Here is a 253,664-nt window from a genome sequence, read left to right as displayed (position 1 = left end):
GAGGCATTAAGGCCTACTGTGCTTATATGTCTCCCCTTGCACCGGTAACAGTGAGAAACTGCACCAAACATTCACCTCTGCATTTACCACAAGCACACACACACATCAATAGTCTCACCATCATCTTATTTTTTCATTATGTAACTCCCACTACAGGTAAGTAATTAGCAAATGAGAACAGTCCAGGGAATAAAGTTAAACAGTTTTATTACAGGGTTCTGCTTGACAGGTTATAGGCCCACTTGTATCTCTTCAGTTTACGTCATCAATATCACTAGCAAGGCCAGGATTACGTTTTACAAACCACTCTTAACACTGCAAAAGGTTTTACACACTGGGTGAATTAACACACTTAAGGTTTGCACACAACTTCACTGCAAACATTACCACATCACACCTTATGCCTGCCTTGATGGCTTGACTGAGACTTCACCTGAGACTGAAAACAAGTGGGAGGTTTGCCGCAGAAAATAAACAAACAAATAAACAAACAAACAAAAAGAAAAGAAAAAAAGAAACTAGTCCGCCCAAGGGCAATACCCAGCTCTTTTTGCCCGTTACCGGCTCACTTGCCAGGCGGACTAGACAAAATAATAAACCCAAACTAATAAACAAAACAACGGCAAGAAACAGCTAATAGGCTGCCGATTCTCTGCAGAGACACAAATACAAACCTTCAATACTTTATTACATTCATAAAAATATTTAAGAGTTTACGGCATATATCGCAACTTTAAAATACCTGGTCTGCCGAACTTTGCCCATTCACCGGCTACCAGCTACTCGCAACCCCAGCAGGGCAACAAGTCTGAAAAATATAAAAAACACAGTTCATATCAAACAATAACATAATGATATAAACCCTCAAAACAGGGCCTCAGCCTACCAGTTCTCCCTGGGTTTCCCTGCATGCCCGCATGGAGTGAGGTGTGCACCTGCCTCACTCCTCCGGCCGGAAACAACAACAGACTCTCGTTCCCTCTACAGGTAGGCTTATTTGTATACCGCGGCTTAACTTCCTGCACCTCCCCTTCCCTACTCGGTGCCACCTGCCACAATTATATGAAGCGAACAACAGTTTAGAAAAATATTCTGAAGTAAACAACAAGAAAACGATAATTTGCATATGACACCAAATGAGCTAAACGTGGCTATACACAAGTCAATGGGCCATTAGCATCACAACACACAGTCTATGGTGGCTATAGCACCGTTAGCACCTTTTTTTCATGGCTATCTGCGCAGATTAACGCGATTTTTAGCTGCTTTACACACAACCAAACAGGTTACACATGAACATAAGATGCATTTCAGGATAAACGAACAGGTTAAGGGGTATTTTTCACTCACCTAGTGATCAAGCTAGGAGCAAGTCTGTTTCAGCATTTACCCTCGCCAGGTCGGCGGAAATCATCCGGTCTCACGGAGCTCTACAAAGTTTAAATGTTAACAGTATACCGGTCAACCAGTGCTTAACATCATCAAGAATTACTACAACTGGATGGCAACAGGTTTACTCTCGGTTTGGATCAGATAGCACATGAGGCAGCAAAGGTAAACATGACCGCAAAACCGGAAGAGAAGACCGGAAGTGACCCTACGGGGTTGATCACCTGAGCTCGCAGGGGTTCACTGATAGGCTCGTTCTACGTAACCCTCTGCAGCAACTCTGTTTTCTCCTTTTCTCCATTTTAACCATTTTTAACCCAATTTTTAATAGTTGTTGGTGCATATAAATCAATTTCAATGGATTATCAACTTATTTAAAAATAAAATGAACTATTTATGAATCATCTATTTATTTCAAAGTAACATGAATTATTTTTAGAATTTTTTAATGACTTTTTTTCAATAAATTGTTTCTTTCACAAATAAAAGGAATTATTTTAAAGGAATAGTTTCAACAAAATAATGTCACTTTATAGCCTGGGCTACACCAGGTTGTGTTAGCTACAACCTACCATGGTAGTGGGGTAAGTTGTAAAGAGAGAGGAGTCCCGCACACTGAACAACTTGCTTAATCGATAGTTTATTGCAACGTTTCAGTCCAACAGACCTTCGTCAGGCAAACATTAGATAGAGGCTGAGAGCCATCTTTAAATAGGGAGTGGCTGAGTGACGCACTCACTCCCATTCAGAGAAATATTATCAAAAGTCACATATCCAATATCGAAAATACAGAAATAACATGTCGATATATCACAAAAATAGATAAACATTGACGGTCTATTATTTATAATATTCCCTGATAAAGAAAAAAGTTTCATTAGGAGTGGGGAGTGGCTCTGACGCACATCCTTCCCTCACATGCATCATATAAGAGACAAGAAATACACAAGGATTCAAGAAATATCAAAATGTGTCAAAAGTTAAACGACTCGACACAATAGACAATATCATAATTGAACAATGTAACGAAAAATAAGGAAAAAATAACAAATGTTGCCATTAGCTTCTGATTCACGATCTCTGGGGTAAGTTGTAACAGTGGCACTCCTTGCATTTGACATCAAATAGTGAATTATGTGATATAGTTTGAGAATTAAGGCACTGCTATCTGTAGAGAACAAATGAGGGAACTCTGTGTCAAAATTTGGAAGCCCTACCATGAACACGCTTCAAGTTATGGGAGCTGAGACAAAAAGTGTAACAACCATCCCCGGTCTCCCCTACTGTGGTGAAATCACATTTAGTTTGATTAAAAGTCTGCAAGGATGAGCAGTAAAATTCACCAACAAGTCCCCGTAGAGTCAGAAACCACAGCAAGGATGAGAACGAACTAAAGTTTTGTTGCTGCTTTTCCTTATCTATTGATTTTTATTTTTAAAAATCCTGATTGTTTTTACTGATTTTTTCATCAGCAGCGTCTCTGTAGGATTATGAACGCTGCTACATTATTCATGGCTTTTTGCACAGTTGAACAACACTGCAGATCGAGCACCACACACACCAAACTCCCATCACAGCCGGCGTCAAAATGATAGCGGCTAAACAGCCTGAACCACAACAGCACATGAGAAGTGACAGCGTAAAAAAAGAAAAAAAAAAGAAAAAGTTTTATAAATGATGAGAGAGTCCGAGTGCCAGACACCTGGATAATCAGTGTAAAGTGGGATGTGGATGTTGGACCCGAAAGTTGTGAAATATTGATGGATGCAGCTTCGCCAGTGTCGATGTTGGAAAGGTGTGAAGGAGGGAAATAGCTTAAATACTCAAACAGCAGCAGCAGCAGCAGCAGTAATGAATCTGGATTTGGGGACAGGACGGAGCTGGATCGTCACCAGAGGTCAAAACAACAACGGTGCGACGTTGGCAGCAGGGAGCTGAAACTTTGTAGGTTTTGCGTGGACGTTTGATGCCAATGTGCCGTCGTCTGGGTTCACAAGGTCACGGCTGTTAAGGGAAATACTGAGAAAATGGATTTAATTACTTCCCAGTCCAGTTTTGGCTCCAACTAAGAACCGATGGTGTTCAAGTAAATGGAAAAGAAAAAAGGGGAATATCTGCACACTGGATTAAAGCTCCCATTTATTGGACAATTGCAGCGTTTCGACCAAATATGGTCTTCCTCAGTCAACTAGAGAAGTTGCCTGAGGAAGACCACATTTGGTTGTCCAATTGTCCAATAAATGGGAGCTTTAATTCAGTGTGCGGATATTCCCCTTTTTTCTTTTTCAATGATCCTATGACTATCCGGCACCTGGCCTAAAATAGGCACTGGATGTGTGCACAACTACTCTGTTTTTCTGTTCAAGTAAATGGAAACATAGAAGATCAATTTCCAGAATATTTTTGAAGCGCTGACTGACCTTCGTCTCAGACGCGGAGGAGCTTGGAGATTTTCTCGGCTTCAGTTCAATCGCTAACCTGCGGAAAAAAGAAGATTTTAAAAGTAAAATTAAAACACCACCACACTATGGTTGTGTGTTTGTGTGGAACTCAAATGTGTTTGTTTTTTTGTCCGATAACTCCGGCGTTCGTCCTTAAATCTTAATAAAGGCCATGCAAATTTAATCCATGTAAACAGGGCCAGGTGAGTGGACTGTGGAGGATGACTTATTCATGGAGGCCTATCTGACCGAGACCTGCTCACTGCAGAGTGAGGGGGTGGGTGTATGAGTGTGTGTGTGCGTATGAGTGTGTGTGTGTGTGTGTGTGTGTGTGTGTGTGTGTGTGTGTGTGAACATGTGTGTGTAGTGTGTGTTGAGGGGTAGGCTAATGTGTGTCCAACCGCTCATCAGGCTGATTGCGTGTGAATGTCACCATGCTCAGATGCTGATCAACACCGCCGAGGATTACAGGTGGTGGAGTCAACATGAACATGTGCAGCAGGAGGCAGTGATGTGTGTGTGTGATGTGTGTAATGTGTGTGTGTGTGCTGATGACCGTCTGCATTGCAACATGCACAAGAAAGTCAAGCGAAAAAAAACAAGGACGACTCATGCAGGTAAAATCCTCTGATCACCGCCAGTGAAACGACCTGCTGCAGTCGCCCACTCTGCTCTGTGAATGAGAAATAAACAAAAAGGACCAAACAACATTGGACTGGATCTTGACCAGAAGAAGCGAGGTAAGACACAAAAAGCTCTGTGGACACATTCAAGGTTAAACTGTGTATTATAGATTAAAGGAATAGTTCACCAAAAAATGAAATTCAGTCATTAGTGACTCACCCTCATGCTGATGAATACTCCGGAGTAGTTTTTTATTCCTCAAAGTGCATCTGGAGACCCGGGAGGGCGGTTCGCAGTCCAATGAAAACTTTACATGAGATTAATAGGGTCTGACACAAAAACGTCCATAAAACTACACAAAAACCATTTAATATTCCTCCACACTGTAACCTTCATCCTCATCCACTGCAATCCAAGTGTCCTGAAGGGATATAGTCCAGAGTTTACTCGAAACAACGTCATTTAGTACATTTTTACAGCCTAAACAGTCCTGTATTGAATTTGCCTGGTGAGCAGGAATATTAAATGGTTTTTGTGTAGTTTTATGGACATTTTTGTGTCTGGCACAATAAGGAAAGAAAGAAAGGACATCTTGAAGTTTAAGGCCCTAAGGGGCTAAAACATGATGCAGACATTTAAAATAGCTGTTGGTTTCATTTCCAGCATGCAATGCATCTTGGGATTGGGCCAGGTCAAGAAAAGAAAGCTACATTCGAAGGAGTCGTTGTTCAAACGCAGCCCCTGAACTGTGACACAGTTTATCTTGCAGTAGCAGAAATGAATACTGGAGGAGCCGGGAATCGAACCACCGACCTCCTGACCTTAGTGGATGCCCTGCTCTCCTGGAGAAAGAGAAATATGGAGAACAAACATGTTTCTCTATGTAGAGTAGCCTAACTTTTAACAAACTACTGTTAAATACACTAATAGGAACTAAAAGGGAAACTGCATCAGTCTGGAGCGAATGAAGAAAACAGAAACACACTGATATGAACAATAACACTTATAACAACAGCAACAGCAACAACCACAACAACAACAGCAGCAGCAGCAGCAGCAGCAGTGAAGGTGGAGGAGAACTGATATATCAGTTAGAGAAACAACCGCGAAAAACAGGGAGCAGAAGAAGAAGAAGAGCTGGCCCCAAACTGCCAACATCTCTCACCACTAAAAACACCTGGAAATGAAACGGCAACATGTCAGACAAGTAGCTCCTCTCTTTCACCCGCTCCCTTTAGTTCCTCTCTGCTCCATCTCCACCTCCTTTTTTTTTTCTTTTTTTCTTCTTGCTTCGTCTTCTCTGTGACGGCTCACACCGCTCTGTCGTGGAGCCATGTGGGGGGGGGGGTTGGGGTGGGAGGGGTGGGGGGCTGCCATGACAGCTTCAGCACTCCGCACGGCGCCGGCGCTGAGTCTGCACTCCTTCAACCACAAAACACTTCTTCATTCTGTTTATTTCTCCTCGTCTTTCTCTTCCCTCTGCTCGCTATTAAACGGGCTAAATGAGGACATGCTTTTATAAGGCGGGGGGCTTTGAGTGTACCCCAGTTTAAGTTACATCGCAGAAGAAAGAAAGAAAGACAGAGAGAAAGAGAAAGAGAAAAAGACTCGGCACCGGAGCTTCCTGTTGCTTTGACAGCCTCTGTCACACGGTGTAATTGAATTTAGACACTTTCTGTCACTCTGTTATTCTTATTCTACATTTAATTGAGAAAAACTTTTACCAGGTATGTGCAGCAAACTTCTACCAACACGTACACACAACTCTACTCACCGGGAAAAACAACAGCATTAGACTGTTGTATATATAGTAAATGGTTAAACTGAACTATATACCAACATTTACCACACTAGAGGTCTGGACTGTTTGTCCACAGACGATGACCTTTGGCTGGAGAAGCAGCTGATCAATAACATCGATGACAAAGCTTAAAGGTCTGATGTAGTATAAAGGTAGATGTTCGTGTTAAAGCTCCATACAGTATAAAGGTAGACGTTTGTATTAAAGCTCCATAAAGGTAGATGTTTATGTTAAAGCTCCATAAAGGTAGATGTTTATGTTAAAGCTCCATACGGTATAAAGGTAGATGTTTGTATTAAAGCTCCATAAAGGTAGATGTTTATGTTAAAGCTCCATAAAGGTAGATGTTTATGTTAAAGCTCCATACGGTATAAAGGTAGATGTCCATGTGTAGTGTGATTATAAAGCAGCTCTAGGTTCTATATTAATACTGTGAAAGTATCAAAGCTTCAGTCCACAGAGAAATGCACGCAGCCTGAATTCAGAAACTGAGCCTTAAAACCAGCCGTCAGGACTTCCTGTCACTTTGTGATGTCACAACTAAGCAGTCACCCAAAGCCCCGCCCCCTCACCACCACCTGGACCCACCATCATCCAACACTTGTAGGATTTGGTTTCTCTGAGTGTTTTTATCTAAAATCTGCTCTATTTTTCATTCAAATACCAGTCAACCAATCAGAAGAGAGGATCTGCTGCCACAACAAATTGCTGCTCAGTGAAAAGAGTTTCCATTTCCTTCCTTGTGCGTCCACACTCTTGACTCTTGGTCTTTCTGCTTGACAGACGTGACAAGAGCCCGTTAGGAAACTCTACACACTCACACACACACACTCACACACACTCGGTCCTGTGAGATGTGCATCAGTCCGGACAGTGTGTGTCTGCCTTTGGGTCCAGGTCCTCGGTGTGTGTGTCAGGCTCAGTGACACCTCAGTCACTTCAGCTCTGCAGCCGTCGCCGCCGACAACACCACGAGTGCCTGAGCCGGCATTTTGCGTCTCCTCCACCATCATCTGTCTGACACCGAACACACACACAGACACACACACACACAGATCTTCTCCCCTCAGGACGAAGAAGACGACGACTCACTGAGGGAGACAAACAGCTCGTGATGGGACGGCGTTTAAGGTGTCACGCCGGTTGACAGCGAGCGACACACATAACGACGACGAAGGCGACGACGGTGTTTGATCCACGAGTCCAGCAAGTGTTTGAAGTTCAGTGGGAGTCAGTGGAGCTGCAGAGGGAGAGGAGGAGGAGAGGGGTGTTATGGGTAACCGTTTCAGAGGCTTGCTGACGCACACATTTCTGAAACATCAACAACGACAGTCCATCACTTTTTCTTTTTTTTTTTTGCGTCTCCACAGACACTTTTGTTGTATCGTTGTTTGTTGTTTTGCAGCTCACGTGTTGTCAAACTGATGAAACCGTTTCATTTTTCAATTTGCAGCACGTTTGTTTCTTTGCATGTGTGTGTTGTTTTTGCAGCGCATTGAGCCCTCAGGGCCACCGTACAGTACATCAGGCCTGAATCCAGGTTTCTCAATAAGGAAGTCAGAGTTAAAGGACAATTCCGGGCAAATTCAACTCGGGCTGTATTTTCCTAACATTTTAGGTCTAAAAGAAGAAGAAGATTTAATTAATTGCTCCTGTTTTGCGGTAGTCACCGCATCACCATGGCAGCGATGAATGGAGCGGATGGAAGTTCCACTGATTAGGCTGTTTACATCCCTCAAAGCCACAGACAGCGTCAGATGGCTACTCAAACATGCACCGAGAAGTTTGTTTACTTCAAGCAAGCCGACATGTTTGTAAAACTAGATCTAATTCAAAATCTCGCGGAGTCTCGCGCGAGACCCAAGTTGACGCTCGGTGTGTTCACGTGCAGTCGGAAGCTCCCGTTTGTGTCATAAACACAGGAATATCAACTCTTGACTTGCTTTAAGTAAATAAACTTCTTGGTGCATGTTTGAGTAGCCATCTGACGCTGTCTGCGGAAAAAGAATTGCGGCTTTGAGGGATGTAAACAGCCTAAGCAGCGGAACTTCAATCCGCTCCCATTCATCGCTGCCGTGGCGATGCGGGGACAGACACAACTACCGCAAAACAGGAGCAATAAAACTGAAAATCTTCAGATTCCTTCTTTTAGACCTAAAATGATAGTTGAATTTGGCCGAAATTGTACTTTAAGAAGCTTCAGACTCTGTTTTTCATGTTTCAATCAATCATCAATCACAGAGTTTAAAATTCTGATTCATTTTTACAAAAATAAACACAATCCTGTAAATACTAATATCATTTCTCCTGGTTTAAAATCCTGAGACATTAAGTTTGTCGTGCTGCAAAATAGAAATGTGTGTGTTTTTTATAGGTTATGTTCAAACTGAAGACTGAAGGGATGTTAGTGCACTGTGTCTTTGATGGTGTGTGTGTGTGTGTGTGTGTGTTTGGCGCAGGAAGTGAGTCTGTGGTGTGGCTGCAGGCCAGGCTGAGTGGAATAATTGATTGCCGATTGACCCTCCACTGCCACTGAGGACAGTCCTCTCCACTGCATTACAGCACAGACTCCTCTGGTCAACAGCATGTGTGCACCGCCATACTGTATGTGTGTGTGTGTGTGTGTGTGTGTGTATTTGTGTAAAAATGTGTGTGTGTGTGTGTGTGTGTGTGTGTGTGTAATCGCTCTGACCACAAACCGCAGCCACAAACCAACAACTATTATTATGAAAACGAAAAGGCCTGAACGACCCATGACACATAAAAACAACGACAAAAAAAATGAATGAAGGTTGAGAAATAATGACTGGACAATTCAGACAGAAACGCTGATTCACACACACACTCACACACACACACACACACACACTGAGAGAGGGAGAGATGGGGAAGTGAGACATGAGGGGAAGTGATAGTGGTGGTTTGGGGATTCAGCAGGAACTCGACCCCTCGTTAAAAGGTCGACTCAGTAAATCTCCTCGTGACCGTCAACAGAAAATAAAATAACATGAAGGAAAATCCTCTTTAACTGGATTTAACTAACGATGAGCTGAAACTGCAACTGATGCACAAATAAAAAACACATATCTGCAGCACAGTAAATACACAACTGTTATTGTGATGCTGCTGCAAATGACGTTGATAACAGTTATTGTTCTGCTTTAAGGAGAAATAATAAAATGTGTGGAGTTGATTGTCTCTTTATGATTGCATTTTTTAAAAAAGGCTTCATTTTACACTTTCTATAGTGAAACGCAGCCTATTTTCTCTGATCAGCTCGCCGGCCGGCCGTCCTCGCTTCTTGTTTAGAGATCAGCACATCATCCCTCCTGTGCTCTCATTTATTTATTTGTTAGTTTGTTTGCCGGTTAGCTTTGTTTATTATTACTGTATTTTCAAAGCACGGGACAAGGTTAGATTTGCTGTTTGGGCATATTTTCTCCTGTGATAGCATGTTTGAATTTGTCTACTCAGCATGCAGTGTGTCAGTGTGTGTGTGTGTGTGTGTGTGTGTGTGTGTGTGTGTGTGAGTGTGAGTGTGTGTGTGTGTGTGTGTGTGTGTGTGTGTGTCTGTGTGTGTGTGTGGAGCTGGTGGAGGCAGGGCACATGCTCAGGGGTCGCAGCAGCTCTACGCCGTTACCAGTTGCCAAATTGCTTTTTCCTGGGTGAGTCGGGCTGTGGGACCGGTTCAGGACCAGCTATGTGGTGTGATCTCTCTCCCTCTCTCCCACTCTGCAGGGGGGCTGGGGGGGAGGAGGGGGAGGAGGGGGAGGAGAGGGAGGGGAGGGCTACTGGCCCCCAGGTCACTAACTCAATCACCAGATCAGAAGTAATAATTATTAATACCCTGTGAGTGTGAACAGCACGCAGGTGATTTATCAAAAATGTCGATTACATTTTGCGCGGAGTGACAACTTTTTGAAGCCCGGGACCGGTTCCCCGGGGAACCAGGTCTAACCGGAGCCGAGCCGAGCCGAGCCGAGCCGGTCTGTGCTAAATGAAAAGGCCTGTGATGTGAACTGGCTCCAGGGGAGGATGTTGTTATTATTATTATTATTATTTTGAATAATACACCCCACCAGAACTTCAAAATAAAAATCTATCTATTCTGTTTCCTGCTACTTAAAGGGATAGTTCAACATTTTGGCAAATTGGCCCATTGCCATAATCACTGTAGTCATAGCAGTAGGTTCGTTACCTTTAATTGTCGGTGCAAGCTGTTTTTAGAACGGCGAAGCAGAGCGGCGAGCTGCTCAGAGCTACGCTACGGAGGATAATGGGATTTCTTGGGTTCCCTCATCAAACTCATCAAATACACAATCCAACGACTCCAAAACGCTGTTGTGGAGAAGTTGTGACCTGCACATTCACCACGCTATGAGATAATAACAGAACGTTACCAGACAGAGATGTTTTAGAGGTAAATTCATGCAAAACCGCTGATGCGCGTTGCCTTCAGTGACAGTTTTTCAGGAAGCAGTCTCTGTATTTACCTCGAAAACAACTCTGTCTGGTAACGTATGATATAACATTATGTAACACTCTATTGATTGATTTCTTGTCGGCTTCGTTGTAAACAAATGCACATGGCCGAGAGGAGGGTTAGCAAAACAGCGGGAAAGCGACCAGACTTGTATAGTTCCCCTTTAAGGCTCAGTTTCTGAATACAGGCTGTGTGCCTTTCTCTGTGGACTGAGGTTTTGATACTTTCACTGTATTAATATAGAACCTAGAGCTGCTTTATAATCACACTACACATGGACATCTACCTTTATACTGTATGGAGCTTTAACACAAACATCTACCTTTATACTGTATGGAGTTTTAACACAAACATCTACCTTTATACTGTATGGAGTTTTAATACAAACATCTACCTTTATACTGTATGGAGCTTTAATACAAACATCTGAATAGACGTTTGAATGAAGCCACAATTGTTTTCTCTTTCTGTGATGTGGACTCATTTAGGAAAGTGTTAACTCTTCTTTACACCCTTTACTGATCAGAAGATAACTGCACGACGAGCACCGATTCTCTACTGTCTCTGCAGATTTATTTATTCAAACACAACTTTATTCAGGTGGGAGCATCGTGACAGCGCATTATCAACTAAAGTCTTCAAACTAGGCCATGAAGTCTAAATGATACCGAGCTGTAGAGGTGCAGAGTCTCTAATTCCTACATATGTAGTGAATCTGAGGGTTTTGGGAGGTGTGGGGCAGTTTCTCCTACAACAACAACAACAACAGGTGAAGGAGGTGGAGGTCGTTATCAGTCTTAATAAAAGGATGCCGATCCATCGGCAGCACACGGCTTCCATCCTCACTGTGTCTGGACTCCGTTTATAATGTGTGTGTGTGTGTGTGTGTGTGTGTGTGTGTAGGTGGGTATACTGTAGGTAAGCTGAGCCGAAGAGACGCTGACTGTGTTGAATCTCAGCAGCAGCAGTTCCAGACGCCAGAGACACACTGCGCCTCTCTCTGCCTCCCTCCCTCCCTCCCTCCCTCCCTCGCTGTATGTTATCCTCTCTCTACCTCTCTACGTCTCTCTCTCTCTCTCTCTCTCTCTCTCTCGCTGCTTCACTTGTTTTGTTTCTCAGATGGACACTGCCCTGATTTATGGAAAGAAAAGCCCACAGTGTAGTCACGGTGATCTCACTCTTTCTCTCTCTCTCTGTCTCTACGGCTACATGCCTGCTCTCTCATTCCACTGCATACCACCATAATCTGTGTGTGTGTATGTGTGTTATTAGCACATACACACACACACACACACACTGACTCTCAGTGAGGTGACGGCTGTCACACTGCTCAACGTTTCCTCTGAGTCAGCAAAAACAGGAAGAGGAGGAGAGTGATGGAGAGGCTGAAAGGAGGGAGAGGAGGAGGAGGAAGAAGAAGAAGAAGAAGAGAGATATTGAGAAAAAATTTAAATTTGAACTGAGCTGAAAAGCTGTAATAATAAAAACAGATCAATCAGCAGTTTGCATCATGAACACAAACGTGTGGAGCGAGTTGAACTGCATGTTTGTGTCTAACACAGAGTGGAGCTGCTGTTTCAGTCTCTGTATCACACACAGGTTCAACGTCTCAGGACGGAGACGTTCAACTCTCAGACTTTGTGCAAAGAGGAAATTGGAGGTGAAACCTGAGATGAACCAGTGTCTTTCTCTCTCTCCCTGTCTCTGTCTCTGTCTCCGTCACAGACACAAACACAAGAAACCATCACGCTTACCCTGCAGGATCAGTTTTATAAATCCAGACGATCAGAGAGAAACTACAAAACCATTGTTTCTCTCCCATTTCCTAGCTGGTGTTAATCCTTATCTTCATGTTTATGCACTATAGCCAATTGGATGTTATGTTAACACATCTCCCCTTCGCTGTCTCGGTCCACCTTTCTAGTATAACAATCTGAGCTTGTTTGACCCTTAGAATTGAGGTGGTGTTCTCCTTGATCAAGTACAAATAAACTCCTACAGCATAAGACATCCAGGACTCTGGTACTTCTTCTTCTTCACCGGCATCACCACACAAATTCCTCCCTATAACACCGTCCAACACACCTCACTGATACACTCCTGCACACACACACACACAGGCTGCACCTGCTCCAGTATGAACATGCAAAACCTGCAGCAGCGTTGTGCACAAGACTGACCTTCTGGTTCTGACCCCGAACACCTTCAGGCCTCAACACACACACACTCAGCTATACAGTCATGGTGAGGTTGAAGTGAGCCTCCACCCACTGGCTCTGACGGCCGTGTCACATCAGCACCAACGTGGGGTGGCATCTTGTCTCAACCCGCTGCTGCTTCCACCCTGAGAGGAGGAGGAGGAGGAGGAGAGAGACAGAGACCACTTAATGCAGCTTAGACCGTGCATAAACACACACGCACGCACCGCGGGTATCATGCACAGCTGCCCTATGGACACACTCAAAACACAAAGTGAGAAAGAGTTGTTGCTCCTCTACCTCGGCGCTCGGCGGTGGCAGCGGGAGCAGAGAGCAGGCGGCGTTCATCCATCACCGGCTGATGAGGCGGCGGAGGAGCGACGGTTCCTCCGCTGCTGCTCTCTCTTTCTCCATCTCTCTCCATCTCTCTCTTTCTCTCTCTTTTTCTCACACTCACTCGCTGATACAAATCTGGAAATGTGGACTCTAATGTTCCCGCGGAGATCAGAGCAGATTCTCCAGACACCGTGCACTCATCACACACACAACATCCGGTGTATTATAATAAAACAACAAACAACAAAACAGCCTTAAATAAAGCGGAGTGACGTCTCTGGCAGCTGAAAGATAATTAATCACTGAATTAAACCGGAAACAGAAAATTGAAATTAAATTAGTGAAGAGAATTGATTTCACGTTTTTTGCGCCTTTACGCATAAAACTAATAATCAAGACTTCAGGCCTATTGATCAATATGATAATAATAGCAGTAATAATAACATTAATGACAATATTCTCAACAGCTTTTTACATCATGATTTTTGACACACATCTACAGTTTATTCAATCATTTGACAGATTTGATTTATTTCGATTTTAAATTTCAGTATTTACGTTTTTATTTTTATGAATTTTATGAAGATTTTTGTTGAGTCGCAGGTTCAACTGTGAAATTCCTCTTTGATTTTTTCCCCCCTCTCTTAAACACGAATCATTTCATTTATAACACAGAGTGATAAATAAACTCTCGGGTTTATTAAGAGCTGATTTATTTCACAATAATTTTACCCCGTTTTATCATTTTATTCTTTTTTGTTTTTTGCTGCAGCGTGTGAGCTTTGACCTGAAATAACAAAACAAAACAAAAATGTATGATTCTTACATAAATGTTCTGTCTTGAATTATTTAGCGGCAGGAAGAAGCCTGCAGTGTTTTGTTTTTTCTATTTCAAAATAAAACCCTCTCTCTCTGGGACAATGACGCAGTCCGACAGATTATTTTCGGGACAGAACTTTTTATTAAACATTATGAAAACAAGATTCTCAACAACGGTTCCACTTTGTAGGTTTTTTCCACTTGTTGACACGTCATCATCAGGACACGTTCATTGAATAAATATAGAAATCATATGTACAGATATACATTAACAGCACTGTGCAGAAGGTTGCTTTCCTTTTTCATCTGCCTTCATTTCTCCCTCTCGCTCTCTCTCTCTCTTTAATCAAATTATGACTTTATTTTAGGAGTAAAATTACTTTTAAAAAATCGTTTGTTTTAAATCAAACCAGGAAAATGAAATTGAAATCAAAGAAAGTTATAAAGTTAAATCTGCTGTTTATAGGCTATTATTTTAAAAAAGGTTAATTTTTAGATTGGTCGCAAGAATGTGATAATAAAAAAAAAGATTAATCAGAAATTTAAATGATTATTATTAATAATAACAATCTCAGATATATTTAGCATCGTTTCCTGGTTGTGCGTTTTGAGTGTGAATTGAGTAATTTCCATCCAACAGGTCTCCTCCTTCACATCGGAGACACTTCTGCACAATATTGCACATATATCTAGGCAGCAGAAAACACACGAACCAGGGATTTCTTGTTGACAGATTATTAATGCATCGACTTACTCCAAGAACACGTGAGCTCCCCATCCCCCCACCCAAAAAAACAAAAAACAAAAAACAAAACAATCAAGCATCCTCCCATCTCGTTAAGTTAAGACACCGGGCTGCAGAGTGAAACCCACAGGCCGCAGAGATTTCTACAAAAAATATTTAAAGTAAAATAAGAAAAACAGAAATTAAATCATAAGTTGTTGTTTTTTTTAATCATCGGGTTGGTGCATAGAGTTTTAGCAGCGAATGCAGTCCTTGTCCTTGTCCATCTAATTTTACATCCAGATCAAAGGTCCTATATGAGTCAGAAAACAAAAGGTTTGATCTCTTCTTAGTGCAGTATAGGCTTGCCTTTGACATTACACATGTTCAGTAGGAGGAGGGGGAAGAGGAGGAGGAGGAGGAGGAGGAGGAGGATACCATAGACAATTTGCATGCTGTAACATACAAACATTTTTTTTGTTTTGTTTTGTATTAAGACATTTTCATCGAATTAATCCAAGCAACAAAAGCAGATTTTTCTTTTTAAAAAGAGAAGAAGAAGAAGGTAAAATAACAACAGGTTCTCTGTGTTTTTGTCTTTTTTTTTTTTTTTTTACTCTACACGTTATTATGTACAAGGTGGAAATAAATACAAGTCTAAAATCTGGCTCAGTTAATCTCTTTTTGTTCGTTTTTTTTTTCTCTTTTTCTTTTTTTAAAACAATAGAAAAAATTGATTGAAAATAGCAGTTAAAGACGCATCCAGGTTTTTTTTGTTTTGTTTTTGTTATAGCAGATTGTTTTGCATTTTAGTCCGCAGTCCTTGCTTGCACCTCTCAGATGGGGGTGGAGGTGGAGGAGGGGGCGATGGATGGAGGGGAGGGGGACATTTTTGTTGTTTTTTGCATTACCCAGGCCTTACTGAGAGGAAGAGGAAGAGGAGGAAGAGGAGGAGGAAGAGAGAACCGTGGGCCATGCGTTTCCATACAAGTGGAAGGAAGGATTCTGGGAGATGGACTGAACTAAGGGATTGTGGGGGGTGGACAGGGAGATAAAGGGGAGGTTTTGGGTACCATACATGTCCTGCATGCAGGGTTGTTGCAAATAGAGATGGGGGCGTGGGGGGCTGAGGGGGGGGGGGGGGGTCAACTAATAGACTTGCAATATTGAAAGGTGTCGTCACGTCGTCTCCAGCCGCTCTGTCTCTGACACAGTCTGAGGAGGAAGAGGAGGAGGAGGAGGAAGAGGAGAGGCGGTGTATTGCTTTTCTGCTTCTGTTCCAGTCCACTCTTTAAAAATAAAAACAAAAAAATAATCATCATCACCCCCTCCCTCCCTTCCTCCGTCCATCCGTCCATCCTCCACCTCCCCGCCAAAAAGAAAAAAAAAGAAAAAGAAAAAAGTTTTAAGACAAAAATCATCTTGTGTGAATTAAGACAGTCATCAGTCAGTCAGCTTGGTTCACTGTAAGAAGACTTCCTGACCGGAGAGAGAGCAGTCTATCTAAACAACAGGCTACTACGTGATCCCATGTGTCCACATCATCATCATCATCATCATCATCATCATCATGACAGCTCGGCGCTCGCACTAATTCAGCCAAGAAACATCTTCTTTTTTTTTAAGACTTCGGATTGCTCGTTCGTTCTGGTTAAGATGAAGAAGAGTCTTTTAAATTTCTGTCGAGGGAATAATCATAAACTGTAAACAAAATACAAACGAATAGAAAGAAGAATAAGGAGGAAGAGGAGGGAGAGGAGGAAGAGGAGGAGGGTGTAGTTCAGTTCAGTTCAGTTCAGTTCAGTTCAGAGTCTCAATGCTACAAACCATCAGTCTCTCTCTCTCTCTCTCTCTCTCACATGAAGAACTCGGTGTTGGCCTGTTTCGCGGAGGGATCTCTCGTGTTCGTGCTGTAGCTCCGGCTCGCGAGCTTCTCGTACTTCTCTTTGTAAAGATCCCGCTCCTTGACGAGGCGCGCGACGTCCTGCTTGAGCTGCTCCACCTGGCTCTGCAGCGTGCACTTCTCCGTCTCCAGCATGTGCCGCTGCTGCACGCGCTTGAAGCGGCAGGACTGCGCGTAGCCGCGGTTCTTCAGCGTGCGCCGCTTCTGCTTCAGGCGGATCACCTCCTCCTTGCTGAAGCCGCGCAGCTGCCGGTTCAGCTCGCGCACCGTCATGCTCACCAGCTGCTCGTCCGAGAAGCGGTCCTCCAGGCGCGCGTGGTGGTGGTGGTGGTGGCCATGGTGATGGTGGTGGTGGTGGTGGGCCTGGTGGTGGGAGCCGGCCGTGGACAGGTCCTCCCCGACGTACTGCTGCGCGCGGAAGCCCCCCTCGTAGGCCTGGTGACGTAGGGATGGAGGTCACGATTAATAATAATCACGGTATTACGATTATCACGATTATTATGCACTTTAATTAATTTCGCAACACTATAAATGTGTAAAATAAATCAAATACAGTCCAAATATAATTACATTACTCATTGTTTACACTAAATATTTCAAGTATCTATTAATATATTGACTGATTGATTCAATTTATTGTCATTGCACATGTTAAAAAAACAAGGCAAGGAAATGCAATTTGCATCTGACCCCAGTGCATAGCCTAATATGCAGTGTAATAAATAAGAAAACAAAAACATACATATAAAGTGCACGGAGTTAGGGTACAGTAGTGCAATGATACAGATTAAAGTGCTGTTAATAGTGCAGAGTGTCTATAGGGTCCTGTGGTTGGTTCAGTGTATATGACCAATTATCAATCCCCAGGGGAAGTGTGTGAAATATTCAGATCATAAATTGTCATCTATACCAAATGTTTGCTTTTATTTTAATCGTTTTTTGTTTTGTTTTGCTTTTTTCTTCTTTTTTAAATTAAAAATGACACCCTAACATTTAAACTCCTACCAATTCAATGTTACGTTACAGGTAAATGGACCAGTATCTGTGCATGTACCTTTATTTTTTGGCGCACATCTACATCTATGGTTCCAACATCATGGCGTTTAAAATACCACGATTAATTGTGGGAAAACAATTAGTAATCGTGACTGACATGCCCTACCTGGTGGTGGTGCGCGTGGTGGTGCGCGTTCCCGATGAGGGCCTCCACGGCGTCCTCGGGGGTCAGGTTGAGCGCCTCCGGGTTGATGTGGTGCTGGTAGCTGGGGATCCAGTACAGATCCTCCAGCTGCGGCTTGTTGTTGCTGCCCCCCTGATTGTTGCTGCCGCTGCTGCCGCTGCTGCTGTTGCTGCTGTTGACCCCCCCGCCGCTGCTGGCGAGGCTCTGGTTGTGGTTGTGGTTGTTGTTGCCCTGCGCGCCGCCGCCGCCGCCGCCGCCGCCGGGGCTCGGTGCGCAGAAGCTGGGCGAGGAAGGCACGGAGGAGCAGGGGGTGCTGATGGGCGTGGAGGACAGCGAGCCGGACGGGAGGCGGTGGCAGTTGTAGCGGTCGGCCTCCGGCGGCTCCTTCTTCACCTCGAACTTCATCAGGTCAAAGTCGTTGACGTACTCGATGGCCAGAGGGCTGTTGGGCAGCTCTGCGCTCATGGCGAGGTCGGTGGCCATGTCAGTCCATGCGACAACTCCTGCCCCCCTCACAGCCAAACCGACAGCGGCAGCCCTCCTCTCGGATACAGATTGCGGAATAAAAGCCTGTATGGTTGGTGTGTGTGTGTGTGTGTGTGTGTGTGTGTGTGTGTGTGTATATATATATAGACACACGTACGCACACGCCCGGCTGCAGCAGCAAGGGCCGGAGTGGAGAGGAGTGGAGTGAGTGTGGTGGGTTAGGGGTGGAGGAGGAACTTATTAAGGCTGCTCGTCCCTAAGACAACTTCTATATATAGTGGCGTGAATATACGTATGCATGTAAATGAACTTGTACACCTGCCAGTTCGCCTTCTCCGTGCGCGCTTGCTGCTCTTGTTGACAACTTATCCCGGGTCAAATGCAGCTTTAATACCAGGAGCCCCCGGGGCGGCTGAAACCCGAGCCCGGTTGAATTTGGAGACACCAACCTGTCTTGTCCTCGCTTCACCTCTGGAGTCCACTTGCCTCCCTGTGATTTACTGTCCTTTTTTTTTTTTTTTGCTCGATCAAGTGACACGAACAAGATTTCTGCGTCTCCTCCTCCCAGCAGCGTTACAAATATTTTCCAAGCATCCTTCTTCTTCTTATTCTTCTGCGCCTCTTATTGCTGCTGCTGCTGCTGCTGTTTACAACTTGACCATGAAGTCACTGCAGCATGGCCCGGATTTAAAGTTTTCTAACACACTCTGTGTGTGACAGTCACAGTTGCGGTGCGCAGGCGTGCGTAAAAAGCGTGCCAAAAAAAAAAAAAAAGAAAAGTCCCAGGAATCCAAACACGGAATGACACGTGAAGAAGTTTTCAAAGTTCACATGGATGTTGTTGAGCTGCAGGGAGCTGGTCCACAGTCTGGTCCCCTCTTCTTCTTGTTGCTGTTGCCTTCACTCCAGAGATTTAACTCAAGCAGCGTCTACTACTCACAGGTTCGATCCCCTCGGTCCTGGTCCTGTCCCCCTCCTCTCTCTCTCTCCGGTGTGTGTGTGTGTGTGTCTGTTATTATTATTATGCAAGAGGAGGTGATAATAAAATCCGCTCGGTTTGTTTCTCTGCAGCGGCCTTCCTTCCCTCCTTCCTTCCTTCGGACTGTTTCTGTTTCTTAGAGCTTCTCGGTGCAACCACGTAGTGTCACTGAGGCGCCGGCTGCCAGTGTGCACTTATAAAGACAGCGAGTCCCCCCCCCCCCACATCCCCAACCCCCCTCCCTCCGACCCTCCCCTCCCACACAGAGAGGTGCGACGGGCCAATGGGAGGAGGAGATCACGGCGGAGAGAGTGGGGAAAGAGAGAGAGAGAGCGAGACTCTTGCTCCGGCGGCGGTCGTCGCTCCGAGAGAAGCCGAAGCCGAAGCCGAGAGAAGCCGAAGCCGAGTGGGAGAGAACAGGTGCAGCAGACCCCCCCCTCTAGTGACCGAGCAGATGCTACTGCAGAGCGGTCGGAGCGGAGCGGAGGAGTAAGTAAGACGAGAGCTCCGCTGGTTTCTCAGAGAAAAAATGTTTACTCGGAAAAGAGAAACACTTTAGAAAAGCGAACACCGGTCATGTAATTGTAGAGTTGAGTTCACATGCGTTGTGTTTTCAGATTTCACAGAAAGAGAAAATCACATCCAGCTCGTTAATTCATGGTAAATGAAAATGTATTTTGCAACTTATATTTAAAGACCATATAATAACTCACTGTGGTTTATTCTCACTGAGGCTTTTCATCATCCTACAGCAAACCTGTTTAATATTTCTTTAAAATCACTTTGAGACCAGTGGTTTTCTCATTTTGGCTTAGTAGAAGTGGCTTAGTTTGTCATTTCAAAATGTACAAAGTATGCGAGGAACCATGTAAACGGACAAATCCAGGATGAATTTCACTGTAACTTTGTTTAAAAGATGACTTTCTGTCTTTCTGTAATCAAATAAGATCCAGACTCAATCAAGTGTTAATGTGATCGGATTCAACACACACGAAGTTGCTGCAAATAGGAATAAAATATAAACTGGAAATTAATATGTAGATCAGACAGTATAAGAAGCTATTTTTTTTAATGTTGGTGGTTTCTCTGCAACACAAGACACAGTATGAAGTAAACATTAGGCTATTTGAAATAAAAAGTTTATAATACAACACATACAAGTCTTTTTTTGACATTATAGGTGTGTGTGTGTGTGTGTGCCTTTGTTATTATTAGTTACAGTGGTGATATGAAAACTATAAATCTATATCAGACGTGTTATAATAACCCAGAATCTTGTAGCTAGTGTCTTAAATAACAGCAAGAAGAGTTTAAATAATAAGAAAAATACTTTATCAACTCAAAATGTGTGTGTGTTTAAAAAAAAAATCCTTATTAAATAATCAATACCTGACTGCTGCTTCCTCTGTGTGGACTGAACTTCCTGACTGGAGAAATTAAACGTTCATCTCGTGTCATCTTTGATGTGAACTTATAAAAAAAACTTCTAATTATCTCCATCACAATCTTTTCTTTGATTAGATGTGTTAACAGCAGCTCGTCAGGTCTCATGAGGACCCCCCCCCCCCCCCGGACCATCAGAATCTATCAATCACTGATCGATTTAAGGCCACGCGCCCCTCTGCCAAAAATCAATCCGCATTTCCGCGAGGCTGTGTGAGGAGGCCTCGTCGTGGTGCGCGCGGGGTTAAGTATGATTGGATAGTCCCCGGTGGTGGTAGTGGGGGGGGGGGTCTACAGGGTTTTCATTCGCAATTAACCACAAATTGCATCTCGACTCATCCTCGCGGATCGACGGATAATTAAGCTCCGACTGGCGCGCGCGCGTCTCCATTCTGGACACATATGTCTTTTTTTCTCTTTCTGGGGGGGGGGGGGGGGGGTTTCATGGTGGGTGTGTGTGTGTGTGTGAGGGAAATCACAGCGGAAGGTTGAGCAGGATGTCGATACCGGTGATAAGCATCATGGGAGGAGGGCTCCTGTTGTCCTCCTGGGTCAAGGAAGGAAGGAAGGAAGGAAGGAAGGAAGGAAAGAAAGAAAGAAGGAAGGAAGGATAAAGGAGGGGGAGGGGGAGGAAAGAGGAAGGGGAAAAGGAAGGAAAGACAGAAGGAGGGAGGATTGGGTCAATTGGGTCGAAAAGGAAGGAAGAAGAAATGAGGACAAAGGGAAGGAAGGAAAAAAGGAAAAAGGATTGTGGAAAGAAGGAAGGGAGAAAGGAAGAAAAGAAGGAAGGATACAAAGTGCAGATCCTCAGGAAAAAAAACGCAGAAAAAAACAGGTGGCAGTAAGTTTGAGTTGGTCAGATGTGAAGAGGAAAACCTTGCACAGCTGCTGAGCTTCACTTCCAGTCCGAACTGGCCATGAAATACACCCCCAACCTACCCCACCCCTCTCATCCATCCACCCCATCCCACCTGCCCCTGCTTCAAATCTGCTGGCGAGGATGAAAAGAAAAGAGTGTGAGATGAAGGGACAGGAAATCATATCAAGGTATTTGAAGTTTAGGTGCGCTAAGTCATTAGGAGAGGTTTTTTTTTTTTCTTTTTTTTTTTTATCAAATAAGCAGGAACTGGCCGGCGAACGCCAAGCTAAGCAGTCTGCATTGAAAATGGCACAGTTAAGTAGATCTGCTGTGGTCCATTCATTGTCAGGGGAAGGGGGAGTGTCTGCGGCCGAGGGCTTGAGACATAAATTTTTGAAGTCAGGGTTTTCATTGTGCCTTTGCAAATTGGAACTTCGCTGCAAGTGCAGTTCTACCGATTTAAGCACAAAATGGACATCAGCAAGGTGGAGGATCGACGGTGGGGCTTTTAGAGCCGGGGGGCTCGCTAGCCGGCGCCAGACCAAAAGGACACCGGCTCCACGAGGTGGCTCAGGGTTATCTGAGGCCTGGGAGGGGCTTTTTTTTTTTTTTTTTTTTTTTGTAACTGCCGTTAAGACGCTGTGGAGGAATCAGCTTTAATTGTGCAGGGATGTATCACACATACACACACACACATACACACACACTCTCCTACTTTAGAAACCAGGAGTTTCACCACACGCTTCTTGTAGAGAAATCATGTTTGTGGGATGAAAGGTGTTCGGTCTCAAAGAGGCGGGAGACGTGACAAACACGACGGACAAGGCCGAGCGAGAGAAACCACAAACTGAAACTTCCAAAAGGCCGAGCGCGGACGTCTGCGCTTTTTAGCCGCCCAAGAACTTTTTGGTGCATTCACCAAAGTAAAAACTAAAATCTGAGAGACAGAGACAGAGACTTTTAAAGATGAAGCTGGAGACAAAGTTAAAGCCCCAGTATGTAACTTATTTGGCTTTATATTAGCAAAAAAATCTAATATGTCTTTCATAAATACGTATTTTACTGAAGTGGAATCACACCTGCATACAAATGAAAGCTTTCTCGTACCTTAGAATGAGTTGTTACAAGTCGTTACAAATACATAAGTGGGCGACGCACCGAACCGAGGCGGCCATGTTGCATCGCCATTTTTTTACGTTCAGTGGCAGCGTGACCGTAGGTAACCACGGAAACTCAGCGGAGCTGTCGGCTCGGCCTGTTAAAACTGTCACCACTGTGTAGTGTGAGGAAGGACGGAGGCACTGATGTTGCATTCAGGTGCAGTCAGGCAGACGGCCGTCGGCAAACCAACCGGATGTCATTTTACTCCGCGAGAGAAAGACGGTAAAAAAATAAAAAAAAAAAATGTGGTCAGGTAAAAACAATACGACATCACCATGACAACATATTGTCACGCCTGTATTGTTTTGCCTCGTGCTGGCGGACCACTTGTTTACATAGACGCTTGTTTATCCTGTTACATGCAGCGTCTGTTGTCTGTCTGACGTCTGCCCGATTTCACATGAATGCAACATCAAGAATACGTTCAGATATGCAACCGCAACGCTAGATGGGGGGAATTCCTACACATTATACCTTTAAAGACCGAAGCACACGACACCTGAGCAGATAGTGGAACGACGAGCGAACACAGATGTGGGTGAAACATCGGCTCTGACCACTAGCTGGATCAGGGAAACTATAAACACAAACTTTGCAGGAACGTGAATCCTCATGTGTTCATACATCGAAGCAGAAGAAGAAGAGATTGTCCCGTTTGATGAATTCAGCATTCGATGAGAACGACATCGAGGAAACATCAGAATCAGACGAGGTGATGGACGAAGAAAGAGATGAATGTGTTGGAAGAGAGGAAGTCGGCAGGAGGAGACTGACAGACCATCGCCTTCAGCTCACCTGCTTCGGTCGTTCTGTGGCGTTAAAGGTCACGATGCGTTCGGTTCAGTTCTGGTTCAATATCGGTTTAACTCGTCTCTGGATTGAGATGAAACAAAAGGAAGCAAAATGGAGGAAAAGACGACAAACTCATTCTTCTACTTCTGTCAGTTCGTCCATCATCGTGTGTCACCTTAAAAAGAAAAAGGTTTTAAACAAAACTCTACAATGGCATATACAGATCTGCCATCTGTATATATGCATAAAGGTGTATCTTTATCTGGAGGCAAATAAAAGCAAACCTGAGATGTTGGGGATGGAGGGAAGGGGAGCAGAAACCAGGACAGGGAGAGCAGTCGGTCAAAGTTGAAGCTTTAACTGGGTCAATAAACGGTGATGGATGTTTGCAGACGACACGTCAGGTCATAATTCTTACCTGGAGGTTTGTTTACAACCCGTCTCATCGTGTCTCTGCAGCCATCAGACGTCGTGTTGCTCTTTTCAGATCTCAGATGTAAGATGTTACGATTTAAACCAACTGCGGATGTGAAAATTAAAAGTTTGTTAGAATCATCGGTGCAGGAGTGAAGGGGTCGACTCCCAGGTCGTTAGAAGAGGTTTTTGGAGGAAAGTTGATTCAGGATGAGCGACTGGTTTCAGATACAGACGTGGTATTTCACACAGACCATGTCTATAACTACATTTTTTTGTTTTCAAACATCTCTTCTGCTTCGTTTCCTCCTCCCGTCCATCGACTCTGCCGATTTTGAGTAGCGAAAACAGAGACTTTTGGAAACTGCCAACTGCGATTTCGTTTGAAAACTCTGGCGTTGTCGTCTGGGCGACCGAAAACTGAGACGATCCCAAGAAGATATTTTTCCTGTTTTATTTTTAATCTGTTATATAGATGTATATGTATATAACACAGATAACAGCATGATATACCTTCATAAATAATGGAGGTTGTTCATTTTGACCTCGTCATATTAAAAGTAGCTCACTATGCCCTGTACTAGACTCTCTGGAGGCCCCAGGCAGGAGGCACGTTGAATCCAAAACCAAAACCCCAAAACCAGTGATGATTCAAACTATGCACAATGTTCACACACAACCATTGGCAACACCATGTTGTTCTTGATACGGACCGATGTCAGCCGTCACAGCCAGATCTGTTGCAACACCTCTGCTCATCTGCATCGACTTCAAGAGGTGGAAACAAGGTGGTAAGTACATTTTTGGTTTTGTAGCTGTTGATCAGTTCAATTCTGCATTCTAACTCTGGAGTTCTTTGCTGTTTTGCAACATCTGCTGCAGAAAAGACACAATCTACTTCCTGTTTACTCCCACATCCCCAATGTACAGGACTGCTCAGGTATCAGGTGTGTTAGTCTGGACCAAGTTCAGCTAAAACACTGTTTTAAAATGACACTAAATGTATTTATAAGTGGACCTTTTAAACTTCATGTGTTCCTTGATGTGCAACGTGTCTTTCATGTGTCATCTGTCCCCGGTCAGAGTCAGTGAAGTCCATGTATCACACTCTCTGTTTAGATGAGCACAGTGTTTGAGGAGATAAATCTTCCACCGAGGAAGAAAAACTCAACAGGAGGAAAAAAAACAAACGAGGATTTTGAACCTGATCCTCACACACAAACCGGCTCTCATCAAATCCCTCTAACTCACACACACTGGGAGCCAAACACACACACACACACGATGAAGAATCACAGTTGACCTTTCCTTTTGTCTACGCGAGCCTCGGCGGACAGATGATTCCTCCTCCTCCTCCTCCTCCTCCGTCTTCTTCTTCTCTCCGTCTCATGCGCTTTTACTAAAAATTGAAATATTGATCTTAATTAGAGTTTGCCGAGCTCAGCAGCTCGCGTTGAGGGTTTTAGACAAGAGGCAGCAGACATCTGTCTAAGGCACTTATGTCTTCAGCGCAGGCAGGAGAGGAGCTACGTGGGTGAGGAGGAGGAGGAGGAAGGAGAGGGAGAGAGGGATGGAGGGAGGGAGGGAAAAAAACGTGCGGTGAGAAGAGAAGAGTGATGGCTCCCTGTCTCCTGCCTTCTCTGAGAAACATGTCGAGCTCTCCATCTCCGCTCGCTGCTGTCAATACATCTGAGAGAGAATGGAGTTGAACGCACACACAGACACACACACACACCCTGACAAGATGTTTTCAGCAGAGTTTAAGTGGCAGCCTCAGCGACAGTCTCTTGGTGAAGGTTTCTAACTTGCTGGTTGACCATCATCGGCCGACTGGTCTGTGTTGTGTTCGAGGTCTGGTTAAAAAAAAAAAAAAAGATGCTGAGAAAGATGAAAACACTGAAGCATTGGTGCAACCTGCAGGATCAGCAGCTGTTAGCCTAAAGTAGCTTAGCACAGAGAAGCCACACCTCTGAAGCTCATCAATCAACTCATCAACTAAAATATAGGATTTATTTTCTGTGTTGGAACTAGTTGGTGACAAAACTGTGTGTGTGCAGATATACACTGGTGTGTGTACTTGTACAGCTATACATGTGAGGACCAGTTTGAGTTTTAAACCATCAGAGTGAGGACATTTTGGTTGGTTCTCACTTTCTCAAACCCCTTCCAAGGGCTGTTTGAGGGTTAAGACTTTATAATAACTAGGTTATTATAATTAGGTTTAAGTTAGGTTAAAAGTAATGGTTAAGGTTAGGCATTTGTTTTGCATGGTTAAGGTTAGGGTAAGTGGCTAGGGAAAACATTATGTCAATGAGTGTCCTCACAAAGATACACGTGTGTGTGTGTGTGTGTGTGTTGTGACATCTCGGCTGATGTTGTGTTGCTCCTCAGAGTTTCATACGGGTTGTTTGTCACCATGGCGACACCTCTGTTAACCTGTATGTATGTTAGTATTTGCTCAGTGCTCACAAACAAACAGTGTAAAATAATAATTAATAAAAGTTTAATTGGTGGAGGCCTGAACTCTGCATTTCCCAGAATCATCTCTGTCACCATTTTGATCACAGACAGAGAGAAATAAAGGACAGGAAACGATGTATCAAAATAAAACTAGATTAAATAATTATCTAAGTATTAATCTACTAAACAGTCATACCTACTGTCTCAAGTCCTGTCTGTATTTTCCAGTTTTTTCTCATCTTCCATTTTTACTTTTTTGTTTAAATCAGCTCAGAGTGAAATTTGTGTTGAGTGTGAAAATAGTGGAGGTCAAATCTGTTCTAATGTTTTCTAATCTAACTTTAACACCAGCAAACATGACGATGGGGGAAAAAAACCTGAAACCATCATGAGAGTAGGAGCCCACAGGGTCTCACCAGATGATCTGTTGGTTCAGTGTCAGCGTCCAGCAGAGGTTCAGCTCCGTCACAGAACAGATCCCGGTTCCCGTCCAAGTGTTGAAATCACCAAGAGGCTCAGAAATTATTCAATTTCCCAAATCCATGTGAAACATTACAGTGAAGGTGAAGTTTTTAGCTTGTTAACACGTACATTTGGTGTTAAAGGGATAGTTCAACATTTTGGCAAATTGGCCCATTGCCATAATTCCTATAGTCATAGCAGTAGGTTCGTTACCTTTAATTGTCGGTGCAAGCTATTTTTAGAACGGCGGAGCAGAGCCGCGAGCTGCTCAGAGCTACGCTACGGAGGCTCATGGGATTTCTTGGTTTCCCTCATCAAACTCATTAAATACACAATCCAACAACTCCAAAATGCTTTGGTGGCCTCCGTAGCGTAGCTCTGAGCAACTCACGGCTCTGCTCCCCCGTTCCAAAAATAGCTTGCACCGACAATTAAAGGTAATGAAACCTACTGCTATGACTATAGCGATTATGGCAATGGGCCAATTTGCTAAAATGTTGAACTATCCCTTTAATTATGGTGTTTATAATGTGACATTGTGTCATTTACTTGTTTATCTTTGCAGTCGGTTTCTTGTTTTGACAATATATTAGGCTAATGTAAAAATGTGTTTAATTTTGGAGTGTTGTGTGTTTAAGGTGGAGATGAGATTTTAGGGATGTAATCAGTGTCAAAAGAAGAATTTTAATCTAATCTCTCACAGATGAAAAGTGTGTGTGTGTGAGATTTAAGACTAGGGTTATTTTAATGATTTACTTCTGCATGCGCGCATGCGCACACACACACACACACACACACACACACACACACACACACACACACACACACACACACACACACACACACACACACACACACACACACACACACACACACACACACACACACACACACACACACACACACACACACACACACACACACACACACACACACACACACACACAGCGTGATGAGGATGAAGTCACCGTGTGCTCATGTGTCTTTAAAGTGAGGGGCACTGCTGCTTCTGTCACCACCTTCCTGATGAAAACTCTCGCAAACACGCTCGGGTCATATGACGACATCGCCGTTCCAAGACTGACACACACACACACAGACACATAGGCACGCACGCACACACACACACACACACACACACACACACACACACACACAGAGACACACACACAGACAGGCGAGAAAATCTCCCACAGCACTGACTCCACTTGTCGAACAGAGTGTGAAACGACACACAGTAAGAGTTCATCTTTTTATTTGTACTTCTTAAAACTTTTTACAAAACCTGAAGAGAGAAACGTGTAAACATCCAAACTGATGTGTAAACCTGACTTTGTGTGTGTGTGTGTGTGTGTGTGTGTGTGTGTGTGTGTGTGTGCCTGTTCAGGCCCTGAGTTGATAGATTACAGAGGTGTAGTAGGACACAGAGAGAAAAGACCAGCCAGGACAAACCTGAGGCTCAGAAATCATTTCATAAGTGTCGTTCACCTCGGCGGCTGCAGGTCCGTCAGGTCGTCTCACAGCCGCGGTTTGATCTGTAGCTTCTTCTCTAGAGGGGGGTAGAGGGGGGGCAGAAACAACAAGAAAAGAGGATGAAAAGAGGGTGTGTGCGTGTGCGTGTGTTTGTGTTTCCTGGTGCGCGACCGACTCTGATCTGCTGCGTGTTGTTGGATCCTGCTGAAACGCTGACTGATGACATCGCAGCTGATGAGTAAATGAGGAAGAGAGCAGGACAACAGGGATGGATGAAGGTGTGTGTGTGTGTGTGTGTGTGTGTGTGTGTGTGTGTGTGTGTGAGTTTGCAGTGTGGCAGTGATACATTGCATCAGAGCTAATTTATGCAAAGTGAAGAGGAGCTCGTTTGGCTGAGTTCCACCTTTAATGAGGCTCCGGGCGGCGCGGTGTGTTAGCGAGAGAGACCACAGCGTCATTAGTAATACTTAAGAGCACAAAGCAACTGGACAGAGGCGGAGCACAGACCAGGATCCTGTGTGTGTCTGTGTGTGTCTGTGTGTGTGTATGTGTGTACATGCGTGTGTGTTTAGACACACATGGAGGAGCTGGACTGTCCCACTGAGTGACATACTCATCAGAGTGGACACAAGAGTGTAGATCCTCCACCGGCTGCTCAGATGAGTCGTCATCTAAAGTAACACAACTCTTTCTGGACGTGTGTGTGTGTGTCATACAAACACACAAAGGGATTGTTGTTGGGGTTGTGTGGAACAGTCAAATATCTATTTAAATATTTGCTTCATGTTGTTGAATATTTTAACATTCAAACAGCTCTTTCCGTCGGTGCTACATTTTTTCTCAGACGATGAACGACTGTACGCCGACGCACACGTGTGAGACACCGACTACGTTCGACAACCTCACACAAATGACCTGAGCTGACCTTTAAATGTAGAGACAAAAACACACAAGTAGAGCTGCTGCACAAATTGATCGCAATCTTATCAAAAGCACAACATGGGGATACAATGTTTTCTCTTTTTCTTTCTCTTTCTTTTTGGAAGTCAAATCTTTTTTGTACATTTTGCCTCTTGTTTTGTTTTGTTTTGCTTGTTTGTTTGTTAGACTTTCTCTGTTTTATATACTGTCAGGTGTTCGTCTGTTATATCTCTGATTTGTTCTTGTGTCCTTTTTTTGTCTCTCTAAAATGAAATGAAAAATTCAATTAAAAAAAATTGATCAAAAAAAAAAACCCCAACATGGCCCAAATGCAACATCCAAATCGTAGGAGCTGCGATAAGGCTGCAAATGTGTCACAACATTGTTGCGCATTGTGTTGCTACGGAGACGCCCTGGTCAACAAATCATATTCAATGGGAGATGTTTGACTGAACAGACATCACATCATCAAATTTATATTTTTAAATACTGTTTTATTGCTGTTTTTAATTGAATTTCACTCTGACTTTGCTCTATTTTATGATTTTTAAAGTGTAAAGTGTCTTTGAGCATCTGTAAAAGCGCTTACAAATAAAATGTATTATTATTATTAAAGTTTAAAAGAGAACAGCAAAAATGAGCATTCACACTGAAATCGCAATATGTTGTTTTTTGGGCTTATTGTGCAAAGACTTCTTTAGATTAAAAATCGACTGTAAATCTCCTGCAAACAACTATTCATCAGGTAAAAACACAAATAAATAAAGGTATTTTATAAACTTTAAATCATTTATATTGAATTTCCCAATGAAACGAAGGAAGCAGTGAAAGTAAAATGTAAAATGAGATGAAAACGAGACAGAAATTCTTGGGTAATGTGTTACAGGATGAGACGAGCTGAACACAGGTGTTAGAGCCGGTCAAATGTTGAGCGGCAGTGGAAGCCAGCATGCTTGTGTAGAAGTGTAAAAGTGTGTAAGTGTAAGTGTGTATGTGTGTGTGTGTGTGTGTGTCCAGCAGGCAGGGGCAGGTGGATGGTGGAGCCTGGTGGCAGTGGGAGGAGGAGGGGGGAGGAATGAGAGGGATCGGGGGAGGCAGCCTCACTCCTAATCCTCTATCTGTCAAGTCTGTCAACAGAGAGCTCAGCTGTGCGTCTGTCCGGCCCAAAACCTAAATATTATTACCTCTGTGCTCTGAGCATTATTACTCCTCCCCTGAGCATCATCACACCCCCCCTCTCCCCCTCCACTCCAACTCCCCCGGCTCTGATCATCATTATCTGTCCGCAGCTCTTACACCCCCACCCCACCCCACCCACCCACTGAATTCCCATGAACGGAGCAAAGATCGTGTGCAGCTCCAGCTCCGGGCGGTGGAAGCCGACACTCTGGACTCAGTCTGGTCGGAGTTCTGTGGATCTGTGACGCTGTAAATCAGCGGCTTCTAATCGCTCAATGAAACAGTCGTAAAACACTCCGGTGAGATCAGTCATGTGGAGCTTAAAACATGTGTGAACAGGCCGTATGTATCCCTCCGCCATTCAAATAGCTTGTAGTTTAATCCATGTTTATCCAGAGTTATACTGTATATATATAAAAAAAAAAAAGTGTAAAATTTTGTCATAATTGAGGATAACCTTTGCTGACAAAGTTTAACCTGATCATCCTCATCATCCAAATGCAAAATTTTGAAGGGATTCCCCCGAGGACTTGTAGTAATATTGCAACCACGAGGCCTAAATCACATTTTGTGAGGTCAGCAGCACTGTCCTTGACCTTTGACCTTTGTCCACTAAAGTCTAAACAGTTAATCTGAGGATGTTTCATGAAAGGGATGGTTTAACATTGTGGCAAATTGGCCTATTGCCATAATCCCTATAGTGTTAGAAGTATGTTTGTTACATTTAATTGTCGGTGCAAGCTATTTTTAGATCAGTGGAGCAGAGCCGCGAGCTGCTCATGAAACGGTACTTTCACCTTTCCCTCAAAACTCATCAAATGCAGAATCCAACAACTCCAAAATGCTCTTGTGAAGAAGTTGTGACCTGCACATTCAGCACACTATGAAATAATAACGTATATATGAAGCAAATACTCTGAACTACTTAGCTGTTTATGAAATCACTCCGCCCAGCAGCTGTGTCTGTCATGTGGTTCAGGCTACGCATTTGCATCGAAAACAACTCCGTCTTGTAATGTTACATTATTATCTCATAGCGTGGTGAATGTGCAGGTCACAACTTGTCCACGAGAGCGTTTTGGAGTTGTTGGATTGTGTATTTGATGAGTTTGATGTGGGAAAGGCGAAAGTACCATGCACCTCCATTGCGTTAGCTGAGCAGCTCACGTCTCTGCCCCGCCAATCTAAAAACATCTTGCATCGACAAGGTAATGAATCTACTCCTAAGACTATAGGGATTATGGCAATAGGCGAATTTGCCAAAATGTTGAACTATTCCTTTGAGGGGTTACTGACATATAGTGTCCATGAGATTGGGACCTACAGAAGGACACACTGAAGACAACATGTCTGCAGCTCTGAGACGTTGATGTTGTTTCAACCTGAACATTTGTTACAATCTGCAAACCACCAAACCAAACACACGCCTCCTGGACGCCGTGGCTCAGCTTGGTTTTCACACCGTCTTGTCACACAGAGGTGTTTTGTGTAACACTGCCTGGCTCGTGTTGCGTTGTTGCTGTTACCTTTAACCTGCGAGGCCTCGGCCAGCTGTGTGTCCGGAGCGTCCGCCTCCTCTGGGGAGCTGGAGAGGGAGATGTAGGACGGCAGCGCCAGAGGACCGGCGCCGGGCGTCCCCTCCGCTGCCTGAGTGCCGTCCGGCATCACCACAGACAGCCGGGGTCTGTGGGAGAGCGTGGACACGATCAGACGGGATCAAACGCAACGTGGTTTTTGAATCAGCGATGATGCGTCGCTCACCTCCTGCTGGGCTCCTTGGTTCTACTTCTCTTGGCCGGTGCGGACGAGGACGCGTTGTTGCTTCGTTTGGCTGGTTGTCGGTGCTGCAGTTTACAGCGAGCTCCTCGGGGACAGGCGCCGGTCTTAGAGAAGTCTGGACACACCAGAGTGTGTTTCTTCTTGCACTGGTGAGTAGATACACAGATCATACATGAAGAAAGTCACAGCTGTTCATACACATACAGACAACCTGATATGAGTGGATTTGATACAGACAAAAATATAAGACTAAACTCTAAACTAAAACTCTCATTCATGATGAATTGGGCAGTTTTATTTTGTGGGAAGGCCATAGTGTGATCGGTTGTTTCTGTACAAAATAAAAACAGTACTAAAAAGTGGAAACTGTTGGACAAAAACTTATTATGCATGTATAGCACCTCTGACATTATGTGACATGACAGACAAAGCTGCTAAATGCAAACCAGAGCTGTGCTTGTTGCTTCTTTTTTGTTGCTTGTGTTCTTGTTCTCCTTGTCAGACTGTACATATGTACATACGTTAAGTTTTGGATTTTATCCCCTATGTTTTGCCACTGACTGTTTTAATTATTTAAAGTTTAAAGTTTATTATATATGTAAAAGCCCAATGAGGGATAAGAGTGATGAGTTAGCATCAGCTATTAACTCTCTGTGCAAAACAATAGTTTCACACCTTGTTTTGAAACTATGTTAAATTGCATTGTCCCTCTCAGATACATTAACATGCTTGTATCTAATTTGGTTTCAATAATGCAAATTGCACCTTGACATCATTTCTATTTGATGTGAATAAAAACATCAAACGTTAAATCTACTTATAAGCTGCCTTTTAATTTCCCCACTCCTCTGATTCACAGAAACAGTTTAATGTCGTTCTGCTCCTTCACATTTACAGACCCCGTCCCCCGACCCGTCCCGATCTCCTGTTCACGGACGGACAGTCGGACACACACGGTCAGCAACATTTTACAGGACCGGGAACAAGCAATGAAGAAAAACAGTGTCGCTCATATCCAGAGATGATGAGGCCTCTTTAAATTTAACACTGGTTCACGAACACCTGGAGGGAATCCAGGAAATCTGACCGGGTCACCCAACATGACTGGACTTGAAGCTGAAGAAAAGCACATGTTGGTTTTACTTTTCTTTTGTTGTTCTCAGTTTATTCAAAGTTTTCCTGATCATTAACTCTGTCCACTCACTCCGGCTCCTTATAAAGGGACGTCCAGCTTCTCCTTTAATGTGCAAGTTGAGCATGTGCGTCATTCTGAGCAGCATTGTGCATGAGCGCGCGAGCTTTCACATGCATGTTTGCAAGCGAGTGTGTATGACAGTGTAATACGGGTGTAAATTGGTAGCTTCATTCTCCACGCGATTCGATCCCTCCCACCTGTCAGAAAAGCTAATTATATTCACTCTGGGGTGCAGGCTGCAAGGAGCGTGTGTCTGTGTGTGTCAGTCTGTGTGTGTTTCAGTGTGTGTGTGCAGGGGTGAGGAGTGCAGGACTGGGAAGCAGCATTGGTCCTGAAATAGAGCGTGCAGTGGGGGGACGGGTGTGTGTGTGTGTGTGTGTGTGTGTGTGTGAAGGATCTTGAGATCAATTTTCCAGGAACGCTGTGGACTCTTGGTCAACTCTCCCCGGAGCCCAGCAGCCCTGACTTGCTGCCATCAGAGCCCCCCCACTCCCCCCTCCCACCTCCGACCCCCCCACTCACACCCATGTCCGTGCGCCCGCGGGTGCCAGGGCAGCCCCTGGATCAGCTCGGCTGTCAAATGTTTCTCCGGATCATCTTATAGGGGCTGCGGTTTTGACACACATTTCGATCAACAAATCAGACCTGCCACCGGTGTCACTGATGTCTGTGGAGGGGTTTTAAATTCGGTGTCTGACATCACCGCTGACCCCCCCCTGTCCCCCCTCCCAGCATCGTCAGGCCTGATAACGTGATTTTCATGGCCGCGACTTTAGGGTGAAGATCGGTCAAAGATTCACGGAGTAGCATTAGTTGCACAAACTGGTAGATGAAAAATGATCAAATATTTCTTCTCTGAGCTGTGACGCCTTAAAGCTGCAACATCCCAGTCTGAGTTGGAGATCTATCGTTATGATGTATCGTTATCGACCATCACTTCCTGTTCACACATTGAGAACAAAGCATTAAAAAACTAGAACTAAACTAAAACTACAGTCTGAGGCCAAAAGGAGAAAGAGTTTCTTCCTAAAAGGAAGTTTTTCTCTTTGCTACTGTTGCCAGGTCCTGACCATGTTGACAAATGTTGGGTCTCTGTAATTAATGTGTAACTTTGTGCATCAACCACATGGAACTTTCTGCACAAGTCTCTTGAGTCAAAGATCTATATGGGTTCAATAAACAAATACAATGAAAAGCTACAGGAGTACAGTCTGGACCTGCTCTTTAAAAGGTGTTATATTATGTTTTTGAACGATTTGTTAATAGATTCATTAGATTTGGTCTGTTATGATTCCTGAAGCTGCATAGTGAAGTCGGTGATGATCACCACAGTCCTCTCCTTATTTTTCCATTTAATTTAACAATTCTCTGGAGCATCAAATTGACTGTTAACTATTTACAGGTAAACTGAACACTTACACATTCATTTTTTTCCAGGTATTTGAAATTAACTATTGGCCCTTTGTTTCCTAACCACCACACAGTCCATTGTGTTAAATAAATACACTTTTACAGGAAATGGCATGTGCAGCACACAGTTACTGCCCTTTATCTTATATATATTTCTATATTTGCTAAATGCATACAGTATAACCCACTGCTGCATATCAATATTGACAGGTGACTCTGCACATCTGAATACAAGATTATATTATTAAATATATCTGTGGATGTTGACTTGATGTACAGTCAGCTCTGACATAAGTCTGGAGTTCTCATCTCCAGACGAGTGTGACGGGACGACGAGCGCTAAAAGCCGAAGCACTTTCCCGGCGTGAGAAACAAGAGTGTCCGAGAAATTGACTGTAAAAGCTGCATCCACTCACCACAGCCCCATACATCCTCATTTTCATAAAAAGAGAGAGACGCAGAGAGAGAGAGAGAGAGAGAGAGAGAGAGAGAGAGAGAGAGAGAGAGAGAGAGAGAGAGAGAGAGAGAGAGAGAGAGAGGAAATGGGAGGAAAAAAAAAAGCTAAAGTGGACAGAACATCTTTATCCCACACCAAGTTAACAATTTTCCACTTGATTTAAGGAACGCTGGGACGTCTCTGGGGCCTATTAGAGAGCTCCTCTGCACGGCCAAAACCAGGAGGAGTCAGCACATTTACCAAGAGACTGAGAGAGGGAGCAGAAAAAAAAAATGCAGGGAGGGTGGGAGTTGGAAAAGACAGTAAAAAAAAAAAAAGGGACATCACATGCATTAAGTCGACACTGGTGTGGAGCAACTGAGCAGAAACAGGTTTTAGACTTTATTATAGGTAGATAGAGATCAGATCAAATATCAACTCTACATTAAAAAAAAAAAGCTTCCTAATTGATTTCAACACAGCGGCTGCAGAGAGCTGTGGTGGAAGAGAAAAGCGAGCGGCCGTTCTCAACGCAACACGATGCACCGCCGTCCGGAGAATTGAAATTCAATCAGTTATGTGCAAGTTAACACTCCTGGTAGTTTACTGGTACGTTACATAACCACAGCGCAGTGTTTATATGATAAACGCTCAGACTTGAAGATGCATGACTCACACTGGACTTGACGGACCATATAACGTAGCAGCACCAACACAGGCCTGCTGTATTTATGGATTAAGGACTCTTCTGGTCAGAGACAGAAAACTGCAGGACGTCAGTGTTCAGACAGAGAGTCCAGTATATTTCAGATACACAGTCGAAGCTTTAACCGGAGCCCGACTTCATCACCAATGTTTGCCTGCGTGAGTGTGCACTACTCTGATCTTTTTCCCTCAGGCTGTGTGGCAAAAAACTCAGCTTCATCGATCTTTGACCTCAGATCTGCTGAACCTCCATGCGGTGCACTCAGTGAGGTCGTGTCACAGACGGAGGAATAACATGAGGAGATTTTACACTAGACAAGAAATACTATAGACTGTAGCTGTTCAGTAAGCTGCTGTTCTGCGTAGCTCTTCACTCTGTGCACCTGTGTCACCTACGGTGGCCCAGAGAGCTCACTCTACTCTACTGCAGATTAAAGGAACGGACTTCTCGTATGCACAACACTGTCGCCACACAAGCGTTTATGTAAACGATGATTAACCAGGGTGCAGGAGGAGTTGAGTTGTAGTTTAGTTCAGTACTTTATTTGTCAGAATCTCTTCTGAAATTTTTCTTGCGTCCAAAGACACTTGTTTCTCATAACAACAAACATATAACACCAAACAAACATCAGACAAAATGTCACATCAGTACTTTCAAATTAGCCACCTCCACTTTCTCTTTCTTTTTCTCTTTATTTAATTATCCATATCTGTTGAATAATATTTACCTTTCAATATCATAACTTTTATTTATTTATTTATTTATGTACTTATTTTATTTCCTCAGATTGGGATGCACTGGATGTTGTAGGGTGGGGGGATGGAGTGGGTTGGTGGGTGGGGGTTGTATTTGTATGTGTGCTGTAAAAAATCAAAAAGTATTATCTTTTTGTATGACTGTCTTTCTGTACTTTGTTCTCAATAAAAAGATTGTTGAAAATGTCACATCAGACAAAAACATTAGAAAAATATAACAAAATAAGCAACGTGCTAAATAGCATAGAAGTGGCTGCAGTGCCGACACTAACAGCTATTCAGAGCCCTAACAAACCCAACTGATTCAACATTTTAACAGACTGAGGAATAAAAGAGTTCCTCAGTCTATTTAATCTAGCTATAGGGACTTGATCTCTCCTGTTGGACGGCAGCAACTGGTATTCTTCAAATAAAACATGTGTGGGGTTGGACAGAAACTTCTATCACCAAAGTTAGTCATCCTCACCCTCTCACACCGTATTTCTCCAGTAGATTCAAATCTACGCCCCCATGGTGTATTTCTTATCTTCCACTGTAGTAGCCTTCTCTTCCTCCACTTCCTGCGCTACCATTGAACTAAGAATAGTTTAAATAACAAAAAGGAATTTAGCAAGACTTCCCGGGAGAAACGATAGGAAATACCTATAGCATTAGCATTCGTTCTTATTCAAGTGACCCGGCAGCAGTATTCATGATAGTGTTTGTGCTAATTTGTCTAGTATGTGCAGCTCTAAAAAGTGTTGAGCAGCTACAATCTTTGAGCAGATGATTAGCAGTCTCCCCAGTCGAGCTTTAAGTTGCACTGAGACAACTATACCATGCTATCCAGATCGTCACACTTTCCACTGTTCATCCTGAAGCATTGAAAGTGTTTTTCTCCATCGATACTTTGCATGTCCCTCACCAGCATGATGAATTCCCCCCTTCCTCATCGCTTTTATCACCTTCTCTGTTTCTTTTTCCTGCGTAGCCATGAGGAAGAAAGTGTAAACAGCGCGAAAGGATTGTGGGAAACATTGGAAAATCGCTCCACTCTCAGTACGCACGACTCTGTGGGGGGTCTTTAAACACATGCAAATCCTCAAAACACAAGGGTACTGAGCTCTCAGGGCCACCGTAGTCTCTCCTCACATGTTCTGTTTAAAGCTGCACCTGAACACAGTTAAGTTTAGCACAGGCAGCGGCAAACTGTCCAGCCAACATGAGCCGTGTGTGTTTTACACCTGTGTGGCAGGAAGTAACTCAGTGCCGTGTTTGCATCATTTTAATGGTCTCCGGCTCAGAACGTCATGGAAACAAGAAGAAGAAAATCGCATACACGTATATCTCTTTAAAAATGTAATGAGTTCAGTGATGCTTCTTCTCTGCGTTTCTTGTTCTTTTTCATGTGGAAATAAAACAAAAGAGAGAGCAGGGCCGAGGTGAAGATGAGAAGAAGCTGCATTAAAAAGGATCAATTCACTGATTCATTAGACTAAACAGTTGATCAGACAGCTCTCCGCTATACCGACTGGCACAGACGCAGCGCGGCAAACATGCTGAATCGGCCAAAGGGCCATTAACGGAAGTCAGCTACGGAGAAACCCTCCGAAAGCTTCGCTCGGGCCGCAGGCGCTCAGCGATGTCTTGTCACTGATGGAGCGAGTAAACCAGGGAGGAGGAGGAGGAGGAGGAGGAGGAGGAGGAGAGGAACCTGATGCAGGAGCCACATGTGAAGGATTAACAACGACTTTAAACTGATGCTGCGCGCTAAAGAAACAAGAGGAGCAATTAGACCAGAACAGACTCGGGGTGAGACAAAGCCGGGATGAGGCAGGATGGCAGTGAGTCTGAGAGAAGGAGGAGGAAGAGGAGGAGGAGGAGGATGGAGGAGGATGGAGGCGAGGAGCAGACTTAACCCCTGAGCTGCTGGAGTGTCTGCCTGCCTGGCCCATAGTGCCATCCTCAGCAGTTTTCCCATCTATAATTACTGCCTGCTATCCATCATAGAGCCGCCAGAGCCTCACACAGTGCAGCAGCGCTCCATAAACACACACACACACACACACACACATGCACTCAGGCGCAAATACACACACACACGCATGCATACAAACACACACAGGCAAAAAAAAAAATCACAGACCTAAGCACTTCAGCTAATAGAATAAATATTAATATCCCTTTTGTTTTCTATATCCTCATTTCCCCGTGCGCTATTTAAATGAGGTCTGACAGTGTGAAAAAGCATCTGTTTCACACTCGACACTTGAAAACAAGCGGGGAGAGAGGAGGAGAGGAGGAGGAGGGGGGGGGACAAAACAAGGGAGGTAAAGACAGTGGAAGAAGAGGAGGAAGAGGAGGAGGAGAGGGAGTGGTGGGTGTGTCTGAGGTGGAGACATAGGGACAGTGTCTGTGTGGAGGGGGGAGGGGGGATGGTTGGGGAGGTTTGGGGGTGAGGGGGGGTTGAGTGTCATGTGTAGGTGGCTCTCTGTTACCCATCAGGCCCTCAATGTGTCACTCAGCCACTACAGTTATGCCATTATGGACCACCACCCGCTGCAGCTGCTCCTGCCTGTGTGTCACTGTGTACGTGTGTGTGTGCGTGTGTGTGTGTGTGTGTGTGTGTGTGTGTGTGTGTGTGTGTGTGTGTGGTGGGCATTGGTTACCAAACTACTTGTTTACCTAGGCCTCAGTTTAACTTTAGTGGAACTGTACACACAAACACAGACACACACACACGTTGTACAACATAATTCTTCGTTGAGATGAAGACAAACAGGTAGTGATGTGTCGTCGCCACGGAGATAAATTCAAAGAGTATTGAGATCAAAGCAACATGAGCTTCATCTGTCGTGTTAATGACTCCACTCTGTTACAGTGATGCAGGTTAATCCTGATCTGTGGACAAACATCAGCTGATCAGGGTTCACAAATCGCATCTGAATACACTGATGCTTAAATGTCTTTTAACTGAAGACAGAGAGAGTTTGGACATTTTTTGATCCTTTTACGACCTGAACACAGTAATTTTTCTTTCTTTTTATATTTCTTTTCTTCTTTTTACTGGACTTTATAATAAGTACACACTATTAAAGCAGATATCAGCGGCACGGCCGTTTCGGCTAATGCTGTGTTCAAGGCAGGCTTTTGAAACCGTAAGTTACAGCTTCAAGTCACAACTACGACTTGGTAGCGTTCCAGGTAACCCGTAGCTCGTGTTTTTACCGTCCTGTTGTCTGTGAAAGTTCCCTATAACGGCCACTCGTAACTTCCGACCCGTGAACTCGTACCAGATCGAACTGGTATGACTTCACAGGAAGGAAAAACACAAAGTACGAGTTTCCTTGAACGCACCATGAGTTAGCAGCCCCCGCCCTTGTCAGGCATCAATTGGTCCTCGTGCTACGTCACCACATTCACGCGCATCCCTTGGCTGCACACACAGCCCTTCATGCCGTTCTCTCCCCTCATTGGATAACACTTGTATCCCACAAGGAAAATTTTCTCCTCGGGTTACAGCAGAGCAGAGTGACGGAGAGACTCGTGTTTAGGCTGAAATACTTCATGTAAGTGATTGCTGACGGAAAATAGGACTATTTAGGACTTATATTAACAAAAACATTCCACTGATATCTGCTTTAAGCATGACTAAATACCGAATCTTTAATTTATAATGCATGAATACTTATCAGTATGTAGTTTATTTTCTATTTAACCTTTATTTTTTATAAATACAGTCAGTGCTTATCAATGATGAATAAAGCATTTTTAACTGTGTTTATAAACTACATACTCATGATGAATTCAGTACTTAAAGCTTGACTAATGCTTAATAGTCTGTACTTATTATAAAAAATATGTTACCTTTTACCTACTCACTGTTGTTTCCTCAATTCAAATTGTTGAATGTAAGATAGCATTTCCTCATTACTTTTAATTTCTCAATGTTTTTAACGTATGTTTGTGTGAATGTGCATGAGGCATGAGTGTGTGGATTAATGTAAAGCATTTTGGGCTGCTTCTCTGTGCATGAAAAGTTGTCTATAAATAAAGTTTGATTGATAGTAAAGTAAAACTCTTCTTTATTTGATGTTTTGGCGTATTTTAGTTGCACAACCTCTAAATCTGTGAATACTGACTATCTGCAGCCGGACAGCGGTTTGAGGAACCTCAACTGTCACAGTGTCGCTCAATACAAACCACAGCGTCGCTCAATACAAACCACAGCTCTGATTTACCTTTTAGACTCCTTCCTGTTAAATCTTGGACACTGATTTTGTTTTCCTCTCTTTAGTTGTGCAGATGGATGAAGGAGAAACTTAGATTTTAGGTGTAAAGTCTTTAGGAGCTGAATGAGCTTTCTCTGGTTTTGCTGTACTTTATTGTACGTTGTGCATTTTGTTGGCTTGGTTGTGTATTTGTTCCTGCTCTGCTCATGTGAAGATGATGTATGGACGGAGGATTTGGATGTCAGACAGCTCATGATGATGTCACATACACTTTCTAAAACGTCCTCTCTGGGTTTGTGTGTGTGTGTGTGTGTTTTTACCTTCTCTCCCTCGGGACAGTAGCCTCTGACAAAGTCCTGGCACACCTCAGCTTTCCGGGACACGTAGACGTGACTGTAGGGGCAGTCGCTGTTGTTACAGATTCCCTTCAGGAAGTAGGAACACACCGGCATCTGGAGAGAGTCCAGAGAAAATGTTTTAACGGTTTAAGGTAAATAACAAAAGAAATCTGCAACATCAGAACACAACAGACCTACAGTACGTGTGTTTTGTTATGTCAAAATAAAACGTCTCATGCGGCTGCAGAGCGTCCAGAACTCTCTGATTATTGGCAAAGTGTCCAAAAAAAAGAGATTGAATTGACTTTGGGAATCAATCTGACTCTGACTGAATTGATTCTTGGCATTTTTCCTGCAAACATATTAGACAATAAGTTGAGGTGTTTGTTTGAATATGTGCTGATGGCAAAAGAAAAGCCTCCTGGTTGACACTCCAGCATATGAAAATAAAAAGAGTTAATATGATTTATGTGTTGGAGAAGAAGATAAAAAATGTTGCTTTTTTTATTTCCCTTTAATCTATTTTTTCCGTTCTGTGTCAAGAGATCATCTCTGAGTTCCTCCCTTCTCCTCCTCCACAAAAAAAGACAAATGTAAATAGTAGTAGTTTATTTGATCTTTTACACAAATTGTTTTCAGTTGAGCATTAGTTCAACTAGTTCATAAATAGATCGAAAAGGTGTAGGCCAAAGATATCTAGCTTATAAATGCCTACCCTTTAATTCATTATTTCAGTAAATCCATTGGAGCTCTTCATGGTTTCAGAGTCATAGAAATAAACAAGTATCCAATAATTAACAAATGAAGCCAAAAAAATTAAATAAATAAATAATTGAACAGCATTACAGTTGCAATCAACACCCAATTAATCAATCCTGTTTATAGTTTTCTGTCATACTATGTTTTAATCTATTTCTAAGTTGTGTTATGTTTTTGCTTTGTTTGAGATCCTCTGTCAAGCTATTCCACAGTTTTACTCCTGTCACAGAGACACACATGCTTTTTAATGTAGTATTTATTCTTGGTTGTTTTAAGTTAAATTTCCCTCTTAGCTCATATCTCATCAAACACCCCCCTACACACACACACACACACACACACACACAGAGGGAGGAGCGGGGGCGCGATGAGAGCACCAGATTACATGAGATTATTTGAGTTGGTAAACAGACATTGTACGGCTTTAAAAAACAAAACCAAACCACCGTCATGTTGGGATCAGACGTGTCCCGTGTGCCAAGTGATCCGTCACACTGAGCAGCTAAATGACCTTAATTGCAGTTGACAGCGGCGAAGTGAGAGTGAATGTGTGTCCTGACAGCATGTGTGTGTGAGCAGAGAGATCTACTGTTTGGCGTGTTAGGGTTGGGGGGGCGAGCCTGGTCTAAATATACCTCTGAGAAAAGAAGGGAGGGGGGGGTGGGCACAGCTCAGAGCGGGGTGGGGGGGAGACTCCACCTCGTTGGGATGAGATCAGTTCTACCTAATTAACTGCTACAGAAATATTTATCCAGGCTGCAGCTCGTCCAGCTCTCATGATGTGTTTATGTGCTTTGGATGTGTTGGCCAGTGCTGGAGGAGGAGGGGGGGGGGGGCACGAGGACTAGGATGGGGTTCCCGGGTGTAAGGGATGGGGGGGAGTAGGGTGTCTGGTTTCGAAGGTATTTGTGGTAGTGGGGGGGGACAGGAGGGGGGGTGTAGGGTTCAGGATTCGGGCTCGCCTGTACGCACCAGAGCCCGGATCAGGTTCGGAGCTGCTGGGTGTATAACCCCCCCACCACCACCACACATCACCCCATCATACACTCCTGTTTTGACTCCAGTCACTCCATGTAATATATTCAGCATTAGTATCACCACATTTGCAATACTGTGCAGAAGTGTGGGGAAACACATACAGTACAAAAGTGTCATGCACCCCCCGTTCACACTTCAAAAAAGAGCCGTAAGGATTCTACACTATGAGCACTAACAGAGCAAACACACAAGCCAGTTGTTCATCAATGCAAAAATCCTCAAATTACACGACTTAAAGGGATAGTTCAACATTTGGGCAAATTGGCCCATTGCTATAATCCCTATAGTCATAGCAGTAGGTTCGTTACCTTTAATTGTCGGTGCAAGCTATTTTTAGAACGGCGGAGCGGAGCGGCAGGCTGCTCAGGGCTATGCTATGGAGGCTAAGGGAATTTCTTGGTTTCCCTCATCAAACTCATCAAATACACAATCAAACAACTCAAAAATGCTGTTGTGGACAAGTTGTGAGTTGCACAATCACCACGCTATGAGATAATAACGGAACGTTACGAGACAGAGTTGTTATAGAGGTAAATTCATGGCAATGAGCCAATTTGCCAAAATGTTGAACTATCCCTTTGATCAACTACAAAACTCTGCAGATTATGTACAGGGCAGCAAACAGAGACCTTTTTTCATAGACAGAGAAGTGACACACAATTTGAGAGGAAATGTGTTATTTAGGCAGAGGAGAGTGAGAACTACGCTAAAATCCTTTTCTATCTCAGTCACTGGTGTCAAACAAATTAGATGATGAGGTTAAAAAACAAAATCAAGAAGCTTGTGGGCTTTTAAAAAAGAAATACGAAACTCTATTCTAGACAATTATAAATTGATTTAAACCCAGAGAAAGGGGTTTAACGTTATTCTGGATTGGCTGTCTGGAGTCCAGACCGCAGCTCTGCTGTTGTATCACGTTTATAAGAAAGAAAAATTGTGATGAAATTAATGTATTCTGAATGGTAATCGGGGCGGGACCTGATAAGCTTTATGCTTCTCCCGTTTTCCCTTTCGGTCATGTTGCTTGTATTGTGTAACTGAAATTGTGTGTGATGAAGCCTGATTCAATTAACATGTCCGAAAAAAAGAAAAAAAAAAAGAAATACTGGTCCATTTACCTAACCTAACGTACAATTGGTAGGAATTTAAATCTTAGTGTGTCATTTGTGATAAAAAACACACAAACGATTAAAATAAACATTTGGTATGGATGACAATCAATGATTTGAATATTTAAAACACTTCCCCTTGGGGATTAATAATTGGTTATATATTGATAGTAGATACTAATAATAATAATATTTAGTATAAATAATTAGTAATGTAATTATATTTTGACTGTATTTGATTTTACACATCATGTCAGCATTCATGTTGTGAAATTAATTAATGCATAATAATCGTAATACCGTGATTATTTCTCTGACAATAATCGTACACAGAAAATCTATAATGGTGACATCCCTAGTCCACATGAAACAGGAGCGGGTGTATCCGGTGGTGGGAGGGGCCAAAGGTTGGGGGGTGAGCTGGAGCGAGGTGGCGTTACAAACAGACAGCTGGGCTCTCAGCACGTACAGGCAGCGGGGTGACAGCCAACACAGGTGCGGGGCATTGTGTGTGTGTGTGTGTGTGTGTGTGTGTGTGTGTGTGGAGGGTGAGGCAAGACACCTGTTGGAGAGTTGTTTGTCTCAACTTTAAAAAAAAAAGGAGGAGGAAAAAACAGCTTTCCCTTTTTAAACGGCTTCACTTTCCCATAGACGGGCAACACACTGAAAGAGTCTATAAGAGGAGGTGGAGCCACTATGACAATGACCTTAAATTTTTTTATGCAGCGACCGTCTGGTGTACTGTAGGTTCATGTTTGATATCTTCGTCCTGTTTAAGTCACACGCAGTTAAATATACTGAGCCGCTGGCTGAGCGTCGTCATGTCTGTAACTCTATGAAGTGGATTTAGTGTCGATGTCCACACAGTTTGGTTTGCTGGAGTTGACTTTGGCCACTGTGATGACTCAATATTACATCTCTGGTAGACTGACACTGTGATAAAACAGTCGTTGGATTCAACGGAGGATTAGAAGAAAACTGATATAAAAAAGTTCTCTTCCTTAGATCTAATATATTGCAATGTATATTGATATCATATAAATTAATATATGCATCTAATTATTATGTACATCTGTTGTTTGATATTTTGATAGTGACTGAACACGTCAATTGTGAACAACTGGAAACTGTGAGGTAATAATCAGTTATTACTAATATAAGTAAAGTAAGTAAAGTATGCCTTTATTCATCCCACGACGGGGAAATTTGCAAAGTTACAGCAGCAGTACATACAAACAAACACATTCACACAGGCCGTGCATACTGTGGTGGTGTACTATAATACTTTATTGCAAAGCTTATGTGGGAGATTATTTTTCAGAGTATTCTGATATACAGTATGTATTTAAGTGATATTATGTATGGGGTTACTGAAGTTTTTAATGGTATATTTGTGTTTATTTTCTGTATGTTGTCATTATTTTGAGTCTGATATAGAGGATCTATATCCTTTATCAGATGTATTTTCATTAAATTTCATTCAATTCATTAAATTTATTACCTTCACAAACATAATCAGTCATTTCATTCTCTTTGCGATATTGTACCTTGAATCCCCCCCCCACCCAGGTATGTATTCACAAAGTAAATAACAAACCATAAAGAAAACTGGTATTTGCCAAATGAGGATCTCAAAGAAAGAAAATTAACTAAAAAAATAAAATAAAATAAAAAAATAAAATAAAATAATTGGATAATTATCAGTTAGTACTGTTGTTGACACATTTTCTGTGTATTGAATATATTAGAATATTGATTTCAGCCATAAAAGGTAAAGCAGGATAAGAGGTGATCTGAGGTGACGACCGTGTTCCACTTTTCTGTACGTACACCTCACACACAACTCACCTGAAACAGAAATAATAGCAGATGCCATCACACTGGTGATCCCCCTCCCCCTCCTCTCCAGTCACAAGCTCTAACCTTTAGTTGCTGCTGCTGCTGCTTCTTGTTTACCCATAAGCCCCCTCTGTCCTGAACGCCCCATCAGGTTAAGTCTTTCTCGCTCCCTCTTGTGTCATGGAAACAGGAGCCATGCCAAGAAGGCAAACACGATACACGGTGACTGTACACACTGTACTCAATGCTGGCCTTTGCAATGAAAACCCATAAAACACTATGTTGCCCAACATCTAGTGTGTATGTGTGTGTGTGTGTGTGTGTGTGTGCGTGTGTATGTGTGCGTGTGTGTGTGTGTAAGTTACCTTCTCCTTAGCCACCTTATGGGAGAACGGGCAGGTCCCGTCCGCCTGTTTGCACGTCCCTCGCAGGAACCTGCACAAAAACAACATGAAGCTGAAACAACAGAAACCAACAGAGCTGTTCCCCCCCCCCCACCTTCGCAATAAACTTTAAAGATATCCCCGATGCTCGTTTCCATGGAGAAGAAACCAACCCAGAGGTGGTGCACATTCACACGATGATGCCAGCGTTGGTTCATGTATCCAGTGTTGACCCAGAAACTAAAAGTGCACTGGTTTTAACTTCATCGGTTTAATCTGTGCAACAGGAAGTGACGGCTCCGGACTAAATGATGGGTTTGTTACAGATGAAGTTTTTTTGTGCACAGACTTTTTTTTAAATCCAAGAACATGTTTTTGAACTAACTACTGGTGTTTTTGCAGCGACTCCAACCGTGGAGTCTCATGTCCCTCTGAGCTTTTATGGCGCTCGTGTTATGACTTTTATATCTGGGACCTCAGATGCCTTAATCACCACTCTACTACTATCAGATGTTCAGCGGGTACGTTGGCAGGAGAGGAAGATTTTCTCTCTTAAACTGAGGATTGAGTGTCAAAATTTAGCATTTAATGAGTATTAACTGACCCACCCATCCACCACCACCATCACCACCACCACTCTCTTAACATGACACCTCGTGTTGGCGTTACCTTGTGCAAACGGCCACCTTGTCTGGATCGTGTATGTAGGGACAGTTGTTTCCGCGGTTGCACTTGCCAAAGCGGTTGTAGTACATGCAGTACTGCTTCTGCTGCTTCTTCTGACGGGCATTCGACAGCCTGATGATGGCGAGGCTGCGCTGAACGGCGCGGCTGGATTCACAAAAACACAGATAAAAAAAACAGACCACAGGTTTTCCACAGATCAATAATCAGCGGCCTGTTGTGGCCGGAGAGGACAAACCACGCCGGGACTAGAGTTTCACCTCTCCCTCGGGTATATAGGTGTCCTCCATATGCTAATTTTAATTTTAAGATTACTTCTGGCTTAGCAGCTCTTAGCCGAGAGCGATGAAAGGCTGTTAATATCAGGGGGGGGGAAGAGAGAGAGAGGGAGGGAGGATCAAATGCAACGGTCTTGGCTGGGTTTGATTTCAAGATGAGATGCTGTGGTACGAGGGGAGCCAGCAGGATGGCCCACATATAAATGCTGTTAATTAAAAAAGCTTAAAAGTTGGATGTGTGTGCAGAAATCTTCACATTGGAGGAGGGAGGAGGAGTAGGAGGAGGAGGAGGGAGGGGGGGTCGGCTGTGAAAAGAAGCTCACCTGGCTAAGTGACGAGTGTTGGAGGGGCGGTTCCAAGCAGGAATCATGGGAGAGGAGAAGTGGGTGTTGGAGAACCGTCCTGGATGTGGGGAAAACCAGACAAACAGGAGGGGGGTTTAAAGGTTTAAAGGTCTCATACAGTAAAAAAGTTCATGTTCATATGTTGTTTTTATTATAAAGCAGCTCCAGGTTCTACATTTGTAGTGTGAAGTTAACAAGTCCACAGAGAAATGCACTGAGCCTTAAAAATGGGTCATCAGGACTTGTGCAACTTTGTGAGGTCACAACAAAGCAGTCAACCACGCTCTAAGCCCCGCCTACCTCTGTGTTTACCTGAAATCTGCTATATTTTGATTGGATTATTCAGACATAAGTCAGCCAATCAGAAGAGAGGCTCAGAGTTTTAGTTGATAAAACACTGAACCGTCTTTCAAAGAGGAGTGGATGTCTCTCTTCTGATGTGTTCATCATCATTATCTCAAGTGTTTTCATCTAACATTTCCTAACGGTGTGACATTACATACATCTGTCCAAGGTGAAAAAAAGAAAAAAGAAAAAAAAAAGGATAGTGTTATAGCCGTCTGCTGAGCGTCTGAGTGTGTGTTTGTGCAGCCAGATGCAATAACAACCTGATATGTGACTGGTTATTTATACTGTGGTGGTTTGGCGCGGAGGTGCCAAAGCCAAACGTGACGTCCAGCTCTGTCTGACAACATCATAAACACCGTGTACCCGATGCACTCCGCTAAACAGTGGAGGGAAAGGTGTGTGTGTGTGTATTGGGGGCTATGGATCGGAGCAGAGAGGAGGACAAGGAGGTGAGGAGGTTGGTGTTACAGATGACAGTTGACCTCTAATTTTGGAAGTGTTTTGACTGGTCGAGCTGTGGTGTGATTTAAGCGCAGCAGAATTTCAGGCCGCTGGCTCTGGACCAGGAACAAATGTGACGCCGTCGCTGCTGCTGCTGCTGCTTCTCCTCCTTCTCCTCCGTGGCGGTGGAAGATAAGACGCCGCGGCTCCTGCTGAGAAGACACCTGAGGCTCGGCCGGGCTGTGGAGGATGCAGGAATGCGCGTGTGGTGGTGTTGTGTTGGGATGCCGGTCACGAGCTGAACACAGTGGAGCTCTTCAATTTCTCCTGCAGGTGTAGTTGCTACAGAGCGCGCGTATATGTGTGTGTGTGTGTGTGTGAGAGAGAGAAAGAAAGAGGCAGATCCAGGCTTTAATCTGCACCGTCCAGTTCTCCAGACCCTCCCCCCTCACTGCCCTGACAGATGACAACTTTATTATTTCAGATGGCAAATCCAGCCAGCTCTACTAAGTCCATTAGAGAGCATGTGGACAGAGCTGCAGCCACAAACATGAATTAACACCCTTGTATCACCTCCGCGGGTGCACACAGATTTACTGCCCTATGTGCTCGCATGGCACGTCCCGAACAGGGGGCAGGGTATTGAACCTCGGAGCCTTTTTAGCGCCGACTGAAATGCGTCCCGAGCACATCAAAAACCATTAAGTATTAAATGCTGATATCAAATATCTGGTCAGATTCAGACGATATTCGGCTTCCGTCTCCGATGTACGAACCCGATACGTGCTGCACTCATCCCTTTGACTGCTTTGAATTACTGCACTTGTGTTGGCCGATTCACATCCACATCCACATCCACAATAGCTTGATTTCAACATGGATCTGGGAGTTAAATATGTAAATAACAAACTCTTCTGAACAGGTGATAAAAGACCGAGAGGAGCTGAAGCCTCTGTTTATGAATGAAGCCTTTTGACAGTGACTCAGCACTTTTCTAATGCTCAGAAGCAACAGATTCAGTGAAATAGTGAAATTTTGTTTCGTGAATTTTTACCAAAGGACAAAAAGAAAGAAAGAAAGAAAGAGAATCAAATATGATGATTTTCGAAATGTGTAAAGTGAGAACTAATATAAAATACAAATGTGTTTCAGTCTTGGGAGTAAAAATGTGGAATAAGCTCAGTGATGAGTTGAAGACATGTACTGTAGTTCTTTGTTGAGTTTTAAGAAAGCCTTGAAACCTAAAATAATGAAAAATTACAAAATACAGTAATGATTACTTTCATCTTATTATTTTGTACTGTTGATATTCTAGGTAATCTAATTTCATAGAGTGTAAAGGAAAGTGTTGTATGACCGAAATAAACAAATTTCATTCATTCATTCAAATAGTGTCAGATTTAAAACAAGCTTTTTAAAGTATTTATGTTTTTTGTTATCAGTAAGTAAAGTTTAATAAGTTGTAATCATATTCATCACCACCTTATCTATGTTGCCCAGTGTTATCAATGATGATGATCATGATCATGGCGAGGGTCAGTGTACCTGTTCGGCTGATGGACATGTTGGACGCCACAGTGCGAGACAGCTTATTGGCCGTCACCCGGTACAAGGAGCCGCCGATCCAGCACATGCTGCCTCCTCCTCTTCCTCTCCCTCTTCCTCTTCCTCCTCCTCTTCCTCCTCCTCTCCAGTGCTGGGTGGAGGGCGGGTGGTGGTGGTGGTGGTGGTGGTGGTGTCTGTCGTGTGGAGCTCGGAGGCGGCTCTGGAGGAAACTCCTGCGAGGGACGAGACGGAGGCGAAGGAGGAGGAGGAGGAGATGAAACAAGAGATTAATGTTTGATGGAGTCATATTCATACGGGGGGAGTTTATTATGACCTGGACTTGACTGTAATTGTCCCTTAAGCTGCGTTTACAAACTGTGAGGAATTTTCAGTCACGCTGAAATGAAATCACTGTCCCTGCCTCAGTTCCACCCCTCTTTAGCCCGTCTTCCCTCCAGCTCTTCCACTATATCTCCCCTCCTCACTTTATGTTTCCCATCCTCTACTCCCCCCCCCTGCTTCTCCCTCTCTCTCTCTCTCTCTCTCTCCCTCCCATGTCACAGCACTCTGTTAAATTGCTCCTCTAATGGAAAGGACGGCAGTGTGGAAATGGAGAGAATTGAAAAGAGGAGAGGAGGAAATCAATGAGATAATAGGCAGGGCAGGGGGCCAGAGCAGCGAGGTTGGCCCCTACACTGGAGCGTAGAGACCACACACACACGCACACACACTATCTGTATCACAACACACTCTTGCTACAGTCGGTACAGTTGCACACAATCACAGGCCTCTACACACACATGCTCACCATTCAGGAGCCACTCAGTCGACCTGTGTGTGTGTGAGGCTGCTGCGATGTGGTGGTGGTGGTGGTGGTGGTGGTGGGGGGGTGCAGGGGTTATGGCGATAAATTGCGCTGTCCTGTCACTTCTATTTGGGGCGGATTGGGGCTGGTGTGCAGGGCGCCACTGGAGGTAATTTGCTGCCGTATTTCAGATGGGCTGGAAATGGGTTTAGAGCGAGAGTTCATGCCTCCCATTACAGAGAGAAGAGAGGGTTACCCCGGACGCACGCCGCGCGCAAAACAACTGACACGGACGCTTAACGCACCGCCGCCGCGGCCCGCTGCCGAGCTGCTGCTGCACTGCTGCAAATAAGAAAAAGAAGGAGAGCAAATATCAGCCATCATCAGCGCACAGCGTTCACGTGCACGGTCGCCCCCCCCCCCCGACTGCGCCGCCATAACTCAGAGGCACAGACACTCAGTTTCACTGATCAGCGGCTGCCCTACACAGGGCAACTGCAGCCAGGGGAGCCGTAATGGAGGCTAATGTTGGAGCGCTGACTGCCACCCAGGGAGGCTTAAACAAGGACCGGGCGGCCTGGGGAGCCACAATGGAGGTTAATGGGGATACGACATGAACAGTTAACACAGACGGCCGTTAACCCTGACACAGGGCTGCAGCCAGGGGGGGAGTGGGGTGCATGAAAGGGGGGTGTAAGGCCCAGTCTGTTTTCACACTGGGTTTTGTGTTTTGAAACCGGAATCAAAAGAGTGATTGTCCTGCTCACACACACACAGGCAGGCACATTTCCATGTTTACCTCATAAAAGTGCAAATTCATCGCTGTTGCCAAGGAATTATGGTGGCACAGATTTTATGTTACTGTTTGGCCTTTTAATCAAGAGAGACAGAAAACATCGAGGGGAGAGAGAGAGAGAGAGAGAGAGAGAGGGAGAGAGGTGGCAAAGGCCAAGGGTCAGTGTCTAGTAACGTGGTAGGAAGGAATTCTCCTCCAGCCAAGACACATGTAAACCTGAGAGGAGCTGGTGGAAAAGGTTTCCTCAGAGGAGTCAATGTGTCGACGTCACATCATATATTTCAGTTCTCTGTTCGACGCTGGAAACTGAAGCTGCACTGACATGTTGGCGCCACAGAAACTGCATAAGAATCAAACTAAACAAACAACAACCGTGTTCACTGAGCTGCAGAAGGAGCATCATGTCTGAATGCTTGATATGTTTAAGGTCCAGTGTGTAATTATTGGCAGAGTTTATTGGCAAAATCTGAATATACTACCCAGAATATATTTGTAATCACTATAAAATAAAATTTGTCTGGTTTTTGGCCTTATAATTCTTATTTTATATACATATAGCATTCCTTTAGAGAGTGTCACCATCTTGCGTTGCCATGTTTTTACGCCAGCCCGAACGAAAAACCCAGCAGGCCTGAGAGCACGTTTCATGAGTTTCACGTTCATACAGTAAATAAACCAATGAATAAAGAAGGCAGAAGGAAAGAAGAAGGAGGAGGAAACAGCAGACATATCGTAAAATGGTTTAGACCTTCACTTCACCGCTCCATGCTCCTGAAATACTCCCAGTCGTCCCAGTGAGCAAGTGAGCGCAGCAAACTAGAATCTGAACGCTACGGTTTTACCCCCATTTTATACACTAGACCTTTAGAGATCTCATATATATCCAATTTTGACAAATGCAGGTAAGTCTGAGAACAGAAAAACACCACAACACAACATCAGACACCAATAAAACCACACGTCTTTAGCTAAACTCAGACCAAAGTGCTATTTACACTGAGTTGAGTTCTTACACTTGAAGTTTTTGCTTGCATACACACATTTTAATCACCAGACCGATGTGAGATGTACAGCACATGTGAATGAGTTTTAGCCGCGGGTCTAACACCATTAGTGAAAACAGCCTCTGTGGGAGCAGTTACCTTCACAATAAGGTAATCTGCCTGTAATGAGAGAGGAGGAGAAGAGGACGGAGCAACGGACAACAAACTAGTGGAGAGGCAAAAAAAAAAAACTACAGCATCAGAGAGAGGCAGAGAGAGTTTTTTCTCCCTCTCAGCCTCCAGACAGTCCTTGGCCTGTTTCCCGTGGTGTCCTTGACCTCCGGAGGAATATGTGTTATCAGAAAGCCTCCAGGACCGGCTGAGGCACAAATCTTCACCGGCTGGACAGCCAACCTGTTTCAGAGCATTTCAGGGCAAGGGGGGGGCATATCTATTGTTCTCCACTGTGCATTTACAAGGACCATGGGACACTATAACACAACTATTATCCATAATGAAAACTGGGAAAAACTCCACTCATCAATATTTCTGTATTAATGGTTGGTGACGGATCTATATGATATTATAAACAGTTTTTTAAGCCTTTTTAGCCCCAGGTTTTGGTTTTAAAGGTGTACAGAAAAGAAAATTGAATTTGAGCCCACTCTGGGTCATAAAATTAGTGTAATAACTCATCTATCAGACGATGTAGGCCAAACTTTGTGCAAAATTCTATTTTTGAGTAAATCCGTGATGAAAGTGTGTATTTTAGTGTAGTTTTTTTTTTTCGTATTGGATAATGCAGGCGCACGGATTATACGTCAGCCTGTACACGATTCACCAGCCACTGATATTGGATCCGTAATCCGTCATTCAAACGTCTGAGACACGCACACACACACGGAGCTCGGGCTCGCCCCAAACTTTGAATATCCCGCCCGCTCGATAACGACCAATCAAATTCATTTTCCTTACTCGGGTAAACTCGTGTTGCAGCTCGTGACAACTCGGCGCGACAAACAGGACAAACGGCCATTTCTGTACACCTTTAAAGGGGAACAATGTAAGTCTGTTGCTTTTTTGCTGATTTTTCTAACCCTTCTCCCTCCCCACTTCCATTTGTTTTAAGTGAAGCCAGCAAGAAATCAATCCATTGAGCTGTGAATAACGTTATATATTATATACGTGTTATAATGTCTGTATTTGTGTGGTCTTATCTGTCATAAACAAGAGATCATCGTGGGTTACAGGGCGCGTTTGTGTTGTGGTGCCGCCGAGTTGAGATCTGGGACACCGGGTCGGAGGCTCTGATCTTGCAAGGTTGGTTTTTCGACCAAGAGACACTAGGTTGAAGGTAGAGAGCCTCCATTCTTACTGTAACTGTAAGTCATTTAACCATCACAATTATTCTGAAGCTGTTTAATTAAGGTAAAAATCTTGCATAGTTCCCCTTTAAGGTACATTTACTTCACAGCTATGTCTCAAAATCACAGCAAAAGTAGTGCTGCACTGCTGGTATAATGACAGGACATACTCTCTCTGTTAACTTTGAGTTTTAACCTCACTGAAACAACCTTTAGATTCAAATGAAAGTGATTTAAATCAAACAAAAATATTAGATCATTTTTGCTTGATGAATAATGCCTGAAGAATGAATCATTTCAGCCCTGAAATACAGTTTGTGCACTTGTGTGTGTTGTAGAAGACAAAAGACAATGACTGGAGGTCAGAGTAAAAGAACTGAGAGTCCACAAAAAAAGAAAGAAAACATATGGAGAGAAAAGAGAAGAAACAGAGGAGGAGGGGCGGAAGGGGGCAAGGGCGCAGAGGAAGCCCCTTGAGACTAGTCTGCATGCGTATGTGCTATAGCGTTTGTGTGTGCACGCATGCAGGTGTGTGCACGTGGACTGCTCTGACCATGCGATGCACAGATAAAAAGGAGAGCACGATTCAGCATTACCCGCGCTGTTGATGAATGATCCGACTTTTGTTTTAGTGACAGGGAAGAATTTGGAGGGTCGCGCGACTGCTCAGAATAATGCTGCCCTCGTCTATTTGTCTGCAACCCAAGCATTAGTGGGCTCATATTGGGAAACAGTTACCCTTGAAACAGAGCGCAGCAAAAAAAGGAAGGGAAAAAAACAAAACAAAACAACAACAAAAAAACAGTCATCTGGCTAATTCCAACAGCGAGGAGGACTGCTGTTCTTTTTCAGGCACTTAGAGGGAATCCAAAGCAGCATCATTACACATCATGATCCTACAACTTAAAGGGGGGAGACGACTAATGAACACAATCCTGTTTGAAAAGCGCAGAAACGTGTGCAGAGTGCAGTGTGAACAGGACCACGAGAGAGCGATAACACGCGACTGTGGGAGATGGGTAGATGACTAATGTGATGGGTAATGAGTAAATGAATGAATTGGGGGGTATAAAAGGGGATGAATGGTGGTGCGGGGGGGCCGGGTGAGGGGGGTGAATGCGGGAAAAGGAGGAGAGAAGTGAAGAAGAGGGAGCGCTGCTTCACTTTATTGCCCCAGTCTCTTACATCCTGAACTGATCGATACTGAAGCACTAAAGGAGATGAGCGCCTGGTCCCAGCGTTAAGAGTGTGTGTGTGTGTGTGTGTGTGTGTGGATGTATACACTCAAAAATAGTATACTTATTTGGGGTTGGGGGGGGGCGGCCTAGTGTGTTGGGCGCTTAAATAAAAGGCAGAAATAAATCAGACGAGACGATAAACAGAAGAAGATGTGACGCAGAATTCTCCTTTTTCATTAAATAAAGAGAAAGAGAAAGAGAAAAAAAAACAGCAGGAGAACAAACACAGCTACAGAAAATTAAAGAGGGGACAAGGGAGAGAAAAATGGTGAGTGTGTGAGAGAGATGAAGGGATGAGGGAGGGGTGGGCTGTAATTTATCCTGCAGTGTTCATGCTTTACGGCTTTCTTAATTCAACTCCTGCTACTATTAATGGAGTTAATGTTGAGATTATATCTATTTTCTGGTGGCGGGGGCTGAAATACTGCAGCCGCTTCCTCCGCCCATTCAAACTGCTGCCCAGCACTTAATCACCGCGCTCGCTCTGGCTAATGCCAGGTGGAGGGAGCAGAGCATGCTGGGTACAGGGAGAACCTCGCCTCACCCCTCACAGCCCTGGGAACAGGAAGTGTTAACAAAAAAGCAAGTTGGTAAATTTGATGGAAAACTGCACAAGTGATGAATCGCACACAGTATCTGAGATAAATTAACAATTCTCACTATTGTCTCTTTTTCTTTTTTATTAACTGTACTTGATGAGCAGTGAAGGGGCTCAGTATATCACCTGGTGATAAAACTCTGTACCCTCAGTCAAAACCAAAATTAAATGTACAAAATGACAATTAGTTGCTGCTGCTGCAAAAGTTTTCTATTAAAACACCCTCTGATGTGTCTGATACATTTCAGACTTTGGCTGAAAGGAGTTTGTAAAAACATGTTAAACAAATATGTATATATGTATATGTATTTTTGTAGCAGGATTATCCAGCCCCCATGTGAAAATCAGAACAGTGACGTCACGTCATTCAGGCCTTACATTACGAGCACTGACAGGAGAAGTGGAGAAGTGTGTAACACCTCATCATGGCACAGGTGTTAGTGGGTGGGACATATTAGGAAACAAGTGTCAATTTTGTCCTCAGAGTTAATGAGTTAGAAGCAGGAAAAATGGTTCAAATGTGAGGATTTGAGTAAGTTTGACCAGGACGACTGGGTCAGAGCATCTGAAAGCCTGCAGCCGGGTGTTCCCGGTCTGCAGTGGTCAGGATCTGTCAAAAGCTGGTCTAAGGAAGGAACAGCGGTCCAACAGACCAACTACTGTTGCTCAAACTGCTGGTTCTGATAGAAAGGTGTCACAATACACAGTGCATCACAGCAAAAGGAGGACCAACACAATGTTAGGCAGGTGGTCATAATCTCATGTCTGATTGGTGTATACTGTATATTTGTAGTAGGATTATCCAGCCACATGCAAAAATGAAGACAGTGCCTTTAAGTGATAGTTCAACCTTTTAGCAAATTCGCCTATTGCCGGTGCAAGCTGTTTTTAGATTGGCGGGTCAGAGACGCAAGCTACTCAGCTAACACAACAGAGGCGCTGGGTACTTTCGCCTTTCCCTCATCAAACGCATACACAATCCAACAACTCCAAAACGCTCTCATGAAGAAGTTGTGACCTGCACATTCACCACACTATGAGATAATAACATAACATTATGAGGCAGAGTTGTTTTCTAGGCAAATGTGTAGCCGGAACTACATTCGGGGCGAGTTATTTCAAAACGCAAGTAGTTCCGAGTCTTTGCTTCATATATACATTATTATTTCATAGCATGGCGAATGTGCAGGTCATAACTTCTCCATGGGAGCGTTTTGGAGTTGTTGGATCGTGTATTTTTAAATTTTTGCGGGAAAGGCGAAAGTACCAATTCGTGAGCAGCTCGCGTCTCTGCCCCGCCGATCTAAAAACACCTTGCACCGACAATTAAAGGTAATGAACCTACTCCTAAGACTCCTCTGGACCAGAGTGTGAGGGAGGATGGAGGTCGGCTTAGAGTGAGAGATTAAGCTCTGGGCAGATACAGAGATAAGAGCTGGGGACGCGTGAGGAGGATGTATGAGGACAGGGTCCGGTGGGTCCGATAGGCCAGAGATGAAGAGCAGCTCTCAGTAGTTAAGAGCAGAGAACACGAGCTCATGCTCCACTCAATAGCTGCGGACTGATAAAAGCGGAGGGGGCCTTTGGAGTTAAACAGATAGATAAGCATGAGAAAAGAGTGGATGAGTGGGTGAGACGAGGGTGGGAGGGGTGATACACTATCCCTGGGGACCCGACCTGTCCCCCTCCCTCCCTATCTCTTTCCTCTCTTCTACACACTTGGTGATATTTCACAAGGTGTCACAGGGCTCAAATTGAAAATCCCTTGATGAATCAATATTTACTGCAGCAGCTAAATGAATAGTAATAAGTCACCAGAGGCTGAGTCCAGCCGAGCCGCCGCTGTCCGAGGCCCTGTGTCTCACCAAATCTGGATTACGCAAATGAACCCACCCCCCAACATCACCAACACACACACACACAGAATACTTTAATTACTAATGGTTACCCAAACTAGTTCCACCTTAAAAAGGATCAGCTCATCCAAACTGAGAAGATGAGACGGTATGCAGCTAAAGAAGCAGCTGAAACTACTTTCCACCAAAGAAATAGTCCCAAACCTGGATATTATCTGCAAAGGTAGGGACTCTACAATAAAATCATGTGCAGATACGACAAAGAGGTGAGAGAGGAAATATGCAGCACACAGAGTTTTGTGAGATTTACTGTAATTCTAATATGAATATTCACAAAACGTCAAACGTTTTCTGGTTCCAGCTTCTGAAACATCAGGTTGTGTTTGTTTTAAATTGTTTTTACTTTAATATAATTACGAAAAATTTAAAAAAAGGAAAACTGAATACATCACCTCAGGGTTTAGGAGCTTGTTCAGGACACTTTTCACAATTTTCTGCAATAACTCATTGAAACAAATGAGAGCAGCGCTTCACTTCTGCCATTTACAGCTCCCTGCAGTTTATTTAATGTGTGTGTGTGCTTGTGTGTGTGTGGTCTGCAGTCAGTTTCCGGGAAGAGCCCTGCTGCTAATTCTCTGCACATTAACAGATCATCAAAACCAACCACAACAACTCGCGCACAGCTTTCATAACTAAAGTTCAAACAGGACGGAGCCACTGCAGAGAAACGAGCTCAGCGCCACCTGGATCCTGAAGCTCTGCTGCAGCCAGACGTCGTCATCGGGAACAAAAAAAAAGAAAAACCACACGACTGAGGCTTCAACTTAACGTCCATTGCACAGTAAGGGCCGCTGCATAGTCATGAATTAACTCTCTACTCTGTGTGTGTGGTGAGGTCGTCTCTCACAGATCTACTCAGTCAGCCGTTTATGGTTTTATGTTAAAGACGTGTGTTTTTATGCACCAGTGAGTCAGACATGAGTTCACCTACAGGCTGGTGCTGAAGTTATTTAATAGCCGACAGAGAATATTTGCCATTTATCAACCAAAAAGGGTGAATATTCTAATTAAATGAGGATTTACTGCTTGTCTCCATTTGATATCAATGTAAACTGAATATATTTTCACTTTTGGATCATGTGTGTCGGATAAAATGAAGAATATAAGGGATGTTTCACTGTTTCACGAAATGTTATTGTCAGAGTTTAGTGGAAAAAAAAAACACAAGTGAGAGATCGGCCAATAATGAAAATACTTATTAGCGATGAAGCTAAGGTGGTTTATATGAGTGAATGCTGAATATTGAGACAGAGGGGATTAAAGTTAGATAAATGAAGGTAAAAAGAAGAAGAAGCAGAAGCAGAAGCCCACCCACCCTTCCCTCCGTCTGTGTCCCTGCTGGTGTAAATTAATGTGAGCAGCACACTGGTGTAAATGGTTTATTCTCTGAGTTATCTACTGTGTAAAAATGAGCGCCATAAATTCCCGACCTCTTCCACTCGCGCTCTGCATGACGGTGACTCCAGAGACAGGGCCCTGCTCTGCGCTGACGGATATCAGCCATTGAGACGCATTAAACCCCCCCGGACCTGTGAGAGATCTGTCTCTGTGGATTTTTTTGTATTTTATTTGTTTGTTACCTGGCAGTCTGGATCCTCTTGGCTCTCCAGGAGAGGGCGGGGTTGTAGTGGAGGTGGGTGTGCGCGGCGCGGGTCACCATCTTGTAGCGCGTCCTGAACACCCGCTGGGAGGCGGGGCCACAGTGGTGGTGGTGGGGAGAAGAGGCGGGACCTAAGGACAGATCGGTAGGAAAATCTGATCAGACACACACACATACACACACAAAAAAAGAAAAATACAGAAGCAATAGTTCAACATCTAGTCTGTGTGTGAGCAAAGCACGCACATGCACGCACACATTCATATACACACAGACACAAGTTTGTCTGAGGACTCTGGCAGGTGTGCTCTTTAATAAGCTTCACATATAAAAATGAGAGGGAATAACAAAGGCAGAATTTTTATGAGCCTAATAAATCATATCCTCTGTCTCTTTGCTCGCTGCCTTCATCCCTCCTGCCCGGCTCTCATTCGTTATATCATTTTACAGATCCATCAGAGAAGAGGCGTGAGAGAGAGAGAGAGAGAGAGAAAGAGAGAAAGAAAGAGAGAGAGAGGAGGGATCGGGATAGGCGGTTAAAAAAAGAGGACTAAGTATTTTTATTTATTTATTTATTTGGCTGTGTATCCATCATGTTGTTTTATGACGGCCGGGGCTGGCTGACGCACTCGTACGAACAATAGAATTTGCATTGTGGATCATCCCAGTCCCCGTTCACCAAGATTAAAGACTACATGAGCCGGGGGGGCCTCTCTTATCGAAGCCTGAAACTGAAACGTGGGGGGGGGGGGTCACTGTGGGCAGAGGAGCGATGCAGTAGGACTCTGGTGTTTTTTAGAAGAAAATAGAGTTTTTATTGTCATAGTCTCTGGAGTTCAGATAAAACTGTACTGGAGTCAGATCCTGCAACAGCGTTAAAAACAAGTCCAGTGGGTCAAGTCAAGTGGGGGGGGGGGGGGGGGGGTGCAGGTCAGTCAGGGCTGCCAAGTATCTGCTCTTTGCTCAGGCGAGTGCAGGATTTAAAGGCAGCTTCAAGTCGGGTCAGGGCGTCGTCTGTCAGAGCGCCGAGGAGATTTATGACGGAAGACTGATACCCATTAGAGATAGGTCAAAACATCATTTAACATGAACTCAGGGCTTCCAGAGAAACGTGGTGTATCTTTAACCACGAGAGAGAAGGGGGGGCGAGGGGGTAATTATGTTAGTTCAGATGTGTTTTCTCTTCAAAATGAAGTTGAGATACAGTTCAATATAAATACAGTGGCATCAGGCAAAAGTTTGGGCACCTCTGGTAAATTAATGTTCATGTGAACAGTGAGCTGTTGATGATTGAACTGAACTGAACTGAACTGAACTGAATTAAATTGAATGAAATTGAATTGAACTGAACTGAACTGAAATGAACTGAATTGAATTGAATGAACTTTATTGATCCCGAGGCGGGAAATTTGTTTGTCCCACAACAATAAAAGGCAAAAACACAATATATATATATATATAAATAGACAGATAAATACTCCATGCCACACACACATCATTCATTAAAAATATGGTCAGCTAGAATCCACAGGTCTGGAGGATCTCCAAAAGGCAGAAAGTTCCAGACGACACATTCCCTTTATGTTTTAAACAATATATATGTTTTTTTTTACTTTCATCTTTCATCATCTTTTACATTTTCAAAATGACAAAAGAGGAAAAGGGTCTGCAGCAAAGGTTTGGGCCCCCTGCATAGCTAGTAAAGCCCCTCCTTTGGAAAAACTATCACAGTGTGTAAATAGTAAATGTCTGACACCTTGGTCAAAGTTATCTGAGAGCTCAAGTCTCCTTGGTTTCCTGTTTGTTTGCAGGCTGTTGCTTTGTTTCCCTTTTTCACTCTAAAATCGTAGAAAACAAAAATAATCACTGATATTGCTTAAAATATTGCAGTGTTTCATGTTTAACTTCATGCCTTTTGGAGATCATTTCATCTTCCACCTGCTGGACTGTTGTTCACATTAACAGAAATGTTGACCAGGGGTGCCCAAACTTTTGCATCATGCCACTGTAACTGCAGGTGTTCACACTTTTTTCTTACAAACTGTTCCCGTCTCCTCCGCTGACAGCCGTCGGTCAGTTCAGCGTCAGATCGACGTCAACTACCTCCACTCACAACCCACTTCTTCATCTCCACTCTGACTGACATGACTCCCAGTGTGAAATGGTCCACATCTCTCTCCTATCAAACATAGATTCATCTTTGATAACTCTTAAAGCAGCTCTGTCACTGACGTCTCCGGTCACATGGTCACATCATGTCTGTCTGACTTGGTCTTCATAAATACTATAAGATCTGAGTTGTAGTAAACTAGAAATATCTTTATAGATGAGCGTTTTCAGACCTGGATGAGAAGCTTAGCGGGAAACTGCACTGTTTGTGTTGCACTGCCTTTTATGAATTAATTTGCCACAAGCTGTGTGGTGTTTCAACCTAACGCAACATGAATCAGTTTCTCTACATGTTCATTTAAATTATTCCACATGCACAAGAAAAAAAAAAAAAAAACGCCATCATCTGCCCCCCACCTCCACCAATCATTCACTGAGGTGGTCAGTGACAGCACTCTGTCTCCATAATGAGTGAAGAGGAGACAGGGGGAGAGGAGTGAGGGAGGGATAACGAATGAGTTTATATCCACTCGTTTCCAATCGCCTCTTTCACATGTCTTTAATTGCCAATTATCAGGATTGTTGCCATTTTAATTAGCGTCCAATAACAAACCGTGACCACAAGGGCTGCGGAGACAAATAATAAAATGATTCGATTTCCACTTCTACACAGTCCTCCACCCCTCTCTCCCCACCTCTCTCTTTCTTCCCCCCCCTCTCTCTCTCCCTCAGGCGCTGGTTTCATTTGTCGGCCGGGATGCAGCTCTGGATCGGCTGGAGAATTCATCTCAGACAAACATTTACTGTTGAACAAATCACTGTGCGCTGGTGGGTGTGTGTGTGTGTGTGTGTGTGGCGGGGGGCTGCAGAGATACTGACTCACACACACACACACACAATGCATACATAATGTTCTGGGTTTATAAATCTGTGTGAAGTCTCTCGCCTCCTAATTAGCAGGACAAATGGTTCAAACTGTGTCGAGACAGTTGAGATATATATAAAAAATAAAACAATGTTGAAATTGTCCTAGTTGTTGAAGACATGTTGAACTGCAGGTAACCATGGTTACACACGTGCATCAAACAGGAAGATGCCCTCTGACTTCCTTCAGGCCTTCACCTTGTTCATTATTACAGTAAATCTCATCCTGTGTTAAACCAACATATTTTGATATTATATATTATAGTTTTCCCTTGGTTGCAATATCTAAATTAATTATAATTTCTTGTGTTTATTAAAACTTGAATCTATTTGACTGACATCACATTTGGTGACATTTTACTCATGAAATTAAATACTGTGATCTCATAAACAAGCAAACAACAACAAATAGAAAGTACATGTTGACTGAACTCAACTGAGGAAACATGAGCAAAGACAACTTACTGCTCAAATTACCTGCAGTAAATATCCAGTACACATTATAGACTCAGTCCTCCAGGTTTTTATGTACATTTAAATCTTTTTTTCCAGCATTTCACGTTAACATTAACTTTCACTATTAGCTCCAGATGCATTATCTTAGTGATAAATAGTTGGTTCACCTTGTTCCCACACTATATTATACAAGATTTTATCACCCTTATAATTTTAAACTAACAAATCAACTCTATTCATTGTTAAAAGTTTTATAGTGTATTTTTTTTTACAGGTCAGGTTGAAACAGTGTGACGTGGGTCTGAGCTGAGGATCAGTGTGTCAGAGTGTGAGTCACAGATTTACATGCAACACTGTTGTTAATCAATATCAGGAAAGATATTCTCATTAAGGTGATTCAACCATATCAGCCCGCCGTGGAAAGAGAGACCGAGGAATAAAAGACAGCAAAAGAGAGAGAGAGAGAGGGAGAGAGGGAGTGGATGGGTGCAGGTGGGGGAGGAGGGGAGGAGGGGAGGGGAGGAGGGGGGGTTTGTACAGGATTAGTTGCCTGGCTTGAAGTCACTTTTTCTTCCTCAGTCCATCTGTATTGCAGTCAGAGCTATTTGGGCGTCTTGGCAGATGACAAATAGGGCTTGTCAAAGGTGCTGCCACAATCCCCACCCAGGAACCTCTTACACCCCCCCTCACACACACACACACACACACACACACACACACACACACACACACACCCCTCCCTCCCTGTACCCCCCCTAAACCTGCACCTCAATCTGCCTCTTAAACCCTCGTTCCAAACATCACGACGCCCGCCGTGTCCGCGCCGCTGTCACCCAGCTGTTCCACCCTGGCTACTGTTTAATGACATCTATAGTGAGCTGCACCACCAGTGTGTGTGTGTGTGTGTGTGTGTGTGTGTGTGTGTGTGTGTGTGTCAGCAGGGATGGATGGACGGTGTTGCTCTGATTGTAAACCACTGCAGCTTGTGTTGGTTGAGTGGCTCTGGGAGCAGTGGGGTCTCAATCTTCCGCTATAGGACCATGACCAATGAGCATGTGAAACACACGCGCTCGCACACAAACACACACACACCTGGGGTCTCAATCTTCCCTTAATAGACCTTTGACAGTGGCCTGCCTCGCGAAGTGGGGAGGGAGGGGTGGAGGGGTGGAGAGGGGGGGGGGGGGCAGTGAGCGTAGTAGTGGCGCCCGGTGCAGTGAAGACACCGTTTGCAGACGCATGCAGCTCACACATCGTCCATCCATCTCCCTCTGACTGGCTGCTAAGAACCTGCAGATAATCTACTCCGGTGGCTCGGCCGGCGCTGCTCTCTGCTCTCTGCAGCCGCCCCCCGCCACCAGAGCCACGTTACAGGGCCGCTGCTTCAACACACGCTCTCACGCTACCAGAGTCTAACAGAGCAGATGGTCTGGGCTTCATTTATCCTGTTTGAGGCGTCTGAGACTTGAGCATCACGTAGGGATCCACCGATATGGTTTGTTTCCTGGCCGATACAAATACTGATCATTGGTAATCAAGAAAACAGATATTTAGAACCAATATTCATTTGCAGTAAAAATTAAAATTTTGGTGTCAAAATTTCGAATAACTCTCTGGGATTAGACTGAATACTGAATACAGTATGCTGTTTGTACACTGAAAATCTGGTATAAAAAGACGTTGTTTTACGTCTTTATAGAATAACAAGATCAAGTTTAAAACTAGACTTAATCATTTCTGGTCAAATAAGGATTTTTTTTAATATATAACTATAAAGAGAGGTTATGATTTTGTAGACTTGGATTTTTAGTTGATTTTATTTTGTTGTTTCTTTGAGGTATTGTGGGAGATTGTTTTTGGATTATTCTGTTATATGTATTTAAGTGCTATTATGTATGGGTTATTGAAGTTTTTTTGTGTTTATTTTTTGTATGGTGTCATTATTTTGAGTCTGATGCAGAGGATTTATATACTGTTTCAGATGTATTTTCATTAAATTTCATATTTAAATAACAAATTCCAACACAAATCAGAGCCAAAGCAGCACGCCAAATATCGGCCCCTAGTATCCAGTGCAATACAATAAATCTCCCAGCGGTTTTCTTAATTAATCCTCTGATCTGAGCGACTGATTCACTGTTTCTTGCTTGTTCTGTTTGTCCAGAGTTACAAACAGAGAGGGGAACTGATTATATCTTATTGGTACCGATGCCATTATTGATTCAGTTGATTCCTAGAGTTTCAGTCCATGTTGGGAAGAAACTGTTTTGAGGTGATGTTGGTGTTTTACATCCTTTAGTGCGATATCCATTTTACAGACATTATAAACCAGCACTGTTGTAAACTAGCCAAACTTTAGACCATTTCTTCCACTGCACAACAACTCTTTGTTGCAAGTTGAGTTTGACGTCCATGTTTTACCATGAAAAACTGTCGCAAAAACAAAAACAAAAAACACCCCAGCGTCAATTAAATTTGGAATCAATGAGCTTGGAGGCAAACGACTATGAGTGGGTAATTTGGAGGCAATTCTCAATTCCCATCCTTTGTTTTAAATCCTTAATATCTTACTACAAATACTTTTGTGGAGGACTGAAAACGACCTAATACATATAAAGCGTCTCTTAAGCAATACAGCCATAATCAGACATTTTGAAAACTATGGCTATTGCGATGAAAATGAGATCAAAGCTGTGATGAATTGTAATTATCCCTTGAATGTCATTTTCCAAAAAACAACCCTCCACTCGTCTCCACTGTAAAGAAAAGGAGGCAGATATTTGACATGCATCTCAAAATCTGAGCAAATAAAACCACAAGATGCTTGAAGATCTCTGAACTAAACCTTTCGAAACAAAAAATCTAACTTTTAGTTTTATCCTCTCAGCAATATTATTAACAGGTCTGATCCTCTTCCGTTAGTCCAGAGAGGAGGAATCCACTCAAAACTTGTGACACATCGTAACGTGGATGCAGCTTTATCGACTCTAAGCAGCAGATGTTGCATCTCATAAGTGGATCTGCGAGTGTTGAACTCTAAGACGACTGAGCCCAGACTTGGGAGTGAAGTCGTCTTCCCCTTCAGAGCTTTGATTCCTCCACGCTCTCTATCTCTGTATCCTCCTCAGCCCTCTGACTGGGGCCACTGACAGGCCACTGCTCCCCTCCTCCCCCCACCCTCCGTACCTGACGGCTAATTCCAGTGAACAGCGGTCTCCGTCTGCCCCCCTCCCTGGGACGACCCAATGGATAATAAATCTTATTATTGACAGCGCCTGTTCCTCCTGCCACGGCGTGTTCCCGTCCCCTGGGGCTCATCTTCTGACTCCCACTGCTCTGCCGCTCTGGCAGAAGACAGCGGTGCCATGCTAACATCAGACTTAACAAGGGAGTTACCACGATTTAATAACCCGCTGTAAGCCAGAGCAAGTTATGATAATATGATCTCTGCGTGTTTGACACCCAGTGATACTTTCTGACAGACTATACCCAGACATGTCAACAGGGTTCGATGCCCCACCCTGCCAAACACAGAACCGCATTCCACCGTCTTAAAAATACTGCATCCTGTAACTCATCGGAGTGGATCATGTCCTCCCCGAGTGCGAGCTTCGCATGAGACGCCGTCGCATGTGAACAAATTTAACACGGTGTTTTTTAACGAAAACGAGGGATCGCTTCCATGTGTCACCGATTAATGCTGGAGCCGCGTCTCCGTCTGTCAAGTCCGACGTGATGGACGAGGTCACCGCGTTGACTGCCATTTATAATTACTGAGCTGCTCTGAGGCTCCACATGTGCATCTATGTGCTTAATGGGTCGTGTGTTGGCTTGATAGATATCAACAGAATAGAGTCCAAGTCTAGTTTTTGAAAGCTGCTGACATTTAACACTACTACTACTGGAAATACATGCATTTATATCCAAGAGAGCTGAGACAAGTTATATTTCGAGTCAAAAAGTCCAAATTTGTTCTTTAAAATCATAAAATAACAAAATAAAGTCACTGGATATGTAAAACTTTACCAAATACCAATGTGAGGTAAAGGGGCCGTATTCGAAATACTATTGTATTTTGCCTTAAAGGTTCAGTGTGTAATAATTGTCAAGCTTTATTGGCAAAATCTGAATATACTACCCATGGATACCGGTATATTTGTATTTGTGTATAATCACTATAAAATAAAATTAGTTTGGTTTTCGTAGCCTTATAATTATTCTTTTATATATACATATAGCTGAAAGTGAAACACGCAGTAATAAAAACCAAAACCGTGAGGTTAAAGACTATGCAGCATTTGTAGCTTAACTATGCTACATTTTTACCTTAATTAAACAACTTTGTTGTAATTGTGATGATTTAATGAATGTCCTAACTTGTTACAGGGAGAATGGAGGCTCTCTGCCTTCCACATGTGTGTCAATTATTGTGTCTCTTGGCTGAAAACCAACCTTAAGATCAGAGCCTCTGACCCGGTGTCCCAGCTCTCGTCTCTGCGGTACCACGACACAAATGCATCCCATAACCCGTAATCTCTTGTTTATGAGAGATTTAACTACACATATATACACGTGGTAACATGGTATATAACGTTATGTACCACTCTATTGATTGATTTCCCTTGATTGCTTTGTTGTAAACAAATGCACATGGCCAAGAGGAGGGTTAGCAAAACAGCAGGAAAGCAACCGGTTCCTTTTTAAAGAGGCTAAGTTATCATCATCACCACACGTTGATCATGACACAATTATCTGATTGAACTTTAGGCAGCTTTAAGGACGCATGAGCAGCGTGTGTGTTTGTGCACTTTGAATCCTTTAAGTAATACGGCGTATGACCTTTATTCGTTCCTGCAGACTAAAAACAGCACTGCCTTCAGAGGACTGATGTTACTGTAAGTGTGATAACAGATGGCCTCACATGAATCAATCGCTCTTCATGTCTGTACTGTGTCATTACTGAATTAACACTTTCCTGCCAGTTACTGGAGCTGCCAGGGAATAAATGGTTTTATATTTAAGAAAGTTATTTGTGTAACAACGCAACGGAGCTGCTGCAGTTTTAGAGGAATACTCGGGGGCTGCATGTGTGTGTGAGTGTGTGTGAGTGTGTGTGTGCGTATGAAGAGCTGGGCTGACACCAGCTGACAGGCTGATGGCTGCATGGGGCCACATACTGACACAGGGGGCCCCTGGTGCGTGCCATCAGCAGCAGACGCTGTCGGCCACTGTGGTGGTGATGTCACCACGGAGAGGCGTGTTCAAGGCGGGGGGGGGAGTGTGTTGGAGGGCTGTGGTGGTTGTGGTGGTGGTGGTGATGATGGTGGGGGAGAAACAGGGGGGTGGGGGGGGGGCTCTACTGACTTGTGGCCTCGTCCATCATCGCAGTGGAGCCATCAGCTGTAACGTATACCAGCTGACCGAGGAGGGAGGGGGAATTCTTCCACTCCAAGGCAAATGCAAACACAAATGTGTGCCGGTCGCTTGTTGCTATAGGCCATGCTATATAAAGTAAATGATTTATGTGGATTTTATAAAAAACAGACACAAAAAAGAGTCAAACATTACAAAAAGAAGAAATTTAAATCCATAGAAACTGCAAGAAAAAAAACCCAGGATATACAAGATAACCTAGGATTCTAGGTGGAGAAGGGGTAGGAATTAATAAGCTAATGCTTCTTCCTATTCCTTTTCAAACATACAAGGTTTTTATCGACTAGTGCTTCAAGTGTAATATGTTATTCACATGTTTGAAATAAAGTATTCATTCATTCATTTAAGATAAAGATAAAACAATGTCTGCAATTAAAAACGATAAAACTCTGACTCTGTCTATATGAGAGCTGAGTTTTTGATAATAGTTGCTCCCACCAACCCAGCAGAAAACTACCAACTCTCATTTCCACTTTTCCACATTTGTTTACTAAGTAAATGAAACTGAATCAGTGACTTGCTGCTGAAGTTATTTTGTTCTTCGGACGCTGCCAGGCTAAATGTTTCCCGCTGCTCCCGGTATTTAAGCTTAATCTGATCACCTTGTTTCAGCTTCACACTCAACACAGACACACGAGATGTGAGGGGGGTGTAGGGTTGGTGGGGTCGGGGGGCTGCCTGACCTTCTCCTCCAGCTCCCGGGGAAGGAAAGTGAAAATGTATATTTCCAGAAATGTTCGATACTTAAGATGCTTCGGATGTTAAACGTTGTCTAAACATAAGCGGCAGGTCGCCATTAAAGAACAGGACGTGAATAGAAAACACATTTACCGGCAGCTCTCTTCTAATAGACGCTGTGCATTGCAACCTTTAGGTAAGTGTGGGAGGGTCTGTAATTTAGCTCATGGCCACAAACCCGTGATGGACCGTGATGTGTAATCAGCAATAAACTTATAACTCTGTATCATGGAGCTGCTTGTACAGTTTCAACACTGTAATTAAAAGATAAAACACAGAGGCAGACGTTTCCTCCACACTTTAAGACCACACGTCTAAGTATTTTTCCAAATGTTGAACAATATGCAAGTAGACCTGACAGCATCCTTGATGAATAATTAAATGATAATAGCCCCTATGTGTGCTCTTCCAGAGTAGCCATATGCTCCTACAGCCATAAAGAACATCAATAACTTAAATAAGACATGATGAAAACACGCATTACCTGTGAACTCAACCTTGACCCCGACCCCGACCCCCGAGAGCTGACACCGTCTTTACCGGTGATCGGGACGGACGCTCCGCTCCGTGTGGCTGTGATTCACCACCGCAAACACTTCACGTGTGTCCCATGACATGTGTGTCACACACTCAGTGTCATGTTTGGTCAAAGGGATGACTGCGGCTGTCAATCAGCAGATCCCATTAGACGCATCTTGAGGAAGAGCCCGGGGCTTCGCGGCCCACTTAAGGACGGCGATTATTATAGACGCCCTGCGTGCCTGCGTCTGTGTGTGTGTGTGAGTGTGGAGAGGAGAGGAGAGGGAAGGAGGGAAGGAAGGAGGGAAGGAAGGAAGGATGGAGGCCCGGGGTGCGTGGGCTTGTGGGATAGAGTGAAAAGCTTGGGGGATAAGTGTGAGTCATAAAAACCTTTTCCAGGCGTGACTGGGGCACTTGAAGGTTAAGTGAGTGCATCCCTAAAGGGCAACGCCAGATTCCACAAGGGATGTGAACCGCTGCCCCGAACAATACACATCAAGGCCGCCAGCGAGAGAAAAAACACGAGGAAGAAGTGTGGACAGACGAGCGCCGTTAATGCACCTGACACAGGGTTTTGTTTTCATGCTGCATCGACTTTGACAAGGAGCTTTTTATAAAATCCACGATTTCAAAAATATTTGTTTCCTTCTCTGGTTTATTTTCACAGTTTTTTATATATTTTTTACATTATATATAAAACTCTGGTCACATTTGATACCTTGAATATTCTTTCATCTCAGTATTTTAACTAATCCAGTCCTTCATGTATGCTGTCTTACCACAGATAAATCAACTCGACACATGACAGACGCCAAACAACGAAAAATGGCAGATATCTCTGAGTTAATTTTAAAACAGCGGAGCCGAGCACTGACCACTTCATTTTTCAACTGTGAAACGTCTTGCTCAGTATTATTCTGTATCTTAATTACAGCTGTGATCATTGCTTTTCAAATGAAAATGTGAATGTTTTCCCTCAGCTCTGTGGAGCCACAGTGAGCGTCAGCTGTCCACTCTGCTTCACTCTCACTCTGTTGTTTACAGCTGCAGCTGTTTCCAGAGATGAAGCTCTTAGAGTCCAACCAGATAACCTCAACCACAACCACTTTATCTCATGTACGTTCTTTTTTTTTTAGCAACATAATTTTATGAAATACTTTTAGTGTAGATTCTTATTTTCTTTTCTTATTTATAATAATTTAGGACATTTTATTCTCAGAAGCAGTTGTTATATTCAGAACAGCATTACTTTTATTGATATCATGTGCCAGTGTGTTGTGTTTTTCCATATATTGTGATATTTGGGAGTACCTTCTAATCGTTGTGAAAGTTCATTATGTCTACTGATTTAACTTAGTTAACAAGGTAACGACAACTTCCTATTGTCTAAAAAACAACCTTTTAATCTTGTTGTAATGCACTAACTTACAATGAAGTTTGTTCAATGTTCAGACGCCACTGTCCACTATACAGCAAAGTGCAGACACAGTGAGAGAGCCGATGCTATAGGCTACTTATCATTATATCAATATTTCATTACGCCTTAAATAATAATATTGCATCAGTCTTAAAACTGGTTGGAGCTGCAGAGTGTGTGTCCTGGTCCCACCTGCCCTCGGTTGTGAGCCGTGTTACTGTTGTTGAAGTGTTGGTTTTAATACACAGAAACAGTTTGTGCTGGGACGTCCGGGCTGCCAACACTCGCACTGAAATAAAGTGATGTTTAGAAAGAAGAGCTGGTGTGTGGACACACAGTATGTCCGTTTGACTATGTTTCATCATACTGACTGATGGGTTGAGGACACATGCAAGGCCCAGTGGTACTGTATGTCAGTCAACCCCCTCCACACACACACACTTTGGCTTAGCAGCGTATAGACTTAGAGCAGGACTGAGGTTCTGGTTGCAGATGCCTGTGTGCTGTGCATCCATCATGCCGCTGATTCTTCTGGGCCAGTGAGTGATGGACCCCGGTCAGCCGGTCCCACACCGGCCCTCAACTTCTGTTTCAGCCACTGAGTGAGAGACACGCAGGTGACGTACAAGCCCGCCGGGAGAGACACGAGCATCACGGACGTGTCAAAGTGTTAAGAGACGGGGGAGGGAGGCGGGGCGACGGCGAGAGGACCAGGCTGCTCATCGGGGGTATTTAGGTTGGGGGTAAAGTTTGGGATCCGCTGCTTCAAGGTGAGGGGACGAAAACACTGGCATCAGTTTTCCACTCAGCTCAGGACACCAACGTCTCCTCCTCTTCCTCGTTTCTCTCCTTCAAAGAGACCCCGAGGAGTTTGCTTTTGGTTATAAAAGAGTCTCATATTAATGTGGATGAATCTACGTTACCCACTTGTTAATGGATCAATTTTCGATAAATATATAATTTTGTCTTTATAGTTATTTCGATATTATTATCATTTAGTCGTCGACTCGCCCAGCATTTCCTAGTTACGGTTTCCCGGCCGCTGCCAGGTGGGTCATGGGAATAACGCTGCCGGATCGCTAACTGGCATCGTTTATGGTCGGAACTACGACGGTATCTGATCGTCTTCGAACCTCCGACTTTCGTTCTTGATTAATGAAAACATTCATGGCAAATGTTTTCACTTTCGTCTGTCTTGCACCGGTCCAAGAATTTCACCGTGCGCACGGAGGCTCATGGGAAATGTAGTGCGAAAGCCGAAACAATAAACTGATTGATTGACTGATCTATCAACACAAAATTAAGCACAACTTCATCATTTAAGTGAAGCATATTGATGATTCCAGCTTCGCCAGTGTGAGATATGAATATATTATGTAACATCCTGAAGTGTTGGGTGAACTATAAAGATATCTAATATTTTTCACAGTGTTTTTATCTGTCAGATTAAATATTTATTTAAAATAATCATTGGCACCGGACACATTTTAATCCATGTTAAAGAGGAAGATGTTAATCAGATGTTACTGAGAGAAGTTTACTACATGTGGTTGTACAAAATATGAATATTAAAAGTACCAGTATAAGATGATATTTCAAACAATGGGCCATTTCCACCTTCTCTCTCTCTCTCTCTCTCTCTCTCTCTCTCTCTCTCTCTCTCATGCTGTGTTAGTTTTCACAGTTTTCACACTGATGAGCTTTTTTTTTTTATTGTCCCTTTTTATGTCCGGAGCTTCTTTGATTAGAATAATTTACCAGTACAGACTTGTTTGTTGTGCTTGTTTGGTTTATTTAAGGATACTTAGTTTTCTTATCTAAAACCAACATTGATCGCTGCCCCCTCTGTGCCTGCGGTTGTAACTGTTTCATCTCATTTGTGTCTTTAAAGCAGTTTGGTTGGTTTTGTGTTGACTGCTGGTGACTGCTGTAACCAGACAGTGTTGTACAGTACTACTGTTTATAGTATGGTTTTCTTTTTAAACATCTTCTGAATGGATCTATTCTGATTTCATTTCACTCGTCTTATTAACCATTGATATAAAAATAAATAAATAAATAAACCTTTCTGTTTTGGTTCCCTCTCCTCTCTTTAGAATAAAGACAGCCTGTACGTTATATGACAGGATTTGACGACAGCATCAGGATGAGAAAGTGGCCTCCCTGTGTAACTAAAGGTCTGTGTGTCCAGTAATATATAGACACTGATATTTGACCTTTGAGTCTGGATGTAATGAAGAGGGCCTGCTGGAATAACTACAGAACCTGTGGCTAATGGTCGGCTCTGGCCCCCCGCCACACCGAGCTCAGTGACAGGGGGCACACACGGCTCTGGATGTGGCAACTGCATTTACAGGGGTGAAGCCAGGGTTCAGGGGCTAAAGGTCAGGGAGGGAGAAAGGGGGACGAGGGTGTGATGAGGGACAGTTGCTTCCCCTGTGGGCTCGGGTGCTAATTTGGTGAGGGGAGGGGGCCAAGGGGCTTCCACCCTAATCTTTTTGATCCTTTAGGAGGACCAGCAGGTGCTCTGGGGAGGACAAGATCTAAATAAACACTGAGCACCTCCGACTACTTTCCACCTTCCTTCTCTTCTCCAGGAATCACCCCGCTCGCTGCTCGCACAAAACCACCAACTCCTCTTTGGTTCCAAAAGTTGTGCATCCCTCCATCTCTCCACATGTGTGTCCTTAGCTCTATCTGCCCTTCTCTTTGTGCAGCACCCTCACCCAACCCACCCACCCTGGTGGTGGCATTCGCGGTGCAGCTGCCAGCGTCTAATTGGTCCCTTTGGGCCGAGGAAGAGCTGGCAGCAGCGCGCTAAAGTGCTGATCGCGAACCAGGAGCGGGCATCTGCTAGGAGCCAGGAGCGGACGCTGCTGCTGGACCACTGGCACAGTCGGCTCGCAGAGGCATATGCACCGAGAAAGGTCCTTCAAAGTCACAGCAGACCTGGACACGAGAGCTCGATAAGGTCACGACTAGACTCACAACAGCCCAGGCTTTCACTAGATCACAAGATCACTACTAATGTAATCATTTGTTCCAACCTCGATCAGATTCTTACGACAATGATGCTTGAGGACGAAGATTGTGCAATAATTTTCTTTAAGTGGTTTTATTATGGTGGTTTTTCCATTGGTGTGTGAATGTGAACGATACTGTTATGTACTTGTTGTGATGGCAATGGCTGGTGATGTATTGTCTGTGGTCTGTCTGGCATTTATGGTGCAGTTGCTTAGTCCATGACAAATTTTGCCCCCAAGTGGGACAATAAATTAGGGATGTCCCGATCCGATCACGTGATCGGAAATCGGGGTCGATCACGTGGTTTCAGACTCGATCGGAATCGGACGTTACATCCCGATCAGGAATCGGATATATTACATATCTACATGTCAGGGCTATCTGTCTAAAGCGAAGACGGGCCGCATGGGGGGCGTTCAGATGTATTACTTTTACTGTAGACGTTCGTCATGTGCGCTCATTACCCAAAGCGACGCGCATTCGGTGCAGCGTGCTTGTGTTTTGTGCATGGTCTGTGGCGCACAGCTCCATGGTGTGTGTGTGTGTGGCTGCGTCGTCGTGGACAAGTAACGATATGAAATGACGGCGCTTGCGAGAGTGTGAGAGACGATCGTGTCACCGTGTCAGCTCACTGTTTGTTTGTGTGTGTGTGGCTGCGTTGTTTCACTGCTGACTTCCAAGCAGCTTGTTGTTGATGTTTGAGCGCTACACACACCTGCAGCAACAACAGTCACTGCAGCTTCTACTGAGAGTGAGTCCGACGTAACGCACGTGAGACCGACACACGGACCGACCGCGCAGATATCGCGGACATTGTTAAACTTCTCATACTGTTGAATAAAAAACTACCGTTGTGTTGCGTGATGGCAGATACAGAACCAGGTATTTATTTAAAGTTAGAAAGGGAGAAGGAGCAAGGTGAGCTGGGTGAGGGAGGGAGGGAGAAGGAGCGGAGTGAGTGAGTGAGGGAGGGGGGGGGGGGCAGACAGGCAGGAGAGGGTGGGATCAGGGGAGAGAGGCTGGTGATTGAGAAAGACATGATAAGCTATTTTATTTTTGACCAAATGTTCTTGTTGTTTACTTATGGATAACGGCATTAATATTATACTGTGGAGCTACTGTGCTAATATACATTGAGAGTTTGATATCATGGCATGTCTTACAATACTGCAATAAATGTCATGGGCTTGTTATTGAGGTAGAGTATTATTGTGAGATTGTGATATTGTTACATCCCTAGTAGAGCACAAAGAACAGAAAAATAGTGGGATGATACAGTTGATCTACATTAAAAACTTTACTGCATTGCCAAAGTATCGGATCGGGACTCGGTATCGGCAGATACTCAAAATCAAATGACTCGGACTCGGACTCGGGGGCAAAAAAATGTGATCGGGACATCCCTACAATAAATTATGTATAGTAACGTATCGTATCACATCGTCTGACTGCAGCATCAAAGATTTCTTGCGTAGAAAAAATATATACAAACGTAACTTCATGAAGAAGCTTGATCAATGCCTTGGCTACTTAAAGGGATATTCAGGCATAAGTTTAACCCATGGTCTAACACACTGTGACACCGCGTAAGACTCACCTTTGAGTGATCAAGTCTGCCGACCGCAAACATCTCTAGCAACTTCAGCAAAGACCGCACGATAGCAAAACAGTGCAGTCTATTTCTCCACAAGCAAACCGCGATCAAAAAAAACACTCATAGCCACAAATAATGCTCAGAACAGCACCAAACTTCATCAACAATGGACCGCGGTGTTTGTTATTGTGTGGTCTTTGCTGAAGTTGCTACAACTAGAGAAGTTTGCAGTCGGCAGACTTATTCTCTTGAAGGGGGTCTTACTGTATGCGGTGTCACGGTGTGTTAGACCAAACTTATGCCAGAATATCCCTTTAAAAAGTCATCACAATCACAAAAATGGCTGCTCCTCTTCTGCGACTCTACATCTTAGTAGTTCAGTAGGTTCTGATGTTGTGCTTTCAAAAATCATTCTCCATACTGTTCCTATTCAACGGTGGCAGGTCACCTGCATTTATATATCAGTCCTCCTTTAAATAGCTCATGGAGCTGCTGACAACAGACATCCTGAGGATCTGTCTGAGCTGAAGCAGGTCGGCAGGACGAATGCTCCAAAATAAAATCACACTCAATCACTTACAATATATTTGACGGCCTGGACATGATGTAATTTTGGTATCACATTTGCTAACCTATTGCTCTTAGGCACAAGACGCTTTTGCCAAGTTGGTCTCGTTGGCTTCCTTCATTTGAGTACATTAAAATATGTTTTATATACTTGTATGTAAACAGATGCACACATATGCAGCTCAGGAAGTATGTCTCTTACTCTTAAAGTAAATGGGGTTTTAAAAACAGCAGGGTGTTGTGTCTATATACTGTACATACAGATATATTTCCACTGACATCACTCAAAACCGGCCGCATTAGTTACACAATCCCCATCAGCGCGGTAATTCAACACACATTGCTTCAAAGTGGCTGTTATTATATGTACAAACTCATTAAAGCAAGAACGCTCTGAAAGACAAGCCTGGATGTGAAACAGATAAGTGAGGAAATAGAAGCATGTTAATCCTCTCCGAAATAGACCAGAGGTCGTGAACCTGCAGCGCACAAGCTAAACTGTAAGAGAGCAGATATGTTATAAAGTATCACATGCAGGCATGAGGGCGAAGGACGGCTGCTGTAAACAGGAGGTGTTAGCAGGGAAAGTGCTCTAAGGTTTCAGAACAAGAACAAGAGACAGAAACAGGACAGAGGTATGCGGTTTACGTTTTCACTTGACGACCTGGACTTCGAGTTCAGTCAAAGCATCATTTTGGAAGTACAAGCCCGATGGAAAGAAGATGAGACATGAGACCTTGTGCATCACTCAGACCACGTCTCTTATAACTCCACCTTCATCTCTCAAACACTTTAAGTCATTAGGTTTTGAAAAAAGGGCCGACAAATATTACTAACTAAATAATTCACAATTTTTTCTTTTATTTTAACGTCATCCTTTAAAGGTCCAGTGTGTAAAATGGAATTAAACCGTGACATCTAGCGTTCAGATTCTAGTTTACAGCACTCACTTGTGACGGTGGCCTCCGAGGACAAAAAAACCTGTCTTCCACAACTGGGACGACTGGGAGTATTTCAAGAGCATGGAGCGATGAGGTGAAGATCTAAACCTTTCTTCAATATGTTTCCTACTCCTTCTTCTTTCCATCTTCTTCGTTGGGTTATGCATGAACGTGAAACGTGCTCTCTGGTTGGCTGGATTTTCCGTTCAAGCTGCTGTACGAACATGGCGGTGCAAGATGGCGACAGTCTTTAGAGCAATATTTGCTATATGTAGATATAAAAGAAGAATTTATTTTTTAGTGATTATACACTTATACAAATATATTAATGGGTAGTATATTATTACACACTGGACCTTTAATTATTTGACTTTGCCTGTGTTAGTTCCTATAAACATGCTCTCTCTCTCGTTCTCTCTGTATGTTTTCATGTGGGATGAGGGATTTTGCAATAATTGCAATTGCAATGATCTAAAATATATTTGTGTATCTATTTCTATACACATATATATTTGTCCATGTTTACAATTGCTATTACTTTGTTATTATGGATGTATAGTGTCCCATGGTTAACAAGGGAAGAAAAAAGAAAAAATCACCGACCACGATTGATCTAACGACGTATAAAGATAAAAACAAACATGAAGGCGTGGTTTCTTAACTTGCACCACTTTTCATTTCCTGCGTTAACATTAGAGTTCAGATTGTTAACGGCTGCTGTTTGCCGATCAGTCCTGCATTACTGTCATCGAACGAGACGATCAATGATATCAGTGTGTGTCGCCACAGAGACAGAGTGAGGTATTTAACGGCTAAGCCCCCCACAGACAGGACACAAATTAACCACATACTACAGGCATACACACACACACACACGTGGCGTGCACACACACACACTCACTCTTACACACAGAAGCCCCCTGGACAGGAGACAAATTAACCACTTCCCACAGAGCAATTCACGAGGGAGCAGGGGACAGTAAACGGCAAGTGATCAATATTGCCTTCTTCAGGAAACCCCACACAATATTAGCTCCACATGTAGATACACAACGCCAGCGCATGTGCAAACACACACGCGTGTGTCCGGGGGACCATTCATCACAAACGTGTGACATTCAGGCCGCGGTTTGATCCAGATGTTTCTCTGTGACCGAGGAAGTCTTTGTGCTCATGAAGCTCTTGTTAGACAAGTGGCTTTCTCCCCTCACCCCCACCAACCCCAACCCCCTCCTTTTTTTCTTCCTTTTACTCCTCTTTAACTCTGAAGCTACAATGACAGGAGACAAACTAGCCATTTCCCCCAGAGCAACTCACCAGGGACAGCAGAAAATGAACTGCCCCAGATCAATACTGTACTCTCTCTCACAGTCACTCTCTGCTCTCCTCCACAGTGTAGAGGCCCACCCAGGAGGAGGAAGACACTTTCACTTTTTATACCTCAGAAATGGAAATAAAACTCTTAAGAATCTGGTGTTGCATATGTCATAACAGGGAAAATATATATGTTTAAGACGACAAGTGAGAATCCTGGTCACTGATACAGACGCAGGTATCTTTACATTTGTTGTTTAATGCCGCTCAATATCCCAGGTTCAGTGAACGCACCAGTTCAGCAACAGACTGACTGAGGTACAGAAATATAAAAACACTGAGTCGTCTTTTCATCTATGACTTCTCAGTTATATACAGTATGTAATTATTATTCTATCAAGCTTCCATGATACATATAAATCTGCGCATGTTTCGTTGAGTATGTTTTAAGTCTTTAATGTGATAGCGGAAGGAAGTTACATGCTCTGTATGTGTCAATATGTTCTTCATTGTCATAGTTGCCTTTTTGTGTTGTCTACATTGTTATGTGTATAATGTGTACTGCTATTGAACTGTTTTTATGTTTATGGGACTGCGAATGGAAATTAGCATCTTGCTATAATCCGGGACATTTACATGTTATGTCCATTAATGTGCACTGTCCCATTCAAATAAACAAAAAAATTAAAGTAAAGTAAAACCATCTTTTAGTGATGCTCTGTTATTCCAAACCTCGTTCTGATAACCTGTTACATGCAGGAAAAACAGAAAATTTAGGGGTGTAAATCGAGTTGCAAAGTAAATATTCACATTTCATTTTATTCATGATCCTCACACAAATTGGCCTGACACCTGTAATGACAGAGTGGAGATTCTTTGAGTCGCCCCTTCCATGTTTCAACAGTGTTGGAGAAAAAAAAGGCTAATTTACTGGTTGCACATGCGCAAGTAGATGAAAAATTTACAATTTAAGGGGCAAAATGCCTCCCTTTAGGTGCAGTCTGGAGCCCTGACGTGCTTTAATGCTGTTTGATTTGTTGTTTTTTTGTCTTCAGTAGTGTACAGCACATTATCTCCTAGTTTATTTACCAGTTCACCAGTTGCTCAGGTTGCTGATGCAGCAGTAAAACATGTGCACAGCCCCCTCTGCAGCCCACTGGCAGCAGTGCAGCAGTTGGATCCGACCTGCTGGTTCAGTGTGTGTGTGCGCGTGTGTGTTATTAAGTGAGTGTGCATGAGTGTGTGTCTGTGCACGTGTCCCAAATCTGGCTGTACACCCTGACCCACTCACAGGTGAGTATAAATAGTACTGACCCCCGATTCTAGAAACTCGTTGCCAAGTCACAGCGGGCCAAGACAACGTGGTGGAAAGGAGACTGGCGGTCTTCCTTCTCGGGGCCAATCGGGGCCGTCTTCTCCTCGCCGCCGGCCAACGTGGGACCACAGTCAAACCTGTGTGGCTGCCAGCAGACTCCGACCACGACTGATAACCAACCACCTGCCAGGCTTTAAATTAGGAACACAGCAACTAATCATCGGGACATCATCAAATTATTAAAGTTACTCATGTTCATTTTTACTTTTAGCGCTGCTGAGAGCCGGGGAATTTCTTCTTTTTCTTTTTTTTTAAAGAAGTGAACATCAAAAAATGAATTATTTTACAAAATAATTCAAAACGCCATATTTCCAGTTTAGGAGCTGTGGAGGCTTATGTCACAATGAAGCGCCGTTTATCCAACCAGAAGGCCGGGTTTAAAAGCTGAGCCTCAGTTACAACAGCAAAGATCATCAACAAATCCCTCCTCATTGTTCGGGCCTGTAGTGCTGGTTATTAATATCACACAACAACCACACTCACAGTCTGAGCTCTCCACCCCCCCGCCGCTGCCGACCCCCGGTGCCCCGCTGGCATCGCCACCGGCTCAAAACAACCACAGCTTCCCGGGCCGGAGTTGCTTTGCCATACCGAGGTGGTTACGTAATGCCAGACGGTGCCACCGATGCCAGCTCACTGACTGTCACGTCCAGGGATCGGCTACTGTAAATCATACAGGCTGTTTTTACGTCGGGAGCGCAGGAGGAAGTGCGACGGACACACACAAACACACACAGCACCAACTACACTCCCCCCTTGCCCCCCCCCAACCACACACAGAGTTGAGGACTCAATTACTCTACTTCTGTTCAGAGCAAATCTCACTAATTAAATAGGTTAAGCATTAATTATTCAACCAGAGGGAAAGAGAGAGAGAGACCCTTGACGAAGGGAGAGGGTACTGAGGGAGCATGGGAAGGGGATGATGGAGGGGGGGGGGGGGCAGCATTCTTCTGGGGCTATAAAACAATCCGCACCCAGCGCGGCTAATCAATACGGCCCTGCTGGAATTAGCAGTTATCTTAAAACCCTTTAACAACGGCGTGCCGACTGACAAACACAGACAATCATCCATTATTAAATACCAAAACACTTCTGAGGGCCAGGCGCAACCGGGAGAGACGGAGGAGGAGGAGGAGGAGGAGGAGGGACGCACGAAAACACCGAGGGCAAGGGTGGCGTGGTGATGGGAGGAGGAGTGGAGGGGAAGGTAAGTGTGATTGAGGAAGAGGTAGAAAAGATGAATGAAATGTGAGATAGAAAAGATACATTCACTTTATTTTTCATTATTAAAGGTTTTGCAAAGATTATTAAAGGGATAGTTCAACATTTTGGCAAATTGGCCCATTGCCATAATTGCTATAGTCATAGCAGTAGGTTCGTTACCTTTAATTGTAGGTGTAAGCTATTTTTAGTACAGCGGAGCGCAGCAGCTGGCTGCTCAGAGCTACGCTATAGAGGCTAACGGAATTTCTTGGTTTCCCTCATTAAACTCATCAAATACAAAATCCCAAAACTCCACAGCGCTTTTGTAGACAAGTTGTGACCTGCACAACCACCACGCTATGAGATAATGACAGAACGATACGAAACAGAGCCGTTTTCGAGGTAAATTCATACAAAACCGCTGATGTGCGTTGCGTTCAGGGACAGTTTTTCAGCAAGCAGTCTCCGTATTTACCCTGTGTTTACCTCGAAAACGGCTCTGTTTCGTATCGTTCCGTCATTATCTCATAGCGTGGTGGTTGTGCAGGTCACAACTTGTCTACAAAAGCGCTGTGGAGTTTTGGGATGTTGAATTTGATGAGTTTAATGAGGGAAACCAAGAAATTCCGTTAGCCTCCATAGCGTAGCTCTGAGCAGCCAGCTGCTGCGCTCCGCCGTACTGAAAATAGCTTACACCTACAATTAAAGGTAATGAACCTACTGCTATGACTATAGCGATTATGGCAATGGGCCAATTTGCCAAAATGTTGAACTATCCCTTTAACAACTCAACAGTTTACCTATTATCTAAACTACTTTATTTGGGCCTGAAACACCCAAAACATGGGTAATTATCCTTTATTGCACAGAACAATTGTGCACACACATCATATTGTAGGTTAATACAGTAGGACAAAACAGTCGCGTCGAGTTTTTCGGCCTTAAAATAATGTTTCCAGACTCATTGCAATGGTAGAAAAATGGTTAATAGGATGAATGGTGCTGGCGCTGCTGCCTGAGCGGGGTCGTGTCAGCTGAAACTGCACTATGAAACTTCCCTGCACGGGTACGAATCACCGCCCCCCCTCCTCCCCCCTCCCCCCTGCGTCGAGAGAGAGACGTGGTGGGTAAAAGCGAAACTTACGCCTGGGATCCACTGGCGTTCGTTTCGTCCGCCGCAACGCGGCTGCCTGTTCATTTCTATGGGACGCGTCGAACCGTTAATGACGCGCCCGCAAAGCATTCTGGGTACGCGGCGCGTCCGTTCGAGCAGTTGCGGCGCGTCAAAAAGTTGACCGGAGCTCAACTTTATGCAAATGAATGCGTCCGACGCAGGGTCACTGTCCAATGGGGAGCGAGATAGAGAACAGCTCGGGGGGGCGGGGGTCTGTTTGTCCACTGTCCGTTAACTCGCCGGTCTGTGTTCCCGCCTACCGAAGCGTCCGTTTTTTCAGAGGCGTCGCGTCCGGCAAGAAATCGTATTGACGCCAGTGGATCCCTACGGTTACGGTTCCCCTCCGGTCGTCGTCGTCGCCGCCGCCGCCGCCACCACCGCTGCCCCCAACACCCCACACACCCTCTCCCCCCCTCCCCCGACCACCCGCCACACAGTCTCCTTGCAAACATGTGGGAAATACTGTCATTTATTAATGGGAATAAACGCTGGATGCGCTCGCTGATAAGTTTCGTTTTCGTTTTTCCCCCCAGACGATAGCGCTTCTCAACCAGATGGTGGAAGCACTGAGCTGAAACTCCGCAATGTTGCTTTAAAGTATGTGAACTTTCTGGCGAACGTATTGATGTTTAACGGCTCTGGTTCTGTTGTTTTTCTTCACAACTCTTCTGTAAAAATAAATTCAGTTTTACATCAACACTTCGCAACGGTTCTCCTCTGCATATTAGACCACAGATAGAAATAACTCTGACAGGACAAGAGATGCACAGATCCGTTATACGGTATTGGCCCAGATACTGACTTAATAGCCAGATTGAGAATCGGATAATGGGGCCGATCCATGAAGCCAATCTATTCGATTCTATGTTTGTGAGGCAGCGTGACGGTAGACAACAAACACAGAGCAACTACGGTATGTTTTACAAAGTTAGGAAAGTAATATTAAAGTCAAGCTTGATGCCTTCCACATGGCAAGATACACAGTTTATTAATTAAACAGTGGTATCGGATCGGTATTGGCCGATACGCTGAGCCCCGGTCTCTGCATCGGCATTGGGAATGGAAAAGTTAGACCGGTGCATCTCTAGAGACGTCTGAGACTCAAACAAGGATTGTGGTAAGAAGGCGAAGAGGAGAAAGTGGTGCAAGTGTTTTACACCTGTCCATGATGTCTCTGCTCAGGAATCTGCTCCACATTTGTTCCCAGCCCAGACAACATTATTCCTAATGACTGCATTTGAGGGGGGAGACACCTGTAGGGAGGTTACGGTGGGCTTAGGAAGTTAACCCTGTGACAGCGGCCAGCGAGGTCAAGGATGTGAGGGAAAGTCAGGGCACTGAGCTTAAGAGGTTTACATGCCAATCGTAGCTGGAGGCACACAGTCAAATACCCGAGGGCCCCCAGAGACCGGACAGAACTTAACTTTCCCCATGGGAGGGGGGGAGAGAGATTGAGAGGGAGAGAGGGAGGCGGAGAGGGGACCGAGAGAGGAAAAGAGGTACTTAGATGGATGGGAAAGGAGTAGTAGGGAGTAGGGAGCGCTGGGGGAGATAGTAGGGGGTCACTGAATAACTCAACAAGACCAGAATAGACTTGGGGGGGTTCGGATGACCAGGCCGGTATGACTGAAATGGAAAGTTGGAAAGGCTGAGAAAAAAAAAAGAAGGAAAAAAAAATGAATACGTCAAGATGATAAGAGGTCGGGTTTCACTTCAGTTTAGGTCGTCAACCCTGAGGCTTGGCTCCACGGGTTTGGATGGAGAGCCAGGACGAGTACAGGCAGGCAGGATGGGAGGGGTGGTGGGGGGGTGGGGGGGCAGAAGATGGAAAGTGGAACAGAAAGACGAAGACGGACAGAAAGACAGAGATTAAAAACGATAAGAGCTTTTGGATCGTAAAACGTAAAAGTAGCGAGGGATAAAGGATGATCAGGTCACATGACCACACAAAACTTCACTAACATTACAGGAATATGGGTCTTGCCCCCCCCTCGCCTGCCCCCCTCCTCCCTTCTCCCTTGACTGACTTGGCTCCAACAACCTACAGAGACTCGCAGCCAAGCCATCAATTAGGGGAATACGGCTAATTTTCTCTGGACAGGGAGGAAGCAGAGGAACAGAGTGGAGGAGAAGGGGAGGGGGGGGCAATTACAGAATGATACCAGAGGAGAGTGCAGAGAGAAGATGAAGGAAAGTGTTGAACATGCTCGTTGTACATGTGAGGAGTCACTGCAGGGACAGACGAACTGTTTATCAGCGTCACACCTGAGATGTTATTTCAGTCGTGACGGTGGAGCTCAGTGATGAGCAGGGCTCAGGATCAATCTGAACACAAGAGTTTAGGTCAAAAAAATGATTTTAAAATGACTTCCTTCAATAACAGACAGCAGGAAATGACCTTTACCAACACCTCAATGACAACAGAACATGAAACCGAAACCGTTCTCCCCAAGATTTCAACACTTCATAAGAAGTGGGAACCTGAGAACTGGAAGTCTTTCAGATGGATCCACAGCTCACAAGTAAGTGTGTAAGAAAACATTGATACACTCAAATATCATGATATTTTGTTTTCGCAATACTGCATCGATATGCAAAAGCACGTTATCGATTTTTTTCATTAACAATTTACACGCAAACATTCATGGCGGCGGTTAATTTTTGTGTTGCATTCAAAACTCTGACTGCTGACTGTTGGCTCCAACAGAACAATGAGATCTCGCAAGAGTTCAAGTCTGTGGTTCATGACATGCTCAAGCGTTGGCTAACTTAGCACAGCCAAAAAAGGTAAAAAAAAAAAAAATCGCAATACATCGTATCGTTGCCCCCTGTGACGTGCTATGTATCGGATCGCCAGATTCTTGCGATACATACCCCTACTCCCAGAAGAAGGCGACTGCGTTATGTGATTAACTTGTGCACTACAAAGTTCCCTGAACACGACAACACGACCCTTTAGTCATAAAACATTTCCCCTGGCAGCAGCCGTGCCCAGTGCCCAGATAACCCCGTCTGACCAGAATGACCAACCCCCCCCCCCCCCACACGTACCCCCCCTCCACTATCAGTCACACAATCCCTGCTCCACCATGTGTCCATGCCCGTGAGTGTGTGTGTGTGTGGGACATAATTAACATGCCGCGCGCTCCTTGGACTCTTTGCTCGTCTTCCCACGTAAACGGCAAACCCCCAGTGATTATTATGGTAACACGTCAGTGTGTGCAGACATATGGAGGAGAGCTGGGGGGGATAGGGTTACTGTCATGGGGTCGGGGGTACAGCAGGGTGAGGGGCTGGGCAGCTATAGCAGCATGCTCTCCAGCTGACAAAAGGTGAAGATTTATGGAGCCCCCCCTCCTCCCCCAACGGCCCCTGACTTTCTCCTCCCTGTTACCAGAACAGATATACGCTTTATGTAACACAACAAGACCAACAGCCCAGTGGAGCCACACACACACACACACACACACACACACACACACACACACACTCGTCAATAACATTAAAGAAACAACTCAAATACAAACTTAAGAGTCTTTAGTACAGAGACATGTTGTAGTCATGTCTGTCCATTTGTAGGATTTTGCTTATTCAAAAAGATCCTGAACACATACAGTACATGACCACCGACTGTCGTCGTGCACATCGAGCTGCAGAGTTTCAGCTTTTGATTTTTTTCTAACTTTCATTAGTTTACATTCATTTTACTGTTGTAGGAAATGCTGCACAGACTCTCCTCAAACTACACTGCACTTACACTGTTTTCTCTTCTGACAATAATGGAACTTAAAGACTTAAATCTCTGTTGTAATTTAAAATGGATGCAGATGTAAACATCTGGGTGGGACGTGGACAGTTACGTGTAGGTAAACTTTTTCTACAGTTGAACTAACTGAGGCGTCCACACAGCCTCAGACAGAAAAATAAAACATTTTAAACAGTTTGAACAATCAAGACAATTCCCACAATTAAGACAATAAGTAAAGGCAAAGTGAAATTGAAATGAATGATTAATTAAGCTTATTAAACTTCCAACCTCCACAAGTCAGACGGTGTGTATATGGATGGATATGCACTACATTTAACTGCAGGCACTGACACAGAAATGATCCTGCTGTCACCAACAGTTTGGTGTTTGTACCTCAGCTCGATTGTTGGAAACAAACAAAAATTATGCACAATTTTCCATTCATACACCACAACAGAACTTGCAAAACATTGGTTAAGTCCTATAAAAGAGTTAATTAAAAACAATAGTGAAATAAATCATGCGCCTCAGTTTGAGGGCAAAAGACAACGTCATGCGTGATCGTGCCAGTTCAATTTTAAATACAGGAATATTAGACTCTGGTGGGAATTCCTGCTCCAGCAGCTAAAGTTGGAAACATCTTGTGCCGCTGCCAAACCATTTACCAATAAATGACACCTGCATCGTCTGCCATGTGTTCTCAAATAATTAGTCAGGGCTCCGCCTGCGTCCCGTTAGGTTTCTGATTTATTCAGACAGCCTGGCACATGGGCCACTCCTCTGGATACCAAGAAAACATTTACCTCCTTAACTGGGAAGGAGTCACAGTCATCTCAGGCTAAAGTTTCAGGACTCAATAGTATTGATTACACATTTCAACACATGCCGCTCACCACCACCACCACAACCCCCCTCGGAGACACACGGCGTAAAAACACTCCTTAGTGACAGCGCACAGCACAGAGTCCAGTCAGAGACACACAGATCAAAATTATATGGATAAAAAAAATAGCAGGAACCTCTTCAGGCTGAGATTTCTTAAAGGGATAGTTCAATATTTTGTCAAATTTGCTGCTCACTGTACTGTACTGTACTGTACTTTCACCTTTCCCTCAAAACCCATTAAATGAACAATCCGACAACTCCAAAATGCTGTCGTGAAGAAGTTATGACCTGCACATTTGCAACGCTGTAAAATAATAATGTAAGCAAATACTGGGAACTACTTGCGTTTCTGAAATCACTTCGCCCAGCAGCCGTGTCTGAAATGTAGTTCCGGCTACCTATTTGCCTCGAAAACAATTCTGCCTCATAATGTTACATGATTATTTCATAGTGTGGCGAATGTGCAGGTCACAACTTGTCCACAAGAGTGTTTTGGAGTTGTTGGATTGTGTATTTGATGAGTTTGATGAGGGAAAGGCGAAAGTACCGTGCGCCTCTGTTGCGTTAGCTGAGCAGCTCGCGTCTCTGCCCCGCCGATCTAAAAACAACATGTACCAACAATAAAAGTAATGAACCTACTCCTACGACGATAGGGATTATAGCAATAGACGAATTTGCCAACATGTTGAACTATCCCTTTAACTAAGATAATCCAAACCTGTTGAGCAACATGAAACTCATTCACCGTCACCCATTCGGTCATTTGACCGGGTTTAGCAAAGCATTACAAGTGCTGGCTGCTGTGCGTGAGCTCCATCTGCATGTTGCTCTCAAATGAGTCAGAACTTTAATTATGGCCAGTTGACAGTTTGATGAGAGTCTGAGAAAAGAGGAGGAGGAGGAGGGGGTGTGTGTATGTGGGTAGGGTGAAGCGCTACACACAGCTGGGGTGGAGTTACTCATGTGGACATACTGTAGGTAGTACGGGGGCCTGGTCTCTGACATGCTCGGCTCCCCGGGTTCCCGAGGTTAATCAAAATGCCAAATGTTACCGTGCACCGTGGTGGGAGAGCTATACTGAGCATGTCCTGCACAAGACCCCATCTCACATGAGAAACTGAATCATTCATGCAACCGAATAGCCGCCATACTGTTTATATATAGGCACAAAGATAAATGCATTCAGAGGGTCGGCTTAAATGCTAAAACATACACGGAAAAAACCAAAACAAAAATACACTTGTACCTCTCCGTTTCTGTGTGTGTACGTGGTAACAGTGATCTCTACCTGAACCAGTGCAGAGACGCAGCTATGTGTGTGCGTGCGTGTGTGTGTGTGTGTGTGTGTGTGTGTGTGTGTGAAGGAGACACATGGTGACAGATATCAAGAGAAAGGAAGAGACGTGGTCAGAGACATAGAGACAGAAAGAGAAGACAGAGGTCCACCTGTTTGACACAGAGAGCCTGAGAAAGTGGAGAGGAATGAGCAGAATGCCCCCCCCCCCCAGTGTGTGTGTGCGTGTGTGTGTGTCTATGCGTGTGTGTGTGTATGTATGTGTGTTTGCATTAGGTTAAGGTCCACACGGTGCAAATGTGTGTGTGTGTCTTCCAACTGATAATACTATGGGAGCACTGGGGGAATGGCATTTAGAGAACGGTATGTAGAAAAGCAGCTGATGGGAGAATCATCCCAACAAACACACACATATACACACACATATACGCACATACACACAACAAACTATTAAAATCATTCGACCAATAAAAAGTTCAGAGAAAGATCAGCATGCAAACACATACAATATAGAGTGACACCTCCAGTATGCACATAGCAACACTAACTGTGCGCTCCGAGGTCCAAACAAACAGACAGTGAGTCAGTCAGTGTCCTCCAGTGTGTGTGTGTGTGTGTGTTCGTGTGTGCGTGTGTGTAAATGTGGGAGCATGAGTCAGTGAGAGGAGAGTGCAGGACAAGTGGCCGCAGTGTGAAGGAAAAGTGGGAGAAACTGGAGCAAGTGTGAACCAGAGAGTGATGCAAATAAACAAACAAAAATAAACAAACGTGTGTCGGTGCCAGACTGAAGTCAGAAAAGGACAGAAGGCGGAGGAGGAGGCCGCCGGAGTCGAGTTGCATATGTTGCAACGCACCAAAAACCCACATGGCTGTATATCAACTAAAAAAGGACACGATTGGAGATAAAGTAACTCACCAACATCAAATACATCTGAGTTTAAGCCAAAAACAACACGGCCGACAAGGAGATACGTGGTTTTCACCCGGCAGCACTAACAAACTGACGAGTGGGGTTTCAAAGGCCGAAGCGTAGAAATGATAACCTACTAAGAGACTGGTAAGACTCAAGGAGTCCGATTACCAGAGGTGCAATCGAGACCGAGAGACGTTAATATACTGTACGCTCAGTGGACAGTTTATTAGGAACAGGGTGAATCGGGACATTTTAGTTGATCATTGATCGCCTTACAAATAATTGTGATTAATGATTTAATTGTCTTTTTCTGATCATTTTATGCCACTATTATAGTATAGTTTTAAAAGTTTAACACATACACCATATGAAGAAGAAGAGCCATTCATTGGCTTTGCAACTAAATCCATGATGCTACTGCTACAACAAGGCTAAAAACAGAGAACAAATTAATTTTTTCCCAACAACTTTTTCATGTGGCGGCTTCAGGACACTTGGGTCAGTACAGACGAGCAGTATGGAGGTATCTGGATGTTTCATAGTGTGTGTTTTGAACGATTCAAAAGTGAACTCTATCCACCGCCATTATATGAAAATCTGTTGCCAGCCGGACCCCCCCTGGAACTCCAAAAGCGTTTTGATGACTCCTAAAGTTCTCCAAACCCTTCACTGGCATGACGGCGAGTAGAAAATTGGTGAATTAACTATTTCGGGTGAAGTATTATAGTTTAATAATACACATGCACCATGTGAAGAAGAAGAGCCATTTATTGGCTTTGCAACTAAATCCATGATGCTAATGTCAATAGAGGCTCATCAAAATGTGATGCGATGTGATGATGTCATTAAAAGAGGACCAGTCAAAACGCAAACAGTGGAAAACGATGAGGAAACAGTGATGGAAATCTGACGTTTCTGTTTGATTCATCCAGCTGTTAAAGATTATGCAAAATGATTGCAGTTACTTATTGTTGATTTAACTGGATGATAAGACATGTGTAATGTTGTTGATTGTTCTTATTATTCCGTCCACTACAACAGGACTGTTGTTTGCGATGCATTCATTTTACATTTTAGCTGTTATGAAGTAAGAAGTAACTGTTTAGTTTTTGAAAGGTGCTTTCAAAATAAAAGATGACTTGGTTTGAACTGGTGCTGAATAAATCTAAATAAACAGATGAGAGTAGTTTGTATTTTGCAACAGTGCTGAAATAAACAAGATTAGTCTGGAGATGTAGAAACCGGTGCACGGTGCTGATCCACTTCACCAGGAACCCGATACTTGAAAATGGTTGTGAGCCTCTCTAAATATTACACTGCATAGTAACATAGTCTGTTTGTTAATAGTAGCCCCCCCCATCTATGTTTGCACATGTCTGTCTGTACAGTAGTGTGTACATTCAGTACATATCCACAGAGAGAAAGTGGAAAATGTCTGTGAGGGCACACAGGGCCTGGATGCAGAGCAGCACGTATGATTTATGAGTGAAATAAATGGGATCGCTGTAGGAGCCGTAACAGGAGCCCTGAAGGAGGCGGTAAGGAGGGGGGGGGGGGTCTTTGGTGGTAGTATAGTAAGTAATGGGCTCCTTGGTGTCGGAGGGTGAAGGGTGTGTGTGTGGGGGCTGAATGTTGGTAAGCTGATGCTGAGGGAGCAAAGGTGGCAGCGCTGCCACCGTCAGAGAGTCGGTCCTACGACAACACACAGGCAGGTCAACAACATGACCCCCGGTGTGTGTGAGTGGATTTTTATGATTTATATAAACTGAGCTAGAGAGTTAACTGAGGTGAGCAATGTTTTCCACACCCCTGCACTTGGGGAGGGAGGGGGGTAGGGATGGGAATTGATAAGATTTTTACGATTCCAATTCCATTTTCGATTCTGCTTAACGATTCGGTTCTTTATCGATTCACATTTGGAAAAAAAAGGACAACAAACTTTGTTCACATTTGTACTAGGGCTGCCCCAAATAGGCGACCAAGTATCATCGACCAAAAAGTCATTAGTCGACCTAAATTTCAACATTTGGAGGCGTGGCTTGTCAAAATTAAGTCAAAACCAATATGACTGAACCATGTGAAAGGTTGAAGGGCTTTTAATTTGAAGGGCCACATACAAGAAGTCGTGACACTCACTCGCTGTCAGTTTTTTTTTTTCTCTACACGGCAGGTCCCTGCGGCTGCGATATCGCTGTTTTGAGCAACTTTTCCTTTCGGGCGGGATCAGCCTCAAAGTAACAACAACCAGATATGAGGATTTTCCTGATGATTGATAGTAAACTGACCCTGCTTTGTATTTCCAGGTACACACACTCACACTCACTCTCTAATGGGAAACTCTGGTCACCTGTGGTACGCCAACAGACAGGAGAGCTCCTCAAAGAGAGACTCTGGAAACTGGCACAACAAATCACTGACACACAGTCACAGTCACAGGAGCTGGTGTCTCCATCGGGGAGATACCGACATCAGAGCCCGGTCTCACTCAGGTCAGCACCTCTTCACCCTGCCGCCCTCTGGGACGAGAGGCACTGGCAGGTTATTAAACAACTCACACCTCAAAACATCCCGGCAAGTTTTTATCCAAGAGCCACTAGAACACATAACTGCTGCATATCAGTCTGATCAGTACAACCCCATCATGTGCACTAATAACTGAGTTTTTATACTATTTCTTGCTTGTTTTTATTCATCTTAACAGATCATAATGCTTTCCCTTCTCTGTTTTTGTTACTGGTTATAGTTCTGTTCACTGACTTTCACTTAATTTCATTGTATTCTGTTCAAAGACAAGAAAAAGGCACTGAACTAAATGTTTGGGTTTCAAATTCACCACCAAAAGACAAGTGAAGACATCATTTTGAAAAAAATGGAGTACCCTTATCTTTACTTTTACCTTTATCAGAGAATCAACCAATAGTGGAAATAATTACATCAGGCCCAAGATATTTATTAAATTAATTATTAAATAATAATGTATTACTAAATATGTAGTAACATGTTCTAATCAAAGATTTCTTATTTATTAATATGAAGCAAGAAAAATCAGATTCATTCATTTTCATGACTTTATACCAGAGTTGGGTCTGAAGTGAGACGCTACAGAAAAAAAACCCTCTGCAGTCTGCACAGTGATATACAACACTGGGCTTAAATAAAGTCACAGGGAATATTAGCGGAGCGGTGAAGACAGCTCCGGAGAGGGAAAGGAAAAAAAAAAAAGAAGAAGAGTGGATGGGAGATGGTGAGGGAGGAAAAAGAAAGCGGAGTGAGATAGAGACCTAAAAGGCTCCAGGAGCCTGTCACATGGGGCCCGAAGCCGCTCGGCTCAGCACTCTTCCTCCCTGTGTTCTGTCCGCTCCTGACATTTATCTGCTTTATTAGATTATCTGGGCTACATGGCTGTCTCCGGTGCATGCAAGCACACACACACACACATATAGATGGATATATACATACATACACACACACACACACACACACACACACAGCTCCTGATTCATTACTGCTTTAACTGCTTACTTAGGTTTATGCCCTCTTTAAATTAAACCGCAGATAAACCGAGCACCTCGGAAAACGCCCGGCCCCATAACGTGAAGAGCCGAGGCTAAAGCCGGTCATTGAGGAGGGAAATTAAGAAACATTGTTTGCGAGTGTATTATCATGCGTGTGTGAGTGGTCATAAGGTTGCTTTTTAACGGGCTCATCTATAGGGACTGTGCTTCCCATCATTAGTAATTCAATTTGCTGTTTATTAGCAGCTCTTATCAGAGGCACAGACGGCTGCGAGCAGCTTTCCTCACTCCATCTTCCTCTGCACTCACCCCAGCTCCACCTCTCCTCCCGTGTCTCCGATTCTGTATCCACATCTTTAATTAGAGACGCGTATGTTCCTACAGTAGAATAGACTGGTCAGGTTCCCCAGACAAGATTAAAACAGAAAAGGACAGGGAGGAGATGATGAAGAGGAGGAAGAGGCTGCAGAAGGTGCAAGAAAGGACACAAGAAAAGTTAGAGAACCAGAAAAAGAGAAGCAAACTGATAGACGCTAAACCATGGGGACGAATAAAGCCTAATGTTAATAGTGATGGCTTCTCTAATGTCTTCTGACTCCATTGAGTATGGGAGATTACACCAAGATGGGCATGAGGCGTGTAGGGTACACGCACAATGACCGGAGGGGTTGGAGGGGCAAGTGGAGGGAGGGAGGTGGAGGAGGGGGGAGAGAGGGGGGGGAGAGTGAGGAGGTGGGGCTGTAAAAACAATGATTGCTTTCCATCAGGTTAGGCCTATATTCTACAGTTCGTTAAAACAATCCAATTTGCAAAAGGATAATTATGCATTAGCTCCTTTTTATCTACTGGAGGGAGAGCGGTGCCAGGGCTTGATAGCGGTGTCGCTGCCTGCCTCCACCTCTGCAAATTACCCGCTATCGGCACTTGTTCGCCATCACGGCTGAATTGGGCAATCAATTAACCCCCCCCCTCCTCTTATAGCCCGTGTGTTTGCCTCTCCAGTGACAGCCGGCAACACAAAGCCCCTACAAGGAGGACACGCGTGTGAGCTGCTGCCCTCTACTGGAGGCCGCTGGAACAGCTGCTGTCAGACTGACGGGCCAATGACATGCAGACTTTGTCAAAGTTAAAATATGTAAAATAGTGAGTTTACTGTGAGTGTGCTGTTGTTTTACTCTGTTGACTTGACATGCAACAGCATACATACAGACTCTGTACTGTATGCAGTTCACATGTGATTGAGGATGAACTTCATTTCTTGTTTCATCGTCCGTTATATGACGAAGGCAGGAAAATGCAGAGTGTGAAGCCTGAGTTGTTCCAGACTGATGATTGATGAGATTAGGTTGGAGTGTTTTTTTCAGAGAAGTATAGCTACTTTCATTTAAAAAATGGATTGGAAATTAAGTAAGAATTAATTATTTGTGTGAATTCTATTTGAAATGTACAGTAGATGGTTTGGTTTTGTTTGGACTCTGCTGATTATGTCTGCTGGCTACTAGTGTGAAATCTATGTCTTGTAAGCCCTTATAGGCTGGGCACCTTAACTGGTGTAAGACGCATGAATAAAATTCAATTCAATGCAGAAGCCAAAGGTTCATGTGGGAGGAACTAAGAGACGCAACTGAGACTTGAAATGAGTGCAGGTGAAAACACAGTCAAGAGGACATTGAAAACAAAACAAAAAAATTAAGAATGAAGTCACTAAGAAATTCTGCTCATCAATCCTTTGCTCATAGTGAAACGCAATTATCCGTTTCAGCTCACTCCAGAACCTCAGCTTTTCTGACGTCTCTCAGCTCACCTGCTGCATTAATACACAACAGAAATACAGATTTCCTCTAACTGCAGAAAACTGGAGACCACAGCAGTCAGGACACACCTGAGCACAGCTGGTGTACAACTGCCACAAGCACTGGAGAGAGGAGGTGTGGAGTCAGAATAAAAAGCAACACGAATCAACTAAAAAAAACACCGTATGAACAGAAAAAAACTGAGTAAATGGAGGATCAGGTGTACATTTCCAAGAAGATGCAGTGATAAAATGAAAAGCGCAAGAGTTTCTCCTTTAGAAGTTTGATGTGTTTCATAATGTGTGAGGTCCTCTGTGATCACAGGAAGACAAATAGATACAAGAAAAGAGAAGCTGCACAGAAATATTTCTAGCAAGGAAATTTAAGGTCACAGTAATCTGATCCGTGAGATAAAATGGAAAATAGAGGCCAGTTTACTGGATGGAGCTCTTAGGTATTAGCACTACAGTACGACGCTATTAATCAATAAGTCTGTGTCTCCTTTTTGTCTTTAAGGAAGAGACGAACAAAGTGGGAATGTGAGAAACAGGTTCACTGAGCTTTGGAAGAACTTGAGTGACCCCCAGAGATCAAACTAAAGTTAAATTCTACAACTTTTTGTACTAAATGCAGCCGAGGAAATTCAAAAGAATCGTATGAGGCCACTATGGTGAAACATGAGTAGATGCAACAGAGCATGAAGGGGATGTCAGGTTCCCGAGTGTTGTTAGTTACCCAAACTGTGAAACAAGTTGTCACAGCTCCACCATCAGGCTGTGGACTGAAGTTCTTACTAATGACAGTGGGTGAGATTTAGATTAGAGCCTGTCTGGAAACTTTAGCTGCTATGCTATCTTACTGTGTGGGTGCTGATATTCACAAGCTTCTAAATGGGGGAGGGGAGAAGGAAAATCAAAAAAAGATGAAGCAAATAAACCAAAAAGTTTTAGCATTTCATATTAAGACCACAAAAAAGTGAAGATAGACCATAATGAACCAGAGGAGATGTGCTCCCTCTGAACCACGTGATGTTATTCTCCACAAATGAGTCGGCATTGCGAGTGCATGTGCAGAAAAAAAAAACGCTCCTAATGCAACTGAATGGGACAAAACCAAACAACAACAACGGTCTTGTGCTGTGGTGAACATGTTACTCACTTGTCCTTGATGAAGTTGGAGAGAGTCGCCTCAACTTGTGTCTCCCAAAAGACACGAGCTCCCTGGAGGGTGTCCTCCTAACTCCTGCGGGACTCCTGGTGGAGGTGAGCATCCGGCCCCGTGGGGAGGACCTCAGCGCTGACGGGCTGCCCCCCCTCTCTGACCCTCCTCCACTGTGGACACAACACAGAGACGCTGGAGGTTACTATTAATCAAAGTGTTGCCGAGAGAAATAAACGTCAGTGCATGAACAAGGACACATAAATATATATCTGCTGCCCCCTTCTGGCATGTTGGAATAGTCTCCCAACCCCGATTGGAGACAGTCCTACTTTGAATGCATTCAAAAAACACTAACAGCTTAAAGAAAGAAAGTTACTGTCTCACCAAATCTGAATGAAATATTGACTAGCAGTTTAATACTGTACTACTGTAGCCCTTATTTCTTACCGTATCTTATTCTGTATTGTAATTTTATTGTGAATCTGCTGCTAATATTCTGTTTTTTCTTATATTTATGCAGATAACAATGCCATTTAGCGCTGCATGGCATTGTTATCTGTTTTCTTATTTCTTATTTTTTACTGATATAAATGCTGCTAGTACTCTGTCCTCTCTTATATTTATGCAGGTTGCTATCTGTTTTCTTATTGTTGTAACTGCTGCTAATGCTATGTTTTTTTCATACTTACGCAGGTAGCTTCCTACTGTTATCTTTTTGTATGGTATGTCTGTCCGTCTTTAAATGTGAGGACTATGGATGGAAATTAGCTCTGAGCTAAATCCAGCATATTTACATGACGTGATGTGCGCGTCACAAATTGTTCATTAATGTGCACTGTCCTTGTCAAATAAATAATTAATGAAATGAAAAGATGGTTACACTAAAAAACAAAATGAATGAAACAAACATATTTGGAGAAGCAGAAATAAACCGGATCATGTTTCCGTTATTCACCTGTTGGCAGACTTCCTGATGATCTTCATCCTGCTGCGGAGTTTGAACCCCCCGGGGGAGCAGGGTGGCAGGGAGCCGCGCTGAGGTAGAGACGGGGAAACAACTCCTCCTCCTCCTCTCGCCCCTTTGTTGCTTTTCTCCGCGGTCCAGTGGAAAGCAGATCTACGGCGTGTCACTGCTGCCCCGGCTGTGGCGGCTCCAGATGTGCTCGGCCCCCCCGCCTTCCAGCGGTAGCGGCTGCTGGGTGAGGGGCTGGTTGCTTTTCTTATCTTAGCAGAAGGAGAAAAGGATGCTTTCAGTTTTTTGGTGGCCTCTCTCTGAGCCACAGTCAGGGCTCTGGGTGACGGCGGTTTACGAGACGCCTTCGCGGGGGCTCCAGTGGAGGAGGACACCCACTTGTACTTGGAGGTCTTTGGGGCAGCCGTCCCCGGGCTGAGCTTTCGGGGTAACTTCTTTGCAGGGGTTCGTTTACTGACTGTGAGTGAGGGGGAGCTTCCACTGGAAACTCCAGCCTTTGAGACCGACGCTGGGGAAACAGCTGAAGGTTTCTCTGTGGGCAAAGACGTTGAGCTGCTTTGTGTGGACCCGACTTCTCCCACATTCTGGCTCTTTATCCAAGTGAACTTGGATTTTTTCAAATACGATGTGCTGTGTTGGGCTGAGGCGGGGCCGAGGGAGGGTGGTTTCGCTACCTTGAACTGAGCAGAGAGTGGTAATGTGGCTGCATCAGTCACAGTACGGGTTGCGGTATTGGTCTTGGGTGAAGAAGGCACTTGTGAAACATTACTGACCGTCGTCTTTCCTGGAGTCAGTGTGTGTTGTGTTTCATGTTGTGAGCTGGTGGCTGCTGAGCTTGAGCTTCCTTTTCCATGTTGATGCTGAGACACGGCTGCGCCTTTATCTGATTTGCTCAGAGCATCTGTGGATGTTTCCTTTGTTGCATCTTCCCTTGACCCACTGACGCTGCTGCCGACATGTCCCTCTTTCTTCTGTTGAACAATCCCTGATGATAAAGCCACAGATCCGGCAGCATGGCTCGCCTCTCCTCTGCTGTGGCCGGGCAGTGAGATGCTCTGAGAGACAGGATGGGAACTTGAGTGATCCACAGAGGAGGAGGAGGTCGAAGCCGGGTGATGTCCAGAGGAGGTTTGGGGGTTCTTGTTGCTCAGAGAGTACGTTTTCCTCCAACTTCCACAGGTTTGAGGATCATAAGGCCTCCCTCTGGAGCTGTGATGATGGATGGCAGACGTGCTGCGGCCTCGGCCTTGGCCTCGTCCTCCGGCCACTGCGGGAGCTTCGAGATGCCTTTGCTCAGTTCTTTCAATCGGTGTATCTCCATGGACTCTCTTGTGTTTGTTGATGAGATCTGTGAATTTAAAAATTGGGAGTGTCAATCACTTGGAAACTGATAAATAGCATGAACATGTAAATCATTTTTAATATGTTGGTTGATCATAGTAATCACCACATGAGATTTGTGTGAGATATAACAACATCAAATTCAAGCAGATATGATATAATAATAATAACTTATAGCACCTTTAAAAACACAAGTTTACAAAGTGCTTGACAAAAGCAACATATAAAGACCACAGAAGACAAGTCACATATAGGAGATGGACTGCCCAAGCATTACAGCAACACAGGCAATACAAGAAAAACCCTATTTGAGAGCAGAGGGACTCAAATCAAAATGAAGGATGCAGTTAATTAGATCAAATAAATAAAAAGGGGGTGGGTATATGATAAACGGAGATGAGATGAGATACGATAAGCAGGGCTCCAGACTAACATTTTTTACTAGGAACACAAAAGAATTAAGGTCACACACTGTAAATGGACTTGAAAAGCAAATATTCACATTTCCTTTTCATTTATGATCCCCACACACATTGGCCTGCCACCTGTAATGACAGATTGTAGATTCTTTGAGTCGCCCCAGTGTTAAAAACAAACACCAAATGTACTGGTTGCACATGCACAAGTAGATGAACAATTTACTTGCACTGTTTTAAATTTAAGGGGCAAATTGCCCGCATTTAGGGGCAGTCTGGAGCCCTGATAAGATGAGAAAAGATGGGATAAAAGAGTTAAAATAGAAGAAGACGTAAAAGTAAAACTATGAGTGTCTTTAAAATAAAACTGTGAGATAAAATGAGGCAATAGTGGAGGGGCAGTGACAGTGACTTAACTCAGGGGGTAAGAGTAACGTTACGGGAATGATTTCCTATGATATGAAACGAAAGGAAAACAATAAGAAGATGATGATTAAAAAAGAGCATGACATCACATAAAAGCAAGTCTGTAAAATAAAAGTGGGTTTTAAGAAGTGATTTAAAAGACGTCACGCCTCATCTCCTCGGGCAAATATATTAAAACACGATGCACTATATATATATATATGTCTCTGTAATTTGTTATTCTCACATGCTGAACCAGCAGCTGGTTGGTTATACAACTATGAGCCTGTCACTGGTAGCTTAGCTTAGCTTAGCTTAGCATAATTAACCAACGCCCTGCTCCTCAACACATACGAGTACTGGTTTAATAACCTGTATTATAAAGAGCAGACAGGTGTTTATTTTTAGACAAATGAGTAACGTTTGAGTGCTCTGACACGGGGAGAAAAAAAACTGACGGCTACCCGGGTCGTTTTTTTCTCTTTTTTTCAAATATTAACAAAGCTCAGGCCGTAGCAGCCACCGGAAACACCAGCGGCGTTTTCTTGTCTTTAACCCGCTCACTGTTCACATAACTGTCGACATTTACAAAAAGCAGACTCACTCTGAAGAAGTTCAATTTGCCTCTTCAACGCCTCTTTCTCCTCCATGTTTACAGTCGAGCTTCTGCGTCATCAACGAGCGACGAGACAAAACTCGGCGCTTCCTGATGACGCTTCTCAAGATTGCTGTCCAATCATGTGATTTCGTCCTCAGTCTTGTCTCGCAGGGTGGAAATTCATTACAAACTTGTTTATCGATAATAATTCTTCTCCTTTTTTAATTGTCATAGACTGACAGATTATTTCAGTACAAGTAGGTATTCAGTGAGGTGCAGGCAATGTAAGATGATGTATATCTTCCTGCCCTTTTCCGACCATAGAATAAGAAAATATTGTGTTTTGGTATGTTTATTTGGGAAAAGTCATGAAATTACAAATTACTTTGGTTGGAACCATAGATTGGAACAAGTAAAGATAAAAAAAAGAAAAAGAAAACAAAGAATTGTCTTTCCCGTGATACTTATGTACTATAATTATTAATAATGATAGTGATAATGTACGATATTATAATACATTTTTTCCTCAAAGAATAACCATTTGATTTGTTTATTTTATTTATTTATTTCATTTATTTATTTTCGACTAAATAATCAATCGATCGAGTGATGGCAGGAGCTGATGGTTTGTTGCATGCCTGAATGACTTAGAAATTATGAATTCCTGAGCCACAAACAGTGTAAGCTGCCTACATACTGTACAACTTGGCATGGCATGAGTGGGTCGGGACTAGTTAATTCCAAGCAGAGCAGACGGTAATAAATCGCTGGGAACACAACAGAGCCCTTCAGGGAACCCCATGTAAATCTGTGTGTGCTGATAAATAGCAACAGCATTCCTCTCTGGGCCACCACCACTACTGCTGCTGCTGCTGCTGCTGCTCATGTTAAAAGGCCAACACCCCCTAAAACAGAGTATAAACAGAGGCTTCTTTGGCTCCTCGGTTGGGACAGACAACACAAAGCGGCTGATTCAGACGAGCTGGTAATCACTTGAACTTCATCCAGACAAAACAAAAAAACAAAAGAAAACCTTTAGTCCAAAGCTCTGCAGCAGCTGCAACCACACACAGCACCTTCCCACCACATACCTGGACTTACCTGTAGTTCCTTTTCCGCCTCCCCTTCCTTCCTTCAGCAGGTACTGTAGGGCGGGGCCGTCGGTTTCTACCTGAGCAACACAGGAGGGTTGATTTTAGGATTAAATAATGGAGATCTAGTTCGACTGTAGAGCGCGTTCATCCACTTCACTTCACAGTAAGTTTGATTTTCATAGTTTACGGTTAAATTGATCATTCTGGGTTTTTTTTATCCGATTAAACCAATAAATGTATCGATTATGCCATAAAGGGACGCTGTTGCTGTTGTTGTTATTGCTGCTTCTCAACCGTAAAGTTTAATGAAACTTCGTTTTTACAGCAAAGCGCGTGAACTTTCCGTTTTTGGGGGCCGTCTTGACGTAATTTACGTCAACGGTCGCTATAAATAAAACTTACACGTTGATGTTACTGAAAAACATGAGTGGCGGCGGGTTTCCTGCTCGGTAACGGAGAGTTTCGGTGCAGTTCAAAGGTTGTTTGTGTGTTTGTGTGTCCTTCCTAACGTGAGTGTCGCTCTCGGTCCCGCAGTAATGAGCCATCCGCCCCGTTCAAACCGGGGACACCGGGACCGGCGGGAAAGAAACGGAGACCACGACCACTACCGGGACCGGGACCGGGACTCCCGTGATGACAGACGGTCTTCACCAGACAGGTGAGCAGCAGTGTAGGCTACAGTCTATTATCTCAGATACAGTTTGATGTTGTTTTGCCTTTCTTTAGTGTGTTTATCCTACTGTTTACTTCATCTTCATCATCGTTTTGCTGACTTTCTATCATCTTTTATTCCCTGTTTTATTGATCCTTACTTTCTTGTTTTGCTGCCATCAGTCTTTAATGTTTCATTTCCTTTTTTATTTTACTCTTTACTGTCTTATATATTGTGTAAATGGTTATCAATTAATTAATTAATTCATAACCTTTATTTAAACTCGGAGATATCTTGAGGAGCAACATTTACAATATAGCCGAGATGAAACACAGAACATATAAAGACAGAAGACAAAACAATTGAGACCTACATAAATATTCAGACACAACAAACATGAATAAGCAATGTATTATTATCTTTTTAAATGTATTTTTCTTCTTCAATGATTAAAGAAATATTTTATCTCACTCATTCATATCTCCTTTTATCATTTATCAGTCCCATTTAGCCTAATTAATCTTACTGTGGTCCTCCTGGTATCAATTTATGTTGCTTTCTTGGGCTTTCATGGGTTTTATGTCACTATTGTTGGGTTCTTCTGTTATTGTTCGTGTATATTTCTTCTTTTATATCCAAGCACTTTGTAAATTCTTGTTTTTAAAGGAGGAAGTAGGCTATTATACATTATTATATCCCAGAGACAATTATTGTAAGATGCGCCACTAGGCCTACATCTTTTTGACAGCCACACTTATGCTACTGCACACAGGTCAAAAATGTTTATGCAAAACACTTATTGTGAGTTTACAAAATGCATAAAGCAAATCATTATTTTCTAGAAAGGAGTTCTGCCAACTGCTTAGATTGTTCAATAAAAAATATTGCAACAAATACAACAAAAGTCAGTCAAATGATGGTAGAATAAAATCTAGAAATGTTTTTCAACGGCTCCTGTTGATATTTTTATGTCTCAAAGGTCGTCCTCTCGACCCCCGTACTACCCCAGAGAGGCAGACCCCCCTCCCAAACGTGTGCGGGAAAGGGAACGAGAACGGGAGCGGGACGTCCCGAGAGTGCAGCATCATGACTCCAAGTGCACCAACGTCTGCTCTAGGAGAGGTAAGTCAGCATCACAGTGGGAATATCTGGGCCGAGTAAAGTGAAAGCTCAGCCGAGAGCTTGGAGTTGTGACGTCAGAGGACTGACTCTGGTTTCAGTGCAGTTCCTCCTCTCAGAACTGGACGGACCGGTTTTGTGCTGCTTCATGTCTTTCTTCAGAGTTTAGACCTGAGTAGAGTCATGTGACCTGTCAATGAGTGTGAAGGCCGACAGCCTGACACCTCTTGATGAGTGTCAGATTTCTTTTTGAAAAAAGAGCTAATCCTCTAGTGAAGGGAAGGATATTGCCTCAGAGAAAAGAGTTATGTATTTAAGACATTAAGCAAATAATGTTTGAGATTCAGGTTGTCAGACGTGAGGATTTATTGTTTGAATCTTTGTTTCAGATCAGTGAGAAGACACATTAGTGGTTTTACTTATCAAAAGCAATCTCTGGAGCTATACTAACAACAGGTTGGTGAGCCAATCAGAAGAGAGGAGGCTTGGAGCCTCTCTTCTGATTGGCTCACCATTTTCCAAGTGATCCAGTACCAGGTAAACAATCAGAGAAATGAAATCTTGTAAGGTTGTCCAGATGGGAGACGCTTGGAGGGTTGGACTTTTTAATAAAAAACACTGTTCCCAGTGAAATGTAAGACTGTAAATAATGGTTTGTTTTCACTTTGGGTTTAACCTGCTCATTATTTTCATGATTAATCAGTTGGTATTTAAAACTTCAGAGAAGGGAAATTTGTCCTCACAATTTTTTTCATCAAATGTCCAAATCATTGTAGCATCCTGTCTCATTTATAACATCTTCAGTATTTGTTGTATAGTATTTGGTTATTTTTAAATGCAATACACCATTGTGCTACTGCTGCTGCTAGGACAACCTCACCTTTACTTGACAGGTTGTTTTCATGTAGTTTTTTACCTTTGATCTTTTAATTTTTTACCATTGTCTTGTCACTGTTGAATGCGTGTTACAGTTCTGCAGCAATACGTGTGGGTGTGGCCCAAGACAAATTTCCCTCAGGGGACAATAAAGTTTACAGGTGCATCATCTCAATAAATTAGAATATAATGGAAAAAGTAAATTTCCAGTAGTTCAAGTCAAATAGCCCCAACCAAGTATTGAGTGCCTATTAATGGACATAGTTTTCAGAAGGCCAACATTTCCATATTTATTTATTTTTAATTGGTCTTTTTTTTTTTGAGATACCGAATTTAAGGTCTTCATTAAATTTAAGGCATAATCATTACAATGAAAAGAAATCAAATAAATAAAGACTTGATTAGTAGTTTCACTTTTTGAATCAAATTACTGACATAACTTTTTCATGATATTTATTGAGATGCACCTGTAGTTGACTTGACTTGACATCCAGAAATGTCAGTTTACATCCTGATAAGTAGTTTAAGTGTCACAACAGTCTTAGTTTTTGATCATGTAGACACATTATTCTACTATTAATAGTGATTTAAAATGTGTCATCTCTCTGTTCCCAGGCATCGTGCTGATCTGTTCCGTCCTGACCAACGCCCTGACCCTGATCTGCGTGGTGGCGGCCCACATGGTGTCGTCGGGTCTGTCCTCCAGAGCCGGGCTGGGCGGCTTCAACATCAACTCCCAGTTCAACCTGCAGGGCACCGAGCTGCAGGAGGCCCGAGACCTGGACATGCACTACAGCCAGCTGAGGGCGCCGGGCGTCTACGGCGGCGTGGCCTTCTGCCTGACCTTCGGCGTGGTGTCGCTGCTGTTCGTGGTCGCCGGGACCAAACCGCCCCACCTGATGTCGAGGAAGCTCCTGGTGGGGGCGCTGGTGTTCCAGGCGGTGGGCGCGGTGGGGTACGTGGTGGCCGTGGGCCTCTACCTGTACTTCATCACGAAGGTCAACTCCACGGATATTTGCATACGGCGGGAGAGACTCTACGCGCGCAACGGCTACACCTGGTTGAACTGCGAGGTGAGCGGCGGCGACGCGGCCGTGGCGCTGTTCGGCCTCATCACGGCCATCCTGTACACGGCCGGCACCGTGCTCACCGTGCAGACCGTCCGCCGGGTGCGGAGCTACCTGCAGGAGCTCAAACGCAGAGAGGCGGACAGGCAGCCCCGGGGCCAACCACAGAGAGCGCCGCTGAAGGCCGAGACCACCAACGTGTGACCAGGACGGAACTGGAGCCCGAATTATTAAAGTGATAGTTCAACATTTTGGCAAATTGGCCCGTTACCATAATCCCTATAGTCATAAAGGTAAGGTAAAGGTACTTTATTAGTCACATATACAGCTAGTACAGTGAAATTCTTTCTCTGCATTTAACCCATCCCTGAGGAGCAGTGGGCAGCCGCGGTGCAGCGCCCGGGGACCAACTCCAGATTATGAGCCAGTGCCTTTGGTCAGGGGCACTGACTGGAGGATTAACCTAGCCGACATGTTTTTAGTGGTGGGGGAAACCGGAGCACCCGGAGGAAACCCACGCAGACACGGGGAGAACATGCAAACTCCACACAGAAAGGCAGTAGGTTCGTTACCTTAAATTGTCGGTGCAAGCTATTTTTAGAACGGTGGAGCAGAGCTGCGAGCTGCTCAGAGCTACGCTACGGAGGCTAATGGGATTTCTTGGTTTCCCTCATCAAACTCATCAAATACACGATCCAACAACTCCAAAACACTCTGGTGGACAAGTTGTGACCTGCACATTCACCACGCTATGAGATAATAACAGAACGTTACGAGACAGAGTTGTTTTAGAGGTAAATTCATGCAAAACCGCTGATGTGTGTTCTCGTCGGGTGCAGTTTTTCAGCAGCAGTCTCTGTATTTCCCTCTAAAACAACTCTGTCTCGTAACGTTCTGTTATTATCTCATAGCGTGGTGAATGTGCAGGTCACAACTTGTCCACCAGAGCATTTTGGAGTTGTTGGATTGTGTATTGGATGAGTTTGATGAGGGATACCAAGAAATCCCATGAGCCTCCGTAGCGTAGCTCTGAGCAGCTCGCGGCTCTGCTCTGCCATTCTAAAAACAGCTTGCACCGACAATTGAAGGTAACGAACCTACTGCTATGACTATAGCGATTATGGCAATGGGCCAATTTGCCAAAATGTTGAACTATCCCTTTAAGCTCAAATCTGTTTTTTCTGCACAAACTACTGACCACCTGCTCACTGGAAATACTTCCTGTATCACTACAGGTGCTCATTGTGGACAAAAGAGCTGTGCTTATGATGAGATATTTTTAGCCGTTGCTCTCCACAGAGTCTCTGAGAAATCACTGTGATTTTTTTTTCTTTTTTTTAATCTCTCAATGTTTTTAAATATCCATTCCCTTGCAGAACATTTTGAATTCCCTCTGATCCATAGAAAAAGGTTCAACACAGTATGTATGGATTATATAGGATATTAAAAGCCCCTGTTTGTTTGTTTCATAACACTTAATAAGTTAACTAAGTGAAGGTAAAATAATAGTAAATACTAACTGTGTTGTGACAGTCTGCTGCTATGACATATTATTTGTAATGATTTAAAACACTGACAATATGCAGAGACTGTATGTGTGTGTGTGCTGTGCATTGACAGTCCAACCCAGAGCAGCGACAGTCGCAGCTCTACTCACAGTAAAAAAAAATAGCCGTGGGAGCAGCTGCAGCTCGTGTCCACGGTCTCAGGCTTCGCCACAGATAACCAGCTCCAGCTGTGGTCACAGCAGCAGCAGCAGCCGCCGCTCCTTCCTCTCTGTGGATCGGCAGGAATGTCAGAAAGTTACGTAACCCACGTGTCTGTCCGCTGTTCTTCGATCAAACCAAGACTTCCTACAGTTAAAAGTTTACACCACTGACACTTCAATGACTGAGGGTCAGAGCTGCCTATAGATATTTTAGTAAGTTTCCTTCCGTCCTCACTTCTGTCACTACAGCTCAGGAGAACTGTTCATTTTAAAGCTTAATGAGATGAAAACATATAACCACTGTCATTTTTTTTGTCAGAGAAATAATCCACTCACTCACACAGATTTTTGCTTTTATAATCAGGTTGTTTATGTTTGATCTCACTGAGCATCACTTCTTGCAGCTGCTGCAGTGGTGATCTAACGCTCCCGACAGTGTCACGGTTTGATCTCATCGTGTTGTCGTCTGGAACGAGCGCTGTTCACGGTGGTGCAGGGGGAACCGAACCAGTTTAAGTGCTGCCAGTCCAGTCCTGTGAGTCTGTGTGTGGGATTAGACTCTGCACTCAGACAGGGATTTAAATGTTTGTAACTTGTCTGCTACTATGATTTAATGTTGTTGTTTTTTAATAGTGCAACTCAGCTATGTAACTTGTTGTGAAGGTTTTTTTTATCTACTCAAATTAAATGTGACTCCATTCAACACCAGTGTGTTTGTGATGATGAAGCGGCCGACAGAGGGCCTCAGAGCTCCGTGCAGCTCCCACCCCCTTCCCCTCCCCAAAACACAGCTTCCTGCCAAACATGACATCGCTGCTGCTGCTGCTGCTGCTGCTGTGTCCCCTCTCTCTCTCTGCCGTCGCACAATGGACCACACATACACAAAAGGACACGGCAGTGATGTAACTGTCAAGACTTAATTACCAACAAAAGACATTCTCCAGAGTGAGGTAATTACCCGAGTTCTAATTTTACCATTTCACATCGACGCACAATGTGGCGATTGTGTCGCAGCAGCACAAACACGACAACGTGACATAAGATGGGAGAAATCTAAGTTTGTCGCTTGTTGTTTTTGTTGTTGTGCGGCTCTGAACTTTGTACATTTAGTGGTTTTTTTAAAGGGTCACTTCACCCAAATTTTAAAAACACTGAACGGGAAAAGGCTGCAACTAGTTATTGTCTTATAAATCTACAGCTGAAATGACAAATTGATGACTTGATTTTGGGGCTTTGGGTGGTCGATCGGACACAAAAACTTTTGATTGATGATTGTTTTCCACCATTGTAGAACATTTTGTGTCAAACAATCAATAATTTGTGGAGAAAGCCATCAAAAAATGAATCATTTCTAACCTTAGATTAATCATTTGGAAGGTCAATGTGACTGTGCAATCAGGCATACTGCTTATTTTTGTCTGACTAACAGTCCAAACAACCAGAAAAATAAAATAGTTCTCGATATTTTCTTAATAATAGTTATTAAATTGATTTTCTGCCTCCTCATCAACAAAATGGTCTGGCTCCAGAAATGGCAAAATAATAATACGGAAGAAAATGATAGAAATTTATGGCTGTGGAAATATTTGAAAAAGAAAAAGAAGATCCAGACTCGGGATCCGTCTGTAGGAAGACGGAGGCAGAAGTTTGTGGAGTAAATATCTAAAAGTCTCACAGAATCGTCTGAGTCACATGTTTTTTTGTGAACTTTACAAACTGAAAAATATGAGTTTCAGAACCTGCAGCATCTCTAATAAACCATAAAGATCTGTGTTACCTGCAGAAGAAGTCAAAGACACCACGTTGTAGTTATTTGAAAACTTTAATTTATTATATAGCAAAAGTAGCTCTGTTGTGCGATTTGCCATCGTGAACAAGTCTGTAACGCCGTTCTTTATTTTATTGAGCTGGTAATAACTGAAGGATCCGTCGTGATGATCAGCATTCACTCACCACCGCAGCACCACTCTGCACTGTGAACTCCACACGCCTCCCCCTCCTCCCCCACCGCGACGAGAACACAAACCTGGAATATCAGCCGTCTGAAATAATCATCTTTTCTCTCAGAGAATATTAGTACGCCTCAGTGACTAGGTCACTTTAAAGTATTAAACTCCTAGGAGTTAGTTAAACAGTTTTACTAACTCCGACAACTGTAAGGCCGTCAGCCGTGACGAACGAGGGAAACGTCTGCTACAACACAAAAACACAATGGTCCAAATCTCAAAGTACCATTGAAACGTAGGAATTCATCTCCAAAAGTCTAATTGCAAAGCATTCAAAGTGCTTCTTCAAATGAAAGATATGGTCAAACTCATTTACATGTGAAGATTGAATCAACATAAAGTGTTATATAAAAAATTGCATTGCATTTCAAGGGGGGCATAGAGTTAAACAGTAGAAAATAAAGTCAATAACAAAAAAGCCCAGAACGAAACAGTCTGTGGTCCGTCAGCGTGTTCAGGAGGGAGCGGGACAGATGAATGCAGGTGAGCGCAGCGTAGGGACAGGAAGTCCTGATTCCACAGCCCCCCCGTCCTAGAAAAGGAGGTGTGGGGGGGGGGGTTAGTTAGAGGGGTGTGACGAAGTAGTCTGCAGGTTTCTGGTAGCTGTGTGCTTGCTGGTTGTTGTGTTGTTGTGTCTGCTGCATCTGCTCCTGCTGCTGCTGGATGATCTGCCGGACTTCCTCCTCCAGCTCCGGCGGGATGATGAGCTGGTCGTCGGGGTCCGGTTGGGCGGGGGCGTTGAAGTAGCCCCCCCCCTGCTTCCTGACGGGCGCGTCGCCGGCCTCCTCTATGAGGTCCTGGCTCCGCCCCTGGCACGCCACCGAGCCGTTGGCCCGAGCCCTACGGCCCAGAGTCCCAGACCGAGCCTCGCCGCCGCCGCCGCCGCCGAGGCACGGAGACGAGGGGGGGACGGGGGAGGGGGACTGGGAGGAGAGGGGAGGGGCCGGGGGCGTTGGCAGCGTCGGCGGTGTTGGCGTCGGCTCGTGATGCGAAGCGACAGCGGGGAATGTGTTTGCGTGTTTGTGCAGCAGACAGTGGACGTCGGCCTCCACCTCCACGCGGCTGCCGTTGGAGAAGACGCCGGCGATCGGCTCCTCGTCCTCGCTGTCCAGCCCGTTGTCGGACAGCGCTCCGGAGAACTGCCTCTGGAAGCTCCCGCCGCCGCCGCACGCCGGCCGCCGTGCACCACCGCCGCCGCCGGCCCGCCCCCCTGGCAGGTTGAGGTGAGACGCCATGGGCTCGGCCTGCGGCGGCGGCTCCTCCGACGACGCCGTGGAGCCGACCTCGCTGCTCATCTCCGACGTGCTGAACTCGCTGCTCAGCTCGCTCACCGTTCCCGAGGAGACCGGCGGCACCGCGATACCGCCGCCGTCGCCGCCCGTCGAGTAATGGTGCGTGCTCGGGCCGGGGCTGGGCGGCGGCGGCGGCGGCTCGCAGAAGCAGCAGCAGTCCTCGGTGACGCTGAGCTGCACCACGACGGCGCTGAGGCTGTCGGAGCAGCCGTAGCTCTGAGCCAGCGTCACCAGCTTCTTGGCGGCGGCCAGAGCGTCCGGCACGTTCCGCACCGCCTCCACCGCCTCGCTGGGCGACAGCATGTCCCACAAGCCCCGGCTGCCCAGCAGGAAGAACTCGTCCTGCGGCGTGAGCGTCACCGTGGAGACGTGGGGTTGAGGCGTCACAGACGGGCACAGGAAGGAATATCCCATAATTCTGGTGGAGTCGGTCACACCGCTGACTTTGTTATCCTGCAGAAGAAGAAGAAGGAGGGGCCGTTATTTTTCTTCCTTTTTTTTTTTTTTTTTTTTGCTTGACATCATTTAAAAAAAAGTGTTTAAAGGCATAATTTTGAGTCTGGAGGATGTTGAGACACTTTTGTTTCACTATTTCCAGTCAATTTATACACAAATCAATTAATAAATAAATAAATTGGTTCATTATTTGTGTGATTAATTCCTTCTTTAACAATTGCTTTGTCTATAAAATGTCCAGAAATCGTGAAAACAATTATTGGTTGCAGCTGTAATATAATCTATGTCAAAAATAATTCTCTACATTTATTAAATCATTTTAGTCAAGAAAATAGAATAAAATTTTAAAAAAAACATCTAATATCTTAAGATTTACTCTGTTTGAGGAATCCAACAAAAACTGCATACGGTAATTTAATTTATGGGTCAGTGACAAATATGGGTTGGCAAGATGAGCAATTCAGAAATATCTTTAAAGATTGTCTTAAAAGCATGCATCAGAGTTGTTAAAATGTACATTTTGTATTTATGTTGGTTTTATGTCATCTGAAATGACATTTGATCCATTTTTGTTTAAACAAAAGTAAGACTGAATGCCCCTGAAAATGTCTAATGGTGTAACCACAAAGGAATAATATTTTATCCTTAAGTGTACTTCTAAAAAATATTCTTTCTTCTGAAAAAAATGAATTGAAATATATTTTTTTATCTGTGTTTCTATATTTAAATTTGAATGCATTTTGGTAATACAGGGCAGGACATATCTTTGCTTTTTTTCTAAATTATTTGACAAATTATTAAAAATGTTATCAAGAGGAAACATAGTGTTGCATTGCCAAAGTGAATTACATATATTCCACACTTGAGTCCAGATTTAATTTCCTGTATAAAGTCAGATTTTTATTTTTAAAAAAAATACCAGTTACACCACTTGTCCCTGGGCTGCACCACGTCACTGACCCATATAATGATACAAATGAAACCAGGCTGTTCAGTGTTTCTGGGTAATAGATTACTTCCTCTGCAGCTCATGAACCTGACCCACACAGCGGTCCGTTACCTCGGTGATGACGGCGTTGTGCTGCCGGACCCTCTGGTACTCCGGCTGCTCTTTGACGGTGTGTGTGGTGGAGAGTTGCATAGCTTTGCCGTCCCGGCACAGAACGGCCTGGCACCGGCCCACGTTGGCCGCCTTCAGCGTGAAGCAGCCGCCGTGCTCGCCGGGAGCCACGGGGTCGTGCCGGATGTGGCACAAGGCCGCCGAGCCGCCCATCCTCTGGCCTGCGGTGCCCAGCTTCCTGCGGGAGGACGCAGAAACACGGGCATTAAAGAGCGTGATGTCACTGTGATGTGTGACTGTTTGTGTTCTGCGTCATGATCAGATTTCTTCTTCTCTACCTCTGCATGGTGAGGAAGGTGTTGGTCATGTAGTCCTCCTGCCTCTGGCCCCGGTGGAGCTCCTCTGCGAGCACATCTCCCATGGTGCATTGCAGCAGGTAAGGCACCTCCACGTTCCTGTCCCCGTCAAAAACTCCATACAGAGCTTCACGGACGCCACAGAAACTGTCCAGAGCCAGAGCGGCCACACACAGCCTGGCAACCACAACAACAAAGTCAGTTGTCCATTTTAGAATTCATTTTAAGATTTTATTGTTTGTTTTTAAGTCACTAAATGGTCTGGCACCTCAGTACATCTCTGACCTTATACACGTCTACACCTCATCGAGAGCATAGATACTTTTAAATCTCGTCTTAAAACTAATTTTTACTCCTTGGCTTTTAATGCAGCATGAGAGTTGTGTGGTCTCTGTCTTTTATTGTATTTTTATATTTCTTAGTTTTTTATTTGATCTTGTGTTTTCTTAGTGCTTTTATATGCTTTTCAATTTACTGTATTTTAACTTTAACTTTCTTTCTTTTACTGTTTTGTATCTGTTGTGCAGCAGTTTTTTAAAATGTGCTATATGAAGTGGATTGGAGTTCAGCAGCAGCAACGTCTGACCAAAAACCATGAGTGTTTTATAGTCTAACCCCCCCGAGGTTTGGTTTCCTTGTCTCCGTCTCCCATCAAGGACAAATGATACAGAAATATTCTGCATAATGTACGAGGATCAATACTGGAACATTTGCACCATCACCTCTCAGCTGAGCTCTGCTGACTTCAAGCTTTTAAAGAGCTTCTGTCTTCACTAAAAAACAGTTTTACAGTTTAGCTGAGTCACTGTGGCACCAGCTGAGCTGAGTCAGCACATTTCCATCAAACATCTTCAGGAGTTGTCTGCATAAATCAGCTTCTTTATAACTTTGTTTTTTTTTTGTATGTTTTTATTGAACTATTTCATTACTGTGGTTATTGTATTTTATTGCGTTTCCTTCTGCCCCATGTCTCACAGTGCTCTGTAAACGGGCTTTGGAAAGTGCTAAATAATCTAAATGAGGTGATGACTCACTCAGCTGACTGTGGGCTCATGGATTACAGAGGTCAATAAAAGACATTAGTTCATGCTGGTGAGCAGATGAATGGAGGGAACAGAAACAAAGAGAAACTTAAAGGAGAATTCCGGTCATTTTCTAAGTAACGCTCTGTTACAGCTCTAGGTCCCCGAGTGCGACCATAGGAAAAAATCCAAGAAAAATATGTGCAGACCGGACTTAGCTCTCCTCCGGCTAGCTGCACTACACTGCAGTTACACAGTGAAGTAATGGGGGCAGTTGGGGAAAAAGCGGTTATATTCATATTGATGCTTTTTTACACATCCAAAATCCATGTTTTCCTCACGATTTTGTCTTTGTTGATATGGAAACAGTGCTGAGCTCGACAGTCGACTAGTAAGGTCTACCCAGGAAGCCAGAGTAAACAGAGGTATGTGATAAAAACACACGTTAACACTGCTCTCTCATATTAACGGTGTTATGCTCACTCAGTGTTGTGTGGTAAGGAACTGGTGGATGTTGCAAAGCATGTGTAGTGATATTTTTGAGCATTATATAGAGGCCAAAGTCGCAATTAGAAGAACTGCCCCCATTACTTCGCTGTTTAACTGCAGTGTAGCGCAGCTAGCAGGAGGAGAGCTAGGTCCAGTCTGCACATATTTTTCTCAGATTTTTTCCTATGGTCGCACTCAGGGACGTAGAGCTGTAGAGCGTTACTTACAAAATGACGGGAATTTTCCTTTAATACTCGAGTTGGAGAAATGTACTGAACGCTGGGACAAATGACTAAAAGAATATTTTCATTTTAACTGTAATGCCTATGATGATCTCATGTTCTTTGTTTGTAATTTTCATGTAAATACTTTTTTTTTTTTAAAAGAAGAAAAGAAAAAGAAACACAGGGAAACAGACTGACTTGTTTTTGACTCCAGAGGCCTCGGTGTAGCCGTGGCTCCAGACTGCAGGGGCCCCGTGGCTCTCGCTCACACACGGAGCCGAGGGAGATGGGTCCACTCTGAAACATCGGATGTTGCTGCAGAGAGGAGGGGGAGGAGAAATGAGGAGAGGGTGAGGAGGACTGAGGTTTTGTACATTAAAGATTTCTGCAGCTGCTCTGTGTGTTTACGCTTCAGGTTCTCACTTGAGGAGCTCCAGGCTCTTGTGGTCCAGGTTGAGCCGAGGATTTCCTGTGAGGTCCAGCTCCTGAAGCTTCGGAGGAAGCGTCTCTGGCAGAGTCACCTCGGTCAGCTCGTTGCAGCTCAGGTCCACACACTGAGGAAGGAAAACACAGAGAGAGAGAGAGAGAGAGAGACAGAGGGGGTCAGTTCTCAGGAGGGAGGAGAGTCTCTACAGTCCAAGTGATTCACTAAACTAAAATTCAACCACAGAAATCTCCTGCTGATCCCAAGTTTTAACCACATTCAAAATGGCACGATCGAGGATATCCGACATCTGAAGAAGTTTCATTTATAATCATTTAGTTGCGAGGCTGCTGTTTCAGCAGAGACACATGTTAATTCAATAAAAACCTGTTGGAGCTGGAGGAGGTTGTTGTTGTTCTTTGTTGCAGGGAGCAGATCAGAGATCATTATCATGCTCCGTTTCCCTCATTGTATCTTTGCATGCAGTCGACATTGTTGTGAAATGTTTATACTTCCCAGTCCAGCTGAATTCACCTTAAACAACCCCTAATACGTTTAGATGGGGGCTCTGGTAGCCAGTTCCCTTTTTAATCCTGTTCCCGATCAGAAAAAAAAGACCTGGATCCGTTGAGCTCACGCGATCAAATCTCCGATCAAACCGTTTATCTCTCCTTGTTGTCTTTTACCAGCAGAGTTCAATGTTGACAAAAAAGATTTCCAAAAGAGTTTAATGCATCGACTCTGATCCGTTCAGGAGAAATCACAACGCATGAAAAATTCTATTATGTTTTCCCACACTCTTTTTACAAACACACACACACTCACTGGCAGGAGCATTAAAACCGTCATTTGGGTTCAGAGAAAGGCAGAGATTAGGGAGTTACCGGGAGATTACAAAGGATTTCCTGATCTGGCCCAACCCAGCGAAGATGAGCACAGAGGTAGAGAGATGGACGGACAGATAGAGCGGGACAGAGGGAGCTCATTCGCTCTCCGTCCTCGGACCACAATCAGGTTCAGTTTCCTCCCTAATTTCCAGACCTGATTTCTCACAAACTCACAAATAACTTGTGTGCAACTAAGTTTAGTTTTGTTCCAACCTCCAGAGGACCCCACCCTTCCTCCTCCTCCTCCTCCCACATCTGAATAAATGCCTAAAATACCTGTGTGCGTCCGACTAACCTTGATCTCCGGCAGCTGCAGGACCTCGGGGAAGGCGTTGATGCAGTTGGAGTGGGCTGAGAGTGTGTGCATGCGCTGACAGCTGAGGATGGTGGTGGGCACCGCTCTCAGTCTGTTGCCGCTCAGGTCCAGCTCCTCCAGCTGCTCCAGCCGAGCCAGTTTGCTGCAGGTGAGGCGGAGGTGCCACAATATCAGAGAGGTGCCGACTAGGCAAACTTTATTTTTGGGAATCACATTCATCAAACCCGTCTCGCATGGCCTGCTTCTATCTCTGAAGCAGGGCTGTGATTGGACAATGGATGTTTTTGGATTTGGGCGACTTGTAAAATCAAAGCAGTTAAAGTGAGTCTGTGTGGAGCTACAAGCCTGAAAGTAGGAGGCAGGAACTTAAAGGGATAGTTCATCATTTTGGCAAATTCTCCTATCACCATAATCCCTATAGTCATAGCAGTAGGTTCGTTACCTTTAATTGTCGGTGCAAGCTAATTTTAGAACGGCGGAGCAGAGTCGCTGCTCAGAGCTACGCTACGGAGGCTAACGGGATTTCTTGGTTTCCCTCATCAAACTCATCAAATACACGATCAAACAACTCCAAAACACTCTGATGGACAAGTTGTGACCTGCACATTCACCACGCTATGAGACAATAACAGAACGTTACGAGACAGAGTTGTTTTAGAGGTAAATACAGAGTCTGTTTGCCGAAAAACTGCCCCCAACGGGAACGTGCATCAGTGGTTTTGCATGAATGTACCTCGAAAACAACTCTGTCTCGTAACATTACGTTATTATCTCATAGCGTGGTGAATGTGCAGGTCACAACTTGTCCACCAGAGCGTTGTGGAGTTGTTGGATTGTGTATTTGATGAGGGACAGGGGACCTGTACCGTTCACCTCCATTGTGTTCACTGAGCAGCTCACGTCTCTGCTCTGCGGATCTCAAAACAACATGCACCGACAAATAAAGGTAACAAACCTACTGCTATGACTATAGGGTTTATGGCAATAGGCGAATTTGCCAACATTTTGAGCTATCCCTTTAAACCTCCTGAAGCCTTTTCCACGGGAACCCATCTGAGGGTGACAGCGTTGCTTCTTTACCTGGCAGTGAAGGTCTGCAGCTGGTTGTAGGCCAGGTGAAGCACCCTGAGGTGGCCGTGCCCCGTCAGGAGAGGGACGCACTTGTCCGTCAAGACGTTGTTGGTCACATAGAGCTCCTCCAGGCTGCTGAAGCTGTCCTCCGATAGGCTGGCTGCAGGCAGGTTCTCCAGCTTATTGGCCGACGCATTTAGGTATCGCAGGCTGTGAAGAGATCCCACCAGAGAAAACAAACTTAGAACAAAAAGGACGGAGACAGAAATAGGTGCAGGAGATTGAAACACAGAGGGAAAGGAGAAGTAAGGCATGACGGTGGATGGTGTGTGTCAGCGTGTGTGTGCACCTCTGTGCCTTGATGAACAGGTTGTGTGGGAGCTCGGTCAGATAGTTGTGTTGGAGGTCGAGGACCTCGAGCTGCGACCTCTCCAGCCTCTCAGCCAGCCGACACAGTTGGTTCCAGCCGGACAGCAGCTTCCTCAAGCTCCCACTGGACAGCAGCCTACAACACAAACAACACAGTGTGAGTGTGTGTGTACTGTAAATCTGTCAGTGGGAACAGCTCTGTTTTACCCTGATGAGGATACAGAACAATACACAAAACACCCTTTGCTTTAGTGACCTCATTTTTTCCACTGAGTGTCCCACAGTCCTTATGTTGAATTAACTCTTGAACAAACCGTGAACAGCTTGAAGGAGAGAGCTGGACTGGAGCCGTCCACGGGGGCCGCTCAGTGGCCCCAAATAAACCTGCAATCTATTAGTCTGTGTGGTTTATAAAAAGCCATGTAGGAAACCGGTTAAGTGGAAGAATTAACCTTTTTTTAATTGTTCAATGGCAGGTGAAGCCTGAGGCTGCACGTAGACTGTAAACAGCACAGACGTGATGTGGGCATGTTGCTACAGGTGCTGACGGGAAGAAGGAAATCAAAACAAGACGTTCAATTGTAATAATCTATGAAAGTAAAGTTTGAACTCGTCATATTCTGTGAGGGAAAAAATAATTACTAATGTACTGGTAGTTATTTTCTGATTGAAATAAGCAGGTTTGTGTTTTCGGTTGGTCGATGCAGCTCAGTGTCAGAGGACGATGCAGCAAAACCTGAAGCAGCTTCAATCCCAAATGACACAGTGGTGTCTTTGAAATAAACAAGGAGGCTGCGTTTACTTTACTGATGGTCTGTCGAGCTCAAGGAAGAAGCATCAGCTAAAAGCCAGAAGATAAACTCAGTCTCCTTTTAGCGACAGATGTGTTTGACTGCCAGCTTTGAGTTTAAATCCACTAACACATAACTGTGTTGATCAGTCGTCATTGTGCCACATTATCTCCAGAACTAATGACGTTTCCCATTAGCTTCAGCTGTAAACAGTGTATAGTGCTAATTAGAAGTGATAGCACTAAGGAAGTGAATACGGTAAACACAGTATTAGACTGATGCAATACTTTAGCCATTACTGCACTGTTGACCGGTCAAGTCGTCCCTGGAACTGAGAATCCTTAGACTCTCAGTTCAGATAAGAAAAAAACTCTAGATAATAAAAAATACTAGATGAAAGGGAAATGCTTTCTCCTAGAAAAAGAAAGCATTTCCTGCAGAAAATGCGTGTGAATGCTGAAAGCAGCTGAACGCTATTGCTGAAGCAATGCTGAATGAGCTGAAGAAATTGTTGAATCAATGCTAAATTAGCTGAAGAAACTGCTAAAGCTATGTTCAAAAAGGCTAATTCCAAAGCTGAAACTTATAACTTGTTGTATGAGATGAATGCCTTTTAAAGGTAAAACGCAGGAGAAATGTTAAAGGGAGAAGAAAACATTGAAATCCCGCATGTTTAAGTGTAACGGTTGGAGTTGAAATCTGCAGCTAACCTGGCAGGAAGGAAAACTGATGAACCAGCGCTAACATAGCTAAAAATGGTAATGGTAATCAAATGTAATAAATCAGACAACGCTTTGTTTCCAGATGTTTTCAGCTGTATGCCAGGTGTGTTTGTGTGATACTCACCAAATGGGCAGCTCGGTAACAGCGTTATGGTTGATGTCCAACACCTCCAGTCTGCTGCTCTCACACACCCAGTCAGGGACACACTCCAGTTTGTTCCTTAAAAAAAAAAAAAACAGATGCAGTCAGCACCAAAGAGCCCAGACCGCTGCTCTACTCTTTAAATAGGACGGTGAGGTGTTGGATTGTGCATCTTCATACCAGGACAAATCCAGAACAGTCAGATTCTCTGGCGCAGGCTGCACCTCCAGCTGCTTCAGCTCTAACAAACACAACATCACAGCTCTTTATAGCCTCAGCGCGAATGTGTGTTTACTGTCATTATGTGTTCAACATGTGGATGTAAGACATAAATCTTGGTACCGTTATGCGCGGCATGCAGGCTCTTCAGGGCGTGTCCACAGACTCTGAGCAGGGTTAGTGTGTTTCTATCACAGCGGAGGAGCTCCAGTTTACAGAGAGACCTGACATCCAGCTCCTGTAGACCGGTGTCCCTCAGGTCCAGGTGGACGACGTGGACCAGCTGCTCCGAGTCTCCCACAGCCACTTTCTGGAGCTGGTTTAGTCTGTATAAGAGTGACAGGTTATTTTCTGCTCCATTTTTCGCCCTCACTGTTTTGCCTGCAGGATATTCTTTTTTTTTTACAAGTCTTTTCTTGACCTTTAATTATTTGGTCTTAAGATTTTCAAACCCACAAGACAAAAAAAACCAAGAGAGGGCATGATGTAGCACATTTTCCCCGCAGCGTCTCGGCCAGTGTTAGATTTCAGCTCAGCTTTGTTCCAGTGCTACTTCTAAAAATGTCTGAGTGTGTGAGGAAGGATATTCTTACCTGAGATCTATGTGGTGAGCGGGCAGCCACTGCAGTCCGGCCATATCCAGGACAGAGAGCTGGTTCCCTGCCAGACAGAGTCTCTCCATGCCTCTGAGCTTCTCCAGGACGGGGGGCACGCAGCTGAAGCAGTTGAAGGACAAGCCGAGGTAGGTCAGGCCCTCCAGAGAGCCCAGCTCCGCCGGCAGGCAGCTCAGGAAGTTACTGTCCAGGAGGAGAGTCTGTAAACTAGACACAAGCAAACAGAGTGGAAGGTGAAATGATGGTTATGATAGAAAAAATGTGTGCACACTTAGATACTTCTCTAACTCTCTAAACAAAACCATCTGAACTTACCACACTTTTATCATTAGGACAATTTAAATCCATAACTGCATCTTATTTTACCTCCAACTGCTCCTGTTTTTTACTAGACTTCTCTGTTTTCAATTTATCTTTTTCACTTTTGTCACTTTTTTACTTTTTGGTATTCCGTATTTCGGATATGCTTGTATGCTTCAAGCATTTTGTGTTATGTCTTGTCCTCAAATGTTTTGTGTTTTGTCTCACCTATATTGCAAATGAGGTTGCTCCTCAATATATTTCCGAGCTTTAAATAAAATAAAATAAAAAACACTGAAGAAGTGAGGTGTCAATCATGTGCAAAAAATCTGCAGCCTGTTCCACCACCTATGTTGAAGCTATCATTTCATTTGTCAGATATTTATAAATAGAAATAAAAAATGTCCTTCTTTTTTTTTTTTAAATCGAGCACTTCTCAGAGGCTACGTGACAAAGTTTTTAACAAAGACAGAAAAAAAATCAATTGGATTTACTTCAAAGAGAGGGAAAAAGGGTAAAACAAAGGAAAACCAGAAGAAGCTCTCTGATGAAGGTGTGTTTAAAGAGGCTGTGAACTCATTCGACCTGATTTCTGAGGGCAGACAGTCGAGCCTTGGGGCCCCGACTGTCTCCTGGAGCAGACAGAGGACCTGATGTAGAGTATGAAACTAAAAGGTCAGTGATAAAACTAGGAGAAGAGCCATGTAGAGCTTTTAAAAAAAAAAGATAAATAAAATCTTGAAATCTCTTCTTAAAACAGAATCAGAGCGACTCAGAGTGAGGAGGATAAACCAGCAGCGCCGTGCTCACGTTTCTCTGCAGCAGAGTTTTGTCTGATCCGGAGACGATCAATAGATGTCTGGTTACAGCTGAGAACGACTACACCCAACCCTCTACTTTTAGCATGATAGCGACAAACACATTGTTGTTCTGTGCTGCAGATATGACTTCATGCTGTGCTCATCCGAGATCAATTGCTGTCAGCACCTAAATAGTTTGTTTGAATCTGGTTTTTATTATTCATAACCATATTTTTGTCAATTATTCTAATCTGACTATAAAAAAAACTAAGTGATCCATGAGCTCCTTCACAGATTATATCTTCTGTTCCTGTTTTTTGTCTTTTTTATAAAACACAAACCACTGCAGCTCTACTGGTTCCTGTCACTGGTTATTAATGTGCATCCCTGTAATCAGAGCAGATGAAAAGGCAGCGGCAGCGGCGTGACTCTGCCCTCCGATCACCTGGACGTTACCTCAGCGCCGTCAGGACAGAAGTCTGGTGCGCGGCCAGTTGTTCATTTAATACAGAGCGGGATTAATCTGCTCTGATGGAACCACAATGACAACAAGCCCAGTCTGATGTCTCTGTCAGCACAGAGCGGGTCACAGAGGACACGGTCGGGGGCCCCTGGGGCGAACACCTGCCAAATTATCGTCAGTGTCATCGTCGTGGTGGTGATTAAGGACGGCAGCCTAACGGAGGAGGGAAGCCGGCCCACCACTTACTTGTGCATGGTTCCCACTTCTGCCGGCAGCGAGGAGAGACGGTTTCCAGACACGTTGAGCTCCGTGAGGGAGGTGATGTCACACAGGGCCAGAGGAAACTCGGACAGGGAGTTATTTGACAGGCTGAGGCTTCTCAGTTTACAAAACCTAGAGAGAGTCAGAGAGAGAGAAAGGGAGGGAGGGAGGGGGACGACAGGAAGACAAGGGCACATGAAGAGGGTCAAATATATTAATCTGTGAGTGGCGGTGCTACATTCAGACTACAGGCTGCCTTCTTCTCAACTGTGAAAAGCTTTTCAGAGGTTACATAAGACCTGTCTCATAAACAGGGGAGAGTGAGCAGAGAGGAAGCTGCACACGGTCTCAAGGACACAGCAGCACAACACGCACAAGTACACACTAACTATTTAAAGCCAAATGTTTACACCATGAAAACTTTTCACCATAACAATGCAGCGTGTGGTTCAGGTAAGTAGGTAGGTTTGTGTTTGCGCGCATGTGTGTGTGTGTGTGTGTGTGCATTCCCTGGTGTTCTTGGCCAAATCTAATCCAGTTCACACGGGGGTCAGAGGGAAAGGTTAAAACCGGATCCGCGTCCTTCCGAGGGAAAGTCGCAGGGACACCACGGGACAAACACATTCCTCAGGACTCAGGATGTGGGAAACGTGTGTTTATGGAGTAACAATGGCAGTATATACAGTAATGTACGTCATGTCATGTGTTCATCGCCATCAAGAGTCATCAAGTGTCAGGTATGCAACACTCAAGAGGCAGCAGAGAAGTCAGAGGCAGAAATCACTCTGTGTGTGTGTGGAAAAGCCTACACTTCAAGAAGAAATGACACAAACTGTTTCTCTTTAGCAACTGTGAAGAAAGACCTTGAAGGATTGTAGATGTTCACATGATGGCCACTCATCTTGCACGTGTGATTCGTCTGGATAACGTAACAGTGTTCGCTCGTTATCAACTGCACTTCATCTGACGACAAAGTGACAATACATTGCATCATTTAACAGGAGCTACAGTTATGTAATAGACGCACAAAACACACACACACACACACTCACACATACTGTGAGTTGGTGCCACAAACGCAACAGATTTTGTGTTTTCCCCGAGCCCCAAACAGAACGTGCATATTTCAGAGCGACGTGTACACAGTCTGACAGAACAAGATGTTTGGCTGTACGACTGCCTGTTTCACTTCGCTGAAACAAAAACAGGCTTTCTGCCGAGTTCCTCAAGACGTTTCAACACCACACGATGCAATTTATGCAATAAAAATACCGAACTCATGATAGAAACTGACTTAAGTGCAAAAGCATGAAAGGAAACTACCACCTTGAGTTTACATGTGTATTGTCTATAGGCAGCCTTCACTCAAAATCACTGTTCCAGTAGTCAAGAGGAAAAAAATCTAAGAGTTTTGCTCATTTCATTTAAGATGTTTTCATACTTTTCAAGGCCTTTTTTTTTAGCACATGGGGTTCAGTGCTTTTTGCAGGTAGCTAACAGCAGTTGGATTTGACTCCTCTAATGACATGACAAAATAAAAGGTTTGAAAGAGCAGCCGTGCCCTCGTCTGATGGCTTGTTTTGTTTTGCACCGTGTGGTTAGAACATCTGTCCCTCAGCACGGCAACAAGGCACCGAACAGACCGGCGTTTCACTGACTACAAAAAACGTACGTAACGTGAGACACTGTGTCGCTTTGATCCATGACGGATGTAAAAACAAAACAACAAACATCAGAACTGTCCGTCACAGACGACATCTGGCCAGAAGACACACAACACAACACAGTCGCTGTGCTGGTCGCACAAAAACTCTTTCTAAACCTGTTTCCTGTGATTGACTGAGGCGAAATAAAAACTCGTCCTCTTTACTTTACATCACTGGGCATTTCCACATCCACCTAATTCCCAGCGGCAGACACAGTTGTTGGTTTTTTTTGCCTCCTCGGTGTGGACAGCGTGGACGGAGACGGGTTCTGCTTTTCCACTTTAGCTGACTGTGTGTGGATGTGGTCTCGCGATGGAAAATGACTTCACTTCATAAAACCATGACATCAGTGACCGATTTGACAAACTTGACCTGGAAAACAGGGAGAAGCCCTCTGGCCCCTGAGGTCAGGTGGCTGATGACATACTGTCAAATCTCTAAAACACGACCGCAGCTCGCTTTTAATCATCCGAACCACACGGCCGCCCACACACACGTCATCTGTAATTTGATCTAAGCTGCTTCCTCTTTGGACCATATGGTGGCTCCCCGAGACGGACAGAAACACTGAGGGACGTTCCAGAGGAAAACAAAGAGAAAGTAACTGCTTTCATCTGTCGGCTGCGCTGCACAACTGCTGTCTGAGTGTGTGAGTGTGTGTGTGTGTGTGTGTGTGTGTGTTGATGGTAGAAACTCACCTGGTGAGTGCTGGAACACCTTTGTGAGGCGACATGAAGTTGTTTTTGAGATTGAGGTGTGTGAGGTCCTGGCTGTAGAAGAGCTGAGCAGGCAGCTCCTCCAGGCTGCAGCACGACAGGTCGACCGAGTTCACCCTCTGGGACGCGATCTGACGCAGTGGAAGACGGACAGAGTGACATAATGAGCTCACAGGAAGAAGCAGAAACGTGAAACGCTGTCGTCATCATCACATCCCTCAAAGGGATAGTTCAACATTTTGCCAAATTGGCCCATTGCCATAATCCCTATAGTCATAGCAGTAGGTTCGTTACCTTTAATTGTTGGTGCAAGCTATTTCTAGAACGGCAGAGAAGAGCCGTGAGCTGCTCAGAGCTACGCTACGGAGGCTAATGGGATTTTTTGGTTTCCCTCATCAAATACACAATCCAACAACTCCAAAACGCTCTGGTGGACAAGTTGTGACCTGCACATTCACCACGCTATGAGATAATAACAGAACGTTACCAGACAGAGTTGTATTAGAGGTAAATTCATAGACTGCTTGCTGAAAAACTGCCCCTGATAGGAACACGCATCAGCGGTTTTGCATGAATTTACCTCGACAAATTTACCTCGACAACAATTCTTGTAACGTTCCGTTATTATCTCATAGCGTGGTGAATGTGCAGGTCATAATTTGTCCACCAGAGCGTTATGGAGTTGTTGGATTGTGTTTTTGATGAGGGAAACCAAGAAATCCTATTAGCCTCCGTAGCGTAGCTCTGAGCAGCTCGCGGCTCTGCTCCACCGTTCTAAAAATAGCTTGCACCAACAAATAAAGTTAACGAACCTACTGCTATGACTATAGGGATTATGGCAATGGGCCAATTTGCCAAAATGTTGAACTATCCCTTTAATTTATGTCAATAAAAATGTAAAAACAAGCGAGTGACTGTGGTGTCGCAGCACGCTCAGATCGAGATCCTTCCCCGCCGTACCTTGGAGGCTGTCCTCTGCCACCGCAGATGTTCTGTGTAGGAGTCGTAGCTGACGTAGTAGGTCTGACTCTGAGGACCGGCGGAGCTGAACGCCAGACAGTGGCTGTGCCTCCTCACCTCCTCCACCTGCAGCACACAACATGTTTCAGTGTCCTCAGTATTTTATGTGACTTTATTTTCTCACCCTCAGCCACCCATACCTGTGTAAACATGTTTATCCTATTTAATTTAATTTGTGCCTTAATGTGCAAATATTCTTAGTTTAACATGTGCCTCTAATTTTATTTCATTTTTGTGTGCTTTTAAGCTGCGAAAAGTCAAACAAAATTTTGTTATCTTGTATAATGACAATAAAGTCTCTTGACGTCTTGCTCTCAATATTTTCTGTGAAGTCCATTTTTGTCCAACAGTTCATGTAGCATGTCTCTCCATCTATTCCTGCTTGTGACAGACAAAACACTTGATCCCTATCTTTAAGAATGAACACACACACAGCAAGGTGCAGAGAAGTCCGAGCTTTAATCCTTGTCCATCTAAACTGAAAACAAGTTGCACAACTCCTCTTAAAATATGCCTTTTTTTATCATTCAATCTCATTAGATTGGCATCTCATGTTGCCTCCACTCTCAGCCGATCAGTTACATAACACCATAGAGTTGTGTTATGAGCACTGATGATGAATTAAAAAAATAATTGTAAAAGATTAATTTAGCCCTCACATTACCACTGCAACTGTTCTTTTTTTTTTTTTTAATTCCTTGTAAAGTTATCTGTAGTTTGGATGCAATTGGTGTAAATTCAGAATCAACATTTGAAAAACTGTCCCTAGGGACTTGCTGTACACATGCAACAGTATAGGACATAATAGTATCTGTTATTAATACAGAACACGTGCAGATTTGGAACAATCACACTGCACAGAGAGATTGGACAAAAAGTTTTTTACCCTGGGGGTGACCAGACCTTTAGATGAACATAACACTGTGTATATGCAACACTGTAACAATAAGAGCAACTGTAAATGTCTCTAAATGAAGGCCTGTTGTTAGCTGGGAACTGCGTGGCTGCACAACCTGCAGCAGGAGGAGGTGAACGACCTCGGGGTGTGAAAACAAAAATGTTTTGTTCCGCTGGTTCAAACCATAAAGAGAGAGAGAGAGAGAGGAGCTCTGTCCCTTTAAGGCTGAAAAACAGGCGCTCACAGCCTCACACACACACACATCTTGCCTCTCCGCATTAAAAAACATTTCATTAAGTACCTTTCCTCCGATGAGAGGGAGGATGTGCATCTTGCCGGTGTGGGCGTGTTTGACGGACGAGACAATGAGGCAGGTTCCGCTCAGCGTGACCTGACGCTTCGACCAGCGGTTCACGGGCAGCGCCAGCTTCCCTTTCCGAACATTGAACACCCCAGAAAGCTGCACGCGCTCCGAGCCGCCCACGCTGCGAGGCTTACCTGGAGAGGGACAAGATAGCAGCTTGTTACATGATGTAGAAGAGATCACTGATGATCACACACACCGACTCTTCATAATGGCTTTTTTTTTTTTGCATAACAGAGAGTTTTATTTTTAGCTCTATGGGATTTTGTGAATCAACTCTCTCACCCTGGGTTTCTCTTTCAGAAAGTGAGAGCTGTGTGGTTATGTAAGTGAACTGTAGCTAATAGCCCGTGGGCTGAGAGACTGAGCAGTCACTCAGGCGTGATTTGTCACATTAACCCCTCGCTGGCTCAAAAGGCAGCCACACTCCAGCTGCAGACACAAAGCGAAGCGAAGCGAGGCACTGATGGTGTTTCTAGCCGACGCCCGGCACTGACCTGTGCATCGGAAACCAACCGTTTTCTTTTTTTTGCATTATAAAAGTGTGTTTCCTGGTCAAATACAGTCAAGAGAAAAGGAGATGCATGAAGAGCCTGAGCCTCTGACAGGCCTGAAATCAGATTAGCTTGTTATGCAATGTCTTAAAACACCAGTAGCTCCGTCCTGACCTCCTCCTCCTCCTCCAGTGACTAACAGCCAAACGTCACTGACTGAAGGTTTCACCTGCACTAAACCCGCTACTGAGCACGGCACCCAAATCTGTCCCCAGCACAGAGTGTGGAAATCTGCTGTCGGGGTCTTGTTTTTTCATCCTCTGATCACATCGTTCCAGATTTCCATCATAATTTTAAGCATAATTTTATCCAAGCAACGCTCTTGTCTGGCTCCTTGTGATTAAACAACAACAACTGGGACATTTTGAACTCTTATGAAATGATACTTTGGATAATTAATGGACCGTTTCATTTATTTAACCAGCAGAACTGATGGGAGATTTACTGCTTTTCTCCCTTTTAAATGATGAGTTTCATTACTGCTGCTCAGACCAAATGAGTATCTTTAAGACACCATATTTATAAGCTAAATGATGTGCTGACTGATTTGCAGACTCGTTGATCATGATTTTGCTTAGTTGCAGCCTTTGTAAAAAAACAAAACAAAAAAAAAACATGTTCACAAGTGAGGTATCAAAAAACATCATGTCATATTTTCCAAAACGGAAGCACAAGTCATTATCTTTCATTTTCGAATAATCCTCCTCTGCTTATTCTCATTTATCCATTTGCTATAATAGTGAAATCTTTATATTATAAGATCCCAAAGTCACTAAGCTGATCAAAAAGTCCAGAAGAAACCAAACAATATTTCAGGTTATTATAAGTGAGAAAAAAGCAGCTGAATCTCAAATACGTGAAGGTGGAAACAGCAACGACCGGAACAATTCATCCATTATTAAAACAGTCGACCAGTTTTCTGTCAGTCAACGGAGCATTTCAGCTCCACTTCGATTTTAAATCCATTTTGGGAGCCTGCCGTGCATAATTTCAGGGCTTTTTGCAGTTTATTCCAAGACGAAGGATCTGCCCACATGAAAGCTCCTTTTCTCAGCTCTGTACAGACCCTGGGTACAAACAGGAACTGCGAGTCCTGACAGCACTCGCAGCAGTGATGTAAGCGGCTGGAAGTCAAGACTCCATGGAAGAAACGGGAAGATAAAAATTGGTTTTGGGTGATTCTGACAGAACCAAGTGCCACGATGTCTGTGGCTTTGTGTGATTTTTATACAATATGTACACGTTATCAGGGCGACGTCATGTTGTTTCTTCCACCATATGACAAACGTGATGTGAACTCACTAAATAACTGATGGAGCAGATCAGTCCGGTTCCTTTTAAACTAGACAATAACGTGGAATGTGTACAGTGTGAGTCCGCCCTTCCCCGGGCGTTACCGCCCAGACGTAGCCTGTTCGTATATAAACCCATACATGCCCTTTCCTTCCGTCTATTTCTCTGACTGTGGAACATCCTGTCTCTCAGCGAGCGGCCAGTGGCCACTTCCTGTTCACGCTATACGTATTGGTGGATCTTGTCCTTGACGAGCCCAAATGTCCCTGAAGGCACCGAGCATCTGACTGCAGCAGCAACAATTAGTCGATTCATTGATGAGCTGCTTCAATCGGCAACTATTTTAAATCATCATCGAACAAAAATGCCAAAAATCTGCTCATTCTTGATGTTCCAGAAAGAGGACATTTCGTTTTCCTCTTTGGAAGCCGAGGATCTGATCTTTGGGTTCTGGACAATGTTGGGAATCTTTGACTGTGAAATTCCATAAGTCAAGTCTCAAAGTGCAATGTTTGTTTGATTGATTAATCAATTCTTTGAGATGTTTTGTCGGTTCCAGCTCTTCAAAAATGAAGATTTGTTGCTTTTCATTGGGACACACGACAATAAACTCAACATCTTTGTGTTCTGGTCTGTCATTTGGACAAAACAGACATTTCTACTATTTTCTGAGGCTCAATAGACAAAACAAATATTAAACTGATTACGAAAGTTATCAGCAAAAGAATCAATCCAGTAGCTATGTCTTGACTTTGTTCTTCCTTCTCATGAGAAGGGATTTGTTATCTTCAGACCAGCTTCTTATTTCTGAACCGAGGAACTGAACATGGTGGAGGCAGGTTCGGTTTTTATGCTGAATGCATCTGCAACAAACTCCAAAGAAGTTCTGCTCCGTCTGCAAAATCAGGATTAACGAGTTTTCTGATAGCCACCGCTTTTCACTGAATTAAATGTGGGGCTATAGTATTTATTCATACCATGCACTGCAACTGCAACGTTATTCTTATTCTCCTGTTTCACTCCACTTTATCTTATTTTTGTATCCTATATGGTGCATTTTTATATTGTGTTCTGTCTTTTCTCAATACCTCACTGTTAAAGTGAGTAAAACAAATAAACCTGCCTTGTAATGGCAGCATCACCAGGATGATAAGTGTTTACTTTTTACAACCTGAAAGTATTTAGCCGTGTGTCTGTGGCCACCTTCATCAGACCAGTGAGTTTAGTATTTAACCTTGTGAAGTAAAGCTGTGACCTCCGGCTGCTGCAGCTCCAGGATGAAGAGACGTCTGCTGCTGCCGCCACTGTCTCACAGAGATCCGAAACACTGAGGAGGTGAAATCTGAGTTCCACTAAGGTCGCTGTTCTCTTACTGTCAGCACAACGTGTGTGTGTGTTTGTGTGTGTGTGTGTAAGACAGAATACTTGGCAATGTGCATTTTGCCGGTGGGTTTTTTGCTTAGTCAAACTCCTCTTGTTCGCCTCTGAACATGTCCAGTAACAAACACTTCATACTGTGCACAGTGCACACTGAGAAAACGGGGTGGTAGATGGTAAATGAATGGATTAGAGTTTTATTTCTTTCTCTAAAACAGAGATAACTCTTTGCTTACTTTTAAAGAAGGTTAAAAGCTAAAATCAGCTACCGGCGGCTACATTATTCAAATTGAACTCAACGTTTCTAATTCAGGCACCGTCATGGACGCCGCTGTCACTTCGTGTCAGCGCGCCACCTCCTCCTCCGCTGTGATTGCTCCTGTCGTGCCAGTAGCACTTCCACTTCCCTGTCACACACATCCCAGCCTCTCTCTCGCTGCTTGTTTCATGGCTGTGTGTTTGTCTGCATTCGCTGGAAGGGCCCCTGCCTCCAGCGGCAAAACTCCACGTCATGCTTTGTTCCTCTGTCATGTTACTGTGGAGGAAGCCAAGACTGGAGAGGGAGGAGGAGGTTGGTAAGGTGGGGGGACTTGCCCAGCTCCTTGTATAATATTTTCAGGGTGGAGTTAAGAATTAAATGCCAAACCTCTCTGGTTCCATCCTCCTGATTATAATATACTGTTTTCTTTTTTTTAATGTCTTGTAGAGTTACAGATATCTCTGTATCTTTGGGTTTTGGGCTGTTGATTAGTTTTCTTAGACCAAATAATGATTCATTGATTAATCAAGAGAGACAAACAGGGAAATAATCATTACTTAGTTGCAGTCCTGCTTGAGTTTATCTCCAGGTTCTTCTTGAATAAAATAAAAAACATCAAAAGGAAGAAGAAGAGGAAAGGTGTTCTTGGGTGCAAAGCGTGTAATCTGGAGACATTGAGTTAAATTAACTTAATAAATGTTCACTTTGGTGAAAAAAAAAAAAAAATTATGTTTCCTTTCCAGTAGCTCCCGACTCTTTATCTCCACTGTCTTTGCCCAGGGTGTAAAAACAAGGTCAAAAACAATATCCAGTTGTGCTAATCCCATAAGAGATCATGGCTGTTTTTACATCCTCTTACCCTGCTTGTCTGCAAAACAGGATCATTATCAATAACAACAACAACAGCAGCAGAACAAGAAGAGAAACCGAATCCATCCTGGCTGCACATGATTATTTTGGTCTCTGGTGTCCCGAAAGATCACACCTGCTACCTCCAGATGTGTCTCCCTACAGACCTACACACAGAGAGGGGTCTGGGTGGGTTTACAGGCAAAACACTGGGTATTGTCCCCGCAGGACAATTGAATACACTCGCTTAACAGTCCGACTGACCAAACACAATGACAGCACTCACGGTACACTGAGAATGGATGAACAATGAATGAGCAGGGACAAGCCGAGCACAACGAACGGCACGGTGTAACTAGCAGCTAGTGGCTTTCTGGCAGATTGACAAAGGCAGAATCGTCATAAAACTTCTCAAAAATAATAATAATAAGAACAGGAAACACATCTGCACATCTTCTGTTGAGATGTTTTAAAATTTGGAAAGTACTCACCGAAGTAGAAGCGAATCAGGCAGCCAGTTTCTGAGTTCATCCCTTCCTCCTGCACCCTCCAAGCATCTTCAAACCCCAGATTAGTGAGGTATTCATTTAATATCTGCAGAGGCCTCTCATCGTCCCCCAGCCGCCGCACGGCCCCACCGTGCAGCTGGACAAAGAGGGCCGGGGTCGGACTAGTATTGATGGGCTCCAGCCATCCCTTGCTCCCCCCGGGGATCTCCAGGTCAGGCTGGGCAGATGCTTGGCTGGTCAGGGGCCGAGACTGGGAGCTGCTAGGGCATTTGGAGGGAGATTTGATTAATTTGGGTGTGTCGGAGTTATCCACAGCTCCAGTTTCTGTGTCATTATCGAGCCGTGTCACTTGGTTGGAAGAAAGAGAGGAGTCTGTGGTGGTGGTGGTGGTGGTTGTAGGCTGGTCTGCTGCTGCAGAGTCTCCAGCTGAGTGTGTTGGAGAAGATGTAAGATCTACTTCGTCTGAGGAGCTCTCAAATGGGTCAGGTCCCTCTGTGGCACTGTCACAGTTTGGGCTGAGCACAGAGGAGTCTGTGCCCAGACCGAGCCCATCGCTGAGGGAGTCTCTGCGCTCTGTGCTTCTGGGTCCACCTGGGCTGAAGTCCTCACAGGTGCTGCACTCCATGTCTGAACCTGAGTAGACTCCATAACAATCTGCCACACTCAGGCTCAAATCCACCCCGATGTCATTCAGGTAGACCTCAGATGAAGAGTTGCTCGCGGTTTTGTCATCCAACAAGTTAGAGGACAGTTTAGTGTAAGGACAATACTGTTTTGCATCTTCATTTTCGTTTTCCCCTTTGGGGTTTTTAACATCCACTCCGCTGTCAGTAACACTTTTAATATCGTCAGCCTGTCCATTGCTATCTTTACAGTTATCATTTAAGTCAAATGCTGCCGTACTAGTTTTGCAGTTAACTCTCAACACAGCCCCAGCTTTGCTCCCCTCCAGCTTACAGGCTACCTCTTTCGCAGTGGTGTCCACTGTGCACAGCACCGGCCGTGGGTAGGAGGGCGTGAGCCAGTCGTGGACGTGAATGCAGCCCCGCCGCAGGTCCGATCGCACCCATGACTTATCGGAGGCCTGGAGCTGCTTGGACTGCTTCTGCCGGATAAAAGTCTTCCTGTCCAGGCTGAGGGTGCTCAGGGGCGAGGCGGTAGGAGCGGGACCGGCCGCTTCCACAGGGGGGGACACGCCGAGCGGCGGAGCCCCCAGCGACAGATTCCTCTTGTGCCGCTGCCGCCTCCTGCTCAGCAAAGAGTTGACAGAAGTGCTGCTGCTGCTGCTGCTGCCGCTGCCGCTGCAGTTGACTGATGTCAGGCTGTAAATGTTGGCTGCTGTTTTCACAACGGGCATGTTTATGTTTATATTTTTGGCCGCGCCGCCGCCGCCGATAGCGTTGGCAACTTGGTTTTGATAAATACCGTTCCTGATCGCGATCTGGAGAAGGGAGGTGGCCGCAAGTCCCTTCCCGAAGAGTTTCGCCTCTGCGCCCCCTCCGCCGTCATCCTCCCCGATGGAGGGTCTCTTTCCAGCGGACAGCGGTGTTGTTAATCCACTGGTCTTCGCCGGGATACTACTGTCACTGCCAGACTCACGTGGCGGTGGTGGTGGTGGAGATGGAGAACAACGTTCCATCCTGGTAGCTCGCGGCGGCGGCGGCGGTTGGTTAGCAACAGTCCGCAGGTGAACGCTAACCCGCGGTTAGCTCGCAGCCGTTAGCTCGCTGTAGTAACTGGCTGTAGTTTCTCCTGGGCGGGCGGCTCCGCGTTAGCTTAGCATGCTAAGGTGCTGCGCAGTTCGTCCCAAAAGAGTTACACCGCTACATCATCCCGTCCGATAACCAACACGCCCGTTAGCTCTCCCACCCACCGGCTCGTCGTCGTCGACACGCAGAAAACGTTTTTTTTTCTAGTTGGTCGCCATGGAAGCTCAGGCGCGACCGCGGCTGCCGCTACTACTACTGTACAAACCGAAGGGAGCGACGGTCAGTGAGTGGTACACGGTGGACAGGGCGGGGTCTCATTGGATATGAATTATGACACGTTCACGTGCCGTCGCAATGCTCGGAGTTATGTAAATTATGTACATGACTGCGACGGAAGTTGAGTGTAGCCTTCATTTAAAAAAAATAATAAAAAGCTTCACCACAACACTAACGCTAAAAGCTGTGTATTTCATTCTCTAATGTTGTTATGTAAACCGTGATTACAACGTAAGTGGACTGGATTATTTGAATGCCCGTGTAGTCTCATTCACAACTTCCGATTTGATGCATTACGAATTTAAAAGGGGCAGCGAATGCAACATTAACTGCAGTTACGGTAACCGGCTCGTCGTCGACACGAGAAAACGTTTTTTTTTCTAGTTTGGTCGCTATGGAAGAAGCTCAGCTAACGGGAGAAGGGCAGGACAGGCTGCTACTACTGTACAAACCGAAGCGAGAGACGGACGGTCGGTCAGTGAGTGGCACACGGTGGACGGACAGGGCGGGGTCTCATTGGATATGAATTATGACACGTTCATGTGCTGTCACAATGCTCGGACTAATGTAAATTATGTACATGAATGCGACGGAAGTTGACGCCAAAGAGTGTTTAGCCTTCATAAAAAGGGTTTACCTCAACACTGACGATAAAAGCTGTGTGTTTCATTCTCTAATGTTGTTATTTAAGCCGTGATTACAACGTTATTGCATATTTTACGTAAGTAGACTGAATTATTTGAATGCCCGTATTATAGTCCCATTCACAACTTCCGATTTGATGCATTACGAGTTTAAATGTGACAGTGAATGCATCATAAACTGCAGTTACATTACTTTGTTATCAAGCTCAAAACAGGCTCCTTTTAAGAGTAGGTCATTGAGAAAAATATGTTTGTCCCTGGCCTGATGACCCGGTTGGATATTCTCCCTCAAATTTAAACAGTTAATCTTGTACAATTTACCGTGAAGTTTTGTATTTGTTGTCAAGTCAGTTAGCACAGTTTGTTTGTAACATGTCTTCTGGTGCCACCTAATGGGATAAAAACTATAACTTATCACCAACTCAAACAGTGATGTGAGATTTGAGGACCTCACTCTTGTGGAAGAAGTAGTCATATCCTTAAATATAAAAATAGTCTGCTGCAAGTGAATGTCCTGTATTCGTGTTAAGTAAAGTGAAAGTAGCAGAATCCAAATTGACTTAAAGTGTCAAGTGTATAAAGTTGTCAGTGTTATATCCTGATATATAATGATCATTACAGGATCATAGTGATACTAATCTTCTCTGTTAATAGCCTAAAATTACATTTTTGGACTTACTCTGTTGTTTATGATAATAATAATGGGAATTCATTCAAAAAAGGACTTAAAACAGAAAATATTTCCTACTGTAAGTTTATGGAGTGTCAACTGGAAATACTCAAGTACAATTTACTCAACTTTGTCCAAATACATTCAGTCACTTTTACAAGTTAGCACAGTAATATAATAAATCAAATATAGGATTCTGTTTATGTGCTCTGTCTTATTAGATGATGTTTGCTTCATGGTGAAATGTTAGTTTAAAGGCCCTGCAGCAGAGATAGAGTTGAGCTTAGTTTAATTAGCCACTGTGTTAACTAATGAGTGTTTCTGAGAGTGCTGTCTCTGTATCTGTCTTTATCACTTTCACATGCGCACAAACAGGGTGGACTGCTGTCACACTACAGTCCAACAGAGGGCAAAGTGCAAGCCGTAACACTATAGTTTATCTTGCTCTCCCTCTCCCTCTCTCTCTTTCTGTTCCTCCCTCCCCCCCTTTTCAAGTCTCCACCTCGCTTTCTTCACCAGTCACACACAGACTTTCACTCATCAGGCTTCACAGTGCTTCTTGTTTATTCCATCAACAGCCGAGGTAAGAGCTTTTCTCTTGTGTCTTGATAAGATAATACCTTTTTCTCCCCCTTGTGAGGGGTGACGTTTGAATGAATGATAATCTGCTCTCACCACAGCTTCTCTGCCTTTTCAGCACAGCTAATCCAAACTGTACTAATTAACACATGCAGTTTGTTTTTTTTCTTGTTCCTTGCTGGCAAATGGTGCTGGTCCACATTTGACTCCCCAGCCACCACTTTCAGTAAATGATGGGCAGAATGATCAGTCTCATGGGGTGGAGTTGGGGGTTACCAGTGAAAGATTTATCCCTGCAGATGCACAGAAGAGGTTGGGGGGTATATGGGATTAGCCCCCTGACACATTAAGACACTGAACCCCAGGAGACGTGTTTCCACTGGGATTCAGTCCATTCTAAGAGGTCATTTAATCCTAAATAAAGTCTTAAAAGCTTACGTTTCTTGGGACAAGTGAAAAGCCATGCCAGTGGGGGTGTGATAATTACACTTGTTACCAATGCAAATGAACTTCCTGAGAAAAAAAATTCCCTTGGATGAAGTGACATGATTTTGATAGTAATTAGATTGAGGACAAAGTGATTGAGATATCCTCGCAAACAGAAAGAGGAAGAAAATGAAATTAGCTCACCCTGCTGGCGGATTTAATTCAATGTCTTCATGATAAAATAAAATTGTGTAACTCAATAAGGAGGATCAGATGGGCTGAAGGGGGGATTAGTTTACCGTCCTGATAAAAAGCACTCAGGGAAAGAAATGAAAAGACAGGGATCTAAATGGAGATGACAGGATAGGACACTGGAGGATGAAAAGCAAAACAATGGTTGGTCACAGTGAGCTGATGCTGTCAATTTCACTTTTGTTTTTTTGCACAAACACTTTCAATTTCAAACGATCTGTCAGATGAATTAAGCGCAGAATGACGGCTCTATCCCTGCTGCGTTTTAAGATGCCAGAGGATGTTTTTCCACTGCCAATTTGTGCCTGAAGCAGAGTAGAGAAAGAAACAAAGATGGCTAATCCATTTTGGAATGCCTTCCTTTAAAATGGGAAATAGAGACTATAATTAGATGTGGCTACTTTAGGCTGCAGGACTTCGCTTAGCAGCTCTCCCTATAGCAACGTTGTGTGTGTGTGTATGTATCTATGTGGTGAAGTCGCACACTTCCGTTTGTTTTGGTTCCTCAGGCGGAGCGCTGACAAATTTAGATTGCAGCAGCCTAAAAATGCTGGGAAAAAGAGAACCAGAGCAGAAATACATAATTGGAGAGTAGTCGCTCATTAAGATTGTTTGCCCAACCCTGTCAACTGTGTCAGCAAGGACACACTCAGAAACAGAGCCAGAGGAGTGAGCACATGTTTGTATAGAAATGTACATTTTTTCACACATGTGCCAGAATAAGCCAGGGCTCCAGATGTGTCCGAGCCACCACCACATAGGCAGTCAGAATATACAGTATATTGATTGTGGTGCCTCGGTGGTATAAGGGAACTGTAGAGTCCTGGGTTCAGCTTGTTTGGCCCCGTCAACCTCGGGTGGGAAGCTGGTGAGGGATCAGCAGTGTGAGTCTTTAACTTGAATTGGTGATACAAAATAGACAAAGTGGTACCAATGAGCCGCTGTACTCCGACATGAACAATTCATTCTGTTTTAGTCATTTTTCTATGTTGAATGTATTATTTTGATTTATCGACAAAAAACCTAATAATTTGAATTTGAATTCAGTTACCTAAAGCTCTTATATTGTATCAAAGGTAGATGTTCATGTCCTCTTTTATTATATGTAGCTACTCTATCAATACTATGAATGTATCAAAGTACACAGAGAATGGTAAACTACCTGTATAAACTGAGCCTTCAAAACAGCCGTCAGGACTTCCTGTGACTTTGTGATGTCACAACAAAGCAGCCACCCACCGATAAAATGGTACAGGATTTGGCTTCTCAAAGTGTTTTTACTGGGAATCTGCTTAATTTTTAATTGGTCAATCTCAAAACAGCCAATCAAGAGGAGCCGGTCACAGCTTCCTTTCCTCTGATTGGCTCACTGGCCTGTCGTGTAAAAGATGGGCCAGTGGAGGATACAGTGAAATAAATAAGAAAATTCATGATAAAATCAGTTGAAAACCCGTCCATGATTAATATAAGACAAATATCTACTGAGAAATCGCTGTGTCTTCAAACCACTCCATGATATGTGGTTAATAAGTACTGTAAGAAAAGGATAAAGGCATGAAACAGAGAGAAGATTTGACTGAACTAGACTGTAACAAAACAGAAAGAATAAAACATTTTGATTGTTTTGAATGAAACTTTGAACCTAAGCTTTTCTTTTCTTTTCTTTTCTTTTTTAACTATGATTCATAGTCAGCAGACTGAAACAGAAAGCTGTGATGGGGTAAAACCCAAAGTGCAGAATGTTGTCATTCATGCTGCAGTGGTTCCCACTGGGTTGTTTCTGTGTGTTGCTCTGGTCAGAATGGTTGTATCACTGTTTACTCTGCTGTGGTCACATGGTCGGGGTGAAGGCGAGGTTAGCCACCACTCTTTGTACGCTCTTCTCTGCTCCACTGTCTGCTGAGCTGCCTCCCACAGACATGCACTAACATGCATGTAATTGCCCTGGTCCATATGCACTCACATAGAGTCCAGATACCACAGAATTATCCGCTGTATGGTTTACGGAGGAGTGTGGGAGGAAATCATTCTTTAGGATCTCAGATTAGATTCTGAGAAAGAACGAGACAAGCTGCTCATACTGAAACGTAGAAAGATCAACAAAAAGAAAACATTTGCAGACACATTTTCATCTCAACTTGGATTCATGAGGTCAAAATGGTTGGCAATCCACTTTCCACTATTATTACTCAATTAAAGGGTTAACTGTGTTTTATTTGAAGTGTTGATCCATAAGAAGATACAGTGTAATTTTGGTTTTAAGGATCAAAAAAACCATCTCAGAGTAGTTTTTCCATCTCCTCTCTTATGGAGCTCTAGTAACAACAGGTCAGTGTCAGCCAATCAGAATAGAGGAGGGTCTTAGGCTCTCTTCTGGTTGGCTGAATATTTTCTGAATGTTCTGAACGGTAAATTAGCCAAAATACATAGGTATCAGGTAAACACTAATAATAAACCGAATCCTGCAAGTGTTGGATCCAAGTGGGTGGGGCTGCAAGTGATGACTGCTTTGTTGTGACATCATAAAGTCACAGGAAGTACTGACAGCTGTTTTTAAGGCTCAGTTTCTGAATATAGAATGTGTACTTTTTTTTTGTTAATGATGTTTTGATACTTTCACAGTATCAATACAGAAACTTTAATCACACTAGACATGGACATCTACCTTTATATATTTGTAATTGGAAGGACTTTAGGGTGTGGTGGAAAATCCTCCTTCCCCGTTTCTAAAAGATCAATGGTTACGGGTTACTATGGTACCAGCAAATGGGGATCCTTAATAAACAATTAAACAATGGTTAAACATTGGAGAGGGCACTCTAAAAGGCAGGATAAGAAACTATAAAGTTTTGTAGGCCTATAATTAATAACATCTTGCAGTATAATGCATTTCCTGTTTCTAATACAGAACCATTACAGTTTAAACTCAAAGTAACCCCACAAAAAAACACTGTAGTCATATGATTGAAATACTTTTGCCAAGTTCATGATGTTCCTTGTCCAGTTTAAAGGTTTCGTGTTGATGAGTAATGAGGTTGTGATCTGGTAGCCTATCTCTTCTTCTCTGACTCATCATCGCCTCTCCCGTGGTCATGAGCTGAGTGAGGGGTTCCAGTCACTAAGCATTTGGTTCAGTTCCTCTCTCTCTTTTTTTTTTTTGGCCTTGACTCCACTTTGTTTTAGCAGCACATCCAGTAAAAGGATTTTGGGATTAAAAACGCTGACCGCATTTGAACCCAGATATCGCTGTCTGGGCCAAAAACGAGTTCCAGCTGATACGGCACAAGCTCAGATAAATGCTCCGCAAACAGCTGCTGAAAATTCTCACTTCCCTAAATTTTCCATGACTGTCAGTGTCACACATTGGATTTCACTTCTTTTGTCTTTACAGGTGTCTCCAGATGTTAGTCAGTCATGGAGGAGCCACGGCAAATCGATCTGATCTACATCACTGAACGGATCATCACCATATTGTGTCCTCTGGAGTGTCCGCAGGAGAGCTACCTGCAAAACCTGCAGGAGGTTATACTCATGCTGCAGTCGAAGCATGGACACAACTACATGGTGAGCAGAGGGAGGGGTGGTGGCTGGGACAGAAAGTAGGCTACAAATGTTGTGAAAATGTCACTTGAGCAAAAGCAAACCTGGATTACAACAGGAGCTCCAAAATCCCAGGGTCCCCAAACGCCTCAATGTTACAACATAACATTCAGGTTCAGATATCTTCCATCCTGCATTTACCCAAATTAATTAATTTTGTCAACAACAAACCTATTGAAATTTATACCAATTTAAACTGTGAGAAATAACAAATATTCACATTTTAGCAGCTGATAGGCTTCAGTTTTCTGACTGAAGATTAATCAGTTGATGAATTTGTCACATCAGCCAGGATACTGTCATGGGATTATTGCAGGCCCAATAACAGATGTTGGCTCTGGGGGCCGTCGAGAGGTTAATCCATCTGTGCAAAAGTACCAGAAAGTAACAGTACTCAATGTGCAGAAGAATGAATATTTCATCATTGGTTACTTTAGGATTGCAGGATATTTAATTTCATCTTGAGTTCCTTTTCCTTCCTCTTGCTAATTGTGTTTCCTCTCCGACAGCTCATCAACCTCTCGCAGAAGAACGACGCTCTCACACGAATGAACCACAAGGTACTGTAATCAATGACGGCTCCTCACATGGTTTACGTTACAGCAGTAAATACTACAGTATGTGGTGGTGATATGAAGTGTGTGTGACCCGTTCTGTCAGGTTCTGGACACAGGCTGGGTGAATCACTTGGCTCCAAACTTGGACCAGATCGTTAGTGTGTGCACGACCATGGAGAACTGGCTGCAGACGAACCAGAAGCATGTCCTGGTGTTGCACTGCAGGGTATAAACTCCTCTGATTCCTCTGCACACACAGATTGTTGACATGCTGTTTAAAATGAATCCACGTGCTGCTGCAGGTGAGCTCCTATGATAAAGTTTTACAATATTTGTCCTGATCCTGTGTCCGTCCTCCCACAGGGAGGGAGAGGACGGCTCGGAGTCCTGGTGGCTTCTTATATCCACTTCAGCAACATGTCAGCCAGGTAACACCGATGTCAGGGTGAATTTTGTTTAAATATTATTAGGGATATACTGTACTAACAATTACTAATTGCCACTAAACCCAAAGTGCAGCAGAGGCTCAAAACTAAAGGAAAATGTTTGATCTGACCTTGGTGTCACACATTTTCAAACAAGTAAGGATGCCAAGGTCATCACAGTTCATCTTTTGGCAAACATGAATGTGTTAGGCTATCAAATATTTAACTCAGAGCCAGATGGGACTAAAAAGACAGAAGATTTAATGGAAATCAATACAGTTGTTGTCTAAAGAAAAGTGCTCCACTGTGGCTAAAATATTGCAAATCTAGAAAACAAAAATCCTACCTTTAAAAAATACCAAATCCAATAAGAAATTCAAATTGAAGGTAATATAAACAACAAATTAAGCCAAAGAGATTCTTCTAGCATCATGGATAAAAGGTGGGTATCATGTCATAAAAGAAAGCGTAGTGTCCTGTGGGTGTGTGAGGGCCCATCCCTCCGAGCCTTTCATCCACCGCCATTAGCTGGCCAAAGGAAGAAGAACCTTTTCTTCTTCTCCGCCTCAGGGTGTGGAAAACAATCACTGTCCTGAATCAATGTTTTATTTAAGTGAAACAGTAAAATTGATAACTCAGTATTGACGTTTAGTGTTGGACGTGTCTCCAGATCAAAGAGCGTTGACAGAACAATGGGCAATGAGTGAACAGAGGCCGATCCACTGTATGTCTCCACCAGGCAAAGGGCAGGACGAGTATAATGGAGAGACTTTGAACTGGTTATTTGATTTTCAGGCAGGGATCCTGTTGCTGTTTGACACCACTGACTTTATTTACACTTAATTTACATGTGTTTCCACATTGTGTGCAGCACAAAATGCTGCTAACTTCACTGGAAGGCATTTTTAAAGCAAACATTACGGTCTTTGGAGTTCACGTTGTTACGTAACTTCTGCTTTACAGTGTCCATACAGGCTATTTAAAGCACATCCTCCTTTTGCCACGTTTAATAAAGGGATGAAGTGAAAGGTCAGGCAGCTAAAAAAAAAAAAAATGCAGAAAGGAGGAAGATCAGGCTGATTTCCAATCTGCTGATGTGCACGTGTGTGCAGGCTCCCTGTTCATGGCCGCGCAGCAGTTGACTCACCGTTGAGAAATAGCTGATTATGACCATTGTTCCTCTTGCAGTCGTACTGTATTTGCCCTCGTGAGTGACTGTAAATCTGATCTGACTGCTTCTATTATCAGTTCACACATGTTTTGGTTTTATTTGTTCAGGTCTTTTATTTTAAAATACTTGAGAATACTCTGAGAATCCTTGTTGATAATTTTCATAGGGACAGTTTATCCAGTAGGAGGAGGTAGTCTGGGGACACACTGATTCTTAAAAGGCCTCACTGCTGCTGCTGAATGTTTTTAATCCCTTAAAGGGGATTTTACACATCAGAGTCTGTTTATTGGTCTTTGGGAGCAGCGCTGCATCTGTGAAGAAAAAAAGAGAAAAAGTAGTTGTATGAAGCCTTTTGTGGCTCCAGAGGGAGTGTGAGAGCGAGTTTGAGTGTGTGTGATGTTGTCTGATAAATATCTGGAGTCAGCGTCGGGTCTGAAGACTTCAAGTTAGGAAATTAAAAACAGAGCTTGTGTCTGTTCTTAAATGAAGCCGCAAATTCAAAATCAAGTTTTGCAGATGAGGAAACAATCGTACCATGGTAACACTAGAGAATGACTACACACTATTAATTTAGTTAAGCTTCATTAAATACTAAATTCACCATTTTATAAAGCGCTCTTCCCTCATTGATACTAATTAGTACATAATTTAAAAACACAGTTAACTCTGGTTTAGTAAAACCATCTATAAAATGTTTAATTATTGTGTGTCACACTGAATAAATGATGGATTCAGTATTAATTAAGCAAGTTTTGTATCAATTACAAGGAGATGTCAGTGGTTTCAATTATATCAGATGGATTTTCCTCAGTTGTCTCAGACATACAGGTGTTTATTTTCATTTTTTTTTGTCCATGTTTAGTTGCTGTTCTGCAGCTTTTGATTGTATCACATCATCTTCATCAGCAAAGTGACACATTTCAGAAATTTCCACGCTGCAGACAGTATTGCACTTGTTTTCTCTGTGATCTCAGAAGCAGAAGCACCTCACTGTATACAAATCAAACTGTTTACACGGACAATCTGTCTGAACATCCTCCTCTCCCTCAGTGCAGGCCTTTCTCTCGACCACTTTGCCATGAGGAGGTTCTACAACGACAAGCTGTCGGCCCTGATGACCCCCTCACAGAAACGGTAGGAACAGGAGCGCTGCAGGGTCGTAGGTCAGCAGCAGCTTAACCTTCGGCGTCTGATCTACGACGTAGACCCGGGGATCTGCAGGGGACAGTTGACCTCTGACTTGCAGGGTCACCATTCATCTGCTTTATCCTCTGCTGAAACAGTGAGTAGACTCAATGAAACCTCCACCGTTTTCATCTCTGCAGGTACATGTGGATGCTGGGCAGCATGTTAAAAGGAGGACTGAGGATGTGTCCGTCTCCATCTTTCCTCCTCTGTGTCGTTCTTCACGGTCTCCCCAGAATAAGACCAGATGGAGGTAAAGCAGCAGCAGCAGATTGAAGGGAAACAGATACGACATCATGCAGTACAATGCTCTTTTTTTTGTTTTTTAATCATGTCGTCGTCTTCTTCTCAGGATGTTGTCTCTTTCTGAGAGTCTACCAGAGCCTGCAGGCCGTCTGCACATCAGCAGTTTAGTAAGAAACCAACACAGTCTATTATATATTCATTCAGTATATATTAACCTCTAAACATACACTAACAGATGACCTGTGTTTGTCTCCATCACACAACAGCCACGTTAATGCAGCGCAGACAGACCGACTCTACTTTGTGCTGCAGCCGGCTCAGCTGCTCAAAGGAGACATCATGGTGAGTGAGGATGACTCTGAACTTTATTATGAGAAACCCTTCAACTGTTTCAAAAATCATTTATCATGACTGTTACATATTGTTGTTATTGTATTATTGTGTATTTTTTGTGCATGATGATGCGTGCTTGTGGTCTTGTGTTGTCTTCTGCTGCCGGTAACATTGTAATTTCCTGCAAAGGATTAATAAAGTATCTTTAACTTTAACTTTAACAACAGGGATCCAGTAGGGGGCGACCCTTCTTCTTGTGAATGAATGAAGAATATTTTACAGTTTTTATCCTTTTTAAGAAACTGAATGATTTCCTGGAAAGAACAGATCGAATTAAACTAAATAAATACTGTAAAATCTGATCTGTATTCCTCAGATCACACAAATGTGTACTAAAGTTAAAACAGAGGTCAATGAAATACAAAAGGAAATTCAACAATTTAACAAACTTAAGCATCAATAACAGACTTTATATCTGTCAGTTCTTACCTGAGCAAACACCATTCTTCCATTCTTTGTGATTTAAACTTCATATGGTTCAGCAGAGCATATTAAATTTATAAATAATTATATGTACTGTATAATTTGATTCTCTCAAGGACAATTCTTATAAGTCACTTAGATAAGGCAGTCCAATTAAAGTGGTTTTATTTTCTGTGTGTGTATAATGTCTGATATGTTTGAACCTACTCAAAATACAAATGACAAAACATATGTAAATCAATAACACAAAAAATAAACTAAATAAACTTAGCTGTTTTTCTGTTTTATAACACTGACGATGCAACATCGCCTGTCTGTCATGTAGTAGTTTATACATGTGTGTGTGTGTGTGTGTGTGTGTTTACTTTCTGACCGTAGGTGGTGTGTTACGATAAAAACAGCTGCTCATCCAGTCGTCAGGTCGTCTTCCGTCTCCAGTTTCACACCGGCCTCGTGCACGGACACACACTCACCTTCTCTAAGGCAGACCTTGACTGGGCCAGTGAAGGTAATTATGCCCTGCTGCCACACACACACACACACACACACACACACACACACACACACACACACACACACACACACACACACACACTATCTATACCCCACTGCTCCACTGCTCTATCAGTCTTAATCTGTGACTGATAAACCCGCCGGTCTCTCTCTGCTCACCTCCCCGCCTCCGCCAATGTAAACACCTGAACTGAACTGACCTTGGACCTGGTATCAGCTGTGCAGGTGTGAAGTGCACACAGGAACACAAGGTCCGCTAGAGTTACCTGTTCAGGTGTCCGTCTGATCTCTGTCTCTTACATAATGTTCCAGATCCTCGCTTCCCAGAAGATGGAAAAGTGGAGCTGCTGCTTTCTGACAGTCCAGAAAAGATCTCAGGTAGACAGACTAACACTCATAAAAGACTTTTTTATTTCTTATGTAGGCAAGGCAGGGTAATTTTATTTGTATAGCCCATTTTTACAATCAGTTTGTCTCAAAGGGCTTTACATTGCATCATAACAACATACATTGATGAAGCTTATAGCCACACAACACACACAATACACAATAAATATGAATGAGTTTGACCTGGTTTCTGCAGAGTCTAAACAAAACAAGTTTTATATTTCTACCGTGTTTTATTTGAAGTTTTGATCCATAAGAAGTTATTGTTGTGTTTTCAAGAACCAAAACCACCACAGTGAATCTCCACAGTTCCAAATAAATTGAACTTCCGGTAACACTTTACAATAAAGGTCCCTTAATTAACGTTAGTTAGTACATTATTAAGCATTACTGAACTGTTTACAGATATATTAACAATCATTATTATGTATTACTTAGGATTAGGAAACACATTAATTAATGTAGCCTATTAGTAAGCAGTTACCTGTAATTAATGTTTACTACTCAAAGTTAGTTAATAAATTATTAAGTAACAATAAAAGTTGAATAATGTAATTAGTTATCATTATGTATGCATTACTCAGCCTTAATTAACACATTAGTTTATATATTAATGCTTAATAATGTACTCAGTGTTACTGAACTTCCTATTCTGTCTGAAAGGTCACAACCTCTAAACCTGGTCTTGTTGACCTTGTGTCGACCTGATGCATAAAAATACCCAGACTCACTCACTCACACATGGTTTTGTCTACAAATTCCTCTTCATTGTTTCGCTCAACTGAAGCAGAGGAGACAGAAAATGACTCAGTTTAAAGTATGACACCCACACACCCACACACACACACTCTAGCACACACACACACACACACACACACACACACACACTCTAGCACACACACACACACACACACACACACACACACACACACCACTAATGAATGAAACATTTCATCATCAAGCCCAGCAGACACACACACTCTCTCCCAGGTGGGGGCAGCGTTGGACACCAGGAGAGCCGCCACACACACAACCAGCGCCCTCGCCTATCAACAGGAAGCAATACAAGGCGTTATCACACACACACATCTGACAGGAATTCAGATTGCAGATACAGTAGACAGGAGAGAACACATAGGCAGAACAAACACACACTACACACACAGACACACACACACACACAGACACACACACACTGACAGACAGGTATAAAGTGCAACAAAATTAAAGGCAAATTATGATTGAAAGCAAATTTACAGAATAAAATCTGGCGCTTAGATGTCGGCCAGTGTTATTGCTCATAGGTGTGTATGTATGTGTGTGGGTGTGTGGGTGTGTGTAGTGTGCGTGTGTGTCATGTTGCTGTTTAACTGACTCCTGATCAGCGCTGCCTCTGTGTCTGCCGGTCATTTCCATGTGCAGGCAGGGAGCTGTGGCACAACGGCGCCTCAGTCACGATGGACTATGACACCTTGGACCCTGTGGTGAGACGAGACTCCTTCCAGGACGCGTCGTCTCTGGAGACAGGTGGGACGCATTTTAATGTTTCCAATCAGGATTTCCTTTTCCCTTTTAAAACTCTCTCCTTAAGTTTCTTTCACTTTCTTTCCCCCGTCTTGTTGAATTCAACAGGATTTATGCAGGTTGACCTTTAGTGACCTCTAGTTACCTATGCGCCTGAAATTCTTTAAAGGGATACAGTAGTTCAACATTTTGGCAAATTTTCCCATTGCCATAATCCCTATAGTCATAGCATTAGGTTCTTTACCTTTATTTGTCGGTGCAAGCTATTTTTAGAACGGCGGAGCAGAGCCACAAGCTGCTCAGAGCTACGCTACAGAGGCTAATGGGATTTCTTGGTTTCCCTCATCAAACTCATCAAATACACAATCCAACAACTCCAAAACGCTCTGGTGGACAAATTGTGACCTGCACATTCACCACGCTATGAGATAATAACAGAACGTTACCAGACAGAGTTGTTTTAGAGGTAAATTCATGCAAAACCGCTGATGCACGTTGCCTTCAGGGACAGTTTTTCAGCAAGCAGTCTTTCCATTTTCCATCTTGTAACGTTCTGTTATTATCTCATAGTGTGGTGAATGTGCAGGTCACAACTTGTCCACCAGAGCATTTTGGAGTTGTTGGATTGTGTATTTGATGAGTTTGATGAGGGAAACCAAGAAATCCCATGAGCCTCCGTAGCGTAGCTCTAAGCAGCTCACGGCTCTGCACCTACTGCTATGACTAATGGGCCAATTTGCCAAAATGTTGAACTATCCCTTTAAAGCAGAGGCCAGATTCAGTTCAGGCCGACCTATAAACTGTTACGTTTCTCTACCCTCATGTGTCATGTGCTGTGGACTTCACATGCTGGTAACCTGCTGGTAGTTTTCCAAAGTATGCTGCTGCACACCTTCAGATGTCCTCATGTGTTTTTCCCGCCCTTTACACAACAATCGCTTATATGAAAGTGGATTAAGTGTGGATCAAACAGCAAACACCAAGTGTGTGTGTAAGCTGAAGTGTGTGAATGTACTATACAGATGGTATTCTCATTTTTCAAAACTTTTAAGACAAGATATGAATTGGTGCACGTGTGCTGATGAGATGTGGCTGAGAGCTCTGGAAAGGCTTCAGTAAGTGGAACTTGAGCAAAGATTGTATTTTTGATTGAACTAAACTAATTAAAGTTGACTAAAAAGTTGTACATGGACAACATTAATGTGCAGCTCATGTGATTATTATTTCTTCTCTTACTCTGACAATGACAATCCAAAGAATTACTGAGTAAAAACATACAGGCTCAGTAGGGTTTGATCTAAAAACACATTGAGAGTCTCTGATTTAACTGAGAGAATAACAAATATGCATGCATATGTGAGAAAAAAAAATCAATCTAGGCCTGTGTTACTGGTGGTTACCTAAAGGTGAGTGAAGCAGACGTGTAACTCTAAGGTCACTGTGCACCTGCAGGACAAATCTCCATTAACCATCACTGATTTGTCCTTGAGTGAGGTAGTTGACCTGAGGTGTCCATAGATACAACTACTGGTGAGTTCAGCTGAGGATGAACAACCAGGTCAACCTGAAAGCTGAAAAAAAATCACACATTTTTGAATAAATAAATAAGAGAAATGAGAAAAGTCTAATCTTAGCTCTAAAAATGCATGTTTTAGATAGCCATAAAACTGCTCCCGACGGGAACATGCATCAGCGGTTTTGCATGAATTTACCTCTAAAACAACTCTGTCTGGTAACGTTCTGTTATTATCTCATAGCGTGGTGAATGTGCAGGTCACAACTTGTCCACCAGAGCATTTTGGAGTTGTTGGATTGTATATTTGATGAGTTTGATGAGGGAAACCAAGAAATCCCATTAGCCTCCGTAGCGTAGCTCTGAGCAGCTCACGGCTCTGCTCCGCCGTTCTAAAAACAGCTTGCACCGACAAATAAAGGTAACAAACCTACCGCTATGACTATAGGGATTATGGCAATGGGCCAATTTGCCAAAATGTTGAACTATCCCTTTAAGCTCTGATAACCAGTGTGCACCAAATGGCACAGAAGAAAATAAAAAAAGCAGTATTCAGCAGCTAAAGATAAAGTTCGCCGTTAGTTTTCCCTCAGGAGCTGGTGGAGACCAAACCAGAGCTAAAAGGAGAATCTACTTGACTTGAACCTCCTGTGGGACAGATGACAAGGTGGTTGCATTAACCATGTCATCAACAAAACAGACAAAACAAAATAAAAATAGACAGGACAGTGGTGACAACTTAATAAACACTGTCTGCTATCATGATGTAATGCATGCAACCAATGCATACTTTATATTACTCACCAGACAAAGACTGTGATCTAGGTCTGTCTTTGAGTTACAACTGCAAAATGAGGGTGGGAGGCACCAAATATCACTCCTCCATCCACAACTCCTATGTTAAGATAATGTTGCTTTGTCTTTGTCCTGTATGTGGAAGTTGGCAGCTGCTGACATGTTGGATAATGTGTCAGATGTTTTGTGTTTTTCTGTCTCTGAGTGTCCAAAAAAAAAGAAAAGAAAAGAAAAAGAAGTATGACTGTGTCTGGCTGCTGTTCAGATGTTGCGTCCGTCTGCTGTGGGGGCTTGATCCAGTCTCTGAGCCAAGTGTGTGTGTGTGTGTGTGTGTGTGTGTGTGTGTGTGTGTGTGTGTGTGTTCGGACTCTGGCGTTGGCTGCGGTCATTTGGTTGTGGGTAATTTTCTGGTCGTCAGTGCGACAGCTTACAACTGTTGCGGTCACAGAGGAGGTCGCTCTGACGTTCCAGAGAGACGAGTGTAACAACAATCATTTCAGACCAGACCTGTGCGTGCATGTGTTTGTGTGCATGTGTGTGTGGAGGCGGCTGTTTTTCAGTGACATTCAATTTAGTTAGAATAACAGTCCACACACAAACACACACAAAGAGAAAAACACCCAAACACAAAAACACAGACAGCTGAAACAATCACTGTCAAACCGGTGGCTGAGGTTTCAGTTCCAGCTGTTTTATGCCGTTTGTGCTAAATCTTGCTCCGGCGCAGCAGCCATGTAATTTAGATAGAAGGGGCCATAGCATGTACACACACACACACACTCACACACCTGCACACACACACCTGCACACACACACATATACATATGAATGCAAACACACATGGCCATTACGTTTTAACCGCCAGCACACACGCATGCACACACACAGGAGCAGCGTAATGAGGGTGGCAGCCAGTTAGCGACGCAGCCAGACGCAAGAATGTTGTTTTCAACCACAGGTGGTTCTACTTTACCCTCTCAACCCCCCACCCCACCCACACCTCACCCCCTCACCCCCCCCCTCTCTTTGTATCGCTCCATCTCCAACATCTTCTTTTACTCTCTCCCTTTCTTCTCTTCCCCCTTTATCTTTATCTCCTCTGCTCTCTCTCTCTCTCTCTCTCTCTTTCTGTGTGTGTGCGTCTTTCAGGTTCAAGTTGCAGGTTGCAATTTGTCCAATATGTCGCCCCCCCAACCTCTGCACACAAGCCTCTCCAGAGCCCGCCCCCATGTTTACATTCCCCTCTCCATATTTGGCCAGCTCAAGGTCCTTGTGCTTTGTGTGTTTTTGCTTGAAAGTGCATTATGTGTGCAGCACAAACTCCTCCACCTGCATGTGTGTGTTTATATGTGTGTGCATGTGTGCATGCTAGTGAATGATCCACCCTTCAGTTTCCTTCTACTGCACCCCCCCCCCCCCTCCCTTTGACATGAAAATGCATGAGCACACACACACACACTGCAAAAACTCAAAATCTTACTAAGAATATTTGTCTTATTTCTAGTCAAAATGCAATTTCTAGTCAAAACAAATCTCGTTTTTAGACACTTTTTACTTCTTTCAAGCATATTTTCACTTGAAATAAGTATAAAAAGATAGATTTTTCTACTTATTTCAAGTGAAAATACGTTTGAAACAAATGAAAATTATCCAAAAACAAGTTTGTTTTTAAGGTGATGAGTCTTATTTTAAGTGAAAAGAGTTTACTTTTGACTAGAAATGAGACATTTTGACAAGAAATAAGACAAATATTCTTGGAAAGATTTTGAGTTTTTGCAGTGCACACACACTCTCTCTCCACAGCTTCACCTACCTGTGTCAGCCCCCGGACAGGATGCAGGAGGGGGGGGGGGGGGGGGTAGAGGATGGGAGTGGGAGTGGGAGTGGGGAGGGGGGGAGCAAAGCAAAGCAAAGGCTGATTTCTTGGTGGCGGTAAAGGCGGGGATTCGTAGTGCAGGGGACGGAGCGGGAGAGGAAGGAGTGCAGGACTGACATTAGAGAGAGAGAGAGAAAGAGGCGTAGGAGGAGGAGGAGGAGGAGGAGGGTTGGTGGTGGGGGGGGGCACAGGGGGGCTGTTAGCACCTTAAGAGAAAGAATGCTCACTGCTTGTCTTCCTGTGAGACAGAGAGGACGACAGGACAGCACAGGAGGAGGAGGAGGAGGAGTTGAAGCGAAGCTGGTCTGACTGAATCTTTTTCAGCGTCTCCGTCCTTCATCCTTCTCATTCAGTCCTCGTCCTCGCCTCTGTTTCCTCTCCGCCTGTCATCTGTTTCTCTTTTTCCTCTCTCTCTCCGGCTGCTAAGGGGGAGTTCTTCAGCCTGCAGCTTTTCCATCCTGTTTCTAGTCTGCGAGAGGGAAACAGTGAAAGTTTTCACCCCCCGACTGCCTGGTAAAGTAAGCTGCTCCTTGATTCTACGCTGCTGCTGCTGTGTGAGTGTGAGTGTTTTAATTGAAGCTCTTACAGGACAGTAAAACTTTAAACAACGTGTTCATCACTTTGTTAATATTTTTCTCATCTGCGCATCTGTGTGTGTGTGTGCGTGTTTGTGTGTGTGTGTGTGTGAGACCAGCTGTGAGGTTTTACCATGCATGTCTGGTATTTGAGTTTTATTGCCTCTCTGGACTTAAGAGGCTGCGCTCATACAGCTCTGGTATGTGCACCGACTGTATGTAGTGTTGCAGCCACCGAGCTGTGCAGCCTTATCTGATCTGAGTGTAGCAGCCTGTGTCAGAGGAGAACTTCAGTCTGAATATGTCTCTGTCTGGTTGGTTTAGATAAGATTCATTTTGATTTATTGTTTGTCTACTAAACAAAGACGACTCTAACTGCTTCCTAAAACCCACTTTGACACATTTAAGTTGCATATTTTGTCCTACTAACAGTATAAATGTGACAAATGACAAAAAAGCAACAGATTCGATGCATTTTCTATTAATTGAATGATTGATTAATTCATTAATTGCTATCAACTCTAGTAGTAGTAGTAGTTTATTCGATCTTTTACAAAAATTGTTTACAGTATAGAGCATCAATCACAATCAGTCAACCTTCCATAATACCATCATTAGTTCAACTAGTTCATAAATAGATCGAAAAGGTGTAGGCTGTGAAGTTATCTAGCTTATAAATGCCTACTCTTTAATTCAATATTTCAGTAAATCCATTGGAGCTCTTTGTGGTTTCAGAGTTATAGAAAGAAACAGGTATCCAAAAATTAACAAATGAAGCCAAAAAATAAAAGAAAGAAATAATTTAACAGCATTACAGTTGCAATCAACACCCGATTAATCAATCCTGTTTATAACACTGATATGTTTCCAGTGTGTTGCAAGACTCACAGATCGCTTGTATTGTATTACTACAAACTTTCAGTGTGTGTGTGTGTGTGTGTGTGTGTGTGTGTGTGTGTGTGTGTGTGAGAGAGCATGCAATCAGCTCCATCTGACCTCCTCAGGTAGACGTCCATGTCACACACCTCCTTAGCGTGACACACACATGCACAGACACACACATATGCATCCGCCGGCCCCCACACAAAGGGGCTCTGTGTTATCTACATGGAGTGTGTCTGGAGTGATGGCTGTGGTCCAACAGGTGGTGTGTGTGTGTGTACCTGTGTGTGTGTGTGTGTGTGTGTGTGTGTATACGTGTACCTGTGTATGTGTGTGTGTGTGTGTGTGTGTGTGTCATAATGAGTCATTTACAGTAGAAATGCAGGTGAGTCAGACTTGAAGAACGAGCTGTAAGTTTCACTTGTAGTCAAACTCTTACTGTATAAAGGTCCTATACTTTGCACTTTTCTTGTGTTTTATATATTCATAGTTTTAAGGTACGGGTGGGCGGGGCTTAGTGACTGCTTTGTTGTGACATCATAAAGTTACAGAGTTTTAAGGCTCAGTTTCTGAATTGTGAACTTCTCTTCGGACTGAGTCTTTGTTAATGTACTTTAACAGTATTGATGTAGCCTAGACCTGATCTATAATCAATCTACATATGGACATCTACCTTTATACAAAATATGGGACCTTTAACTTGACTAAAATGTCTCTAATCAGATGATGCAGTTAACATCATCCTTTGTCGCAGCTCTTGTTCATATTTTTACAGATGTTTGTTGCAAGAATAGAGTATGTGTAAGTGATAAGGCAGTAAAGGATTTTATTTAACCACTATCTGTCATTAAATATGCATTTTGTTGCTAAAGAAACCCTCCTCTCTGCATCATGTTTACATGAATTGTAACACTGGGTTTTATCTCCTCAGCTCCTCCTCACGTGCTCGACCCTGGACATGGCGGTCTGTACAGCGGAGTGAGGAAAAGGAGCAGCGAGGAAGGAGTTTCCCTGCCCCCGACCACCAGCAGCCCAACCTGCAGCGACCGCGCTCCGTCCGCCAGCAGCGACTCGGGCCTGTCCGTGGCCTCGCAGGGGAGACAGAGGAGAGGGACGACGACCCCACGGGACAAGGGCACCCAGGCAGGGAAGCTGCTCTCTGGGCTGGACTTTGAGATCGCTCAGCCTCTCCTGGAGGTCATGAGTGAGCTGGCAGCGTGTGGCGGAGGAGGAGGAGGGGGAGGAGGAGAGGAGGTGGTTGAAGACGACACCGGACTGGGACACAGTGTCAACGGGGAGGCTTCATCCAGCGAGAGGGAGACAGACATACTGGACGATGAAGATGACGCAGCAGCTTCTGCTTTGGACCTACCGAGCTCCAGCAGCCTCGGCTCCCTGTCCTCGGAGAACCTACCGGATCCTCAGAGGTCGTCGGTCCAAACCGAGTACTACTCCACACAGTCCTGGGTGCAGCAGCAGCAGAGGGTGGACGTCGGGGAGGAGGAGGAGAGGCCGAGCAGGTTGAGGAGACAGAGGCCTCCACCTCTGGTCGCTCCGGACGCTCCGGCTCGAGGGAGCAGCAGCAGAGATGCCGTGCAGAGAGGGACACAACACAATGCAGACAACACGCAACAACAAGAGGAGGAGGATTTGTCGTCGTTAACCACGGACATCGACGAGTCCATAGAGCAGCTGAACCAGCTCATTCTGGATTTGGACCCGACCTTCATCCCTGTCCCAACACGCTGTTCCCCTCTGTCCCGCTCCGCCTCCCTCCAAACCAACGGGCTCAGCCACAAGGGAAACACACACCTGTCAGGTAAGACAAACAGTGTGGTTATGAGTCTATACTGTAATAGAATCCGTTTATTTCTACTCATTAGATATAAAACATGTGATGTGTGGGTTTGGGAGTTTTAAACAAATGCAACCAATGGTTTAACATTAACATTACTTAATTAATAAAGTAACTGACTACAATACATGGTAATCTCCCGCCTTGGCCACTGTAACACTGTCTTGGCATGTACAGTAAAACTCTTACAGATGGTCCACGATATGGTGGGAAATCAGAATTACAAAGCAAATATCTCACCACAGCTGGTTGAAGCAGATGGTCGCCCGCACTGAGTCCAGTCCTGCTGCTCGTGGTGGGAGTAGTTCACTGTCGCTGTTGTCACTGTTGTTATGAAGTGCACAGACCTGCTCTGTTTGAAAAGAGCCTTGAGATTTTGATATGATATGGTGCAATTTAATTAAAATCCGATCCGTCTTTTTCAGCCCCGATACCGATACCTGGGCTTAGGGCTCAGGCCTCAATACGCGATATCGATCCAATACCACTGTTGAATTAATAAAGTGTATACGTACAGTAGGCCTCTTGTAGAGATGTACCCGAACCCGAATATGTTATTCGGAAGTACACAAATAATGCTTTGATCCAGAATAGTTTTTCTGTCCGAAGTTTCTCCTCATTATTCGGGAGCTTTTTCCTAAAGAAAAAGAAACGTTTGGATCCGTGTTATAAGCATGATTTTGAGCCAACTACAAGAGATTAAAACAAAATGGAGCAAAAAAATATGTTGGTGCGTGTTTTGAGCCAATCAAAACGGTGGATAAATATTTTTGAGTGTCACAACCCCACAAACAAGGATCAAACAGGATCAAATCCTGGTAGTGAAACAACTCGTTTCACTACCAGGATTTGATCCATTGAGTCCGATTACGTTTAGAAAGTCTAGAAGAGTTGCATGATTCAATTATTTTATTCCCGTCCTAGTTAGCCGAGAGCTAAAGCGGAAGTTAGTCGGCTAGCTTGGCAAAAGTCTCTAGTGCGCCCACTTCCGGTTTCTTCCCGAATACGAATAACAAATTTGAAGTTTTTTTTTAAAAGCCCGGATCTGAACTCGAATACAAATAGTGCACTGGCTGTACAGCCCTAATATCTGCATGTGGAAGAGAGTGAAGGCTTCAGGCTTGACTTTGTAAAACATTGTTGCTCTTTGTTTGGTGTCTACCGGCATGCTGCATGTGTCCTGCTGACACGTGAATAGATCGGTGTCATGGATCAGCCCCGTTATCCGATACCTGATCCAGCTATTTGGTCAATATCAGGACCGGTGCATCCCTAGACTTGACATCCTAAACATCTATCCATTATTTATTGCACGTATTCCTGCAGGGTCCAGCGCCGACGCTGGGGTTCACCCTGGATCTCCAAATCAAATTTATGATGACACTAATGTTCACATCCATCAACTCAAACTCAATCATTCACTGTGTTCCTCCCATTCCCATCCCTGCACACATGGTTATGTTGTTATGTTGTTGCCATCAGAGCAGGGGCATCCCCTCTCCACCTCCTCTACCATCACTCACTATGCACTTTGCCTTTATGAACCCACTCGCCCCCTCAGTGTGGATGAAACACAGCTGCCAACTGTAGTAGTACTAACTCGTCGGACACGGGCTGTAGCAAGGAAAAACAAAATCCACCTTCACGTCACGTGGTGTTTCACAAACTCTCAACACCTCCAACCAAAAATAATCCAACAGGAATGTGAGGAAATGTGAAAGTCTTTTGAGTGAACAGGTCTTTCACTCGCACAGGGACGAAACAACAGTCGACAGTCACATTAGGAAAAATACACCTGTGCCAACAAGCTGGTGGCAGTAAGATGAAGGTTGGAGCTTGTTATAGGCGTCAAACACACAGACGGAGCATTTATAACCGTGACCTGATTGTGGAAATCTCCAGCAGAAACTCGGTGGGGAATTCATCGGTGTTTGTGACTGAGGGTGTGTGTGTGTGTGTGTGTGTGTGTGTGTGTGTTCGTGTGCGGGGTGTTTGCCCAGAGGGTGGAAGCGTTTGATTAAACGGGTAGTGGATATTCCTGCTGTGCAAGCAGTGTAAAATCAGGACCTCTGCCCTCTCTGCACCGCCGCTTGTTTACCCTCCACTCCGTTTTATTTTGAATGGAAATATACAGAGACAGAAGAGAAGAGTTACATAAGAGAAAGACGGACCTGAGCTCCAGATGGAGGAAAGCCAAAAACAAAACAAAAAACACAATAGAGTCAAACTGATGACTGAGGATGTTTTCTGACTTTGTGTGTGTTTGTGTTTTCTTGAGTTGCAGTGAGTGCGTAAAGCAAACCAGTGAGCTTCTTGGATCTGAACGTGTCAGATTGATGATGTCACCACGTCTGCTAGAAATTAGGTTAATTCTTTAATAGCCTAAACCTCATTACAGACAGGATGCTGGACGTGAATCTGGTCTCTGGTGTGACAGTCAGTCGTGCAGATTTACAGTACACTCATCATCTCATGGTCCGCCCCGATGATCGCCTCCTCCTGCTGTTTCCTACACAACGTCTTTGCTGCTGCGGTTCAGTTGTATAAAAACAGGGGCGAGAAATCACAGAAGTGTCTGTAGTTACACAAACTAATTGCATTTTTAAAATTCATGAATTAAAATGCACCTTTAAGAGATATTTTTCAAGTGTTTAGTATTGAATGAATATGCAGCTTTCTGCAGTGTAACATGTGCAATATTCTCTCTATTTTTATTATTATCTTTCTTAAGGTAAGGATTATTTATGATATATGATGATTATTTTAAGGAACTTGGTAACACTTTATCATAAGTAGTACACACTATTAAGCATTAAATACTGAATTCATCATTTATAACACATGAATACTCATTAGTATGTACAGTAGTTTATAAACACAGTTAAAAATGTTTTACTCATCATTGATAAGCACTGTACAGTATTTATATACTACATATTAATGAGTATTCATGCGTTATAAATGAATAATTCAGTATTTATTAATGCTTAACTGATGCTTAATAGTGTGTACTTACTATAAAGTGTTCCCAGGAACTTTTTTATTTTAATAAGGCATTACATTATCTATTGTTATTATATTTGTGGACAGATTTATGCCACTCTAAATTTCGTTGTGCAGTTGTTTTTTTTATCAGTGCAGTGACAATAAAGTGTCTTGAATCTTGAATCAAAAACAGTGGCAAATATTGTCTAGAAAACAAATGCCTCACTGCATTAGGGTTAAAAAACACACTCATATAACAAACACAATGGAGACGGTTTTCATGCTCCACCAACTAACGTATCCTCTCTCTACTTCTGGCTTCACTGTCGAGTCGACCAAACTAATGTTGAAAATCTGCAACACCGAAATCAGACAGGTCACAGATTTCACTGATTTAAACTCTGGGGTCGTCTCAAGGTGAACAGCGTGGCGTTTAAAGGAAATGCGTGAATGCTAATCAAAACATTTCTACTGTAGGAGACAGTTTGATGATGTCTGTCGAGGTCTCCATGACCTCGTGTCTTGCCTCCTCTTCACTCCACTGACACTCGTGACAGATTTATCCCCCCCTCTCTCTGGGGACAGAGCCTGAAGGAGGAAGAGGCGCATTTCTACCGCAACCTCTGTCCCTCTGCAGGGTCGTAGGTGTAGGCGTGACATCATCGCCTCCCCACCTCTCCAGCTGTTCCCTAGTCGCCGTGGGAGCTGACATGACACGTCGAGTTGCCGTGACAGCACCTGAATCATGTGTGTCGGGGTCTCTGCCACGCTGGGCTTACATCACTGCCGCCGTTAACCCCTCACCCCGTGTTTTTTGTGCACACCGTCGGGTCAACACCAGGCCTGTTAAGTTAAACTGTGGAAACTGAGCACAGGAAATGGAACATGTGTGTTTGTGTGTATGTAGGTCAACGAGTGTGTCAGGGAGCTGGAGGCCCCCGACGTTTCCCAAAGGGCACGTTTAGTTTGGAGGAGCGGTAACTCTAATATTTCACCGCTCACTGTCTCCGTGTTTGCAACATGTGTTTTTTCAAAAAGGTGGGGGGGGTGGGGGGGGGGGGGGTGCAAAGGGTTGTTTTGAGGCAGGACGTTGTCAGTGAGCAGGAATGCTTTTGAAGTTTCAAACAACACTTTGCTCTCCTGTGTGTTTGCATCATGTGTTTCCCCCTCTCTCTCTCTCTCCCTCTCATCATCTCAGAGCTGCATTCTTCTTAAAGGACAATTCCGGGCAAATTCAACTCGGAGCTGTATTTTCCTAACATTTCAGGTCTAAAAGAAGGAATCTGAAGATTCTCAGTTTAATTGCTCCTGTTTTGCGGTAGTTGTGTCTGGAAATTCCGCTGCTTAAGGTGCGTTCACACCGGACCTTTTATTTTTGTCACTGTCGCTCGTAGCGCTCCAGAAAAATCGCTCTGTCGCTCAGCTGCATTCGCTGGTCAATTTGGCACAGACTCGCATTTTCGCTTTGACGGCGTCATGCCCACTGCCATGTGTCTCTGTTTACACCGGCACCACCTGGATTACAGCAGCCAATCAACCTGACGGCCAGAGAGTTGGGATTTCTAATCTCAAGCGACAGAGCGAAAAATTGCTCCGTCGCTCGGTCGCTGTCACTCGGAGCCCCAGCGATTTTTTGCCTGAGCGATTAAACACTCAATCGCTTGTCTGCATTGACTTAACATGTAAACTCGTCGCCAGCGAGAAAAACAAAAGGTCCGGTGTGAGCGCAGCTTTAGGTTGTTTACATCCCTCAAAGCCGTCATTTTTTTCCACAGACAGCATCAGATGGCGACTCAAACATGCACCAAGAAGTTTGTTTACTTCAGGCAAGTCAAGAGTTGATATTCCTGTGTTTATGACACAAACGGGAGCTTCCGACTGCACATGAACACACCGAGCGCGTCAACTTGGGCCTCATGCGAGACTCCATGAGACTTTGAATTAGATCTAGTTTTACAAACATGTCGGCTTACTTGAAGTAAATAAACTTCTCGGTGCATGTTTGAGTAGCTATCTACGAAGGAGTATTAGGGCCAGCCAAAACCTGGCCCTTTTTTTTTTTTGTCAGATTTTGTTTTTTCCCAATGGATTTTTTTTTTTTTTTTTGCCAGAATTTTTTATTTTTCCACTGGATTTTTTTTTTGCCAGATTTTTTTTTCCCGATTGTGCGGCTTTGAGGGATGTAAACAGCCCAAGCAGCGGTCGATGCGGGGATGCACACAACTACCACAAAACAGGAGCAATAAAACTGAAAATCTTCAGATTCCTTCTTTTAGACCTAAAATGTTAGGAAAATACAGCTCCGAGTTGAATTTGCCCGGGATTGTCCTTTAAAGAGAGGAGGAGAGGAGCGTCTCTCCAGTACAGCGGGGTATCAAGTGATCCTCGACCCGGTGCTCTCCTCCTCCTTCAGTGTGTGTGGGGTAAAGTTTCATGTGATGTGGAGATGATGGATGCTCACAGTGAAAGCTGAGCTCACGCTCTCTGCTCCTCGTCGCCGTTTTAGGGGGTTTTGACGTCCACAATTGAGCGCGAGCGAGGCCCATATACGGTTAATCTCCATCATGACACACACACATCACCCGTCGCTGCTGCTGCTGCTGCTGCTGCTGCTGCTGCTGCTGCTGGTCTCTGTGTTGTGGTGTGTTTCTGGTGTTTCCAGGCTGCAGTGCTGTGGCTGTGAGGGTAAAGATCAGCTCAAATCCACGTGTCTGTGAGGGTGTGTGAGGTAAAAGTCAACATGTCATCATCGTGATCGGCTCCTGATAACAAACTAGATTGTTGTGAGCAGTTTTACACTTATTCATTTAGTTGTTCTTCTTTGAAACAAAGAGACAAGTGGTGTTCAGTTGCTGGCTTCTTGTAAACAACATCACTGTGCACCAGATGTTGTCAACTGAACGTTTTTTTTTTCTTTTATCATCTCTACACAGCATCAGATCAAAGATAGGGAATTAAAAAGAAACTTCAGGACACAGCTTGTTTCCAGAAAAGATGAAAATCAAACCATATTTTTGCATTTTTTCTTTGCCCAACATCAACACGTCGATCTGCAGTAGATCCTCTGCAGCTACAACAGTAAAACGCCTCAGTACAGTGTAATAATATGAGGTCATTTTGAATCACAGAGACTGTTGGCTTCTTATTTTCCAACCTACTACAGCTGCCTCTGGACTGATTCTGCCTTTGCCTGATATTTACTCATGGAGTGAGCCCCCCAGATAAGCCCCGCCCCCTCTCCGTCAATCAAATACAGGCAGCCTTTTGGGGCTGCACATAGAGATGATCTAATATGACATCACTCCAAACACAGTGCAAACAAGTCCAACAACAGCTCCTGCCTCTTTATTGCAGGTTTTTATTTTATTGTTAACTGCCTACAGTAAATCAAACACCTCTCTGCTGTCACACTTGTATTTCTGATTTTACTGTTTCCTGTTAATAAAAAAAGAAGATATTTCTGATACTGAAGAAATCAATCCTGATAATGAGTCTTTAAAGGGATAGTTCAACATTTGGGCAAATTGGCCCATTGCCATAATCCCTATAGTTTTAGGAGTAGGTTTGTTACCTTTAATTGTGGGTGCAAGCTATTTTTAGAACGGCGGAGCAGAGCCGCGAGCTGCTCAGAGCTACGAGATACATATAAACAGAACGTTACGAGACAGAATCTAAGAATTCTAATGAATCTAAGACCTTTCTTATTGATCTTACTGGTTTTATATTTATATAAAACTCATCATAGTGGTCAGAAGTCATTTATTTTACAGCATTTGTGTAACATGAGTACAGACGTCTGTGGGTGGGTTTCAGCCCTGGGGGGGCAATGATCTACTCATTTCTGAAAACGACCAATTGTTAGAACAGATGTTTTTTTGTTTAGTTTTTTTTTTTTTTTTTTTTAAACATGGAGATGTTCCACCATCTGGTCACGGCGAGGTCATGCTTAGTCACACAGGCTCCGCCCCCTCCCCTCCTCTTGATGGCAGCAGCTGATAAACGCACAGTTAGAGGTGTTTGTCAGTTGTCAGACACGAACACGACAAAGCAGCCGATCACTGTCGTCACCTTTTATTGCAACGAGTCATAACAACGTGTCAATCATCAGGGTTCAATGATTTCAGGGCATAAACACACACACACACACACACACACACACAAAAGGCAGCTATACTGTATGTAAGGAGTTAAGCACAACAGGTAATTAACAGGAACATCACATGATCATCAACAGGTGATTCTGAAATAAAACTAAAAACGACGCTGAACACGGTCCAGACAGGAAGTCACACTAATGTTATGGTTCTTTACAGGAGCAGACATAACTGTTGTTGGTGGATATGTAATTTCATAGACGAACATATGACTGATTAGATGACTGATGGTAATCTGTCTGACTGTCTCACTCTGCCTCCCACGCTCCCCCCCCTCCTCTCTTCTTTATCTCTGGCTCTGGAGCAGGGTGGAAGCAGCAGAAGCAGGTCAGCGATGTGACCGACTACGCCGCGCTGCACAGTCCAGGATGGAGAGGAGGGGGCGTCGGACCTCAGACCCTCAGGGGCTCTCCGGGATACAGTCCTCCCTTCTCACCTGCTCAGGTAAAACACAGCTTCCTGTTCACCTCCTCCTCACAACCACGACTAAAGTAGTTCAGATGAAAGAGAATCTGAAATATCGTCCAACAGATTAAGCAAAAGTCAAGTGAAATAGTGTCATTAAAGGGATAGTTCAACATTTTGGCAAATTGGCCCATTGCCATAATCGCTATAGTCATAGCAGTAGGTTCGTTACCTTTAATTGTTGGTGCAAGCTATTTCTAAACCGGCAGAGCAGAGCCGTGAGCTGCTCAGAGCTACGCTACGGAGGCTAATAGTATTTTTTGGTTTCCCTCAACAAATACACAATCCAAAAACTCCAAAACGCTCTGGTGGACACGTTACGAGACGTTACGAGACAGAGTGGGGGCGGGACTAGATAAGCTTTTGCTTCTCCCGCTTTCCCTTTCGGCCATGTGTATTGTATTATTTGAACGAAGATGAAGTGTGATGATGATGATTTAAATTGACATGCCCGAAATAAACAAATTGATTGATTGATTGATTGATTGAGTTGTTTTAGAGGTTAATTCATGCAAAACCGCTGATGCGCGTTGCTTTCAGGGACAGTTTTTCAGCAAGCAGTCTCTGTATTTACCTCTAAAACAACTCTGTCTCGTAACGTTCCGTTATTATCTCATAGCGTGGTGAATGTGCAGGTCACAACTTGTCCACCAGAGCGTTTTGGAGTTGTTGGATTGTGTATTTGATGAGTTTGATGAGGGAAGAAATCCCATTAGCCTCCGTAGCGTAGCGCTGAGCAGCTCGCGGCTCTGCTCCGCCGTTCTAAAAATAGCTTGCACCGACAATTAAAGGTAACCTACTGCTATGACTATAGCAATTATTGCAATGGGCCAATTTGCCAAAATGTTGAACTATCCCTTTAATAGTCCTGAGAGCAGACAGCAGCACTGCTCCTCTGGTCCTCTGGTTCTCCCTCTCTCCAGATCCCAGGGGACAATACCTAGCCCATGACTCCCACCCATGCAGCACTTCCTGGGGAACAATTCATATATTTTTATTTCCTGCAAAAATGCACAAAGACCAGAACATGATTGAAACATATATTTGTTTTTACAACTTTGTGTGCCAGGTGAGACAGTTTAGTAAATCTGCAAGACTCTTTTCATGATGCAGCTCTTTTCAAGTGCAGCTCCTGACATCAGTGCATAATATTTCAGCTCTATAGTGCACAGATTAACACTTAAATACTGCGCACCACATTTTCGACTCTGACTCCCAGCACTTTCCTGCTCACTTTCCTGCTCACTCTATCATAACAAAGTCCTAAAAATATCTTTAAAAAATATTCCAGTTTTTCACAGACAGAGCAAAAAAAAAGTCCACACATGAATCCATCTGCTCAGGCTTGTTGACACCAGCCTGTTGTTATCTCCAGACAGCTGTCTAGCTAACTTTAGATTCCCAGAAGTCACAAATAGGTTGACGTCTCCACAGAGTTCAGATCAGTTTTCATTTTCACACTTCGCTACAGGTTCAGGTGGGATGTCCGAGACAGATGGATAAACCGGGAGTTAAGGCTGTAGTGAGTCAGGAGACTGGAGATCTACATCTACTGTGTATTATGACTGCAGCCATGTTTCATGCCCCACCAGAGAACCAAAACAAATGTAGATACATCGCACAGCAAATAAACACAAGAAGCATGAAAACACACCGGATGTGAACCATAACAAGTTCTCAACGTGCAAACAGTCAAGTGTGTGCGTGTGCAGGTGAAACTCAGACCATCGGTCTCAGGCGGACAGATGTGAGCTCAGGTGGGAACAGACCCGCGATGCATTCAGGGTGAATCTGACATCTGATCACTCAGTGACCAGCTACTCTACTGACATCCTCTGCCACGGTCTTATTATGCACCAAATATATTTCAAATGGGTAAAACTTTATTTCATTGTAAGTCAAGTCAAATTTATTTATAGCACATTTCATACGGCAAGCGTAAATTCAATGTGCTTCAAAAATGAAAACAAAGTTACATTGTATAACATAAAATAGCATATATATTACATGTATAAAAAAAACATTTAGGACATTATTGTAAGAGCTGTGCACAGTGCATTGAAACATTTAAATTAAAAAACAACAACACATACTTGTTTATTTGCTCATAAAGCAGGAAGTTTATGGAGTCAGCTCAGTCTCAAAATTAATAAAGGATTCACTTCTTTTTTTTTTGGCTTTTTCATGCCTTTATTTGACAGTACAGTCGAGAGAGACAGGAAATGGGAAGGCAGAGAGAGGGGGAATGACACACAGGTAAGGGCCGTCCGATGCGGGATTCGAACCGGGGCCGCCTGCACAAGGACCATCAAAATTAATCAAAAACTATTAATATAATATAATATAATATAATATAATATAATATAATATAATATAATATAATATGAATCTGCTTTTACAGGGTCTTATGGTTTGTGGGCTGACCACCTTGATGTGAGCAGAATAGTTAAATGCTCTTTTATTGATCTAGACTTAGATCTGATCAGATTAGATCAGTTCCTCTCTGTTTTATTGACTCCACCCACTCAACTCTGACTCTGACCTTTGATTCAACTCATGTTGTGTTCCTGAACTGAGTGTAACACTGAGTTATCACCGTCTCTCTGCTGAGTTTGCTATTGTGTAACTTTATCATCCACATCTTTTCACTTCTCTACCTTTCTCCCTGATTCTCTTCTTTTTTCTCTCTCTCTCTTTCTCTCTTTCTCTCTGCTCTGCACTCGTTCTCGTGGCTGCGTGGCATGAATGGCCCCGGCTGTTTACACCAAAACACAGGCTGTAGCCACACACAGATCACAAGACTGATGTCTGCTGGTGTGTGTGTGTGTGTGTGTGTGTGTGTGGGCTTGTCACCTCATAAGAGAAAAGAAAACCATGTTCTTTACTTTTACTTTTCTCCCTTCTTACTCCTTTTGTTCTGTCGTTTCTTTACTCAAAGCACCGGCAGCTCCACAAAACCATCAGCGTGGGTTATCAGGGACAGACGGAGAGCTCGGACGTCGTCCCACAGACCCCGGCCTTCCCCGTGTCGCCACCAACGCCCTACGGTAACAGATAATGTCCAAACTTCACACTTCTTCTTCTTCTCACTGCGGCCGGGTGTGTCTGCCTCCCTGTTGAAATCCAAATCTTATCAGCGTGCGTCTTCTTCCTTCTCTTCCCCAGTGAAACATTTCTCAGAGTTTTCCCAGCTCAGGAGCGTTGGACAGTGGGAGCAACACAGCTGGACACAAGGTAAACTTTCACCAGAAGTGTATGAGTGTGTGCATGTGTGTGTGTGTGTGTTTGTCTGACTGGCAAGAGCACTAAAAGTTTGAACCGATACACTTGAGCCTCCTGATTGTGGCTGGACAGTGTTCAAGAGCTGGCGGGAATGTCCTTCTGACACACGCACACACACCCACACACCCACACACATACACACATACACACCTGGCCTGGACTTTGTTGCTATTGGCTGGACATGTGGGCACGGCTCTGTTTTCGGTCAGTCATGGCTGGTCGGAGGCACAGATGGTTTGTTCCTGAGCTTTTGTGTTTGAGGCAACGAGTGGTTGGACAGATTAAACACAAAACAAGAAAGAAAGAAAGAAAGAAAGAAAGAAAGAAAGAAAGAAAGAAAGAAAGAAAGAAAGAAAGAAAGAAAGAAAGAAACGCACTGGATGGATTTCTCATCAGGCCTCGTGTGGGACAGCTGATGCTGGTTTGTCCGCTAATAATAGCCGAGGCTATAACAGAGGAAGAGACCACTGCTGGCAGGATGTCCACTCACGTCCTGTTCTGGGAGGGGTCATGGGAGGGGGGGTGGGGGGTCGGGAGGGTCTTTTGTTGACTGGACATCCTGCTGGAGAAGACGTCCACCACCACCACAGCTGCAGCAGAAATCCACTGTAGCGGTGGAGCGATGGTGTCTTAATATCTGATCTCAGCGGCTGTCAGTGACCCTTTTTGTGAAAATACATCAGCTGGAAATAGTTTGTTTAGCTGTCGACCTGTAAACTTAAACAACTCCTGCAGTGTAAAGTCGTTCTAGTGATATAAACATCGACCATCTCTGTGTTGCAGTCAGTTATGGCTGTACACTATCAGCAGCACCAGTGGAGACTTTAGTAGCTGTGTGGGAGTTACCACTGCCAGAGGCCACTTCCTGCCTGCACTTCACAATAAATGCACATGAATGCAGCAACAGCAGCAGCAGCAGCAGCAGCAACAGGCCTTTCACAATATTGAAATAGGCTACCACTCCATTCAAGTGTGAGTTGTGGTATTTCCTTCACTGTAGCTGCTCAGGTTGCATCCTTCCTATAGGCTGCGTTTGAAGATCAGTATCGTCACAGGTTGTCCCGTTCTTTTCCTGGGTGGGTACGCCGAGGTCGGACGTATCCCAACATTCATCTGCACGGCCGTAATTACAATAATATGGCAGCAAATGACACAGACAGAGAACAACTGCTGTTTATTTACCAGTAAAGTAGAAACGCTGCAAGTTTAGCATCAAACAAAGATCTATATTATATATATATCTTTATTAGATCTATCAAGATAATTAAGATGGTTAATTTCAGTTCAGTTTTTAATGTCTCATATAAAGAAAATAGATCTAACATCAAACTGAATAAAAAACCTTAATAAAATTGATGATTGATGAAAACTTTAAAAGGAAGCAATACGACAGAGGTGGTACTGAAAATCTTAATCTCTATTATCAAAATCCCAACTGTAACAAATTGAGAGTAAGATTTAATGGCAAAACAAAAGCTGTAGATAATAAGGAAATATAAATACCTGAACATTTCTTAACATAACAAAGTATTTAGTATTGTATATAACATTGGATGTAGTATATATTTTATTTAGCTTATGTCCTCTATTTAAATTGTATGTCCTTGCTGCTACTGGATGCTTAAATTTCCCTTGGGATAAGTAAAGTATCACTAAGTCTAAACTCAGGTGATATTTATGATGGCAGTGCTGCAGACTTTTAAAGGGCAGTTCTGTGTGTTTATTATAAACATGTTTGTGGGAGCAGAGTGTCGGCAGGATGGAGAAAGAGCTGATGAAAGGGTAATTATTATGTGTGTGCAGAAAAAACACCTGATTCTTTCTCTCTGCTGGATGGACAGAAGAATTAACAAAGGACAGACAATATGTGCAGCCTCGCTGCCGTTTGAGGGGCGAACAACAGACAACAGTTTCCTGTTTCCCACGTTAGAGGTAGACGACAGTCTGGGAAGTAATTGGCCATGTCGGGATGGAGCAGTCAGATTCCCCCATTTAAATTATTTTTATTTCATGTTTACAGTCATTAATGTAATCACACACTGACCTGAGGCTACTGGAGTGTGTGGAGCGATTACAGAGGGCAGCAGCCAGTCACAGCGGAGTTCCCACAGCGTTATCACTGGGCCGATCACACTGGGAATGCTGGGACTGGAGCGTGAGGCATGGACCAGTGTTTTGTGAAAGAGCTACAAACACAGACACAAAAAAAGGGATTTTTATTATGTAAATGTAGATTTCAATAACAACATGTAACGAAAAATGTATCTGTGCCTGTAAGAGGTGAATTTATTAGATTAGTTTCCTTCATACAAAAACTGCAAACACAAAGCAACATTAGTGATCATAGCTTTATTTCAAACCATCTGATTTATTCTAAGTGCAATTTATCTTCTCTTTTATCTCTGTGTTTGGTCTCCACCAGCAGCTAAATGCTCCTAAAACCAAAACATAAACAAACAAAAAGTTAAGAATTTTCTTGAGGTTCATCATCACGAGCAACAAGAAAATATTTATGAATCAGAATTCATCGTGACCTATTTATTTAGTTATTTATCTAGTTAAACGCTAAAAAAAGGAGAAGGATGCCAGCAGTGCAGATCAATAAATATGATCATACTTTGATATTATTGCACAGGATGTGTCGTTAAGAAGCATGATAGCACTTGGGGAGATGGTCTTAATGGAACATTTATAAGTAATACAGTTATTTTACACACTTAATTAAATTTAAGTTGTTTCAGTGACTAATTTTCAATAAGAAGAAACATCAAACAAATTTATAACAGTTTAAACCGAGACATGGAGACAGAGTTTGAGATTTTAAAATGAATAGGTCAATACATGGCTGTCAAACATTAATACATCACATGCACAAAATGTTTTAGAGCTGTTGTTTGACAAACATCTGAGAAATATCTTGTGACATATTTGTATTTTTGACTCTTTCGTGAACCTAACAAGCGAAAGAAATTAGTGGAAAAACAGAAGTGAACACATCATACTCTAAAAGCTTTAATGGCGACAGAGTAATGAGATTCTTTACATCCCAGATTGGTCACAGTGCATCAGCGCAGCCCGAGGATGAACCCCGCCGCTGTCTCCGCTCGCCCCTCGTGACAGCGCACGCCACGCACGGCAGCTCTGACATGTTATGTAATCGCATTTCTTCTTTCTGTGGCCACATGAAAATAAACAGAGATATATACAGAAGCCCTCGGCCCAGCGGAAGCAGGTTTCAGCCAGAGGAATGTCCATGTTGTTATGAGCTGAGGGGTGGATGGTCCGCTCAGACAAACACTCGACTGTCTGAGGCTCAGGGGTCAAAGGTCAGGGGAAAGTACAGGGAGAGGGGGGGGAGTGAGAGGGCTCTCCTTCAGAAGATGAGGTTGGTTGTCTGTGATGAATGAGAGGCAGACGATGGATCTTAAGAGTTTCAAGTGCCATTGTTGAACCTGAGCAGACTGGTGTCTAATCATCATCAATTAAACTAATTGAGAGAATTGAGAAGAATTTGATTGACAGCTGTTAAATACAAAGTTATGTCTGTTTTCTTGCATCTCTGACGTCAGAAAACAGGTCTGTTTTTAATTCTAATCACATAAACTGGCGATTTGTTTTTTGAAAAATCAAAGTGCTGAGAAAGTGAAGATGATAATAGATTATGAATCACAGTACAATGTAGTAGCATTATTGCACTAATAAATAACTTGTCACGATTAGTCACTTGTTTTTAGGGGTCTGGATTCAAAGTGGGTTTGTTTATCAGTAAGGGCTCTATTATAGTTCTTATTGCTCTTTTGATTTCAATCCTTATCAGTTATTAATCACTAACACTAAAAGAGAGTTGACCCATTAATCTCCGATCAGTATTTACAGCTCTCATCAGATCATTAAAACACTGTGAGCATCTTTCATCTGTTCATGAATGTTCATTTAGATTTTTTTCAACTGAGCCTTTAAAATTATGAATGAAACACACACATGGATGAACGTTTGATGTTCATGCAGCTTAAAGACACAATCCTGTGGCAGCTCTTTTAAAGGAACAGTTCAATATTTTTGGGAATAAGGTAGAAAAGATGAACACCACCGTCATATTCTGGATGTGAAATGTGAAGCGGAGGTTTATTCTCAAATAGAAAACTGAAGAAAAAAAACGAGCAGAACGCAGATGGACGGAGGCAACTTCCTGTGACACTGAGGTTAAAATAAGACTCAGACAGCAGCAGCAGCAGCAGCAGCAGCAGCAGCAGCAGCAGCAGCGACAGCGACACACTTCCACTGAAACAAAGTAAACGCAACACAATTCAATCAAGAGCTCTATGGTGTAATTTACGATGCGCTAAGATTAGACACATGTCAGGAGACACAGCCGCTGTGCGTCTGCATGCCTTTGTCCCTGTGTTTGTGGCGAGCAGATGGTGGGAGTGGACACACATGCCCTGACAGAGAGGCCATAGAAACCCCCCCCCAAACCCTACCCTACCCCAGATCAACCCACCACCCCCCATCCCATACACTCACTCCGACTGCCAACCACCACCTCCTCCTCTTCGTCTCTCTGGTCCATAAAAGGCCACATCTGACCTCTGACCCCGCTGGAATCCCGCTCTGATTGGGGGAAAGTGCTCGCCGTGGCCCCGGCAGGAACAATGCTCAGTGGTCAGCGAGAGGAAGAGGAGGGGAGGGGATGTCGGCAAGGATGGAGGGGAGGGAAGGAGGGAGGGAGGGGGCAGGAATTCTCTACCTCTCCTCTCTCTCCCTCCCTCTCCTTCTCTCTCCCTCTCTCTGTCCCTCCCTCCATACAAACCCAGAAGTCGAGCGGTGTCACAACAAGCCAGGAGCGAGCGAACTAACCGGGGGGGAGCTCATTTTTCCATCTGGTGGACGAAGGGACTCGGGCACGGCGGCAAAACCAACTACCCCCTGAAAGAGAAGAATAAGAAGAAAAAAAGAACAAGGAAAGGCTTCAGCGAGTCGGGAGTCAGATTGCTCTCTGCAGACAGAGAGAGAGTGAGAGGAGGAGGAGGAGGAGGAGGTCGTGGTAGTAGCAGCGAGAGTTTGATTCAGCAGCAGCAGCAGCAGACAGAGACTGAAGGAAGGAGCAGGAAGGTGAAGACGAGACGTGGTCCTTTAAAAAACTCGGGGGGTAAACAGGAAACTGGCTGAATCCGGGGTTATCCCATCATGACTGCATCTCTGGGTACGTGCACGCTCAACAAGTGTCAGAAAGAATGAAAGAGAGTGTGTGTGTGTGTGGTGCTGGTGCGATGATGATTGCCCTCACATGTGTGTGTGTGTGTGTGTGTGTGTGTGTGTGTGTGTATGTATGAGTGGGACTGTGACAATTCACCCTTTCCAATCCCATGTGTCTGAGCTGAGTTTATGAACTTCTCTCTCTTTTCTGTTCTTTTGTTTTTCTTTCTCCTCTTCCCGTCTCTCTGCAGGCGTTTTCTGCTCATTCTCTTGTCTTGTTTATACTGCGTTATCTCTCCCTCTGTCCACCCCCTCTGGGAATTTTAAGGAGGGCATACATGCACAGAAACACTTCCCCTTTCTCCTCCAGGCCTCTGGTATTTTGCAGCTTCTGGAATTTCTCTGCCAGATGCCTCATCTCTTTCTCTCTCTTTTTCTGTGCATGAAAAGACTTTTTCTTTTCTTTTCTTTTCTTTTTTCTCTTCTGTCGTTGATCTCCTGCTCCGGACGCCGGCAGCATCTGCAGCGACGTCTCTGACATCTCGCATTTTGCTGGGATGGTGAGGTGGTTTGTTCCACTGCTGCGTTCATGACCTCATCCCTTTTAAAAGACTATTTTGGCGTCCGTCATGCAGTCATGGAAGGCTGATGCACTGGTGGTGGTGGTTAACCAAGAGGGGGAGACCGATACCCCCCTTTTTTTTCTGCACTACTGACCCGGATTGAACCGAAAAACTCTTTGAAGACCCATGTTTTTGTTGGGGAGGGGAGGAAGGCTTATTGCTGTGAGATGTCATACACAATAAAATAAGAAAAAGAAAAAAAAAAACGCAGTAATAACATCCCTCTGATTCACAAGTTGAGCAGTTTTAAACTTTTGCAGCTGTTTCACACAAAGCGACAGCGAGAATTTTCCACATTTCGTCGTGAGTGAATTCAGCGCCAGCGCCGCTCAAGTAAAGTCTTTTACACTTGATGTGTGGTTTTATAATTACAACAAGGACTTGAAACGATCATTTGATCAATTAGTTGATCCACAGAAACATCATCTGCAGCTACTTTAGGAGGAGGTTTTTGCATGTTTTCCTCTTGATACGTAGCTAACGTTAGCATTAACAACCAGTGCAGAAGAAAAAACGTTGCAACATCAGCATCAAACTTCATTCTTTCACTCACCAGCAGCTGTATCCAGAGGTGAAAAGCAACTATTTTAATCTTTTGCTAAAATTAACGCATGCTAACCAACTAGCCGCAGGCTGTCTCGTCACTTCTCAGTAGCGTCGCCACCAGTTTGCTGCTCACATGGTTTATTATAACAACGATATAACAATAAGGCCAACAATGGCTGAGGCCTCTGTCAAGCTACAATCACCAGCCCCAAGAAAAACTTACAGCTTACACAACCAATCATTAATAATCCATCAATCACTCGCTCTAGTTATTGCTCCGCGTTTGTGAGGATTTTCTGCTTCTCTTTGTCTTTAATTCATCTTTGGACTGAACGTCGCACAAAACAAGTATCAGCTCAGGCCTTGTTGTAAACTTTGGCTTTTTTCCTGATAGATTTGTCTGCAGATTTTTGGTCTAATGATCAATTAATTGTCCAATTTATTGAGTGACCAGACAGTGTAAACTCAGTCTTTTTTTCCGTGCAAGAACAAGAAAGCCTACATTGAACTTTTGAACAAGTATGAAGAAGCATGTTTCAAATACTTTCAATTTTTCCTATAATTAGCTCCATGCCACTATATAAATCTGTCCAGGCCTTTATTCTGAAATTATAAGGAAGAAATCAGTAGAATGAACCATAAGAAAACGGCAATATCCAGTCTGGTCTGATCCACCAGTTTCTCCTGTGAGAAGGTTGAAAACATCGGCTGCTGCACGTACATTTATTCCCTATGGGATGGAGTTATTGAAAAGCTGCTGCTCTGAGACACTGTGCAGATACTTTAATAATCGAGCAGATTTTTAATTTCACTGCTGTGTGAGAAACATCTGACTTGTGCAGCACGGCAGGAAATGAAGGGCAAGAGGCAGAAAACTCAAGCCGCAAGGACGGAAAATGTTGACAACACAGTGGACAGAAGGCCAGCTGAGGGTGCACGGACCAAAATGGGAAAAGGAAAATGAGGATTTTGTTCCCCAGAGCATTAATCAACAAGTGCTCTGTGTGTTGTCACAAGCTGCAGCCCGTGTGAGACTCAGCAGAACATCGATTGTTCTGCGTGCAAGCTGTGGTGGTGATGTAATGGCGGCTGGTACATCTGCAGTTTACAGCAACATGACAAAACACGTGGAATTCAAGGAAGCACTGAATCTCTATCAGAAAAAGAGAAAGAACTACATTTAGTTTTGCTTCATCAGGCGCCAGTCAGTGCTGGTGGTGCCTGTTAAACACATAGAAGCTGTTGTCAGTCACTGCAGGTGGAAATGAGACAAAACCTTCAGCTTGAGAGCAACATTTGCAGCATCGTCCTTCAGCTGGGACACAGAGTCAAGGTTTCTACTGTAGTTGAGGACATAGAGATGAATGAGTTTGTCGTGTCTCTCAGTGACAGCTGCTCGGTCACAGTCAGAGACATGTGCAGCCGATGGAGACGATTCAGTCAGACCAGTCATCACAGATTTAAACAGTGACACTGGCACAAACCCCTCGAGCTTCAGGATGCAGAGTTAAAGGCCAACAAAAAATAGTCTCAGACGGTTTTTAGGCCTGAATGTACCAGTGATTGGAGTCAAGTCGGACTCTGGTAATGATCTGTGTTCAGACGGAGTGGATGCTTCTGCTTCTAAGGAGCTGGATCTGAGGTTAAAACTTGGAGGTTACACACTGTAAAAGAGTTGTTTGAAGACTATATAACCCCAGACAACAATACTGACCCGAATGCGAGACTGACATGATTATTGGATGACCCACTGTTATCCAAATTTATCTTTTTGGAAAAAAAATAGTCAGTCAGTGACGCTGCATCATTCATCTGCGCCACTTGGCATTTATCCTTTTGGGGGCTCGCCATCGCCGAACATTAAAATCTCTGACTCCATATTTCTTCACTCTTTGGCAGCGGTTTAACGACTCCACCATCCTCTTAAAGTTTGCATCTTCTTCTCATTTGTTTGTTAACTTGTCCTCGTTTTCAGCCGTGTTTTTTTTTTTTTTTTCAGGCCTCTGGCACTGTAGTGACTTTTGATTGGCAGCTCCAGTCATGAGGGACACATTCAGGTTCCTGGTATCAGGCGCCATCCCAGTCTAGACCCTGAATATAGGACGACCTCAACTTTTTCAGATGTATTCATAAGGGGAAAAAAAAACCTGTCTTATATTCAGGTCAATGCTGTAGCTGCTGTAACCTAGACGTCTAAAATGTTCTGTAATAAACCACATCGTCCGGTTTTGACCTACAGACAAAAACACATCACGGTCTATGAACCAGACGCTGTTTCTGGTTTCTCAAGAAGTTCATAACGCAGCGATGAAAACAAACCTTTGTCGGACTTTGTGTGTCCACATCTTTCCATGACAACGAGTCAGAAGGATCTGCCTGCAACACAGGAGCATGTTATAACCATTGTCATGTGTGGATCCAGCAGCAGCAGCAGCAGCAGAGACATCGTGATGATCACTTCTGCAGATGGTTAAAGTCGGAGGAATTTCACTTCAAGACATGATCAAATATCTGGAACATTTCTGCTCTACAGATTTCCTCAATGAAAAACACGAAATCACTGATTATCACCCCAAAGTTGAGGTGGACAGTGAATGCAGCACGGCAGCCACAACGTGTAGGCTTCGAATCCCGTATTGAATCGGTTCAAGTATGTTGTTCGATGTGGAACAACGACATCTAACAAAGAAGAAATTTTATATTTAGAACCAATAATGAATTCATAATGATCAATTATTAGTCACACATGACACTGACACTAATAGAAAACACTGTAACAAACTATCAAAGCTGAACTGCAATGATTCTGTGGAGCCACATGTGTTTTCTGTAACTTTCTCCTCGATGATTTTGACTTTTGCTGCGAGGGTAAACAACATTTCTCACTGGCAAAACAAGGAAGCTGAAGTTCAAACAGTACACAAAAATAATATTAACTCCACTTAAGTAGCTGATGTTCTGCACATAAATGCACTTATTGCAGTCTTTAGTTGATAAGTGTTTCATTCACGAAACAACAGAAGCTCAGAGTTCCATATGTCATTATCGTTATTCATTATTTAATTTATTCTCTGCTCAATCTTTATTTAATGAGGCAGCCTCCTTGAAGTTAAGATCTGTTTTCTAAGAGAGAGTTCAGAACAAGAGGTGATCAACAAAACAAAGCACAAAGACACAAAGGAACAAGCAATGCATTGTTCACAGGAAAGCATCACCAGTTTTTGTTTTCAGCGTCTGTAGTGTCAGAGAGAGAGAGAGAGGGAAAGAAAATGAAAACAGACTCAACAGAAAAGATGAATGACAGGTTTAATAAGGGATCCGTCGGCTGCAGAGCTTTAAATAAAAGAAGAGATTTGACCAAATCTGAACCAGATCCACACATCAGAGCTTCGTCAGCGCAGGAATACGATGAATGAAACTGCAACAGTGGCTGCGACAGCACTTTATAAAACCATCAACTCATTATCAGAATACCTCAGACTCCAATAAACACCTCAGTGTTGTCTTTAAACAGCGTTACCCTTCACCCTCCCTCCCTTTCTCTCTCCCAGCGTTGTTATTCTTCCCTCCCTCCTCTGCTCGTAACTCGGCCGCTCCTCTGCCACTTCACTGACTCCGTGAAGCCGTTGGTTTGGTTCGAGCACCAACAGAGAGCAGAGGAATCTGATTTACAGACGACCGCCCACCAGTCTGTCTGTCCTCTCCTGAATAGCAGGACGATGGAGGACGCAGCGGGGGCCGAGCGATGATTGATTTTTACTGACGTGCAGGGAGGGTGAAGCTCGAACAGCCGATCACATTCTGATGCAGCTGCAAGTGACACCAAGGAGAGCTGGGAACAAAACGCTCCTTTAATGAATGTTGTGTTTCTGCAGCTTCACTCAGCTTCTTTTAGCTCCTGGTTTTGGTGCGAGGGCACAGACAGATACTCCAGGGACTTAGTGCAGCATTTAGCAAATACATTTCTGAGATGGGTCAGACCAAACCACAGGAGAGAGGAGTGGAAATTTGACTTAGATTAAGTGAGGCAAACACAAACATGTTGTCTAATTGAGGAATTATGTTGCTCTGTGTCTGTATGTATAAAGGGGAAATTGCAGCTGTCATGTGTATAAAGGCTTGGTGCTGGTGCGAGTGCAGAGATCAGAGTGAATCTCCCACTGCAACCATGAACTTCTCCTCCATTTTTGACATTGAATTCCAGGCTCCATATGCAAAGTTTAACTTATTTTAAAGGGATAGTTCAACATTTTGGCAAATCCCTATAGTCATAGCAGTAGGTTCGTTACCTTTAATTGTCGGTGCAAGCTATTTTTAGAACGGCGGAGCAGAGCCGCGAGCTGCTCAGAGCTACGCTACGGAGGCTAATGGGATTTCTTGGTTTCCCTCATCAAACTCATCAAATACACAATCCAACATCTCCAAAACGCTCTGGTGGACAAGTTGTGACCTGCACATTCACCGCGCTATGAGATAATAACGGAACATTATTTCTAAATAAACAACTTGTAAACTTACCAGACAGAGTTGTTTTCGAGGTAAATGCAGAGACTTGCTTCCTGAAAAACTGCCCCCGTGCATCAGCTGTTTTGCATGAATTTACCTTGAAAACAACTCTGTCTTGTAACGTTCTGTTATTATCTCATAACGGGGTGAATGTGCAGGTCACATCAGAAACCAAGAAATCCCATTAGCCTCCTTAGCGTAGCTCTGAGAGTTCAAATAGAGTGCACTGACAATTAAAGGTAACGAACCTACTGCTATGACTATAGGGATTATAGCAATGGGCCAATTTGCCAAAATGTTGAACTATCCCTTTAACTTTTGGTGCAAGCACATAAACCACAATGCACGTAGACAACATGTGACATCACACCATGGGTTTGGGTTTACTACCTGGATAGGGACAAGTGCATGTGATTGTCTGGTGTGAATAGATGCTAGAATAGATTCTGCAGGTTGAGGTCTAGTCACGAAAACACAGTCGAGATAATGAGAATTGTCTGTGTGTGTGTCTGGATGACTCTTTGCAAATATTTCAGCACAGATGACTAAAGACTTGTGTTATGCACCAGTTATTTCAGCTGTATTTGTCAGACACCACTCAGATCATTGTTAAACTGGTGGTGCTCTAATCATCCAATCAGGAACATGGCTTGGCTCAGCTTCATGGTTTCATTCATGCATTTTGATTCAATTTCATGGATCTTCACTGAGTAAATAGGAACTTTGTTTTACCCATAATCCCGAGGTGGTGTCATTAGTCAGACACACACAGTGGGTGTCAGGGCAGCAGCAGGTGACTTCCTCCTCTTTCTGTTCCTGTTTCTTCTCAGTGTTGCTCTTTGGCCTCGTCCACCCCCCACCCACCCTCACCCCCCTAGAGACGCTGCAGCCTGTGATCGCTCCCAACAGCTGTAACATGCCATAGACCTTCACACACTGTCAGCCTCTCAGTGTATGATATGTGTGTGTGTGTGGAGACAAAGTGCATGCACTCACATTCCTGTGGTCAGCAGGGAGTCTGTAAACCCACTGTTGTCCTCCATGTGCATCATTGTGTTTAAGGGTTTTTTTGAAGTGTGTGTAGGCCGAGCGCTCGGTGCTGCGACGCTGCTGCTGCTCAGCGAGTAAATGTTTGGATGCGTGAGTGGAAGAATAAAAGAGACGAGAGGGAGAGAAGTGTTTCTTTGTGCGAGAAAACACAGAAGCTCTGTAGCTGCTCCGAACATGTGGCCTCTCTGTGTGTGTCTGTATGTGTGTGTGTGTGTGTTTTTTTTCTTTCATCTTTCTACGTCTCTGCTCTGTTTTTCTTCCTCTCTCCGTCCTGCTCACACAGCAGCCGGCGTGGTCTCAGGTGGGAGATGTGAGGGCTCCAGATTACCTCACCGTGCCTTTAATGATTAATGGGATTTATCTCCATCCCAAACACGAAGGTATGCACAAGTTTTTTCAGCCTGAGCTGCACAGCCATCGCTCTCTTTGATCAGGAAAGTTAGTGTGTGTGTTTGTATGTGATGCTGATGGTTGCGGGGGTGATGATGATGATGATGATGATGGGGGGTGTATTGGCTGGCGGTTGTTGGCAGTCGTGCCCACATGGGTCCGTGCCATCTGGAATGGGTTTGCACGGTTTGACCCAAACTGAAGAGGCTTTGTGTTCAGTCAGAGCTGCAGAAGTGAGGAGAAAACAACGGAGAGAGAGAGAGAGAGAAACACTGTTCAAGAAAAATGAAAAGAGGAGAAAAACTCTCAAAGCTTTTCACAGAATAAAAGCATCGCAGAGTGTTGTGTGTTTGTTGTACGAGTCTGTGTCCATGTTTGTGTACGTGTCTCTCTGTCTCGGTTCAATTCAATGACGATGACCGTCATAATAATACACAGTACGTAGAATAGTAAAAAAGCTCCTGGTAGCAAAATCTTCACTGTTGCAGAAATTAGAGAAAGAAAACATTTTTGGTCTGAATGCTGAAAATTCCTGCAGGTGTTAAACAAACACTTTATCTGTTTGGATGTACTGTAGATTTAGAGAAACAGTTCAGACATAATGTTGTCTTATCAGAAAACATTCTGTGTGTGTCATTCAGGAACAGCAGCACGTTTCATTTTGGTTAACAGAATGAGTCATGTTACCATCAAGTGAGACTCAATCACCGTTCATAGTTTTAGGGAGTGAAAGCTTTTATTTTAAAGGTGAAAGGTTATAGTCTCTGAAGCAAATTTTACATAATGTTTTGAATATGTTTTATTTAGTTTTAGAGCACCACCAGTTGTTTTATTTTTGTAATTGTACTGTTTTATTTGAAATATTGATCCATAAGAAGTTAAATCCATCTCAGTGTAGTTTTCCATCTCCTCTCTCAGCTTCTCTCTGGAGGTCTAGTAGCAACAGGTCGGTGTCAGCCAATCAGAAGAGAGGAGGCTCCAAGCCTCTCTTCTGATTGGCTGACTGTAATAACAATAGGGCAGCTCCTGAAAGCTGCTCTATTGTAAGCACTCAGAGAAACCAAATCCTGCAAGTGTTGGATGATGGTGGGTCCAGGTGGTGAGGGGGCGGGGCTTTGAGTGACTGCTCTGTTGTGACATCACAAAGTCTTGAAAGTCGGCTGGTTTTAAGGCTCAGTTTCTGAATACAGGCTGTGTGCATTTCTCTGAGGACTGAGGCTTTGATACTTTCACAGTATTAATATAGAACCTAGAGCTGCTTTTTTTACACTACACATGGACATCTACCTTTATACTGTATGGAGCTTTAAAGCAGATATCAGTGGAATGTTTTTGTTAATATAAGTCCTAAATAGTCCTATTTTCCGTCAGCAATCACTTACATGAAGTATTTCAGCCTAAACACGAGTCTCTCCGTCACTCTGCTCTGCTGTAACCCGAGGAGAAAATTTTCCTTGTGGGATACAAGTGTTATCCAATGAGGGGAGAGAACGGCATGAAGGGCTGTGTGTGCAGCCAAGGAATGCGCGTGAATGTGGTGACGTAGCACGAGGACCAATTGATGCCTGACAAGGGCGGGGGCTGCTAACTCATGGTGCGTTCAAGGAAACTCGTACTTTGTGTTTTTCCTTCCTGTGAAGTCATACCAGTTCGATCTGGTACGAGTTCACGGGTCGGACGTTACGAGTGGCCGTTATAGGGAACTTTCACAGACAACAGGACGGTACAAACACGAGCTACGGGTTACCTGGAACGCTACCAAGTCGTAGTTGTGACTTGAAGCTGTAACTTACGGTTTCAAAAGCCTGCCTTGAACACAGCATTAGCCGAAACGGCCGTGCCGCTGTTATCTGCTTTAACACAAACATCTACCTTTATACTGTATGGAGCTTTAATACAAAAATCTACCTTTATACTGTATGGGACCTTTAACAAAACATACTTGTGTCCCTATTTGTTTCACACCGGGCTCCTAATGTTTCTCTCTTAGTGCGTCGCTCTTGGTTTCTTCATTAGTCTGTGTGTGTGTCTGGATGAACATGAGTAGCCATGGATACTGTGCAGCATGGTAACAGGAGGTGAAAGGTGTGTGAATGTGTAATAACCAGAGTCTGGTCTGAGGTCAGAGGTCAGGGTGGGGTCAGCCGGCGTTGCCACAGTTTTGTCTCTTCTGTAATTAGTCGGTCGAGCTGGGATGAGCAGATGTGACAAAAACCTCAGCGAGGGGGGAATCCGCCGTGGGAACAGAGGGCGACGGAGCTCGACGGCAGCTTTCTGGGAAAAGTCCCGAGAGGAAAGAGGAAAAGTGTCAGCGAGTGTGGGAATGTTTGTGGAGTCCTGCTGCCCCCGGTGCATTCACCCTCAGTGTGTTTGTTTCCTACAAACAACAACAACAACAGACTCAGGGTATCTCCTCTCTACGAGCTGTGCATGACTGAATATCACTAATTAGAGGTTTAGGGCTAATTTGGAGCTGAATACAATGAATTTTTGACTTTGGAGTTCTCAGAGTTTAAAGGGATAGTTCAACATTTTGGAAAATTGGCCCATTGCCATAATCGCTATAGTCATAGCAGGAGGTTTGTTACCTTTATTTGTCGGTGCAAGCCGAGCGGTGAGCTGCTCAGGAGGCTCATAGGATTTCTTGGACTCATCTCAGACTCATCTCAGACTCATCAAATACACAATCCAACAACTCCAAAACGCTCTGGTGGACAAGTTGTGACCTGCACATTCACCACGCTTTGAGATAATAACAGAAAGTTACCAGACAGAGTTGTTTTAGAGGCAAATTCATGCATTTTGGAGTTGTTGGATTGTGTATTTGATGAGTTTGATGCAGGAAACCAAGAAATCCCATTAGCCTCTGTAGCTCGCGGCTCTGCTCCGCCGTTCTAAAAATGGCTTGCACTGACAAACAAAGGTAACAAATCTACTGCTATGATTATAGGGATTATGGCAGTGGTCCAATTTGCCAAAATGTTGAACTATCCCTTTATGTTTCAAATCATATGGCACCAATATAATGTGTAATTATTTTTGCATTATTTTGCATCAGATTATGGAAGAAATGAGAAGCTGTTTGCTGACAGGTGTAGATCACACCTGTAAACATGTTGCATTGTGGGTTTAACAGCTTTATCTCTTCATTTCCATTTCTGCTCCATGTTTAATATAGCTTCAGATACAGACGGACACTTAACATACGTAACATAACTTTCACTGCGGTTGAGTGAGTCCTGCTCAGAACAGCTGCCAGGGCGTCCACACTTCCAGACATCTGATACACCGTACATAATGTAGGCATCATCGAAATCTGTGTGGGAGCTCCTCTGCTGTGGGAAAGTCTCATTAAACTTAAAACCCTTTTCACCGGTGGAAGGAGACACTCAAGTAAAAAAATGACTGTGGTTGTGGTTGAATCAAACTGTCAGGGGCAATAGGGAGGTATTTTATCTCAGGTCGTTAATATGTCAAACATCGCTTAAAACATTAACGTAAAACGTGCAGAATCTGACACAGTGAGTTGATAAGAAGCTCAGAGGAAATCAATTCATTCAATTTCTCAATAATCAGCTGATGAACTTGTCTCAGACAGAATTACGTGGATGTATTATAATACTGTACATCTTCATACACACTTCCTGTTCAATGTTTTCAACTTCAAATGTCAGAAAATACTAAACTCAAGTGCATCCCAACTGGTGCATCACTTTTTACTGTCCCCCTGGAAACATTTCCATTTGCAGAGTTAATTTATTCAGTTGTGTTGTTCACATTCTCTGAATTTGTTTATGTTGTATCTGTTTACATATTTTCTTAAAGTGTAGTGTGCTAATCTCTCAGGGTCACTGTACTTATGGTTTATACCTAACTTTGACGTTTTTTAAATTATAGTTCATGTGTTCTCCAAAAAATATAAATGAAGATATAACACCCATGTCCTCTTTCATTGTATCATATCATCAAACATATATTAGCAGTTATAATTTTACATGTATGTGTCCTTTATCTATGATCCTTGATGTTTTATATGTAAAATATTAGTTTGCTTTCTGGTATGAAACAGAAAGACACAAGTAAAGTACAAACACCTACGTCTGGAAGGTCACGTAACTCTGCTGGCAGGGCTCACTAGTTACTGTTCAAACGTTCAGATAGTCTTACATTTGTACTTTGTGCGAGTGGCCGTTGCGTTGCGTCATTCACTCATTCACGCATTCCTCAAATTCATTAACAGCACACGTGTGATTATATAATCCACTCGAGATGCTGCATCTTGTCCAACACGACGAGTTCAAATTCCATCTCCATCTCTCGCCGGTGCTTGAATGGAGAGAGGGGTTAGGAGCGGAAGAGGGGAGGGTGGGTGGCCGTCCGAAAACAAGGAGCTCTTTATAATGACTGACTCTTTTCACTATGACTCATCGTGCTTCACAGGCCTGTCTGTGGCCTGAGGAGGCCTGTCCCGGTGTTTGCTGAATGACACACTGTGTTGTCAGAATGTCAGGGTGTCGTGTTGGGATGTTTGAAATGCCCTGCTACATCACACACACACACACACACACACACACACACTGATGTTTGCTGTCAATCTCTGCCTCATTCAAACTTGAGTTCCCACTCTTACCGAAGCAGCTTTTACAAGATCTGCAATTTGAGCTTAAAGAAAAAAGAAAAAAAAAAGGGAGATGAAGAAGAAGTTCAATACTTTCAACTACACTGAGTCTTTAATCCAAATAAAGGCAGGGCCAGAATGAAAGTAAACACTTTTTCTTTTTCATGATACATCTGAGAACTCATGTTTCTGTTTCTTTCTCCGGTTTTTCCTCCTCAGAAGCTCGTAGTTTCCTGGACGGTGTGAACCACGCCGGCGGCTCCTCGGAGGGAGACCTGTTCAGATCAGACGTGTCAGTCACTCCCGCTTCCTGTCAGAGGATCTTTGGCTCCATGTGCTCCGTGTCATCAGGAAGCCCCCTCCCACACACAGACAGGTACATAGTTCTGTACACATAGTTTGATGGTTTGCAACAACTTCTGCAGTGGATTTTACACTCTGTGCTTCTCGTTTCAAACCAAACATTCAATTTCCGAAACTTGTCAAGCGCTGACAAGTTTGTGATTTCAAATGTTTTAAAAAGATCAGAATTTCAAATTTGTGACATTTTTACATTGCAGGTTTTTGCTTGTGTTTAGACGGCAATGTAACATTCAACATTATCTTTTATCATTAAAGGGGGATAGTTCAACATTTTTGGCAAATTGGCCCATTGCTATAATCCCTACAGTTTTAGGAGTAGGTTCATTACCTAAGGCTAATGGGATTTCTTGGTTTCCCTCATCAAACTCATCAAATACACAATCCAAAAACTCTAAAACACTCTAAGGTGTGACCTGCACATTCACCACGCTATGAGAAAATAACAGAATGTTACCAGACAAAGTTGTTTTCAAGGTAAATTCATGCAAAACCGCTGATGCGCGTTCTTGTCGGGGGCAGTTTTTCAGCAAGCAGTCTCTGTATTTACCTCTAAAACAACTCTGTCTCATAACGTTCTGTTATTATCTCATAGCGTGGTGAATGTGCAGGTCACAACTTGTCCACCAGAGCGTTTTGGAGTTGTTGGATTGTGTATTTGATGAGTTTGATGAGGGAAACCAAGAAATCCCATTAGCCTCCGTAGCGTAGCTCTAAGCAGCTCGCGGCTCTGCTCCGCCGTTCTAAAAATAGCTTGCACAGACAATTAAAGGTAACGAACCTACTGCTATGACCATAGTGACTATAGGAATTATGGCAATGGGCCAATTTGCCAAAATGTTGAACTATCCCTTTAAGTTGTAAATGTCATGGTTACCATAAATTCAGGATTCAAGATATCAAAAAAAAACATGACTTTTTAATGTGGTATTTTGTCCACATGTTGTACCCGTACCTGCCAATGCCGCCATTTCACCTGTGTTTATTGTTACTGCCTCTGTTTTCTGTTACCTTTACTTGAAGTAGCCTCATTTCCATTGGCTGTGATACTAAGGGTGAAAGGCAGCTGGTGACACACATTGAGACTGAATAACATATAGATCCAGTTCTGCTTAACTATAATTAAGATAAAAAACATAATTATTTTCATGAAACATGTGGGAAATCAGAGCAGAAATATATTTTAACCAACAGAAACAAAGTAATTCAGAGATGAGTATGAATGAGGAGGCGTTTTACGACCATCTGGGATTTTGATGCTTTCATTTCTGTTTGACTTGATGCTAATTAGTTAATAACTTATTTGTGTTCATGTCTACCTCCTCTGCAGCGCCACCCCTCCTCCCATGTGGCATGACCGGACTCCAAACTCCCTCAACTCCCCGTACCCCCCCCAGCCCTCGCCCCCTCTCCCTCTCAGCACTCCCAATGCGCACAGTTCTCCACGGGGGGCTCTGAAAGCCCTGGGTGGAGGTCCGCCGGGGGTCCGCAGAGGGACAGACAGTCCGGACTTGTCCTCGTTGTTGTTGGGGAACGGAGGCCTGGATCACAGCCTGCTGGAGGCCATGGAGGGGCTCGGGACCCTGAACCTCGGGGGAGACGGGGGCCTCGCTCCGCTGCTGCCTGAGAAGAGGAGGTGGGGGGGCGAGGGGGGAGAGCTCGGCTCCCACTCCCCTTCTCTAAGCGGGTTTTCCAGCCCTCACAGCGGCAGCAGCCTCAGCATCCCCTTCTCGTCTCCCATGACCCCGGATCCACTCCGAGGACTCAGCGGGGCCCAGTCGCCTGGATCAGGTAAACTCCTAAGTCCATTCATGTTTCTCCAGTACAAGTGGTTGTACTGCTCCTTTAAAACAGTCTCTTGTCATAATTTGGGCTGCAGCCAGTCTCAAACCTAACGTTGAGATTTAATCTGTGTCTCGCAGACTTTGGCAGTAAGCAGGACACTGTGAAGTTTGTTCAGGACACGTCCAAGTTCTGGTACAAGCCCGACATTTCCAGAGACCAAGGTAAATATTGGTTTTGGATCCAAACAGGAGCCAAACGGCCACTTCTGAGCAGATAATACAGCACTTGTGCAAAGGTTTTCCCTCCATATACAGTCTGGGCACGGCCGCGGCGGCTCTAACTTTAGCTTATCTCTGTTGTTTGTCGACTCTCCACCCCCCCTCCCACTCACTGAACAGCCATCGCGGTGCTTAAGGACAAAGAGCCGGGCTCCTTCATTGTCCGAGACAGTCACTCGTTCCGCGGGGCCTACGGGTTGGCCATGAAGGTGGCCACGCCCCCTCCGTCTGTGATGCAACAGAGTAAGAAAGGTAACTTTTTTTTTTCAAAATGCATCAATCCAAAGGTCTCAGAGTTCATGTGTAAAGAAAAACATACAAACAAAACCAAAAAAACCTCTAACACATGTGGTATCTCTGCAGGAGGAGACATGTCCAACGAGCTGGTGAGACATTTCCTCATAGAGTGCACACAGAAGGGCGTCCGTCTCAAAGGCTGCCCCAACGAGCCCTACTTCGGTGAGGATCGTTTTATTTAGCAAGTTAATCTTCATTTAAATCATGATATTGTAAATTAATTTATCACTCAACCCTGTGGATGATGATAATGATAAACATTTTCAACATGTCAGTGTAAAATTGATCTAATGCAAAATGATTTACCAGCTGTGTTGCATTATATATTTTTATAAAGGGATGTCATGATCTATAAAATGTAATAAATCAGGACGTTATTGAACTGCGAAGTGCAAAATCACACTATACACTATAAAACGTCACACTATAAAACAACTCTCAACACTAAAGCTTCACTTTTACTGCGGTAAAACAGTGAAACATTAAAAGTGAGATGACATTTTAATGTGCGACTGTTTTGATTTTGGAGCGAACACAGTCATGTTACAAAGACACTGTAGTCGTGGTGACATCAATATGTCTCCTCTGCCGCCCTCTAGTGGTCAGAGGCATGAGGTGCAGCTGGGTTTGATTTTCCTCACACAATCACTAAGTTTAGTGTTTGTTTGGTTTGTAAAAATATATGATAAATATGATTTATGCTTTTATTTTCGTGTGGCTGACAGGAAGTCTCACTGCTCTGGTGTGTCAGCACTCCATCACTCCTCTGGCTCTGCCCTGCAAACTCATCCTGCCAGACAAAGGTACGTATAAGGAAGAAAACTTTGGTTTAACTTAAATTAAAAAAAGGACATAAAGAGAAAGAGGGAACTTTGTATATATATATATATATGTTTGGGTAGCACTGATGTTGCAATGTAAAACAATAAAACAACCTACTAGCTGGAGTTTTCATGCATGTTATAAATTAAATTCTTTTACTTTTTGTGGCTTAAAATACATAAATCAGGCTTCAGAGTCACTTTGTTTTCTTGCAGGTGCTGATGCATGAATGAAATTAACTTTTTGTAATATTAAAAAAAATTATAATTCAAAAGTTTGTTGGTTGAAAAAATGTAGCAGCTCTCAACCTTGTGTGTGTGTGTGTGTGTGTGTTTGTGTGTTTCAGACCCTGTGGAGGAGCTGAATGACTCGCCTGCACAAACAGCCACAAACTCAGCAGCTGAACTCCTCAAACAAGGAGCAGGTAACGACACCTATGACCTCGTGTCCACACACAACAGACCTTCGTATTGTTTCTTAGTGAATAACTCCTGTGATTTGTGTTGTGTGTGTGTGTGTGTGTGTGTGTGTGCAGCCTGTAACGTGTGGTACCTGGGCTCCGTGGAGCTGGAGTCGTTAACGGGACACCAGGCCGTTCAGAAGGCGACCACGGTCACGCTCTCCATGGACCCCCCACCCGCCTCCACCGTGGTCCACTTCAAAGTGTCAGCGCAGGGCATCACTCTCACCGACAACCAAAGGAAGTGAGTGATCGCACACCTGCACAGTATAGACACACACATACACACACAGACTCAGACTGAGCTGTTTGTCTCTGTTGGATCCTGCAGGTTGTTCTTCAGGAGACACTACGCCGTGAACACCGTTATCTTCTGCTCTCTGGACCCACAGGGCAGGAAGTGAGTACTGACACTTTGTTCTTATTAACGGCAACAACACAACATTTTTATATAAAAAACATGATAGGCAGGGAGAGGGACAACAAGTGACAATTCATATGATACAATACATATGGTATCAAACATATCATATAAGATGATTTGCATGAATTTGGAAGAGTTAATATGCAAATAATATGCAGTTATTTGGCCTTTTTAACTGTTTATTGGTCAGTTTGAGCAGTGTCAGGGATTGTTATTTATACATATTTTTTGCATGTGATGTAATATTAATGTAAATATACCAGACATAGTTTATTATTAGTTATTTAACCTTGTCACTCTGATTGAACAGATGGACACGAGGCAGCGGCTCCACTGCAAAGTAAGTTTCTTGTTCTTCTTTTGTCCTCATCACCTTTATTATGGTGCATGTTTACATTTTATAGAATATATTTCAATTTAATGCATAAAATATACTGCACAGTCTAAGGGACGGTAGAAACGATAGAGGAAGTTAGTTTTATCAGGATGTGATTAGAGAAATAAGCAGGTAAAGCTTGATATCTAAAGACAGAAGTTCTGCATGTTGTGTTGTGAGGTGAGAAACAGTACTGAGTCAGAAATTAATGCCTTTCTAATTAAGCTTAACATATCTGTTTGGATATGTTTTGTCATTTGATTGTGATTCTTTTCTGTCATAAAAAAGGAAACTACACTTCTTGCAGCCCAATTTTAAATCTGTAGACACTGAGTTAATAAAACCTGTAAAAACTTCTGTAAATGTCTCCGTCTGTTTCTTCCTTCCCGTCAGGATCTTTGGATTTGTGGCCAGGAAGTCTCAGAGCGACACGGAGAACATGTGCCACCTGTTCGCTGAGCACGACCCAGAGCAGCCGGCGAGCGCCATCGTCAACTTCGTCTCAAAGGTCATGATCGGGTCGCATAAAAAGTAACACGAGAGAGAGAGAGAGAGACTCAAACTACAAACTGAGCCTCAGCTTCATCACATCTGTGTATTAAAACAAAGATGTCTTCAACAACTTTTCCTCCCAAGAGCCAAAACAGCACAAACACAAACACACACATGGCAGCACCGGGTCCTGTTGGTCCATCCTGTGCTGCAGGATGCTGCCAGCAGAGGGCGCCAAGACTGTGACGTTAACCAACTCACCTTGCAAGATGCCAAACTGTCTCTGGAGCTTTTATTTTGGAAAAACTTGTTTAAAATCCAGACACTTTTCACAGAGGGTCTGCTCTGAGAAACAGATTTTTGTCGTGTTAATCTCACCTGTTTTGTCAAACTCACTTTAAACTACACTGAGTTCACTTGTTGCTGGAAGTCACTGTCAAAAATCGCTAATTTTTTTATCTGATTAAACCTGAAGAATATCAAATATTCTGCACATAAATATACAGTAGCCTACACGTTATAACTCTGAATCTTTTCCTCTTGGTGTAAATGTGTAAATCAAGTTTAAACATCATTTCACTTCTCTGTACAAAAAAAAGAAAAAAAACAGAGCTTCGTTTTATTTGCTCAAACAGAACCAACACTTGTGTCACATGACAAAGCCAACTACACGGTCGCCTTTGTACTTAAGATGGATTTATTGTGTTGTGTTTATATTTTGCTCAAAGTATTTATCCCTTTTTACAGATGTGTAAAAAAAAAGCTTCCTGTTTTTTTTCCTAAATATACTTGTCATATATTTTTGTATATTAACACAGAACTGTACATTTAGGATTAAAGGCAGTGTACCTCAGAATTTATACAATAATGCCCCATATTATCATGGGGGGAGAATATGATGTATTATTTTTACAGTAACAGTGACCTAACGACATAATCTGCCCATGTGTACTTGTTGTGTATTACTAATATAGCTGCGACTGAAATACAGATTTGTACAGTTATAATGAAAAGAGTCTCAGTTTTTCTGAAGATAAGAAGAGCACAAATACAGAAGGGAAATAGATTAAAACTGAAGAATAGAATAGAAGTCTGAGGCCTAGTTAAAGGATCAGTTCACTCAAATTACACTATAACATTTCATATTAATGAAGTGTATTTATTGATTTTCTAGCATTAGGCTACAGTAACAACTCTCGAAGCTTTAAACACAACTATTCTCATTCACACACACATTTACACACCAATGGTGCATTCAGGGTCAATTTCAGGGTTCAGTATCTTCCTGAAGGACACTCTGATGTACTATATGGAGGAGGAGCCGGGGATCGAACCTCTGACCTTCTGATTAGTGGAGGATTCACCCTGGCAAAGTTTCCGTGAACATGTTTTAAGACAAGAGGCACTGAGTGTGGTTCAATTTGTGTCGCTCTCATCACTGTGACTTTGAAATTATTTCTTTGGTGGCAAGAAACTGGGGGCTGACTGATATGGGATTATTTGGGTTAACTTAATACCAATATTAAGGCATAATAAAGTCTGATAACTGACTGATCAGCCATATAACTTTTATGTAACTAACTTTTTTATAACTTGTATTGAAAACAGCCTTAGTGCAGTAAACAGGGTCCCAGCACATAATATCAAACATCTGTTAGTTTTTCCTGGTTTCTGAGACGAAAACAACTCACCCACTCTCCTCCAGTTTAACTTATGCACATAGACTGTAAAAAATGGTTATGCAGCAACTTTCTGCGTCCAACGGTCCAACTGCATAAATGCCTTCTGTGATGTCCATAGGTGATGTCTGCTTGTTATTGCCATGGTTACAGGTAGTCCGCTGCCTGGCGTGGTCAGCGATTACCGAGTGAAGTAGAGTGAGTCCCGCAGCTCTAGGATGGAAACAATGTGTGATTATTACTCCATAAAATGCAGTCAAAGTTCCTATGTATCTTGCCTATCAGTTTATAAAAGCTATTATCGAGTGTTCACAGGGAAATGAACGGAATTGGGCATTTCTAATTTTAGATATTTGCGGGTGAGAATCACGTAAACAAACGCGAGATTAGACGCGACGTCACACGCGAGATCATGGACAGCGTTTGTTGCCGGAAGAGACTGTAACTGTTCCGGTATAACACAAGCAGACATCAACACGGCTGAATTTATGGAGTTTGAGAACAACGACGACTGGTTTCATTTCGATGGGCGCCCCTATCAGTTTGAGACCGAGTTCACCGAACACGAGCTGAAGGAAAAGGAGGAGAAAAGTGAAAGAGGGAGAGATGCGGTGGAGGATATGTGCTGGACCTGAGGGAAATCAAGTGGTCAAGTGTGGTCACTGCCTGTCCATAGCCGCTGAAACCAGATGTTTGTGCTACCAGTCGGACTTGGACGTGTATTGTCAATGCATAGCGTTTAACTGGAGGAGAGTGGGTGAGTTGTGTTTTCGTCTCTTTTCAATAGAAACCAGGCAAAGCTAACAGATGTTTGATGCCTAGTATTATGTGCTGGGACCCTGTTTGTACTGTTGATGACGTTTGGTGCTGTTCTGAGCATTATTTGTGGTTATGAGTGGCTTTTTGATCGCGGTTTGCGCATGGAGAAATACGTAGACTGCGCTGTTTGCTATGGTGCAGTCTTTTGCTAAAGTTGCTACAACTAGAGAAGCTAGTGGTTAGCAGACTTGGACCATGGGTTACATTTACCGGAATATCGCTTTAACCATTGGAAAATGTAAATATAATACATAAAAATAACTAGTGGGCAAAAGCCTCTAATGAATGATGCACTTTCTTGTCATGAGCCCTCATCAGTCCTGCACTGTTGTGTGGATCAAAACCATAGAAATGAGATAAAACCACAAACAGAATGAACACAACACTGATATTAATCACTCAATGACGTCATTTCTAACTAACTAAACCAGACAGTTTGTAGTTCACCTGCAGCTAAAGGCTGATATCAGCTGATTAATCGATAAGGCCCCAACCAGGCCCACAACCTTGACCTTTCTGACCTCTTTGGGTCTCATGTAGTAGTTATGGTTTACAGTAGTTGACCTGCAGACACTAGTCACTCTCTTTTTTAGCTCTTCAACAGCTCTTCAGAAAAATGTAAGGTTTCCCTAAAACGGAGCATCATGGTCCGTCAGTCCTCACGCTGTTCTTCTTCATGAGTTCACAAAGCCAACTTGCTTTTCATACTGTTTTTTTTTCTGCTGCGTCTCTGCCTTCTGCTGCCTGCTGAGTGATATAAATCTATTCACTGTATTCTCTGCTCCACCTCACATTGAACTCACTCAGCTCGTTTCATGGACTTTAACTTTGTCTGTCTGCCATTTGGCACCGTGCAGGTAACGTAGACCCAGTTTATTAGAGGCTTTTTTTTTAGTAGCCAAAAGCAGCTGCAGCATCAGCAGCTACAGCTGGAAACAGGCTGCAAAATCAATCCAGTCATCCTTAAGTCAAAAGAGAGAAGAAAAAAAAAAGGCTCCTTGGAGCCGAGGGGAAACTGCAGGGCAGAACTGTCTGTGGGTTTTTACGAGCAGCTCCTTTGACTTTGCACATCATTATTTGATCTGTTGTGCTTCGAGCATTGCAAACGTAATTACAGTTTATTTTCACTGCGTCCGGAGATCTCAAACCACATGTGCACGACTGAAACCGGTCGGATTGAACTGACCCTTTAATAATAAAATAAAATAAAAAACCTGTAGGAGGTGTAGTTTGCAGTTTTGCCAATAGATGCCAGTAACCAGCCACCGAAGGGTCACACTTCACATGGAGTGCAAAGTGCAAGTGCAGGAGGACATATGACACAAATATTCACCTCATGGAGCTTTAATCAGAGGTGCAAGAAACATTTTGAGATGAATTTGAGCAAGTTCATCAACCTGTCAGTGGCACACACACAACAATGTCAAAGTGTGTCCAAGTCTATGAAAGAGAAAACAACCATGACAGGAGGGCGATTGAAAAGTGTGATAGGTCGCTCAAAGACCTGCTGATCTGTGTGTGTCTTGGTTTTTTTTTTTTAGTGCACCAGATCATCAGATACGAGTTGTGAATGAGGCTCTTATTCAGATTCCCTGTCTCTCTCTGTGGAGGAGGGAGCCGGAGAAGTGGAAGTGAAAGAGAAAAGACGCGGGGACACATCACCCGTCACTGTCCTGCATTGCAAGTCCTGCCTGGCAATGAAGGGTGGGTGGGTGGGGGTGTGTGTGTGTAGTAATGGTGAGTGTGTGTGTGTGTGTGTGTGTGTGGTGGGGGGTAGGGGGGCATAGTTGGTGGTGGATGACCTCACCATTACGGGAAACTTTCCCACAGCCTGCACACAAAGAAGGCCGTCAAAAGGTAAAAAGGATGAGAGAGAATAGAAATTTAACACAGTGTGTAAAAAAAAAAAAAAGGAGGCAAAGTGCAGGAGAGGGGGGGGGGGGGCTTCTTCTCACAGATTTCTGGCCTTGATAGAAGCTCCACGTTGGCTCCTGTCCTTCTCTCTGTGCTGAGTCACCTGCCGCCATTTTGTTCCCCCCCCACTCCTCCACCCCCAACACCAACACCACCAGTCCTCCTGGCTTGGACGTCTGCTTGCTTGCACTTCCTGCTGCTGCACTTCCTGTCAGAGTCAGAGTCCAACAGCACCTGGTGGCCCGGGCGGTTTTGACAGCCGCCGCTGCCGACCCTGCTGCTGCTGCTGCTGCTGCTGCTGCTGGACGACATCACATTCCTGGCATTGCTTGCTCCGAATGGTGTTTGGAAATCCAAAAGACCAGCTTCCGTTCGGGAATGCCTCCCTCACAGAGTCCCTCTCAGCCTCTGATCCCTGGCCTCCTCTCACTTTATTTGAGTTAGCTATTTAAAGCCTATGCTAAGTGCACTGTTGCTGCTGCTACTGCTGCTGCTGCTGCACAGGGGAGCAAACACACACACACACATACACACACTCCATCTCACACACTAAAACCACACCGACCCACAAATAATCCCTCTCCTATTTTTAATTTGGTGGGCAGAAGGAACACAGCCTGCAGGGCTGACTGTGACCAGGCCGACAAACTCGCTGATTTTCTCTTTAATTTGTCATTTGACGCTTTGTTATTGCACCGAATTTGGTTAGTTTGTAATTAGCATAGGGCAATAAGATGATATATATAGTGGTGGAGATTTCTTTTTTTCTTAAGGAGTTTATAGTGTTACTTATAGTGCACTATTTCCATTTTATGCCACTTTATACTTAGACGCCACAAACTTTTAAAGGAATATTTTACTTTTTAACGACACTACGCTCATTTACAAGTCGCATATTAAGATTTTATATGTCAAAGGTGAACATCCTTTTCATTATAATGCAATTTCATCGATGAAACTACACATACAACACCATATAATAGGATGATGCACTTTTACTTGTAATGGAGCATTTGTACAGCCTGATATTGCAACAATCCACCATTATAAATGTTGGATGACATAGACTTCGCTCTTACTTGTTATGACCAGTACATACAAACTTATGCAATGCAGAGAAACTTAGTTCAAACATGACCTAACTTTATGTTAAATTTTGTAGCTGATCCTACAGAGAACTCCAGTGACCCAGTATCGGAAAGTGATGAGAGTCTCTAGTCATACTGAAGCTAGCTCACTGCACATTACATTTTAGTGGAGAAAAAGAAGTGATGAAGAATTAAAACAAGACAGATAACAGGTAAAAGAATGAACTTTGGGGGCGGTGTTTAGCTCACTGGGTAGAGCTGCCGCCCCATGTTGAGGCTCAGTCCTCGATGCAGGCGGCCCCGGTTCGAGTCCCGTGTCGGACGGCCCTTTCCTGCGTGTCATTCCCCCACTCTCTGCCTCCCCATTTCCTGTCTCTCTCTCAACTGCACTATCAATTAAAGGCAATAAAAGCCCAAAAAGATATACTTTAAAAAAAAAAAAGAATGAACTTTGATGATGAACTTGCAAAATCTTATACAACCAAGATAAAACATTAATAAAATAACTTTGCAATGAACAGGACATTTTTAACTCGTTTCCACAAACACGCTTTTGTCTGTGTTTCTGAACTTTACAGAAAAACAACTTGTTTTAGTGTTTTTGTGCTGAGACACCAACACACCACAGGAACATGTGTCTAATACACAACACACTGATGCATAGTTTGTGATCGTGGCACACTTTTACAACGTTCACACACAGACATGCCTCCGGCCTATTTTATGAGCTAGACACACACACACACACACACACACACACACCCTCTGCATGCCAATCAAGATTTCTGGTCTACGTGTTCTCAGGCACATGCTGAGAAAGCAGTGCCTTTATGGCCGGCGTCTTCATTGCATTGTCTCTGGTATGACTGACTGAAACACACTGTTTCACACACACACACACACACACACACACGCACACACACAAAAGGCCTGGGTACTTGGGTATCAGCGTCAGTCTTAATGAACCTGTCTCCAGGGAGCGGGGCCGGGGTAATGTCCCACACAAAGAGCTCCCGCTGGGCCACCGAGCCAACCAGAGGCCAACAGATTAACTTGCATTACATCAGCATCCCCACAATACACCTAATGAGGGAGGGATTATCTGTGTGTGTGTGTGTGTGTGTGTGTGTGTGTGTGTGTGTGTGTGTGTGTGTGTGTTGGCTCTCATGCCATTGCATCACTAATTAAATGCCATGACTCACTTTTGCTGATTCAGTGTGCGTTTGGCTACGTGAAAATGGTCACGCTCAGCGGCCAAAGCAAATTTACATTTTACGCCGTTAAAACTGCGCTCGTCAAGACTTTACATCCACAAATGATGTGATGTGATGTCAACGTTATTGTTCGTATCATGATAATGTTGTTGTTTTTTTTAAGTGCTGTAAAAGAGAGGAGATACATTTCAGAGTTCAAAACCGGGAATTTTCAAGTTTAAAATAACAAATTTCCAAGAAAAGACTCAAGAAATTGTGTGTTTTTTCTATCAAGCAGGAAATACATCCACACAAGATGCAAGATGCAAGGCTGGTCCGACTTTACTTATTGTGCATTCTCAAAATCTACCTTTAATTTGGATTCATCAACAAGGATGTACTTATTATTTCAGCCCAGGATCACCTCTGCAAAAAAAAGAAGCATTTTTTCATGCAAACTTGTGAGTCCTTTCCTCTAAGATTGTGTATTTGACATATCGGAGAGCTTTTTTCTCATAAATTTTCAGCTTTAAACCTGAAGATTCTCAGTCGTTATAGAAATTTACCACATATAGAATATATTTTTTAATCACAATGATGAATGCACTGATAAATACCATCAGTGACCTGCGTAGTACCAAATATGTCAAACAGATAGACAATCAGTCAAGTTGTAAACAAACCACCACTAAAGCAAATTTTGTTTTAAAGATTAAAAAAAAAAAGGCGCAAATTGTCTTCATCACTTTAGGTGTCTGTATCGGGAAGTCCTGATGCTCCAGAGGTTTAAAGCTTTATCATGTCCTGAACATACAATGATTTCTATTGTCTATTGAATTTTTCTACCCTGATCAATTGACTCATTGTTGTGGAAAAAATCACATCACAGTTTCCCCAGAATCCAAGTTGACGCCTTCAGATGACTCGTTTCCTCCAACCGACCGTCCAACAACCAGAGATATTCAGTTATCAATGACTAAAAACACCAAATATTCATATTTAACAAGCAGCAACAAAAGCATTCTTATAATTTCTGTTTAAATAATGAACTAATTGTCAGATTAGTTGTGTAACAGTTCTGTTTACAACCTGACTGACATGTTTCTATCTGTTGCCAAATCTGACAAAAATAGTTGAAATTAAGTGGAATTTTCCTTTGAGATCACACAATGCACACGTCAGTGTGATGTGTCAGTGTCACTTTGTGTGAACAAAGTTTGCACTTTGGTGCTTTGTGTGTCTCTTTGTGTCGTTTCCTGCCTCTCTCCACAGTGCTTCATTAGACCTCACGTAGCTCTGGTTCATGTTTCAACTATGTTTTTGTTTTCACATATTCAGTTTCAGCCTCTTTCTTTCTCCTTTTCTCTTTTATTTCCTGTTTTTTTTTTTTTTAATTCCGCCTCTTGTGTTTGCACTTTAAAAACTTTACACAGTGTGGGAACAAAGTGCTGAGTGTACGTGAGTCTCTCGTCCTGTTTGGCCCTCGGCGTCCATCCTTTTTTTTTTTTTGCCCCATCAGTATTCTCATTCAGCATTTCTACCTTGTGAGCTTTTGGATGGCACGACCGTGTGCTGTCAAGGAATAAAAGCAGAGTATAAAAAAAAGGGGGGGAGTGCAACAGAGGAGGAGGAGGAGGAGGTGGTGAGGGGTGTGTGTGTGTGTGTGTGTGTGTGTGTGTGTGTGTGGGGGGGGGGGGGGTCATGAAACAAACAAACAAACTGAGCAGAGGGGGAAAACAGGGTGAGAGCGAGAGATAAAGTGAGAAGGGCAGACGGAAATAGAACAGGGTCATTTGGGATGGCCGCACAATGGGCACCAGTGTGGACACTTCACCCAGTATCAGTGCTCGCTGCTCCACATCTCCACTGTCACTCCCCTCAAATTTAACCAGGGACTGTCTGGTGGCGGCGGGGGGGTGGGGGGGGGTGCGGGGGACAACAAGTGTTGGCCTGTATACCCAGATGCATCCCAACTTCTCTGTCTGCGTTCGTCTACAACAAGCTCACGTTGATCTCCTGATCACATCTGACGCTGCACGGTTCTCTGCAACATGCAAGATAATCGACGACGACCCTGAGGGCTGAAAACTCAAGGAAGTAACAAAAACTTCTGCTCCGGCACTGGTCGCAAAAGTGAGTCAGTCCCCACAGACTCCCATGTAAAAATGACCAACTTTAAGGGATAGTTCAACATTTTGGCAAATTGGCCTAATACCATAATCCCTATAGTTTTAGCAGTAGGTCCGTTACCTTTAATTGTTGGTGCAAGCTGTTTTTAGAACGGCAGAGCAGAGACGCAAGCTGCTCAGAGCTACGCTACGGAGGCTCATGCGATTTCTTGGTTTCTCTCATCAAACTCATCAAATACACAATCCAACAACTCCAAAACACTCTGGTGGACAAGTTGTGACCTGCACATTCACCACGCTATGAGATAATAACAGAACGTTACCAGACAGAGTTGTTTTAGAGGTAAATACAGAGACTGCTTGCTGAAAAACTGTCCCTGAAGGCAACTCACATCAGCAGTTTTGCATGAATTCACCTCTAAAACAACTCTGTCTGGTAACGTTCTGTTATTATCTCATAGCGTGGTGAATGTGCAGGTCACAACTTGTCCACCAGAGTGTTTTGGAGTTGTTGGATTGATTGAACCTACTGCTATGACTAAAGCGATTATGGCAGTGGGCCAATTTGCCAAAAATGTTGAACTATCCTTTTAACAGCAGAAATAATCATGTTTACAGCCTTATTGTGTGTAGTTTTGGTCTCTGTAGCTATTCCCTCTCTCACGATGAATGAACAGGGGTTGAGTTTTATATAATTTATATAATATTTTGCATGATTGGGGGCATGGCTGCTTTGAGTGACAGGTGGGTGTCGTCACAGTGGTCTGCTGTCTGCTCAGAGTTTCCTGCTCGGCTAATCTGTCTCTCAACAACTGTGTTTGTCAAACGGATAATTTGGCTTTCGGATTAGCCGGCGATCAAGACGCCCAGATGTTAAGCTGTGCAAACAATGCTAACAGGAACATATGCTCACCCACAGTAACTTAACCGACAATAAAGTCTGAGTGTAGCTCAAGTCTCTGAGCAAAACCAGTCCTCAGACACCTGAAGGTCACATCTCGAAGGCCGCATACGTCTATATATATACATTCATTCATACAATGTACCAGATGTTCAGCTCTGATTTTCAGTTCAATAGTATCTTCAGAGGTTTGCATGTTGCCTGGTTCTCTTTGGGTTCTCCAGGTTCTTCCCAGAGTCCAAAGAGATGATTGGCGACTCTACAGTATATTGTGTGAATGTGAGTGTGCACATTGTTTGTGTATATAGCCCTGTGACTGATTAACCCTTCTGTTGTGTTAGAGTTGCCACTGACCCGTTTTTTAGGTTTTTGATGCATAAAAGTACCACATGAATTTGTTTATTGCATCAACACTTTTTAAAATTATGACATTTGTGGTGTTAGGATCGATTTTGATAAAAACAATAATTACAGAAGTGCAAAACCAACCTTTTCATGGATAAGGAAGCCTAACAACGTGACCAAGAGATGAGAAACAAATGGGATGATAAATAATTGCTTATAGTGTGTTTTACAGCTGATTAAAGAGATGGTAGCAGAAAGCTGACGAGTTTAAAGTTAAAGTTAAATTGAATACAAGGGGTGTATTGACAAAACAGGCCCAAGGGCCCACACCAAAAAATATTAAAACCAATATTTTCATATAAGGAAGTCTGACAATGTAACCAAGAGAAGAAAAACAAATTGTATAAAAAAAGTTTTTAGTGTATTTTACAGCTGATTTAAAACAGGGGTCAAAACTGACCCTAACACAAGAGATGATAGCAGAAAGCTAACACAAGACGAAGGTTAAAAAGGCTCGTAGTGAATACATAGATGGATCTTCACACTGGATCTTTGCTCATATAAAAACTATATTTGACTGAAAAACACAGTTAGGACCCTACGTGTCGTCCTGCCTCTGACCTGAACATGTGCTCTGATGTGATCATGTCAAAACAAGGTAAAGAAAAACAAAAAATGTTATTCTAAATTCCATGATTACATTATCTCTGCCCAGTTTTTCTTGTAATGTTTTGACTTCTGAAGCTAAACGAGACATTTTCCCCTCGCAGATGCCCTGATTGTGGCCGCCGTGTAACTCATTCGTGTGAAGATCAGCTGAGACCGTAGTAGGACTGGACCTGCTTGTGTTCATTAAGTTTGTCCTAGTACAATCAGGATGAAAGCAAATAAAATGTAAGGGTACAGTTAAGTGCAGCGTGGTTTTTAATTGAGCCTTTTCCCGTCGTAAAGAGTTAGACTGGGTAGCAGGTCACCAAAACAACTCCCCCCCTCTTCCACCCCAAAAAGAAAATAATCAAATGATTGGGTTACCGGTCAGTCCACACTGTACAGACAGACGCGATCTAAACTGGGCCTTGTATGACAAATTTAGCATTACTAAATTTAGGCTGACTAAATTATCAAGATAATTTACAGAAACCCCTCAGATTCTAAGTTAAGTCTCTTCTGAAGTAAAAATAGCTCCCCCGGGTCTCGCTCAGTTCATTTATCCAGCTAACTTAATAATCCTGCCTTGTGAGACGGGCCTCCGGCGTGATTCAGATCAAAGAAAACAAACTCAGGCATGAGTGTGTCCTTATTCTGCTGTCAGCTGCTCCGGAGTGTCGAGTTTACTGAGGTTTACCATGATAATTACCAGATGTGTTCCTAAAATGGCTAATTTGTCTCACAAAGTCTTATACGAGACTACTGGATTAGAGCTCATCTCCCCCCGTCTGAAGTCTCCTGGGAACCCAGTCTGAGTTTTCTACCTGGAAAAAGCTAATTGTGTCAGACAGAACTGATGAAATATCACGGTCCTTTTACTCTTCTCATTACCGAACACAGGCACGTATTCAGGCCCAAGCCCCAGCCAGTGTCAGCTGTCAGAGGCTCTGTCTCCACGCTGCTGGCCCGGCCCCCCTCCTCCTCCTCCTCCTCCTCCTCCTCCCTGCTGTGTGTGTGTGTGTGTGCTATGATGTCATGCTGCAACAGGGGTGTGTTTGGGGGTGTGTTTGCAGTGTTGGGGGTGGACGGTGCAGGTGGGGAGAGACGGGGGGGAGCTGGGGGGGCAGGATAACAATGATGGCTGAACCCTTGACCTTCTGGTCGTGACCTTCTAGCACAGAGTCACCGGCTCTCTTTACGGCAGCCCCGTCACGTGGCGGCTAGCCTGCTCTTAGCATTAGCATGGGTTAATGACTCGGGTCCCGACCTCGAGGGCCGGGAGGTCACGTTTTTTTTTTTACCATATCTGCATACGACGCCCAATCCCAATCAACTGCGTTTGTTTTGTCGCAAACCGAAAGAGGAAAAAACAGAAAAACACAGGTAACCCGATGCACATTCACACACTTCAGCTCATACACACATTCAACCACAAAATACAGGAATGCATACACGCACACAATCCCATCCAGGTAGGGTTACCGCTAACGTAAACATCTACACCCAAACAAAGCAACACGCCCTCTCGGGGACACATTCTGGTATCCTGAGCCCTGAGCGCTGATAAGCGTCTTGTGTGACCGGGACTCATGGGCCGGCTTTGGGCTAATTCAGCACCTGGGAACCCCGTCCGCTCTCTTCCTCCACCCCTGTCTAACTCCTTCTTTGGGAACAAACCCAGCCTTGTGCAACTCCCAACAATGTCAGTGACACTCTACACTGCCACTAATTGTTAGCTCACAATGCTTCCTGGTATTGTGTTCAACAATGCCCACTCTGAATAGAGAGTCTAACCTACTTGTATTGTCGCTAATTGGTTTCTTGAGAGGAGTAGAAAATGGGGAGAGAAAGGGAGAGAGGAGATGTTGGTAATGGACTGCAGTTTCATTGGAGTCGCCAGTAAATAGAGTTCACAAAGGGCTTTGTGGGGTTGAGGGCCGAGGGTCGGAGGTGAAGAAGAAGAGGTGCACCTGCACTCTCCACAGGCCGACAATGAGCTTATTCAGCTGCTCGGCCCAGCAGGACAACGGAGGACGGAGGCAGTGGCTGTCCCACAGCCCCAGAGCGAGAGACGGACAGACACACACACAGTTTAACAGTGAGAGGGAGAAATAAAAGAGAGATTGAGGGAGGGATGTTGATAGAAAATGTAAAAAAAGACTGCCTTTTGCATACCTTAAATAAATGTAAATACTAAAAAAAGAAAGGAAGAAGAGAAGATGAATAGATAAAGAAAGGGGACATAGGGAGTTGAAAAGTGGAAGAGCAAAAGAAGAATAGAAAAAGTGAAATGGGATAAAGGGAAGAGAAGAATATGGGATAGAGGAAAGAAACTGACAAATGAAAAGGAAAGAGGTGAAAGACAAAAATAGATCAGATAAGTTAAAGAAAGGAGTAAAGAATGGAGGGGAAAAGAGTGAGAGGAAGGCCAAACTGGAGAGAAGCAAAAAGAGGACGAGGAAAGAGATGAGAGCTAAAGAGAGGAGCAGATAAGAAAAGAGGAGCGGAGGAGAGTGGAAGAAAAGATGAAGACAGAAAAGTGGAAGGAGACAAAATGAAGGGAATAAAAGAGAAGGGAGGAGTTTATAGAGAGAGAGATAAGGGGGGAAAAGTGAGAAGAATGAAGAAAAGAGAGGGATGTGAGTCGCAACAAGTGGAAGAAAAAGGAAGCGAGGGAAGAGAAGTTTGATGTCAGATTGGCTGAGGTTGAGGAAAGTGGGCGGAGCCACAGGTATGACCCACTTTCACACAGGTGTGTGTGTTTGTGTGTGTGTGCAGGGTGGAAAAAAAGGACGAAGGAGTTAAACGTGAACTTCAGAGCAGATCTACTTTAACTTACACACACACACATACACATTCAGACAAATGTTTGTATTTGTGAGTTATGATCGTCCGAGGCCGCGGCCGTTAATCTGCAGCTTTTGCGGCCACGTCGTTTCGCTTTAATCATAAAGATAAAAACCACATGGAGACGTCGTGAGGAGGCTCCATTCCTCTCAGAGCCGCCACTATATCAAACAGTACAAACATACAGCATGATGATGATGATGATACACATACCTCAGTCGCATGAATTGTACTACACAACAATTCAGTGCAGCCGCTGGAACGAACCTTCAGCTCTGTGGTCTTCAAGTCCGTTTCCACCACCGGAGCCTTTCGAGGAACTTTGCATGTTTCTACCACAGGAACCGGAGTCTAAATTTAGTTACAGGGGTAATTGATCCAAGCTCCAAGAAAATCCCTGGTCGGGGGGTTTTTACTTTCCAAAGGGTCAGGAACTCTGGGGGAGAGGAAGAGGGGGGTATTCTGTACTGCTGAACATTTCTGATTGGTGGAGTATTTGCAGCTTTTTTACTTACAGTAAGATTTGCACGGGACTTGCCAATGTTTAAAAAACTGCAGCTGCAAGAAAACTGTTTTGTTTTTGATTCAAAAGTATTTGAAGAAAGAAAAAAAAGATCCTTAGAAAGCATTCATTTTCATTCATGATTCAGTAGATCAGCTTGCAAAGCGATAAATGACGAGTAGTGAAATGCTGATGCCGGCTTGTTTTCATCATCGTTGTCCAGCCTTCGTCTTCTTCTTACTGCCACCTGCAGGACTGGAGGTGTTGTGCATTTACCTCCATTGCTTCACTGTTCATCATCATGCCTCATTTGCATAATCTCTCCAGGACTTTAGGCCACAGCAACAACTGTAAAACTTAAAGTTCCTTTTGCAGCTTTAGTTTAATCAACGTTTCATTAGAAAGTTTTAAATCTCTAATCTCTACAGTCGTTATGTAAGATTTACTTGCAGAAAAGCTGAGCAGAAACTGTATAAACATCTAACAAGGAACGAGTGAGATCTTCCTCTGCGGGAGCTGGTAGAGACCAAACCAGAGCTAAAAGCAGAAATAATAGAGGCTGACACTGATAATGAAAACACTCTGTGCCTGCTGGAGGTATAAATAGTTGTCTGGTGTCTGGCTGACAGCAGGAGAGAGACTACTGCATAAGGATTTCATAACTCAGCTACACTATACAACCAAGACATGGCCCACATTCATGGAAACTTCATGTTTTCAAATCCCATGGTGATGAACAAAGACATTTTCGGGTAAAAACATGAACAGGAATATGGTGCAGGGCGGTAGTAAAGACTCTAGTGATGATATTCTCTATATCTACTACACCAAAGATGTCCGCCACCTTTTTTGTCGACTCATCCCTCCACCCTGACCCCCTCCCTGCGGTCGCTCTGCAGCGTCACCTGACTTCCTCCTTTTGCTTCTTGTCATGACCGCTGTGGCCACTAGAGGGTTTCGTCACTAGGAGTATATGAACATGTCGATTCGAGGCACGACTAATGTAGGATGTTCTCCGGTGTTAAACCTCAACACCAACCCCTCCTTCTTCTTCTGTCCTTATATAAACACCTGACAACTAATTCTTCCAATTCCGACTTCAAGGTTATAATTATTACGCTCCTAAAGCTTGCAGCACATCTACACTTTGAACAGCAGCCTGCGTGTCTGCTCACTCACTCACTCAACTGAGCACCAGCCAAGATTCTTCCTCTTTGGGCTTGGGGAGTATATCACATCTTTCAAGTCATGAGACTCGCGTCCAAGTAAAGTCATGAGTCATTAAGTCTTTTTTTGATTCTGTCAAGTCTGAAGGCATCAAAGTTGTGACTTGAGTCAGATGCAGGGAGCTTTTGCCAGCCAGTAGCTAAAACACACGGTGATAAACCTCGACACACCCCTGCACAGCTCAACACGGTCCAGTTTTGTACCTTATAAGGACACGCAGCTTATAACCCCAGAGTTTTCAGTGCATTTAAGTGGGTTCCTTTGTTGAAAGAATTCCCTATTAACATGTTTATTTGGTATTTTTCACCTCATTTTTGAAACTCTGGGCACTAATAACAAAGCAGTATGTATTATATAGCCATTGCCTGCTGGTTCATGTTGTAAATGTCTCGTTTTTTTCTTCTTCACCAGATCCCTCTGCCACTCATTTTCTCTGTTGTTTTCTTAGTCCATTTTTGGTATCTCCTCTTATTCCCTGGCCTAGTTTTTGAACGTGTCTCAATCCAAGGAATCTGCACTAACTTCTTAGAAATAACAGATAACTCTTCCTCCGTCTTTTTCCCCTTAAATTTCACAGACATGCACACCTATAAACATGTATTCAGAGACGGCAAACACACACATGCACACACAGCGAGACACGCTCCTGTGTAAGAGTGTGTGTGTGTGTGTGTGTTATATATATTGCCATGAAGTCCCAAGGCCATGTTTTTGTTTCCGTTGTAAATGTAACAGGGTAAATGCAGCGGCTGCTGACAGAGGAGTCGAGGCGCGGGAGACACTCCCAGAATGTAAAGCCTGCAGTATTGCATGGTTTCATTCACGGGTTTAGACGGGGTACATGTGACAGTGTGTGTATGTGATATATCTATACCTGTGTGTGTGCGTTTGTGAAGTAAGTCTGCGTGCATGTATGCATACAGTATGTTCCTTGTAGATTTGCAAACATTCATTTTAGTAAGTTTCCCATTCACTTCAATGGGACCTATTTACACTATGTGCATCTTGACGTCTCCAACCAGGTTTATAGATCTGAACCAGGATCAGATCGGGAGGCCGTATTATAAATATACATGTGCTTGTTGAGCTTGGGTTTCTTGTATTTACTGCTGCAAGTTTCAAACTGTAAATAGTGAAAATAACATACATCAAATTGTGTATTTGGTGATCAAACATCCTTGTAAACATCACTCTCTGTCACGGAGTGAATAACACGATCTAAACTCGATGACCCTCGGATGCCTGCGAATGTTGATCTAGAGTTGCACCAGAGCAACATTTATTTAACAGAACGATGACGGCACATGTTTGTTCAAAAGTGTTTTAAACAACCTACGTTTCACTTATTCACCCCACAGTCATCGGCTTGAACGGTTATTCCTCAAACAGCAACAAAGGTGGAAATAATGTAATCCTGTTGGCGGACAGTCAGAATGAAAATAGCACTGAGGCTGTGCTGGTGCGGGCACGTCGCTACAAGTACAGATGAGGTGATTACCGTGAATATGACTGTGAGGTGATTTCTGCGATCGAGCCAAGAGTCTGAAGATTTATTAAACATCAGGGAATTACACAAAAGGTCTCTAATACTTTGAGACGGGATTTTGCAACTCTGGAAAGTTACGTGGAGGCCAGGTGTTTTATGCAAAGGGGTTGAGACAACGGTGCCGGGGGGGCAACATATACAGTCGTACATGGGCTTGCACAAAATTTGATTGACGTGTCATTGCGTTGGGCAAAAGTTGAGCCAATTTAAATATTTCTGACGAAGAAACAAGTGGGTTTTTTGGCGATCATGACCCCTGCTGGGCCAACTGTTGCCTCACTGACAGGTGGTTCCTTTTGATGCAGCCGTAAAATCAGAATACAGACCAGAAACATATACAGTCATTTCCATTGGCTATCATGACACTTTGGAGGGATGCATCAGCTTTTATCTTCTCATCTGTTCCCCAGAAACGCACATATCCACTCTCTGAATTGATGCAGACACTTGACTGTTTGTCTGTGAATTACAATCAATAACCCATGTTGGACTTTGATAAGTGAGCCTGTGGTTTCCACTACAGTTTCTGCACCTGTTTCCTTTCAACAAGCCATGAATGCAATTAATGTCTTCTATAATAAAAACCAAGTACATTTAGACAGCATCCACACCATTTCAATTATAAGATATCTTTTGCCACGTTTACACATCCTGACGTTCACAAATTTCAAGTCCCAACGGAAAAGCTGCCTTTTGAAAACTGCACAGTTGTGATGAAGTCAAAACAACCTTGTTTTCACCTGCTGCAATGATCTGGTACCTTGTTTGTGTTGTGGAGTTAGATTCTGCATTTTAATTATAATAGAACAAATGCCTTTGTTGTATTTGCTGTGCAACTAATGAGCTGCTGAGTGGACGATCTGCTCCCACATCCATTGACCAGAGTATGTGATCATTTTTGACAGCCGTAGCCTTAGTTTCTCGAAAGGCGACCAGACGTTACCTCAGATCCTAAAACACACATATTTGCCTTTTATGGAGTGGTCATATGGGTTGCTTAGAAAAGACACACACTTTGTTGTTAGATATGAAGACATCTTCAACAATTAATGGACTAAGTCTTGTTTTAAACTGTCAATCAATTTGCCTTCATCTTCCTATGAGAAGTACATATCTGGCTTTCACCGTGGTATTTTAAATGGTGAAACAGAAGTAGAGGAGTGGACTGACGGAGAGATACAGTAGAGGGAACAAACACAGCAAAAGACATCGAGGCAGGAGTGAGCAGAGGAAAACAGGCAGATTGAAAAGACGAGGGATGGATGGGGGAAGGGAGTGCAAGAGAGCAATATAGGGGAATGGGTGAGGGGTATGTTATGTGGTTGTAAGAGAGCCACTGCACGAGATAGTGAAAAAGTGAGTGAGTGGAAAAGAGAGACAGAGAGAGAGGGAGGGGGGGGGGGGGACATAGAGAGAGAGAGAGAGGTGTTGGTGCTTTTTAAATAGACTACGTGGAACACCAAATCCCCTCAGCAGCACAAATCAGCTGACTGACTGCCACTTGCCAAGGAGTAGGTGGGGGTGGCGGCGGGGAGGGCAGGGCTTATAACTCTCTCCACTGACACATTGGCCATGCAGAGACGAGGGAGAGCTTTATCCATGTTGGCCCTGGAGAACTCTATCCTGTCTAAACATAAACCTCCTGGTGCCCCCGGGGGAAGACGAAGGAGAGACTGGCATGGCGAGGACCGAGGGAAGCAGGGGGGGGAAAGAATGAGGAGATATCAGCCCCAACTCCAACCCTACCACACGACATGACACTGCCATACCTTTACTAAACTTTCTGAACAGGCCATGACACTGCATTTCACAGCTTCGTTAAGCTCTTGTTGTCATATATCTGTCTTTAGCCCTAGATAGATAGATAGATAGATAGATAGATAGATAGATAGATAGATAGATAGATAGATAGATAGATAGATAGATAGATAGATAGATAGATAGATAGATAGATAGATAGATAGATAGATAGATAGATAGATAGATAGATAACAACATATAGGATAAGAATATAAAGAACAAACTATACATAATAAAATAGCAAAATAGCAATAGCAAATAAAGTGTAATAAAGCATATACAACAAATCTGCAGTGTTGATTTTAGTGCAAAGTAAAAAATGTGTGTAAAAAATAAAGTGACTGTAAGTTAAATTAAAATTTGCACGGGATTAGTATTGCCTGGGGACGTCTGGTAATTTGTAAATTACTCCCCAACATCTGTGTCTCTTGCGGTGCATTCGGATAAGTGAAGTCTGTATTTTACTCGAATTTACTGACATTAAGGCTCCGATATGACGTCAAAGCTGTGCACGTCGTAACATCCGCTGCTGTCACATCCATGTGCTAAATAAAATGTCAAAGCAGCAACGTGACTTCGGAACAGCGTGCAGTTGTTGTCGGGATAACGGGCCGCCATGGCGTTAGTGTTAAAGAGGAATTAAGCAGGATTTCTCCCGTGGCTCTGCTACATTTTTACCTTAATTAAAAAGCTCCGGACTAATTGTGATCGTTAACTACATGACTTGTGAGTTGTTACGAGTGAGAATGGATGCTCTCTGCCTTCACCTGGCGTCTCACGGCTGAAAACTAACCTTGCAACATCAGTGTAGTTACTCTCGTCTCTGCGGCATTGTGACACAAACGCGCTCCGTAACCGGCCATCTTTTGTTTATGATGGTTAAGACTACACAAATACACACCTCGTAACATTGTATATGTTATATAACGTTATCCACCGCTCCATGTATTGATTTTTTTGCTGGCTTCGTTGTAAACAAATGCACATGGACGAGAGGAGCATTAGCAAAACAGCAGAAAAGCGAGCGGACTTGCATAGTTCCCTTTTAAGCCTGTTGAAAGATAGAAAATGTTGTTCCTTACAGCATGCTGCAACGCATGTCACCCATCTCAACATCCTCAGAAATTTAGCTCTTTTTATGGATCTGAGCCTGCTGTTTCTTCGAATGGGTCTCCAGTACCGCGACAACGCTGTATTTGCACCTAAAATGTACCTGTAAAAGTGTTAATTTTGCCACAAAAAATGCTCTGATTGGTAATTATGTGTTTTTGATACTTATTCTGAAGCTGCGTTCACTCTTTCTTTCCAATGCATAGTGTATGCATAGTTGCTTTTTCTGATGCTACCACACTGGACAGGTGTCTATGGTGTCTGATAGATGTTAAAGGGGTGAAAATAGCAGGTTCATCCAGGTGTTGTTTTTAGATACTGATTGGAGGTGGTGCACAGAGTCATTTGGCCCCAGTGTGGATGCAGATTGCCCTTTTTTCCGATGCCGGGTGTCACCAGATTCTAGTGAGTTTTTTAATCAGTGCAAAAGAAACTTTACAAACCAGATGTTTCAGAGGCAGAAGGGACAGATTTCAGTGTCCTGATGGATAAAGCTGTTACTAGACTCCAGTATCTTCTCCCTCGAGCAAACGCTCTATAGGTGGGAGAGAACGAGACGACTGGAGAGAGAAGAAAAGAATAAATAGGGTATATATATGTATACACGTGTGTGTGTGTGTGTGTGTGTGCATGTATATATTTTTTCTTTGTGTCTCACTCTGTCTCCTTCTCGCCTGAAGTCCAGCTGGTTTCCTGCTTTCCCAGAATAATGCACAGTTTATGAGGCAGGCAGAGGGCCATGCTTTATAAATGGCACTGTCTAAACCCCTGTGCTTGCTTGCTCGCTCTCTTGCTTGCTCTCTGCTGCTCCGTCACCCTCCTCCACTCTCCAACCGTGGTTCATGGCATTCGTGTACGGCCGGTGTGTGTGCATGCCTGACACCGTCTACTGTGCAATGATATGCAAAAGGCAGAGGAGGTGTTGTGTCAAAGTGGCATTGGTATTCAGTCATGGTTGGACCTTTAAGATATTTAGGCTTTTTTGGATTCCTGCCGTGTTAAAGGGATAGTTCACCCAAAATTGAAATTTCACTCATTATCTACTCACCCCTCATGTCGACTAAGGGCTGGGAGAAGTTTCAGAGTAATCCGTGGCTTCTCTGAGTTACAGGGGGTCTCAACATAGCAGTGTGTGTCCATGTAACGGTTGCAAATGGATACCAACTGTCTTCGTAAAAAAAAAGACACACCCAAAAACATCCAAATACCTCCATGCTGCTCATATGTAATGTCCGTCTTGTATTGAAGTCCCAAAATGCGAAATTGTCTCGAAAAAAATTAAATAAGTCTATATTTCAAGCTTGTTTTGTAGCGGAAGCTTCTTGAAGCTCCTCTTCCCGGTTCATCAAATTTGGACGAACTGGGAAGAGGACAGACCCTGGTTCGTCCAAATTTGACGAACAGGGAAGAGGAGCTTCCGCTACAAACAAGCTTGAAAAAGGTCAGAAACGTTGTTTGTTTTATTAAAGTCTTTTGCAAGTGACTTGACAGTGTGCGGGAGACCCTTTTTTCCTTTGTTCACTCCTCACCTATGCTCCAATGCACCTGTTTTTTAAGATTTTTTAGGTGTGCATCAGCCTCCACACCTTGGCTACAAACAAGCATTTCGGGGCTTCAATACAAGACGGACATTACATACGAGCAGCATGGAGGTATTTGGATGTTTTTTGGTATGTCTTTTTGTTACGAAGACAGTTGGTATCCATTTGCAACCGTTATATGGACAAAATTTAAATTTTGGGTGAACTATCCCTTTAACCTCTTCCTTTCCCACATTTCCTCACTTGGTACACGAGTCCCACTCCTCTCCTCTCCTCACCCCCCCCCCCAGCTCGCTGTGAAAGGTGACCGGCAAACTGTCGCCCTGCTCCTCCTGATACACTCCTTTGAAACGCTTCTCAGCAGTCGTTGAGCTCATCCGCGGAAGACTCGCTAAATCTTCAAGACGACCTCAGTTTTTGTCTTACTCAGAGTCATCGCCTCGCTCATTATCCTGCCATCACTCAGCTCTCACCCCTTCCCTCCTTTTCTCTCTTTCCTGTCCTTTTCTTGTTTGTTGGGTGACTAACTTCTTGGAGGATGAGGGTGGAAAACATGCTTAACTCTCCTTAATGAATGTCAGAGATGGTGTGTCAGATGTTTGTGATTCATATCCTCTGTTATCTCGAAGCATCTATTTACCAGAACACCAATCCCAAACACAATGAAGGGAAAATGAAAGAAGGATGGTCCCAAGTTTGGCCAAGCCCTTTGTTCCTAGTTGGAGCGACTGATCAAAAACCTACTTAAACTTGATAGAAATCTGTCCCTAATAAAAACATGCACATGTTTGTCAAAGACTCAAACTCACTTTTTCCTCTTGTTTCAGGTTGGTTTACTTTAATGTCTTGGTATGATAATAAATTAGCAAACTCTTTATACTTGCTTATGTTTTGTAAACTGTGGCAGCCAACGTGAACCGTGTGTTAATCTTTTGTTTCACTCTTATCACGGCTAAAAGGTAAAACAATGGAGACTTTTCAGAACAAACTGCAGCAGCTCTGATTTTACCAATGGACAGAAAACTGTTCAATCAAGCTCCATTTACCGGAGATTAAAACTTTCTCTCCCTTATGTTATCATATCTTTTTCTTTCTTAAAGTCTTGTTGTCACAAGTTTCAGTTTGGGTATTGACGACTATATTCTACAGTAATTGTCGTGCTCAACTCCTCAACTGGACAAATTCACATTAGCATCAGACTTTCCTCGGCAGATCAGACGTCCCTTCACCTGGCAGGATCCCATGGTGTTCCCCAAGTCAGATGAGATGTCTAATCTCTTAATCATGTTCTGGGTCTCCCTTGAGAAAACAATAGGAGTTGGATATATGTCCGAAAAAATTTCCATGAGAAGTTTCCCAGGAGGCGTCCCCCTGTCAGTTGCTGAATCGCTTTTGACTGCCTCTTTGACACAAAAGATACAATATGATACAATAAACTTTAATGTCCCACTCAGGGAAATTTGTCTTGGACTCTGTAGCTGCGCCATAGATACCTTGATGGCCACAATGACAAAAAACAATACAACCTCAGCCATACCAACCCAGCAAATACAAAACATAACAGCATTGCACATATCCCATGACATAGCACATACATACACTTCATAAATTCACCATAGTATAAGAGCACTATAAGAATTATTGCACAAACTTAAAGCAGAAGTAAGCGATCCGGTTGTTTTGGCTAACTTCTTGTCAGCCGATGGAGTTAGCAGTCCCCGCCCTCGTCATGGATCTATTGGTCCTCGTCCCTACGTCACCACATTCACGCGCATCCCTTGGCTGCACACACAGAGAGGACCGCCCTTTTATGCCGCTCTCTCTCCTCATTGGATAAAGGTTGTAGGATACAAGGAAAGTTTTCTCCTCGGCTTACAGCAGAGCAGAGTGACTGACAGACTCGTGTTTCGGACCAAACACTCTACATAAGTGATTGCTGTCGGAATAACTATTTAAGACTCACATTAACACAAATATTCTGCTTGCTTCTGCTTTAAGCACTATTGTTAAGAAATTTGATGGATCAGCGACTGATTAGGTCCAAGTCACCAAGTGTAAAAAGCCAAGCTGGGTGGACTTTTGTATCTATAACCTCAATCTTTCAGTCAATACCCAGAGCTCATGAAGAGAGGTGAAGATTGAGTCATGGATGGACTACTCCCACCCAATGGTCCAGTGCCACAATCACAATACTCAACATTGTACTCCACGGTATACTGTACCCTAACTTCTAGGAAAGAGCCATGTATAGTTCAGTTCATATCAAGTACTTGGCACTTGTAGCAACAGCTCTGAGAACAATACGGACTAATGAATCACATTTCATACGGCTGTTCAGATGAGAAAGGTACTCACTGTGGAGAGAGCAACATCTCTATTATCCACCGATCGAGATTCAACACATTTAAATTCTTATTCTTCTTCTTCTTTTCTGTGTCTCTGGAAACACTTATGTTGTGTTGTATTCATGTTGTGAGTTTGTTTTGCAACTTGTGTGTTGACAAATTGATGAAGTTGTTTCCTAAGTTGTTGAGTCTTTGTGTATGTTTTCTTAAGTTGCAGTCAGCGCGCTGAGCTCTCAGGGCCATGGCCTTGACTTTTGAGCACCAAATTTAATCCTGTTTTGGCTCTGGACGGGCGGGAAATTGAGTTTCTGTAGAAGTCTGAGTTTAGTCAGAGTCAGATAAACACAAACACACCCCCACTGATGATAACTAGCTAACTTACCGTAAATGTCTGCACAGTTTGAGTGTTTGGGCTGAATCATTGTAAACTACACCAACGCTTTATCGGCTTTTAGTGATTTACATCAAATTACAAATGTCAGTTTGACTTATGTGAGTTTTTTTCTTACATCCGAAGCTTGACTCTTACTTCAGCTCTCTGTGTGATCACCAGCAGAGCGGGTGCGGTCATTTAAGTATGACAAACGCCACAAGTGGTAGTCCAGACATTCTCTCACCGAAAAACATTCGAAAGCATGCAGGCATGCAGCGCACGCGTGTAACGAATGAGAGGAATGTGCGGACACTCATCTAAACACATACACACTCTCCGAGAAAAATCAAAGCAGGCATGCATCACACACGCATTACAGTGACTGAGAAAGAATGACGTGTGAGGTAAGGGCCGCAGCGTCCCCGTGGCCCCTGCTGCAAAACATAATAAAACGCACTTTGATTACATTCCTCTGTGACCGGTCGTATCCCACTTTCCATTCTCCTCGCTGCCAACGAGTGTTTTATGCACAGCCGCTCTGTTTTCATGATGCAAGGCAGCGATCTGGAGCCTGCGGGGGTGACTCACCCATGATGCATCCTTTTGATGTTCTGGGCTCGAGACCTCCCACCATTTTATGTCCCACCTGCCACATAGGTTAGAGGTGGGGGTGGTGGAGCATGGAGTGGAGAGCAGGGTATGGGGGGTGCATTAAAATAAATGTAAAGAGAGGGGAGTAGGTTGGGGGGGGCGTGGAGTAGCTGCATGCGTGGCTAACATGTGTTTGGTGATCAGTGCATTGCTGTATATATACTGAGTGTGTGTGTGTGTGTGTGTGTGTGTGTGTGTGTGTGTGTGTGTGTGTGTGTGTGGTGGGGGGGTTGGGGTTAACTCTTTGATGGCCAGGGCTCAGATGGGTGCTCAGCCTGATATAACAGCACCGTGGAGTTGCATCATCTTATCAGAGCCGCATCACACTGGGAGAACTGGGAACTCAAAGTGGGCGACGCACAGAGGGCTCTTTGTATTTGTGCAGAGCCGATGTCATTTAGTGTGTTTTGACATGTTGATGTGTAATTATTTATCTTGCAGTTTCACATTCAATTCAGTTGTTTTTTGAAAGATTTTAATATATGAATGTTGTTTTAGATATTTGAATCTTTATCTACCGTTTTGACAGCTTATTGTTTCCATTAATGTCCTTCAATGTAATGTCCTTGTGTTTTGTCTCTTCTCTTCTGGCTACGACACATTTGAAATAAGATTTTAAAGCATCCTAATTATAAATATGTATGTTAAATAAATCAAAAATATGTGTTTTTTTCTGTCCTTCCAGACATGGCAGCCATTGATTTTCATTCAATTCTTCCTCTTCTTTGTTATTTAGTGTTCAGAGTGGAAAAAAATATGCAATTTAATTATGTTTTGAGGAAAATCAAGGAAAGATTTAGTATGGATTTACTGTTTGTGGTCTTCAGAGACAGCCTTTTATTTACATTCAAAAGTTTATCTCTTTTTCCTTCTTCTTGGTTCAGTGTCTGCATTTGCTGGTGTAACACAGTTGTTCTGGGCAGGACTTTTATTAGAATAAAGGTTAAATATATAAAATAATCAAATAAATTGAACACTTAATATTTAGGTGAATGTTGATAGAACAGATCCTTTGTGTCACATCTCATGGAGCTGAACAGAGCAGTAAAACAAGGCTGCCCTGCTGTCTTCTTCTGTGGCTTTCGATGATTTGACCATAGTGAATTTCTTTTTAACCCTTTGACTGCAGCCGAGGAGGCTGGACCTCAGCCTCGGCTGCGGGGCGAACCATTGGCTGTGGTGAGATGATTGACATGCCGCACGGCCGAGCTGCCATTGGCTGCTGAAACCTCCTGATCTGGTCTCCACCAGTCCCCGCCAGTCAGGTGACTGTGACGCGCTGCAAAAATCAATGTTATCAATCTGTCCCCCACAATCAGCAGGAGCACCACTAAACGGCAAGCTGAGTTTTATCAATGCAATAAATTGTTCCTTTTACCCCTTTTTTAATAAAAGAAAAAGCCTAATTTCACCTCCTCTGGCTTGTTTGTGGTTTATTGCAGATTAGATTTATGATGAGGCAGTTTAGAGCTCAAATGGGGTTATGAGCTATTAGGAGCGATTTCTGTTTCTTTTTAACTCGGAGCCTCGTAAACATTGAATCTTTGTTAGTGTTATTTGACATCCGTGATCATTATCAAGCTTTGCTGTGGCATAAATCACGAGGCTGAGATGTCACAGTGTCAGTGGAGCTCACACTCGTCATCGCATGACGTTGTTTCTTCTCTCGTGTCTTATTTTTTTGTCTGTAAAAATTAAGCCCAATAAAGTAAAATTGCCCTGTAACCGATGGTGTTTTGACACCATTGTTTACGAGCCACTTTATGCTGGCTCATGTTTATGCTTGTTTATGCTTGAAGTTAAGTGAATAACACCATGACTTCACTCCACCGCTTCGGGTGTTTGTGTATATGATGTGAATTTGTGTCTGCATGAGTCTGACTCATGAGAAGCGTCCTTCACCACATCCTGGTTCTGCAGAATTTGTGGCTTCTTGCACAAAATAGATAACATTTTATCACATTTAGATGTTTGGTGCGTTAGTCAGAGCTCACATGCTATTCCTGCACACACAGCAGGCTGAGCTGTGATTTCAGGTCTCCAATAACAAAATCAAAGAATCATAAGACTCACTCGCTGAGCACAGGTATGTACAAATTATTAAAACCTAAATTTACACTGAGGTGTTGCTCTTATGTTTTATATCATTTTCATATTGTTTTATATTTTGCTCCTATGTGAAATACAGATCATTCATATTTCATTATCATCTATTGATCGTTGTGTGTTGATGAGGTGATCAGTGTATTACCTGCAGTAGATTCAGATTAGTGTGTTCCCATGTTAACGTGCATTTTGATCTGAAACTTGTAGCTGCAGGTTCTTTTCTTCAGTTTCCCGTGGTCCATTGTTGTCTGGGTTTTCCACTGCAACATAAAGTCCCGGGAAGATTATGCAAATCAGGTCGACGGCGATGAAAAACTGTGGCGTGGACCTTTAAGGTCTAGCCGCCAATTGCAACTCCTGCAGGATATAATGTTTTGCATAAATGCTGACATACTCCTTTTGTGAGTTAATCTCCAACCACATGTAGAGACAATAGTTTCAACACAAAACAAAACAGTCGGCTTGCAACTGCTGGCTTTTATACAGTATAAACATCACAGGTGAACTAAAGTGCAGCAAGTCCTCAACCAATCAGAAACGTTCAGCACTGCAGACCACACCCCCAAACATCCTGAGTCTTAAGAATTTAAGTGGTCATTCACAAAAAACACTTTTTAAGAATTTTTTTTAAAGAAATTTCTCATATAACTAATTTTTTGTTTTGTTAGTATTCATTGCATTAACTTGTATTGAATTAATTTGAGTCACTTACACAACGGCTACACAGGCTGCACAGTTGATCTAAGTAACCTTCAAGTTGATTTTGCGGTTATATTTGCATCTGAAATTCCTTGTGTTAAGATGATATTCAGGTTAAATTGACTTTCATTTACACATAACCACACGTGCATTTCTGTTGGTTTACCTGGGCTCCAAGCAAAGCGCGGTCCGGCCTCCTCCAGTCCACAGGGAGTTGGTGAAGCTCCTCACGTTGTTGTTTAACTTTAGCTGCTATAAACAGGAGGAACTTTAGTTGCACTTGAGTCGCTCAGCATCAATAATGACAGCTTGGCTCGTACGTCTTAATAAACCTACACAAACATATGGATGAATCATATTCCTGAACTAAAAGTGACGTGAAACCCTGACGTCCCTAACTCGCGCTGCTCCCTCACAAATAAAGATCGATTAGTGACGCCTGCGCTCATATATACGTACCAATGAAGATTACGTAGGTGTCTTGGAGAAACAGATGCATTTGGCGTCTTTTTCCGCATTCGACTGGAACGGATCCGAAACCTCCTCCTGATGTGATTTGAACAATCAATGAGAGTTCAAATCTGTCGGGAATGGATCCTGGAAGCAAGAGCTCATGTGAGGTGATGTCTTGTGTGCATGTTTGAGATTAGAGAGAAAATAATCTGTTAAATTTCCACTTTGCGGTAAAACCCAATTCCACAATGAGTTAAGATTTTTAAACTCCAGTAGTCTGTTAGTAAAAATGCAATTTTCGCCTAGTTAAACAAGCACTGACAGCTTTTTTTTAATGTCTTGTACCTTTATGTCCAACATTGCGAAACACAAACTACCACTAATTTACTCTCAGACCACTGTGAACCAGTTTCAAATGTTGATTCAAGGGCATTTTGTTAAAAAAAAGAAAAAAGAAAGTTGCAGCTGGTACTGGCTTTGCTTTGTGCTGGTATCCTCAACCCGCCGTCTTTTCGCTTGCGGAAAAAAGAAACGAAAAGTCAGCTGAAATTTTTTTTTAAAAAAAGAAAAAATTAAAACCACACAAATGGAGTAAATCAGCGTATCAGACACCTCTCTCTCTCTCTCTCTCTCTCTCTCGGCAGCAACATCAGCCAAACAGTCGGCGGTGAAGAGCAGCGACAGCCAACGTCGTCAGAGACACCGCAAGACGCTTTAAGTGATGGTTGGCCACGGACGGCCCAGCGACGGCCCAGCTGTCGGTTTGATGCGTCAAGTCCCAAACAAATCAAGTTGCTTTGAACTGAGAGTTTTAGAGCGTCTGGCATGTCGTACCAACTCTCCAGCGCGTCCCATAAACAAATGAGGAAACAAAGTGAAAATCCCCAAATTATTTCCCAGTTGATCTGTTGCTCAACACTCCTGCCTTGCTCCACCAAACACACAAACACACACACACACACACACACACACACACACTCAATTCCTATTTGCACATGTGTGATGTCGGGAGTTTGCAGCCTCCCGGTGTGAACGGCCCCGGCTCCGGAGCAACATGTACTTTTGCGGCGGAGCGCGGCGCTTTCAACTTAATGAGGCCATGTACAGCCTGATTCATTTACTCTAAAATACATGTTGTGGGGACGAGAGCAGTGTGTCATTAGAAATCACTTGACGGGGACTCAGAAAAACAGAAACGTACTCAGTGTTTCTTCACTCTTCTTTTCCTTTTTCCCCCTCTCATCCACACGGAGAGTGAAAGAGAGGGAGACAAAGGCAAAGAGACAGGAAGGAGGAGAGAAGAGGAGGAGGAGGAGGAGGAGGAGGAGGAGGAGGACAAGTGAGAGGGGTGAGGGGTGTCAAGAAAAGTGTGAACTCCTGCTCCTTTGTGACCTGTTAAAATCACTCGGTGAGCATTCAGGGTCAGCGAGGACAAAGGAGGGAGGGGAATCTGTTCTTTCTCTGCTCGGCAGGGAACAGCTCATGCTTGACTAACTCTTTGGATCCCCGCTGAGCCAATCTATATGTTCTTTCTTCTCCCCTTGTATCTGATTCTGAAAGTGTGTCAAAGCCAATCATTATGTTTGTTTCAGATATCATTGACCTCTGCGTGCGTGCGTGGCGTGCATGTATCCGTGCGTGTGCTTGAAAGGGAAACCTCCGGGCGTTTTTTTCTCATGCACCGACTTTTCAGCAGCAGCATCGTACCCAAACCGCACAGCAGAGTGTCTCTGGGAAGCGCGGCGTTTCTGTCCAATGTGTTTTGCGCCGCATGCAGCTCCAGAGGTCTAATTATACTCGGTTTGAAAGCACAGACACCCCCATGTCAAAGACAGACTCTGTAAATCACACACAGTCATTAGTGGGAAAATATGCTTTTTTCTATTCTTTTGAGGGCTTGGCAATACAACATAAAGCCATGACAAATAAAAGCAATAAACTATTTATTGTCTCGAGGGTAGAAATGGTTACATCTCTCCACACAGACAGGAATGGCATTTACGCAAACGAATTGGCTGTAAACGCTTTTTATTTGAAACCCAGGATATAATTAGAAACTTGTGGCTTTCCAAGAAAGGATATGTATGTGTGTGCACGTGCGTGTGCATGTGAGTGTGTGTGTGTGTGTGTGTGTGTGTGTGTGTGTGTGTGTGTGCCTTGATGAGCCCATGTGTGTGCGTGACAGTGTGTTTTTTTTTCCCCTCTCACACTCACTTTCTCTTCTACATTATGTCAAGTAGCTCCCAAATATTTTGTGTCAGAAATAAAGTTCACATGAGGAATTTCACAGGTGGTCGTGGCAAAAATACATTAGACTATATGGTCAGGAAATATGAATGTGTCTCGCACAAGTTGTTCAGACTGAACTGAAACACCCTGAATTTGTGACTGCACACTAACGCCTCCATCTCGTAGGATATGTTCTCAGATTCTTAATGATGAACATTCACGTTAAGCTGCTTATTTTGTTCATTTATAATATCACCAAACCCACATTTTTGTTTTATCGAAATTATAAATCAGTGATTCACAGGATCAGCAGCTTCTTAGAGTTGATGACCTCATGATTTACAACTAAACTGTTTTTTAATATTGGTCAATGTGCAGGAAAGTGAAGGTCAACAAAAACATCAGTGAAGGTGACAGTTCATGTTAGAAAGCTGAGATCTGTAATAATATCCTAAATGACCAAAAACAAATGTGTTGCATTAACAGTTTTTGCAAACTTTTTTTAAAGCAACATTTTTGGCAAAATTTACAAAAAAATACAACTTTCAGAACAGAATTTTGCACTTTATACAGAGATGGTGAAGGTAATGAATGAGAAAGGAGGAGGTGAAGAGACAACCTGCAGCAAACGTGCAACAATCTTGGCCACTGCCTTAAAGGTACAAACTCCACCAGGTGAGCTGAAACTATATACTATGTCTATTTACGTATGTCTTTGCAAAACACTTTATAACTGGTTTATGTAAAGATATGATTACCAGCTTTCTATGACAGATCGTGCACATCACACATGCCGTGCACACATCATGTGGTACATATTTGTTTGTTTGAGGCACTGAGGCATTAAGTGTGATTATACTTTTCAATAAAACAAGCTGGATGTGCACTTTGACCAACATCCAGATCAGTTCTTATTGTCTCTCTTAAACTCTCTAAGGCGTCATTGGACAATCAACAACATGACTTACTTACTCCTCTTCGTCCCCGAGGGGACATAAGGCTTCAACGAGCTCTCTCCACTGCATTCGGCCCTTGGCAGCATGTTAGGTCTCTCCCCATGACAGCTTCATCTGTTCCATCTCTTGTATCACAGCTCTGCATCAGGTGTTTTGGGGTCTCCCAGGTCTTCTCTTGCCTGGCGGGGTCCATCTTTAGGCTACCTTTGAGATGCAGTCCTGCTCCATCCTCAGCACATGTCCTAGCCATCTCAGACGTCCGTGTGCAATCTCCTTGGTGATGCACCGCTTCTTTGTTTTCTTGTACAGTTCATTGTTGGAGATTTTGTTAGGCCAAAATTCAAACATAGTGTTAAATAAAGTCCTTGTGCTTTTAGGTCAATATCTTGCAATGAAGCCTCAAAAAAGACATGTTGTTTTGCTTTACTTTACCACCAGCACAGAGGACAGACCGCTAAGACAAGATGAGACACAGGAATACAGGGTAGATAGATATAGCACAGATAGGACACAGATATAATCACTTATCAATCTCCTATTGTCAATGGCAAAGCTACTCGCTGGCCAGTTTATCGGGTACACTTCACTATTTGACAGCTTTGCCTTCAGAACTGCCCTCATTCTTCACAATATAGATTCAACAAGGTGGTGGAAGAGGCTGCACGTCCATCGACCACAACCCAAAGAAACCAATCTGAGCCGATGACTTTATATCGTCGAGCGTTACCCTGCTGGAAGGAAAATACCCAGAGAGGATGGCAAACTGTGATTACAAAGGCATGGGCATGGTCACCAACAACACTCAGGCAGGCTGTGGTGTTTAAAGAGGAACTATGCAAGATTTTTACCTTAAATAAACAGCTTCTCAGTATTTGCAATCGTTAAATGACTTGTTCCAGGGAGAATGGAGGCTCTCTTCCTTCCACCTAGCGTCTCTTGGCTGAAAAACCAACCTTGCAAGATCAGAGCGTCCAACCTGGTGTCCCAGACCTCGTCTCGTGAGAAACATGGACTGCTTTACGACACTACAACACAAACTGTAATCTGTAATCTGTTGTTAACGTTACCCACCTCGGTAGAAATCGTTGCATGGATTGTCTTCTCGTTGGCTTCATTGGAAACAAATTGAGCTGTGAGATTTTACGACTGTGACAATATGCACTTTGAAACTGTAGGGGGAGCTCCGTAGAGAAAAAAGCAACCAAACCAGAGAAAAAGTGACCAGACTTGCATAGTTCCCCTTTAAACACCACCAGTCTGAAACCTTGATCCATACTTTAATGTTGTTGATCATCTCTAAGTTGCAGCAGAAATCAAGATTCAGAAGATTCATGTTTTTTTCAATCTTCTATTGCCCAGTTTTGGTGGCCGTGTGAATTGTAGCCTTAGTTTCCTGTTACAATATCTGACAGGAGTGACACCTGGTGTCGTCTTCTGCTGCTGTAGCTCATCTGCTTCATGGTCCGATGTGTTGTGTGTTCAGAGATGCTCTTCTCTTCTGCAGACCTCAGTTGTAATGAGGTGTTGTAATGAGTTACTGTCTCTTTTCTATCAGCTCCAACCAGCCTGGCCACTCTCCTCTGACCTCTGACCTCAGACCTATCTACAAGGCATTTTCTCACTGGATATTTTCTCTTTCACAAACCTTCCTCTGTAAATCATAGAGATGGCTGTGTTCAGATCAGCAGTTTCTGAAATACTCTACAATCATGCTACATTCAAAGCACTTAAATCACATTTCTTCCTCTTTCTGCTTGAATTTAAAGAGGAACTATGCAGGATTTGTAGCTTAACTATGCTACATTTTTACCTTAATTAAACAGCTTTGGATTGTGATGGTTTAATAAATGACTTAACTTATAAGGGACAAGAGAGGCTCTCTGCCTTTCACGTGCATGCACTCTTGGCTTAAAACCAACCTTGCAAGATTGCAACACAAACGCGCCCCGTAATCATTTGTTTATGACAGATTAAACTACACAAATATACACAGCGTAACATCGTATATGATATATATACCGTTATGTACCGCTCTATTGATTGCTTTCTCGCCAGCGTCGTTGTAAACAAATGCACATGGCCAGGAGGAGGTTTAGCAAAACAGAGGAAAAGCGACCAGACTTGCATAGTTCCTCTTTAAGCAGATTGTCTCGACCATGTCTCTATTAGATATTTACATTAACGAGAAGTTGAACAGGCGCGTAGCTAATAAACTGGCACCGGTGAGTGTTTTGGTTTAAGAGTCTTTAATAAAAATCGAAGCACTTTAACTTTACTCTTACTGTTGAGCTCTGTTGCAGTTTTTGCATTTTGGCTCCATGAGGTTTGTCCATCAGTGCGTGTGAACAGCAGCCTCCAGACTCTGCTGTCAGCAGCTCTGCAGCCTTGTAATGCAGAGCAGGTGGCATGGAAACACAACCTATAGGAGACAGCTCTTCAGAGAGAGAGAGAGAGACGCTGGCCCAGACGCTGATATTGCTTTCACTCCCGGCATCTTTATTATTACTCTCTCTCTCTTTCTCTCTCCCCCACATCACCACCACTTCCCACAAATCAGATGATACGATGCTCACCCCCCACCCCCCTTACCCCGCTCTCCGTCATCCCTCCCAGAGTCCCACACAGCCTTCCCAGCACTGCGAGAGGACCGGGATGTGACCACGCATGAGTTACACAAGATTAATCTGCCGTTTGATGGGAAACGTGTTGTTCTCAAGGTCTCGCAGGGGGGGAGACAGATTTAAAAGCTGGGGTGAGATTACATTTTCATTCTTCTCTCCTTTTCCACTGCTGACAAGAGGAGCACAGTGTATTTACTTTACCAACCTTTTACAGCCACTCCCCACCTCCTCCTCCTCCTCCTCCACCTCCACCACTTCGCCACCGCCGCCTCTCTCAGCCTCTCTGCTTAGCGATAAGCTGGGGGAGCCATTAATTTCTCCCCCCACTCTCTCTATTCACTTAAACAGCCTGCAGAGCTCTATAGGCCCTTTACTGAACCACTGATGTGAGGAGCACAGAGACGTGTGTGTGTGTGTGTGTGTGTGTGTGTGTGTGTGTGTGTGTGTGTGTGTGTGTGTGTGTGTGTGTGTGTGTGTGTGTGTGTGTGTGTGTGTGTGTGTGTGTGTGAACAGTGAACACACAGTGAGCACACAAACATATGTTGAAGTCATTTAAAAGAAATAATCCACTAATAAACTGTTTCTGAGCATAAAACACTCACCAGAGTTTCACGCTCGGACGCCTGCATTTTATAATGGATTCAAAAGGTGTTCCAGTTTCATGTCAAAATAAAAGCATCAATAAAACTCTGTGTATTAAATTCACTCCAACCAGTCATACTTATGTAAATATATTAAGTTATACCTCTGTTAGCACAGTTACCTGCTTAGCTAGCTGTGGACAATGGACGTCTGTATCTATAATAGTAAGAAAAGGACGATATTTGGAAACGGATCTACCAACTTTGAGATCAAAACAAACTAGCCTAGCAAACAGCGGAAGAACCAAGTTTATGTTGCATGAGTGGTTTAAAAAACTTTATTTGGGGGTGTTTTAGTGCTTTTATTTATTTTTTATTTTTATTTTTTATTTGTTCTTTAGCCGTGACCCTGAGTCTGAGGTAACAAAATGTTCACAGCCTCAGTGGGTGAGTGGGTCTGTTTGTCGTTTGGCTTTCAAACAGTACTGAACCAATTTGCACCGAACTTGGTGGAGGAGCCCATTAAAGTTTGGGGCAGATTCGGATCATTTATGATGAATTTGAATTTTTTTCTCCCCTCTGAAGTTTGGGTGTATGTTCTTTGAAGTTGGGTTTTTTTTGGAGGAGGTCCGTGCTATCTGGTGCAAATCTGGTTAAGGCAGATCCAGGATTCTCTCTTTTTTCTTTCTTTTTTGATCCCCCCAACATTACGAAACAGAGCATTTGAACTAGAATGCAAAACATTTGCTGCCACTTCTTGCCTTTTTTAAATTCAAGTTTTGGCTCTTTTTCACGGTGATAAACACAAAATTCATTTTGTACAAAACAAAACAATCAATTTTATGGATGTCTTTTTACAGCCTCATAGAACTTGTGATTTAAAACTGACATTTGGCAGATTTAAAAAGAAAAAAAAAAAAAAACATTAATTGGTAAAGAAAGTGTTAGCTGAAGTGGAGCTCCCCGTACATTATCTTACATTTCGAGTGCCGTAGGCGGCCACACCTAAGTTTTCCTATACAGCCTGTCAGCCTTTCTGAATGTACAGCACGGAAGCCATCCATTAGGTCGCTGCTAGGTGCAGCCCGGAGCAGCTGTTAGCCGCCTGAGTGCAGCAGCGAAGACGCGATGCGGTGGAAGGGCTCCACATCGCGACCTAATCAGTCACCCGCAATCCAAACAGCGTGTCAGGCGCACAGGTTTAAGCAGGCAGCGGGGTTCAGCCAGAGCCACTCTGCAGCTGGTGTGCAGGACATGTTGCCTTTTAGCCCATTCTGGCACACACCTGCTCAGTGTCAGGTCAGGCTCCAACATGTGTCAAAATATACAAGGGTTGGGACTTGGGAGTGTTACCTTCGTACATAATGGGCTGCACTGTCGCCTTTTTGGCATTGCCCTCCGCAGCGCTAACACCTGTCGCTTTATCAGCCAGAAAGAGAAAATTATCTCTTTTTTTTTTAGCTTCCATACTTTAGTTTGCTTTTAATCATCTCCTTGTAATAACATTTTAAAGGACCAGTTCATCCCAAATGAGGAAAAACCTCTGATTTATTTGTTTGCATAGCCAGTTTTAGGCCTTTTAAACACGAATCAAAGGTATGAAAGAAATGAAGACCATTAAAATTACAGTACTTGTGCCAATGACAGTTTTTTATTCAAACTTGCAAGTTCAACTGAGAGCAAGTCGTAAACCAATTTAATGGTCATGTTGTGTATACAAGGCCGACCTGGTATTTTTCCATCCGTTTTTGCTTTCAAGTTTCCATTTTCTGTGACGAGTGTCCAGTGGGTCAGGTCTCACAGTAGCAAGGTCCAAGCCGAGTTTCAAGTCCTTATCTTGCTGACTTTAAAGAGCTATTTGTAGTTTTAGCTGTTTAGCCAACATTTGCATTAACCTTTACCAGTCCAGAAGAAACATTGCAAGTTTAGCATCAAACCTCATTCCTTTTAAAGTCTTGTTTTTCTTATGTTCGATCACTTCTTTTCCGTCATTGAAGTTATGCTTTCAAGCTTGCTACAACCCTACTGGCCCAATCTCAGATCCTCCTGATAGCACTGTACAGAGGAAGGATGTGTTATGATCTAATGTCTAACTGTTAACAACAAAACTTTAAGCACTGCGATAATTTGTTTGTAATGCAACAAGCTGTAAATTTATAGGTTATCGTTGGGGTTAACCCTAACCCTATTATAAAGTTGTAAGAGTCACCTTGCTTAGCGATTTAACTGCTAAATGCTCCACCCTGTTCACAAAACAATTTTAAAAAGAAGCATTTTTAAATAATGAAACAAATCATGTAAAATGGAAGAGAAATAACAACATGAATTTACAACATCAGTAGGTTAATCTGTAACCGTAAGTAAATATTGTACATTTCATAACGTTTTAATGTATTTTGGCATTTGAAATGCATTTTAATCAATGTTTTACCATTGACAGTGACAGTGAGGTTCTACACGGGTGCAGATTGATGTTTGACGTCAGACAGCTGATTCTTGGAGAAGTTGCAGTCGTTTTTTTTCTCCGACTTTCCCGAGTTGGAGCTCCAACATGAGGTTCAATTGCACTTTTTTAAGTAGGAGGTCAGAAAATCCAGAGTTCCGAGTTGTCTCCAACGCAGCATTAGCTTAGCATGCTAACATTGGTGCACACAAATAAAAGGCTCATTGAAATAGAAGAAATACAAGAGGGTCGTGCTCCATTTCTGGGGACATCTCTAAGCAGGTAAATGAATGAATTTTGATTGAAAAATGAGCACAGATTTAATTCTGAAGTTGTCCGTCTGTGGGATTGATGGCTCTGTCCTTATATTGGGAAATGGGAACAAGATATCTTCTAATTATTTAAACAAGGTTTTTATTTATTTATTTATTTTTCTAACTCGGGTGAAAGATATAAGCAAGCAGATTCATTTCTCCATCCAAATATGCTATACAGATGCAGATTATTCCAAAGGAAAGGATCTATTGACTTGGAGCACATGCACCGTCTCTCCGGAGGTGACATCACTACATGTGACACGCTGGCCTCGCCGCTCCAAGATCCAAGATTAGACACCTCTCTGTCTCTCTCCACCTCTGTGTCATGCTTTTCTGCCATCTGCCCTCCCCCCCCCCACTGAGCTATTGCTCTCAATCTCAATGTACTTATCTCGAAAATCATTTCTATTCTACTGTCCTCTATAGTCTGCTTGAAGTTTCACCGTACTGTACTCGTGGCCTTTGCCTGCTGCCCACCCGTGGTCGCAGCCATGCAGGTATAGACTTTGTGAGAGTTAGGTTTAAGATCTCAATCCTCTTAGTGAGGACTTTGTCTTTGCAGTGAAACACTCCCTGATCCCCATCCATGCTGCAGGACCACATGGCCTTTTTAGAAAGCGACGGACAGTGTGCGAAGCCGGCCGGCTGTGCCTGGTGAGCAGCGAGCCTGAAGACATCTGAGCGGCGCTATAGCTGGGTATGTGTGTCAGGACAGGAAGGGGAAACTGATCCTCTTAGTAGCCTGGAATTGGCCCGCTCTCAGGAAAGTGTCACTTGAGTTGGTCAACCTGAGAGCGCCGGGCGAGATTGTCTAGCCTTGTATCCCCTTCTCATAACCGCCTCCTCCTCCTCCTCCTCCTCCTCCTCCTCCTCCTCCTCCTCCTCCGCAGCCTGTCTGGCTGGCCGTGGGAGGACTGCTGACCTAAAGACAGTCGGTGGCTGCGAGCGCATGACTCTGATCTTTCCTCGATAGGCTGCTAAGTACGCCGTATACCTGGCTCCAGGCGTGAGATCAATCCAAGATGCCACACTGCCTGTTTGACCAATTAGAAAGAGCCTCTGCTGGGCAGGACCCAGACCTCCTGCCGGGAGCTGCCAGGCATATCTAACTCCAGCCCAAACAAACGGCACATACTTCACCACAACACTTCATAACACATGCTCCAACCCTAACCTCTTTGCCTCCTCGTTGCTCCCGCGTGCAGCCGCCCTGATTAAAAACCTACAGCTAGTTAACTTCTCTCTCTCCACCTTTCTAGCTCCACACATTCCTCTTGTCCCTCTCTCTCTCTCTCTCTCTTCTTGCCTGCAGATGTTTCTCTAAACATGTCATGCACCCAGTGACAGAGCGGGCAGGCCATGTTCATTCCATCAATTTATTGAAAACAGATATAACAGGAAGAGTTCATTCCTGTGGAGCAGCCCCCATAACAGCAATCGATAAAGAACGACTGGTTTTAAAAGCATGCGTGGCATTTAATAGATTTCAATAAAAGCGGCACGATTATCTCTGGAGGAAGTGTGGCACTCACTGTTAACAGCAGCACAACTCGTGCCATAAAAATCACAAATGTTATAATGAGAACACTTATAATTTCTGGTACATTTACCCTAAAAGTCAGCTTGATGCTTTCCAAGAAAGCTCATACCCAAATCACTGAAGGCTGTTGTGGAAATAGTGGAACATTTTGTGGTAATGCAAGTTGGAAAACACATAAAAACTAAACAGGACTGCACTGACACAGGTATTTACCTGCTTTCACTCCACTGAGAAGCTTCAGGGAATTTCTAACTGATTCAGATACGGTTACAGTAACAACTATGGGGCTTGAACTTTCTGGAAAACGATTCAACTGTCAGCCCTGACCTCAAAACAGCCAAATTAATGGGGTCTGAGGATGGTGGTTAACAAAGGCAGATGTGTACCACCCAAGTTGGCATCCGACGTTCGGTTACATCCCACCTTCTTTGCTCCACTAAAGTGAAAAGACAGTTAAAAGCATTAGGCGGTAACGCTAGATGTCAATTCTGACTATGATGGAAGTAGCAGATTTCCAGCATCGACCAATAAATCCTTACATTTTGGTACCGCGACTTCACCAGATTTTTACTACTTGCTATATAGTCGGTTTAAAAGGCCTCAGAGCAGCACAGATGTAATTATCAGCCTTGATGTAATTATCAGCCATGTAATTATCTGGAATGAATCTGGCTTCATTAGCTAATCTTCATGTTCCCCATGTTTGTGGATGATTCTTGTTTTTGCCCCAGAAGAGTTAAGGAGCACCAAATGATTTTCCTCAGCTGGTAAGAACCCATTATTTATGCCTTTTTTCCCCCCATAACCCACAGTCAACATCATTCAACAAAATTACATCTTATTCATTCTCCTGATGGGAAAGCAACCCAACTGCATAAAAATAAGAAGATTTTTTTTTTTTTAAAGAAAGAAAGTTGAGATTGAAAGATTGAAACATTTGGGCTGCATAACCATGGTGACTGAGCTGGGCTATAGTGCGGCTGCTTAAAGGAACTGGTCTAACTATAGTGCAGCAGCCTGATGGGAGTAATGGCTCCTGTTTACAACTCGTTATCATCAATTTGTCGCAAATATACAAGTTTGATGCCGATTTCTACATTTATCAGTACGATACCATCCCCAAGAACTTCTGAATCCTCTAAGGAAATGATTTGAGAAGAAAAGATAAGGAAGGAACAACAACAAGAGCCAATCCTAAAATACACCATGGCTGCAGTAATACTGGATTTTAACCATTTTAACGGACGAAACAAGGCGATATCCCCGTCAGTCTTTACAAAACCTCACCTCCTTTTTCTCTCATGTTGATTCACATTGAATAGGATCAGTTGCCACTTTTGAATTTGAGCTGGTCAGATATTTAGAGACGGCTGTTGTTGTACTCACCAAAAGTGACTCATAAAAACCAGAAACACAAAAACAAGTGGTAGAGTGGTCAGGAGGAGTTCATGCAGCCTGTTCTCTTCTATTAAACAAAGATCACACTCGACGTCAAGTGTGATTGATGCGCACGTGGAATGAGGGATAAATTACGACATTACATGTGCTCCGACTTGATGTTTTACTTTTAAATAAACCAGTTCAGATCTGCTGAAGCTTCTTATCCCAGTGAACTTTGTCGCAGCGACATTAGGGTTCCCGGATTCCCAGCGTCTGCTTTGATGGTTTGAAGATGTTATCATAACTTACTAAGTGCGAGTGTGAGTGTTGAAAGTGTTGAGTGTGAAAATTCGTTCTTGGCTTCTTTCAACTTTCAACCGCATGTCACAAGCGTTTCCTCAGCAGTCGTCGTCGTCTCCTCGGCCTCACTGAGGTCACGCGATGACAACGGAGCTTTCTCCCCACGACGACGGCACGAGGTGTGGGGTGAAAGCTGCAGAGGAGAAGCCGGTGAATCCACCTCCAGTTAAGATCTCCAGTCAGATAACCAGACAGATTAACAGAGAGAGTTAACAAGTGTAATCAAGAGGACGGAAAAACATCCAAACAAGCCCCATTTAAGGGAAGTTTAGAGCAGCTGTAGAAGATTGTGATGCACTTGAAAGCCGGCCAAGTGACAAAACACTAAATAACAGTGCTGTCAACATGATCCATGGTGCATCGCCTGTAAAATGCCTGCTCTTGTATGAAGTGATATGCAGGTCATAATGTGGTCAGCCAGCGCGGCCCGTGCTAACCGTATAGCTCACATGTATGAAGACAGCATATGTTGACAGCGAGGCAATTTGCTGCTCAAATCACTCGAGGAAGAAGGAAACAAATAAATCAGGCCAGATCCTCTCGTTCCCGCAAAACCTCAAATTATAAAGCGCATTGTGCCAGTGTTACTGAGGACTGTCACCGACTTTGTGTTTCCAATTAATGATTTACGGCCTGAAATGTGCTGCATTGTGGGAACGTAACGCGGAGGAATGTTGCCTGGGACAGAGACGCTAAAAGGAAGGGGAGATTAATAATGAGAGAATATCAGATTGCTTGAGGCGGGGAAGACAAAGAGGGTGAAAGACAAAAGTGCAGACGCCAAATGAAGACAAGATCAATGAGGAAGACAAATAGTATCTCTTATTGCAGTTCGTTGAGACTGCAGCGGAGACGGGTCGAACATATGGTTTAGGAAATGAGACTTGGAAACTTGTGCCAGCGGTTATCTGATCTCATTTTATCTTTTTTTTATTATCATTATTATTATTATTATATACCCAAACTGTCCCCAGGCAAATTACAACATACTTTGCTCTTCAGTCTTGAAATCTTAAGGATCTGAAATGGATGTGCACCAGAGGGCGACCCCGCTGCTGTGACCTTTACCACAAGCCTGACCTCTATATCCAATCAAGCGTGAAGATATCATCATGTTGTATAGTATCTGTTTGTGCTGCTGTGATTCTGTCTCATATAGGACCGGTTTAGCAGTGGAGAAGCAAGAATGAACCCTGCCACCTTCAGAGTACGACTAAATAAACCAGGGGTGTACTGTGTTCTTACAAAGGGGGGCACAGTTTCCCAAATTAGTTTAGACTGTAGAGACGCTTTAGGTAAATCACACCCTGGACGGACGGGCAGACAATAAACAAGCCAAAGGTCAGACGCTGAATGTTTTAGACGTGAAAAAAAATGCAGCAGGAGAAAAAATGTCAAGTAATAAGAAAACTAATCTTAGCCGTAGACAGTTTCTTGCTATTCCGGGGGTGTTTCCTTACCCTCTGCTTGTTTTTCATAATGCAGTCTCAACACTTTTTCTGCTTCTGTGGTGGAAATCACACAATGGCCGATACTGATTGCTTTATTTTCTCAGTGTGTACCCCCCTCTCGCGTTTGTTATTGCAGAACAGGAGGATATGCCGGACAGGGGGGCGATGCTGAGCCTGCAGAATCTGAACATTTTCTTTCTAATAATTTGAAATCCTGTGGGGTCGGGGGGAGGCGAGGGTGTGTAGGTGTGTAGGTGTGGGTGGGGGGGGCGTACAGGAGAGAAGGTGCAGGGGGTCTGGATGCTTGCCGGTGGGATGTAGGAGGAGGAGGAGGGAGCGATGCAAAGTGCCAGATCACCAGTCCTGCCGCTGCCGCCGCTCGGGGGTACAGTATGTGAAAGGTGAGCACGGCTTCTTAAAGTATTTGGGCGAAAGGGGTCAGATATGCAGTCTGGTCTGCACGTGCTCAGCAGCAGCAGCAGCAGCAGCAGTAGCAGTAGCTTGTGGCTGCTGTTCTTCTTCTCAGGGGCGTTTCTAGACACTCTGGAGGCCCCGGGCAAGAGGTAACTTGGAGGGCCCCCACCCCCAACCGGGACCACAAACATTAAAGCAGATATCAGTGGAATGTTTTTGTTAATATAAGTCCTAAATAGTCCTATTTTCCGTCAGCAATCACTTACATGAAGTATTTCAGCCTAAACACGAGTCTCTCCGTCACTCTGCTCTGCTGTAACCCGAGGAGAAAATTTTCCTTGTGGGATACAAGTGTTATCCAATGAGGGGAGAGAACGGCATGAAGGGCTGTGTGTGCAGCCAAGGGATGCGCGTGAATGTGGTGACGTAGCACGAGGACCAATTGATGCCTGACAAGGGCGGGGGCTGCTAACTCATGGTGCGTTCAAGGAAACTCGTACTTTGTGTTTTTCCTTCCTGTGAAGTCATACCAGTTCGATCTGGTACGAGTTCACGGGTCGGAAGTTACGAGTGGCCGTTATAGGGAACTTTCACAGACAACAGGACGGTAAAAACACGAGCTACGGGTTACCTGGAACGCTACCAAGTCGTAGTTGTGACTTGAAGCTGTAACTTACGGTTTCAAAAGCCTGCCTTGAACACAGCATTAGCCGAAACGGCCGTGCCACTGATATCTGCTTTAACTGTTAATAAATCCAAAAATACCAAACCATTGATGATTCAATTCTGCATACTTTGCCAACAAAGTCTCATATAAAACGTACCTTGGCTACGTCGGTCCAAAGTGCAAAAACATAGAGGGTTTACAATAACAGCTCTTAAAGCAGAAGTAAGCGATCCGGTCGTTTTGGCTAACTTCTTGCCAGCCGATGGAGTTAGCAGTCCCCGCCCTCGTCCCTACGTCACCACATTCACGCGCATCCCTTGGCTGCACACACAGAGAGGACCGCCCCTTTATGCCATTCTCTCTCCTCATTGGATAAAGGTTGTAGGATACAAGGAAAGTTTTCTCCTCGGCTCAGAGCAGAGCAGAGTGACTGACAGACCTGTGTTTCAGACCAAACACTCTATATAAGTGATTGTTGTCAGAAGATATAACTATTTAAGACTTATATTAACACAAATATTCCGCTTACTTCTGCTTTAAATTGTATGACTGTTACATTTTTTCAGACTATTTTTTTCCTATTTTTTTTGCAAAAAACATAGCAAACATTTCTATCATTTTTTAGTAGAAAAATCTATATTTTGAGGTAGTTTCTGCATAAAAATGCCTTTTGATTACATTTCTAGTGGGAAATATATATTTTATTTTCATAATTTTCGCTCAGTGAATGTACATAATCACTCGCTTGCTTCTGTTGCGAAGATTTTTCAGATCTCGCCAGAATAATTTGAAACTGCAACGTTTTCTGCTGTCGCTATAGGTGGTTACATTTTTATATATGATACTGGGTTGACTATGCATTACAACATTCGATGTACACAGCCAGTGGCAACATCAGGTTGTCACCGATATGGACCAATGTCAGCCATATCCCTGGGGGCCCCCTTCCAGCTCAGGGCCCTTTAGGCAATTGCCTGGTTTGCCTTCCCTGTTGCAACGCCTCTGCTTCTTCTTCTTCTCACCGACGCTGCAGCTCCTACATCCCCCCCCCTCCCGAGCACGTGGTCACACTCACACAGTAAAGAAATTATTGTTTTAGTGGGTTAATACGGAGGGGCCACCTACACACCTGCCCAGAGGAATGTTTTGCATGTGGGGGGTACTACCATTGGCATTCACACTCACATACCACTGGTGCCAGCAGGGGATGTGGCCAGTGGTGTGGAAACCTCCAGAGGTTTGGGAACAGTCAGCACAGCACAGCACAGCACAGAAGAAACCCTCCCTGCCTGGTGCAGCTTATTTCTGTGTGTGTGTATGTGTGTAGATGTGCATCTTATCTGTGATATTAAAAAAATATTTCTCTTAATGATCAGTGAAGAGAAATGCAGCCAACAGCCTCCAGCTCCAGCCACATGCCATCTGCAGCTCACATAACCTGCCTGTCTTGTGACAAGAGGCCAAATTTCAAGATGGAAAACAAACACCTCTCGTTTTTTTCTCTCCTTCTTCTCCTTCTTCTTCTCCTCCAGATCCTGCTGAGCATAAAGAGCGCTGCTGCAGAAGAACAGACCTCTGCAAATTATTATAAGTGATTAAAAAAGAGTTAAGTTGCAGGAGCAGCTCTCTCTCTCCTCGGGGCGAGGATGTAGCGGTCCCTCATATCGGGGCTCTCCGTTTACATTATTCATACGGAGGGGTGTGACTTGTTGGCTCTTTTTTCCGCCTATATAAAACCAGAAGTTCGCGTAAAAGAAAATACAGATGGAGAAGGCTAGCCGGCTCGCTGTGTCACAGAGAGTCCCCTTAAGCCTACGTGACAACTCACATACTGTCCCTTTGTGACCAGCTTTAATCGGCAGAATGCCCGGTCTGTGTATGCTTTGTCTCGCCGCCGCGCTGGCTGCGGTCGCCCGGCTCGTCGGCACCGTGGGGCCGGTGGTCCGATGCGAGCCGTGCGACGCCGGATCGCTGCTGCAGTGCAAGCCCCTGCCCAAGGACTGCGCGGAGCGGGTGAGGGAACCGGGCTGCGGCTGCTGCATGACGTGCGCCCTCGGCGAGGGACAGGCGTGTGGAGTGTACACGGCGCGCTGCGGCTCCGGCTTGACCTGCCAGCACCAGCCGGGGGAGAGCCGACCCCTGCAAGCTCTGCTGGAGGGACGGGGAGTGTGCTCCAGCGCTCCGTCCAAAAGACTCAACAGCATTCTCATACCGGCGCAAAAACAACAAGGTAGAAAGAGCATTTTTTAAATCCCCTTCTTTTTATTATCAGTATTATCATTATAAATTGTGTTATTATTGCTTGTTGTGTTTTTATATGTGTAGCCTATACGTGTATAGTATGTTGTTATTGGGTGGATTTGACAGGCGCTCTCCCCATGAGGTGGTGCTCTTTGCTGACCAGCTCTGGGGACTCCCCCCCACCAACACCAACACCAACACCACTCCACTGCACTCCACTCCACCCCCCTCCCTTGTTCATGGAAACACCGACCAGTGCGGTTTACTGATAGTGGATGAGATAAAGGTGCTTACACTGATCTACTTAAGACACAAGAGCTCAGAGAAACATAAGGAAAATGTATTGTTTGGGGTCAGTTCTGCAGAAACACCAACCCTGACTGTGTGGGGGATTTTGTTTTGGGTTTTTTTTAAGGGAAGGTTTGACATTACACAGTGATGTGATGATCTGAGGATAAACAATAACAGCATCAACAACTACAAAAAATCCAATAGGCTCCTGAAAGTTTGAGAGGATGACAGCAGCAGCAGCAGCAGCAGCAGCAGCAGCAGCAGCAGCAGCAGTGATACTGTAGCAACGAGTCTCTGGGAGGTTTGTGCAGCAGTGAGTTAATCACTGCTCTCCCTCCAGGTGTACATGTGCAAAATGCAAAATAAAATCAAAAGTCTGTCGTTTGGGGATGTGCAGACTGTTTGTTTTAAGAAAGGGCAACACTGCTCCTTCTCTCTTTCTCCCTAACACACACCCACAAGCACACACACAACACACACACATACACACAGCCTGGCTCCCTCAAACCAATAGTTAGGGAATGCCACATACATACTGTAAGTATACAGTATTTAGCTGAGGCTGAGCGTCGACCATGTCCTTGTCTTCTGTAATGTCCTTATTTTCCTTCAACTAAAGCTTCATGGATTTTTTTTGTGCACAGCATGAAAATATGCGCTGCAGCTTTCCCGCTCCATGTGGGCCAAAACATCTCAGCTGTGTGGTAAAGGCAAGAGGAGTAGGAGGGGGGGAGAAGGAGGTGGGAGGTAGGAGGTGGGGGCAAGCCAAACACACATTTAAAAATGCACAATCAGAGCCCGTCATTAATGAGTGTACACTCTATCTATCTATCTGCCCCCGTGTGTGTGCACGGCGGGGTGATAACGGAGAGATCTCATTTGCATGGTGTGTCTCATGGTGGACGGATGCCTGCCGCCGCTCACACCGGTGAGACGGCACACATGCCACCTCGGTGTGAATACACACAGTTGTGTGTTTGGCCACTGCTGACGTCAGGCCTCCAGGAGCCTCTCTGTGTGTTTTCTTCTTCCTGGTTATTTGGTTTGGCCGCAGTAATGTGTGTGCATGTGTGTGTGTGTGTGTGTATATGTGTGTGTGTGCAAGCACTCAGCAGTCACATTGTCATCCATATACGCACACACAGAGATGTATGCATCCAGCAACATGCACACAGACCACCACCACAAACTCATTCTGTCAACTGTTTACATGCCTTACCTTTTAATTTTCTATCATTTAGTCCTTATATGTTTCAGCTTTTACTTCCCTGCCTGCTCTTCACTGTTTTGCTTTATTTTTCACACTGGAGCAGAGATTTACATCTTACAGCGCTGACAACAGAGATCAATGCATGATTATTTACAGTATCTGCACTACTGGAGATGGAAAGGAGGAAAAAAAAGAAAGAAAAAAGAGATGGGAAATGATCCCCAGTGCCCCTGTTGGTCATAGTGCATCACTGCAGCCATCAGTCCCCCAGCAGCTCCAGAGCAGCCTCTCCTCCTCCCAGACGTTAACAAGCCCTCCTCACCACAGTTTGTGCTGTTTACCCCTGTGCCATTATACAAACAAATTGCGTAATGTGTTTATCTAAAACACCCCAGACTTCCTAGAAAGGTTATATAAAAGTTTATATTGACAATAAAAATTAATGCTTGCAGGAATCTTAAACAGGGCTCAATATTTTTGTCCCTGGTTGTGGACATTTCTGGACATTTTTTAAGAGTTTAGAAAAAAAAAAACCCACGTGGAGGCAGCGCCAGGTTAAAGAGCATCTGTTGCCGTCTGACTCTGTGCCGGTCGTGGCGCAGCTGATGCTGTTGTTGTTGACATCCATGTTATTATTGTACAGCTCTGGAGAGCCTGTGGAGACTGTGGAGCCCCACCACGTCACTAATTGATCAGGTGGTCACGGAGAAAGGGTGGGCTGCCAGCCCGCCTGCCCACACGAGTTACACCCCGACATGCCCGCCTGCCGCCCTCACCGCAGCTCCCAAACACAAAATCTGCTTTGAGTTAACAGTTTAAAACTGTGTTTGGGTGTGTGTGTGTGTGTGTTTGTGTGTGTGTGAGCCACTGCATGTGTGTTCCCATCGTCGTCCCACCCCCCGTCTGCCTGTTACACTGCAAAAACTCAAGAATATGTGTCATATTTCTTGTCAAAATGTCTCATTTCTAGTCAAAACTAATCTCTTTCCACTTGAAATAAGACTCATCACCTAAAAATTAACTTTCAATTTCACTTGTTTCAAACAAATTTTCACTTGAAATAAGTAGAAAAATCTTAGTTTTTTTGTGCTTGTAATAAGAAAGAAAAACTTGCCCCACTATCAGATTTTTCTACTTATTTCAAGTAAAAAAAATGCTTGAAAGAAGTAAAAAAAAAAGTGTCTAGAAACAAGCTACCTTTTATGTGATTTTACATATAATGCTATTCGTTTTGACTAGAAATGACATTTTGACTAGAAATAAGACAAATATTCTTGGAAAGATTTTGAGTTTTTGCAGTGTAGGGGACGCCGCCGCCGTCTCCCAGCTCAGTTAACGTCTTTGACTGTGGCCTAGCGGTGGTGTGGCAGACCAGCTGGCACATGGCGGCTGGTTGGTTTGGTCCTCTCCTATATTAGGGAGGAGTGTTTGGAGCCCCTCCCACCCCTCCTCTTCTCTTCCTCTCGGTCAGATGGTCCCCGATTTGACAGGAATCTTTGCCAGCACCAGGGGCTATTAATACATCTGTTCCCTTATCTCCCACCGTACCTCTTACTGCCCTAACCTCCTCCTCTTTTAGCCCCAAACCCCCCCTGTTCCCCGCCCTACTCATGTAAACACATACACAACATTTTCTGCTTCACAGCGTCCTTAAAAAGCCTTGTTTAGACTCAGCTCCTCTTTGTGACTCTATCTCTCGGTTCGGCACACTGTGGAAATTTGTGGATATGAAATCGTCATGTTTCTGTTTATTACTTGGCTTCATTTCTGGCTCCAAACAGCCCACAAGGCAATGAGCTAACTTTATTTCCTCTGTTTTATACAGGCCCCTCGACTCTCAGGCAGTGTAGATTTCTCTGATGGATTAAGTGCAAGAGAAGCTGGCATTCATCATATTGTATTATGGTATTTTTTTCTGAGAACTGTAAACTGAAAACAACTCCACGATTCTGATTTGTAGCTTCCGATTCAGAGTATAAGAAAAAGTAGATTATGATATATATACCAGTTGTAAAAAAGCATCTCATAATCAAATCCTGAAGGCTCTTTAAAAACCCATTTAAGGATTATTTGTGAACCCTTTATTTTATAGTTTGAAACCCAACAACAAATGGAAACTACACTTCTTTTTCTGTATCAAAACCACCAGATCTGAGTTAAAAACCACCACACTTAACTCGTCAAACATGGATTAGATTAACAGGACGACTTCAGAGAGACTTTTAAAAATGTGCGAAGCCTGTGGTACATTTGTTAAATCAGAAAAGCATTGATTTTCCTCAAACGACAGTAGATAAGAGACTTTCAGCACTTTCCCCCCTAATCCAGTCCAGGTCTGACATGTGGAAGTGTGACGATGTGATGTGGTCCCAATGGAAGACGTTCAGAAATCACACTTTTTTTGTTTTGCAAAGTTGAAATAAAAGTTTGGGTGGGTTTTTCTGTTCACTTTTGGCAAAGAAATAGCCACGAATCAGATGCTGACTAACTTCAATATCTCTCAGTATGTTTGATCCATGTTTAACCTCATCATCAACTTACCTTTACCTACACAGAGAACAGTGGGAACCAGGTGGAGGACGGTTGTGCCAACGTGACCCAGACGATGACGGTGTTGCCCGGCGTGGCGACTGTGAAGGGCGGACACAGCCGCGGCTCCATGGACACCAGGCCGACGCTGCACAACAAGCTGATCCAGAAAGATCAGAACAGGAAGACGCAGAGCTACAAGGTGGAGTCGGTGTCGGGAGGAGCCAACATGGACATGCACAACTTCTCCCTGGAGAGCAAGAGGGAGACTGAGTATGTAAGTCACACCCAGAGGCAGTGTTGTGTTTTCAGATTTTTTACAAGGTTCCTTGAAGGGAACCACAATAATGGCAGAGGTTCATTAGAGGCAATGGATGTTAGGATATGTCAAATTTAGGTTTAATATGCGTAATGTTTAATGACGTTCCAAACGTTGTTAAGATGTAGCTATGCCCTTATTTTGAAAATCTGAGTACCAGATGTGGAATGTAACTAACTTAATGGTCGCTGTTAGTGGCGAAGCTCCGGACAAAGTTGCAGTGATTGATTGTATCAAGATAGATATAAAACAGCTAGGCTAGTCTATCACAACAATATCAATTATGGTTTATAGTAAATAAATACAAAACGCAAAATTAATCACCAACTTTTGATAAAACTGATGTCACGATCGAGTGGCTGAAAGATGTTAGCCGGCTAATGTGTAGCGTTCCGAAGTGTATGGGGCTTCTAAAGTCACTCTTTTCTGCTGACAAAAACTCACAAACATAATACTCTTTGGAGCTGAGCAACACACTCCGTTTATTTACCTTTCACACCCGCGAACTCTGAGACAATAACACTGTCGCCTCTCTCTGACGTCACACCCGCGCCCCACTCTCACACTTGTTAGCTCTCGAGCTCTGTGGCTAGCTGGTTAGCTTCTGGCTACTTGAATAGCTTCTGTGTTTTTTAAACAATATCTAACTTTGGAGAAATTTATAATAAAATCTGATACTGTCAGTCTTTCAAAAACAGAAACAACAACGTTTACTTGAGGGACAAAAAGTGTCAGTTGAAAACATTTAGGAGTGATAGGCTATACAATGTTGTTTTTTTGCTTGCTAGCTTACTCACGAGCTAATACATTGCAGACTTTGCCTGCAGTAATTAATTCTGAACAAATTCACATCTTAAAGAGGAACTATGCAGAGTTTTTACCTTAATTAAACAGCTTCTGAGTAATTGTGATGGTGATGGTTAAATGACTTGTTACAGGGAGAATGGAGGCTCTCTAACTTCCACCAAGCATCTCTTGGCCGAAAACCAACTTTGCAAAATCAGCGCCGCCAACCCGGTGTCCCAGCTCTCATCTCAGTGACAAAAACGTGCCCTATAACCCGTTATCTCTTGTTTATGATAGATAAGACTACACAAATATAGCCTGCACATCGTAACACGTAAATGATAAATAACGTCCATGGATTGCTTTCTCGCCAGCTTCAATGAAAACAAATGCACATGGCCGAGAGGAGGGTAGCAAAACAGTGGAAAAGCGACTGGACCTGCATAGTTCCCCTTTAAATCAATAGTGTGTCAATAGTTTGAGAAACATATGGTCCATGTCTCTATGAACTTCTACCATTGATTTTTTTTTTACATTTCTGCCATTATCATGTCTCAGATATGTTTTAAAAGGTAGGGGAGAGCGGGGTAAGTAGTGCCAATTTTTACTTAAATTGCCTTTAAAGCAAGGAGATTATAATAATGCCCCCAACTAATATATGTACATATAGTTTAGGATGTTGCGCATCCCTGGGAACAATCACTTTGAATCTTAAATCAACTGTTTCAGAAATATAGCTTTAGAAAAAAAAAAAAAAATCTGGCACAACTTGCCCCCGGTGCGGGGTAAGTTGTGCCATTGGAGAGAATTCACTGGGGTAAATTGTGCCATTGATAATTGAAGTAAAACAGATAATTTTAATCTCACAAATGTTAATGCTATATAAAAGCAAGACATTCAATACAAAATTAAAGCCAGAAGCGGCGATGACCGGGCCCTCGCTTGTCCCCATGCAGTCGCGGAGGCCTGAGGCACGCTGGGGGCTGTGGCGCAAAGAAACGCAATGTTTTGTTCATCCACCAGGCTACGAGCACAACCAGACTGGGCAGGTGTGTTCAGGGGCGGTCCCTCATCACACATGTTAAGTTTCAAGCAAATCAGTGCCCACTGCCATGTTTCTCCTATACGCAGACAGCACTGCCACTGGCACAACTTAACCCAGGCCCTTTGGCACAAATTACCCCAAGCCCAGCATTTTGAAAAAAAAGGATTCCCCAGCTGTTTTGAGCTGGCATCATGCTAACTGTATAGACTCATGGTGTAGCGTCATAAAGCACTAAAACATGTGTGAACTGTTTTCAAAGTTATCTATAATTGTTCAAACATGGCAATCAAAAAACCTTGATCATAGAAATTTTACTTTGGAGGGCAAAAACTTGTTTTTTGAACATAAATGTGCTTTCCTCTCAAGCCATGTGTCTCCCTTCTTGATAGGATGAGTGAAATGGATGCCCCTTCAAGAATATGTGGTCACATGACCAACTTCTTCTATAGTTTTCTAGATAACAGGGGTGGAACTACTTGCCCCATGGCACAAATTACCCCACTCTCCCCTATTTGGTGGAGTTTTAAAATTTCCATTGGTTCCAAATCACACATGTCCTAAAGGCTTAAAATACATGTCTTAGCTTGGTCCTCCATTTCTTATTATGATTTATTCTCTAACTCTCTACAGTCAGTTACTGTTGATAGGCCAACTATTACAGAGAACCATCTGCATACATCTACATCTGCATTTAATGATTTTGGTCATTGAAATGTCAAGAATCAGAAGAGAGAGATAACAACACACATATCAGGTTCATAGTCAGCACCTTATCAAGTGAATAAGTCAGGCTTTTCTTTAATTTTACACTGATAAGCACTCAACTCATCAGTGAAATCACTGTCTGAGTTACACTGTTGGTATAAAACTCTGCAGAATCCCAGCTCTGCATATCAAGTGTCTGACCACCCTGGTCTTACGCTGTTGACAAAAATGCATATCGCTGTCATCCCATGGTAGGTGGTATGCATGTGCGGCCTCATGCACGTGCAGGGGAAAACACAAGATACAAACAGTAGGCTATGGGGAATTTCTCATCAAAACACTGGTCTGCAGAGCAATTTGTGGTCAGAGACTCCACCGGGGTCCCTTTTAGGCTATCTACTGTCATTTAAACATCGTTATTTTTAAATTACACCCTCTCTCAAACATTTTGTCAGAGAAGGTACTACTTTTTTCAGAGAGATGACGTCTCATTTTGGGACTTTTAGACTCTTCAATCTGGGCCAAACAGTGGGTTCATCACTGTACTCAGTGTTGCAACAATTTACAGGTCATCATTTTCAAATTTCAGTCAAAATCCGCAAAGTTTCCACAAACACACAATGACCATCCTCATTTTTGCTCAATATAAGTAGAAAAGAGCCTAAAGGACGTGTGATTTTGAACTTAGATAATCATACTGTACAGCTTAGGTGGGATGTTATTGTTATGTTGTTTCATACTGTGATGTTCATGATCATAGACTTTTCCAACGTCATCTCATGTTCTCCATGTTCTGTGATTGTGTAAGGATGAGTGTGTAATCTTGGTGCTGTTGGGGTGTGTTTGCCGCGTTGCTAGGGGCCGTGTCGGCGGGAGATGGAGAGCATCCTGAACAGTCTTAAAATCAGCAACGTGCTCAACCCGAGAGGCTTCCGCATACCCAACTGTGACAGAAAGGGCTTCTACAAGAAAAAACAGGTGAATGGCTCTCCCTGCTGTTTCCTCCTCTTACACACCGTCTCTTAAACACACACACGCACATGCACTTGCACACTTTAACATACACACACCTGCGGACATGCAAATAGACCCACCGCATGCCTGAACACTTCCAAAGAATCCTCGTCGTGGACTCATCCCACCCACCCACCCACACATAACACAATCCCCTTTTTTGTGCAGCTCGGGTTGCCTTGACAGCGACATAAACACTATATTATCAGAATGGCTAATAACCATGTATTACTCCGGTAAATGCACTGCAGCCGTCTGACTCATGCCTCACAGGAAATGAAGTCGGTCAGGTGTGTTTGTGGGTGTGCGGTGTGTGGGAGAGTGTGGGGGGTAGGGATGTAAGAATGTGGTCTGGGAGTGTGTGTGGCACAGTAGATGTGGCGGCAGGGGAGTGTATGTATGGCGCTTGTTTGATGGCGGTAGTTTTGGTGAGGGTGTGTAGGTGTGGTGGGGTGCTGTTGGTGAGGTAAAAAAAAAACAAACATGCTGTCACTGGTTTAGTTTTTCTTGTCCGTGGTGCAGCCGAGTCGGGGCCACCCATAGCCTGCTCATTTGCAAGAAAGACGGGAAGAAGAAAAAAGAAAAAGAGAGAGAAAGAAAGAAAGAAAGCTGAAATTTGTCTGAGTAGTTTGGTGGGTGACATGTGCTGACCTGAGGGGGGAGGAGGAGGGGCGAGACGGGAAAGGTAGTGGATGGATGGGAGGAGGGAGAGAGGAGAGAGAGACATCTAGCGTGTCACATATAAATTCAATTCAATTTTATTTGGGTGGGACATTGCAAGTTCATGAACAAGACTGTGTGATACAGAATTGTAAACAAGCCAGATTTTATTTCCCATTTACAGATGTTCCCTGGAGTACACTACAATTCATATTACAATAAAAACATGTTATCACAGCTATAAAATAGCAGCATTCAGTTTACAGTTCAATTCTTAAAATAACAATACAAATACAATACAATAGTACAACAATAATGCAAAAGTGCAACCGTGTCTCGAGTTCGAGATAAAATGCTTACAATCACTAAAGTGCTTAGAATAGGGCAAAAAATATTAATTAACCACTTGCACTGCTATATATGGCTAGAAGCTGTACAATAATACAGGTAATAATAGTAGTGAGTATATATAATAAACGTTAAATAGTGATGACATATTACTCATATTGCTATTGTGACTAGCACCACCGTCCCGTTTCCTGAGGTCGGGAGTCTTATCGGAGGGATTCCTCAGAGCTGGAGCCCATTCTGAGAAACGCATGAGTCACCGAAAAAACCCCAAAAGCAGCATGAGTCAGAGACCGACTCGAGCCATAACACACACACACACACACAGAGACAAGACAGAGAGAATAAAATCATCTTCTCAGATTCTTACCTCACTCTTTCCCCAAAGTCTCCAAAGTGCGGTTTCATTGTTTCTTTTATTAAAATCAAACTCTTCCTTATTCTTTTCCTGGATTTCATCTACAACAAATACCAACCAGGGAAGTGTCAGTTCTGCTCTGAGAGACTGAGTGTATGTGTATGTGTGTGTTTGATTGTGTGTGTGTGTGTGTGTGTGTATGTGCAGCAGTGTGCCAGCCCTTGTCGCCCTTTTTTCTCAGAGGGCCGGTGGGGTGCTGGGTTGTTGTGTTAAATCCATCCGAGGGGATGTGCCTTCACGGTGTGTTGCAGAGATTTATGACCGGAAACACAGCGAAGAGGAGACCGTGTGAACCGTCTAGGGTGACAATACTGTGAAAAGAAGGGAGCAAGCGGAGGTGGGAGGAAGGGGAAGGAGGGGAGGCACGGGAGGGAAGGAGGGGTCAGGGGTAGGTGGTGGTGGAGGGGTGAAGGCAGAGCGGCAGTACAAAAAAAAAAAAAAAATTACCATACACATGACACACAAGCAGCCAAAATCTTTTAATATCGTAAAGACGGGAACTGTTGAAAGGTGGACGACGGATAAAGCCACGAGTTTCGTCTTTCACATGGATCCTCTCAGCCGGGAACCGACTCGTTTTTTGACCAAGTGGCTCCAGAAACAAAAGGTCAACAGAAACTAAAGTAGGAAGTTAGTAAAACATGATGAAACGCTGCGGACAGTCGGTTGGTGTTCTTGGTGTCGACTGATTCTCCAGAGTTGTTGACGAGTGATAGATTAAAATGCAGCAGGTTTGAGGGAGGGTTTTCTTTTTTTTTTTTCCTGGGTCAAATCTGTTTTTCATTTTTAGTCCAATGAAAAAAAAAAAATCCCTGTTGTTCTCTGTCCTGGGTCTTGGTTCTGTAGCCAGTTCCTGTTTTGCAGTTGGACAGAAGAAGTTGTGCTGAACTGAACTGTGTTTGATCCATTAGCGACGTTCAGTCCAACAACATGAGAAGCCCCGTGCACTTCCAGATTGGGAGGTTGAGGGAAAGGGGTGGTGTGTGTTTTTGGCGGATAACTCCTGAAACTGGAAAGAGATTGATCTGGTTGAGCTCCAGACGGTTTCTGGGTCCTGGAAAAGTCTCTGAGAACCGAGGCCATGTGGTCAGATTGGATTCCTCCTGTTAGAGCCAACTGATATGGGCCCTTTGGGACCGATGTCGATGCCGATATTAGGAAGTAAAACCAATGAATCGTCCAATAAATCCTCATGTTTGCATGAACAAATCATATTTTTTTTGCAGCAATTCCCCAAATATGGTTCAGACACTTGCAACATTTGCAACAATAGATAAATAACTCGGCCTCTGTGCAGCGCTGCAGGAAACTCTTGCAAAATCTGAATAAAATAAATATAAATAACTAGAGAAAGGACAAAAGCTACTTATGAATAATGACTCACTTTCCTTCCTTTGTCAGTCCAACAGAGTTACACTGGAGCAAACCTATGTAAATGAGGGAGAGGGAGCCACAAACTGAATGAAAACAGCATTAACATTGTTTTTCTCTCGTGGATCAACAAGTTGGAAGCCAAAACATATAATACACTGATCAGATCAATCAGGTCTGTTACCAATCCAAACCATCCAATGTGCTTTTATCGTCCCTGTGGGGGAAATTAGTTTTGGACTGTCTGTCTGTCTGCAGTTCCAAAGTTAAAATCAAAACAATACATGCACATTTACATATACACACTAGCTGAGTCCAACGATGACGACGATTATCTGAACGACAATAGAAACCGTTTCACTGCTGCTCATTGGTCAAGCTGAAAAAACTATAGAAACTGGATTTAATTTGCTAATTCGACCACATGCACACACCTCTGCGTGACAAAAACATGAAACTCATGTAACTTTTTCACCTTCACACGCTCGAGTAACATGCAGCTTTGAGTCGAATCCAATCAAACAGCTGCTTGATGTGCAAGAGATTTGGGGGTGAAATACTGTTTAACAGGTCAGTTATGATGAGGGAAAAGCCTGTAGGTGTGTGTGTGTGTGTCTCTGTGTGTGTGTGTGTTGTGGGTAATGTGAGTGCCTCGGGCCTGCAGGAGAAGTTTGAGCAGCAGCAGTTAGCCCCGACCTCGGGCTGCTACACAGAAACCTATTTTTAGCAGCAGCAGTTATATGAATTGGCTCAGTCAGTATCCCAGTTCAGGCCGAGCTTTGCCCAACACTGATCCCCTCATTACCCCCCCCCCCCCCTTCTCTCTCTGTGATTGCACCCACCCATCATTACCCCCATTGTGTCCTGCCCTACAGTCGTCCACTCGTCTTTTGTCCCGCCTGCACCGCTCCATCACTCTGCCCCGTCCTGCCCTCTTCCGCCCACCTGGCTTTTCCTTTTCCTTCCTTGTTTGGCCAGGAATCACCCAGCGGAGGGTTGTGAATGGGACGACAGTGTCTGCGTCTGTCTGTGTACTCTTTCAGAGTTTAGTGTGTATGTCTTGAGAGGAGGAGGAGGAGGAGGAGGAAGAGGCAGTGGGTTAAGGATGTGAGCCAGGTGCCTCCATACCCTCCCCTCCTCCCTCCCTCTCTCTCTCCCTCTCTCCCTCCCAGGGTCCTGACAGTGCCAGGCCCATAAGGGCTGACTTATTGAGCGTGACTCAGAAGGATCTGTGGAAACGTACACACCGACCACAATGGCTTTATAATAACTGGCCAACCTTCGGGGACCCAGACAGCTATTTTCACTCTGTCTCTTTCCCTCGTTCTGCTCCCTCCCTGGATTTCTAATCCATCCCTTCTTCCTTTCTCGCTGGGGGAGATGGAGCCTTTTTTTTTTTTTTTTTTCCCTCTGGACATGGCTGTTGCATAATATGTAGGTCAGAGTAATATCTCTCAATCTCAGTCAGTAATAATACGATGCCTGAGTTTTGGCATTAATACAGAAAACGTATTCAACTTATTCAAAACAAACACATTTTCTACAAAATCCCCTTTTTTGGTTTTGCAAACTGCAACAGACTGAAGATTAGGAGCCGCTGTGCACAGAAAGAAAAAGTCAACAAAAACTTGGACGAGCATTCAGTCCCAACTTTCAGTATCTCAGCTCTGTACTCTGTAAAGTTTGATGGATTCAACCAGATGATTCTCGCAGATGAGAAATGCCTGCAAGGCTTCACAATATATGTGCCAAGCACGTTTAAACACATGCACATTTGATTATATGCAGATATTGAGTTTGTGAAATATCAATAATCCTGTCCATCACAATCAGCAAACATTTTAAAATAGCTTCTTAAAAATGTTTGTCTTACCCAACATTGAAGAACTCAGATGTTTTCCATTTACACCTCAGTAAACTATTGAACTAGAGAAGATGTAACATTCAGATATTAGTTATAGATGATAATTGATCAGTCACATTTGTCAATACTTACTTTTCTGTTAATAAAGAAACTAAATGTGTAATTCACATCATTTCCCATGTCACATTGTCTGTGTGCTCAAAATCACTCATGTAGCGCACAAGTGTGAATCATTAAACACATTATAACAGGCTCATAGTATCCCATAATGCATCTGGAAAAGCAGTGTACAGCTGATGCAATATACACCGTCATGCATTATGTTTACGCTGAAGGAGTTTTTTTCATTTTACAGTCGGGAGGAGACAACCATTATCTCTCTTTATGTAGTTAACACACATTGATCTCACCTGAGAAAAAAAAAAAATATATATATATATATATATTTCCAGGCTCTTATTTTAAAGTTTGTGTCGCTTCATTCTTCTAAAACAAACACAAATTATTCTGGAGCTGAATTCACTCAAACTCTCATTTAACTGTTGCAGTAATATCCTGCAGCTGCTTCTGGTGCAAACACACCCACAGATGCACCCTGTCTTTTACACCAGTACATATACATGCACCCCTATACACACACACACACACACACACACACACACACAGAGATACAGATACACACACATTGCATTTTATGAGCTTGTGTTTATCCTGCGGTCAGACCAGGCTCTTTTTAATGTCCGTGAAGCCCAGCGGCGCTGCTATTAGCTGTAAAGACCTGCATCACAAGAGCACGCATTCATACACACACACACAACACAACACACATGTATTCACACCCCATAGAGGTAGCATTATGAACGCGTGGGGTGTATGAAGCAGTATGCTTTTTTTTTTTTTTAAGTGACAGTTCAGAATATAGGGCACGAGGTCTGACACTGTGGTTCAGTCAGCATGTTTAAGGACGCATGTTTTCAGGAATCAGCCACTCACCTCATGTAACGTTGGAGGTTTTCTGGCAGAAGATGACGACTTCAGTCAGCTCAGATTTAAGATCGACACAGATTTGTGCAGAAACCAGAGATTTCTTTGCTCAGACTGAAGACGAGGTGGAAGACTGAGAGTTGTCTCGCAAATACAGCAAATTATTAGAGCGTGCTGTGGCTGATAAGACCTCGGCAGGAAGCAAACGTTGGGGTTTTTTTTTCCAAATGTATCAACCGTGTAGTTTTCAAACTAAAAACTAAAAACCGGGGCCAGAAGCGTTTCCAAAAGTCTCAGTTTTAAGGGGCCTGTAAATCCTGAAAGCCGTGCGGATGCCAGACGTAAACATAGCAGAGAGCGATGCATCAGGCAACGGAGCTGTGAGTTTGCCAATTCTTGTGGTTTTTCTTCCAAACTATTGGTTGGGAAGTCGTTCCACTGACTGACTGACTGACTGACTGACTGACTGACTGGTGTGTGCAACAACATGGACACTGTGCTGTAGCTGTGTTACGTCTTTATCAGTGTAAATACCTTTTTCTAGATCACTTTAAATGGGCAGTAACAACAGCATTAAGCTAAGCCGAAGAGTTAGGGGGTTGAGGTCAGGTCACCAAAGCTTTGGCCGACTGACTTGTTTTAGTGAGTTGTTTTTGCTGTTTGTGTGATTTCTTCTTTTTTTTTTCCAGACAGAAACAAAGTTTTCAGATCAGTCTGATACCACATCATGAACACAGAGGCTTTTCTTTACAATCTCACAGTTTTAAATCCAGCCACCTTTCCTGTTTACATGCAGCTGGGTCTGAGTGTTTTTCCATGTTGCACAGTAGTAGAGATTACAAGAGGTCAAACACAGACCTGGTCACAACACAACACAACACAACAGTGTGATTGTGTTAAAATGACTTAAAATGTGGGAAAAAGTGCAAACTCTCTTCTTCTACCAAGTCTTTAAGTTTTCTTTAGGAGGCTGTAAAGTGACGTCCAGTCCTCAGTGGAAGTTTGGCTGTCGTTTGCCTTGTCCTACAGTGTGTATGTGTGTGTATGTGCGTGCATGTGTGCGTGTGTGTGTGTGTGGATTGGAGCAGGAAAGAAAGGATTGCTTGAGATGACTGCTAATAGTTCACAGATGAAAGAGAGACTGAACGGAAATTCAAAGGTAGCCAAGCAACAGGGGAATGCACACATGCACATTTTGCTCTTCCTCTCCCTTCCGCCTCTCCTTTGGCTTTTCAACCCTCCCATACACACACACACAAACACACACACACACATGCGCACACACACACACACACACACACACACACACCAGGCAGCACATGCAGGACTCTATCATCATTAACCAGAGCAGAGGAACACAATGTTAAGCTCCTCTCCGCAGTCTCGTCCGCTGGGTCGAGGCTAAAATAGAAAGCTGGCCACAGACTCAGACGATGGCACCGTGAGGGGGGATGGAGGGAGGAGAGAGAGAGAGAGAGAGAGAGAGAGAGAGAGAGAGAGAGAGGGAGGAGGAGGAGGAGGAGAAGGAGGAGCAGGAGGGTATGTAGGTAGGAAGAAAACTGAGTTCAAGAGTGTCCCTGGATGATGTGAGTGTGTGAGAACAGGCCGTGTCCAGACTGCTGCAGTAGTAGTTGGTGAGGTATTTTAATAGGCCTCTGTCTCTATAAAGCTGCCTTTGATCAGACTCTCAGGCTGCACGTGGACGTTGACTACAGGAAACAGACACCTGGTCACACTCTGAAGCCTGTCTGTCTGTTCCTCTGTCTGTCTGTCTGTCTGTCTGTCTGTCTGTCTGTCTGTCTGTCTGTCTGTCTGTCTGTCTGTCTGTCTGTCTATCTATCTATCTATCCATCCAAACTGTTTTAGTTTAGTTTAATAAGTTTATTTGTATCAGGGACAATGTACAAAATAACATTAGTCTCGAGATGAGAAGAGATGCCTTGTACCGGATTTAGCTTACTAGCTACTTTCCATCCGTAGTCCCTGGGCAGGTGAATAACAACAATAGAAATGTAAGAATTATCAATTTACATAGCATTCTAAACATCCATACACTGTCTGTCTGTCTGTCTGTCTGTCTGTCTGTCTGTCTGTCTGTCTGTCTGTCTGTCTGTCTGTCTGTCTGCCATGCAGTCTGTAAGCATTAGGAGGAGTTGTGTTGTGTTTTGGCACTGCACCCCCCTCTGGGAGCAGGAATTTAAATTAAACAATGACTGACTATGATGAGATTAAAGTGCTGATGATTTCACCTTTAATTTCAGGGTGTTTACATCCACATCGGATAAGCTGTTTAGAAATTACAGACCTTTTATTTTTTTTTATATAATCAGGGTAAAAAGTGCAATGAATCCCACGCTGTTCGACCAAGATGTTCTCATTTACTGTGTGTGCACTGCTCCAGAGATGAGTCACTGTTATGGTTCAGGTCTGGTCAAGGCAACTAAGACTAGTTGGTAACCATTTGGGAAACTGTGGTTAAACATGACTATATTTTGGAAAATATCTCCTCTACACACACACACACACACACACACACACACACACACACTGCGGTGTAGTGAAACGTTTCTCAACAAACAGTGTCGGTGGATAAACTGTGGTCACAGAGACTGCAGGCAGTCGTGACAGCACCAAACTCTCCATGAACCACAAATGACTGTTTTGTTTTGTTTTGTTTTGTTTTTACATTTTGACATCTGAGCCGAGTAAAGATTAGAAGAAGAGTTGGTGGGTGTGTTTCTGAGCAGAGAGTCTGTGTGGTTGTTTCCAGTCTTCATGCTAAGCTAGGCTAACCGTCTTCTGGCCAGAGCTCTGACATGAGAGTGCTATTGATCCTTGAATCTGTTGAAACTATTGCAAGTGCAAGTGAACGCATCACGTACAGTCTTAATGATTTCAAGCGGTCTCTGGAAACCATTGGTTTCCATCCACTTTTTCTCAATATTAAAATACACTCATGTACTGTAGAATTGATGCTTTATGCAAAGGATCAAAAATAGATTTTCAAATCCTATGGAAATTAAAGGGACAACGAGGAGTTTGTATTTGGTTATAAAAAAGTCTCATATTACTGTAATGTGGATGAATCTACGTTACCCACACTTGTTAATGGGTCCATTTTCGATAAAGAAGAATTTCACCGTGCACGCGGAGGCTCATGGGAAATGTAGTGTCGCTTTCCAAAACTCCTCGTAGTCACTTTAATGGAAAATAATAACAATAATTACATGAGACAAAGATGTAAAGCAGAAGTTGTAATAAGTGGAAATAAACGTAAAATCACTGGTTCTAGTTAAGTTAAGTTTCATCCCAAAGAGTAAACGGTGAAAGTCAGCAGGTGGCAGAAAAGTACGGAAGCCCAAAGTGACCACACATTCATACATTTTCCCAGAGATAGCAAATTTTCCTCGAGATCATGAGAACATAAAAGTTTGTTTTCCTGCATCATTAGTTGAAAACACAGCAACAGTTTATACGTTGTTCACTGAAGGAACCATGACTCAGTGTAGCGCTGTCAGGAGAGCGGGAAAACCAATCAATCAATCTATCAATCAATCAATCTGTTTATATAAACTTAAAGACTGTAAATGCACAGACAACAGAGGCATGTCTCGGCTCTGCTCTCCTCTCCGATCTGTCACCACCGCTCCCCCCGACCCCCCGGAGAGGAGACAATGTGCAGGAGGAGGATTATTGCGAGCCAGAGTTTAGCCTGGCCCGACTGACTGTGTCGTTTCATGTGTACCCCAAATGGAGCTCATAAAGTTGCCACTCTACAAAGCCCAGCCCCCTGCGGGACATCTGATATTACTGCGTACAACATGCGTGTGAGAGCACATGTGTGGAAGCAGGTTGCGCGACTGCATTTTGTGTGCACCTCCATGTTTAAAGATCATGTGTTTATGTGCACACACACGCACGCACGCTCGCTCGCTGGCTCGTGCACGCGCAGGCCATAATCAGCTCCAGATGATTTTGAGTGTCTGCCAGCTTCCCAGAATAGCAGCGCTGGTTTCCCTGCAGCCCTCCATCTGGCCTTGGCAAATATTTTAGCAACTCCATGTTTACCTTCACACTCCTTCACTCTCGTTCACTCAGAGCCCTCCTCATTCCCAGCCTCTCTCTATCAAAATGATCTGCTTTGTTAATCACTGGCTCAGGAGGAGCACCTAACGCCCGATAAATAAACGGCTCCGCGGCTCGTAGCTATATGGGACAAAACTGTGCAGCATGCTGGTTGCACATGGGGCGCCTGAACGCAGCACTGATCCTCTGATCTTCTTTATCTCTCTGCTAAGTTTCTGCACAAAGACTCGGTTTTTTTATGTGCAGCCGAGCAGAACATTCCTGTCCATGATCGATGAGATGTTTGTCTTATTGGAGTTGTGCTGAGGCACGACTCGGCCTCCTGACAGGCATCCAAACTCTGAAAGCCAACAGAGAGATTGAGTGTTGTTATAAAACACACACGCACATCGAAGCTGGTGTTGATAAAGCCGTGTCAGGATAATAATTCCTCGCCCTGGAAATGCTAATCTGTTCATTCCTGCTGCTCCAGAGCGAGTCCAGTGATGCTGCTGCTGCTGCTGCTGCTGCTGCTGGCGCCACCTGACTGTTCGCTCCTTCTCCCCCGAAGGCCGCGCGCGCCTTCGTTCATCTCAGTTCAACTTTGTGCACCATTAAATTTGTTTTTCTTCTCTTTTCTTTTCTTCTCTTCTCTTCTCTTCTCTCTGCAGTGCCGTCCATCCAAAGGCAGGAGGCGGGGATACTGCTGGTGCGTGGACAAGTACGGACAACCTCTGCCCGGCTTGGATGGCAGAGAGCGGGGCGAGACTCAGTGCTACAACCTGGAGAGCAAATGAGGGGGACAGAGGGACGACGACGAGTGGACAGAGAGAGAGGAAGACAGCGAATAAAAGTGGGGAGAGGGAGAAGAGAGAGAAGGAAAGATAGAAAGAAAGAAAGAGAGCCTACTTTGCTCTTGCATGTAGTTTTATGTAAACATTTGAAGGAGCTCTGGACCTTTGATTTCAGGTCCCATTTCTGAGGGGGGAGGAGGGGGGGAAAGGGTGGAGCAGCCGGCCAAGACTCCTGTCCATCACAGCTATCTGTCCTGTGCTTAGAGAACCTCTATCCTTTCTTTAAAAACAACACAAAAAAACAAGCAAAAAAAAGCCGACAGAGAAGAGAGGAGGAAAGAGAGAATCCTGTCATCTGCACTATTCTTTTAGAGAGAGAGGAAGGAGGGACTTTTCCACTCACTTTAAAGAGGACTTTGTTTGTGACTGTGACCCCGAAAAAAACGCACCAACACCAACACCACCACCGTTTGTTTCTATGTGTGTGTGTCTGTCTGTACATGTATGTGTGTGTGTGTTAACTGTGTGTGAGCACCTGGCGTGTGCACAGCCGCATGTCTGTGCGACGCTGCCTGTGAGTGAGTGAGTGAGTGAGTGAGTGGGTTGCGTTTTTTTGTGTAAATACTGTATGTCACTAAGCTCAGTGTAGAGATGTCAGACTGCCCACGGCACCAGTCCCTGCTCCATCCATCCAACAATGCAGAACAGAAAAAAAACACAACAAACAAACACACAAAACAAAACAAATGCTCTCTGGCTCAGGGTCCATTTCGAAGTGAAGGATTATGGGACAGCAGGGCTCCAACATGACGGCCACCTCCTCGTGGCTCCAGTGCCTTAAACACCGACCTTTCCGAGCCTCCTCTCTCCTTCACCCTCTGGTCCGCAACTGAAACGATACCCCACTGAAAATCCAAACTGAAGGCAAGTGAAGGCAACACGGGGGGAGAAAAAAAGCCAGCATTAAAGGGATACTTCACCCAAAATCGATAATTCACCAATCATCTACTCACCGTCATGCCAAGGAAGGGTTCAGAGAACTTTAGGAGTCATCAAAACGCTTTAGGAGTTCCAGGGGGGGTCCGGCTGGCAACAGATTTTCATATAATGGCGGTGAATGGAGCTCACTTTTGAATCGTCCAAAACACACACTATGAAACATCCAGATACCTCCATACTGCTCGTCTGTACTGACCCAAGTGTCCTGAAGCCGCCACATGAAAAAGTTGCTCAGAAAAAATTAATGTGATCTCTGTTTTTATCCTTGTTGTAGCAGTAGCTCCCAGTGGCTCCATGAGATGTTCTTCCGTGTTTACATCATACATCCAGTGGTTTACAAACCATGTGCACAAACATCAACAGAGCCACTGGGACATGCTACTACAACAAGGCTAAAAACAGAGATCACATTAATTTTTTCTGAGCAACTTTTTCATGTGGCGGCTTCAGGACACTTGGGTCAGTACAGACGAGCAGTATGGAGGTATCTGGATGTTTCATAGTGTGTGTTTTGGACGATTCAAAAGTGAGCTCCATTCACCACCATTATATGAAAATCCGTTGCCAGTCGGACCCCCCCCCTGGAACTCCTAAAGCATTTTGAAGACTCCGAAAGTTCTCCGAACCCTTCCTTGGCATGACGGTGAGTAGAAAATTGGTGAATTATCGATTTTGGGTGAAGTATCGCTTTAACATTAACACATCCATTTGAACTTCTAAAACCACTGCTGCAGCATGATCCACTTGGCGGGAGATCATTATCATCCTGTACCAGAAAATTAGATGGATGTAGTTTTGAAGAGCATGTTTCCTCAGGTAATTCAAGATATGTGCCACCATAGCGTCCATTAAACAAGGCCTTGGATGGACATGTCACTCCCTACAACAGCCTTTATTTTCCCACTGCTAAGACCTGCTAACATCAGGCTTTTATCAACCATCCAGGTCACATGACTCTGCAGTAGATGCATAAAGCATTTATCAGCTCTGATCGGCATCGACCACCAAACAATGGAGAGGAAAGAGTGAAAGGCAGCCTTGACATAGGTTTTAAAAACACACAAACCCTGTCTGTGTGCATTCGGCCATATTTTGGCAACACCATGAACATAATATGGAAGATGCCAGTCAAGTGGATTAGGCAAGGCAAGGCAAGGCAATTTTATTTGTATAGCCCGTTTTTACAAACAGTTTGTCTCAAAGGGCTTTACATGGCATCACAACAACATCCTCTGTCCTTAGACCCTCACATCGACTGAGGAAAAACTCCATGGAAAACCCTTTTAACAGGGAAAAATTGGAGAAACCTCAGGGTGAGCAACAGAGGAGGATTATGCTGCAGCAGTCGTCTAAACAAGTTTCTATGGACATTTTAATGCTTTATCTCAGACTTTTAAGTTGCCGGATCGGATCCATTTTCAAGCGTCCGACCCTCAGCTGGCAGGTTTTTGGTGGGGTTACTATGTGGAGATGCTCATACGCTGTTAGGAAACAGTTTAGTTACATCGATCCTGTCCTCTGTCTCTTTCCTGCCCCCTGCTGTTCCTGTCCACATCCACGTCCTCGGTCCCTCTGTGTGTCTGTGTCCAAGTACACTAAAACCCCGGCCCCTTGTCCTTATGTCTGTGTCTTTGTGCCTAACTCCCACCCACCCATCCATCCACCCATCCCTCTCACTCCAGCACCCTGCTCAGCTCCGGTCCTCTTCCTGTCAGTGGTGCAACCTGGTGTAGACTTGTTTAAATGGGTGTGAGCTCCCGGTGTGACCGCCTCGCCCCCGCCGCAGGTGCCAGCTGCCCTTATGCTTCAAGCACAAGCACTTAAAGCACTTTAGCTGCGCCGCTACTCGTCAGTGCATGCAGTTAAAGACAATTGGACCTATCTGCATCTGCATACCTTTCCTCGGAGGTAATGTCAGATGAAACAGTGTGATACTGTAAGAAAACAATAATAACCTGAGAGGAAAAAAAAAAAAAAAACGAAAGAAAGTGAGTAAGACTAAAAAAAAAACTAAAGCAAAAAAAGAAAAAGAAAAAAAAACGAAGCTACACCAGGACTTCTGACAGAAACTTAGCGAAACAACCCCTCAGACATTTTTTTTTTCCATTCAATGCAACTATTTTCTTTTTTTTGTTGTTGTTGTTGATGATAATGATGATGATGATGATGTTGTTGTTTTTGTTTCTTTGAAGAAGAAAAAAAAAATGCTCGTATGATCGTATGCCAACAAAATCTCCACAAGGTGGACACAGCACCAAATATGCATTCACACAAGTGGTAGGGGGTCTGAGGGAGGAGGCGTGGTCCTCCCCGAGGAGCTTCCTGCCCGATGCTCTCCCACATCCTGTGTAAAGACTTGAAAAAAAAAAAGAAAGAAAAAGTGGAGAGAGTGCCGACAAAGAATGCTTGCCCAGTAGCTCGGTAGCATGAAAAATCGGCTGTACACTTCCTTTAAATAGACAGCAACAACTTACAACCAGCCTGTTGGTGCTATATCCCATCTATTCAAAGACTTGATGTAAAGGGGAGGAACATACATACAAATATGTTTAAGCTATTCCCTCCCTGATATTTGTAAGTGTGTCTTTTTATATAATATTATTATATTATTATGATTATTATTATTATTATTATTTCCTGGCCAGCTACGTGTCTGACTAGACATCATGTACAGTACTTAAAAAATAAAAATTATTTATCTAAGAAAGAATTATAAGCTGATCCAAACTTAGGTTTTCTTATGAACAATTCAGTGACTCACCGATTGCACAGTAAAGTCTCTATGATTCAGTGTATTTTGGGGAATATAATCACTAATGAATGTTATATTTTTTAAATGAACCTTTTTTTTTTCCTTCTGTTTGCTCAGCACAGTGTCATTTTGTAAGCTCCGTCGTCGTCGTGGCCCCGGCAGCAGGCGACTTTCAGCCTCAGGAGGGGGGTGGGGGGGGGTTGGGGTAGGGAGGGGAGGGAGGGGAGGGGAGGTGTGGGGGGGGGGGGGCAGAATCTGTGTCAGTCAGGCACTCAGGTCTCATCTGGTCATCTTAGTTCACTGCCTCTTAAAAGGCCAGTGAACCTCTCACCTCTCACTAAGTCACTTCTCTCCATGCACACCCGGCCATCCCAGCCTCAGTCTGTTATAGCTGCAGAGCCACAGGGTCACACTCCTGTAACAATAATAATAATGATAATGTCACTTTTATTATTTTTTTATTTCATTTTATTTTATTTTTTTCCCTGCTGGTCACGTTAAGAATCTCTCTGTTCACGGGTAAATGTGTTTTATTTTGTTTTTTGTTTTTTTGTTTTTTCATTTCAAGTTTATCCTTCGAGGAGTTATTTTTGATTCAAGCTTTTCATGATACTAAACTAGAAATCACACAGAGAAAGGAAATGATTTTGATTCAAGATATAATTTGTATTTAATGTCTTTTTTTAAATAAAAAGTGAACACATTTTAACATGACGCCTCCTAAGTTTGTTTTCAACTCACTTCAAATCTCCTATAATGGTCATTTCTGTGCGTTTTACATACATAAAAGCGCCAGACGAGCAAAATAAAGTGCAACAGAGTAACTGGAATACATAAGATTGATAAAAAACATAACAAATTTGCAGCAGCAGCAGCTAACAACTTCAATCTTCCTCCCATCAGCTTAATCTCTGCAGGCAATCACCACGCACACATCTGCTCCTGCTGAAGTCCTCGAATGCAATATCAGGCTCCCCTCAGTCTTGGAATGTGTCAATAAGGATAAAGCACAGGTTGAATTTGTAAAGAATAAAAATAAATCTGGTGGTGCCAGGCAGGCTGGCAGTGGGCACGAGAGGTTGAGGCGAATTCCTGTTGCCCGACCAAGGCAAACAGAGCGCGGGTCAAAAGGCAGCGCAGAGCTGCATGTCCCGGCGAACCGTCTAAAGTTAGACAAGGACCTCCACTTTAGATCACCGTGATAAC

At 43.6% G+C, this 253,664-nt stretch overlaps 6 protein-coding genes across 7 annotated transcripts; 3 read left to right on the top strand and 3 right to left on the bottom strand.

Moving 5' to 3' along the window:
- Window positions 1–14,571: 14,571 nt before the first annotated feature.
- Window positions 14,572–18,381, bottom strand: mafaa (MAF bZIP transcription factor Aa). Its single transcript, XM_085775106.1, has 2 exons — window positions 17,881–18,381; window positions 14,572–17,153 (listed from the first exon to the last, which is right to left on the bottom strand). The coding sequence occupies exons 1-2, from the start codon at window positions 18,379–18,381 to the stop codon at window positions 16,671–16,673; spliced, it is 984 nt and encodes a 327-aa protein (XP_085631232.1). The 3' UTR covers window positions 14,572–16,670.
- Window positions 18,382–28,192: 9,811 nt separating this feature from the next.
- On the bottom strand, window positions 28,193–99,337 carry zc3h3 (zinc finger CCCH-type containing 3). Its single transcript, XM_085775110.1, has 12 exons — window positions 99,265–99,337; window positions 96,481–97,846; window positions 95,523–95,695; window positions 59,406–59,556; window positions 50,126–50,358; window positions 47,771–47,849; window positions 47,155–47,316; window positions 46,468–46,537; window positions 41,340–41,471; window positions 32,289–32,452; window positions 32,054–32,211; window positions 28,193–28,503 (listed from the first exon to the last, which is right to left on the bottom strand). The coding sequence occupies exons 1-12, from the start codon at window positions 99,308–99,310 to the stop codon at window positions 28,472–28,474; spliced, it is 2,766 nt and encodes a 921-aa protein (XP_085631236.1). The 5' UTR covers window positions 99,311–99,337; the 3' UTR covers window positions 28,193–28,471.
- A 1,153-nt stretch (window positions 99,338–100,490) lies between these two features.
- Window positions 100,491–104,345, top strand: LOC146989134 (MARVEL domain-containing protein 3). The gene is made up of 4 exons (XM_085775107.1): window positions 100,491–100,515; window positions 100,887–101,010; window positions 101,984–102,126; window positions 103,615–104,345. Exons 2-4 carry the CDS (start codon window positions 100,889–100,891, stop codon window positions 104,268–104,270), a joined length of 921 nt encoding a protein of 306 aa, XP_085631233.1. The 5' UTR covers window positions 100,491–100,515; window positions 100,887–100,888; the 3' UTR covers window positions 104,271–104,345.
- Window positions 104,346–107,582: 3,237 nt separating this feature from the next.
- Window positions 107,583–131,606, bottom strand: LOC146989133 (PH domain leucine-rich repeat-containing protein phosphatase 1-like). Its single transcript, XM_085775102.1, has 17 exons — window positions 129,586–131,606; window positions 124,700–124,896; window positions 123,441–123,566; window positions 122,463–122,611; window positions 120,044–120,190; window positions 118,214–118,441; window positions 117,744–117,946; window positions 117,582–117,642; window positions 117,384–117,479; window positions 115,727–115,882; window positions 115,387–115,587; window positions 114,286–114,448; window positions 113,103–113,233; window positions 112,878–112,994; window positions 110,927–111,121; window positions 110,589–110,826; window positions 107,583–109,525 (listed from the first exon to the last, which is right to left on the bottom strand). Exons 1-17 carry the CDS (start codon window positions 131,240–131,242, stop codon window positions 108,344–108,346), a joined length of 5,247 nt encoding a protein of 1,748 aa, XP_085631228.1. The 5' UTR covers window positions 131,243–131,606; the 3' UTR covers window positions 107,583–108,343.
- Window positions 131,607–133,397: 1,791 nt separating this feature from the next.
- On the top strand, window positions 133,398–186,201 carry LOC146989132 (tensin-3-like). Of its 2 annotated transcripts, XM_085775103.1 has the most exons (27): window positions 133,398–133,485; window positions 137,551–137,723; window positions 138,269–138,319; window positions 138,420–138,542; window positions 138,680–138,744; window positions 140,963–141,046; window positions 141,238–141,350; window positions 141,450–141,510; window positions 141,610–141,685; window positions 142,538–142,667; window positions 142,985–143,050; window positions 144,482–144,586; window positions 151,156–152,043; window positions 159,526–159,662; window positions 162,622–162,730; window positions 162,849–162,917; window positions 180,114–180,270; window positions 181,585–182,045; window positions 182,177–182,260; window positions 182,438–182,569; window positions 182,681–182,776; window positions 183,340–183,417; window positions 183,783–183,860; window positions 183,972–184,140; window positions 184,228–184,296; window positions 184,631–184,660; window positions 185,090–186,201. In XM_085775103.1, the coding sequence occupies exons 2-27, from the start codon at window positions 137,574–137,576 to the stop codon at window positions 185,229–185,231; spliced, it is 3,723 nt and encodes a 1,240-aa protein (XP_085631229.1). In that variant the 5' UTR covers window positions 133,398–133,485; window positions 137,551–137,573; the 3' UTR covers window positions 185,232–186,201. The 2 variants fall into 2 exon arrangements, with proteins under 2 accessions (XP_085631229.1, XP_085631231.1); XM_085775105.1 differs by lacking the exon at window positions 133,398–133,485 and having other exon boundaries at window positions 137,566–137,723; window positions 140,968–141,046.
- Window positions 186,202–229,687: 43,486 nt separating this feature from the next.
- On the top strand, window positions 229,688–248,999 carry igfbp3 (insulin-like growth factor binding protein 3). Its single transcript, XM_085775101.1, has 4 exons — window positions 229,688–230,293; window positions 234,361–234,611; window positions 238,048–238,167; window positions 248,585–248,999. The coding sequence occupies exons 1-4, from the start codon at window positions 229,927–229,929 to the stop codon at window positions 248,708–248,710; spliced, it is 864 nt and encodes a 287-aa protein (XP_085631227.1). The 5' UTR covers window positions 229,688–229,926; the 3' UTR covers window positions 248,711–248,999.
- Window positions 249,000–253,664: the final 4,665 nt, after the last annotated feature.

The sequence above is a fragment of the Trachurus japonicus genome, chromosome 4, assembly GCF_045865225.1.
Source record: "Trachurus japonicus isolate A0001 chromosome 4, Traja_1.0".
NCBI lineage: Eukaryota > Metazoa > Chordata > Actinopteri > Carangiformes > Carangidae > Trachurus > Trachurus japonicus.
This window is presented reverse-complemented; position numbering and strand designations above follow the sequence as displayed.

Excerpts from the sequence above, each read along its gene's own strand:
- igfbp3 (XM_085775101.1), top strand. The coding sequence starts at position 229,927 with ATGCCCGGTCTGTGTATGCTTTGTCTCGCCGCCGCGCTGGCTGCGGTC. Across the intron at positions 230,294-234,360 it reads ACCGGCGCAAAAACAACAAG|AGAACAGTGGGAACCAGGTG; the intron begins GTAGAAAGAGCA and ends TTACCTACACAG. Across the intron at positions 234,612-238,047 it reads GCAAGAGGGAGACTGAGTAT|GGGCCGTGTCGGCGGGAGAT; the intron begins GTAAGTCACACC and ends CCGCGTTGCTAG.
- LOC146989133 (XM_085775102.1), bottom strand. The coding sequence starts at position 131,242 with ATGGAACGTTGTTCTCCATCTCCACCACCACCACCGCCACGTGAGTCT. Across the intron at positions 113,234-114,285 it reads TGCAGCTGCCGGAGATCAAG|TGTGTGGACCTGAGCTGCAA; the intron begins GTTAGTCGGACG and ends TTCCTTCCTCAG. Across the intron at positions 112,995-113,102 it reads AAGAGCCTGGAGCTCCTCAA|CAACATCCGATGTTTCAGAG; the intron begins GTGAGAACCTGA and ends TCCTCTCTGCAG.
- LOC146989132 (XM_085775103.1), top strand. The coding sequence starts at position 137,574 with ATGGAGGAGCCACGGCAAATCGATCTGATCTACATCACTGAACGGATC. Across the intron at positions 141,511-141,609 it reads GTCTGCACATCAGCAGTTTA|CCACGTTAATGCAGCGCAGA; the intron begins GTAAGAAACCAA and ends ATCACACAACAG. Across the intron at positions 182,570-182,680 it reads GATGCAACAGAGTAAGAAAG|GAGGAGACATGTCCAACGAG; the intron begins GTAACTTTTTTT and ends GTATCTCTGCAG.
- mafaa (XM_085775106.1), bottom strand. The coding sequence starts at position 18,381 with ATGGCCACCGACCTCGCCATGAGCGCAGAGCTGCCCAACAGCCCTCTG. Across the intron at positions 17,154-17,880 it reads ACCACGCGCACCACCACCAG|GCCTACGAGGGGGGCTTCCG; the intron begins GTAGGGCATGTC and ends CTACGTCACCAG.
- zc3h3 (XM_085775110.1), bottom strand. The coding sequence starts at position 99,310 with ATGGAGGAGAAAGAGGCGTTGAAGAGGCAAATTGAACTTCTTCAGA. Across the intron at positions 59,557-95,522 it reads TCCAACTTCATCAAGGACAA|GTCCCGCCTCTTCTCCCCAC; the intron begins GTGAGTAACATG and ends ATCTGTCCTTAG. Across the intron at positions 28,504-32,053 it reads CGAGGCCTCGCAGGTTAAAG|AGAAGAAGCTACAGATCAAA; the intron begins GTAACAGCAACA and ends ACCCCCCTCTAG.
- LOC146989134 (XM_085775107.1), top strand. The coding sequence starts at position 100,889 with ATGAGCCATCCGCCCCGTTCAAACCGGGGACACCGGGACCGGCGGGAA. Across the intron at positions 101,011-101,983 it reads AGACGGTCTTCACCAGACAG|GTCGTCCTCTCGACCCCCGT; the intron begins GTGAGCAGCAGT and ends TATGTCTCAAAG. Across the intron at positions 102,127-103,614 it reads CAACGTCTGCTCTAGGAGAG|GCATCGTGCTGATCTGTTCC; the intron begins GTAAGTCAGCAT and ends CTCTGTTCCCAG.